The 274,055-nt window shown below is 39.8% G+C and overlaps 10 protein-coding genes and 1 long non-coding RNA gene across 13 annotated transcripts in view; 7 read left to right on the top strand and 4 right to left on the bottom strand.

The window, feature by feature from the left end:
- Positions 1–2,087, bottom strand: part of LOC131973873 (magnetosome-associated protein MamJ-like) — a 2,694-nt gene extending 607 nt beyond the window's left edge. The window contains exons 1-2 of the mRNA XM_059335991.1: positions 1,947–2,087; positions 1–1,058 (exon numbers count right to left, since the gene is read on the bottom strand). The exon at positions 1–1,058 is cut by the window's left edge and continues 607 nt beyond it. Coding sequence (XP_059191974.1) covers positions 62–1,051 — 990 coding nt within the window. The 5' untranslated portion in view covers positions 1,052–1,058; positions 1,947–2,087 and the 3' untranslated portion in view covers positions 1–61. The remainder of the gene's footprint in view (positions 1,059–1,946) is intronic.
- Positions 1,229–5,252, top strand: LOC131973874 (uncharacterized). Its single transcript, XM_059335992.1, has 2 exons — positions 1,229–2,168; positions 2,749–5,252. The coding sequence occupies exons 1-2, from the start codon at positions 2,092–2,094 to the stop codon at positions 3,332–3,334; spliced, it is 663 nt and encodes a 220-aa protein (XP_059191975.1). The 5' UTR covers positions 1,229–2,091; the 3' UTR covers positions 3,335–5,252.
- Positions 3,668–6,152, bottom strand: si:ch211-127m7.2 (uncharacterized). Its single transcript, XM_059335993.1, has 3 exons — positions 5,950–6,152; positions 5,747–5,849; positions 3,668–4,845 (listed from the first exon to the last, which is right to left on the bottom strand). The coding sequence occupies exons 1-3, from the start codon at positions 6,051–6,053 to the stop codon at positions 4,501–4,503; spliced, it is 552 nt and encodes a 183-aa protein (XP_059191976.1). The 5' UTR covers positions 6,054–6,152; the 3' UTR covers positions 3,668–4,500.
- Positions 6,153–15,060: 8,908 nt separating this feature from the next.
- neto2b (neuropilin (NRP) and tolloid (TLL)-like 2b) lies at positions 15,061–22,465 on the top strand. The gene is made up of 12 exons (XM_059335466.1): positions 15,061–15,396; positions 16,767–16,823; positions 17,014–17,172; positions 17,727–17,975; positions 18,130–18,177; positions 18,327–18,454; positions 19,591–19,692; positions 19,930–20,056; positions 20,430–20,543; positions 21,066–21,196; positions 21,285–21,377; positions 21,456–22,465. Exons 1-12 carry the CDS (start codon positions 15,387–15,389, stop codon positions 21,903–21,905), a joined length of 1,668 nt encoding a protein of 555 aa, XP_059191449.1. The 5' UTR covers positions 15,061–15,386; the 3' UTR covers positions 21,906–22,465.
- A 2,100-nt stretch (positions 22,466–24,565) lies between these two features.
- Positions 24,566–30,070, bottom strand: si:dkey-30c15.2 (uncharacterized protein LOC558938 homolog). Its single transcript, XM_059335206.1, has 12 exons — positions 29,962–30,070; positions 29,764–29,807; positions 28,956–29,019; positions 28,637–28,768; positions 26,367–26,471; positions 26,227–26,276; positions 25,994–26,116; positions 25,827–25,872; positions 25,546–25,617; positions 25,181–25,334; positions 24,987–25,069; positions 24,566–24,898 (listed from the first exon to the last, which is right to left on the bottom strand). The coding sequence occupies exons 1-12, from the start codon at positions 30,028–30,030 to the stop codon at positions 24,746–24,748; spliced, it is 1,095 nt and encodes a 364-aa protein (XP_059191189.1). The 5' UTR covers positions 30,031–30,070; the 3' UTR covers positions 24,566–24,745.
- Positions 27,761–30,480, top strand: LOC131973252 (uncharacterized). The gene is made up of 3 exons (XR_009394549.1): positions 27,761–27,875; positions 28,968–29,025; positions 30,065–30,480. It is a non-coding gene; the product is annotated as an uncharacterized LOC131973252 (long non-coding RNA).
- Positions 30,481–30,987: 507 nt separating this feature from the next.
- Positions 30,988–35,523, top strand: LOC131973251 (ADP-ribosylation factor 4-like). Its single transcript, XM_059335207.1, has 6 exons — positions 30,988–31,214; positions 32,117–32,197; positions 32,304–32,413; positions 33,204–33,275; positions 33,965–34,090; positions 34,188–35,523. The coding sequence occupies exons 1-6, from the start codon at positions 31,148–31,150 to the stop codon at positions 34,272–34,274; spliced, it is 543 nt and encodes a 180-aa protein (XP_059191190.1). The 5' UTR covers positions 30,988–31,147; the 3' UTR covers positions 34,275–35,523.
- A 5,141-nt stretch (positions 35,524–40,664) lies between these two features.
- Positions 40,665–44,056, top strand: zgc:77752 (uncharacterized protein LOC393862 homolog). Its single transcript, XM_059336074.1, has 12 exons — positions 40,665–40,846; positions 40,941–41,021; positions 41,313–41,431; positions 41,676–41,813; positions 41,920–42,191; positions 42,293–42,586; positions 42,708–42,947; positions 43,035–43,151; positions 43,244–43,345; positions 43,515–43,595; positions 43,709–43,819; positions 43,934–44,056. Exons 1-12 carry the CDS (start codon positions 40,665–40,667, stop codon positions 44,054–44,056), a joined length of 1,860 nt encoding a protein of 619 aa, XP_059192057.1.
- Positions 44,057–44,844: 788 nt separating this feature from the next.
- cimap1b (ciliary microtubule associated protein 1B) lies at positions 44,845–47,084 on the top strand. Of its 2 annotated transcripts, none has more exons than XM_059335701.1 (7): positions 44,845–44,920; positions 45,709–45,824; positions 45,907–46,107; positions 46,301–46,402; positions 46,495–46,616; positions 46,705–46,845; positions 46,930–47,084. In XM_059335701.1, exons 1-7 carry the CDS (start codon positions 44,916–44,918, stop codon positions 47,014–47,016), a joined length of 774 nt encoding a protein of 257 aa, XP_059191684.1. In that variant the 5' UTR covers positions 44,845–44,915; the 3' UTR covers positions 47,017–47,084. The 2 variants fall into 2 exon arrangements, with proteins under 2 accessions (XP_059191684.1, XP_059191685.1); XM_059335702.1 differs by lacking the exon at positions 44,845–44,920 and adding an exon at positions 45,379–45,609.
- Positions 47,085–48,738: 1,654 nt separating this feature from the next.
- On the top strand, positions 48,739–52,559 carry rabl2 (RAB, member of RAS oncogene family-like 2). Its single transcript, XM_059335865.1, has 8 exons — positions 48,739–49,417; positions 49,559–49,588; positions 49,735–49,814; positions 49,936–50,015; positions 50,337–50,448; positions 50,629–50,726; positions 50,866–50,949; positions 51,426–52,559. Exons 1-8 carry the CDS (start codon positions 49,311–49,313, stop codon positions 51,483–51,485), a joined length of 651 nt encoding a protein of 216 aa, XP_059191848.1. The 5' UTR covers positions 48,739–49,310; the 3' UTR covers positions 51,486–52,559.
- Positions 52,560–53,213: 654 nt separating this feature from the next.
- On the bottom strand, positions 53,214–237,127 carry shank3a (SH3 and multiple ankyrin repeat domains 3a). Of its 2 annotated transcripts, XM_059335863.1 has the most exons (27): positions 236,988–237,127; positions 236,186–236,349; positions 234,479–234,594; positions 205,346–205,788; positions 170,646–170,849; positions 167,615–167,686; positions 141,367–141,475; positions 140,669–140,820; positions 139,748–139,915; positions 137,193–137,309; positions 127,925–128,002; positions 127,339–127,405; positions 126,418–126,647; positions 126,034–126,203; positions 115,671–115,852; positions 96,533–96,646; positions 77,028–77,103; positions 74,090–74,172; positions 72,615–72,739; positions 71,830–71,965; positions 68,212–68,292; positions 68,022–68,045; positions 67,491–67,618; positions 67,154–67,259; positions 65,919–66,445; positions 63,709–65,810; positions 53,214–57,791 (listed from the first exon to the last, which is right to left on the bottom strand). In XM_059335863.1, the coding sequence occupies exons 4-27, from the start codon at positions 205,658–205,660 to the stop codon at positions 57,221–57,223; spliced, it is 5,937 nt and encodes a 1,978-aa protein (XP_059191846.1). In that variant the 5' UTR covers positions 205,661–205,788; positions 234,479–234,594; positions 236,186–236,349; positions 236,988–237,127; the 3' UTR covers positions 53,214–57,220. The 2 variants fall into 2 exon arrangements, with proteins under 2 accessions (XP_059191846.1, XP_059191847.1); XM_059335864.1 differs by lacking the exons at positions 68,022–68,045; positions 234,479–234,594; positions 236,186–236,349.
- Positions 237,128–274,055: the final 36,928 nt, after the last annotated feature.

Below are 274,055 nucleotides of genomic sequence, written 5' to 3' on the forward strand. Positions count from 1 at the left end.
TAAGGGGTTAAGAGGGTTTCACGGAAAAAATATCCATTCACTTGTTTACTCTTCCGTGGTTTCACATCAGCTCAGTGGACATGCTCATGCCATCAGGGATCTTGTCATCAGTGGGAATGAGGTCTGTGACAAGGTCATTTCCTTTTAGCTCTAAGCCCTTCAGCAGTCCACAAACACTTTCCTCGTTGACATCACTCACAAGCTGCTCCATATTCATTGCAGCCTCCCCATCCATCAGCTTTTCCACAGACTGTTCGGTCATCAGAATGTCTGAGGGCTCGTCTGCATTAACCTCGGCTGTAATGAGAGCTGGAGGAGTGTCAATAGGTTCGGGGGTCACATCAGGGACAGCTAGGTCGATCAAAACAGGTGAAGGAATCACTGGCTCAGGGAGAGACTCCAGAGCATCAGCTGGGGCTGGTACTGACTCTGAGATGGGTTCGGGGACTGCCTCTGGTTCAGGAACTTGCTCTGGTTCGGAAACTGGCTCTGGTTCAGAAACTGGCTCTGGTTCGGGAACTGGCTCTGGTTCGGAAACTGGCTCTGGTTCAGGAACTTGCTCTGGTTCGGGAACTGGTTCTGGTTCTGGTTCGGAAACTGGCTCTGGTTCGGGAACTGGCTCTGGTTCAGGAACTTGCTCTGGTTCGGGAACTGGTTCTGGTTCTGGTTCGGAAACTGGCTCTGGTTCAGGAACGGGCTCTGGAGTTGGTTCTGGAGCAAGCTGAGCTTCGGCAACAGGTTTTATTTCTGGAGGTGATGGTTCGCTGAATGAGATCTGAGGCTCAGGCATGACTGGAGCTGGGTCTGTGGCGTAACACATTGATATACATGGTTCGTTGGGTAAACACGCCACTGGTGTCACTGGCTCCCCCACCACAATTTCTAGATTCTCTGTCTTGACGGCCTGCTGCGCCTGAGCTATCCCAGAGTCTTGCGCTGGTTGTGGAGCTGCTGGTTGTGGAGCTGCTGGCTGTGGAGCTGCTGGCTTCGCTGCACTGGCAGCAGCACTGTTGGCCGGGGCGTCTTGCCCTCTGCTGAAGCGATTTCCCATGATGAACCTGAAAAAAATGTTTAAATAATTGATTTAAAATAATGAAATGTAAAACTCTATTCTTTAAGTGGTCACAAAAAGCAGAGTCAAGGTTTTCTTAAGATCAGTATTACATAATCCTAATACAGGAGGAGTTGGAGCTTTTCTTCCAAATTCATAAATCAAGCCAACAAAAACAACAAAAAGTGAAAAAAGAAACGTGCTTATACTTGTCAGGATTCACTAAACTGGTTGAGCAAAAAATATCCCAGTGTGTGTGTTAAGGTACATTGTGTTCTTTTGTAGCCTCACGGGCTGCATGTACAGCATGTACTATTTAGTGTCCGCAATAGAGCCTGTCTATATGGTGCATGTTTCTGATGTGGCTACAACATTTTTTGTATTTCTTTGGTTATTTCTTTCATGCCAGCTTTGTTATGCATGCCACCTCTCATATCTTAACTCTACTGCATCTACTACAAATCTGGACACGTTTGACGTACACTGAAAACGCGTGTGAGTCATTGTAACGAAGCAGCCCTCATGTCGGGAAAAATAGTTATTTTTTCCCTTCGCTTGCATTTTTTTTTAATTCTGTAAAACTACACCATGATCCAGTTGTGCTGCCTGCCAGAACCACGGACCCACATTATGCAATTCAAACGGTTTTAATATTTAATTTAATATAATGACATGACATGACATGACATGACATGACAAATATCCCAATCATTATCAACACAAATAACATCCGTGTTTTTATCGTCAACAATTCTTTGTCTAAGCAAAACGAACAAAGAAACCCTTCCAGGCGACCCCGCCTCCCTCTCGTGCTGGAAACTTAAAATGTATCTAAATGTAGAGAGGCAAATAAAAACCACCCGGTTATAACATGAGGTTAGAAATAGTAACTGACCTTTGGAACCTTTTGCGTTTAGGTAAACTCAGATAAAGTTGCAGATGATCTCGCACTTCCAACTTGGTGAAGTCCGCACGTCAAACTGTCTGTCGAAGCGCGCATCAGCGGGGTAGAGTCCTGCTGTGCACCGTGCGCGTTCACGATGTATGCGCGCGCCGTCGACTACGCCAACCCCAGGAGGCTACACTGCGTTGATTTCCACAATCGATTTCAACAAACGTAAGTAAGCAACGCAAAGTTAAACTACACGTTTATCTTTACGCAGTCACACTTATTATCCAGACATTAATCACGGTTATTGTGATACACTGATATTCTTGACAAACCTGTCAGGTTCCAAAATCCCCTCAATTTTCACAATTATTACCAGTTTCTGTTTCGAAATGATTGCAACTACAACTATAAAATTATTCAGTCCTAAATCTCAAAATAATTGTATCACAGCTAGAGCTTTGTAAACTAGAAGTGTAACATGTACTTTATGTAGTGATTTGAATATTTGTGATTTGTGTTGAACACAGTGCATTTCCAAATGTAACGTGACGATAAGGAAACTGATCAGCTGACAAGCTGTAGCTTTAATATTAAATCCGTGACACATGTATTGCACAAAATTGTTATGCTGAATGTTGACATTCATTTAATTCAAGGCTGATTCTTGAAGATCACTTAGAAGATAATGGATTAAGTTCATGCAGACATGATGAATCTGCATGTTTACCAACAGGGGCCACTCTTGTGATTGTTTTTCCAGATGATTAAGTGTTTGTATTGATTTCTGTCAACTTGAAATCTACAGGTCAGAGGACTTCAGGCCTAAGTCTGCCTCAGTCATGGCTGCTCTCTCTGTAAAGAGATCCACAGCACTCTCTGTTTGTATTTCGGTGTTTCTCCTGCTCATCTTCATCCAGATGGTTACCTCTCTGGTGCTTTATGCTGGTGTGTTCATCCTATCCAACGAAGTCCTCATCAGCCCCTTTCACTTCTGTCTAATACACCAACACGGTGAACTGTCCTGCGGCGGCTGGCCCTGGTGTATTGTCAGTGGAGCTGAATGTGAGATAAAAATGAACATCCCCACAACAGTGGGCATCCTGAGTTTGTATGTTCCTGTGGTGCTCGTGGCCTTCGCCCTGCTAGCCATGATGTTAGCATCCTACACTAAAGACAGAATGGCACGCTGGTTCAGCATGGTCTGCCAGGCTGCATCAAGCCTGCTCATCCTGACTGGAATTATTAGTTTTCTGGTACTCTATCACTCATATGTGTGCTGGGAAAACATGACCATCTGGTTCTATATCTGTGTGGGTGTACAAGTTGAGCTGGTTATCATAACAGTGCTGACCTGTGTGTCAGGGATGAGGCTAACGTCCGACTGGGAGTAGATGGGCCAAAATGAGAAGTCATCCCTGCCTTGTTAACAGAACTTGAAGTGCTTGACGAATGAAAAGTGTTTATTTTTGTTTTCTTTACATGTTCTTTGTTATGTTTTCACTAAACAGGGACCAACTCTTTGCCATTAGGCTTATGCTGCTGTAAACCAAGTGTTATGACAGATTTTATGATGAACCGGTCACCCTTCTTTTGTTAATAGACTGGAGCGTATTGGTTTTGCGTGCTGTAACAGTGTTTTTATATTCCAGTCAAACTGGTTTGTGAAAATAACAGTGTGTCTGAGTATGAAATTGTGTAAAAGGCAGTAAACTAAGAGTCAGTGCTGACAGTTGCTGGAGTCCACACATTTGTTTATGACAGGAAAAAATTAAAAATGCATGCCCTAAGTGTGCACAAATAACAGCTGCTTTAACATTTATTCAAGTAAAAAAAAGTTAAAGAGTATACATATACATATATAAATTCACATTCAAAAATAAAAGTACATGATATGATCCCTTGGTTCGATATTAATGAAACAAAAAACTTTAATCTGTGTTGTAAGAGAAGCTGGAGCTGCTGGCACAGCTACTGTATAGTGTTCAGTGGTTTGCTCATGAAAATGTCAGCAAGCACAGGTATTTAGGTTAAAGCATATTTCTGTAACCACTAAACCTCTGTGGTGATACTGTAACATTAACACTCCTGCTGTCAGTTTCACATTCATTATCAAAGGATCCGCTCTATTAATTATCTCACCATGTTCTGGCCTTCTGGTTAAACACGTCAGTAAAATCTTCTTGTAGGCATTCACCATGAGTTGATGAGAGTTCAGTACCCCTGCAGACTGTTAAATCAGTACATTGCAGTGAAAGGTAAAATATGTAGAAGTTCGACTAACACTTAATGGACCTCAGAGGCACACTGGAAGATGCTGAATTGAGTTGTCTCACTAAAAAGGGATTTTAGATGCTGCCATTAAAAAAAATAAACACTGGCATCTACACCTCATTTTAATGCAAAAACGTTCAAAAACTAAAGGTGCCAGTATTTATATCCAGAATCCATGAAGCTGTACCAGATTTTACATCCCAGAAACATCAATTACTGGATAATGTCTCTAATTTGTAGCTTTATGGAGAAATGATAACATTTCAGTGGTATTCTAAGTAAATCATCAGGTGAAAAAAATTTCTCGCACAAGCCGTAAGGCATCATCCTCCTCTGCTGCTTCTGCTGGCTCTTTTTCCTTATCCTGCAGCCCAACATTCTCATTACTGCCATGATTCTGTACTGGTTGTGACCTTTGACCTTCAGAGGCCTGATGTTGCGGGCTCTTAGTGTATGGCACTGTTTCCACCTCTGTAATGTCCAAGTCTGTTTCTGAAACATACGTCAGATCCGGGTCATCACCACAGCCTGAGGACTCCTCTAAAGCGTCTGATGCTGGCTTTGTTATCATCTTTGAAGTGGCAGCATTCTCCCTCATCTTCACAGTGGTGCCTGCTGCCTTTTCTTCAGCCTGTGTGGGGAGGTCAATGTTTTATGTTTTTGCTTTGATGCACAGATTGTAGCTATATGCGTATATAAGTATATTCATTTTGAAAAAGTAAAAGCCTGTACTAGGATCCTTTCAGCTGTATCTATGTATGTATAGAGAACAATGCACAGATGTTTATATATCAATTGGCAATATGTACAGTGTTACGTCATGCCAATAAAGCCAATTGAATTGAATATATTTTAAATGTGCCTTTGTACTAAGTATTAAGTGCAATACCTCAGCTATCTCACTGTTTTTATAGGTCACAGGAAATGTGTTTTTCTGTTTTTAATACTGTTTGATATGTGTGAATGCACACAGGATTGCGTCATCTTTCGTTGTAGGCCTACATTATACAGTGACAATAAAGGAATTCTATTTTTTTTTTTATTCTATTGAAATATATGTTTCACGTAATACATAAGAACAATTTAATTTAAACGTCTAATTATATTAAATAATCTAAATATCCTCAACAATATTGGCATGTTTTAATTTGTATATTTTATTCATATATATTAGGGGTGTGCCATATCGTATCGTTCACGATAATATCAGGGGGGGTTTTTATGGTTAAAGAAATGCATATCATGATATTAGCAACGTTCCTACTTGTTGATGTAGTGGTTAAAGTTGTTTTAATCACAAAAAGCTACTTACTCCCTCACGCTAAACACATGCAGCTTTCAAAATAAAAGCACAGTGTGTTAAGAGAATCCACCACATAATTTACAAGAAGACTGTCAAAATAAGATGCCTTAAATAAAACTTACGAGAACATTTATTCTCCTTGTATTTGGCAACTGTTGAGATTTGCACATATATATATTGTACTGCATTTTCCCTATTCCAGAGATTATAAAAAGAGAAACAGCGCCACCTTCTGGTCAGTCAGGAGCGCACCGTCCTCGCAGACACGGTCGGTAAGATATGAAATAGCTGCCTCCACCAGCTCTCTCTCGTTCATACAGTAGAAAGCGGCTCTGAAAACACATCAGTACATATTTGACAGTCAAAATAACTTCATGAACTTTAATTGAAACATAAAATCAAGGCTGTGTCTTGTAATTTTACGCCAACTACCGTGCAGTTTTCGGTTTTCTCCTGCTCTTCAGCGGCTGCTTCTCTTTCGTTTCCTCTTCCTTCTTCGCCATCCATGGCGGCAGCGCCCGGTGCCTTTCTGACATTTTGGCTTTATATGATCAAAATTAACATAATTTGTACAACTTTTCAAACGTTACTGAAATATTATTGACCACAATGCAGTGAATGGGAAACAGGAACAAGGGGTTTGCATTTTGTTAGTCATGTGACCATAATGGCAGACTGGTTCTTTAGCGCCGCTTAGTGGACAAGCCGCTTAATGCCACTAAAAACCTTAGAAATGTGATTGGAAACATTGTTTTCAATTAAACATTTAATCAGTTGACTGTGTAACACTCATTTTAGTCAGTCCATTGGGAGATTGGGAGGTATTGCGTTTTTTTTAATCCACCCTTAAAAACAGTATTTACATTGTTATGCCTACTGTTTGGGCATTTAATCGATGCATGCCTCATATTTAATTTGATAATATGTTTTTTATGTGACTGTGTTTGCACACTAGTAACAAAAGTACTCTAATAAGAGTGGTGATGCCAAAAGATTTCCCTCTTGAGTGTAAATGAGCAGGAGAATTTGTAAATACTTGTGAACAAGTACCCAAATCCAGTCATATAATTGGTACAGTACTTAATTACATAATAATTAGTTGCGACCACTGGCATTAAGCCGCACCCAACTGTACTTAATGGTAACTCTTACACTTGCCCATATCAAATAGGATTTTACCGGGATAGTTGCACATACCCAAATTGCTGTTATATTCAAATCACTGTGAGCTTATTGAATGTGCTCTAGTTATTACTGAGAGGACCATAATCATTGATAGAGCTGCCATAGTGCTGAAAAAATGCATGAATTTACAATTTATGGCATAATATATACAAAGCTCCAATCTCTCTCTATATATGTACTTATTCACTCCCTTCTCTTAGCCGACCAGCACACTTACATAAACACATGTACAGTTCATCGTAGTAGGAATTAATCAGGGTTGCAGTAGTGTGTTGCGTAATTAAGACTGTTGCACTGTGTAGTGCTGGTTTTCAGTATACTCTGCCATGTGACACATTTTGGTATTTCATGTCTCTCTTTCACATATTTTTACTAGCATAATGAGTCTCATGCCAGTTACATGAAACAACACTTCTTTAAAAAACCCATAAAACATTGTTTTTTTACTTCAAATTTAGATAATAATTATAAATATTTGTACAATAACAGATTTTTGTTTGTGTCATTTTTTAAATGCATTCTTGGTATGTGTGGGCATGCTGATGGCTTGTAGCCCTGTGTGCTGACAGCAGATAATCCATTCTAGTCTAGTCGCTTGACACATTTTTTTCCCTCTCTCTCTCTCTCTCTCTCTCTCTCTCTCTCTCTCTCTCTCTCTCTCTCTCTCTCTCTCTGTCCTTTTATCACCCTCTTTCAATCTCTGATGTTCCAAACAACCTTGTATCAGACTCTCACTTTCTGTCACTTTGTTTCAAAGCTCTCTCTTCTCCCACTCAGGCCTTTTAATTATGTCTCTAAAGCCCCCTCCTAAGTGCTTAGGCCTTGATTGCAAAGACCAGCTTTATATATTTGACTAAATTAAAAAAGTGGGGAAAAAGGGAGGGGAATAAATACTCAAGGCAGAGAGCATGTTAACAGCCAGATGCACGCACATTGTCATTTTCCCTAAAGCTCTCAAGTTCAGCGCATTTTAGGAACGGCAAGTAATCAGAGGGCTGGACATCGAATGAAGAAAAAAAAACAAATCTGCAAAATGTCCCACCATAGCATTACTATTATTTACAACAGATATCAACAGAGGCACTTTTTGATTAACTGAATAACTATTACTGACCTATATTTTGTCATTCAGATAGTGTATTTATTTTTTATGTAACACCACTGTAAAATAAAAAATAAAAACAAGCAATAGGCTCAAATGGGCATTTCTTAGACCATACAAGGGACCCAGACAGTTCTCTTGCAATACCATCCATCTCTATTTAATGACAGCAATTATTTGTATGTTACTAGAATCCAAAATAAAACAATATTTCAATTTTTTTAATGATAAATTAAAGTTACTTAAAAAAATGATGAACACATCATTAAGTCATTACCACCATTGTTAAAATAATGAATTATGGAAATTATTTAAACATTAAAAAAGACTTTGAAGAACCTAAAGTGGCATTGAACTCATCCTCCTCCAGGCTAGCTGCCACATCCACAGATCAGGCCGTACTAAGAAGATTTCTGTTTGCTGATGGAGAAAAGCTTGTCTCTGCTTGATGCAGAATTTGTGGGTCGAACATGGCCAAAATGTCTGCTGAACTTGCTGACACGAGAGCCTCAGCACTGCGGTTTTGTTCATGTTGTTGTTTGTTCGAATAAACCTAATTTTTTACAATATTAGAACTGTAGAACACACTGTTCCTTAATAACACAATGCATACATTTTAAATAGAGCACGTACTGTAGATCTTTGTTAAATTAGAAGCAATTTTTAGAAGTTGAATTGATCATAAATGTCTTGATCAAGAAAGTTCAGTGAGTCATTTTCACTTAATCTAATCTATATCACCTCTTGTTTTCCGCAGCCTCCTCTTCATGTTATTCTTACTCCTAATTGGTAAGAACCAGACTAATCTTCTAGTGGTCTTCGTAGGCTTAACCCTGCTTTGAGTAAAGGTCATTATCATTGGCCATCTGTCCTCAGAAATGCTTGTTCTGATTGGCCGTATGGCATAAGAAAGCAAGATTTAGGAAAAGCAGAATCTTTAAATTGAATGAAGATATTCCATTGGTCACAAAGGGGATGATGTTATCTGCTGGGAGCGACATGAGGTCGTGTCATTATATTAACCAGGGTCATATTAGTTCACGTGTGCTCACAGATGCAGAATCTGGTAATTCAAGTAAAACCTTTCTTTCTAGTGTGGCAACAGATGAAGGACAGAAAAAAAAAACTTGATGCATTCAGTCTGACACCAAAGAAAAAGAGGTAATCGTTATTACCATTAAGGGTGTTTTAGCTCCCATTTGGCTGTGTTTACTGTAAAACACACGGGAGCCCATTATTACCATTAGGAATCCATGTTTAGAGATGATATAGTGCATCATCTTTCCGCGCTCATACAGTGTATTTATGTACGGGTTCAATGTGTAACAAATGACTGACTTTTAGTTTTAAAAAGTAAGTTTTGATGTTATGACAAAGACCAATTTGTATGGTGATGCAGAGAAATATACTGATTGAGCTTGCTATGCAGCTAGCCCCCACACAGGAACAATCAGCTCCTTTAGCCAGTGAATACCTATGGGGTGGACATCGCGGTTGTGCCAAGTTATAAGTATCTAGGTGTATACCTGGATAATAAGTTGGACTGGTCCCTAAACACAGATGCTCTCTACAAAAAGGGGCAGAGCCGCCTCTTTTTCTTGGGGAAGCTCAGATCTTTTGACATCTGTAGTAAGATGCTGCAGATGTTTTATCAGTCTGTGGTGGTAGTGTGTTGTTTTATGCTGCAGTCTGCTGGGGAGGCAGCATCAGACACAGAGATGCAAGGCGGTTGGACAGACTGGTCTAAAGAGCTGGTTCTGTGGTTGGAGCCAGGTTGGACACACTGGAGGAGGTGGTGGAGAGATGCTCTGTCAAGATGTTCGAGGCCATCCTGAAATACCCGGATCATCCGCTACACAAAACCTTTATGGACCAAAAAAACAGCAGTGGACGGCTCCTCTCTCTCTGTTGCAGGACGGAGAGATTCAAAAGATCCTTCGCTCCTACAGCCATCAGGCTGTATCATTCTAAGAGAGCTAACAGACTAACTGAATTTCCCCTCCGGGATAAATAAAGTAATTTTGATTGATTTTATTTTATTCGTTGAAGATCATCTATTCTATTTGACCTGATAACTAGGAAATCTTACACAGTTTAATATGCTGCCAACAGGTAAAAAAAAGTTTTAGCAGTGAGAAATGTACCCAAAATCAGCTTACCTCTCCTCATTTTTAGGGTACTTTGCCAAAAACTTTCACAGTTTTCTTCACTCCTGGTTTTACTTCATATCTTTGAAAATTAGAGAAAATGCTTTAGGGAATAAATTCTCAGGCGACATATCCTGACAGAAGCATTGTTTTCCTCAAAATAGTTAGTTTTACCAGGATGCACACAGTTCAGTTCTGATCCCAAATAGTACAAAGAACTAGAGGAAGGAAAGGGATGTAAATAATTTTGCATGTAGTTGCAAGATACTAAAAGACTGCAAATTACATATTGGTAAATGCAAATCAGTGTGTGGCTGTTTGCTTGTGATTGCTTCTGTCTCAGATGAACTGGGCTTGGACACACAACAAACAATATGTGAATTTGTAATAAAAGGGTTGCAGCGCTGCATGAATCAGGCTGAGCATACACAGTTTAGAAGAAGTGATGTAAACAACCAAAGGGCTCAGGTTGTGGGTGAATGTGAAATAGGAAGCCGGTGATACCAAATAACTTATAATGAACCAAACTTTTTTTTGTAATCCTGGATTTTGCTGGGGTGGTATTGATGGCTTATAGTTTAGTTGTTTTTCCGACATTTCTCTGATGAGATCATTTGTATTTCCTTCCTTTTTCTGTTTAATCTGTCATATGGGCTGATAAGAGATAAGATTTAGCATCAGCTCTTCCTGCTCCATGATATCACATATGTCTAAATCTGTCCAGGAATAGCATATTTGTGTCACCTCTCAGTGACCGGGGCTCCTGGGGCATCCTAGCTTTGAACCTTAAGCTGACTATTATATAAGGAATCATTTATGAGGATGATTAAATTTCAACTCTGAATTGCATACTGTTTTTGATTAACTGTCTTTGGCATCTTAAAGAAAAAGAAAAGAAAGGTAAATTATTCTGTAAGTTTATTTTTGTTTGTTTGTTTTTGAAAAGCTTTTACTTCCCCTCTAGATAACCTGTTTTTGTCTCCTCAGCTAAAAGTAGGATTTAGCACAGTGGGCAGGCTGTGCGTGAGGGTGATTAGTTTTGACATAATCTACATTTGTCACATCAAATGCCCATGGCGCTAGCAAAGGCAATAAAATCTGTTGCGCTAAAAAACCCAACACAAATCAATGTGATGATAAATGAGAAGTTGCTGGGACGCAGTAATCTGTTCCACCCTGTTTAAGTTGGGACTTCAGCTACTGTGCTTCCTCATCAACAGTAATAGGCCAAATCCACAGGGATTCCCTGCCAATCACAGGCTTGTTCTATCTTAATGACTTTTTCCTCGGAAGCTGATAAAAGTGCTTTTCTTCTACATTCGTCAATCTGTTGTGTTTTACAGCAGCGAGCAGCTCAGAACACTGGTGTGGATTCAAACATACATACAGATAGTATGTTACTGTGGAAGTACTCTCACAAATGGTCAAAGAGCCCCTGAGACCTCTTAACCTTTATTTTTTAATATGATGCTGTTGAACTGTCCTGCTGTGTAATCCCTTACTTTAAAGATTACCCTTTTCCTAGAAAGCTCATTGTGTTTTTAGTTATTTTTAATACAAGACAGATACATGCAGATATGCACATGTTAAGAAAAAAAAAAAGCAAGAATGCAGGGAGTGAAAGTTGATTTCACCCAGCAGTGTCACCTGGCTCACTCAACCGTAGACTCTGCCAAATTAAAGATGTTAATTTCATCCTTAAGCACAAACTAATAGGAGCAATCACTTGCCTGGTTAAGACTCCAATCAAAATGCTAATTACAGTCCTGAACAGTTTGGGATTCATTATCCTCCTTTAGTTCCACTTTTCTGTCTCTGCGTTCCTTTCAGCGGTTGTGAAAAAGGCAGTGACTTTACAAAAAGGTGTCTGATTATCTTCACATTACTTGTTTTCTTCCACGTAATGCATGAGACTAATCTACAGCTGTCAGAGTAATGTTATCGCTTTTGAGGATTAAGTGAGATTTTGGGGATCACCACTGAGATGATGTTCCACTGTGCAGTTGTCCTTTGTGAGAAGCTTTAATTTGGTGCAATCATGCCAGTCCCCATGCATGCAAAAACATGCTTACATAAATGCATATCCATTTTAATGTGTCACAGAGAAGAAATACCAATAAATTGTGTCCTTTAAACAAAATGTTTTCTAGTGGTTGTTTTTTATGACGTTAATAGTGAATGTTGCCATAACACACTCTTAATCGTAATGAGATGAGATTAAATGTTTTGCCAAAAGAAGCCATGACAGTTTCCTACAAAGTTTCAGTCGCATTTCAGCGAGTACAGAACGTACAAAGAATACAACCAACTTGTTTTCATTCAGTAAATGTAAAATCATGCCACTTAATTTCTTTGGGAACATTGCAGTCATACCATACAGTGCTTTTTTTCATCAGCTTGTTGAATAGTTCTTACAGAGAGGGCCCACACACATGCAAACTTGTTTTACAGAGCACTTTATTCAGTTAAATGCCATGATTGCAGTTTTGTACATAGCGGAGGCAAATGAAAGACCTCAAGGACACATCAGTATTACAAAAGCTTTCCCAGCCTTACAGCTCCTCGTGGAGGATTCAAAGAAACACACAAATTTCAATCAGCTCCAGGTTACTATGACACAAAGCTTTCCCGTCAGTAGCAGCAGCAGCACAGATAGGTGTTGTCTGTTGTTACACTTTGATCCCTGTCTCTGTCAAACCTCTGCTTTCTAGCTCCCAGACTGCCTCACAAGAAGCAGGCAAGCCACTGACACGGTCGCCATGGCAACAGATGCAGATTTTAGAACCTTTGATGTGCGGTAAACAAAGGTGTATCAGCGTGCTCGTGTGTTTACGAGACACCTGATGAGTGACAGACAGATGGAACAGAGCGTAACAAACAGTGACTGTGGCATCTGGTCATCTGCAACAGCTGGCGTTCACAGAGCCTCGAAGACATCTCATACTTTTTTCCGCTGCAGTTCAAAAGTCACACGGCTTAAAATGAGGCCGTGTCACAGCAGTCCTTCCAAGCCAACACACCCTAGAAAATAAATGATTCAAGCATCTCCGTGACAGCACTTTCCCTTTAAAATCAATCACAATGGAACAGTGTCGTCTTTAGGCACAGGCCCAGATGATGCAACTTTATGATCGTGCATATATTGTGTGGGTGAGCATGTTCATCTCCTGCCGAATAAATCCACCCTGAGGTTGTTACTGCTGATGAAAAATTGTCCCCACCTCATTGAATAATGATGGCCTTGGAGACTTTGAAAATATGCCTCCTGGGCCTTCGGGTAGGATGTGTTACTTTGTGCTTTGTTGGTTGTTTGTGAAGTTCGGTGGCTGATGTTGCTCTTCTCTCTGCCTTGTATGTTTGGCAAGTTTCATGTTAGAAATAAAAATTCAAAGGAGCAGGAAATTATGATTATCATCAGAACAATATCATAAATAACACTTTTTTTAAAAGAATGTACTTATCTCACCACACCATGCTGCATGTGTGAGTAGCTGGTAAGCAGTGATGGAAACTACACTTACTGAATTATTGTGCTTAGATTTTCTCGTAGTTGTGCTTTACTTGAGTTTACTTGATAATAAAAAAAGTGGAAAATATTGTACTTTTTACTCAAATATGTGATGACAGTAGTGACAGGTTACTTTGCAGAAGATTTTACATACGATCAGTTAAAAAGGTCAATATTGTAGCTGAAATGAGCTCCACTCTGTATATTTATACCTGTGTTTCATAGTTTCACTTTAATACAATTTACACAAGCAAAGGATCTGAACTGTTTTCCACCAGCTGGAGGCACTGTATCCATAACAACAGTAACTAGGCTAATATCAGAGATTTGATGAGCAACCTCTAGTCGTACAGGACATTAAAATGCCTGCGATTTGAGCAGTTAATTCAAGGGCCCCTTTGAGAATTTTTTTTTGTAATGAACAAGAGACAATAAAAAAAAAAAAAGAACTTGACCACATTTGGTGCCATCTAGGAAACATTAAGCTCAGACACAATTACATTTAAATCAGCACTCATGGATTCTGTGGTAAAAAAGCAAACAAGCAAACAACTATTTTTTACTTGGATCGATAAGTTTAACTATCCTAATGAAAAGAATGAAAATCAACACAAACTATCTTCAAAGGTTATTCTTCGAGAGTTTGCCAGCTTCTCATTAAGTTGAATAACTGTCTGCATACATTTGAAGGTCAGTTTAGTAAAGTGGTTTCATATTGCAACAGCCGTTATGTCCTTATGTGCCTGCATGGTGGATGTGTTAACCAGTTTTGAATTTATTGTGTCATTGCAAATTATCAAAATGTAGGGGCAAATTCAGCCCTTTTCAATGAGAACATAATACAATAATAATTATGAAACCAGAACCAGAACCCCCCCCCCCCCCCCCCCCCCCCCCAAACCAAATCCTGCTTAGGGCCCCTAGGAGTCTGAGTCCGGCCCTGTGAGTGTGAAAGCAAGGACCGGACAATATCATAGTTTATCACTTATTTGCTACCAGACATCTGTCAAAGTTAGAGTGTCTTTAGCTGCGAGGAGGACTTTGTCCATATCTGTGAGCAAAGCCGCTGATTTAAAGCAGCTAAAGAGGCACAAATCTGCCCTGTGGACCTGGTGACAGGTTCTCCTCTAAAAGGAAAAACATCAAAGAAAAATCTCCTTCCCACCAACTCTTGGCTTCCATTTTCATCTTTCTGCAGCTCCAGCCAGCTTTTTTAGGCTGTAGGCGCCATGTGTCCTTCGAGAAAAATGAGAAAAGACAACGGGGAGTGTAACCTGCTCTCTGCTTGAAATGCACAGGAATGCAATGTGTGACTGATTTATGCCTGGTGAGCTTTTTGGCACAGGTGTCCTGTGTGTGTGTGTGTGTGTGTGTGTGTGTGTGTGTGTGTGCCTTCTGGACTCTTGTCCTGCATCAGCTAATTAAATTTTTAAATATGAGAATTTCTAATGTAATTCATTATTATGCCAAACAGGCTATGGGTGGATTATCATATAACTTATTACTCATGTATGATGGTGCACATGCGCAATCAGCTCTTCCCCCTTCTCGCGCCAACTGAGTCCAATCTTAAACCGCGACCAGCCGCAGACAGATCAGCCGTGTATGTGAGAGGACAAGTCTCAGACTGAGACAGACTTGAGCTCTGCAGGAACTGCGTCCTTGCACTGAAAAAAAAATTGACCTCATCTGACTTTTTTTTCCTTATTCTACAACGGAAGACTGATGATGAGTCAGAAGTTTATCAGCTTTTTTTGCCCCAGAAGCTTCTCTCATCCTGACCAGTGGCATTAGGATGAAAAGGTGAAAGTTGGATTTTGTACGTCAGTGGTTCTGACATGCGCTAACCCGAAGCACTGATGGAGAGATGTGAAGGATATCCAGTTGGTCAAGTTTGAAAAACAGAAAACGGACTTCAGCTGAAAGGATGCGTGTAGGTGAGTAGGATAATCCATATTTGCATGATTTAGGGAGAGAGGCGGGAGTTTCTAATCTTTGATAATCTTTTTTCGAGATGTCGTTTTCTTGGCAGACTGTTCACAGACTTCTGCTATTTCAGGTGCAATCCGCATTTTGCGCACGAAATATTTTCAAAGTAAAACGAGTCCGCATGGAAAGAAATAGCACGTGTACGGATTGATGCATCCAGGGGACCTTTAAAAAAATTGAAGACGCCAAACTAATCTTTTTTTTTCATAAATATTTTCATATGTGACGCTTTGTAGTGCTGAAGTGACAGCTCCCCACTTACACTGCATGCACTCTGCTTCACTGGAAAAGTAAAGACACATTTTGCAAAAAAGAAAGAAAAAACATTAAAAGGGGGGAATTCATTTCGCCTCTCTCATCAGCATGTGGTGGCTCTGTGCCTGGACAGGAGGATTTGGGCTGCTGCTGATTCTTCAGTTCCTCCTCCACACGCAGAGAGAAGATGGTCTCTGTGGAAGAAGTGGTTTAGTGGAAAAGATTCAATCAATGAGCAAAAATCCTTAATTCTTCCATGGAGTGTTGTCAAATTTGCTATCAGATTATTGTAAGAATAATTTTCTTAATACCTTATTAGATGCATGTTTAAGGTTTGTTTCTGAATGTCAGGTTTCAGATTCTACACATGTATGACATTTGCATCTATTCATTTTAACATAATGCATGGGAAAATGGCATAAAATATTGAGAGGCCCACAGCTGATGCAGTGCCAGATGCTAGAACACAGATTTTTGGGAAAATGTCTTCAATGTTTTTAAACTCACAGCCACATACAGCAAACTCACTGTCCACAGCCTGTATGATAACTGCTGTTTTTTGTTCTGCAGTTTTGAGTGGACCTTAACAGCAACATGTCAAAACGCCACTTTGGTGCAAACTCAAAGTAACATTTTAGTGGCCTGGTGCCCTTGGGCTAGATGCTCTATTCAGGTCATATTTTATGTAATAGACGCAAATGTGCCACAAGATATGACTTCATGGCACGGAAGTGTTTTTAAAAAAATATACTATTAGAGATCTCTGCACAATATCATAGTGGACAGCAGATTGTCGACAGTTTCTACCCTGGTCCACCATGTTACATATAAACCTTAGGGGGGAAAAAAGAAAAGGAGGATGTAAAAATAGAGTTAAGCATGCAGATGGCGGAAGCAGCGCATACTTATTCTCTGTCTGTCAAGCTTTTGAACTGCACCCTGACCTGTTATATACATTCAGGGATTCAGCTGAGTGCACTGAGACAACAAGCGCAGACGCAAATCCTGCTAAGCTCTCTATTTCCTTTTTCCTTTCCTGACATACTGCCGGCTTCCTTTACAGTGTGGATATTTCTCCTGTTCATTGAGGAGGGACTTGCTCTGGCACAAAAGATTAAAGGTAAGACTGTTACATTCACTGCAGCCCTTTGATAGAGTGGCTACATTAAATCAAGACAAGTGTTCAAATTACATTAAAGATCATAGATGTTTTTTGACGCTTTTACAATTGCCTTCAGGGTGTGAATTGTCTTGACATTGTATCTTTAATTTTTCCATAAAAAAGAACGTCTATGCTGTCATTTATACAGATGAAGGTACAGGATCAAAAGGGGTTAGACCCTCTCAACGGCCGCAGCAATCTCATCACTGTGGAAACTGGGTACGAAACACAGATGGTGGCACTTTCAGCTCCCCAAACTACCCGAAAACATACCCTCCCAACGAGGAGTGCCTGTACGTACTGGAAGGTAACCAACAACATCCACCTGAGCCTGATAATGTCACTGCTGTGAAAAAGGTGGAGCTCCTATTCAAGTTTCTGTGAATACTGCAGATTTAAGACCTTAAATTAGGTCAGATTCCTCTGATGGAAATTTAAGGGAATCAGGAGCAGAATATATTTGTAATGTTTTGTTGCTTTTATTGCCTCCTTTAACAATGACATCAATATTGCTCATCATAAATTGGTCCCATCTGGTAAATGGATTATTATTATTATTTAAGGATTTTGTGCAATATTGTCTTGCTCATGTTAGATGATGCTAAAGTTTTCTCTTTATGGCTGTTAAAGAATGAACAAGCTTGCAGGCAATAACTTTTTTTTACAGTGTATTCCTCATTATTTTGCACACCAAAGAATTCATCAAACTTTATTGTCATTTTGTGCATCAGTAATTGCTTCTAGAGCCCACCAAACAGTTTGACCAACTACAGTTCTTGGGTGAAAAAGGAGCAAATATTTTTTCACTGCACTGTCCATTCTCTGGTAGCATTATATCCCTAAAAAATACGCTCCCCTCAGCCCTGCCCCGCCAGAGGATAGAGCTGCTGTTTGATCGGACCTTCTACATCGAAGCATCATTTGAGTGTCGTTTCGACCACATAGAGGTGAGGGATGGTCCCTTCAGCTTCTCACCGCTCATCAATCGATTCTGTGGCGCTGCCAGCCCCGGACTTGTGCACTCCAGCGGACGCTTCATGTGGATCCGCTTCTTCAGCGATGAAGAGCTGGAGGGGATTGGCTTCCAAGTCCAGTACAGCTTTACTGATGGTGATTAAGACACATGTGATGGTTCTTTAGATCTTTGTCCAGCATTGATCAGTTTTCATCCAGTCTTCTCAAAATGTCTGATGCCTCTACTGTTATAAGCCATTCAATATCTGCACCTCCAATGATCATTTGTCTTTATTATTTCCCTCCAAAGATCCTGACTCTCATCTGCATGTGGGAGGACTCCTAAACCCAATCCCAGGTAGTACAACCACATCGCTCAGATAACTGCATTTGTACATCTTTAAATTAATGTGATGCAAAGTCATGACAGTTTCCTTTCATCATCACGTCTGATCTCCTTTTTTTCTTTGTTTTCCTTTGATCTGCCTGTTGTCTCTTGTGGTTCAGATTGTCAGTTTGAGCTCTCTGGGCCTGACGGCCTGATCCGTTCCAGTCAGGTAGAGGAGGAATATAAAGTGAAGGCAGACCAGGCAGTGGACTGTATCTGGACTATACGAGCCCCAACAAAAAACAGGGTATGGCATGTGGCATGTTAAAGTTTAACATATCTGCACATAAAGTATAAAGCATAATCCAGGTCAACATAAATAAAGTATTTTCTGATATTGTCAAGTCATCAAGTTTGTGACTTGAGTCTGACTTCAGTCCTCATCTCTGGCGCTCAGACACTGAAACAGCTAACAGGGGGCTGCTATCGTATTAGTGATCAGTTTAAAAGTAAAGACACATGATAACGCTGTGTATTGTTCCTGCTAACAATGTATTTTGTTTAATACATTTAATTGTAAAGCAGTTTTTATTTACATGTTTTCAATCAGTGTTTTGGTTCTGAAAGAATGAGGAAGCATTATTACATTTAAAAAGAACAATATAAAAATCACCTTGAAGTTTTTGTTTGTTATTACCTGTATTAAAGAATAAATATGTGCATTTCTGCACCACTGGTTGAGGAAGTGTCTCATATTCCCTTTGATATAGAGTAATTTTTACAGGTCATAACACCAAGAGGCAGGTATTTGTTGATCTGGAATCTTCCAAAAGGTGTGTCACACCTTATGGTGTTTGAAAATTCCCCTATGAATTGTCTAAGTGTGATGTTTTATAATCTGGTTATATAACAACCAAATGCACCACACTGTGCCAATGGCCACCTCCTTTTATATTTTCATTTTCATTTTTTACTCTAGATATGGAGAGAAAAAGATTAGGTTACCTATTCAGTGTTTTTCTCATGATAATATAGCACCACAAATGAACATGTGCACAATACCTTTGACAGATGACTATGAAGGACTGCTTTTAAAATGTATCCCAATGAGGATGTGATCAGATGATCGGAAATCGATTCTGTATACTTTTAATTCCCCCGAATGTATTATACGCACACGTTACCTTTTTCTCACACTCCCAGATTTTTGATACTTCAATAACCATGGAGCTAAAAGGACAGAACACATTTAGAAATCCAGAAAGTCATTTCTAAGCCACCGCCTTGTAGTTTAGTCAGCAAATCTGTGGGACTCAGTCATCATATTCAGAAAATTCACTGAATGGCTGAAAATTATTTATAGTTGATCCTATGGCAAAACAACACTGAAATGCATGAAAATGAAACTAATTTAAATTATATCTGCCCTTATGCTTATTCTAGATTTACCTGCGATTCTTGGATTACCAGATGGAAAACTCAAATGATTGCAAGAAGAACTTTGTGGCTGTTTATGATGGCAGTAATGCTATTGAGGACCTAAAGGTAATATATTTTACAGTATGAAATACTTTAATTTGTTGCACATTGTATTGCATTATACTCTGAGTTTTTGTTTCCTTCTGCTACACACCAGGGCTGATCTTTCTTTCCCTGACATATATGCTCCTTAAGATTATAACATTTGAACCACAAATATCTAGCAACTGTTTTACAGACCTTGGCCTCAACGAGACTACACATCCAAAACTATAAAGGGAAATGGTGTGTGGTTTCTTGCAGGCTAAGTTTTGTAGTACAGTAGCTAATGACATCATGCTGGACAACGGTGTGGCAGTAGTGAGGATGTGGGCTGATGAGACAAGCCGTCTCAGCCGCTTCAGGATGCTGTTCACATCTTTTGCAGACCGTGAGTTTCTCCCTCAGATTATTCTTAATTCTTCTTTATTTACTTTCTGCAGCTGACAGGGATGTGGATTGGATGTATGAATTTCAACCGATTTGTAGCAGCACCCTCCTGTGGTTGCTGCTCAATACTGCAGCTCTTTCAAGAGTAAAGTCTAGGTAGCAGTTACAGCAAATGCATTCAATTATATAATGTACTAAGAATCATGGGTTTCCATTTCACCTTTTTATTTAAAAAAAAACATATCTGTAATTAAATAAATACTTTATGAATGAGATCTCCGTTACACAACTTTTGGCGAGAATTTCCTGCTTTGAATACTGGTTTGCTCAGCATGTTTGCATCGCACACTGACACACACGTGTTTGTGTTACAGCACCCTGTGCAAGCACTGCATTCTTCTGCCACAGTAACATGTGCATCAACACCACTCTGGTGTGCAACGGCATTCAAAACTGTGTCTTTCCCTGGGATGAAAGCAACTGCAAAGGTAGTCCACTTTGTCATACCCTCTTAGAAAAAGTGCTGTGTGCTATTACAGTGAGTTGTGTTACGTTATGTAATATGATACGTGTCTTGTCGGGCTCTATTGTGTCACATTGAGCCTCCTTGGGCATCTGTGGCTATAATTCCACAAAATAGACACTCAAGTCATTTATGTAATTTTTTTGCCTGATACCTCAGAGCAGTGCACATTGGTAAATGTGGGACAGTCCAGAATATTCTTTAAAATGTGCCCTTGCCAAGAAAATAATGATCTCATCATTTTCAACGCCTCTCTACCTAAAAGACCTTCAAATTCTTTTGGCTGTTTAGAGGAACTCCAGTGATTGAGATGGCTGTTTATCAGCGTAACTGGCTTTCAGTGAAGGCTCTGAATTGTTTCTGGCAACCAAAGATATAGACTGTCCTGATTGGAATGGCAACAAGTAATAGACTGATGTACTCTCAGTGCCTCTAAATGTCCGTCAAGTTACCTCTCTTTGTCACTCTTTTCATATCCATCATCCAGAGAAAAAGAGCAAAGGTATTTTTCACCAGATCACAAAGACTCATGGGACAATAATCTGTGTGTCTACGGGAGTGGTGCTACTGCTCCTCATCGTCTCCATCCTGGTACAAGTCAAACAGCCACGAAAAAAGGTAGTAGTTATAAGGAAATTATTAAGTGTCATGCCACAAAATATTGGTAAAAGCTTATTTATCAAGTGTGTCCAATCGTTATTTGAAGGTGTTGGTACGTAAGAATAACCTGTTCCAACGGGGCGACTTCCAGGAGGTGTTTGACCCTCCGCATTATGAACTCTTTACTCTCAGAGACAAGGTTAGTCTGATTACTGTGAAACATTATTAGGTGTACATGGTGATTTTCTTGTATGTAATAACATTATCATTTTTTAAGGACATGTCCGGGGACCTTGGGGAGTTATCAGAGGAACTTCAGTCTCTGCAGGCGCTCAGGAGATCCTCATCAGGCTCACGCTGCATTCATGAACACCACTGTGGCTCCCAGGCTTCTATCAACTCCCTCAAAGGCAATCAAGGTGCACATGGCATAGGTAGAGGATCGATGGAGCTCCCCTCTTTCAGAGGGGACATCCAAAGCGCCTTACCTCCCTTAAGGGACTTGAACAGCAGTATGCGGAAGAAGAGCTGGCCTAGTATGAAACCAGGTCGAATCCAAGGCCACCATGATATGGGGGATAGGGTGCTGGGGCGGCAGGATAGAGTGATGGAAGAGGACGAAGATGAGGAGGAAGATGGAAGGTATGATGTATATGTACGCAGATCAGGAACCCGGAGAGGGAACTATGAAATGGCCCAGCAAAGATCCTTGTCCATGGACTTCTGAAAAGAAAAAAGACATGGATGCATACTGCAGCAACAACATTACAGTCAGCAATTTGGGGGCAAATTTACACAAGAGGGGAGACATTTAACACCACGGAGTGGATGTTTCTCATATACCTTCTTTATAATAATCATGATTATAAAGAAGTGATCCATGTCTGTTACAGAGCAGTTCTCCAGGAGGTTTTTTAAGTAAGTAAAGACAATAAAGCACGGCCAACTATGTGGGGCCAAGTCATTGTTGCAAGTCTTTTCTGATATTGTCAAGTCATCAAGATTGTGACTTGAGTCTGACTTCAGTTCTCATCTCTGGCGCTCAGACACTGAAACAGCTAACAGGGGGCTGCTATCGTATCAGTGATCAGTTTAAAAGTAAAGACACATGATAACGCTGTGTATTGTTCCTGCTAACAATGTATTTTGTTTAATACATTTAATTGTAAAGCAGTTTTTATTTACATGTTTTCAATCAGTGTTTTGGTTCTGAAAGAATGAGGAAGCATTATTACATTTAAAAAGAACAATATAAAAATCACCTTGAAGTTTTTGTTTGTTATTACCTGTATTAAAGAATAAATATGTGCATTTCTGCACCACTGGTTGAGGAAGTGTCTCATATTCCCTTTGATATAGAGTCATTTTTACAGGTCATAACACCAAGAGGCAGGTATTTGTTGATCTGGAATCTTCCAAAAGGTGTGTCACACCTTATGGTGTTTGAAAATTCCCCTATGAATTGTCTAAGTGTGATGTTTTATTATCTGGTTATATAACAACCAAATGCACCACACTGCCAATGGCCACCTATCCTTTTATATTTTCATTTTCATTTTTTACTCTAGATATGGAGAGAAAAAGATTAGGTTAGCTATTCAGTGTTTTTCTCATGATAATATAGCACCACAAATGAACATGTGCACAATACCTTTGACAGATGACTATGAAGGACTGCTTTTAAAATGTATCCCAATGAGGATGTGATCAGATAATCGGAAATAGATTGTGTATACTTTTAATTACCCCAAATGTATTATACATACACGTTACCTTTTTCTCACACTCCCAGATTTTTGATACTTCAATAACCATGGAGCTAAAAGGACAGAACACATATAAAAATCCAGAAAGTCATATCTAAGCCACCGCCCCGTAGTTTAGTCAGCAAATCTGTGAGACTCAGTCATCATATTCAGAAAATTCACTGGGCAGATAATTAATGGAGCAACTATGCATACACACAGACAAATACATGGACATGCAAGTTTGTCACTACAGTATGGGAGCTGTTTATGCCGGTGAGCTGATGTTCAAGAATAATATGATGGTAAAACATTTTCCCTGGTTGGATACTTTCTACCAAAAAAACAAAAATGTGACTAAACGGCTGATAGCTAGTGTAAATGGGTCATTTAAAATGACTTGTACTGTGATGCCTAAATGCTTTTATAAGTTTGCCTTTCACAAGTACTTTATATCTGCTGTGTAGCTGCTTTTTTTAGTAAAACTGATGCACAGTCTTTTTTTAATCGCACGATATCCATGAACAGGCAGGATATCTGGGGCACAAAAGATAACAGATTGCTACAAGGAAATTAAAATGAGGTCAATATGTGCAGGTGATGCAGGATACATGGCTTTTATTACAGTAAAATGACTCAACAATTTAGATCAGTGATAACAGCTAGACCTATCATCGTACAAACTTGTTTTTTATTTGTTCCTCAACTGAATTCATAGTAAGCACAATGAGAAACACGCAGCTTTGCACAATGGAGCACTACTTACTCCCAAACATGCAAAACATTTTGGACATATATATACATTTCAATCAATAACAGTGTTACTGTCTGATTCAATGGTGCAGTTGTTAGATTGTTTGCAATACAAGCCTTGTGTTCTGTATAAAACTTGTTGTAATGTGTGTGTCAACCCATAGGCGACCTGAGCAAAAGAAAGTGAACATTAAGTTTGCTTTACAGTACACAATATAAATGAGTGAGTACGGTGACCACAAGTACCAACAGGCTTGGTTGCAGGCTGTCAAACATTAACAGAGAGTTCAACTCAGAGACATGCTTAAACATGACTACGCAGTTGTATTGTGTATTGATTATTGTGCCTGTGCTTGTGTGTGCATTCAACAGATATGACTCGTGTGACCTCAGTTACACAACCATACATTATTGTTTACGAGATACAGTTGTGGTGCCGACAGACGTGACAAAGCAGACATCATGTCCCTTCTCTTGTCTGCAGCAACGCAGCATTTCTCACCGGTTCAACTTGTAAATACTCCTCAGACTGAACTCTATGTTACCACACAGGACACGTGCTTCTGAAATGAAACGGCGGTGAATGCAAGACATGCAACCCTGACAGGTTTTTCACCATTCTTATCGTGAACTGTGGGACTCTTACATAACAGTTCATTTATAATACAATTGGTTAAAACAAGCACCAAACGTGACACATTGGATATCACATGGCAACACAATGACATACTGTTGACAACATATTTTAAATCTTAATAAAACAGCACATTAATAGCATGTATATAAATACAACACAATTACACTATTTATCCAGAGTTTATACTGAAAACATGGTACTATACATGACTATGGCTTTGTTCAATTCATGAAAAGATCAGCAGCTGAAGAGAAAAACAATTTTTTAAAAGTCATTTTTTCTTTTTTCTTGTCTTGTGGCTTCTCTTCATCTTCAGCCCACAAATCAGTCAAGAGTGACATGAAGTCATGAAGTGTGCAGGCATGGGTTCAGCCTTCCTCAAGCCAGTGTGTTGTTTCTGCAGTACAACAATGTCTCTCAGTGAGTCACCAATCAGAGTGTGCTCCGCAATGATTCCTCAAAGAAGGCCAGGCGGTCGTGTGCCAACAGGGGTGTATTCTCCCCAAGAACGGCCTCCCTGAAGTTGAGCCGTCCCCACCCGTAAACCATACTGTTCAGGAAGCCTTGCAGGGACACAGTGGCAGCCTGAGACAAACAAAAACAATGCTATAACCTACAACTAAGACATCAAATGATATTTTAATTTTCTCATTGTATATCTTCTTAAACGTACCTGTATCACATAAAGGGCAAAAAGCTTGCGTTGTTCAATATTTGTCCAAATCGACAGAGTAGACAGCAGAATGAGGATAAGAGCTACAGCAGGGAGAATCATAAGGCATAAATATGATGTTGATTTAAAGTTCATGAAGTCTATTGCATTAGCTTTTAATGTGAATCTGTGTGTGTGTGTGTGTGTGTGTGTACCTGGTGTCCAGCAGAAAAAGATGACCATCACCATATTTTTTGCTGTAGAAAACATTCTTCTGGATCTTCTTCTTGAACGTCCATCTCCCTCAGGAGGAAACATCATTCCCTGCTCATGTCTGTCATACCATTTACAAGCCTTATAGTAAATGGCCTGAAATAAGAAAAAATAAATGATAGGACAGTCTGGTCACACACATATAAATATATGCAAATGTAAATTACTTTATTCGAGGCTTTAGAAAGCACTGTTACAAATTTTAAATCCTAACTTTATTTCCCACAGATTTTAAAGAAATGTTACAGGACAAAAATGTCACATGTCAAAATATCTATTTAAAATAATGTGATTGCTTATTACTTACAGAGCAGGACAACATCACTGGTATCACAGCGGAGAAAAGAAAAATCTTGATGAATAAGTCATGATATTTCTCCTGAGAAGAAAAGAATCAACACACAAAAAACAAACTAAAACAAAAATCCTTATATGATAAGATATATGCAACAATACCAGTCAAGTACACTTATAGAAAATAATAATGAAACAATTGCTTTAAAATAAAAACACTGCACATGACAATGAATGTATGCATGACATGTATTTTAGTTTAAAAAATGTGTCCTGAGACGGTTTTATACTCACATCCTCAGGGCATGGATCCTTCCAGACATGCAGGAACAAAATACAACTGAGAGAAAAAGAAAAATCAAAAAGGTCAAAAGCGTAGGGGAACAAACCCATTTCACTTCTGATATTGATTTTGAAACAGTGACTTTGGATGACATTAATAATAAAGCTTGTGTGGTCACCTGTTACAGTATTTGCTCTTATTTTGGACAGCTGATGATCCGTCATTAGCGATAGTACTCTCATTGGTCTTTCGTATGAAGAGAGTGAACACATATGCAAAGTATAGTGCAATAGGGATTAACCTGTGATATGAAACAAAAGGAGATACTGATTTAAATTGTGCACACCAGGGATAAGAGCCATAATATCTGGAAAGGTAATTGGATCTATTGTAAGCTGTTAACAAACTCACCACACAAACCAATACACAGGTATAGCCACTATTTTCCTTTTACACAGATTCTGTAAACCAGACAGATATGGAGAAATTAGTTATTGAATATTACACAACTGTTTTGTTCCAATAATCTACAAATGCAGTGGACGTCTCACCTGTCCACCTTCACCCTCTGTGTCTCTTGCTCTCCACCCTTGGATTGCGTTCTTTGACTTCCATGCGTAAACCACAACCAGCAGGAATGAAATAAAATAAAATGTCTGGAACAGAACAGACAAACAAACAAAGTTTTACTAACTGTTAACTACAACAATGTATTGTAACATGATATATAGTGATGCAAATAATGCAGCATGCATCGCGATGTTGAATGAATGATCAATCAGTTATAATTTTCCCAAGGTGCTAATATTTGTTTACATGTGGTTTTTACTGAGCTCATTGCAGTGAGTATCCTTCTTTTGTACTTTAGGCCAAAATTTTGGACACACACCTTCTCATTCAATGCGTTTTCTTTATTTTCATGACTATTTACATTGTAGATTCTCACTGAAGGCATCAAAACTATGAATGAACACATATGGAATTATGTACTTAACAAAAAAGTGTGAAATAACTGAAAACATGTCTTGTATTTTAGATTCCTCAAAGTAACCACCCTTTGCTTACTAGAATATAAGACATGTTTTCAGTTATTTCACACTTTTTTGTTAAGTACATAATTATTCCACATGTGTTCATTAATAGTTTTGATGAATCAACAATGTAAATAGTCATGAAAATAAAGGAAACGCATTGAATGAGAAGGTGTGTCCAAACTTTTGGCCTGTATTATATATATATATATATATATATATATATATATATATATATATATATATATATATACATATATATAATGAAACAGATGTTTTGCTCTGATTAAATATTGGATTTTTAAAGGATAACTATTTTCCATATCTGCAATTTGAAAGAAAGCCATCTGAAATTAATGAAACTGAGTAACACTGTTTTTGTTCCTACATTACATTCTTTTCTATGTTTGTTTTAGGTTAAATCAATATCTACTCTGCTCTTATTATTGAATTCAGAAATTGTTAGATACAAGTTGATGTTATAGACCAGGGGTGGGCAATTAATTTCCCAAGGGGCCAAATGACCAATACCACAAAGGTTACGGGGGCTTGACCAAAACTCTGAACTAAATTCTGCTCAGTATTAATTTAACCGCTTTATGAAATACAGTAAATAATTTGGTTTTGAGCTGCTACTGATAACAATACATGTTATGATAAGACTGTTAATGTGGAGTAAATCAAATATAGCAGTAAAAAGTAGTAAATACTCCAATCACTTTATCGCTTTTCCATTTATTTTAAACACAAGTGTAAATTACATTTAGCAAGGTTCCTATTGGTGTTTTTGTGTTATATAGCTTGTTTTTCATGTTTGTACATTTTCTAGGTGTTTTACAATGTTGTGATGCTTTTATTTTGAATGTGTGAAACGGGTGCTTTAATTTTGAAAGGTAGTGATAGGAAATAACAGGTGGAACGGTTAAATGAAAAACGAACGGTAAATAATAACGATTGCGTAGTAATTCATATAAAGTTAATATAAAGTATGAAAAAGGCTTCTATAGTGGCTGGCTGACAGGACACAAGGTTTGTTAAAGTTTATTTTCTTCTGTCATATATATTAGTGGCTATATTTGTTGTCTTAACTTTAGTAAAAGTGCTTGTTTGCTCAAGTGCTAATGCTAATGTTTGTTATTGTTTTCCCACCTGGATTCACAAGGTGACCAAGGAATTTATTAACTCGTTAATTGTTAATTTATTAACTTTATGCAAAAAACAATGGGTAGTTTTGACAAGGTTACCTAGGTAACTCGGGTAATTTATACGTAAATCGCCTTCAAAATAAAAGCACTGCGGTTGAATTGATTTCTAATTTCTGGGTAACCTCACGCGGGCCGGACAAGGACAGCCAACGGGCCGGATGTGGCCCGCGGGCCGGCCAATGCCCAGGTCTGTTATAGACGGACAGAAAAAATGTAACACTTAAAACAAGTATTAGAGCATGAAGCATGCAGTTACCCTTTCAGTCTGAAGAAGCAGTGTAGCGACACTTGCATAATTTAGGACAAGGCACAGCAAAACTGGTGACCACTTTGCTTTATAGATGCAATATAAGGTTTTGACTCATTTTACTATTGGAGTGACATGCCTCATTTACAAGTCAGGCGAAAATCCTGGACACTTTAACAAGGAAGCACCAAAATCTAAGTGAATATTTTAATTTATCTCTTAACTACCTTGTTGTAGATTAAACATCAGATATGACGCCCTCACACACAAGGAAACAATCTTTAAAAGATTCATTTGTAGGGGCGGGAGGTGGAACAAAGTGAAAGTAACTTTCTCACCAGTGACAGTGGAAGGCTGTATTGGCAGATGAGTACAATGTTCTCAGATCCCACTAAATTCATGACACTGGTTGACATCAGGATCAGAGCAGCCAGGAGGTCTGCCAGGGCGAGCTGCACCAGCAGGTGCACCTGCAAACAAATGCACATGAAGGGTGATGCTTTCCTGTAAAACTGTGAGATGCATAATACTGCAATGAAATATTCTGTTCCAAAACTATCTAAAATATATCTATTCATTCATTCATTATTCACTATTCATTAACACCATATCACAAATAGAGACACAGGCATACAAATACATAACAACTTGACCCACCTGTTCTCTTAGATGCCTCCATCTCAATATGGAAAACACCAGGACAGAAAAACTCCCAATCACACTGCAGGTAAGCAGAAACATGTGAAGTATTATACAGCGTCCCCATAGACCCTGGGGCAAAAATTATATCAGCACTGAATCCACTATAGTGCTTTTCTTGTGTGTAAGGTTTGAAATTAACGAAGCACACAAAGTTAAGAAGTCATGGTCATTTTGCAGCACATCAACACAAAATTTGAGCAAAGTAGTGTTTGTTACAAAGGTCAGTGTCTGAGTGTGAGAGACTTTTATGTCTGAAAGACAACTTATCTCAGACACATGTGACACCTGCATATAAAAGCTGTTAAAATTACAACATGCTCAGTCAAAACCATCCTCTGGGCTCCGTAATCACTAACTGACTGATTTTCCCCCGCATTTTTCCAGCACCAGTTTTGTGCTTTCTGTTTTTGTTTGAACATTAACTTTAGCTTACACTTGAAATGAATTGTCCCTGAGGGGGAATGTGTCTTGCAGCCAAGTAAAACTTAGATCCGAAATGTTTGAAGGAAACAGGATTATTTCAGAAAGCAAACACAAGCCCGCCAGTAGTAACACACAGCCTTGCTTGTTTGGCGAACCTTTCTACAATCACAAAACTTAAATGATAATATATGATGGTGATGCTGATGGACTGGTTGTACAACTAATTTTAAAACAAATTAATATGCCATTATCTGGTTGCAATTTAAACTCCTGATGTAAATATACAACACCTATTGCTGTTAGGGTTAATCAAGAGAAAAAGTGTGAGGAAGCATATTACCTGGGAGTGAGTAACACTAAGTACTCAATAGCGAGACCATCAATCTGAAAAACAGAATTCATACATGTTATCAGAAATACCTATTGTTTTCATCCTAATAGTTTTCATTAAAATAAACTGTTTCCATTGACAATTAACTTATTAATGCACAGCAAAATATTTAAGTCGGTTTGTGTGTATATGTAGTGTAATACCTACCAGTTTACCATCAATGTCCATGGTGGAATTGTCATTCTTTTCAGAACTCTGTTCGAGCACAGCCTCCATAACTGCTCTTTGTGAAACTGTGTTTTATTGTCAGAGCACACCTCTATAAAAAAGGTCTGCACCTTGTCACGTGCTGTCTTGACTCCACCTGCTTTGAGTGTGTGTCTCATGGGTTGGTGCAACACTTTGAAATAGGAATCCCCAGGTGAGTTGGGATATTCCTAGTTTTACCTCTAGTCTTACAAGAAATGAAAACACTTACAAGAGGAGGAAAACAGTGAAACAGAATTCCCTCTGTACTATTTGTGTGTTTTACCCATGGTTTTACCCTGTCTTGGTATTGCTATTCCATACCAAAAAGACAGAGGTAGATAAAATGATTTGCACTGTTGCAAATGTTGATCATCTGGTGTCTTGATAATTTCTCTGATGTGTAGCCTATAGCTTGACAGCCAGCTGCTCTAGAAACACACTCTCTCTAACGCAGGGGGGATTATGAAATGCAGTGGCTCTTAAATTAAAGCCTACCTGTCAACATAGAGCACGGCACATAGCATGCAGTAGCACATTATGATAAACGGCTGTGCTACAGAGACATCTAGTGGCATAAAGCGGTCACTGCGTGTGAAAACCGGAGATTTATAAAAGCATTTTTTTTGGGCCAAAAAAATAACAAAGAAAAAGTAAGCTCTTTTTCCACAGTGTTTTAAAAGTACACATCCACAATGATGGCGCGGGATATATTGTATATATAGAAATGTCATGAAACAAAGAACTAATCAGGAGAAATAGTAGTACAAAATAAAATAAATAAATAAAATAATAATAAAAAAATAAAAGAGGTACATACATTGGTCACGCAGAGAGTACAAAGTACATAAAGTCTGTGCATTCATTGATAATGATAAAAAAAAATTAAGGTTATACATTCATCAGGCTGTCATAATATTGAAGAAATAGTAATTTTCTTTTTTTGTCTTTTACAGACGTGGGTTGATAAAGTTTTTTCAAACTGATGACGTCGTAGATTCCACGTTGGCCCGGACGTGGCAGTCGGCAGTAGTCTGTCCGTGTTGAAATCAGAGGAACAGATCAGTGTATAACTATTACACGTCGCTGCTGCTACTGTGGTTAATACCAGTGTTTCTTTCATAGATTCAAACATCATCAGATAGTTATGGGGCTCACCGTCTCGACACTCTTCGAGCGGTTTTTCGGCAAAAAACAGATGAGAATTTTGATGGGTAAGTAAAAGCTGTTTGCCTAACCCCGGTCCGTTAGGGGCACGGTTTTTTAGCTTTAGCTGTTAGCTTCATAACTAGTTCTTGGTGAGCTTTTAATGGCCAGTGTAAATAAAGAATTACATTAGTACATAGGCAGAATAAAAACACACATAACAGGTATTGAATTGATTGTTATTTTAGAGGAAAAGGATAAATAGAACTAGCTTCCCAACCAAGCGTTAGGTTAGCTTATAGCTACTGTTAGAAGTTTGGCAATGGAGTAAGCTAGCGACAGCTTTATCCCGAAAACGGCTTAAATGAAAGTAAAATGTTTTTAGATTATAATAGTTTTAACAAAAAACGAGTTGGCCGTAAGTGCTAAGTGGTTGCTTAATATTTTAAGTAACGTTATCCTAGTTCCTAAAATCGTTACATTTAATGGTTAGTTTGGAGATAATAGCCTTTGATCGACGACATTTAACGTTATCAGTTCAATTTACATAGTAAACTAACTACAAGGTGAACTTTTATTATTTAACTTGTCTTTGAAGAATGTAACTCGTTATGGCGTTTTTTGTGTGAAATTTGTTCTGTGGTAACCCTTACTAACTTCTTTACATCCTGTTTCCAGATAGTTGGGGGCTATATGTTTTCGATGAAATTAATGTATATTAATATTATGATCAACTACAATAATTGTGGGTTGTTTTCCCCTTCATACTGATAGATGAACATTTCTCGGAACACATGATTTGCTGTGTGCAGTCGCGTGTTCTCAGTTATTGCATGTTCTCTGCTGTGATGATTAGACTTAAAGGAATACGCCTGTTATGCAATTTACAGCAGGTTGTCATCCATAGCTCGAACTTCTATCCTCTCCCGATATAGCGTTAAGTGTTGCTTTAATCTCACTTTTCCTGTAGTTGGGCTGGATGCTGCCGGAAAAACAACTATCTTGTACAAATTGAAGCTTGGTGAAATTGTGACCACCATCCCAACCATTGGTAAGAGATACACAAACAGTTGTTTTCAGTTACCTCAACATGATTGACTCATTGATAATTGTGTACAGTGTTATTAAAATAGGTTCATTATCTTCTCCCTGTAAAGGTTTCAATGTGGAGACAGTAGAATATAAAAATATCAGCTTCACCGTTTGGGATGTGGGTGGCCAGGACAAGATCAGACCCCTCTGGAGACATTACTTCCAGAACACACAGGTATGGGTCTGCCATGGTGCTGTGGGACATCTTTTGTTTCATAATGCAAATATAAATCAATCTTTAACACAGGCAAATTCTGAGAAGTTTGGAAAATGTTAATCATGTTTTTATGGGTAGGAATATGCTTGAATTTAAATGTACTCCTTAAAAAGTGGTTGATTTAAAAAAAATAATCTGGTGTTTCATGTATACAATGAATAATGCAAACCAGAAATCATTTTTTTATATTTGTTTGTCTCTTAAGAATTAAATAATTATGATCAAAACAATTCTATCAAAGTAATTATAAACACTTCGTAAAATAAATAATGTGTCAATTTACATTGATTGTTATGTATGTTTTTCACACTTACATCTTTAGTAACAAATTAGATGTGATTGACTAATTTTACTTATTAAAAAGCTTAATGAATGCTGTTCATAAAATAGCTAGTGTTGTAGTACATAACTCTCAAATACTTCTGCTCAGATGACAATACTTCAAAATGACTTCAACATTTTACACTCTGCACATTGTTTTACTCTAAAACTTATATATGGCTCATTTATGAAGATTATTTAAAATTAAGATTAATCTGCAGATTATTTTTTACAATTAATTGATTCATTGTTGTCCATAAAATGTCAGAAAATTGTGAAATATATGTCCATAGTTCGCCAGAGTCCAAAGTTATCGCTTCAGATGCCCTTCAGTTGAGCAATTCATTAATTATTCTGCTAATAATTGCAGCCCAAAAATTAAGAAAAGGGAAACTTTTCAAGGTTTTAACATTTTTTTTCCATTTAGGGCCTCATCTTTGTGGTGGACAGCAATGATAGAGAAAGAGTGGCAGAGTCTGCAGAGGAGCTCGCAAAGATGGTAGGTATTTAATATGATCAGCTCAGAGGGACTGAAATGCAACAATAGTGTTCTCTGTGCAGTCATGAATTGTAATTTACGTGATTGTTGTGACATGTGGAGCACCTGTCTGATGCAGTTGTCTCATACTGTTACAAAATTAAGTCAGAACAAATAATATTCTAATCAAATATTTATGTTAATAGTGTCAACTCTACATTGGATAACACTTTATCACACCACCAGGATCTGTGTATAGTCAAACTAAAAGCTGTGCTATGTATTTGTTCATGCCTTAGGGAAACATTAATGTGTCAATATATCCAACACAATAGGATATCTTTATGTGTATTGCATGGAATTTTCAAATAACTAGGTAACCATAGGATACATGCCATGTTAACTGCCTTGCCCTGCGTCAGTGTTGCTGACGTAGCCTGTTCATTACAATAGGTGTGGTCAACTTCTTGATGATTCACCAAAATATTTTTAGATGACGGCAAAGAAAAAAAGTATGCACTCAACGAATTGCCACTTCACCAGGGTCCAAGTTTTTTATGACAGTGGATTGAGACTGTTTTGTTTTTACATTTTCATCTTTACACTTTTTAATCAGTTCACAATGTCTATCATTATAGCTAGTGGAGTATTTGCTCACAACAATTGAGTAATACTAGCTCACTGTAAAAATCTGTTGTCTGCCCCTCTAGTTGTCGGAGGACGAGTTGAGAGAAGCAGTTTTGCTGGTGCTTGCTAACAAACAGGACCTTCCCAATGCCTTGTCAGTCGGTGAACTTACAGACAAACTTGGCCTTAACACCCTTCGCAACAAAACTGTAAGTAATCTCAATAATTGTGCCCAACTGCATGCGTAGAGCTGCATTCCTATATTTCTAATTTCTTATATACCACATATAATCTCTGCCCCTACAGTGGAACATTCAGACAACTTGCGCCCCCCAGGGTACTGGGCTATATGAAGGACTTGACTGGCTATCCAAAGAGTTGTCAAAGAACTGAAGAAGGATCGGCTGGACAGATGAGAGAAAGAGAGAGACACACATACTGAACACCACAGGACAGGAGAGAAAACACAGACATTCAATCCAGAAACATTTGGTCTTCCAGCACCAATGTTCACAAAAAGGACAAAGCTGGTGGAAAACATAACATTATCTTTGGGAAATTTTAATATTACTTTCTTTTTCTTTTATTATCAATCATATTACCATATTATCCTTTGACATAGTCTCTATTCTTCTTTTGTTCCCAAACTCTTAAATGGCAACAAGTTGTATTTACACATTCAGTTGCATGATGAGCAAATGTCATATTAGGGAAATTTAATTGAAGTAATGGAACAAGTAATGTGAGTTGTTATTCCACTTGAAACTTTGGCTCCTGTGTCTAGGCACCATTTTCAGTAATTGACCACTTGTATAATTGTTGTTTGACTAACTTACAATTTGTTGTTAATCTCCTCAACCCCTCCCAGATATTTGATGATATGCAGGCCTGAACCTTTGCTCTTCGCTGCTATCTCATGCCAATTCGTTTCTGTAAAGACCTTTAACCTGTAGACTAAGATGGATGAGGATGGTAGTTGTTTCACAGTTAGATTTTGTTAGTAGTGCAACCACATGGCCTCCCAGTAAATGGATCCAAATAGCAACATTGTGCCTTCTGGTCGCTCTTAACGGAACTCTGAGTTACTCTTTCCTTATTTCATTCTGAGTTCTTGCTCCCTCATGAGATGCTTTAGTGACTTGTTTGCTTTTGAACAAAATAATGCAATAAGACACTTCCTTTTTGTTCTGCAATGGCTGCGGAGGTGCAGCAGTACCACACCAATGTGTTTAGATTGCTTTGCAACTTGACTTCACTATCAACCTGGATTTCATCATGTTTACTCCTTTTTCTTTTAGCCAACATAAAAAAGATTTAATTAACATTTTTAGTTCATGTGTTACAATAACAGCAAATCTTGTTTTACCCTAAAAGGAGGAAGGAAGCATCTTTTTAGTGTTGACACAGTGGAGTAGCATGTTTTTGTTATTGTTTGAGTTTGTTGTACTGTCTGAAGGCAAATACTGTTTTATATTCTTAACTATTCTACCCCTCTTGAAACACAAACATTGCTGCCCATCAGTTTATTTTTGTGTATACATTCCAACCTAGGCTTGCAGATGCTTGAGCTGCTGCTCCTAAAATTATTCGCGAAAAATATTTTACAAAAAAAGCTCTGAATAAAGACGATGTTAAAAACAAATGCATTTTGGACTCCACTCAATGTTGAAGACAGGCAATTATCATTAACCTGCAGCTTTTACGCATTAGAAATACAATAACACATTTTCTGATTACTGTACAGAAGGTCAAATCAGACCATGATTACTTAATCTTAAATTGTGTTTTTTACCCAAAACTCAACTGGCATGTTTTTATCAGGAACTGTCCCCGATAAGAGGAAGTGTTCTAGATGTTTAGGTCTGTGGCTTGAGACGGATCTTGTCCCCAGCCTGTCTTTGGTTAAATGTTACTCACTTTCAAACCACTACACTTCCTTAAATATCTTGTGACTCATTTATATAGCATTGTCAAAGGTAATCTGCACAGCTTCACTGTGTTGAAAATAGCCCCAGGCATGCAAGTTTATTTTGCATAACAACTAAAAAGTTATCTGTAAATAAGATCTCATGGAGCTCTATTCCAGACTATAAACGTACAACTTGAATGTTAAAAGCAGTAGATCTGAAATGCCTGTCAGTGTTACTTTACCAATGCCTACATGACTTGACCTGCAGCGTACCTTTGTTCTGACCTCTAATGGTATTGCATGATAACTACTAAAGGAAAGAAATGCAAAAAGAACATGCAAAGCATGTTGATCCATATGATTCTGTGTATTTTGGCAATATGTTAAGTTAAGGAAATAGTTCTATCAGTCTGCTGTTTTTGTAGTCGTTTGTATGCATGTGAACAAGTGCCTAGTGTTCTTCTACAAGAACTCTTTATTTCATGTTTTTAATCCTCTTCTGTACCATTTTTGTCATGCCACTCCTTCCACATTATTCAACATAGACACTTCATTCAAATATCAAAATATTCAGCTCAATTAGGACATAGATGGTACTTTTCTCATTAATATATTTCAAACTTTTCAAAATGTTCAACATTTGAGACAAATGTCTACATCTCATGCATTTTCAACTGCCATTTACTTATTCATGCATTCACCTATAAACTCCATTTAAACTTTAAAAAGTTCTACATCCTTCAGACATTCTTGATATTTTATATATTGTATATACTCCATCTTTAAAATGCCATTAACATTTTTTTAAATGGTTAACTTTGTTTGAAGGTCAGTAAAAATTCCATTCTAAAGATGTTTACGTTAGTGTGTATTGGATGATATGTTCAGAGCATTCAGATATATAGCTTTCCTATGGATATCTACAATAAGGGGGTTTCTCAGCAGTTTAGAGAACAGAAGTACTTGTCATACAATTGTCGAAGTTACAGAAATCTCCAAAATATGTGAAGTTTTTGAAAACAAATAACAGTATGAATCTTTGTAATTCAGCACCAAATGTGTGTAACAAATGGTATCAGCTCAAAAATTGCTGCAAAAACTGATTACCGTTGACAGAGTTGATTAAGTCATTTTTATATGAGATTCATCAATCAAATCAATCAAAATCAAAATTACTTTATTCATCCCCGAGGGTAAATTCAGTTAGTTTGGTAGAATCTCTTGAAGAATGAGACAGCCTGATGGTAGGAGCGAAGGATCTTTTGAATCTCTCCATCCTTCAACGGAGAGAGAGGAGCCGTCCACTGCTGTTTTTTTGGTCCATAAAGGTTTTGTTTAGCGGATGATCTGGGTATTTCAGGATGGCCTCAAACATCATGACAGTGCATCTCTCCACCACCTCCTCCAGTGTGTCCAACCTGGCTCCAACCACAGAACTAGCTCTTTAGACCAGTCTGTCCAACCTCCTTGCATCTCCGTGTCTGATGCTGCCTCCCCAGCAGACTGCAGCATAAAACAAAACACCGACTGATAAAACATCTGCAGCATCTCACTACAGATGCCAAGAGATCTGAGCTTCCTTAAGAAAAAGAGGCGGCTCTGCCCCTTTTTGTAGAGAGCGTCAGTGTTTAGGGACCAGTCCAACTTATTATCCAGGTATACACCTAGATACTTATAACTTGGCACCGCCTCGATGTCCACCCCACAGGTATTCACTGGCTGAAGGGGGGGCTAGAGTCTGTGGAAATCTATGATCATTTCCTTAGTCTTTGAGGTGTTCAGTAGGAGATAGTTCTCGTGACTCCAGTCACTGAAGGCTTTTATCAGATCCCTATATTTAGAGTCCTGTCCATTCCTGATACACGCCGCAATAGCAGTGTCGTCGGAGTACTTCTGGATGCGGCAGGACTCAGAGTTGTATTTGAAGTCCCCTGTATACAGTGTGAACAGGAATGGAGCCAGAACAGTCCCTTGTGGAGCCCCTGTGCTGCTCATTAATGTCCCAGAAACACAGTTCCCCAACCTGACATACTGTGGTCTTCCTGTCAGGTAATCTGTGATCCAGGAGATGAAGGAAAGATCCACTCCCATCTCTGTGAGCTTGTTATTGAGTATGTTGGGTTGGATGGTGTTGAATGCGCTTGAAAAATCAAAGAACATGATTCTCACATAAGCACCAGTTTCCTCCAGATGATCAAGGGCACGGTGAAGCATGTAGAGGACAGCATCGTTCACTCCCATGTGTTGTTTGTATGCAAACTGCAGGGGGTCGAGTTTGTCTTTGACTTCAGCTCTCAGTAGGCGTAGAATCAGCCGCTCCAAGGTCTTCATGATGTAAGAAGTGAGGGCTACTGGTCTGTAGTCATTAAGTTCACCTGGACATTTTATTTTTGCTACTATGCCTCTATGGAGATGTATACATGTTGAAGAGGAGGAGGAGCAGCAGCATTGGCATTGGATGAGGATGCAGTATTGAATCTGTTGAAGAACTGTATGAGTTCATCAGCTCTTTCTACATCACCCGCCACTGGCTGTCTTTTCTTGTTGTTGTAACCAGAGATGGTGTTGATTCCTCTCCACATTTCACGGATGTTGCTGTTCTGTAGATTTTTCTCCAGTTTCTTCTTGTATTCCACCTTTGCCATCTTTAATCTCTTCTTCAACTTATATTGTACTTGTTTGAGCCGTGCTTTGTCACCATCTCTAAAAGCTGCCTTCTTCTCATTGAGGATTGCCTTTAAATCACTAGTAATCCAAGGTTTGTTATTGTGGAAACAGCGTAAAGTCCTAGTGGGTATGACTGTTTCTCTACAGAAGTTGATGTAATCAGTAAAGCAGTCAACCTGTCTGTCAATGTCTATACTGTTCTCCTCTGTTTCCAGCAACACATTCCAGTGTGTACATTCAAAGCAGTCCTTTAGAGCCTCAGTTGCCTCTGGTGTCCATTTCCTGACTGTGAGTTTAGTTGGAGGCTGCCTCCACACACAGGGTTTGTAACAAGTCTCCAGAAGAACTAAGTTGTGGTCCGATCGTCCTATTGGGGGCATGGCAGGAGCTCTGTAAGCTTGTTTGACATTAGCATACAGCAGATCAAGGGTTTTATTTTCTCTGGTGGGACAATTCACTAACTGTGTAAATCCAGTCAGGTGAGAGGTTAGGGAAACATGATTGAAGTCCCCTGATATGATCAAGAATGCTTCTGGGTGTTTAGTCTGTTCATGGCCAGAACAATGTGACACACAGTGCTGAGTTGCATCTCAAATGAATGTTCAGATCCCCAGCTTTAAGATGATGTCCACTTCATATTTGTGGCATTTATTGTTGATCTGCTATCTCCCCCTAAAAATCCACTACATGCAACCCCCAACTACCAATAAACGGGAGCAGAATGATAAAGGTTAAACACTCACACCTGAGTAAGTTATTTTTTTTCATATGCAATATATGCTGCAGCAGATGATTGTAAACCCCAGGTCCTGGTGCTCCCAGGCAGCCAGTAGATAACTGAAAATGTCCACCAGGAAGAGCTCACAGCCCAACTGTTGGGCTACTTGCACTTTGGAGTTGAATTTGTGACAGTTTTTAATCTGATAAAAATTCTTTACATGAGAGAAGCATGTGTATGTTTAAATTTGTAAGCCTTGTTCAGTGAGTCAGAATTAATGTGGTGCACCTGTTTTTTTTTTTAGCACAACTGCATTAAACATATTCTTTTTTATAAAAGCAAGCAAGGTTTTTTGAGTTATATATGTAACAAACATGGACTGATAAATGTCACCAAAAAAAAGACATTAAATGACCAGCAGCGTGTCTGCATCATCCACATCATCATCATGCTGTTCCAGTGTTGCCCTGCAGGGGGCGATATGTCCAGAGCTGCTCTAGAGATCTACACTGTTTTGAAGACCCTCTATCATTATAATGAGAAATATATCAAAATGTATTTTAAAAGTATATATATACCTTACCTCACTTTTCGATTTTATTTTGAGATAGGATGTGATTATTTTTTAGGAAGTTTTTCATAATTTTGAGATACTAAGTCATATTCTCTGATTTTTTTTTTCATGACAGTACGGAAACATATTGCTGCCACTCTAAAAAAAAGTCTCAGTACGTGGATATGGGCTTCCAAACAAGATAATAAGTCTAGTTTTCTGTTGCGTTTGGTAATTAACAAAAAGGCATTCAAGTGAATTAAATTGCATTTATGTTCAATAATATTGTTCAAAAATCATCATTTCACTCATCCACAGTATGTTTAAATCTGTGCATACATTTGGTAAGTGTTGAAGTAGGAGACAGTGCTGTTGTGTTACAACATTATATTGTCCTTAAACACAAACCCTAATGGTGCAGTAACAGTAGTTGGTGCCAGGTAATTAGGAGTGTTTACAGGCGAAGGTATGAACATTATATAATTGGCTTGCTATGATGTGTGAATGCTTGTCCTAATGTAATTATGACAGCTAATCAGGCTTAGTGGAACTGGGTCAGCGCATAGTTTTATGAGTGTGTGTATCTATAAGCAGCAGGGTGGGTCAGCACAAAGGAGCACATGTGTGTGTTCTGCTGCTTTCAGCACCCCTTTTTCCTCACTGTTCTGCACTCCTGAACTCTGGAAATACATTAAATGGGATTTTCAGCTTCACTGTCAGACATAATCAAAAAGGTAAGTTGCATTTGGATTCAATACACTTGAAGCAGAAGCTAACTTTGATATTGATGCTCCTGCACAATATGTTAAATTGCTGCAAAATTAACAGCACATAACTACATACATGAGAGGATAAAAATGAAGTTTGTGGTTGGCCCAGTTGGGGCATAGTACTTCACATCTACAGTGTGATAGCTCAGGTTGATCTTGGTGCAGGATGCTGCCGACCTTGCTACCAGTACCACAGCCTTCCTACTCCCAGGCCAGGGAGAACCTGGTGAAGGCTATCCCACCCAAACTCCTCTGTCTGCTGTTCTGTGGAGGAATAGACTGCCGCTATGAAGGACCAGAGTTTTGGAAATCAAATCAACAGGTCATCCGAGGCCTTTTCTCCTCCTGGTGAGACTATGTGACTGCACTATCATAGGTGTTGCTGTGTTATAAAAAAGTAGTCAGTGGCAATTTACGGATCATAAATTTCTTACTATTGCAGGGTGACAGATGACATTATTGCCATGGCACGACCATCCAAGCACCTAATTGAGAAGTACAACATCATAGAACAATTTCAAAGGTAATCACTGTTGATCATTATTTCTGCAATGTTATGCCATTCTCCTCTGTGTGTGTGCAGTGTGTGGATATGCATGATACATGAGTAGTTGTAATTATGAGCCTTCTTTAAAGGTGTGACAACAATGTTATTGTACAACACACTGTGCACATAGAGGTAATTAGTTGAAAACAAAGTGGGAAAACTGATTGATCCATCTAATTGTGGTCACACTATTACTTTATACTAGAAATAGGACTTTTGAGACACAAACACGGCACTTTTGTCCTTACAATTTATGACTTTTCACAGGTTAAACATCAGATCGATCATCAACATGCAGCTCCCAGGAGAGCATGCTCACTGTGGGCCTCCCCTTGACTCTGAAAGTGGTTTCACATACTCTCCACAGATCTTCATGGAGAATGACAGTAAGATCTACAGTTAATATACAACATAGAAGACCACTTATAAAGTGGGAAATGTAAAATGACAGAAACAGAATATGAGAGAAAGTTGTGGTTTGTGCCATGTGGCAGCAACTAAATTTGAGCTGCATTATATACTGTACTGTGTTTCTACATTGTAAAGTAATCTACAAACAAGGTTAATCCTTATGAATGCCCATTATGTTTATCAGTGCATTCCTGTGTGCACATATTTGTATATTTGCAGTTTACTTTTACAACTTTGGGATGCCAGATTTCGGTGTTTCCTCCCTCGTCGGTATGATTGATGCGGTGAAAGTTTTGGCCTTTGCAGTGAGGGAAGGAAGAGTGGCTGTGCACTGTCATGCAGGCCTGGGCAGGACAGGTAAACATAAACACTATATGTTCATGTAAACACTGTGCGTATCAGCACATATAATGCTGTCATGTATATTCAGTGTGTCTGCTTGTGTATCTGTGCTGCCCAACAGGTGTCCTGATAGCCTGTTACTTGATCTACACCTTGCGTATCAGTCCGAGTGAGGCTATCCACTATGTACGAATTAAACGACCACGCTCTATCCAAACCCGGTCACAGATCAGCCAGGTGTTTGACTTTGCTCGCCTGCTTGGCACACAGCTGGTCCAATACCCAGACCTCAGCCTGCGGCATGGAGACCCTTTCACCCTCCAGCACTACCTAAACCGACAGGCGATACTGCTCCATGGCCAGGAGGCACGCACCCTCAGACAAACACCTAAGGTCAGGACTTTGTCATTATTCTGTATTATTTATTTTTCATTAACAAACCTGATTGCTCTGTTGAACTTTTTACCTCCTCCTCCTTTCTAACCTCCCATTAGGTGGTGTACCTCCTATGTATGCATCTCTCCTGCTTAGCCCTGGGTCACCCTGCTCCTCCGGAGATCCAGGCTGAGCTGGAGAAGAGGTCAGCACTGAGGACTCTGAACAGGACTGTGAGGGAGACCCTGGTGGCTAAACAGTACTTGCCCTTACTTAGGGAGGGTCACAAGGGGTCGTGGGTGAGCACTGGGTCAGTGTCGTCCTGGGACGAGCCACTGGGATTCTTAGAGAGGAAAAGAGACGTGCTGCTGAACAAACGCAGCTACAGCGACTCTGACCTCAGCAAGATCACAGTAAATGAGGTCCAATTTCACATTGTCCATCCATAATTACATAAAGTTCCTAAATGTCTTTTGTAAAATGAAACTGGTCATTTGGGTTTTTCTCACTTTGTTGCATTCTGTCTGTGTGAAGGACCTGGAGTTGAGTCCATACTGCACCCCAGCACTCGGGAAAGAGAGACAGTGGTGTGTACAGGATCTGAGATCAGGGAGTCCGATACTTGCCACCCTTTCACCACACCACCAGACCACCATAAAGGAATCTCATACACTCAACATCTCAATATCTGGCATGACAACAAGCAGCAACTGTGCTAAAAAGTCTAAGTGCACAGCTAAGAAGACACTTCCTAAATACGGCTCCAACATTGAGGTAACTATGATTATTACTGTGATAAAATTTTGCGAATACAGAAAGATTTCATGGTGATGCTATAAAACATTTTAATGCCATATAAAGTTGTGCAGAAATCCACATAATCCAGGCCCAACCTCAGTCGCCCGTGCTGTTGCTAAGGCATTGGCAGACCATGATCCTCCAGGAGAAACTGTCCTGCAAAGATCAGTTCTGCTGCAGGTAAAGACACACTGGTGCAGATCTGGTATCAGAACATAAATCTTTGATTTTGAGCTCTAAAGCCACTGATACTGCCGTTGCCTTTTCAACAGGAGGAACTGAACAGTAGTGACTGTGGCTGGGCTCTGCTGGTCACTGAGTCTGATCCTCAGGTTCTTAGTTGTCTGCTGTGGACCTGGCTGGACAAGTTGAAGGTCAGTGGCATCAAACAAGAGGGCATAATAAATCCTGTATTCTCAATTTCCCCTGAGGTTGAAGTAAAAAAAAGTATCCCTTGATGTTTTAAATTCCAGTTTTCTCTTCTCATACTGTGGTAAATATCTTTCCCTCACTCCTATCGCTGTTTCTCCCAAACTAATCCAGGAGCCTGTTCTGAGGGCAGAGGATGTAGACAGGTTGAACTGTGGAACAGACAACAGGAAGCCTCTCAGTGTGCTCAAAAAGGTAAACAGATAAAACAAGCAGATGTATTTTAATCATATTTGTCTCTTGAGTATTCTTCTTTACACTCTTTATCACAGATTTAAAAAGTAATTTTCAATGTTGCATTATCACAGCCACAGAGACACACCATCTACTGTTTACTGAGCTGTGTGAGCACAGTGACCAGCCTGTGTCCACACAGAGAGGATGCAGTGCTGCAACGACTCATGTGCGCGCTAACAAGAGTAAGACAAATGTGGCATTACTGAAGTGTGTATGTGTGCAGTTCATAAGACACCCTTAAATATGAGGTTGTCTAGTTTAGTTCAATAATTAGCCTTTTTTTCTCAAATCAACAGTACCCTCAGGAGGAATTGGGAAGCCTTGCAACTTTGATGAAGGTCCTGAAGAAGAGTTTGAGAGAAACCTTCCACAACTACATATACCTCAAGGGGGCCAGCAGCACCAATGCTACACTTTGAAGAGCAGAGTTCATATGAAATTAACAAACCAGTTTTTAGTTTAAAAGTTGGTGGTATACTATTTTATGACCTGATTGTGGCATTATAGGCCCTTTTTAGAGAGGACAATTTCATGTGTCACTCAGATAGACAACACGTGTAAATAATGAAATGAATTACGGCTAAATTCCATTTAGCTGCTTCAGAATCAGCGTCCTGGAATTGTGCATGCTCACTTTCACACTGTCGTGGATTACTGGGACACTGAAGAAAACGGAGCCATAGTTAAAGGGAACATACAGTATTTTGCTCATTTTATGGTTCATACTTTTATTTTGTATTTCTACTCGAACAGGTTTACTTGCTTTAATGTTCAAAAAACACATTATTTTTCTGATACTGTCTACTGTCTAAAGTCATTCTTGTGCTGTTACACTAGATGAAGAAGATTGATCCCTCAGACCCCCACCACCTCATATTTGTAATCCTGAAAAAAAAAGGAAAAAAATGAAAAAAAAATTGTTCTGTCTTCTTTAATTAGTATGTAACCTACTGTACTTAGTACGTACAGATTCAACCCCAACAGTGTGTCCACAGTGTGACTGTGTGGCCTGTTTCAGCCTTCATACCTAATAAATCATTTACACAATCTGCTTACTGTGTTTTCTGTAATAACATATTGGGAATTCCTCCACCAGGATTGTTGTTGACATTCACAGTCATACCATATTAAACATGCCTGTCAAAGAGCTGTCTCCATGGCAACGTTGTCATAGTGAAGTTGACAAGCACTAAACAATCTGTGTTTGGGTTCAGTGCACATGCTGAGTTCCGGGGATCTGACACAGAGAGACACTTGAGGGGCAGGATCAGGACACTTATGAGGTAAAGTTATTGATCTTTTCATTTTAAGTACCTAACTGAACTAAATAGAAACCTGATCACTAATTTCATAAGTTTATATGTACTCGGTAGAAATCTTGTGTTGCTACAGGCCACTCTGGTGAATGTAGTGGTCACTGGTCTTGTGTTAGCATTAGTTAAACTTTACACAAAAATGGCTGATACCCAGCAGGCCTCTAATCCAGTTTATAACCCAGAAGTTTGTCAAAAATGTATTTAATTTAAAAAAAAGTGATAGTGACGACTGCAGTAATGTATATTTCCCCACCAATGTTTGTTTAAGCTCAACTTTTTAAAACTTTCTAGTTCTCCATATCGAGTTCAAATGAACACAGGATACTGATTGTTATTGTTATTATTCAAAAACTACTGTCCCTGGTGACATCACAGTTAATAATGGTGCATAATTTAAATGGTGCAATTACATAACTTCTTCCAGGCATTAACAGCACCAAAACAATATTTCTAGCTGTAACAGTTACAGCAGGGACCTATGAAACCTAAAGCACTAGAAAGACCTGTCAATGATTTGAGTGAGAGCTAAATTTCCAATTTATAGAAGTTTGCTAATATTCATTGGAGTTATAAATTATTTGTTTTTGTGCCACAATCTACCAATGGGTGAACGAGTTATATTTTTATTATTATTTATTTTAATTTGAAGAGCACTGGTAAGTGTAAAGGGCAACAGAAGTGCTCCTTTCATTATTCCTTTTCTTCATAAACAAATTAATCAATATGTTTTTGCTTGCAATCTATTTCTTATTCAGGGCTATGTCAAGCGTTGAACCTTGGGTTGGAACCTGGAGGCCCCACAAGCCAAAAGGGCCCATTGCTGCCCTCTACGGTAGTCCAGGGCCCAAGTATGCACTGCCTGGACTCACAGGTATAGCCAAAATGGCAATTTTTCACCCTCAATATGCTGATTATTATAACTGATATTGTTTTTCCTTGTTTACCCCTTAAAGGTGTTTCTAAACATGACCCTACTAAATACAAAGCACCAACATTCAGCTTTGGGGCACGTCATAGCAGCAAGATAGAGAGCTCACCTGGACCAAGCTACCTGATCCCCTCCAACATTACCAAAGTGGGCCGAGACGGCGCTCCTGCATTTTCACTTCACAGCCGTCCGAAGGAGCCAAAATTTTTCCAGCCCCCTGGACCAGGTCAGCAAAAGCCCTTACACATTAAAATTGTTTTTCTAAAAGCACAAAAAAAGTAAAAACTGCTGATCTAAAATCTCAGACTATCCTACGAAAGCTGACAGTATGCTTCTTTTGTCATGATTTACACCATTGTCATTTAAGTTTGCTGTCAGCAGTGCCTTTCTATAAATTCCCTTGTCTTTTTTTTTTTTAGGCAAATACTCTCCGGAGCTTGCAGGAAAATCAATCTTCCGTTCTGCTCCTGCTCATTCTCTGTCTGGGAGGAACAAGGAAGTCAGCAAAATGAAAACACCAGGTAACATATTGTGTTTGGTTTGAGGTTCATTTAATCTGTAGGTTACAAAGTTTCATGGCACATAGAAACTTCATCTGATGCTCATGCTGCAGGTCCAGCATCCTACTCTCTGCCCCCAGTGCTAGGGCATACCACTGTGGCTACATCTGCAGCTCCCACCTACTCATTCTGTGGTCGCAGCAAAAATGGATCTTTCCATGAGGACTTAAAAAAGGCAAATATGAATGCTAAAAAAAAAACCTTTAAAAAAAAGTTATTTGTGTGATTTACTCTTGTTCTCTATACTTTTGTTTGCCCTCCAGACTCCTGGCCCTGCTGCCTACAAAGCCGTGGACCCTGGTATTTACAGGGAAAAGCCTCCACAGTTTAGCATGACAGGCCGCAACTTCCCACCCAGTGAAACCACAAAGAAACCAGGACCTGGTGCACACTATCCTGAGATGGTAAGAAACCACATTGATTATCAAATACAAACACCCCCAATTAGTTAGATTTTGCATGTGGCACTGATGTCTTTCTCTTCCTAGGTGACTGCCACAAGAGCAAAGCCTCCAAGCTTTTCCTTTGGGCTGCGTCACTCAGAATTCATCGCACCCCTCATTATACAAGATTAAAGTCACATGTAACTGGAATGTCACACAGCATAATGCACAAAAAGCACAATAAAGCTCAAAAAACAGACTGCTCAGGATTGTTGAGATCAGATTTTATTGTCACAGTTATATTGTAGGTCCTATTGTATTAGTACTTGTCACTTTGTCAGGGTTATAACCACTAGCAGTATTTGAAGTACATTATAGTGAATTTAAAAAAAAAAAGTTGGATTAATGGGGCATGACATTTGTATTAACATGATTCTTAAGAAAGCACGTTGGCCACCTTTTCTTATTAGTTTAGTTGTTTTATTGGTTACATTTTCAGTAAGTATTTTCTGCAGTATCATTTATAATTGACCCTGTCATGGCAGCAAAAGCACAGGTGTCCATAATAACTTAAAAGATGGCTCCATTCCATTCGGTCGTTCCAGTAAACCATGTCAGGGAGTCATCCAGCACAATAGCAAGGCTTGGGTCCTAACTTGATCTACATGGAATAAAGCCAGTATTAATGCTATAACATACACCTGTGTTTATCAATTAAGGTCTATTAAGGTGGAAAATAAAACAATATCACTGACCATGGAAGTTTATTATTATTTTTTTTATTATCATAAAGCATTTGTTAGAAACATCAAGGATATAATAGTGTTGAAATGTATTACTTTCAACCGTAGTGAATCTTTTGGTGCACTGAACAAATCCAGTGTTCCAATGTATACACATTATTTGCATGAACATCTTTCACCACCTTTGAAATTAAAGTCCTTATTCTGTTAAATATCAACACAATCCATTGCAGTTACATTTAATATAGAAATAGCAATTGGGATCAATAGAACATGGAAATAATGCTTGTCCTATTTTACTGTAGTGTTATGTGCTAAAAGATTTGGCTTTTAAAGAAGAGGCATATTCTTAGGAGCTCTCTCATGGTAACATGTAAGTCCCATGGCTCACTGCGATTTAAGCCAAATTGTTATAAACTGAAAACAATTTGAGGTATCTCCCAATTTGAATGTGAAAAATCCTTAATTAGCTTTGAACTGTTTCACAGTAAAGCGGTGATTTGTAGACGGGATAAAAAATGGTCTCTGAACCAATAATTACATTGGTTACTTTAAATTTTAGTTATTCTTAGTCAATTTAGGTCAAATGTTTCAAAACATTTTTGTCTTACACTTAAATTCGTAAAAATAAAATTAGAATAAATGTCCTTCAATTCAAACAAATACTTAAATTAAATAAACACACACATACATAAACACTATAATACCATCTGTAATTACATAAGGGAGAATTAAAGCCCATTCTTCAAAATGGCTAAGGAAGCAGTAAAAAAAAGAGGAGGTGGAAATGAAAGTAAAATTATCAAAAGCAGAGGGGAAACGTCTAATCTACAAAGAAATAATCAATCAGTGGAACCATCATTGGAAGAGGGAGATAAAAGGGAAACATTACTAACTGAAAAGTGTAGTAGGGGAGGCAGGGTGTTGTGGTGATAATAGAACTGAACATGTAATTATAAGTAGACTAAGAATAGGGCACAGTAGGTTAAATAACACACTTAATATAATAGGAAAACATGCAACTGGTCAGTGTAAGTCCAGCAGATGGCGGTAAATGCAACGAAAAGGATGAATGCCAATAAACACCAAAGAAGAAGAAGAAAGCGCATTCTGGACAGGCGCCTGTAAGGACAGCAAGATTCCTAACGATGTGGTCCTTCAGGCGTCCCCGTTGCATAGAAACGAAAACTGTCGGCGACATAATGAAACATCTACAAACTTTTAACGTGTGGTTACCTAGCGTTAGCGTTATATAAGTGCGGAGAATCAAAAAAACATTTGCTTTTTATCAACATAGTATAAAAAAGGCAGTGAGCGACATTTGGATGAGTACACCTGATTAACAAATGCTATCAACGCAACCTCCGTTAGCGGCTTTAGCCCACTGGTAACAAGCGACCGCTGCCTCCTTCAGGTCTTCACGGTGCTTTGGAAAGGTAACCAAACAGTACGCATACTAGATTTTAAAAAGTAAAATGTTCTATATGAATAATACTCTGTTCAGCTAGCATCCGTTTTGTCGATGTGAGAACCGACGAACCAGTGAAATGAGCGACATCAAGCCGAATAACACGATGTCAACCTCAGCTAACCCATGGAAAGCTAGCTAACAATCATTCTCGTTGTCAATAGCCGTCCGATGCTAGCTCTGTTATTCAGCTATTTATCAATTCAGGTTGCCAAGCGGTGGCTGATACAGTCATCCTAGTTAAAGCGAGTTTAAAAGTTTAGAAAGAGAGTGAAATGGCTGGCGACGCTGGCAGCATCCCTGAACTGGACCAAAAGAAGTACGATTCGGACGAACAAGTGAAGATCATCTGTCTGGGAGACAGCGCAGTTGGTAAATCTAAGTGAGTTTTCCTGCAATAGGCGTAGGCTTCTTGTAGCTATTTATTTGTTTCATAATATTTAATCTTTCCTCAGTATAGTATCAGTTGTCCTGTCTAACATTACCTTATTGTTACCTTCCTGGTTTTCTTCCTCTCTTGCAGGCTGATGGAGAGGTTTCTTATGGACGAATAGTATCCTTTTGCAGCTTGAAACGTATATCCGTGCCTTTGTATATCGCCCTATCAGGGCACTTATGTGCATATAAACACGCAGTTTAAGGTCAAGCTGGCATGCCTTCAACAAAGCAGACCGTTAAGATCCTTAACTCTTTGTGCAGTCGTCCCCAGCAGTTGTCAACATATGCTTTGACTTTGTACAAACACATCGCCACTGTAGGAAACAAGACAGTAGCGGTCGGTATGTATTGTGTTGTTGCTTTTGTCCTGCTGTCAGTAAACACAGAAAATAAATGTTCCCAGTTGAAAATCATCTGTGAACCTTATATCAGCAGGGATGTTTTTTTGTCTTTCATTCACAGATTTCTGGGATACAGCTGGTCAGGAGAGATTTCAGAGCATGCATCCGTCATACTACCACAAAGCACATGCATGCATTATGGTAAAACATACTCTTGGTTTCAAGTATATTTCAGTAATCATCTAGCCTGTCCTTTCTCACTCACTGGTTGGACTTTGCATGAAGGTAGAATAACAAGTGTCCATAAAAATAATTCAGAAAAGTAAGAACTTCAGATTCTGTACATTTAACTTGTTTCTTTGGCCTTGTTCATCTCACATAAAAATGTAGTAATATTTTGGGATTTAAGATGCAGATGGTGATTCTCTTACAACAAGGACTTGGTAGATGATTGCTGGAATACACCAGTTGAACTCTCAGCAAAGGCTGCATTTCTTTGTCAAACTTTCTTCTTTCTCTTAGGTTTTTGATGTTCAAAGGAAGATCACATATAAGAATCTGGCCAGCTGGTACAAGGAACTGAGAGAGTACAGACCGGAGATACCCTGCTGTGTCGTTGCCAACAAAATTGATGGTGAGTCAGCACACTGTACATACTAATGAATATTTAGCTCTAACTAGTATGTATTGAATGTTGAAGTTATATCAGGTTAAATGAACAGGCTTTTTTAGTTTACACACATTGTGCATGCTCTCTGTTTGACCCACAAAGTAGTTATAAATGTCAACATGTCCTGTTTTTTTGTATCTGCAGCTGATTTGAAGGTGACACAGAGAAACTTTAACTTTGGGAAGAAGCAAGGACTCCCGTTTTACTTTGTGTCAGCGGCTGATGGGACTAATGTAGTTAAGGTTTGTACTTTCAGTAATTCTCTTGCAGTGTTGAGGTTACAACAGTGCTCCATTTATAAAGTATCAAATTAATTTCATATGCTCTGATACATTTTCCATACCTGTGTGCTGATTATTCTGATTGTAATGGTCATGACAGATGTTCAGGGAGATGATCAAGAGAGCAGTGGACTACAAGCAAAACCCCAGCGACTTCATGGATGAAGTGATGCAAGAATTAGAGGTACACCTCTTTGAATATTAAACAGTCAGATCAGTGATGCTCTCATTTTTAACCTCACTAGAAAACTTCACAAACATAACACAATTAGGACTTATTGTATTATTCCAGAAGCATAATCAAAGTAAATGTTCATTATTTGTAATAAATTACATAATCTCACACAAAAGGTACATTAAATCATGACAAGCATAAATTAAATCCAAAATCCAGATATGAAAAAGTCCAGAAAGATGAGGGGCAATTAAATTAGGCATAAAGGCCTTTCACACCTGCTGGTGGGTTTTGAGGCTCCAGGGTTAATAGAAATTTGCCAGAAGCTTACCCCAAACCTATTCATGAATTCCAACATGATTACTTTTTTCATGTGGAAAATATGTGTACTAATTCACTCTTCTGTCATTATTGCTGAAATGAATTGTGTTGGCGTTTTTAAATGAAAACATGTTTGCATTGAATTTGTTGCACTTATCTTTCAGAACTTTGACCTGGAGAAGAAGGAAGACCATTCAGAAGCAGAGAGTCCCGAGTTAGTCTGACAGTTGTTTACAGATCCTCCAAACCCTCTTGTCATCTCATGGATAAGTTATCCTCCTCTTGGGTTGATGCTCAGTAGGCTCATTTTTTATCCTCATGTCATCTGTAGTGGTCTGCTTTAATACCACTGGTCTGTAACTTTACCACCGTTGGTTTGGCAGACTGTCTTTTAGTCAGGTTTCAAGTCACTGCCCTCCATCTGTCCAGTGTCAATGGCAGGGAAATAACCTGGTAGAGTAATTACATTTTTTTTCTTTTACCAGGTTCGTTTAGCTCAGTTGTTCCAAAACCTTTTTCTACAGGGCCCCCCTTTTTGTAATTGTGACATTTGGTGTAGATACATCATCTTTATGTTTACCTAGCAGTCCTTTGAAAACAAACTTGTCCATGTTTTGCCACCATGCGTAAGTTACATTTAGCCCTTTTACTATATATGTCAGGGCCCTTACTAGGGGTCCTGCCCATCAGTTTGGGGACCACTGATTTAGCTGCTGTTTTAGTCTTGTCATTCATACTTTATCTAACAATATCTGCTATAATAATAGTAGAAAAACCTACAATGTGGCTGAATGTTTTATTTTATAATAAGAATGTGAAGCATTGAAAACTAACTTACACAGAGCAAAGAGAACGTGTGATTATGAACCACATTGCTGCTGTTCTCGATGTTTGTGTGTAGTGTTGTGAGCAGTGCCAGTGGGGAGCTGCATCTGTTGGCTGATTTTGTTGCATTTATTTTATGATGTAAAGTCTGTTTTCAGCACCCTTTTAAATGAAAACTTAATGTACCATGTAACCAAATTGTTATCATGTGTCTCTTTCTGACTTGCTGTGATCCAGCAGTGGGCACAAGGGCAGTAAGTAGTTAACTTCAGCATATTATAAGATACAACTGCATGTCATACATGAATGGACATCAGCTGTATGGACTTGTTGTGAAATTCTCACTCAGCTGTGTCAATGATGGGTTTGAGTTGGGTGTATGTACATTCATTCATATTAGCAGGAATGTTGCCATGAAGAACATTTAACCAGTTTTGGCAGAAAGTTACACTCTATTTAACACATCATTCAGTTATTTCTATATGAGGAAACCATGCATATTGTATTTGTAGTTGACTGTTTTGTGTGGGATGTACTCAAAATAAATCACTGGAATGTAATTTTAATACTGAGCGACTGAATTAACAGGAACAAGACTTTGATGCAGTTCATGTTTTAATTATAAATTTATTACATAATATAACAAACATATATCTCTGTGGTGGAGATATCCTGGGCAACATCTCAGATCTTGCCTCAACCTTCACTATCACCCTGCCTCTGTTTGCATGAGGAATACTAGGTAGCTTCTGATTAGCTCTGATTTCGACTAGGGCTTTCATGTATTAAAATGGAGGGGGATTTCTAATGCTAGACGTGTCCAGAAGTTGCTGTCGTGGATGATTTGCCTGGTCATCAGATGCTGAGAGGGGGAAGTTCACCTGTGAGACAAGGCTGAGGCGTTGCAGTGATACATCCACCATTCTAAACTTCACAGTGCAAACAAGGAAAAAAAAAACAACAATGAAAGAAAAAACCCCTTTGATGATAAGATCACTGGTTCCAGTGGGTGACCGGACCCCAGTGGGTTTTTAAAAAGGTTACACTGCTCCCCCTACACTATTTAGATTGTGCTTTGTTGATTAGAAAATAAGACAAAGATAACCCTTCACTAAACTTATTTGACCTAATGATGTGTAAGTCTGTTACACGTTGCATTTTGCATCTGTATTTGTGGTCAACTTACACAACAATCTGACTGGTTATTCACTACAGCATTGTTTCTTTTAACCAGGCCAGCCTGTGTGAGTTCAGACTGTACACGTTCACCTCTTAAAGTGTTTGTGTTTATATGGGAACAGTAAGCCAAGCTGGATAATAACCTTCATCACAGTAAAATCAAGCAAGTGTGATACTTTGTCTCAAAATTTAAATAGAAATGTTAATGCAAAGCTCACAGGTAGATATACACAGGCTATTTTATTTTATATATATATATATATATATATATATATATATATATATATATATATATATAAAACAATAGCCTGCTTCTTTACAAAATAATAACAGTGACTGTATTTCCACCTGTAGGAAATACAGAAGGATCTAACAAATGTCTGTAGTTCTCAAGATTTCCAGGAGATGGCACCATATTATTGAGTCTAACAGCTCAAGAATGCTGTAACTAAGATAGTCCTAAAGCAAAGACAAATATACAGTTAAAAGTTAAGTTATTTTTTGGCACATTTTTCCTTTGTGTTGTTTGTTCCTCACTGGGTCACCCCATATAGCATATCCAAAACTCAGAAACTGAAGGTCTGAAAAAGGAAAAAGGAGTGCTGCCAGACAGAGTGGAGGGTAAGGAGCGCAAATGCCATCTGGGAATGGGTGTACAAAACAGTGACACTGCATAAGCTGGACCTACACAGTTACAAGGTGATTTATAGTTGTCTTGCAATATAAAATGTGTCAATGGCGTCGTTCAATACCCTGTGGTAATCTGTCTCTCTGTCTGTCTCTCCCTTTGGGCAGAGAAGTCCACTTTTCAAAGATGTCAGTACAAAACAAGAATGCAGAACAATGATGTTCAATCTATAGAAGATGAATGTATGTGTGCATTTTTTCTTTTTGTGTGTGCATGTATTGTGTGTGTGCGTGTTTGTGTGACACAGCCACTGCCGGGAATCTCTGATGGTAATACAGTAAGGCTATAGTGGACTAGCTCCATAGATGTAAACCCTAACAATCAAGCATACACTCTCACTGTCACATGCATCCTCACTGTCTCTCAAACAAATTGCATTTGCACACACACATACACACACACACACACAGAGTCAAACACGCATGGTGAATAGGAACGACCACACAGAGAGATTCAGGGAATCCAGATGCACGCATGCGCTTGGACGATGGGTGGCTTTTATGTTAGCACCTTGTCACCTTGTTTTGTGCAAATCATCCCCTAGTTCATAGTTCAGAGTTCAAAAGTTCAAGAGTTCATAGAAAGAATAAAATCTGCTCACCTTTTCCACAGGTGGTTAACTATGCATATATGCCAAACATTCATATATAGATCTATATACTTTTTGTTTTTCAAAAATTTATATGAAATCTATTATATATACATTGCTTGTGATTTAAAAAAAAGAAGAACATTTTTGTAGTTTGTTCATTTTTACAAGTGTAAGTACGTTTAGAATGGACAGGATATTCTTTTTTTTCTGTCTTTTTTTTCTGTCACTCTAAAATTCAAATGAGTGAAAGATTTAAGTATCATGTTCCACACGCTACAAAATCTACCCACAGTGTCCGAGGGTAACAAATCAACAAAGAAAAAAAGAAAAGAATAGAAAAAGAACAATAAACAGAAAAAGTCCAAAATGAGTCTGAGGACATACTGTAACACTGGAGTCAGAATTAAAATAATCAGTGAGGTCACAGTGAGGCAGTGAGTGCTATTCCTACAACCCAGATACGACGTTATATTCACCACCCGTTTTTTACAAACTGCTAGCATAAAAGAGAGAAAAGAAAAAAAGATGCTCACAACTTCTCACCAAGTGAAACTTCCTTGGCGTTCTGACTGGATGCTGCTGATGTACGGAGGTTTTTTTCTTTTCATGGTAATAAAGATTACCTGGCCGTCTGTTAGAGAAAAGCTATGGATAAAATGCTTTTTGTTGCGTGAATAAAACTCACTGTTTCTCACTGCCAGCAGAAGCTACTCATGAGTACAATTGCAGATTTTGTATTATTAAAGGAAAAATTCAGTTGTTTCTTTTACAACCTGGGTCTTATTTTTAGAGTTCTGGCTGCCACCGTTTATGATAATATTTTACTCACTAAGTAAATCGTAGAGATAGAGGGAAGCAGCGATGTTGCAAGACACTGCCAGGTTGTAAAATACTGAATTTTCTTTAAGACCTTACAGAAGCGTTCCCATCCCCACAGCCTGATAAACTACAGACACATGTCCTGTGTGGCATTTCAGAATTGCCTTAGACTTTATGTCTAGCTCATTGAAGCAGCGTTTTTGTTGGTTATACTCCAGGTAAAAGGTTATAGGAAAAAAGAGATTTCTGGTATTGTCCATGATCATTTCCTCTCTACTGGTGATGACAAATGTCCCAGTGTTTCCAGACCTTGTGCAGCCTGGTCTGAGAAGCATCACCAGGGGTCACAGGGATGGAAATTTTACTAGCGGTCTAACATTTTTCAGACTGTGGTGGTGTTAAATTGTCCTCACAGGTAAGAATTGAAATGGATTATAATAAAACAACAGCCATCAACCTCTCCATGCTAGTTGCCTAAACTTCCATCCCTGAGTGATAAACAGGCAAAAGATGAAGAGCCTCTTTTTACCAATTAGCTGTCTCATTAGGTGGTCCTCAATGTAACGATGTTGTGGATAAAGTAGGGTCAGAGTCACATCAGTGAGATCTGTAGCTGAAGCAGTAGGGATGGGCGTCAACTGGTGTCTCAGCCTCACATTACGGGATGCCCTTTAGTATGAAGGAAGACCGTAAGAAAATAAAAATAAAAACAAACATCAAACTCTGTCCAAGACATGATGCAACTCGTCATGCTACGGTTCAAGAAAGGGTGACCATAAGGAAAGTTGTATACCTATGACAAAATTTTCATTTCCATATCTATATACTTTTTTTAAATTTTCAAATATATATTTATATATATATATATATTTATGTATATAATTGGTAGAAATGAGTAAACTATTGGTGGAATAAATTTAAAGATTTCTCTCTGCCTTCTATACTAAAAACCAAAAACAGGCGCAGATTAATTTATTACATTTCCTCTTTGCAACATTGTCTTTTCTTCTGAAAGCTATATTTAGATACATATATATCATATTATATAATACCTATATATAATATTCCCTTTGGAAAACCAAAAAATTGATTATGAAAAAAGCCACGAGTGTTGGTTAAACATTCTCCAAATATAATAGATAGCACAGTCTGGGTACCAAGGCGGAGGAGTTTTCTCCCATGGTTAACTCAGTGGAGCTCCACCTCTGGGCTCGAAAGTCTTCGGTTTAAAAACAACAGCAGGTGTAGAGAAGACACACCTTTTCAGAGCTGTGTCAGCACTATGTCCATAGTCCTGTGTTCATTGTTGATCTCTGTATAAATATTTTGAAAGGCAACTGAGCTTTCTGTTTGGAACAAAATAGTTCCTCCTCCTCCTTTACTCAAACTGCTAAAGGCTTCAGAGGCCTGATAGATGGAGGGATAGAGGTAGAAAGGAGAAGAGGGAATAGTGAGAGAGAGAGAACGCGTGGGTGTTACTAAGGGAACAACTGAAGCTTCCACAAATCAAATGTTTTAATTGGAGCTCATGCGGTTCTCCTCAGCAGAGAACGACCAGAGCCCATTTTGAGGTCTGATCTAATTGGCTGCAGGCAAGGAGGTGGGCAGACACTAAGGGCTGAGTAGAGGTGGACGTACTTGTTGACTCCTCCTCTTCAGTGCAGTGCCAAGTGCAGGGTATTATAGAATATAGAACGGGAACATAAAGTGTTTACACAGGTAAACATTTGTGTTGCAGAACACAAAAGCAGCCAGAGTAAAAGAGGAGTGGTCGTTTCTCTTGAATCCACTCTATATCTTGCCCATTCCATCTTCGTCTTTCTCTCCATCTGTTGCTGTTTATCTCAGGGCAGGGGTCAGCTCTCTAGCAGCATTTTTAGTGCTCGTTCAATGTTCATGCGGTGGCCGACTCGTGTCACTCCCAGCTCTGCAAAGTCGTCCTTGGTTAGAGCTGGGAGGTGGGAGCCTTCTATCTCATGTTCCTGAAACCCTGCTCTGTGCTCCCCCAGATTGATGCTCTCCAGCCAGTCTCCGACGTCATACTTATTCCAGAGGTGGAGGGGTTTCTGGTGGAAAGGGCGGAGGGCTAAGAGTGGTGACCCCAGCCCAGGGGAATGGGAAGGTGATGGGGATGGGGAGCGAGAGCGGGAACGGGCACTGGAGCTCCTCATTACAAAGCGGACCTCTTTAGGCTCCTGGGGTAGGCTGAGGCTCGAGGATTTGAGGATGGTTTGTGGCGGTGTAGTGGGTGAGGTTGGTAGGCCGAAGCCTGAGAATCGTCCAAGGGGATCGCCCCGATCAGGTGAGCCTGAACCTGGGCTTGGGGTGCGTCGGGTGATGGGGTAACGGCTGCCAGGGCGGATGGTGTATGTGGTGCCATAACTTCTCTGAGAAATGGTGTGGAGCTCACCTAAGCTGCTGAAAAGTCTGGTGGAGACAGACAGAGAGAGGGTTACACGAATGTCCACAGAGGAGATGAAGGTGAAAACAGTGAAAATAAAGAGGAACAAAAGGTGACCAAGCTTTGGGTTATATGTATTAGGCTCTTCTAAAGTTTAAGTTAGTGTAGGCTTGAGGTTAATGACTGTTAGACCAAGCTAGTCTCACATCACAGCAACATCAAAGCAGCAAGCTGTACTCATTGTTTATGAGATTATTTACAGCTCTGGATAAAAATCAGTTAACTTCTCCATCACAGAGGACTTGCTTTTCAAGTAATACATTAACTATACAATGAATGCAGTGAATATATGGCAGCATTTACTTTCACTTATGCTATCCTACACTAACATTTTTACACATTACTGAGTCTTTTTCCTCTTCAAAAACTACTTGAGGCCTATGATATGCTTCCCTGAAGTAATCACTGTGACCCAAAAACCGCAGAAGGCTTAGAATTAGATTACAGTTTTGTGTTTTTCACAGAAAATGCAGATAGCACTAACCTGAAAGCACTGAATTCAAAAGTTACAGTACAAACATGCAGAAACACACACATTTATCTACATGTAGACACAGTAGGCAGTTCGACTTTACTTGTCAAGAAAAGTAACACGTTTCTTTTTTGAGAATTATAGTGTATAAAGAAAACAAAGGTGACATTTCTATGTGAGTTAAAGGCCATGTGAAGGTACAAAGAGCACCATCTTTTTCCCAAAGCTTAGCTTCATTTAATCAAACAAATGCTTATTTACTCTGAAGTGCAGCTAAGACTTAATTAAATGCAGTCGGTCAATTACATCTGGAATCTCATTGACCAACCAACCCAGTCTTACCATCTGCAGTGTGAAGAGGAAGAATTGTACTATAACACAATCTGGCGATAATTGTTAAACAGTCACTCCAGTCTCTTCCACCAGTACAGTTAATGCTGATTTATCTACCCTTCAACACCTGACTGTCTCACAATAGCATCAATTAGTGAAAATAAATCTAAAAGTGGCTGATTAGTATGTATACTACTGATCTAGTGGAGAAAAGATGGTCAGGAAGGAGAAGAGGGATGGATTAGCAAATAGAACTAACATGATAGTTTTGTGTGGGTTGGTGCAAGCAGGGAGAAGCAGGAGGAGAAGCCTAAATGTGGTACGAGTTGGTGCAATGTTTTATTCATGCATGTTAGTGGGTGTGTTATGTTCAGGTGTGGCACATGTTTTCCCTCTAATGCATGTTTTTGGAAATGTTGACGTTGACTGAAGAGTGTAATGGAAGAAAAGTAGCTATGTAGCGCACAGGCTGGAAAAATGATCAGACTACAGGGAGCCGACGGATATGAGATGAGCTCCATGCGCACTTACACAGTCGTCCTGCCCTCCTGGGCGCACAGTCAGTTCTAGACCAATCAGATCAGAGCAGCAGGGCGGAGCATGCAAGGTGAGCAGAGAGAGAGCAATGGGAGAGAATGTTAGCATCACTCCATGAGACGCAGCCTGCCAACCAGACTCATAGTCTGCTTCAGCCAACTCTGCTGTCTTTGACACGCCTTTTACACATGTGCAGTGGTGTTCATGCAACTAGAGTGCTGCTGTGAGTACATGTATGTGCCCATATTTATGTGTGTGAGCATGTGGTGGTGTTTTTGATGTACAAGCATGACAAAGACAGCAGAGTAGGCTTCAGCACTGGAAGGTCTGACCAGTGGGCTACATGAGAGAGAAATGAGCACACTATTCACATATCAAACACTGCACAAACAAAAGAAAAACAAACAAACAAACAAATAAACAAACAAATAAAAGGTGGGCACATGTCCCTTGACTTTTGTGGTTGCTTTTGTACTATTCTTATCATTTAAAAATATCTACATGTTTATTTTACGGCTAATAGTTATGTCACATTTGTATGTGCTGTATATAAGGGATGTGTGTTTTCTAATCAAGACATTCAAATTGCAAATATATTATTATTCTGTTCCGTTTCGGAATGGTTTAGGTAACCTACAGTGTCCAATAAGCAAGACAGTCAGGGACCATGGCCATCCTCAACACAATCACTGAAAAACAAAACAAAGTTATGCCAATTACATAAACAGAGAAGAACAGAAAACCAAAGAGCACAAATGAAACAAAATGAGAACCACAGGTTTCTAAACCACCCAAAGCTATGATACACAGCATGTGAACGAGGTGGATACAAGAGAGACAATATACAGCAGCATGTGTGGTTTTTGAATGGGTTTAAATGGGGCACACAGTGGATGGGGTAAGTGATGGAGTAACATTACAGTTAAGGGTGCTAGGATGCCTTTTCTACATGTGAAGTGCTCCAGTAGGTGAGGAAAAACAAATGCAGAGACGGAGAGAGAGAGAGAGAGAGAAATAATGGTGTGCATGATCATCTCTGTCACTGCTGAGGGCAATCAACTGTTGGGATGGATGTGGAGGGGATGAATTTAATTGCATAATCTCAGTAGAGGATGAGCCCTATCATGAGTGAGCGTTACATGATATGTTGTATTTGATATCATGGTCACCTGTTCCATCCAGGGATCATGATGTTGTTGAGGTATGGACCAAATGATTGATGGCTGAATTTAGCTCTATGTCACATGGCGACCTCATATTTCATTTATGGACAACCAGGCAATGCATGGTCTTAAGGGGATAGTTTGGATTTATTGAAGTATGGTTGTGAGGTACTTATCTATAATCTGTGTATCACCTACAGCAGATGGTGGCGGGCACGCCCCCAGTTTGAAGAAGCAGGCAGGATTTAGAATATTTTCACTGCTTTACTTTGCCACCAGACAGCTGTGTTCAAGTTTACATGGGGAAAACCAAAGCAGTTATGTATGCTGTTGTCATAGTCACCAGACTCCATTGACAAAAACAGTAATTTTACCTTGCAAAACACAGGATTTGCTGGTCCACCACTGCATTGATTCTTTGTGTTATTGTGTGACTTTAGTGTATCCGAACTAAGCTTTAAAACATCAAACAATATGATTTCAAACAGCAGTAGACAAACAACCAGTGCATCCCATGTTCTGCGAGGTAAAATGATTGTTGTTGTTAGTGGAGTGTGGTGGCTGGAATATGTTTTTCAGCTGCCCCCATCCTCAGTGGTACATTGCTTAGGTTCTGCACAGGTTCTCGTGTCTGCTTCTCCAACTGGGGGTGTGCTGACCGCCATCTAAAGTAGCAACACACTGAGTGTAGATAAATTCCTTGCACAACCCGATTCAAAAATAATCTTAACTATGTCTATAAGCAAAGGAATTAACAAGCTTTTCAACCAAAAGTATTTTGGTAACAGACTACTATTACTTATTACAGTACAATTCTGATAAAGGGATGGGACATGCTTATAATGCTTTACCATACATAATAGCTTGAACTTAATCAATTGTTATCATGATGCTGATGGTCTGAAAAAGTGACAGTGCTACATTTATGGAGGTAAAACCTGCATTGAAGATGTGCAGAAGCAACAGCAAGAACTAACAGCAAATTTCTGTTGACACCAAACTGCACTGTCACTCCCAAGTAGAGGACAACAGTTCTGGTTACAAAATTCAGCCAAACCTCCAATGTAAGTGAGCATGAAAGGCCAATGACTATGTAGTAGCCATATACTGATTATTTCTCAAAAGACTTTATATTCATAGATAGCGCTGAAACTTTTTAGTTAACAGCTGGATGGAAACACAATAATGTGAAGCATTTCTCAGTTGTATAGATTTGATCTGCTCCTCCTGCCGATGTTAATATGATGAGGACTGCGAAAGAGTCTATTCTGAATCGTAGATTGTCTCTTCATATCTTTTAGCTCCTCTCAATCAGCAGGAAAATATAACATGAACATGAAAGAAAGATATTCTGTCCTTCTCATTCATAAGAACAGAATTTAGGACAAGAGAAGAAGAAAGGAGACAAATATGTCTGTAAAAATCAACTGCATCTGAAGAGTGCCTATAAGATCCTGAGCTCTTTAAAAGCAATATTCTGAGATCTAGATTCATAAATCACTATGAATGACACTCTCCTGAACAGCACATTGAAATGATCATCAATTAGTGTTAATTTCATAGCAGAGTAAAACTACAACGGACAACCAAATAGTGACACCATTTTTTCTTAAACCTTCCAAACCATAAAAACACAACCGGGCCAAATCTTTAGTAGATCAAAAGAGAAGACATTTATTTGACAGTTACTCCTCGCGTCACCTCAGAGCTTTTGACAAGGTCAGGACTTTGTCTGGTAGTCCATCATTTACATGGCTGTTAATACCAGGATCATGAGGGGGGTGGCTTTAACGTGACACACCATTATAGTTCAGTAATGTTCAAATACTTCTGAAAATACATCTTTAAATCTCTGAGGATATCACTGATATTACTGTGGGGTGGGGGAAGTGATAAGAAGGAAACTGCAGTTTCTGGTCTTATCAAATTTATATCAGTGATGGCTGCAAAGAGATGTAGATATAAGGATGTATTGTGTGTTATTTGAACAAGGACTCTGGGAAAAGCTGTGGGGGTTGCTGCTTGCAGGGTCGAATGTTAGAATCCAAGTGTGTGTGAGATGAGGAAAGGCTTTCAGGAAGTGCATGCCTCCAAGCCCTGTTACCTTGTTTGCACCAACAGATCATCTACTACTGCTACTACTACTACACACACATAAACACAAACTGCATTACACTATCATATCCTTATTGACTACAAATGTCTATTCTGTGTACTTAACAACCCAGATCACTTAACAGGAGGCCAGAGAGAACAGCTGTAACTATGGAAACACAGAACAATGTGACCAAAGATCAAAGCCATCCATTTGTAGTGTTACTGTATATCACTAAAACCAATCATGGGTCTTGAAAACACAGTACTATAGCCAAATATTCTACAGTCTTTTTTTTAAATAAATGTTATTCTGTAAGTGAATAAACCAGGTGATGCAAACAAGGTAACTTATAATATTTAAACTAAAATACACAAAACAAAATGTATAAAGGGGTTGGTATCTTTCAATGGGATTAGTTGATAGGCTTGTTAGGAAAAAAAATATAAAAAAAGCTCAAGTTTACCCTAGGGACTATAACCTTAAGGTTTACTCTCTTCGGTGTCCTCACATCTGCAGAAATATAAAGGACTTCATTGTACCTTCAGGTATGTTGTGAGAACAAGAAACCAACAGATAACAGACAAAACAGCACTGTGCTTCAGATGCTTTAGATAACCTTAGTGTCGCACTGTGAGAATAAAGTTAGCCTTTGCCTCATTTCTATGCGTCTTGATTTTTACTTACTGATGTTGCAACATAATGTATAACCCATAGAAAGGTATAGCACATATTAACAATGTTATTACACAAACATTGCTAGGGAAGCTAATGTCAGAAATGCTGGTGACTTCTGATCTCATTACCGCTTAGCATCACAGTGGACTGGCTTATGGAACCATTTGCATGTTTTTAAATGTGAGTAACACCAAATTATGCACACAAATAAAACTTTAAGCCGCTGTCTTGATTCAGCCTCTAGGTATCCCTCATTCCAGAGAAATGCTATCAGATGTAAGACTAAAATTAAATCAAAATTTCTGTTTCAAAAAAATATATCAAAAAAGGTTAGCCTATCCACTAGTGGGCTTGTTATTGCAAAAAACAAGAGAAATTATTGACTATAGAAATAATAATTGATCTTAGTGCAATATAAAATTTGTATTTAACTTTAAGACCTTTCACTCTGATGTTGGCCACTGGAATTGCTTTGGCTAATGCTCTCTGTGTCTGCAAAGATAAATATGAAGTTAATGTTGAAAAGATAACTGAACAGAATCGTTTGTTATGTAAATGACTCTTAAGTATAGTTTTGCAGTACATTTTACTAGCTTTTCTCTTACCTGGCACCTGCCACAGGTGATTTCCTCCCCGGATCAAGTGATGCTCCGAGTGGTTCCTCTCCCAGTGACCTAGTGTCTTTATTTAGCTGCTGTAGTCGTGAACTGAGCTCCCCCATCACAGATGGTTTTGCTCCCTCATCTACACCCAGCCCCAGTCCCAGCCCACCAAGATTGCCCAAACTCCCAATTCCTAGCCCCACCCCTGGCCCACGAGGCTCCACTGGGTCCCCCCACAGCTTGGACCTCCGCTGGAAGAGGTAGCGTGGCTTGGTGGGGGCTAGTCCAGTCACTGAGGCTGAACCACCTGGGGGCAGCCCAGCTCCTCCAGCTGCAGCAGCAGCAAGGGCAGCAGCCTGTTGTTGTGATAGCAGCTCGCTGTCAGAGCTCTGCTTCAGCAGAGGGTCCCTGAAGGTGACGGGGCCTTTACTGCCTCCTATCTGGGACTTGAGTCGGGGCTTAGGAGGCACTGGCGGCTTGTCGAGCACAAAAGTCTGCCCGTCGGCATAGGAGGTGTGCGTGGTGTGTGTGTCAGCAGGCTCGCCGCTCTCTGAGGACAATGTGGACATGCTGGAAACTGTGGAGACGGTGCTGGTGGTCTCGAGATGGTGATCTCGCTCTCTGTCGCTTGAGCTGCGTGTGTCAGCCTCCTCCACGCCTGAGTCAGCCGCAGAGCCAGACTCGCCCACCGGTGGTGGCTCCAGAGGGTCAGAGGGCTTCCCTGAGACAGCTGCTGCACTGGGTGGAGGTGCTGGCTGGGGAGGCTGAGTGGGGGTCACAGTTGGGGTTGTTGGGGTTGAGGGAGTTTGGGTTGTCGGTGTTGTGGGAGTGGTGGGAGAGGAGGCAGGTTTCGTTGGAGACACAGGCGTGGCCTTTGCCTGTGCCTGTGCCAGTAGCCCATTAGCAAACTCATCTGGTGGCGGAACAACTCCAATCTTACGTAGCTCTTCTCGAGTTTCCTCATCACTGGAGGACAGCATTGCAGGGGGCAGGGTCACTGTGTATGGATCCACATCCTCCTCAGAGCTTCCCTGAGCCAGACTCTTCTCTTGTGATGGACTGGCAGGTCGTTGAGTTTGGAGCTGGGCCTGGGGTTGGGAGGCTGTAGGACTGGGGGATTTAGCCCGTGGACTTGGAGATTTGCTGGGCTCAGTAGACATTGGGGCAGGTGTTGGTTCTAGTTCTGAACCCACCCCAACAGCCTGACCGTTACTGGTAGCATGGACCATGATAAGCCCTGCTGTTTTCTGCTGTGATGTATCCATAATACTGATCAACATACTTTTCTTATCCTCTAGTCTCTTCTCCTCCTTCCTCTCCTCTACTCTGGCCTCCATCTCCTGCCGGAATGATACAGGTGACTGTGATGTGGCCCACTGTGGTTTGGTGGGCTGCGAAACTAAAATAGATGCCGGGGAGGATCCAACTCCGTACCCCGATGCCTTGGCGCTTTTAGGCGAAAAGGGGGGAGGTGCGGATGCCCCTTCCCCATGTGGAGACTCTTTGGTCTGAGGGTCAATGAACATTACGCTCTGGCCTACCCGTTCCTGTTTAGTCCTAGGCTCTGGGCTGCCAGTTGGGGATTGGCTCTGGGAGGTCAGTGCTCTCTCCCTTGCGGCCAGCGCAAGAGCCAGTGGAGAGTTAGGGTCCAGGGGCTTTCCTGTGAGTGGATGGATAAAGGTAGTCCCACTAGGGGAGGGGCTCAGAGCCAAGGCAGGGGGAGGCAGCTGTCCCAGCTCTCGAGTGAGCATCCGTTCATCGATGGAGTGAGACTGAGTCAGAGAGGGGGAGTCAGAGCTGGTAGTAGATGCCCCCTCCATGGTCCCAACAGAAAGGAAGACAGTGGATTTCCTCCGTTCTTCTAGGCGACGCTCACGATCTTTTACTGCTCCAGCTATTGCAGCGGCGAAGGGGCCCTTACCCTGAAACATCATCTCTCCCTGGGCACGTATACGCTCTCGCTCAGCCATCAGCTGCTGCTGGTAGTAGTCTGCACGGCTGGTGTGTGTGTGTCCATGCGAATATGGATGTCGTCCTGAGGGTGAGCTCTCTCGGGAGTGGGCAGCAGCTAAGGCCAAACTAGCTTTTTCTTGTGCATCTTCCACCTACAGTAAGACGGCAAAAAAAAACAGCCAAACATGTTAAAGTTAAAGGATCTTTGACACTAAAGTTAAAGAAAAAATGCACAAGACACTCCCCAACATGTACCCTACCTGTAGTTGTTTCACCAGGGGACTTTTCTTCCTCTGGGGCTTGGTGGGTGTGTACAGTCCAATGCTAAATTGACCCACATTAGCATAAGGGTTGTCAATAACCCGACCCTTCCTTTTGATTCGCTCGGGTGGAGTAGCAGCGGAAGGACGGGGAATTTCTGTAGGTTCTACAGGTAGATGGGAAGAGTCCTGGAGGATGATCATGGAGCGAGCTTTCTTCTGTCTCTCTAGGTGTGTGGCCTGCCGATGAGCAGCCTCATAAGGCAGGTCCAACGAGGAGGGCTTGAAGCTGGAGCGTCCACCAGGCTCATGGCCCTGACTTTGGGTCCTAGATGGGGGAGGAGGGGGACAGAAGGCTGGGGGAGGACCAGTGTCTAGGTAGTAGGGAGGAGGAGGAGGTGCTGTTTGTGGAGGTGGAGGGATGGGATGGGGCTGTGAGTGGTCTCTGAGGCTGTCTGTCATAGAGGAACTGCGGGGAAATCTGTGCTCGCCTGCAAGGGCAGACAGACGATCCTCCTCAGTGGCACCTGATGAGGGAGGGAAGAGCACAGATCTTCTGGTGACGGGGAGTAAGCTCATGAAATAAGACCATTTTAAACCAGCCTAGCAGGTCCACAGCTGCTTCCGAAAAAGTACACTGCAATGCATCCATTGGTAAATCTGTCAACTTACACATTTAATAATGTATCAGGTGTGTCAAACTCTGCTATGCAATATTTTAATAAAACTTGTAACTCAACTATTTTTGACTTATTTAACAATTAATTCAACATTCATTTAATGAGTGTACTTGAGTATAGGGAAACTATTTAATAATACATGGAGTATTAATAATGTATATGTATATCTACTTTTGAAATGGGTTTCTGTACTTGAACATCTGCTCTGCAAATCTGTTTCTGTGAATATCCAATGAGCACATTTGCACATTCTGAACATGTAATGCAATTTAAGTATGCATTTGTAACCATGTTTACATCTGGTAATCTGTATTTCTTGTTAACAGGAACTTAAAAGTGATTGATGAGGATGCAGCTTCATCTTCATCACTGTTGTCTACACATTCATCATGGGTGTAGTGATGCAATTTTCCGAAAAAAAAAAAAAAAAAAAAGAATGCAGCTTTGTTATCTTATATTCTCTACATGTCAATATATTACCTATAAGCATACTGCACATAAGATACACTATCATTCACCTTATTTGAATATGTACAGGATGGGTGATTGTTTTACCAAAAGACTTGGTCCTGGACATCCCCTTTGGTAGTGGTATGTGACCTCTCTCAATGCCTGGGTGAAGACCTCCATGTAGAGTCATCCCTTGTCTTTCAAACAGTGACTGCAGTACAACAAAACAGAGAATTTACTGTGTTTATTGCATTTAAAGCGTTAATAAAACTGCATGCAGAATACCAACAAAAACATACTGCAATGCATACATGTGTTTGGTGTTGCTAAGCGCAGTGTAGCCCAGGTGTTTTTTAAATGTTATGCATGAAATTGAGTCTGTATGTATGCCAGCACAGTGGCATATGCTGTCTGCCAGTGGGCTGTGTGTAGGTGCACTCACACTGATCTCTGCTGGTGTTATTCTCCTGCTGGTAGGCCTTTGTTTGACAGTAGCTGCTCTGTAATCTGCCTCCGAGGGCTGAGAACGCAACATAGACTCCTGGGATGCCAACATTTCATCTAGTCTCTCTGTTAAGAAGGAAATGAGCCAGAACTAAATACTGAGACATAAGACCAGGGAAACATTGTGTCATAATTTCTGACATTGCTAATACAGTACAGAATACAAATTGTGATTAAAATGGCATCTCCAAGGTGTAGCTATACACTACAATGGGAGGTCATGCTCTATGCTATTGTACAACATCAATCTATCTCAATACAAGTTCACTGTGTATCTCTGATGACAACAAGGGATTAGGAGCTAAGAATTGCAAGAGACAGAGAGAGAGAGAGAAAAAAGATAAAAGGTGAAGAAAGAGAGAGTCAATTTATTGTTCTGCACTAAATCACCACTGCTTGAATTAACATAGCAGTGATAAATCATCTTTATGACGTTCAGAGAGGTGTCAAGTTCTTGCCTCAGACTCACCTCCTCTTCTCCTCCGAGCAGAAGCTTGGTGGGAAAAAGATAGCGTCAGCAGAGGAGGGGAAATGACAAGAACAAGCCAACAGAAGTGACTATTCTAAAAGTTAGGAGACACCACGTTTGAAAAAGGGAAAGCAGAAATGTGAAAGGAGGGAAGAGGGAGTTTGCAGTTTGCCAGTTATCTGGTACTCACCCAGTTCTTCCAGCTCAGCGGTCATGGACTTGGAGCGCAGTGTCAAGGTGGTGCTGGGAGCTCTCTTAGGTGGTGGGGGAGCTGTGGAGAAAAGGCATGGTGTTGAGGAGGAAGTTGAGGGGGATGAAGATCCTTTGGATTTGCGGCTCAGTGCCCTCCTGGCATCTCCCAGACGGCTAGCCCATCCCGTCTTCACTGCTTTAATCTGGTCAAATTCAGACGAACTGGATGGTTCACATTTAGCCAGGACCTTGTTCAGGCTCCGGTTGGAGCCCAACTTCTTCATGTTTTGCTCTCTTTGGTCCGATGGCTTGTGAATTTGTCAGTCTGCCTCCAAGACTTTCAGTTTTCTAGTCTTTGTGCTGCAGGAATTCCTCTCTGTTGAGGAGCCCAGAGGCAGTAAATGTACAGCTCAGTCCAGTCTGTAACATCCCAAGCTTTCTGAATCCTCCCATTACACACTGAACAAAATAATTTGTCTGCCTCAATAGGCAGATCTAGTAAAACAAATGTGGCAAGGGGAGGGAGAAAGTCATCCATTGTACTTTTAATATGCTGCCTGTCTGGACTTTAGCAGATGTGTATCAGACAGTAACGCGCTGACACAACGGCTTACACACACATGCATATCCTCCCACATGCGGGACCACATGCAGATACTCTGAGAAAACTCCCTGAGGGAGGACATAATGACATGTGGGCTGATAGACGAAAAGATGATGGTAAATTCAACAGCTAAGGAAAATGATGTGCTGCAGACTTTATACCCCAAAGCCCATGGGAGCCTCCCAATCCTTCTGCACACACTAGGAAACTGGGCTGCTATCGTCCCACTCAAAGCAGTAAAACACAACGAACAAATACGAGCTCCAAATGCAACTGTAATCTACCAAATTAAAAATAGGGTAGTCATATATTTAAGCATGTTAAATCTGCAATAACGACGCAATGCCATGCAGTCGAACAGACAACATAAAGCCACATTCAGCAACGGTTTCTGCATGCAATAAAACGAAAAACAAGTTTCCTCTCAATACCCCACAATACAACTAGATCAGCTCACTCTATCCGAGATCGACCAGCTCGCACTCAATGCACCACTGTAGAGCGATAGATCTGCAAATTCCACAGATGCCCTCGTGCCTTACTAGAGCCTAACTATCCTGCTGTCGTCAGCAGCTGCAGATCTAGTGTACATACGCCATCCTGGGTACAGTCCATATCAAACATCTTTATTTCCTCTCCAGTCTGCACATTCTGGTACAGTAGCAGGGTGCAGAGGAGATGGAGGAGGACGGAGAAAGAGAGAGGAACAGAGACAGAGTCAGAGGGAGAGCAAGAGAGAGAGAGAGAGAGAGAGAGAGAGAGAGACAGAGAGAGAGAGAGAGAGAGAGAGAGAGAGAGAGAGAGAGATGTTTTGCTGTAATGTAATGCTTAATTCAAACATGCAGTGTAGTCACCATGGTAACGGTGGCAGTAGTGAGGCCTTGCATGGTGCAGGGAGTGTGTGTTTTGTATGTGTTTGCCTGCAAGTCTCTGGCTATGAGTGCAAGAGTGAGAACATGCATCTGTGCATTTGAGTAAAGGTGCGGCACAATATGCAGAGCAAGTCCCAGCAGCAGAGCGAAGGGGATTCAGCACAGCTTAAAAAAGACATTTAGGATTCTGTTCTCGGCTCTAAAACATGCTCCATCTTGTCTACATTTTCACTGTCCGAGTCTCAACACTTGAATGGGTCTGACCATCTTTTCCTCGATTTAAAGTAAGGAATCTTACCAGCGGTAGTGTTTACAGTCTACGCCAGTCATTCTATTACCTACTGAATATCTGTGGTCTCAGCAGCTTACACACAAGCTGAGATAAGCAAGCTTTAATGAAGGCAACAAGACATGACTTGGCAACACAAAAACTCAAAATTAATTGGGCATGAAACACTGAAGTAAAGTCACTCTGAATAAATGCAATGACATACATATTTTCTTGTAGTCCCATACATCTAACATGATGGTGATATGCTGCACAAATACTTTGCCATACTGAGAACAAGTAAACATTAAATATGTTTAATAAATATAAATATACATTTTGGGAAATATGCTTTCTGCATTCTTGCTCGTGCTTAGATGAAAATTTCAAAACTTTCATTTAGCTTAGCATAAAGAGTTGAAACAAGGCAAAACAGCAAGTCTGGGCCTGTCCAAATGTAACAAAATCTGCCTACCAGCACCTCCAAAGAAGAAGACATTCTGCAAGCCAAAGCCTAAAAATGACAATTCTCCCATTTACGTGGCAGACTACTTCTTGGTTAGCAACTGAGAGTGGAGATGCAGAGTCTCTGGTAGTTGGCTACAAACCTCACAGAGCAAAGACGTCTAGCACATAAGCCCCCGTAAAACGTCAAATTGTAATTTCTACAGTTTGGATTTTGTATGGATTAAACAAATGAGATATAACTAATTAATGAGCTCTAGCGGTGCTGGTAGGCGTATTTAGTTTTTGGGAGGGACAAGTGTTTCCCCCTGTTTCCAGTCATTGTGCTAATCTAAGCTAACCAGCTGCTCGCTGTAGCTACATAGTCAATGAACAGAAAGGAGAACAGTACTGATTGTCTCATCAAAGCATATTTGCCATAATATAAAACCTTTGCTTTGCTAAATTATAACAACTGAGTGAACTCAGTCTGCTGAGGGAGACCATGACATGTGGTTCAAAGCTCCAGAAAGGTATAAGGTGGATCTTCAGTTACAATTTTTTTTTGTCAAAATATATTACATGTGCATATTGACATAAGCCGTATCAAGAAATCAAAGATAAAACATAAAATAGCTAGAAGAAGGATGGTCAATGTTTAGAGAGAGAAAAGACAAGCATAAGAAAAAGATAAAAAAGAAAACAGGCTGTGTGTGTGTGTGTGTGTGTGAGAGAGAGAGAGAGAGAGAGAGAGAGAGAGAGAGAGAGAGAGAGAGAGAGAGAGAGAGAGAGAGAGAGATTAAGAGGGACCATAAGGCCCTGAGTAGCAGGATTTAGTTGATACAGTACTGTCCCAATGAAATTAGGTCAAACCCATTTATCACTGTCTCTCAATAATCGAAAAGGAGGTGCAGGCACCACTCCACCACACACACTATCACAGTGTACACAGTCCTGAGGTCACAGTGCCAGGACTGTGTGGGAGCTGAGTAATGGTGAATTGTGGTTGACATGGAAACCACATGAATTTACAGCAGGGAAACATGGTAGAAATCACCTTGACAACAGAAAAACACATCCTTCCAAGTCCTCTATACATGAAACCAATGTATCCATTCCATTAGTAATAAAATACATGCTCAAATAACTGAGAGAGAAATTACGTGTCATGCTAAAATCACCAAGAGCAAAAAATAGCCTTTAATTAGGCTATTACTATATAATATGTGAACCATGTAATATTATATTTCAAACTGATTATTTAGATCAATAATAGTAACAAAAATGACATGTAAAGGAGAATTTCATGTGATTCTACACTTCCCACATAATATGGATACATGCCATTCTGTTATTATATATTACATTTACCCCATGTGAAATGTAATATTGAATTTAACACAGAGGATCGTATCCTCTTGTCTTTACCTTTTTTGCGGACAACTTCCTCGGACTCAGGTTTGCGTGTGACGGACACCACCTTCATCAGCAGCCTGTTGCCCCCTTGCCGGATCAAGGACACCACCTGCTTATGGCCCACCTTCACTACATTCACCCCGTTTACCTTTAGACAAAACACACGAGACAGAGTGTGACAGGTTATGTGTGTATCCTCATCTTTTTTGTAAAATTCTGCTGACATTAAGAGGACAGTTCACCAACCGAAATCAAAAATATATATTTTTTCCTCTTACCTGTAGTGTTATTTATCAATCTACCCCTATTTGGTGTGAGTTGCTTAGGGTTAGCACTTCAAGCACCACAAGCCAAGTGCCATATAGCTCCAATAAATTTGAAAGAAGACAGACATCTCCATATCAAAACAATATTAATACCACTACAGGTAAAAGGTAAAATATGTATTTTTGATTTGATCATTGGCAAGAATTATAATTCCCACATCTGGTCAATTCAGGTGGGATACTTTACAAGATCAAACTTTACAATCAAATAATTTTCTGCAAATCATGTCTATCAATGGAGCTGTTTCTCGCTCATTTTAAAACAACAGAAGCTTTCATACATTAGCTACAAATATTCACAAATTTCTACAAACCCTCTTTGCAGGCACAGGAAGAACAATCCATCATATTCACAAATGCACCATTGGGCTGTTCAGTATCCTATAGCTGTTTGTTTTGCTTCTCTGTTCACACCAGTAATGAGATAGATACAGATAAAGAGGAAGCAAATAAAGAGCTGTCCTTAATTACCTCAATGAGGAAGTCTCCTGTCCTTAGACCAGCCCTCCAGGCCACTCCCTCCACGTCCACAGACTCCAGGTACTGAAGGGCGGGGAATGCTGGAGTGGGGGTGAACTCTTCAATGGGCGTCTCAGCTGAGAGGAAAACGCACAGAGAAAACCAATTTATAGCTTCCTTTGATTCATTTTTGCTTCATCATCAATTATCACAAGACCAAAAACAGAAAATGTCTGACATGCTGCAAATAATACTTGAAAAATGTTGGCTGCTACTTTAAATCTGCTTTATTTGAATTTCTTTGGTGGTAGTGACACATTTTTCATAACTTCTCTTTTAGCTCAACTAAAATGTATTTATTTAATTAATACATATGCACTGCATTTAGTTATTTTCCTTGACTAAAGATGCTTATATCTGATAGGGATACTCGTAGCCTAAGTACTGCTGTTGTCTGCTACACCTAAACAACATTATTGATACAAATAGTTGCATCACACACTTGCACAACTGCATGCATAACTCAACAAAATAGACCGCCCCCCCCAAACACACAGACACACACACACACACACACACACACACACACACAAGCGCACAAGCTCACGAACTGGGTGAGTACACAAGCACACTTTGTTAAGTAAGTGCGCCACCACAAACTCCAATTAATCTTGGAACGAATCCAACTAAATCACTGACACATGAGAGTTCTCAGAGGACCACTGAGTGAACTCCAGTGTGTGTGTGTGTGTGTGTGTGTGTGTGTATGTTTAAGGGTACTGGGGAATAAAAGACGGAGTGAGTTAAAGAGAGCAGGGTGAGCCAAGATCCATGGTAGTGAGTGATGGAGCAGTAAAGCACACTCAGACTCTCTGCAAGGTGCCTGAGAGGGGTTGCCATGGTAACCAGCCTGAGCAGGGAGCTGGCACGTGCATGAGTAAAATGAATTTGTGGTGATGGAGATGAGTAGAGGAGCTGATATCAGTTAAAATGCGGAAGGTATAAAAGTGGTTACGTAAAAAAAACTAAAAAAAACATTTTGAGAGGATAATGGATGAGAAGGATGTGAAGGAAGGTGAGGAGAGCGCACAGAGGAGCAAAAAAACAAAACAAAACAAGGACAGACAGAGCAAAGATGAGAGAAATAAGAGAGGAGGGGAGAGAGGAGTGTGTCTCTACTAAAGCTGAACGCCATGTGTGGGGAACAGATGGGACAGCTAGCCGACAGCTCAACCAAGGATGACGCCACCAAAGGGGCTACACACACTCACACACATGCGCACGCACACACACAGAGTGCATCTGAGTATACAAGCTGAGTGTTGACCAAAGCTGGTCGTGCTGTTGACTCACACAGTAACAATACAGGCTGAGCCGTACTCAGTGACTCAGATCAACAAGGTATTTCTCACATCAAAACTCTCACATTTTGAAATCAGGTAGGTAGTGAAGGTTTTTGTGTTTGTATGTGTGTGTGTGTATCTCACCTTTGGCTCCCCGCAGGACAAAGCCAAACCCCTCATTTTCTTTCTTCTGTAAAACAGCATTTTTCTCCTCTATGATATAGTCACTGTAAAGGAGAGAGCAGAGGGAGAGCAGGTATGAATCCAACACCATCCTCACACACACAAAGAGTCAGGGACGAGAGGGAGGGCAGGAGAGTAAAGGGGGTCTGTCAGGTGGGGGTTGACAAGTGGGAGGAGATGGAGGTGCACACACAAGCACACACACACACACACACACACACACACACACACACACACACACACACACACACACACACACACACACACACACACACACCTTTACTTCCTTTCCTTTTAACCAATCAAGTTAAAAGCCAAGCAAGAAACAACAGCTAAGGATTCCAAGGGGTTGTACTAGTATGTACTAGAGAGAGTGAGAGAGAGAGAGAGAGATAGAGAGAGAGAGAGAGAGTCCTCGTGATTGAAGTATCTTTGGGATAAAACCTAAGAATGAATCTTCTGGCTGATCCCCCAGATGAGACTGCAGGAGGGCTTCTGCTAAAGAAACTGACAGAGATGGCTGAGATGCAATATTATCCTCTGACTAATGACAGAGGGAATAGGAGACAAAAGTAAGTGAGCACTTCATCACTGCCTGATTTTCCTGAGTGTCGAGGGGTGGAGGCTGTTAGATGGTGTTAACCTGTGTTGCTCTGAATGGAACATTTTTTTTCAAGCAACGCATCTGTAACCAAAGCCTGTGAGCCAAAGCCAAAGGAGAGTTAGTAAAGCAGTCTTAAGCAGCAAAACAAATACCAGCATGATGTCTGGACGTGTTTTCAAAACATATTCAGACCACCCGTCCATCTCATCAAACTGACTGACTGGGAATGTTCAGGAATAGGTAGGTCTGAGTTGTAATGAATTTAATCTAAATGAAAGATGAAAATGGAGAAAGCGGGAAAAACAAAACAGTAAAAGAACTTGTTAAATGTATAATTTGATATTAAAGGGGACCAATTATGCACTTCATATTTTCTGCAGTATATATATTGCTGCAATGTTGAATAATTACAATATTAAACATGGCAAAAGTTTCAAATAATGCAGTTAATGTATGTAAAAGTCATCACTGTGGGCAAAAAACTCAAGTTTCCGAGCATTCTGGATGCTCTGTTTCCAACGGTTTCATCTAGTCTGGGCTGACGTTTGTACCAGGTTTTTATGCATGATTTTCTGAGGAAAAAAAGTGTATTTTTTAATACTAAAGGATGTAAACATGTTCCGGTAGACACCCTAAATGTTGAAGCTGAATATGAGCATGGTAGGTCCCCTTTAATAAGGTGGTCTGATTATGCCATAGCAAGTGTTGATGACTATAACAAAATATTCCTTAGCTTAAATTTGATCTACACAAAACAAAAACCGCACCATTACTTGCATCTCCCAGTCTTTTCACACCAAACTTTGAGGGAAGGGCCTGCTGCCAGTTTACAGCCTGAACACTTTGACAAAAGCCAGGAGTTTTGTTGTATTATGTGAATCTCAGCATTATCAGTCATCCTTTCTCATAGCTGAGGCAGATGTAGGATGCTAGTGTTCAGGTTGCAACTCAGTATGCGGCTGCAGTCTCCATTAGCTTAGTTTCACTCCACTCGGTCAGACTTACCAAGGGAACACAGAGCTCCTGCTGCTGGAGCCAGGAGACCCGTAACAAACCTTTCTGCGGGAGGGAGGTCAAAGGTGTCGTTTCATAAAAAGCTATCTATCCACTTTTGCACCAATTAATATGCACAGAAAACTATGGTGGTTAAGCATCACTAAGATGCTTTGTTTCAGTCCAATCCCTTTTATCCACTACACTTTCATCTCTTCTCTATGCCCCAAATGCTGCATTAATTCAATACACTCACTGTCCTTGTTCAGAATCTCTATCCGCCTACAAAACTCAATAAAGAACAAACTATGATGTAAGACTTTAAAATGGTAAATGTTTCCTCAAAATAAACCTGTCCTTTGACATTAATGATTCTAATATTCCTCAGACAGCAGTTCAGATATCCATCTAAGAAATTGTACAACCTAACTCAATAAAGTTCAGCTCTGTCTTAAAGCCGTGATTTATGTGGTGTTCATTATTACTGTAACACCTCTGGAAAGCAAAAGAAATGTATTTTATTTTCTATTTCTTGACGAAGCTACATTTGGTTGAAGGTAAAACCTGTCATTCCAAAACAAAAATAAAACATACCACGTAAAGCATATATGTAGACTATCTCAGGCTAGTGTGACTGTGGTAATTCTAATTTGACAAACCTGGAGCTCTGGTAACAGAGATGACATTTAATTCAACTAAAACCTAGAATGCAAGAACTTGACATTTTATAAAAGGCTGAGAAAGTGGGTGGGAACAATGCTCACTCAGACTAGGGCTGTGTCTCAAACTGACACACTGTGGCATTAAAGCTTGAATTTGCATCACAACAAAACCACACGTAGCTCGCTACTCCACTCTCAGATAACAAATCTGATTTAGAAGAGAGGGAGCATTGACACTCTGCACAATAAATGTCAGCTTGAGACAGGGACGGCAAAAAGAAGAGAAAGACGGGAACTAAGAGTCAAAAAATAAAACTTTACACATATCAAATAAGAACATCCTGCCAGCAAATTATGAAACTATAGAGCACAAAAACATGCATGAGTATATTTCATGCATGTGTGTGCACAGTGTACAAACGCAGTTATACAATAGAATTGCATGGGCTTTTTACAATTAGAACTGAGTGCAATAGCAGCTGTGTGCCTTTAGATGGCAGCAGTTTCATATCACTCCAACTTCAACTTCAACTTCACATGGACTTCATTACCCCTGTTCAGGTAAGGAAGTTATCGGTGATATAGCCAATATAATGTGTGTGGTACACACTTACATATCTGCTAATTGCATTAGCTGTACCTGTATGAGGTGAAGTTGTCGTAGGATCCCACAGTGTAGTGTCTGAACAGTCTCTTAGTGCGGTCCTCCCGAGTCTCTGCAAAACAGATTAAATGCTTTTAAATTCAAAATGACAAATGTTTTCATATTAGGTTTAAACAGTGTATTTAAGTTTAAGAGTCAATCACTCATCTGGTTATTTTTCTGCACAATGTTGTATTAGTACACTTTTAATTAAAATAAATAATAAATATAAATAATAATAATAATATAATAATAAAGAGGTATTTAAACTGTGAAAAAACAACACATCTGGTTTTGCTTGACCTATAACAAGGCCTTACACAGGACTGTGAATGGTAGTATTATCAATTTCCAACTAAATTATAATGACTTCATATCAAAGCAACTCCCCACATTATCCACATATGCCAGTGTGTGATGTTCTTGCAGCAATTTGTCACAGAATTGAGCAAATGGGCTGAATCCCATGAATGCACTTCTCAAACATGATTCAGGTAGGACAAAGTCTATCTTTTGGATAAGATTCCATTCTGCTAGTGACTTTTTTACGAATCCACAAAAATCTGAAAATGTCAAGGCTGTTTCCACCCCAGCTCTGTGCATTTCAGCATAAAAATGTCAGCAAAAATGTAATTCAGTTAGCACAGAGAGGAATTAAGCTACCACAGAGAAGTAATTATCATTAACATGCTTCATTTATCATAACCTACCAGAGTATAATTGTTCCATGGTAATTTTTTGTTTTTGAAACAGTAAAATAATTGCATAATTCTGCCTTTACAGTGTTTCCTCTCAAGCAGGCAAATCCACTTGAAAGGGATCCGTGTTGAGCTCAATTAATATAGTGTGTGTGTGTGTGTGTGTGTGTGTGTGTGTGTGTGTGTACAGTATGCGTGAGGTTCCTGTCAGCATGTGGGTGGATTTATCCTATGGGAGTGCTGATAGAGATCGATGCCCTCTCCCCATCCCAATAATACACACTGCACCTCCACTAAGCAGCAATCTGCTGACTACACACCCCAAGAACCTTTCAGGCCAAACAGAAACTCTTAATTGGGCAAAGCTGTGAGAACGAGGGGCATCCTGGTGGTGATTTGAGACACATGGCATGAAGCCACAAGTCTGGGGTGTAACCTTGGTCCCCCTCCCACTTCTCTGTTTCTTGTCACTTACTGTCTGCTATCTAATAAAGGCAATACATCAAGCTGTTTGAGATAACACTTGTATATGTGTGTATGAGAAAGAAAGAGACATGTAAAGAGCACAAAAGGGAAAGAGATCAAAGTAGGTGAGGAGACAGTGTCCTCAGATTCACTTTAGCCTGTCCATCTGACTGTGTGTGTGAGTGACAGACTGTCGGCTCAGAATAACTTGAAGCTCTGATAACTGCATCCACTGACACTTAGTGACACACCAGAAGGGCAAAAACAATACAAAAAAAAAAGGATTTGCAGTCCGCTCGAAACGCCTTCTCATTTTCTTCATCTGCCGTTCTACTGTAATCTTGTTTACCTGTGCTGTTTTCTTCATTCTCCAAAAGCACTGCTCTGTGAACCTCAATCTCTCTGATTCTTACACATTCATTTGTTCCAGCATGATTACAAATGTGTAGCTATGTTTTTCCCTCTGTACACATTCTCCACTCACAGGCAGGAGGCAGTTTTAATGAAAGCACATCACACTACAAAACCAAGCTCTGCCTATTATCTCTTTCCAGAGCAAGAACCACAGTCAATTGGTCAGTGAGTCACCTGCATGGTCGCTGGCTTAAATCATGTGCTTAGTTTAAAGGAAAACTTTGACCATAAAACATTTTTTCATGATCAAAAATGAAACTTTTGGTGATCAAATTTCTTTATCTGGAACTTTTCTATGTTATTTTCATAGATTATAAACCACAGACAGAAAGACATTTTGGGATATTTGCAGTGCAGCCATAAAAAATAGTTTTACAGATTTTTTGCTACTGAATGTCAACAGTTCTGGTTTCAGTCCATTTGGAGAAAACAGAATGTGAGTCATAATTTTGCTGCAGTGATCAATAATACAGGGAGAAATTCAGCTTGATTAAGGAAAAGAAACACCAGTTTCTCCTATAGCAGCATCTGCATTCAAGTGACACTTACTTTACTCTTACTACGCTCTCTCAACCCACACATACAATCCACAATTTAACGCAACAGGTTCATGTCTGTTTTCTAAGGGTGGTAATTCTGAACAATATACATCAGAAAAACATTGTAAAATCTACTGGACAAGCTTAAACTAGTCATTTCAATCGTCTCTTTAAGGATTTCCTCAGCATTTATCCCCGTTCATGAGGAGGTGAGTGAAAACACCTGCCCAGAGGCAATCTTCCTTTGGCTCCAACTTCCCTGGACTGGGTTTATAGGTGTGTTGGAAAACTGCCGAGGTAATGATTTTACAGCAACATTGTAAGCAGTAGATAAGTGGTGTCACTATCCCTTCCTTCCAATCAAACCCTGTTTAATAGCTTTCTCTGCTGCCAAAAAGCAGGCCAAGAAGAATTTTCAGTTTGTTCTGACATCTTGCAACCTTCTTCTATGCATGTTCCACTCATGTAAGAGTAGGTTCTCCAGCTTCTATACAGGTGTTAGGTTACTTTCTTCCTGTAAACTGCTCATAGGTTTAAATGGCAGCGTGAATGTCTGTCTGTCTCTATGTGTCAGTCCTGTGATAGTCTATAGGGTGTATCCTTTATTAAAAGAAAGTGGACACATGAAAATGAACACCAATTCCTCTTAAAAGAGTGTGAGAGCATCAAATAATTAAGAATGAAGCTGAGTAGGTGTTTTTGTGAGGTTATCGGCTGTCAGAGGAGGTGAAGTGAGAGCTGGTTGGTAATTTGTCTGTCTTAGAAGGTTATTCTATGGCAGTTCTTAGGAGGAAAGACGTGACATTTTGTTAGCACTGGTTATCAAAGGAAAGAAGAGATGAAATAGGAGTTGATATTTGGGGAGATAGTTGTGGATGAGTCAGCAATTGTCTCCTTCTGCACATTTAGTTTCTGTCTTTTCCAGCCCTCAGTCAGCTCTCACACACACCTGCTCATTCAGCCTCACGCATCATCAAAAAGCCGCTGCTTCAAAAAAGGACAAAAGAAACCAAATCAGCCAAATGCTGGATAATTTCAGGAGTTACTGAGTGTGAATGTGCACACTGACAGTATTTTGTGAATGTGAGTGGTATATGCATGTGTGTGTGTACAGTATGTGTGTGATACCAGATGCAGTGTAAGGGTGGGAAATGCAGCTCATTCATCACAGTTGTCATCTATTTTGTACAGCCCAGGAGCATCTAAAGGCAGGGTCCTGATAGCACAGATAACCTAAACTCCACTTCCATCTATCACACACACACACACACACACACACACACACACACACACACACACACACACACACACACACTGAATGTGAGACCTGAAAAAGGGATTACTTTAAGTAAAGACTGTTGTTTAAGTTATTGTACAAATAATTTATCTTTTATTTTTTGTTTGCTGGCCATGGTTTAGCACGAGATGGGAATAAAAAAGGCGAAGCATGGTCCAATCTGCACCACAGCTACAACATCTGGGTTGTCAGAGGAGCGGATAAGTGCACTGAGATTCTAGAGAACAAAGGCTATCACAAACTCACCGAATGTTACTCAGTACATTTGACCAGTCATGTTAAAATGAAGCATATTAAAAGATTACCACATATTTCGAGTTTAACAAAGAGTCAGTTGGTTGACTTTAGACATACTGTCGCTGATATGATTGAAGTCTAGATAATACAACCATTCACACAGTATAAAAACGAGCTTCAGTTTGAATGAATAAATAGCCAAAATGAAAAAAAACCTTAACATTACCAAACATATAAAGGAATAAAGAACAAGCAAAGTATAATGGTAAAGTATTTAGAAAACACACAGACGGAAAAAGCAAGAGAGGAAAGCAGGAAGGTCATTTCCTTCCGAAAACACCATGAAGGAGGATTGCCTGTGAGTGCACATTAGGAGTTGGCCTAAAAATGTAGTTTAATCAGAGAGATCTGTAGAGAATGGCATTTTCATTAGACTGTAGATGCTGCGTCTGGTGACAGAAACACAGATGGTGGTAATGGCCTCCTTAGACAAACAATGTGGAGCACATGAGACGTAGAAAAAAGTTAATTTAGGTCGAAGTAAAAGTTTTATTTTGAGCTGCTTTCTCATAAACAGAACAGATAGATAGAATAGGCACGATGGATACAATATATATATTTTAAGTCGCCCCTGTCTCTATCACACACTCATATGACCCAGCAGCAATCACTTCTGCACCCAAGCTCATTAAGGCTTTTACCATTTTCAATTCGAAACACCTGGCACTTAGTTGGTCTTCCTGGGAAGGAATGGAGATAATACATTTCACATTTCTGATGGCAGCAAAAGCAATTTATACTAAAAAAAACCCCAGCTCATAGGAGGAAAGACCTACTGAAGCTTTTTAAAGACACTTGTGTTGAGTGCTCAAGTCAGGAATGAACTAGAGGCACCTGCTGGTCGAAATCATTCACAGCAGGCAAGCACACTGTATGTTAAGGCTGCGTTCACACCTGCAGGCTGGTTAACACTTACTGACTTCCAAACATAAGGTAGCTCATGCACTGGACAGACTTATCCTGCATCATTAAAGTTTCTATATGTGGACTTGCAGGAAAAATGTATTGAATTCTTGAGACTGAGAGGAGCTAATGCTCCACTTTACTACTCTTAAAGGAAATTCTGATGGCCATGAAGAGCTCACAAGGCTTATTAAGGAATACTTAAATGCTAAAGTGATTTTAAATTGCAATGTACATAAATAACACTGAACAGACAGAATCAGAGGAAGGAAAAAACATGAAGAGCAATATGCCTCTCCACATTTAATTTGGAAACAGACTGACAGACTGTCCCTATGCCACATTTTTAACGAGCAGTGTTTTACCACATAAATGAACTGGAATTCATGTTACTTTTAATGGCATCATATAGGTTAGATATGAACAGGCTGGGACGTGTTCAATAATTGTTACAGGACACTGAATCTGCTTACTTCACAAATAACTAAAAAAAAACTAAACAAGTCAATATTCACCCTTCAGTGTTAGCAGTATAAAAAAAGAGTCCTGACAGAAATGTTGCTCCTGGTTTGAACTCAGGTCAGCCTCTTTGTGATAATGTGGCTACATACACAGGGAGGTGCAGCGCTAAATGCCCTGTAATAACAACTTAGGACAAGACATTTTGCTTATTTTAGTTAGACATATTAAAGGATTTTTCAGAGTAAATATAAAGGCCCATAAAGTCATTTTGCTAACCATGGTAACAGGCCGTTACATTGCCACCAAAAAGCAACACAAGGTAATATTAGAAGTCAAGCCCCCCCCCCCCCCCCCTTCTAATACTCAAATTTACAGTCATGGTTTTCAAACTACTTCCAGAGATAAACGCTCTGCATCTGCCTGGTTTAAAGACTTAATTCAGTATTGATTGAAGGTTTTTTTTCCCTATGTGTTAGGAGCAATAGCTCATCCATAAAAATGTGAGAATGAGCTGTTAGCCTTGTCTTGCTGGTGATAGCTGTGAACATAGTGCGTTATTGCCGTATTTAGCACATAAAGCTGTATGTCATGCTATAACATTTCGACTCTGTTTAATCTAATATCTTTTAGAGTTCTGTTTAATGTCTCCTGTCTTAGTTCAAAGTGCTTCACTATTCTGGACAAATTGTAACACCTCCACTGTCCTTGTCTGAAGGACGCAAGAGCTAAATCACATACACACAGATGCACGGAAACACAAACTAACACAGGCACACACACCGTCTCTGAGCCCTGCTGAATTAGAAATTAACCTATGCTGTTTTACCACTGATAAGTGAGCCTCATTGACTTTTTAATTCTTTCCTTCCACACCCCCACTCATCCCACCTTTCCTTTTCTCCTTCTCTGTCTCTGCCCCCTCATTCACGTTGTGCATGTTAACCTCCTAAACCAGGTGGATAGAAGACTAAACAGGGGGCGTAGTAAACCCTACACCTTGAATACTAAAACACTGTTTAAATTAATTGCAACAATGCTGGACACTCTGGTGTAACAACTTCCCAAGAGCCACACAGCCTGTGAGGAGATGTTTGTGGCACAAGAAAAAGACAGAATCATACTCTCTTTCTTTCTCTTTTGTGCTGTCACACAATGTGGCTGTCGTTCCACGGATCCAACAGGGAGTTGCTGGACCGTGCACGTGGATACAAGGCTAACCCAATTCCACACAGCAGAGCAAAGCAATGTCTTCATTTCCTTTTTCCTCTTTATCTCCCTGTGTCTATTTTGGAATGTTCTCTTCCTCTACCAAACGATTCCCTAACACCACTTTAAAAGAAAAGGTGAATTATATTTTCACACCTGGATGAAATTAGCCATGCTTACAAAAGGACAGTGTGATAGAGAGGACACTGAGGGAAAAGAGAAGTACAAAAGAAAGACTTAAAATGAGCTATGTATTAATCCAATCTTCATCTGTTCTGTACATGCAGGGAATTCATAAAACACATGCATGTGGTTTGGAGCTGCAGGATAATATTTAACATCAAAGGTGACAAAACTTCAACTGTTCTTTTCATCAAGCCATGAGAATGTAGGGTAGCTTAATTTACTGTGAAGTTGGAACAAAAAGAAAAGATGAGGAGGGAAAAACAGAAAGCATGTTAAAGTGGAAGGACAAGGGGGACAGATTAAATACAACACTGAAATGAATGCCAGTAGATTTCAACAGACTGACAGTGAAAATATCTTTAAGAGGTAGCCCCTTGTAGGGCCCTCATTGAAACTACTACTAATACTACAAATTAAAATTTTGGGTAACGCTTTATATTGAGGTCCTTGTAATAACCATTAATTAACAAGTAATAAGGCCCTTGTAAGTCCTTACAAGATGCTTATTAACATTATTGTGTGTTTATAAGCTTATATAAGTGTTAATAACGGCATTACAAACACCCATGACCCTCCAATTATGTCTTTGCCATGCCTTTATTAATCTTATTTTGTTTGCTTATTGATACTAAAATATACTTTATTGCTCATCTATTATAAGTTAACTATAAGTTAACTATGTTTTTTGCAACTACCGGATCTAAAGCAAGAACAATGCCTTATTACTTGTTAATTAACGGTTATTAAGGTCCTTATTATAAGTGTTTTTGCCATGGTGTCACTATCTGTGACACAGCTTGATCTTCGCTGATTAGTTGGGAGAAATCCATGTGGGGGAGCTGACATAATTATATGCACAATCCCAAGAGGTCAACAAAGGTAATCATAAGATGCTGTATTATCCCACTTGTCATCTGATTTAAGTTTTCTCCAGCAAGTCTTACATATATCGAGACTTACTGTCTAACACTGTAGAAGCAAAGAATTGAGGAGAAGAGAGGGAGTGAGAAGAGCGGGCACATGTGCTTTCTGCATATAAACTCAATAAGGCACAAAGTAAGAGAATGACATTGCAAGACAGGCTTTTAATAAAATAGCATAGGAGATGAGATCTAATAATGCCAGCACTAAAAGAAAAGAGCTCATCAAAGCTGTCATTTGTGACAGCCGGACAATGTTTTGCCTCTGCTCTATAAGTTAAAATGCCAGATCTGCCCGCTCTTATTTCATTAAGACCAATAGAAGGTCGCCCGAGTAATGGATTTTACATGATAATCAAGACATATCTATTTTGAAAAGGGACACAACAGAAATAACCTTCAATTATGCACATAAAATGTTCAAGAATAAAACAATAGCTTTCCATTTGTGGAGCAACGTAAGGTTGAGATGAAGTGGAGGCAATGGACAGCAAGAACAAAGGAAAAATTGGACGCATGATAAGACCTTCAATTATCCTCTGAGTGGACACTGAGAAGACGTTTAATGAGTTCCTTGTTTGTAGTCAAATACATTCTCCAATTATAATGTGTTTCTTTTCATACTAAATCCATTTCTCAGCCATAGTCACTTAAATTTGATGCAGTGCACAAACGTTTGTATGCTTGCAGACAGACGCTACTCCTCTATCTTTACTACATTTCCCCTTATGCTGAGTCATGTTGCAAGTTTCTCACATTTACAGAAGAGGGCTATTTTTAGGTTCTCCTTCAAGATGCCATTTTAACTTTGCATGCAGTACGACAGCAAGCAAGCCATCTGTTTGTCCTCTATAGTAGTGGTATGAGGACATCAGAACAGTGCAGAGAGTTGTGGACAGGGAGTGACTTACCCCAGTACAGGTCATGACATTTGGAGTTTGGATGTTCTGCCTTCACGACTGTTACAACGCCGTCTATCCTGCTACACAGCACAGGCAGATCTGACACCATGACAGGACAACAGTCCATTTTCTCTATCTTTACAACTTCCACTCTAAGACTTTGACAAGGAGGTCGCCACTCCTGCCACGGGTGAGTCTCCCAGCTCAAATCACCATGAAGAGCTGGGTCTGGTCTTCCTCTCATCCTCGCCGAAAGATGATTAAAAGCACTCCTGAAATGCACATTTTATAAAGATGTATATTCGAAATTCCTCTGCACCGTTTCCTGATGAAGGACTCCCTGATTTCTTCGTTTTTAGAGTGAAATAAGACTTCTTGGATGAGTAGCAATAAATCTGTGTGTCAGTATTTCTGGCCTTAATGTCCCATTTTATTTCAGCCTAAAGCAAACAACTCCAGCATATATTTCAAATCTGTGCTTCTCTGCTGTCTTTCTTTTTCCTCCTCCCCTCTTTCAGAATTGGTTGGTTTGTTGGAGAGCCTTTTGAGAGCTCGTTGTTACCGTGTAAGTGTCGGAGGCAGAGACCAACGGCTATAAATACCTCCGCTCTGTCAAAGTGGAAGCCTTGAATAATTCAGTCAAATTCAGACAACAAGAAGCAACTACTGTACAAGCTTCTCAAACACTGTGAAGGCTCGTCACGACACGCCTTTGAGTCAAGGTCAGGATGAGCAGAGATGCACTCAGACACACAACACAAGCACATATTCAAGGAATGAGAAGGAAAGCAGGAGACTGTGCTCAGTGCAGGAACAAATGTATCTTTATCCTCAAGCTGAACTGAGTGTATTGAATAATCAATGTCACTTGCGCGATGCATTGGAACGTCCTTCACTGGTGATTGACAGCCTCACTGTCAGCTCAGCTGTATGATATACAGTATGTTACTTCTTGTTTAAAAGCTTAAAGAAATATGGCAAAGTGAGCTTTATGATGGTTCTAGTGGTTCAAACCTGCCCCTCTCTCTTTGTTCATTTCTTTTAAACTATCTTCAACACTGTCAGTTAAGATTCAAATTCTAAGTAAAGAACTTTGGTCAGTTACTGTTACAATGCTTTTATTCCTTTATGTCACATCTTCACTTTTAAGGTGCCAAATAACTGGTTAGTATGTTAATTACTCAAAATATAAGGTGACTAAAAATGACCAACTAAGCTGATGCTTAGTTGCCAGCCTGGCAACTTTAAAAGTTAGTACAGAGGTCTGAAATCCCAAAACAAATTTGTAGTTTCCTTCTTGCGGTTCTACAGACGAGTGAGGGACTGATGCTGAGAGACATAGAGGGAGGGAGAGTAAAACATGGGTGCCTTGGTGTAAAGGTAGGCGTGCGATTAGTCATGCCCAGTCAGAGGGATGCTTTACAGCTCTGCCAGGTAAGCTGCTCTTTTTGTGTGTGTTGCCACATTTCCAGACGTGATACCCACAACATTGAAACACAGCAGTTGTCAAGTACTGGCATTGGAAGAGATTATGTAAACTGATTCAGCCAACTGTGTCAGATTAGTCCTAAAAAGGGCTACCACAGGTGGATATGGTGTGTAAGAGCAGCTATGACACTGAGAAATATACTTGACTTCCAGGGAGGAATGCAGCAACCTGTCCATGTGTGTACATGCTTGTTTATTTGTGTGTGTGTGTGTGTGTGTGTGTGTGTGCGTGCAGGTGACCTGCTGTCATCCAAAACAGCCCCTGTCAAATGTGTTATGTCTCTGCTCCACTGTGAGACCTGCTTCAGCTTTGATTCATTGTTCAAAAAGCACCGCCATCTATTATGATTTGATATGGATCTGTCCTCCAGAGAGAGAGAGATAGAGATAAAGAGAGAGAGAGATAGAGATAAAGAGAGAGAGAGAGAGAGAGAGAGAGAGAGATGGCTCAACACACTCGACTGACTTCTGATGAAAGATAGCGGCCATCACTCTGCTACGAACAAACAAACCAAACACCCAACCCCCCCCCCCCCCCCCCCCCCCAACACACACACACCTTGAGATGTGTCAGTGTAGGACACTCCATGTAGATTTTTTTTTATAGGGGGTAAGCCGCAGGACTCATTTTAAACTGCCAGCCTATAACACTGACTCAGCAAAATTTTTAATACCAAGACATGCCTGTGGTACCCCCCCCCCCCCCCCCCCCCCCCCCCCTTTCTAATAAGATGGATTAGTTGGCTATGCTAATCTATCTGCTGACTCAACACAGAATATAGACAATAACTGAAGTGGGTGCATGTGCGTAACCATACCCGTCCATTTGTATGCATGTGCACATGCACTGCTCTGTGGTGTCAACATTTGCATACTCACTCTGCATTTTACAAGTCGAGTATCTGACTGAACTGATTATCTATGTGATTTACAATCTGGGCCTGTACGGAAAAATGTATAGCTCCATGAGAGGACTTAACCAAGAGTAGTTTGTTATTGGGTGGTAAATGCTTTTTTGTTTGTTATTTTTATTAGCTCGCTCAGTCTAACCTTTGAGAACAGTAAAGTCTGAATAACTCTGAACAATAAGCCATAAAACGGAATATTGCTGCTTTAATGAATTACAGCAAAGAAAAGAAAAAAAGTAGAAAAGGTGACCGTGAGATCACAAGGGGCTTGATAAGGGATGAAGACACACTGGAGGGTCACAGCAATTTTTGTCGTTGTGCTCAAATAGGTATTTTATTTATTTTTCATGCAGCAAGTCCACATTTTCCTTCTGCCACCATCACATATTTTGGTCTTTAGCTTTTTGGTTTTCATCATCCTGAATTAGAATTTCTACTGAAATATGGTGGCTCTGAAGTGCAAACTACACCAGCAATTCACACAACACGCCAGCAATTCGCCACAACACGCCAGTTATTCACCACACGAATTGCTGGCGTGTTGTGGCGAATTGCTGGGGTGTTTTGCACTTCAGAGCCACCGTAGAGAAATTACCTATATACTCTATAATTTAAGTAGTTAAATGATAGGGATGCTTTTGTAAATATATTTATTTTAAAAATACATATTAATGAAAAATTATAGTTCTAAGAATTATATTAACCTTAGTAGGCAGATGAGGTCTTCTAAAGCATGCGGCTTAAGGCATTCAATTTTGTCTCATTTGAAAGCCTCTGTTGAGGTGCCATTGAGCAATTCTCTTAAGCCTTAAGCATGCATGCATTCTAAGAAGGTTTAAAATAAAAGGTGAGAAATAACAGTGATTTCCTGTTTCCTCTACAGCAAGCGGATGGGAAAGGTGCGATAAGAAATAAGCTGGTGCTACCAACATGTCTTCAGTGTGACTGGCCTTGTTAACACATCAAAAATTCATTTTTTGTCATGTTAGTGTGACATTCTAGGTGTGAAAGGTTGAAGATTGACCTGTCCTTGAAATGAAAATGAAAAAAGGCAATGAAAAAGAGAGAAAAAGAAGTTGCAGTACTTCCTGTCATGAAGTTGAATGCAGATTAGCACGAAACTTAAATTAACTCTGTAACCATCCCAACAAATCAATCTCATATGAAGGAGTGGTATATATGTACGTATGTCTGCAGCCTTGTATGCCCTGAATTTTGCCTTGTACAACTGAACGCTGAATATTTAACATTCAACATTTTAAAAGATCAATTTAATTCTACTGGAAATATTCCTAAATTTTTAACAGCTAAACAGATGCCAAACATATTTATTACTAAAACTACTACTACTTCTAGTTCTACTAACAATAATAATAATAATAATAATAATAATAATAATAACAATAATGTAATATCCTTGAACTCATGCTGATCAGCAATTGATCCATAAGCTCCAACTATCCATTTTCATAGCTGAGTGTTATAACAACTGGCTTCATTCATATAATTGCTGTTCATTGATCACTACTGAATTCACAATAACTATTTGGTTTAACCCAAAGTAAGAAATAGTCTTGCAATACACGTTACAGGATTTATATGACAATTACTCTTTCCTCTTTCTAGCATCCACATGTGGATCCCTGTCCCTGTGGGCTGTGAGAACATCTTTTGGTCTTTTATCTGTCCCTTTGTCCTCATGTTCCAAGAGCACTCATCTCCCACAACGCATTAATTATTGACTTAATCTCAATTGTGTAGCAGTATGTGAACCAATGTGTACAGAGTTGTCACTTGTTTCCTATGGGCTTTTAGCAGAGCAACAGAATGCCTTTCTTATCAGGAAGCTACACGGTCAACTATATTTGCAATATAAAGAAATACCATGACAAGAAACCTGTGAGTGATGCTAATATAAGTAATATGCGGTTAGCTTAAATCATATTTGCAATAACACCATTAAAATAGAGCCCATCTTTTAAGGTGACAATGGCTTTAAAGATGTTAAAAAGATTGATATTGCAACTCAGTGTCACAAAATTCCCCCACTGCCGTTAAATAGGCTTAGAAGACTAGTGAAATCCAACACTGTAGTAGCAATAACTACTGACCTTGCACCTCAGACATGAGTGGGGAAGAACTGAGCCACAAAAAGCCCACACAGACCTCAACTTGTTGGGGACACTATGCTGAAAGCCCAACAGAGTTGACCAGATGACACCCTGTATGATCCCTCATCAATCCATTGCACCATCTCTCTGTCCCCTCTTACCTCTCTCCTCCACCCTACCCTCCAACTTGCTCTGCCCATGTCAGTCTCAGCTGCCGCAGCAACGCTGATGTTTAAGCATTCTAGGAGAGTGCAGACACACTCCAAAACTTCTTAATGGGCAGGCTAAAAATAGCTCAGGCTGGATCTGACTGGGCTGATTCATGCGGCTGTGAGTCATTCAACTGTGCCGCGGTGTGAGGAGAGTAAGGGAATACAGTGAACGAGCACAAAGAGAAAAGAAATAAAAGTTTGCACGCTTGTTAAGATATCAAACCACTGAGAAAATCAAGCATTGCTTATCCCATCGCAGAGAAAATGTGCATTATTATGCTGTGAGTGTGTGTGTGTGTGCGTGTGTGTGTGTAGAGGTTCTTAACGATATTCGAGGCTGCAGGGTGACCTAAGAAAAATTAAGGCTGATTTAATGGAAACTGGGACCGCTAGAATGCATCGCCGTTTCATTTACCATTTGACAGATTTTGTCTCTGTTTGTTTGTAGCGTGCCCATTTCTTATTGACGGATAGCAGGATGGGGGGGTGGGGCCTTTTGGCTTGAGGGCTGTAAGATCCAAACAGATTGTAGCCAACGGATTAACAGTACTATTGCTGAAAATGATTGGCCCCCGGCAATTTGGTAGCATCATTAGAAAGAGAAGAGCAGTTCATACTCACATCATTATCCCCTCCATTACCGCGGGTAAACATCTACCATTAACCCCCACATACAGGCCAGCAGCATGTGTGCTGTGTGTGTTAGAGGATATGGAGTGTTAGCAGGATGGGCGAAGATATTCAGGCATATTCTGCAGATTTAACAACTGCTCAGCTTTTTAAAAACCATGCTAGACTCTAAGTAGTCTGTTTTTGTGCTTTAAACAGTGCAGTGATTTATAATAACACATGGATATCAGACACCTCCCCAACAAAAACACATATCAGCCATTTGTCCACAGCCAGCAGCATTTCACCACTGCATCACTCATTGTACTCTTAATGAATTCAATAAATAGTCTTTCCTTTCACCCTCATTTTCTCCATCAGTTGCTCATGCCCTCCTTTTTCCTATTTTTCTTCTATTTTCTCCCATTCTGACTCCTACACTTTGCCATTGTCTTTCTTCCTCCCTCTCTTTGTCCCCTCAGGCACCGGTTGAAGATGAACTGTTGGCTGCAGGTAGCTCTGGACATGCTGAGAGAGAGAGAAGAGCAGTGTGGTGACAGATAACAGCCAAGGAAGTCAGTGATGGTTTAAGCTCTGCCTCTTTCACATGGTCACCTGCTTCCTTTCTCTTTTGCTCTCATTCTGTGTCCTCTATGTCTCGCTAGCTGCCTTCACCCATCCCCTCTCGCTTTCCCAAACTGAAAGAGTTTTTTTTCCCATCATCCCATTTTCTTTTTGTCTTTCCCCCAGTCTCCATCATTGCTCTTTCAAACCTGGCAGAGGGAGTGAAAAGAGATGGAGGCAGAGATAGATAAAGTGGGATAGCACTTTCAGAGCCGTGACTCATGGCTGATGTACAGTGGCACAGAGAGAGAGAGAGAGAGAGAGAGAGAGAGAGAGAGAGAGAGAGAAAGAGAAAAGAGAGAGAGAAAGAGAGAGGAAGAGAGAGAGAGAAAAAAGAGAGAGAAAAAAAGAGAGAGAGATAAAGATAGAGAGAGAGAGATAGAGAGAGAGAGAGAGAGAGAGAGAGAGAGAGAGAGAGAGCAGTAGTATTTGGGATACTTAATTGTAGACAGGGCTGTCTTTCCTGCTTCACTAGGCTGAGACATATTGCCCTAACTGTCAGTGACGCCTCAATGGTTACCTTCTGATAAACAACTATGTGCGTGTTTTAGCGTGGCCAAGTGTGTGTTATTCTGCTGTTGTATCACTGTTGATGAATCTAGGGAAGAGGAAGAGATTTGCTTTGAAATGCCTCAGTAGATTCAGAAAATTAGCATGTTATAAATGATATATCAAATATATTGTACTGTGTAATATACTTTCATTTTGATCATTTAAAACAATTATAATCAAATCTACTTCATTAACAAGTAGTTCTTCTAGGCTGAATGGATAGAAGTCTGATAATACAAAGAGTCATTTTGTGACACTCAGAAAAATGTATTTAACATTTTCCAGCCGTTCCTTTTGTTGCCGCTGTAGCAGTGTTTTCCTTTACGTATTTCTGTACGCATTGTAAAGCTGACTTGAAATGGGGAAATTCAACGAAACTTCATCAATTGTGCAAAAATGTTTTTATACTTGCTTGAGGCGATTTATGTCTTAGGAAGTTCAAATGCCTTTGTCAAATAAATTCTGGTGTAGAAAAGATGAAAACCTGGTCAGTGTCCACTTTCACATCTCAAGGCAACATGAAACATGACCAATGCTGGCTGACCTGAAAGAATAGTTAAAACTTTCCTAATTGATCCAAATTGAAGACCTCGCCCTTTTTCTTTTAGATGTGTTTAGATGGCAAGGGCGACTCTACTTCTCTTCTTACTGGCAGATTACAGCCTTGTGTGGCCCATAGTGCCCACTTCTGTCAAAACTATACTGTAGCCTAATGTATCCAATGCAAACCAGTTGATGGAATCTTGCTTTAAATTGCTTTTTTTTTTTGCTAAGTTTAAAAAGTTTGCTTAGAAGTGCTTAAACTTTGTTTGACAACTGGATAGAAACACAGCTTATATGAAACTAAACACCCCAACTTTACTTAAGGCCCAGTGTCAGTGAAACAGCAGTTAGATTCTCTTTATCTTTAAGTAAAGCAACATATTTCCGAGTGTTATGGCATATGTGAGTGCAATTTAGTGTTGAGAGCAATTTCAATCACATCTTTTATTTAATTTGAATGGATCATTATAGTGGCTGTGGTTAAGCAAAAAACACAGTAATACAGAGCCGTAAAGAGATACAGAGCTGTACAGGCACTCACACCCCCCTTCAACTGTGACAGTTGATTAAGAGGCCAAGGACGAGTGGGAGATTAATAAATCAGACCTCAACCATATTCTTTTAAAATGTAATGTTTTTTTCTAATTGAGTTTAATATGTTGGCGTTTGCCAGCCACCTTAATCTGTTTGGACTTTTTTTTTAAAACTTATATTTGGCATTTAAAAAGAGATAACACAACACAGGGATCCACTGGGTATTTCAATGTGCTTGGCTTGGTGTATGTGATGATGAGCTATCAGCTTTTTCTTCAACAGTGAGAATAAAGGTGCTGATGATTAAAAGCGAACACCAAGAATCTCAATTTAATGTCAAAGAGAGACAACAAAACACAGAATCAGAGAGGAAGGACATGGGTAGACACTTTTAATCGCTGAGAAATAGGTATCCGAGGGTTCTGAGTTTTTTCAGGATTTATGAGTGAGTGGGGCTCAATATCAGGCCCATCTCTCTCCCTCCCTCTCCTCGTTCTTTTTCTCTCTGAAAGACACGCTCTGCCATCTTCACTTTGCTGTCCTTTAGAGTATGCTCTACCATCCGTCTCCCTCGCTATCTGGCCCTTTCTTTCCCACCTTCCCCTATCTTTTTCTCACAATGCATTTAAATGGGGTATTTAGAGATTCCGGCCTTTCTCATCTCTTCACACACACTCTGAGGTAACCTCAATCCTTCAACAACCCTTTGAAAAGGGAAAATGCCCCAATTGCTCCAGAAATAGGTCCCAGGAGATGCATGATAAACACGCAAGGAATAGGGAGATATTTATGACAAACTTGTCCTTGTCCCATTTCCAATATATGTACTTGCTGCAGAATCTAAACTTTTTCACGCAATGACCAGATGTTTTTCATGATGCTGCACATGTTGATGCCCCTGAGACCAAAGTAAATGAAATGTGCCATCCGCTAATTAAATGACTAAATGGGGATGTGGTTAAATTAATTGGATGTACTCGCTGTTGTTTACAAAGGGTTCCATTCAAATCTGTCACGGAAGGATGGATGGCAGATTCATCATGGTCAGCATATTTACAGCCTGTAATAATATAATCCTAAAAATAGTTATTTAAAAAATGCTGACCTTTAAACAGATTTACAGTGCTGATACCCTTTCATTAGTGACCTCAAGACTGGGCCTGTTTTGTTAAAAGGTGTTTGCTTTTTTCTTGGCTATGACTATAGCTGCCCAAAAGACTGAGTCATTTTAGCACAGATGATATTGCTTGTTGTTTATAATCTCAATCACGAATGTTTCTTCACTTATGACACATCTAAAACTCATGTTCGGGCACATTCTTAGGTGACTGTTGACAGATATGGTGGGAAATAAAATTATATAAAACATTGATGAGGAAGGTTCTGGGAAAGAAGTAGTTTACAAAATGTCACAGGATAATACCTGGAATACACTAAATATTGAAGAGTTATGATGATGGTCTTAAGGATATTGTTTGGTTTCGATTTGTGGGTTAATCAGTTAAAATAAATGAAATAGTTAAACATGCAATATTGTAGTGCAGTGCAATTTACTTGTCACTTGTAATTATGTGTCTGTGTGAGAGAGCTTTAAACACCTGATGCTGTGTTATGCCACACGTTTTTATTGCAGTCGATTTGAGCATTTTATTTCAAACAAGTATAATAAGAAGCTTAAAAACACTGATTAAAAGTGGAACATTTAAATTTAAGAAAATACGTACAAAGAATATATGAATTGTTAACATGACACAGCAGTTTAATGGTAGTTTGATGTTGCATTTCTCTTCTCTTGCAGTTGTCTGTCTACATGTTTTTAACACAGGCTAAACTGGTTGACCTTTTCAGTGCACCTGTGTTTAATTAAGCACTAATTAGGCGTCCCTAAAAGCTTGATAGTCTTTGGTGGAAAACTGAAGACAGGAGGAGGAGGAAAATGTCAACTAATGAAGGAGGAAAGACATTTTTAAAGGAATATTGCTGACAGTGTCTTTCACTTGAGTTTAGTATGTCAGAATGGACCTAACAACAGGGAAAAACTGTTGAAAAATGATTCTTGCAGATCTATTGTATGTGTATGTGCAAATTGTACTCAATTGTAAAAGACATTTTTCTTACATATGCACAATTGGATTGCTTAAGAAAAGAGGTAAATATACACTACATAAATTCTTAAAATTAGAGTTAGCTAAATTCTTTTTTGCCTGGCCAAACAAAGGAATGCAGGCAAATTACAGTATTTTTCAGTATAATAGATGAAATTAATCATACAGAGCACTTAAAACCATGCCTAAACTCACTCTTACATCAATGAAATTGGGTGTAGTCTACCACTTCCTGCATCGAGTAGAATAATTTTGTTTGTTTGAGCAATTTTGTATTGGTGTTTATTTAACAATAAGACCATATCTAGGTCTAATTTTCTAATTTATTGGGGATGCACATGTTATATCATTGCAACATTGTGCATTATGGTTCAACCATATCATTCAACCGATCATTAAAATCTTCAAATATCATTTTTCATTAAAATCAATATTTAATTTTGTATGCAACAGGGGGTGGTTGCAGGAGCGTTATTAATAAGAATTTCTGTAGCTGACAAAGGTGGTCAACTAAAAAAATGAGAATTAAAATGAAGGTGAGAGGCTGGACTCATGAGCCCTTGGCTAAGCACCACTGTGTTGGATTTCCCCCGGAGAACAAGAGGGTCACCTCTATGCAACTACTAATGACTGTGAGGAAGGCTCTGAATGCTGTTTGTGCCTATGCACCAAACAGACATTCAGCATATCTGGCCATCTTCAATGGGTGGGGACCTGGAAAGATACCATCTAGCAACTTTTTAGTTTTGCTGGATGACTTCAATGTTCACACCTCCTCCTGGTGGACACCAGCAGTGAAGGAGGACTATTAAGTGGATGAAGGAGGCTTTTTGGGCCTTGGGCACTGGGAGGCTAGAAGAGCTGCACATTTGGTGGCCGCTAAAGCAAAAAGGAATTTTTGGTAAAGTGTCAGGCAACATAGGAAAGAAAAGCAGGGCTCGGCTCAGGCTGTGATCAGCAAGGGAGAAGACCTGCTGACCCTGACTGGGGACATTGCTGAGCAGTGGAAAGAGCACTTTGAGGACCTCCTGAACGTAGCCAACATGAGTTCTGTGAGGTAGTTAAGATGTTTCTCAGCAGCAGAGTACCAGGTGTGGGTGAGATTCACAGAACGCTGTAGACATTGGGCCATCTTGGCTGACACGTCTATTTAATGTTGCCCAGAGGTTGGGAACACTGCCTACAGAATGGCAAATGGACCTGGTTGCTAAAAATTTTAAAAAGGGGAACTGGAGGGTGTGCTCTAAGTATCGTGACCTTCAGAACACACTGCGGCAATTTGGGCTGTTTCCTAATTTATAGTATTATAAAACATTTTAAATGCTAGAAGTTTTATTTATCTGATAAGAAACAAATTAGTAGATGTTCACACCATTGCATTGGCTATATTACTAACTTTGCATTTCAGCACCATGGACAGAGCTATAGCCCAACATAAATGCAAGACAGACACTTGTTACAGTTTGACAGTATGAGCGAACAGTATGTACATTAATGTGTGTGTCTGTGTGCATGTAGATGTCTTACCTAGCCGTGGGTCATATTGCCTCATCTGAACTTCTTCCACATAGTCTGCTGGGAACCAGCCTGTCCTCCCTTTGACCGTGCCTTCCCAGAAACCTCCTTCCCCTATACTCAGCACTGAAAAGAGAGAAAGAATAAGGGGGATCTAAATCAGTCAAATATTGTCATAAAACACACAGAGTTGTCATCCTTGTGAGGTCGTAGAGCCTGCAGAGCATTGGAAAAGAGACAAAAAAGGACAAAGGGCCATAGGTATTTAGGTTCCTGTGTCCTGGGTTCATAAATTACAATGTGCATTGAGGGAGAGGGAAGGAGGAACACGTGAGAGGGAGAGAACGATTTTTGTTGCACAAATGCACACACAAAAAGCTGATACAAGGCAGGAGAAACTGTAATGTGAAAATATTGGTCTGTAACTAATGTACCGTACCAAGGTGTTTGGGCAACATAGGCTTTGTTCTCTTTTATGACAATAAACCATTTTTTAATTTAAAAAATACAGAAAAAGACTGTCTGAGAGATTTAAAAGTAAAGGGAGAGAGTGGAGGGAAAAGACAAAAGGAGATCAAGAAAAAAAGAGGAAGGAGAGAGGTTGAAAGAGTGCAAGAGGGCGGGAAGGAGAAAGAGAGCGATTCCTTCTAAGTTCCGCTGTGGTAATTAGAGATGAATGTATAGTTGATATTGATCTTCCCTGCAGGACTGAGCCAGCACGCTCATTTCTACAACACTCATCCATTATCACAGCAAGCTAACAGACACACACACACACACATACACACACACCCCCACACACACACACACACACACACACACACACACACACACACACACACACACACACACACACACACACACACACACACACACACACACATATACTCCTCAGAGATCACCAGCTGGAACTGAAGCTTTGCCTGAGCGAGCCCCTCTTCTAAACTGGTTGCTAGGATACGGCAGTATGATGTTGCAGCCAGCAGACAGCCTGCTAAATGATGTAGTCTACTTCCTCCAAACTATATTCTACTCTGGCATGGGGACATGTCACAGTGATGTAACCTGGGGCACTATGAGAGGCAGCCAACTGGACTTCATCTTCAGTGACATGATAGTAAAAAGTTCAAATATCAGCCATTCACAGGAGACCTTGCCGTGACTTAACAAATACATTATTTTTTTCTTGAGCGCTTACTGCTGCACTGTGTCCACATCTTACTTTCCCTAATATTCAACTTCATCCAAATCCTGTACAGAGGCACACATGTAGAAGCAGGAGTGTGTGTGTCTGTGTGTGTTCGTGTGATCAGCCATGTTCAAATCAACCCTGGTAGAAACATAGAAATTACAGTATTAATCTCTTCAGATTTTGTCTGCTCCCCTGGCATATTGTATAATTAATGGGCATAAATTGAAACTTTTCTTGTTAACATGAAGATAAATAAATAATAATCTCTCATTGACTATACCCAGTACATAAGTTATCCCTATAGAAAGTAGGGCTGGAAGAAAACATTTTCTATCATTGCCCAGCAGCAAGCCAGCCCATGTTTATGCTCATCATTGTTTGAATTCTGCACTTCTTGACTGGAGATGCACACCCAGCTGTGCCAGGCTAAACATACACTAGCTGAGAGAGAAGTGGCGTGTGAGAGGAAAGAATGGTTGTTTATCGACTTCCCGCTGTAAAAAACACGACACTCAGCACACAGAGGATACATGGGCTGATCCTCCTCTCTGATCTCAGCTTAACACAACTTTACCCTGCCTGTCTCCTGAGAACGGACTCCCTCTGTCTCTTTATTTCCATGTTTAAACCCTTTTATTCTCTCTCTCTCTCTCTCTCTCTCTCCTCCTCTTTCTGCTCGGCACAATTTTCTCTCTCAGTCCCCTTCGCTGTGTTTCTGAATGATTTCTCGGTCATCGTCTCAATCCCCCTCTTTGTCTCTGTCAGTGTGTCCGTCTATACTGTAATGGTGTCCCTGAAGTAGACAGGTGCCGGCTGTGCTCTCTGTTCCCCATTGACAGAAATGAAAGAAAAGGTGAGGCCTCTGATTGATCTTCGAGGCCGCCCTCGCTCACTTCCCTCACTCCTTTTCCCCCCACTACTAATCCATTTCTGGTCGCTGACACCAACACCTGACAATATGGACAGAATCGACCACTGAGTATGTAAGAATGCAGGCAAAAGTCACTGTTTTTTAGCTTTTAACATGCATTTGTAAAGATAAACAAACATCCTCATCAATGAACTTTTAACACACCCCAGGGACTCTTAATGAAATCAGGCCAATTAATTGATTGTCAGACAAGTCAAGAAAAGGTCAGTGAAACATGGACACAAACACGTGGTTTTAAATACATAATATGCTTGATAATCTTCACAATGCTCTCGGCATTTGATAGCAGTGAATCTGCATAAACACTCTATCACTCCTAATTAGTCTTTTAATCAAAACAGCTAGGGTTATTACTTTGGCTACATTGCAGTGATACTTTATCTGTTCCTACAGATAGATGTATTGGCTTAATTTTCTATCTCTAACATGCATGTAAGGTATATGTACATGCAGCCAAAAGGCATGCATGTAATTATGTATATACCCCTACATGTACTTAAAGAGTTCCCTGCTGTGGCAGTAGCCTCAACCTTATACTGCCACTCTGTTTTGATCTTGCCAACACTGTGTTGGCATGACAACTGTCCCTGTGAATCAGATGTGGGCTCACAGGAGCCAAGTGGCAGGAAGGATCTCAAACAGTGCATGTCTGTGCAGCAGGGTTTACAATATGTGTGCCGTCTTGATGTTTTGGACCGCTTTTGGACCAACCATGTTGAGAGCTACAGTTGTAGATACTGGTGGGGATGGCCTGTCACCATTAAAACAGTCTACAATATGGCACAACTGTTATAAGACAAATTAAGTGAAAGAAATACAGTATTTTATTTAACTATTATTCATCCAATCTGTCTACATATTGGACTCCTTTTAATGTGTATGCATTTCTCAAAGTTAAGGGTTCTTAAGAAAAAACGATCAAAAAAGTTTGCAAAAACATTGGAGCTTTGTAGATGAAACTGCCTTTGAGAAAGCACAGGCTGTGGTTTCTAATTGGCATCTTGAAGTCTGCAACCACTGGTGACTTCAAACAACTATATTTGCTCAGAGGAATGTTGTTGAGTCACATTCTGTGATAAAGTATCTCTAGCTGAGTAGTGAGAAAAATCATTGGTCACTTTGCATGTTGAAGGTTCAATAAACCACAGAGCCATTTGACTATTAGCTCTTCAGATGTTCTGACAAGTTTATGGAATTTTCTTGAAAAACTTTGGCTGATGGTGATATTTTAAATTTTTGCATCTGCAATATGAAAAAGCCCCCATTCAAATATCATCGGTATAACGTTCTGTGGTTCAAGAAAAAGATTCAGGTCACACTCATCAATCTCTCAATGCGAAAACACACAGGGCAGGTTGATAACACTCCATTGGTGGTGGACACTGGAAGTGAGTCAATGGTTGAACGAGAGTATGATGAGTCCATTTTACAGTATAACCAAATAAATAACCAAGACATTGAATTTTGATGCAGAAGGGCAGGCAAGAGCAGTTCAAATTGTGTTTTGAAATATCTGATGTTCATACTGAATGGCCATTTTCTTTTTAACATTTTTGAAAATAGAAGGGCAGCTCAAGAACTGGGTACGTGGGTCAAAATGAAGAATGCAATTATTTATCTAATGGATGTCTCCTCCATGACATTGAACAAAGGTATAAGTGATATTTGACCTCAAGCAGGAAAAGAAATACACTTTGATAGAGTATGTGGTACTTAATCTCATGCATACACTGGAGACTGAGTTGCTTCAATGCAAAACATAACAATAAATGCCATTTGTTCTACTCTGTATGGAAGCCTACTGGGGCTTAACAAAATAACAGTTCAGTACATAAGGCAATCAACACCTCAGCTGGACATCAGACAGTAAGAGGTCAGGCTTATCACGACTGTATCACTAGAAGCAGTGACCTGCCATGCTGATTCATAATCACCTCCACAGGTGAACTAGGGGGTGAAAACACACAGCATATGTTGACATGCATTCATATACACACACAGTCATCACATGCACTGCTGTACACATGATTAGACACAGAGTACCCACTTTAATATGTATATATTGATATATCTGTGTACATTTACTATATTTGCTGTATTGTACAAATATCATTATCATTATCATCAACATGTACAGCTATTTAAGCTATCATTCCCATATCATTATCATTACTACCATAACATGTGCTTCTTATTTTTGCATTTTTGTTTTATACCAGTGTCATAATGTGTACAGCATAGCTTTATGATCATTCCCATATCATTATCATTACAACCATACTGTGTACATCTTTTTGTGCATTCATGAATTATACTAGCATTATAATGTGTGCAGCTTAACCTGTCTTTTTAACATTTTTCCTATATTGTGTTACTGTACTACTCTACGTGCCTCTGCAGGTTGCCCCCTGGGGACAAATAAAGTGTTTTTGAATTTGAATAGTAGTAGCATGTTTTGCTTCCTCAAGGACAGCATAAATTGTCTGGGAATTATTCTGCAAAATGCTGGATGCATGTGGAGTTGACTGCATTGAGCTGCACTGCAGGTTCAACAGATGCACATGTTAAAACCTAACCTGTCTGTAAAAAGATGCTCAATAGGGCTGAGGCCTGAGCACTGTGCAGGCCTGAAGCAATCACAAAATTAGTGACAATATGTGTTTTGTGACATGGTGCATCATCATGCTGGAGGTGTGGATAAACTGTAGCCATAAGGGACTGATGTGGTCATCAACCGTGTTAAGATATGCTGTGTTGTTCAGCCATTCTTCAGTAGGTATCAGGAACCCTAATGTGCTAATGTGTACTAAATAAATGTCACACTGCTACAACCAGCCTGCTATGTTTACACCTAACAGGGTGGCTCCATGGATTCATGCTGATTGTGACAAATTCTGATTCTTTTATCATCAGCATAATGCAAAAGGGACCTGCATTTTACTCTCCTCGATGGACTAGCTTTGATGATCCTGCTCTGTCTCACACATGTACCATACTTTCAATTAGATTAGATGAATCTGTTCAGCTTTAATACCAGGCTAGAAGTCGGAAAGTAATTTGAGGTCATACTGTCAGGACAAGTGACTCAGCATGAGAAAAGCAACATATTGCACTCATGTAGCGAAAATAAGTTATTGTTACATTTATTTTTATATAACTAATTATGGCAATTAATCATGACACAAGTTAGGTCATATCGTCCAGCCCAATCAGTATCTGACTGGTCTTCCGAATCAAATTCATGCTTGGAGATGATCATCTGAAAATCAGATCAATTCAGAGATTTATCTAGTGTTTGTCTATTTGATTTTCTTCTATGACCCTGACCCTTCAGCTCATTTTGTCTATGATTTCTAATCATGATAAAAAGTCACTCAAGTCACACTGAGAATGACAGAAACTAGATTTGTACAGCAGTTGTGTGATGAATATACAATCTATATAAAGGTGGAGGGCATACCTTAGTGCTAGTAGTGTTTTAATACTTCATACTCACTAACATTCAACGATGCCATTGCACACACAGTCTTACATTTTTATCTGTTTACAGCCTGAACAATGTACAGAATAACAAACACTGTAAATGCTCAGGTACATATAGATATTTTGTTTACTGTGCAGTAAGAGATACTATATTGTAAAGCCTCAGATAAATCCACAGCAAGTTCTGTGGATTAAACATTTTACTAAGCCATTAAAGGAAAATTCTGAGCTTACATAGCAATAACATATAAACGAAGCATGAAATGTGACCAGAAAGGAGAGCAGCATAATAGGGAGCCCCAGAGAATGAAACAAAGGGAAAGAACGTGATAGAAAGAGACTTGCATTCAGCAATGACAAAGAGAGATGAGAGCCAGCTAAAGACAGACACAAGCTGACAAAGGGAAAAGAGCTATGTTTCAACAGGCGCCCTGTTATTCACAAGTGTCCAAGAAGTCTGCTGTCTGGTGAAAAGTCTGGTACATTATTGTTCTGTGTGTGTGTGTGTGTGTGTGTGTGTGTGTGTGTATGTTCATGTTACTTGTGAGTTTTGCCCTTGGTTAAGTCAGTCACGGCTCCTGGTTTAAAAATAGCATCAGCGAGGATGCAGAGCTATTTATACTCTTCACACACCCTGCCTGTAAGCTTTAATGCATCCCTGCTCGAGTGTGTGTGTGTGTGTGTGTGTGTGTGTGTGTGTGTGTGTGTGTGAGACTGTGTTTGTACATGACAACCGATTGCACTCATTTTAATTCTTGCTTTGCTTTGCTCTATCGCTTTGAGCTGAGTCATTCATTTTCTTTCTCCTCTCATCGTCTTTGTTTCTCCGTATACCAAGTAACCAACAGACAGACACACGAATGCATGCACTCATACAGTACTGTGGAGTGATGCCAACTGTTATGAATGAATGTATTAGTGACCGCTGGTGAGCAAAGGACTTTTCAAAACTCATACAGGAACATATTTTTCACATGTAACATAGGATGCATCAAACTCATGTATTTGCCTGCAGAAACAGACATAAAGGATGCAGCTGTGCTGAGAAAGGCTGATGGCTTTCTGCCACTGATGCACTCACACTGATTCAGACAGGAAAGCCGTGGAAGACTTGCCAAAATACAGATAGATTTCCATAAAATGCCATGACAGGCTTTCTGCACGTTGGATTTGCTAGAAGAAACACAGGGAAACTGTGTGTCTTTGATGTCATTATTTGCATATAAAATGGAAATATTGGAATGTAGCAGTATTAAGTCTGGAAAGTAATATACCGGGGTGATAACTGACCTGTTTGTGCAAATATTTAATTCCTAACTGCTGAATGAAAGTAGCTGCTCAGACAACTTCCCTCTTAAATTTGTCACCCTAGCTGCTGCATACTATTCTTAATGCTTTCCATTTAACTGCTCTACAAAATGATCTGTCATTTGGCTTTTGATTTTTTTTCTCCACTTTTTAACTGTGGTCTTCAGGCGGACATAAATTAGTGCAGTTATACATCCAAAAGAATCACAGTTAGTAGTTAAAGTGATGGGCTGTACATTTTCTGCAGCCATATTCCACGTACGTTATATAGACATAATGGTATAGAAACAGTGAGAGTGAAGAGATAACACTATTAGTAAGCTAACTGGTAGATACACCTGGTAGCTTGTTCCACTGGTGCTAGCAGCTTACACACACATTGTTGTAAGCAGTAGGTGTCTGACAAAACACAGCCTATTGTGATTTTTTTCACCATTCTGTTGCTGCTCCCTGCTGTTCACTTCATGCCCAGTGCTTCGCTTCTCAGCTTCCTCTTTAGTATAATGAGTAACAAACACTATCAGCATTCAGACCACTAGTGTTGATCAGTGATAACTTGTGAGAATCAGATGGACAAAAACCTCAATCTCAATCATCTTAAGTGAATTAAAACCACAATTTTAAAATGTAAGTTTGAAAGATTAGATAAATACATTTAAGTCTTACATTATTTAGGATATTTGAATGATAAATATATCAAACAAAAATCCATCTATGACCCTGCCTGTGGTCCTGACCTCTGGGTTAGCTCCTGATCCCTCAATACTCCATGTTATGTTGCTCTACTGAAAACAATTTACAGTACATAGTGTGTGTGTGTTTGCATGTAATACACAGTACATTAAATGTGACATGAAATAGGGACTTGCTGAGTAAGGCTTTTCTGAATAAAGAGCAAGTATATATCTCAGCCTACATAGCTGCGTGTGTGTGTGTGTGTGTGCTTGACATAAAGTGTGTGAAGGTGAGAGTCTGGAGCATTCCAATAACCAGAGTGGAGCTGTTATTAGATTTGGATCCCTGTACTCTTTATTAAACCTGAGTTCAATGCGGTGTAATAGAGAGAGAGCAGAGTTGCATCTTTATGAAACAAGGGGGACACAACTAGAGACATGCTAACACACACCCATTCAACAAGAAGAAAGGGGGATGACTATGTGCAGTGGTGCAACAGGGATGGCCATCATTACCTGAAACCTATGAGTAGGAGGATACATGCTAATGCTCTGGAGGGAGAACAGAGGACACATGGAACCAAACAGATTGGTTATTATATGGCAAAACAGGTATGATAACAGAGAGAAGAGATTAATAGGTCAGAAAATGAAGCTAATGACACGGACAGAGGTGGACATGAAATAGGAGAAGTAGAGGTGGCTGGCAATTAAGAAGGTGATGTGGAAAAGGTGGAGTGGACCCCAGAGTAGAGACAAGACTGAATGAAGTAGAGAGCCAATAAATAAGAAGGAAAAGGGATAGTCACACTGCTATGAGTCAGATGTGTGCTGTGGTTTGCTGCATGTTCGTCCTCACAGGACTTCTTTTGCTTAGAAGAGGGCGAGGGAGTGGTGCAGTCTCTGGCTCATCAGTATTCAACTGAGAGAGAGAGTTGGAGGGGGAGAGAGAGAGAGAGAGAGAGAGAGAGAGAGGGAGAGAGAGAGAGAGAGAGAGGGAGAGAGAGAGAGAGAGAGAGAGAAGAGAGAGAGAGACAGAGAGAGACTGAAATAAATAAATAATTGAAGTTTAAGAAAAAAAATGGAAACAATGAGAAGTAGATTCTGTTGTGAATGACAGCAGAGTCAGAACAAGGAGAGGAGCTAAGGAAGAAAGCTACAGAATTTTTTTTTTTAAAAGTGTGGAGGGGCGGGAGTGTTGTAAATTATAGTGGGAGGAGGCGGAGGAAGAGAGGAGGGAGGAAAACTCCAAGGCTGACTCAGAGGAATCCCTCTTCTCTTCTCATCTCATCTCCTCCCTCCCTCCCAGGCTTGAGGGGAGCTACATGACATTCCTCTTCTTTCATTCTCACTTGCTTTTTATTCCATTTCTCATTCTTTCTCTCCTTCTGTGTCAACCCTCAGGTGGAGACAAAAATAGAACAGACTACATAACCGTAACCCTCTGTCTTTGCTTCTTTTTTTTCTTACTCCAGGGCAATATACCACACAGGCCTGGCTCTGATGGCACAGAGAGAGGAACAAACTATATTAAATACAGTGGTGAATTATCATTAATACATGTGCATGAACACAACTAAGACAATCTATATCAAAACACGGACATATGTTATCACCTGGTACACTGACCAGCAAAATAGTGGAGTTCTTCATCAGAGTATGCAAGTGATTGATTAGCTGTAGAGCAGCCATTGATTGTCTGTTGATTGTTAATAGATCAGTGATAGATTGTTTGTTGCTGAGTCGTTCATCACACACCTAATCGTTTGATTGACAAGTCAGGGTGTCAAATACATGATGGTGTTTATGCTGTGATAAATGAACATGCTGTAATGACCTGACAAGCGCCCATGCTCCAGCCTCTGCTAGATATTATTACATGACAAAAATGAGTTGTCTGAAATTGCATGTGGCTGCATGGGAGAGCTGGTTTGGCGAGTGGTCATGGGGCTTAATTCACTGGCATTAATAACAAGGATAATCTCAAAGGAAACTGGGTCCATTCTTGTTTGATTGTTTTTCATTTCTGGAAGATTTTGCATGCATTTGGAGAGAGAGCTCAACAAGAAGAGGTCAAGACACAAGGTTTTTTCAGAATTTCTTAAAAGCAACTACCTGATATCACCGGCTAAGGACATGACATTTACACATGCATTTTCACACCCATGACTGCAAAGTAGGCTGTCACTGTACAGGACAGAAAACGCCTGTTGTTAACAACCATCTGGAGTCACTCAGTCAGTTCAGCCCTGCCCTCGCCGTGCCCAAACACTGTGCGTCACACTGTACATGATAGTGATTGTAAATCAAAAGCATATCGGTGTTTCTGTTGAATATGTATCTACCTCAGTCAATGGCTCCTGTTTATGCAGCAGTTTTCCTGTTAATGTTTATTCATAAGCTGATTAACTCTGCAACTGCTGTTCATGTCTTGTTTCTAATTAGCATTTTGTGTGAGGCTACACCTCAGTACAGTTCATGTATGTTAGGAAAGCATTGGTTTTAAGTGTGGGATGATCCTGAGAGCTTGGTTGCACCGTATGGGCATGTTTGGAAAACAAAAATGTAAAAAAAAAAAAAAATGAGAGTGTAATAGGAGGACAGGTGGCGTCTTCAGCAGGGAGCAGGTAGGTGCGTGGGCGGGACTTTGCACCCCACTGATACTCTGATTGGACAGCTAGAAGGTTAGCTGTGACATCAACGTCCTTGCCTCAGGCTTGTGACCATGTCCAGTATCAATAACACACACACACACACACACACACACACACACACACACACACACACACACACACACACACACACACACACACAAAACCTGGCACATTATGAATGACCATCGAGTGAAATCTGTTAATAAAGTGACTAGCCTCAGGTCCATACTGTGATAATATTAATTTCTCCTGGGGAACATAGGACACACAGTCTAAACCTTCATTCCCAAAACACTCCTTCCTCCAATGTCCCCATGCAGAATGCACTATGCTATTAAACACTTCCTTGTGGGGGTTGGTGAGGGGCATGAGGACATATTATCAACAGATAGTCATTTGTTGGAAATTAAGTTTTTAAGCATAATATATTTTTATTCTCCTTTCCACATCTATGGATATCTAAGAAGAGGAAAATATTTGCCTTTTGGGGTGTAGCTAGTAGCAATGTACCAATACAGAAACTGATATTGGGGCAACATCAACTCACATAGAGTGGATTGGGTATCAATGACAATGGAGCCTAGCTATTAAATGTATCAAATAAATTTGATTATATTAAATGTTCATAATATACATCTCTGATTCAATAAAAAATGGGAGCTTGCCTAAAATATAATAAAACAGAATGTGATGATTTGCTGATCCTTTGAGACATATGTTCAATTGAAAATGTACAAAGATAGTATTATTATATATGTCACGTTGAAACTTCGAATCCAGATCACGCCGGATTCGAACCCGGCTCCGCCGCAGCACACGGCATACATGGTTAGCGCTCTACCGGTGTGAGCCACCGGGACACCCCACATTTAAATAATTAACACTTAAATTGCTGTTGTTTTAACAAGTTGCTGTGCACAACAATTCAGTAAAATTACTTGCATCTATTTATTTGTTATATTTGTTAAAAAAAACCCAAACAGGTTTAACAGGTTTTGGTCAATCCTTATGTTGCCTTACACATAAGAATGATCCCAGTCACGACCACACAGCTTAGTAATTAAATGAAAGTATCAGATTGCTATTAAAAAGCAGGTATGGAAAGTGGGACTGAAAAAGTAGGATCTGTGCACCCTGAATAGCTAGCAGTTATTAAGCATGTGTAATCAGTGAGCAAAAATGCTTTTGGGAAACAGCTCACAAATGTAAGAATGTGAAAAGGGTGCTTTCACTGTTTAAGCCTGAAGGAAGAATAACACTGCACATGATTTTAATCTAAGGAAAGGAAGTGAATATATAATTTGTGCATGTCGCTGCACTATCTTTGGGTTTTTTTCTATTTAGTATATGAGCTCAGTGGTTGTATAGTTGATGTGAGGACACACAGAAACAACTGCAGAATGTTTACTCCAAACGAAATTAATAACCTGTAAAAGCATAGTCTACATCTGCTTCTCATACAAAAACGAGATGAATGTGCATGTGTGTTTATAGGTATATACGACAGAGAAACAGAACAAGGGCAGCGAACGACGGAGAGACATTTCTTCCATATGTGCCTCGGATATTAGGACAGCTGGTTGCTGAATACTTGAAGGATGCTGTTTATCTAACTTGTGGGAGGCAATTACTTACACTGTGCTGCACAAAGACAAACACACACAGAGGCAAGCACACAGGCAGACAAACACTTACAGATTTACACACGTGCGCTCATCACATACACACTTCATGATGCAAAAAACAATGAAGAGATACCCAAATACCCACACAGACGCACACACGCGGTACACTTTGTGCCACTACCAGACAGAGAGGAAGTCTAATTAATTCAGCCCAAGCTCACTGTGGGAAGCTAACAATGATATTTAGTCTAAATTCAACACACAGGCTCTCATCCAATGGGATTTGCAAGAAGCAGATGAAAAGATAAAATGGAGGAATATTTCTAAAAATCAAACTAAAAAATATGCAGGTAGAAGAAATTTGTTTTTAGGTCCAAATGAACACACTAAAGGCATAATTTGATCATTTTTATTTCTGTCTTAAAATTACCAGTCAGAGCTGTAAGGCACTTACCACCTGTTGCTTGGTAACAGACAGATGCATATGCATTTTAGTCTTAACAATAGCAAGCTTTGTGGTCAAAAACATGATGCACTGTGCAGTGCCTTATTTTTATTAATACACTGACTATCGGCCTTGTTCAAAGCACACATACACATCAACATACATACACTGCTGCTATTGTTGGAGAGAATTAAATACATAATAGCAGCATAATTCAGACAATGTGTCCAACAGGAAGCTTTTGCAGTCCTGTGACGTGTGATCAGTTTGCCAGCATTAGTAAATGGCCGAGCAACTCTGTGTGTTTCCTGAGATCATAACAGCAGTAATAGCTGCTTTCTGAGCCTGTGTTAAGCTAGACCTGGAATAATCTATTAAAACTTGGTATATTTGTGTGTGTTTGCGTCGGTATAGCTGGTGCAGGTATCCTCCACTGCCCATAGCGGTGTTAATATTCTGCACACACTGGGTGCGGCCAAACCCCATTAATCATGTTTGTGAATGTCTAATCTCAACGTTACTTGCACTGGTTTCATTTTCATGGCTGTCTGCAAGATTTATAATGGCGTTTGGAGAAGGTGTATGTGGAGAGTGTGTTTGTGTGTGTGTGTGTGTGTGTGTGTGTGTGTGTGTGAGAGATGTAATACATTGTTACGGAAGCATACTCTTAAATGTGTCACCTTGTTGAGGAGAAGAATGTCCTAAACGTGCAGTTAATGCTCCCAGCGGGGGAACCAGCACATTGGTACACACATCTGTTCTTTTGAATGTGTTTTCGTGCTGCTGTGTGTTTTACCTTTGCACCTGCAATCATGTGTTGAGTTTGACCAAGTGTGCACATGTGTGTGAATGCGTCTGTATCAGCGACTGTGGGTGTGTATGGGGCCCGCAAGTGTGCAAAAAGCTTGACCACGTTACGGTGGCATGTGTCCCTGTTCGTTACCATGGTGATAGTAAGTGGCCTTTCAAGAGATGTCCATCCAGATGATGAGATGAGATTACATCAATGAAGGGGAAGAGTAGAAACAAACACAGGGGTGAGCAGGGAAATGAGTATAGAGAGGAGGGTGGGGGGATGGTCCCAGGCGACCTGTTAATGGAGTGAACCAAAAGGATCATCAAACACACACACACGCACACACACAGCTGTGCCCAGATACACACAGACAGACCACGAAATCCGATCATCTTGGAAACATCAATTTCTTTTAACCACCATCAGTGACGCCTGCGCGCGCGCACGCACGCACACACACACACACACACACACACACACACACACACACACACACAGACACACACACAAACACACACACACACACACACACACACACACACACACACACACACACACACACACACACACACACACACACACACACACACACACACACACACACACACACACACACACACACAAACAAAGTCATACCCTCAAACAAACCATGATACCAAGTTTATGCTAGTTTTGTGGTCTGGTGGCAGTCAGTGAGTGAGGAAGGACAAACAGACCTCATTACATGAGACTAAGAGTCTGCTTGGAGGGCCGGATGTGGATGACCCTGCTAAATGGTGGACAGCAGGGCTGTTTGTCTAGACGAAGGCTGTCTAGAGACATTGATCTCAGACAGCAGACCAATGGACTAACAATCACTGAGTAAAGACTGGGAGTTTTTCCAAGCAGATCTTCATAGTGGAGAAGAAACCGGTTGGATAAAACATACTGTATGCTCATGGGGATTCTAGCATTTGATTCAATTATTGAAACTAAGAACACATATAAAGGCTGAATGAGTAGGATTTTCCTGAAAAACACTCTATAGTCTCACACAAAAAAGAATCCCTCTCAATCATGACTTAAGACCCACTACAATATGGTGTTGTCTCTGCCGCAGAGATACCCTGCCCTGTGCCTCTATTTTCTCTTTTCTTTTCTATTTTGCTGTGTTCGGGACATTTCTGGTCTTTGGGTAGTGGGTGTGTAGGCCCTGGTCACAGCGTGCAGGGTGTGAGGGCTGGATTCTATGAAAACGTTGCGACCAGGTGCCAGAATGTAATCACACCTTCAAGAGAAAGCTACAAAATGGCTGACACAGTTAATAAAGCCCTGCATATATACAGTACCAAGGCGAAACACAAAGCGGACAGAGGTTTCTCACTTTCACCCAATGATGAGCACTGAAGGGGAGGAGGAGCAACTTTGAAAGCAGACAAATCCCACTCATTCTGCCTTTAAGGCCCATCTACTGTTTTTTTTTTTTTTTGGCATTTTGTTGCTTTATTTATAGTGATAGACAGAAAGGGGGTGATAGAGGGGAAGACATGTGGCAAAGGGAGCTCAGGCCGGATTCGAACCCGGCTCCGCCACAGCACACGGCATACATGGTAAGCGCTCTACCGGTGTGAGCCACCGGGACGCCCCATCTACTGTTTTTAAGGGGGGTTTTATGTGCATCTATCAGTGCTAGTCTAAGTGAAAATGAAGGATGAAAATGTGGAATCACATGCCATTTTTGAGAACCATATAAGTCTTCCTTCCTCTAATACGTTATCTCACAGATTCTTTTTGAAATTGATTCACAAAACTATAATCTGGAAAATAGACTAACCCAAAGATTCTCAGTTACTGAAGTTCATACATAAAACAAGTCTGCAACCTTCACATCATCTAGTTATGGTAGCAGAATTGTAAATGATTGTGTCTCCCCAATTTTAACCACTTTCTCATCCTTCTTTCCAAATGAAAAAGAAAAACATTAGTTTTACCTTGATGTTCATCAGCATCGTCATCATCATCATCATTAGTGTGATTGGCATAAACTTCATTTTCTTCATTATACGAGACATCAGCTATAAGGCATGAATCAATACATAATGTCATTTTTTTCAACACATGAATTGAATCACAAAGCTCAAACCTTAACATATGTATTGGCTTTCTAACATTAAAGTACTAACACTATTCCACAACAACATACAGTACTGTATGTTACTGCTGCTATATGCTGAGTACAAAATATTTGAGAGCACAAAACACAGTTGAGTGCCACTCAGTCTAAAAGTCTATGTTTGAGAGTGCAACAGGGGACAAAATGGTGTAACAGTGTAGCAGATAATGTTCAAAACTTCTCACAGTCTTGATTACCTGTTGAATTTGGCCTGCAAGTGCAGGGTCGTTTTGTTGGACGCTTCTTTCTATTTGCCAAAAAAAAGCTGGGAAAATGGCATTCCTTAACCATCAGATAGAGGAAAACAGCAGTATTTGGTGTCAGTCTTTCTTAAAAAATTAAAAATGCTTTAACACCAAATGACTAAAATCACATTCAATTTGTTTGTATCCTATTTCTTCAAGCCATTATGGCAGAGTAAATGAGTAGTAAGTAGCCAACCAGATGTAGGGTTTTCTTCTTTTTTTAACAGAGAAAGGTGGGTTGGTTGGGTTTACCTTGATCTGATCCAACTAATGGTTCAAACATAAAACATTCTATGAGTATTAAAGACTGTGGCTTACATTTTCAGAATAGAAAATTCAGAATTCAGAAGTGCCCAAATCAGCTGGAGAAAACCGAGATAGCAGACTAAGAAACAAGCATGCACAAGACGCTCAAATCTGATTTGCTCTAACCAGTCTGTGAGTGTGCATTTTCAAAGGTTGACTTGTAGACTGAGTAGTGCTCAGAATTAGTTTTGTGCTCTCAAATATTCTGACATTAATATAGCTCCATACTGCTACAGCATAGATAACATACTTAAAATTTCTGCCTACTTTTATGTGAAAATCGTAACAGGAAACCACTAACAGTTTTCAATTGTAGTTGGCTAATGTACACTGCAAGAAAACCATCATGCTGTGTAAAAACAAATAAACAGTTGAGGAAGACCCTTCAGGTTACCTAAAATGGGGTTTGGAATTGGAAGCACTCTTCAGCTGCAAAATGAAGCTAGCAGCTTGCTCTCATTAAATGCTAAAATATTGTGATAAATATCTTACAGTAGGGAAAAAACAACTAATATTCACAACATCAAGACTTTCACGTTAAGAAAAATGTCCTGGTTGCATAGCATGAAGTAGTAGTTGGCTGTAGTGATTACATAAAACAGAGTGCTATGGGAATTTAGTTAGAATGCTCTACTGTATTTACCACCTGAGTCCAGAAAGTCATCCGCCACTACAAAAAAGTAGACAAGAAATCATCATATTGTGCTATTATTAAATCTTCAAGAATCTTATATTAAACCACCACCACACTTGACTGGGAATGTGCTACAGTCTACTGCTGAGAACTAAAGTATATCTCTCATTAGAAGAAAATCAATGGTCTTCATTAAACTACACAGTGGGACACATCTTTCCCTATACAGCATATAATATTCCTTGCCTCAACAGGCCACCAATCTATTCTCCTAACAGGTGAGCTAATAGACATTCATGCTAAAGCTTATATACTGTATGTAAGCATGGATGCCAACACACACCCACAAACACAAACAGATAAATCATTGAATGAGATTTACCCAGTCTGATCTCATCATAAATATGCTCCTCTGGAATGGTTGGTGATTAACAAGGATGTGAGGACATTAACAGAAAGACAGAGATGAGTGTATGAGTGAGTGTGAATATGTGCGTGTGTTAGGGAGGTTATGGAGCTAAAGAGGCTAATTATCTAACTATAACTGAATAATCACCATATTTGTAGTCTGAAGCAATAACAGAGTTAGCTTCAGGGTACAAACAATTCTGTTGATGTTTACTTCACATACATGCACGCGCACACACACACACACACACACACGTCTTTACTTGGGGCTAATCAAAATCCCTAAAGGTTTTTGATTTGTTTGTCACCTTAATCAGGATGATGAGACAGAAAAAGATAAAGAAATAAATTCTCCTCCCATCGTCTCTTTCACTTGCCTTACCTCCTCTTGTCCTTCATTGCAAATGAGCCCTATTACTATTAGCAACTCATCCATTTATGAATGCAGATTAGATGAAATGCATTATGTATCAAACGAAGGGTCATCCATCCCTAAAGAAAGTGGCTTCTCAGGCCTAGCCTGTCTGTGCACCAGGAGAGCTGGTCATTTCCTACTAACACTACTACACTAAACAGAATATGGTCACCATAACAAACCTTTTACACTTAACCTGAACTGCCTTGGCTTTAAAATGCTTGACAACCATTTGACATCGATGACGTATTTCTCAGTTTATATCCCAGGACTACGGAAGCATAGTGAATGCAACCCGGTAATGGTTATGATGGTCAGTGTTGCATAACAGAGCCAGATGGTTTACTTGGCTGGGCCATAGTGCTGGCAGCCATGCGACTGTAAGCTTGTTTCCTGCATGGCCAACATGAAAGAACGGCAAAACACTGTGTGTTCACATTAGTGGCAGGGTTATGGATTCAGCTGCACCGACAGAAAAGCCAGTGACAGCAGATCCATTCGGTAGACGGAGGCATACTGACTGCTGTTGAGTCATCACATTTCCGATAACATTTGTGTCAACATCAGTATGCATCACTGTTTCAGACAATGCTGTATCATTTGGTTTTGTTCAGCAAAAACCATGAGTCTGAATTGTTGAACATGAATTGTTTATCATCTGTATTAGTACTTCCTGTGTAAATGACAGCTGTGTTTTCATAAAACAGACACAATACTATAAAGGCAAGGCATCAAAGCATTCAGGAGGAGGTTCACTGGTGAATGAGTAAAGGTGAGAGAAGCTGGAAGACAGAAAACATTTAGGAACAGGGTGTTATACTTCAGTTCTGTATGTATCCAGGCAGAGAGGAGGGGTCTTGTTACTGAAGGTTTCTGAGAAGTGTGTGTGTGTGTGTGTGTGTGTGTGTGTTGTGGTTGTTTGCACAAAATCCAAATTGAAATTCCAAATTGACCCTTAATCTGTACTTCCTGTGCCTCTGTAGATCCGAAAGGAACATGAGAGGTCTCAGCATGAGTGCGGCCACTCTCTCTCTCTCCGGCCTTTCTGAGGACACGAGGGAACTGTTTCCATTAGGCTAATGTGGGTTTGTGAAGTGGCAGGATGTAGGGTGTGGGGTCAATGTGGAGCAGGGTGTCTGTGGACAGGTGATAAGAGGAAGGACAAAAGCAGTTATACGTTCGGGGGGAAGCACTTTCAGAGAAAAGAAGGACACAGTGTGTGTATGCATACCAACAACCAACACACAGGACCTGTTTGAATTTGCATGCCCTCTCCTTGAAGTAATCACAGATTTATATTGAGATTGTACACATATCTCAAGTGGATTCAAACAGGGCCAGGAACTAATTGCTACACTGTAGGTGTAGGGTTGACACACTCAGGTGGATGGGAGAGATACTGGGTGAGAAGAATATTATGGAGTTTACCTTCTACGTCATTACAGTCATAGTCTTGAGTGAAGCATGGATGGAGACAAAAGCACACACACAAACACATGAAAGCGAAGCCACTGCACCTCTGTGTAAAGCAGAAAACAGCACATTTACAAAGTGGATGGAATGATAATTCACAATGTCAAGCTCAAACGACACTGAAATGACTTCCAGGTTGAGCGATTACATAACTGCTTTGCAGCCAAAAACACAGTGGAGTAATGGTGTCCTTTGTATCTGAGAAGTATGAGAGCATAGGAATGTCTGCCCTTTTATTCTGCAACAAACCCGGCTCTGACAGTCATGAGAGCCACACGTAGCCATGAACTTTACAGGAGATCCTAAACTAGCAGTGATGAAATACAAAATATTAACAGCAGTACTGTCAAGAAGTAGCAGTTACAGTGAGGGAATAAAACATGTACACAAATAATAGCAGACAACCTACCTTTGACTCTCTCTCCACGGTTGAGTTGGATCTCTCCCTCCCCCTGTGGTGTGTAGGGCTTGACCACGATGAAGGTACGTCCCGGGACAGCACTGTAGAGTTTCCGTTTGGGCCCGCGGGGGCCCGTCAATGCTGGAGGCGTGTGATGAGGGGGGCTTGGGTCTCGCTGCACTGAGCCAGGGCTGTAAACAAACACATATGTTACTGTGGTGATTCCAGGGAGCTGGTAACTGAAGCCTGTGGTCACCGACATGGTCGTCAGCGGGACATCAACCTGGTGACACCCCCTGGTTGTTACGCTGGCCAGGGAGGGATTCATAAACCAGTCCAAATGCCTGCCGATCAACAGTCAACAATCAGTGTTCCATGGGAGAGTCATGAGAGGAGAGTACACTCCTCCCAACCACTCTCTTCCCCTCCTCCTCTTCTTATTCCCTCTCTTCCTTCTTTAATAGCACAGACAATATCCTTATTGCTCCCTTTTACCCTCTCCTTCTCCTTCTATCTCTCCCCTCTCCCCCGCATCCTAACCGAGGTAGAAGCAGAAATGTTTAACGGTAAGAGGGACTGCACTGTTTCCTTCTCTGTGTGGGTCTGTCAGATCCGTCTGGAAGCCCCCCTTAGTCCAACACATCCTGAGTTGGGGCTCCAGAAGAAGCCCCCTCCAGAGAGGGACAGAGATCCCTGCGTGTCCCCAGGTCCAGCTGCTCCAGGCTGGGTTACAGATCCTGCCTCGTCCTTGGGTCCTGGTGCTCCTGCTGTGGAGGAGAGAGGCTGGGTCTGCTCCCCGACTCCCGCTCCTTCTCCTGGGAGTCCCGCCGCGTCTGCCTCTCCTCTCCCCTCCACCCCTCACACACACACGCTCGCTCACACACACTCACACACACTCTGGCAATGCTGCTGCTACTGCTGCTGCTGCTGCTGCGCTCCGTGGCTCCCCTCCCCTTTGATGGCTCGCTCACACTCACACACCACAAGTCCTCTATGTGCATTCTAGCCGTGTGCACAGGCACATAACACAGACAGCCCCCTCCACTCCTGCTAACATTGCACCTCCGCTAGCATGGCATACGCCACCACCAGCATGTTGCTAACACATCGCTGACACTCACATACACACTCTAGTCCCAGAGCACGATTGATCTCCTCCTGCCTGTCTGCCTGCAAGCGTGCATGCGCCATGGCTCCCTGAGGCAGGCTGTGAGAGTATGTGTATGTGTGTGTGTGTGTGTGCTTGTGTGCAGTGGGGCGGGGGACAAAAAGCTCCAGCCCATTTGGTTTAATTGTCGCTCCTCCCTCTTTCCCTTTGCCTTGAATCCCCTCTTTCTCTCATTCTCTTGCTTCCATTTCACCCTCTTATCCCTCTCCTTCTCAACATTTCTTCGCACTGCATCTTCACCCTCTCTCTTTCCTCCTCTCTCTCTCTCTCTCTCTCTCTCTCTCTCTCTCTGGCGGTGAATTCTAATACAGCATCGGCAGAGCTCCGCCTAGTCTTCATTCATCACTACTTTGCCACCACTGTGTAAGTTGCATTCAGCATCATTCTGCTTCCTGTGTTGTAAAAGCATATTTTGTATTTTGACATCCATACACAATACATTAAGTACAGACACATATGTTAATCACACACACACACACACACACACACACACACACACACACACACACACACACACACACACACACATATACATATATATATATATATATATATATATATACATATACATCATAAGCTCATATTTACCTGATCTGAAATTGTCTTGAGAGTAACTGAGTGAACTGGGACTGGATGCTATTCTCTGCAACATTGACTTGAAAGACTAGAAATCTCTAAACCCCTTCATCCCTGTCCATCCGCCTTTCAACCTCTTTCATTCTCTTGCCATTCATCCCCCGGCACATTGTATCACTCACTTTATAGCCGTCATTATTTCAGACATTTTAGCCTCATGTGCCCTTTACCCTCCTTTCTCCATTCTTCCGTCTACCCCTTTCCTCATTTCAAGCCTTGTTTGTCTCTTTCTTTCCCCAACTCTCCATTGCTTTTCTTGCTCACCCTATCTCACACAGCCTCTCTTTCTCTGTCCCCCTCTCCATCGAAACAACGGCTTGCTGACGGCTTTCCAATTACTGCAGGGACTGAGGGGCCGGGATGGCTGCCGCATGTTAATGTCTGAGCCCCGGTACTGAACATCAGCAGCACACACAGCGGAGAGAGAGGAGCGAGGGAAGGAGAAGCAGGGAAATGAGGCTGATGTCAAAGTGACACAGAGAGCCAAAAAATTAGATCCCTTAAAGGATATCTATTTCAATGACTCAAACCTGCCTCCTCCACTCACGCACCTCTGCCACACCATACGCCTACTGTGAAGTTATGTACACAACTTGACCTCGGCTGCTCCCTGCAGATTAGCTGATGATGGTTGGGTTGACTCATGTTATCTATGTGTCAGACAGAAGGAAGGGGGTGGAGATGGTCGCTGCTCTCTTCTCGTCTTTAATGACCTGTTTTTGTTTCACAGGATGAGGCTTAAATTGGCTACTGCACTTTAACATAATAAAAAAATACTGAATTACATTTAAACAAGCACAAATCAGATATCAGAAAACTCAAAAACATCTTTAACTGCCCAATTCTATATACCTAAATGTGTCGTATCAATTTCATTACATTGCTATGGTCCAATTTCCTCTCTCTCTACATTTACACTGTAATATTTGATCATTTCTCATCAGAAAGCGTTTTCTGTAGGATGTTCTTCAACTCTTTATAGTCATCTCTACATTGTGAGCATCAGTATCATGAAACACCCACGAGTTGGTACCATCTTATATTTCACTTCTACATTATTACATATTCTCTCTGGCTGTAATACAATTTAACAGCCCACTGGAAAGATCTACCAGAAGGCTTTGTACAGTCACTTTGAGATTAGACCAAATGAGAGCAAAGAGCAGACTCTTCTTTGTTGTTATAGTGACCAGGGAAAAAACAGTTCAAGGATTTCTAATTTATTCCTCATCTGAACTCAAGAGGGACACAACAAATACTCTCCAGAGTTGTATGTCTTGATATTTTTGCAAAGGTATTCTGCCTATTTTTGTTTTGAATTATGTTTCCCTGTTGAATACTAGAAATAACATATTATTCTTAGATCTATACATCCTTTTTCTTTCAGCATAACGTCTTTTAGTTTTTTCCATGACAAAACAGCAGTTGGCCATAGACGTTTTATGATTTTAAACATGCCAATAGCTCAATGAATTTTGTGTGACGACATGATTCACAGTTTTCATATGCAAAGTTATGCTGCATTTGCAACAGCTTTTTTCATGCTTGTTGTATCTTTTGTCTCTTTCCTTCTCTTTCACTGTGCCTCATTATTAGCAGCTTCCACAAGATACGGATGTAGGATCCATTACATGCACACACACACAAGTACACACATATACACAAAGTTCTAATGCAGCCTATTACAAAAGCTCCATCGTTTCCTAGGACACCGGCCCTTCCTCTGTAACGATGGCAACTGTCAATAAAAGGAAAGAAAATATAGCCAACAAATGCACTGAAAAGTCAATTATATGAACTTTGATCTCTGTAACAGTCAATTTGTCATAAATCATTTGTCTAAAAAATACATGGATCCCAACTGACGATTTTCTGTATATATTCTCATTTCACACATTCAAGTAATCTCACAAAAAAAGAGAACTAAAGCTATTTAAAGAGATAGTGGTACTTCAGTTTACATAGATTATAGTGACCTTGATTCCGATTGTTTTATTCCTCAAACAGATTAAAGGATATCAGACTAAATAAATTGCAAACATAATTTTAAAAAATGTATCCTAAATAGTTTGTGGGAAAAGTGGTATAAATGCGTGTATCTGATGTTTGTATGTCTGCAGCTTATCAGCCTAATATTTTTGTGCAAAAGCATGATTGTGTGCATAGGGACCTCTTACAGTTGAAAATATATCTTTACTTTAAGTTTGGGTTGGGATTTAAGTTGACACAAAGCAACAAAGAACACATAATGCGGATGTGGTTAAGATTAATTTATTATCAGATGCCTTTCACCTCTTCATCTGTGTTTTCGAGATTGAAACAAACTTGAGATAAGATAAGTGGCCCTTATCAGAAGTTACCTGGGCATGCCAGCTATCAGGTGCTTGATTAGGATCAATGAGACCACTAAAGACAGGTTAACAATTGAACAGCTCAATAATGAGTCTAGCTGCCTTTGTTTGGACTAAATCTATGAACGGCCTACATAACTCTGAAGATGCAACTGCAAATGTCACAAAATGCCATTTACACAGATGCTATCAAAATAAGCAGCTTCAGAGGAGCTTTTTCTCACATGACTGCCTTGCCTTCTCAGGTAAATGGCTTTTTCCTCAAATAGCCCAGCTCTTTAAGGTGAGATGAGCACATTCTAAACAAAGTCATAATCAGCATCACATTTTGCATTCTAATGACCATCAGTCTGGCCTTGCTTTGCTGCACTTGAATGAATATATGCTCTCTCACTCTTTCTTGCGCAGTCTGGGAGTGTTTATGGCTATCAAGCTGGAAGTAGAATGCAAACCCATTGGGCAGAACATATTAAGGTCGTGAACAGCAAATCTGTTTGTACATGGACAGCTTATGCTTTGCAGAGACTTCACCATTAGGCCAAATTAGAAGAGGGGGTTAATTGTTGTGATCAGGCCATAAACCTAAACTTCACCTCAATTTGAGAAAAGGGAGGATAAACAAACCACTTAGTCCTTACTGACAACACTCACATGCGTTGGCATCATTTTCATCACAATATTCACCAATGCTCAAATATTTGCTGTACACTTTTCTGTGTGTATATTTGTCTAATTTTAATGCATTGGATAACAAACTGAAATGGTGTAATACGGGTGTAAAGGATATGTGTATCTCAAACTATAGTCTCATGGTCTTGGATAGGATGTCGACTGCATTTCTTTATGTAAAGCAACAAAGCCAATGTCTGAATATTGAAAAGGCGTTTATAGAGGCTTGAGATCCAAAAGGCTCTAAGTACTTTATGGACTTGAAGAGGGCTTTTGACCAAGTCCCTCAGGGTGTGTTGTGGGTGTGTGGAGGGAACATGGGGAACCAGGGCCTTTCTCTGAGCCATCTAGTGCTTGAATACAGATCTTTAGTGAGGTATAAACAATTCAATCCCAATCAAACTGAACGAAACAAAAATATCCTGTGGTCTCCATCACCAGCAAGGTAGGACCGAATCTGAGATTGACAGGTGTATCAGTGGGCTGCCTGCAGTGATATAGGTGCTGTACAGGACTGTCATGGGGAAGAGAGGGCTGAGCCTAAGGGTGAGGCTCAGCTGATCTCTGCTCCAACCCTCACCTATGGTAATGAGCTCTAAGAAGTAACAAAAAGAAGGAAATCATAGATACAAGAAGGCAAAATTAGTTTCCTTTGCAGACCCTCTGGGCTCACCCTCAGGGACAAGGTAAAGGGTTCAGATATGCAGAAGGAGCTCAAAGTAAAACCTCATGGGCACATCAAACTGAAGGAGACCCCAGGGCAGACATGCAACATGCTGGATGGATTACATATCCAATCTGGCCTGGGAACACTTTGAAATCCTCAAGGAAGAGCTCCAGGATGTGGCTGGCAACAGGGACTTTAAGGCTACAATGTTATCCTCCTGCTACCACGACACAGACTGGGGTAAGAGGCAGGAGATGCTAAAGAGTAGTTAAAGTATCTAAACTACTGGCATGTTACGGTTCTATGCCTGCAATTACTGACAGTCATCACAATTATAGAGAAGCTCCTGCTATTTGTAAACCATATCCACATTGTTTGAAGCATCCTGACTTTGTTTAATACAAAAATACAGCTGCAAGTATTGTAACTTGCTCTAGCATTTGAAGAGCTTGACACTGCATGATACGACAGTATTGTTGATCTAATGTGTGTGGTCAGGCTAGTATAGACAGCATCAGTGCTTTAAACAAAGATGGAGGATAAAAAATCAAACAGATTACTGTTAGCCTATCAGCATCACCCTCTGACACAAATTATGATGTGCATGGACCAATACTACGGTGTCCTCCTTTTCATGTGGATTCTCCATAGGTGAAGCAGTAGAGGCTCAACTCTTAATCTCCTCCTCTTCTTCCCCCTCCTGTCCTCCTTTCTTCTCCGTGTGCTCCAGCCCTTTGGCTGTGTTAACACGCCATGGATAATCTACACACCAACAGCCACTGGTGTGGCTAATGCAAAGAAAGAATGAGGGATACAGGGTCAAAACGAGTTGAGGAGAACAGCAACAAACAAAGAATTAAAAGGTGAAGGAATGGGACACCCCCATGTTGGGCTTGTTGCCATCATACATCACCTGAGGTCACTATACAGCACATCAGCAGGTAATGTGAGTTTCTTGCTCATTGACAGTAATAGCTACGACAACAACCGTACATGGCAACACGTTTCAGGCAATGGTGTGTGACTGACTCTTCATTTGAAATGAGGATTTGGTCTCCTGTGTCTAAATCTCTATCCAGAAAAAAAGGTTAGCAGGAGCTTATCCTGACACTCAAACATTTTGTCCAACTCCAAAAAAAGAAATGTTGGGTGACTCAAAATTTCAAGGCAACAAACTTCGATAAAGCATCAGTTAGCCGCTAGCTTTCGCTAATGACCGAATTTCACAACAAAAGAAATAAGAGTTAGCAGAACTATTGTCCCTTGTTGTGAACCCCAACTTAAAGATGTAAGTAACAACAACTCACAAACTTGTTTTTGAGCATACAACTGGCTTCCTTTGTTGTGCTAACTTACATTATTGCCCTAAATGTCAGTAATTTATATTTCCAAGTTTTACCAAATTATGTTTGTTTTAGGCCAGAAAATACAAGTTGGCTTTTTTGCAGTGCAATGGCCTGGCTGGTTGGGGAATTTACAGAACCTGTGTTGGCTAACTTGACTCCTAGAAGAACACGACATGTTTAACAAGCCCTAACTATTCACATAGTTTTCTACATTGACATATTCTCTGCTGCTGTAGGAAGCTAAAGACGAGAGGAACACTTTGGATATGGTAAAATAACAGTAATATGTGTCTATCTGGCAGCTTCAGAGTTTTTCTTCCAAAACAAGACCATTTCTGACACTGACACTGTCAAGACAGTGTCCTCTTAATGATTAATTATCTCTTTGTATTGACTGCTCATCATGTTAAGTAAGCAATTAACCTTGTATGACACAGGCAAAGTTGCTTTGTTCTAAATAAAATTCTGCCACATAACATCACCCATCGTCATTTCTTATTATATTGTCAACTCCATCAGCTGGAGAGATTCTCATACCCACACTTTAATGCTTTTATCTGTCTTGGTGAGGTTTGTTTGTAATCAAGTCTTAATAAGACACTTTGACTTAACTCTCTATTGTGTCCATCTAAACTTTCTGCTGAGGCCTGGCCAAGCTATTGAACCCTTGCAGCACTGCATATGTGCACTGAGGAAGTGATGGTGGTTTCCACAGGAACTTGCTGGAGTCTGCCATTGGGCGGGCTGTTGACCAGCCAAGCTAATTTCACACTCCCCTGGTACCCATAATGCCTCTAGAGTTACCGTGGGCATAAACAGAAGGTCAGAGAGAGAAACAGAGAGAGGGAGGGAGAAATATTGGAGGGAAAATATTCAAGGACAGCATCAGTCTCACTTGGGTGCAGGCTCTGGCCATGGAGACCAGCTGCTCGTTTTGGACTTTTTATACATTCACCTCACTTTAATACTTGTAAGGGTAATGCACACTGAGGAACAAGGTCTACACTCCCTGTGTACAGAAGGCCATTTAGGCCAGGGCACAGCGGACATACTAAACCTGCTATCTGTTTTTTTCTTTTTCCCTTTCTTCTCACTCTGAGTAATCAACCTAGTACAAATTGAGCACAATGACGGCGCAAAGTATGTGTTTCTCTCAGTGAACATTAATGCTAATAAAGTGCTATTATAGCAAGAGAAGATACACTTAGTTTGTTACCAAAATAAGGCACAATATTTCCCAGACAGAAAGGTGGGTGGTTAAAACGGAAGCTATTATACTCATTTTCAGCTTTATACTAATATTTTGGTTTTCTTCTAAAACATGTATAAATGCTTTTATGTTAAAAAAAAAAAACCCACATGATGCACCTATTCACTCTCTGAGACATGCCATTGTTGCCCTTGTTTCTTTAATCACCCTTTCTGAAAAAGCCCAGTCTTTGATTGGTCATTGTATCTGGGTTTTCTCCATTTGTGTGCTCCGTCATTGTAGTCAGAGCTTAGTTTAGCTTTTGAACCAAAATCGACACAATCGAACATGTTCCAGCCGGAATGCGATTCGAGATTGGGGAAAAATTAACACTGGATTGGCAAGCAGCTACTATACATGTAGCTGTGGAATGACTGTAATGGAGTATCACAGCAGCACTTTTAGTCATAAAAAATCATCAATTAAAGCTTCTATCTAAGCCATAAATTACACAATCAAAACATGACATAACATCCCTGAAGCAGATGACATATATATATATATATATATATATATATATATATATATATATAGATAGATAGATAGATAGATAGATAGATAGATAGATAGATAGATAGATAGATAGATAAAAGTGTTGGAAACAGAGTGTTCAGAACATTCAGAAACCTGAAGCTTTTCACTCACAGGGATACCATTTAATGTGAAAATCAATATTGTAACAATATATTTATGATGACAATGATTAAAGAAAAGCATAATAGGTTCCCTTTAAACACTTCTGTGTGAATGTATTAATAGATTAAGCTCACTTCATATAATTCGATTTAAGATTGCGAAAACAATGCTTATAGGATTAGATCCTTGAGAGCTTTAGTGTCTATGTGGTGTGATGTGTGCATGTTACATGACTTAATAAAGATTGTTGACTGCTGTCTAGCTGGAAAACATACAGTAGATTAATCACACTGTGTGTACGTGTTTGTGTGTGTGTGTGAGTATGAATGACAGAATGAGAGAGTCTTTGATGGATCGAGTAAAGTGACAGGAGAGTATTAGAGGGAGAAGGGAGTACGGCTCGAGCTCTGTCTGTAATGCAATTCCCCTGTCAGACATCAGACTGTTTCACACAAACACACGTACACAGTGTGTGGGATCTAGGAATCACATTAGGTGTGTGCAATACGTAGGTGATCTTGCTCTGACATATGATCATAATAAAAAGCTTAACAAACCAAGTGTCAGTAAACCACTTAATTCTATCGCTCCGAGATGTGATCAGGGCCCTAGTTTACTGTGCAGTTTGTCTAATGGTTCAGTGTACAAGAGAGGAAATTTGTTCTAGCACCCCAGCAGCACAACTACATTTGTGAATTTATGTATCTATCGAGTGACAAGCTATTTTGAACTGAGTGGCCCGTCCAATGACATTACTCATAGCTCTAATTTCAGAATGTCTCTCAATCTCTCTCACACAAACTGACATGTAAACACATTCACAGCTTGGCAGCCTTCAATTAGTCCCCATGGTGATCATTATTAGCAGCTTTCCATCTGTCTAAGCCAAGTGGTTATACATACATGTTCACGCAGAGGAACACAGAGATAAACACACACAGCGATTTGAAGTATGTTATTCGTCCCCTTTTCTCCCATCGGGACAAATGCTTTATTTCAGCTTGTTATATAAACAGGCTGTTGTCTATGCAAGACACACACCATGTCTCTGACCATTGCCCTCATACTGTAATAGAAGCAAGGACCACACAGCAGCGAAAACCAAATGCAATTATAACAGACCTCATACTGATAAGTGTTTCAGTAAGCCACCATAAATCTATACATTTCCATATTCAAGTCCCTGTTTATGCGTTATACAGATGACTTTTCTGGGCAGGTTGCAAGTATAGTTTAGCCAGGAAAACGACTTTCATATGAGCCTGGGATTGATGTATGAATAAATAAACAAGTTTTTGCACTGATTGATGTTATGTCATGTTTATCACCAGTAGCAGACGGTAGCAGATGGAATAAGATGCAGAATGCTGCCTGGTGACTAACAAGTGATTCAGACACATCACATGGGGCTTCTGGCTTTTTGAAATTTGGTTTAAATATCAAAGTAGATGCTTAATCACAAGGCCAATCACAAAGTATCTATGTAAACTGAATACCTGCCAAGACTGATAAGTGTGAAACATGGATTAGGAACAGGAAGGAAGAGATTTGCTTGTGTACAAAGCTCTCTAAAAACGTGGTAAGTATTTACCGTTCTAGAAATATGCAACATATGAGTTATAGCTGAGGTAAAAAAAAAATGTAACACACCTGAGTCTTCCACGATGGCCATGTCCATGAGGATAGCCGTGGCTGTGGGACCTTCTGGGTACTGGCCTGTCATCTTCGTGCATGTGATGTAGTGAAGGCGAGCGGGAATGGGAGGACCTGGAGCTGCCTGTGCTCTGGAGACTGCTGTCAGGGATCTCTCCATGACGGCTCTGACACAGAGCAGAACAAGTATTATATTCATGTGTAAACCAATGCAATCATCTTTGTGTAACAAATGGTCCAAAACAAAAAAGAGACTATATATAAGGAGATTATGTTGTATTGTTATCCTTCACTTATTTTTAATTTCATGATAAAATGTGCACACACGCAAAAAATAAATAAAACAAACACACCTGCACAGCCTCACTAGCTCCATCTTACCTCTCCAAGGCTGCTGTGCTGCTGCCCAAGAGCTGGCAGGCTGCGCAGTGAGGGGACAGGGGAGTGACCCTGACGGCCACGAATTTCTCTGGGGGCCTGACCGTGGAGGTGATCATGGTCCCCGTTCAGGTTGTTGTCACTCGCAGAGCGGAGCAAGGAACGTGGCGAGGGCAGGGGGCCAGTCGTCACACGTCGACGGTTGGTGTAGGAGGGGGTCTCCCTGAAAGGCACTGAGAGGAGAAAGAGACACTCTCTGAACAGACTCACCCTGTTATTATGAAGCTACTGTAGCAAGCACAATAAACAGAATGCTTTGCTGGGGAAAAATAACTGCAACTCCACAAATCTTAAAGTCACTCAAAAAGCTTGTTGGTTGGTTGCACTAATCTGACAGTAGGCTGTAATTTAATTTAATTAATTAAACTCTAAACTAGTGGTAAACACTTTCACACAAGGATCAAGTGATAAAATTGACCTTATATGAATGCAGCAGACATGTGGGGTACATCTATCAATTATCAAATGAATGGACCATTAATTCCAAACATTATATCTGATTTCTATTTCAACCTGTTTATTGTAAAAAGGGATACGTTTTTACACAAAACAAATTTCACAATCTAATATTTGGGGTATTGCATTTAGCCCACACTAGATGGCAGAGTTTTCCTGTATGACCATGTCACAGAAAAGCTGCTAAACTCAGCAAGGACCCAATAAACCCCCAAAACCTTCTTCACATCCCTTATATTTCCATGTCCTTTCCTTTATTTCCCCACACCTCTGTATATAACCTTTGATCACTTCCCTTGAGCTTCTCCAATATCCACGCTCAGTCATTCCTCAGTCTGATACTGACACTACATTCATGATTAAACCCATAAAACAGTGAGGTAGCCTGGTGATATACTGTCATCTTACCAACATCTGATGCTTTGTGGACCTTTATGATTTCAGCCAGATCAAAGTTTCCTGCTATTATAGCTACCTGGAGGTGGGGAAAGACAGAAGTACAGGAAAGATAAAAAGGGGCGAATACAACAGCAATAATTAAAAAAAAAAAAAAACAGTTCAAAGAAAGAAATCATTATAATTTAATCCTATTTTTTTTCTTTTACTCACTCTCTAAATAAATGTTTTACACATTTGGTCCTTTGTGAAAGACGTGTAAATTCTGTCTGCGTGGCAATGTTCAGGGCTCTGTGTGGACCAGCCTGCCTTGTGTACAAACAAATTAACTTTGATCTGCACAGGAAGTGCCAGTGTCAATTTCACACGGACTTCATCAACCAGAAAGGCTAGAATTCAGACACAGACCACAATGGAAAGCCAGCGGGGGTGGGTGCTATTACGCTGCTTATGTTTTTAACAGTAATTAACAAATTCAATGTAGCACCATTAGGCTGTGTAAGACAATTTATTCAACCCACTCAGCTCTGGCATGTCAAAAATGTAAGGTATGATAATACACACACACTGACATGCAGTGGTTGGATACCACACATACCTGAAAGGCAGTCTGGCTGTTGTAGTTCTTTATCTCTTTATTGGCCCCCCGGAACAGGATAACTCGTGCACAGCTATCCTGAATGACAACAGAGATGTATGTGGTTGACCAGGACTTTCAACTTTTATCATATGCAGCAATTAATAAATACTGTTAGAAAATGAAACTTTATATAATTAGGACATGATTTGGAGAATACACTTATGAATGGGCTGTGCAGTGTGACTGTTGTAACCAATAGTAGCATCTCAAGCAACCACTGATAACATGTCTTCAAGTGTGAGCACTTGTAGATGTAAAGGAGGCCTGTTGAGAAACCTTTGTGTTGTGCACCTGCCTAACATAAGATTATTTAGGTTTAGGTGGAAAATAGGGGTGATTAAATTGATATTTTATGATGCAGCTATCGTTTTTCAAACATAGGCACTTATCTGTTTCAAACAGCAGTGTTGTACAGTACTGAAAGTGATTTCTGTCTACGCTTGCACAGCTATAATTAGACTCAAGAAATTTTAGTTAAATATTTATTTTTTACATAAATCTCCTTCCTTTACCCTTGATGCTATCAAAGTGAGTACCAACATTGCTTCTCTCTCTCTCTCTCTCTCTCTTTGTCTCTCTCTCTCTTACACACACATGCAATCAAACAACATGTACTCCTTAAGCTGCGTGCAAACTACAAGACTTGAAATCTCTGTGCTGCTCACACATGACTACTGCCATGTTGGCGTGAAGGTGCAGAAAGTATACAGCTGCTAATAACATTATTCATATTGGGCAAAGTCCAATACTGCATTCATTTTTAAAATACAGTCATGTGAAAGGTCACTTCGGGACAGATTGCCACAGTTTTTAGGTGCACATGAAATGTCTTCTTCCCCAGACAGGGAACAGGTGTAAAAATATATAACAGAATGGATGTACAAGAGACACAGATAAGGTTGTGTTTGAGAAAAGAAGCATGAATTAATCGACAGGAATATCAATAACATCAGACATACTGTGAAGTGCGGGCACTACACAATTATCTAGAGAGCAACACAGGTCACCAAAAAAAGAAGAGAAAAATATTTTTTTGGAAAGAATTGGTGAGAAAATGTCTGTTTGATTGTAAAAGCAAATAGACAGCTGGGGGTTGTGGTTTGGGTTGTGAGAAATTTGAACTTGACATTTAAATAATTGTAATATCACTACAGGCTGCAAATCAACTCTTACACTATTTTTTCTATTGCATTTAATTCAGCGCTGGTGAATTGTTTGTGTATAATTTCCATGTCTATGATGAGGTTAATATCTCACTCCATCTCCATTTCATATATTATAATCAGTGGATATGTGTATCCACAGCCTCTCCCTGTCCCCACCAAACCTCAGGTTTCCTGTGCACTTTTATTGTATACTCCATTTTTCTTGTCGCAGACTAGTTTCAAATGTGCCCCAATTATGAATGCATCCAGTTTTTTGCCACTAGAAAATCAAGAATGTTCCTGCTACTGTTGTAGTGTCTGGGGCATCTCAGGATTAGGTGAAAACACATGTTTGTACTGCCTGAAATAGAGGACCGGATCAGAGAATGAGTGCTAATTTAAGAGTTTGAGTCTCAGATCAAGGGAAGGAACTTCAAACTTGGTCATACAAACACAAAAACGTATCATAATTCAAGCCAAAAGAATACTATTAATAGGCTTGCAACATTATGCGCAAACATATAGAATACTTCAAGCAAATAAATATAAAGCCCAGTAAATACTTATAAGGAAAATAAAGGAATGCTTCTGCTGAAAATTAAGCCCTGACCACACAATTAGCTTCCATTGTGCTAAATTCTCAAATGAGCTTTTAGGAATTAGTGAAAACAGTATATTCACAATATGTAATACTAATCTGAAAACAAGTCACCCGAAGCGCAGCGACCCTGAAGTTGTATAGAAGCTGCTGTGAAAAATGAGAGAACAGAACACATACAGCGTCACCTCCGCAGAATTAAGCTCTTAACTTCCAACATGTATGAAACTGGCACCACAACCAACAGAAGGAATAATGTTTACTCTTCGCAATGCCTGAGTCTAGTACTGTATTCAAGTTACATTAAAACAAATTATGAGGGTAAACATATATGCTGATATACACTGTTAGTCTCACAAAGACTTCAATTTATACAGCTATACATATTTTACCTAATACCATCCAGCCATATTTTCTATGTACATCTTTTAATTTCATTTAATTACAAAGAGAGAGGGCAGGAAACAAGAAAAGAGACAGAAACACACCTTGTACTTATCATGCAAGTTTACAATGTCAAGGCTGTTGGCAAAGCAATGGCTTGATTACAACTTAACAGAAAAAGTGAAAACCAAGGCTGTAATTCGTTCAATATAAGGAACACATTCAACAACCAAAAAACAGACATCCTCATATCACAGCTACACATTTCTCTTTCTTGTGTGTAAATGAGCACAGGCCCCTCTGGCAAAAAAAAGGCCAATTGTAGATTGATAGACATGGTTATGTGCCCATGTGCTGGCAGGATGAGGGTCGATATGTAATTTAAAAACTGAGAGCAGAATTAACAGGACTAGCCTTGCTCCACAGTCAGCACAATGACTCTGGTGACTCCTGTCACCACCAAGTTACACACTCAGGGACATGCACGCAAAAATTAATTGAACATGTATTTCAGTTAATAGCATCCATGTGTTTTTACTTAATCAAGCTGGGTATATGTCATGAACTGCTCTTGTATTATACCACATTTACTACTGTATGATGTTAACACTGATGCGATGGAGCACACTCTTCCAGTAAGACACATAGCTGCTGGCTATGTGGGTGCTTCACCTGACTCTGCCTGAACTGAAAATATATAATGACCGTGGTGTCAAGTGGGGCACAGAAAACCTGCATAAACCTGCAAGGTCCATATAAACATGAATTGTGAAGGCACTGGAATATTTGTAAATGTAGCAGGTGTTATGAATAATGCACAATTACTCTTGCTGCTAATAGCCAACCACTATAGGTTTAAAACATCTAAAAACCTACATGGATAAACGCCTACGGCTGTTAGCTTAGCTGACTGCTAATCACCCTTACATCACCAGCCCAGCACACACACTTCTCAGCATAGAGTCACAATCATCACTTTTTCCTAAGTAATTAAATAAAGGTGAAGAGCTAACAATGCATGACCTTGTAAATTTTGTTAAGACAAATCTGAGAGTGAATGTGCAAATGTATCTGAAGTTGCCCTTCTTTGTATTGGTGACAGGTTTATTTCACCAACAATGAAAAAAATTAAGGATTTAGTCGCATCTAGCAATGATATTGCAGATTGCAACAAACTCAATGCCTTCCTTTCCAACTGTGTAGCTATGAGGACTATTTTTCTGTCTATTGAGCCTGAATACATTTCCAGCCTGAAAGCGTGTTGTGTTACTATGACAACTGGCAACCGTGAGCAGCTGAGCTGAATAGTAAGAATGTGGAAAAATTTTACGCATAACGAATGAAATGATGGTTAATCTTGTGGCAACCTTTTCCTGTCCTCAGGGCACCCCAAGGTGCATCAACGCTCACTTTGGGAACCACGTACTAATAGTTAAACCATAGACTGTATGAAATAAACACAGATGTTAAACACACAGCCCATCTGGCACACCAAGAACTATCTCTCTATTTTACTGTACAAGCATGTTATTAGATATTAACCTTGTTTTATTGCATCTGATGTTGATGTCAGCACATATTACTGTGTAAATAATCTGAATTCTTGTATTTGTGCCATTTAGCGATATCCTTCACTCTTTTACACAGATACAGTGCATACACAGACATGCACACACACACAAGCGTAGAGGCCAATTACAGCATAGGCCATCTGTTTTGCTCTTCTCTCCGAGGCTTCCTATAGGAATTCATTAAGAAAAGCTTTCTTAATGAATTCCTATTCCCAGAAATTCCCATTCATTAAGAAAACCTTTCCAATAGTCCATGGTTTGCTGGCTGTGATTACATTAGCTACATAGGAATACACAGTGAACTAAGTCAAGTACTTTAGAGTAATGACGCAAGTCAGTCATGTGTAAAGAGTGTGACAGATGGTGCTTCATAGCCATGTTTATACAGTTGAGGATTCCTTCTCTCATTAGAATTGAAGGAGCAGCTTTGATTGAACGCAGAGCTTGCTTTTTTTGGGTTGTGATATCTAAAGCACACAACATGCATGATTTAAGGCTAAACACTTAAATATCAGCTGAATTATTTCGTAGTATTGTGTACAACAACAGCATAACACAAATACTGCAGCATGAAAAACAGTGATACTCCCTCTACACAGCTCATTATAGAGTTGCCCCAAGAACAGTTCAGTGTGTGTCTTGTGTCTTGTACCACCTCTCTTTACTTTCATTCATCAGTGTTGTCCCTAATTGCCACTACCTACTCTGTCCTTTCTCAATCATTCCTCCAACCACCTCCCATGGATCTGTCTGCCAGGTAAAAGACCCCTGCCATGCCTTCATTCACTGCTGCTGATCACATATGCCAAGCTGAACGCCCAGTAAGTAAATGTTAATGGCCAGCTAGATCCCAGCAATGGGACCTTCAGACCATTGATCAACATTATACTGTTGCTGATTATGTAGTCTTGCCATTCATCCACTCTCTCTCACCTTCATATCTGTCCCTTTTTTGGACTCTCTATCTTTTCTCTCTCCATATGGATATATTGATCTTTGCCACTGGACTACTAGGTTCCCGTTCAATTCTACCAGCCCATTTCTTTCCCTAATGGTACATAATCATCTGAGCCAAGCCTGTTTCTAGCCTGCTGGAACCCCACTAAGAGACACCGTTTCTGGGATCAATCAGCTCAACGTGGTGTTCGACCTCCTCTGGCAGGATAACAGCCATCGTTAGCAGTGGAAGCACACAAGAGCTGGGACAAATACCAGACTAGACTTACAAGAAGTTGTACAAGTAGCTGTAAATTAAACTGTTCATCCATTCTCTCTTTGATTATATTCTCTCTTGTTCTACACAGATACACAAACAACCTGGCCCTCCACTGAGAATTGTAACATGTAATGACTTTAGTCACGTGGATGTGGTACAAACAGCTTGTATTAAATGTCGATGCTGTTCCAAAACCCCATGGTGACAAAACCCCATAGTGACACACACACACGCAAGCGCACAGACACACACACACACACACACATACGTACGCACACACCCTTGCACTTCTATCTTTGTGGGCACTTACTGACATAATGCATTCATAGCCTCCTATCCTAACCATAACCATCATCCATCCATCCATCCATTTTCTTCCGCTTATCCGGGGCCGGGTCGCGGGGGCAGCAGGCTAAGCAGGGCAGTCCAGACGTCCCTCTCCCCAGCCACAACGTCCAGCTCCTCCTGGGGGACCCCGAGGCGTTCCCAGGCCAGGAGAGAGATATAATCCCTCCACCGTGTTCTGGGTCTTCCCCGGGGCCTCCTACCAGTTGGACGTGCCCGGAACACCTCTAACGGGAGGCGCCCGGTAGGCATCCTTACCAGATGCCCAAACCACCTCAGCTGACTCCTTTCGACGCGAAGGAGCAGCGACTCTACTCCGAGCTCCCTCCGGATGTCTGAGCTCCTCACCCTATCTCTAAGGCTGAGCCCAGTCACCCTACGGATGAAGCTCATTTCAGCCGCTTGTATCCGCGATCTTGCTCTTTCGGTCACTACCCAAAGTTCATGACCATAGGTGAGGGTTGGAACGTAGATGGACCGGTAAATCGAGAGCTTTGCCTTCCGGCTCAGCTCCTTCTTCACCACGATGGTCCGGTACAACCGCATCACTACTGACGCTGCACCAAACCGCCTGTCCATCTCACGCTCCGTTCTACCCTCACTCGTGAACAAGACCCCGAGATACTTGAACTCCTTCGCTTGAGGCAGTACCTCTCTCCCCACCCAGAGGGGGCAGTCCACCGTTTTCCGGCAGAGAACCATGGCCTCAGACTTGGAGGTGCTAACTCTCATCCCAACCGCTTCGCACTCGGCTGCAAACCGCCCCAACGAGTGCTGGAGGTCCCGGCTTGATGAAGCCAAAAGAACCACATCATCTGCAAAAAGCAGAGATGTGATTCTTAGGTCACCAAACCGAATCCCTTCCTCCCCCCGGCTGCGCCTTGAGATCCCGTCCATGAAAACCACAAACAGAATCGGAGACAAGGGGCAACCCTGGCGAAGGCCAACACCCACTGGGAACGTGTTTGACGTTGTGCCGAGTATGCAGACACAGCTCTCACTTTGGTTATATAGGGACCGGATAGCTCGTAGCAACGAGCCCGGTGCCCCATATTCCTGCAGTACCCCCCACAAGACTCCCCGAGGGACACGGTCGTAGGCCTTCTCCAAGTCCACAAAACCCATGTAGACTGGATGGGCAAACTCCCATGCCCCCTCCAGAAGTCTTGCAAGGGTAAAGAGCTGGTCCGTTGTTCCACGGCCAGGACGGAAGCCGCATTGTTCCTCCTGAATCTGAGGTTCGACAATCGGCCGGAGCCTCCTTTCCAGCACCCTGGAGTAGACTTTTCCGGGGAGGCTGAGGAGTGTGATTCCACGGTAATTGGAACACACCCTCCGGTCCCCCTTTTTGAAAATGGGAACCACCACCCCAGTCTGCCACTCCACTGGCACTGTCCCAGACCTCCACGTGACACTGAAGAGGCGTGTCAACCATGACAGCCCAACAGTGTCCAGAGCCTTCAGCATCTCAGGGCGAATCTCATCCAACCCTGGCGCCTTGCCGCCAGGTAGCTTTTTGACTACCTCGGCGACCTCTGCCAGGGTTACTGGTGAGTCTTCCCCTGAGTCTACAGAGGACGTGTTGGCTGGATTAAGGAGTTCCTCAAAGTGTTCTTTCCACCGTCCGACGACATCCACATAGGCACAAACAACAGTCAGAGACCTTCTCCTCGCGACTTGCAGCTGCAAGGAGGCGACCCTCTCGTTCCTCGGGGAGAACTCCAACACATCGGCGCTCAGCCGGGGGCTTGTGAGTACCATCATAACTACCCCAAACCTGAACCTCAACTAAAAAAAGGAAGTTAAGTCCCAGAACAAGAACACACACACACACACTCTCACTCTCTCTCTCTCTCTCTCTCTCTCTCTCTCTCTCACACCTCTCTCTCTCTCTCTCTCTCTCTCTCTCTCCTGAGACTATAGTGTTCCAGTCCAGTTGAAGCAGGTCATTCCTCATGACTGGAATTAGTTGAGCAGTACACAGTTCCAATTACAACACACACGCACACATGTGAGACAGAGAGATAGATAAATAGATAGATAGATGGAGGGGGAGAGAGAGAGAGAGAGAGAGAGAGAGAGAGAGAGGAGTAAAGTGCTCATTTAATGTTCATGAACTACGCTCTATCTTCCAAAACCTCTTCCTGAATGCCCAGTTGCATGTTTCTCTTCGAGCAGCCTCTAACCAAACAGGACAACGCAACACATGGGCACACAGTACCTAACAACACTCATCGTTTTCCCAGGAGTGTGCTGGTTTTCACTGCCTTCATTTCCAAGTGTCCTCATGTAACTCTCCTGATATAGAACACATTCATTCATATTTTAAAATATACACTCTATGTTTTTCACTCCTGTTATCACAGCCTCAGAAGATCCTAAAATCACGTTACTTCATAAGCTGATACTACTATTTAAGATTTCTGGTTTATCACATAGAGTACGATATAAATGGCACCACTCCAATCACCATCTCAGGCAATGAAAATGTCCTCACTTGGGGACTGCAAAGGTTGGCAGGTATGCACAAATTATTTCTCTTAAAGGAATCAAGCAGATCCACATACCACGAAGATGGGCACTCTAGTTTGTTTTGGGTGAGTGCCAAATACCATCTTCCTGCTGGCATAAATACTCACTAAATCACCAAATGTGTGTTAATATGCATAGGAAAGTAGTCCTCAATAAATGCACTATTTATTCCTGTATGAAAATTGTAGCATTGGCTAAAAACTAAAACACCACAACATCCGCCTAACCTTTAGTCTAAATAGAAAATGACCGGAAATACGGACCAAGGTGAGATCCTAAGTGTGTACTCATGAATGAGGGCTTATGGTTGTCGCTGTAGCACAAACAATCAAAGCTGATCATTGATCCTTATGGGGACAGCTCAATAATATCTCTGTACCACTGCACTGAGTCTGGCACTGATAGTCTCTAAGGTAGCAGTCACAATGCAAAGCATCAAAAGATAACAAACTACAACAAAACACTTAAATCGAAATTGCAGCATTTTCATCCAGAGTGCATTAATGTTTGATGGAAAACCACATGGCAGAAATATTCCTGATCTTTGGCCATTTTGGTGCCACACTCCCACTTGGACCACTTCTCTTCAATCTCCCCTTTCAGTCCATTATGATAACAGGCAACAAACACAGCAGAGATAATGACCAGGTGGAGGATACCTCTGCTTCAGACTGCCACTCAAGTACACACAAGTGTGTACACACACATTACGAGGCCAAGCATGGTGTGAATGTTATCGGGCAAATCAGAAGGCCTACACAGGAACAACAAGTCTTTGCATTGCATAAATGCCCTCGAGCAAGACACTGAAGCCCCACCGGGTTCAATGCTGCGCAGTGATTGCCCCTACAACTGTTGATGGATAAGAAAAAGCTTATGCGCTTAGATACATATATTCTTATATAACACCCACACAAAAATTCACATTTACAGACATAGCAACCACACCAACCCACTCACCAAACGGAACATTGTTACTGGATGACTCTTGATGAACAACTTCAATGACAATATTTGTTCACAGTTTCTGAGTCATTATGTATATGTACATATGCACATCTGTATGACATGTGTATCATTCAGTTCATCACCTGAAGTTCACATGTTAACCAACGGATTTCTGGAAATCTATGTGTGGCAAATGCAGTAAAGATAATGTATGGTTAAGTTTAGGCCACTAAGAGAACTTGGTTAAGATTAAGGAAAGTGTGTAGTCGTGGATAATGATTTAAGAAATCCAACAGACTTTCAGATGGTACAGCCACTGGTAAGGTAAATGCAACAATCGTTTGACCCTGCTTTGTGAATGTAACACTTCCTCCTCCACTGGCACTGAGAATCAGCACTGGATATAAATTGTGCATGACTGTCCAATATTAATGTAATTCCACAGAAGACTCCAAGCACATAAACACATTTTCTTAATATCTCATACCTGGTTGTAGAGAGCACACACATGCAGGGCGGTGTTTCCAGATGCATTCTGGGCGCTCATGTCAGCTCCGTAGAACAGCAGGTGTTCCAGGTGCTGGACGTGGCCATAGCGGCAAGCCTAAAAGAAAAGATTCACACATTCACCCTTTCTTAAGTCAGAGGGAGCAATCAAAGAGTGTTGCTGAGAAAAGAGTATAAATGAGCAGGACAATGAATTTTACAGTCATATTTGTTACACTGAGAAAAAACAAGAATGAGGTGTGAAAGAGTGTGACAAAAGTGGATTTTAACCAGGGATGTGACTGGTATGTGTGACCTAGCCAAATAAGTCAACAGCACATTGTGTTTTTGTGAGCTGATCAGTCACAATGAAGAAAGGGTGAGAACCGATGCTACATAAACAATTGAGACTTTGGCTGCAGCCCCTCTCTGGCTCTGCCTGTTTGGCTGAAACCAGACAGTTTTTTTATGTAACCTATCTATTGTTGGAGCTATGAACAGCTTGTTGGTTTTTTTTTTTTAAAGAAAAAGGCAGTCTGAGTATATTTGTCTACAGATCACCTACACAGTAAATGCATCAAAAAACTAAAGGATTGTACACTCAGAATGATTAAAAATACTTAATCTTTTCCTTGTTTCTCCTTGGGCTAATTCTCCTCAAGCATGTTGTTACCAGTCTCTTAAAGCAAGAGAGAGTGTTGTTTGTATCACCTGAGGCAAAATATGTGAGGAAAAATTAGTCTGACAAGAGTGATGCCTTTTTTTCCCCAGCTTCTTTGTTTCACATAACTGGGAGCAATAAACTTTTCATCTAATCTCTATCTATCTCCTCTCCCTTTTTTTCCCCTCGATCCGACTCCGTGGTTTTGTCCTGTGTCATTGACAAAGAAGCACACCAACTCTCCCCAACAATTGTTCTCTCCCCCCTGTGTTCTGTCTCGCTAAGACTGTGTGACAGCAGTGAGACAGCGCACAAATGATGCTGGGATTGTTGTTGGTTATCAGACCTTCAGCAGTGTATCCTATTGTACACAACAACTAGAATACTAATGCTGGAAAGTACCCAGAAAAAGGGAGAGACAGGGGGAAAGAGGAGAAAGAAATTAAATGGAAGAAAATGTGTGGGGCTGAAGGACTTCTGGATTTACTGTACAGTATCGTATATAAACACTGAAATATGATCCACGTTTTTCCATTTAAATGTTTACTGTATCTCCACACTGAAAGAACACACATATAAAAACAAACCACTATGATAACTTCAGACAACAGAGTTTCAAGTCAAGCTGTCAGAAATCAACAGACAAACCCACAACAATGCAGTGTTGTAGTTGTATTAGAGGACAAATAGGTGGTTAAAATATTAATAATACAATTGCCAACAACATATCAACAAGTGGTCTTACTTAAAATTACGAAGGAACATGTGAGTAATAAAAGATTGGTGCAGGTACAGGCAAATATTGAGTTGGGTTTCTTCTGCTACTCACTTCAAAAAAGAATTTACAGTAAAAAAATGTTTTACATATAGATCCCTGAGAAGACTCAAAAAGGTTTACATACAAATATACCACATTTAAGCATTAATATAAGCTTAATTCTCCTACTCTCATTACGATAAAATGTTGCCGTTCAATATTTCCTCTGCACTTCATTCACATTCAGTGTGAGCAACAGAAGTGATGAGTCCCACAGCTTTCTATTTGGTTCCATTTACAGCAAAGACCTCCAGTGTCTTTCTGTTACTACTCAGATATAAGCTAAAAATGCCCTGACATAAACAAGAACAGCATGTAGGAACTAGTCTCCATTATGGATGCCTTGAGGCAGGTTGAGTATAAAATGCAGACAATATGCATTGTTTGCTCTTCGTAGGTCAAGAACCTATTTTTTACTCTTAACACAGACGGACACCACTACTTGGACTGCTGGGCACTGACTTCGATGCAGCTGCAGCAACAACAGAATGAGTAACTGGGTATCAATAAACTCTGAGGTCCAAATAACTCTTCTTGTCCGGAGGCCTCTACTTTACCAAGTTTATCAAAAAACATTTAGGTAATGACCTTTTAGTAGTTTTCAGTGTTTCTGCTGGTCCATTGCATATCTTCAAGTAAATGACCATTCAAATTGTGCGAGTGTGTGTTCAGTACAGGTATAGTTGTTGGTCATTCAATGTACAATTCCATGTGGTTTTTCAAATATAACATTTACTATTTGCAGAAAAACAGAAAAACGTATTTCATCTGCTTGAAAATGCAGTTCAAAGTGCAGACTGATTGAGGAGTCTGCCAAAGTTGTGAATGTCCAATCCTTTAGACTAGAAAAAAATGACTTCCTTCCCAAGCTGGAGCTTCCTACCAGCACATGATCCCCCAAGGGATTCAACCACCACAAAAGAAATTTTCAAACCGAGGGAAACACAAAAAATCAATTCAATGAAACTCTGAAAACCAGACAAGATCTCTTACCCTGCACCTACATTGATATTCTGCACACAACCCATCACTATTCTATCTGTGTGTGCATGTTTGTGTGCTTGTCAGTGTGTATTACCTGGTGTATCTCCTGCCAGCCATTCTCATCCACACAGCCGACCTGTGCATGATCATGCAGCAGCAGCTCACAGCAGTAGGGGTCTCCTCCTACCATCGAGCTGTGGTACAGAGGAGTCAGCCCCCTACTGTCTTTATAGTCAGGTGATGCACCCAAGTCCAACAGCGTCTAGTGGGAAATCATGGAGGTTACGGGGTAATAATACTGACATGACTTCATACAGATACAGTCCCCAGTCACTGTTGCATCTATCATAAGCATGCAATGTGAAGAGACAAGTGCATAGGGGTGGATTTTATATATATATATATATATATATATATATATATAAAATATATAAATTTCACAAACCTCAGCAAAGTAATCATTCAGTCATGGTATTTATCAATTTAACACACTGTAGCATATGAGTGACATAAATGTAAATAATAAACTATTAAAGGTTTTATTGGAAGAATTGAGCCAGAGTATGACATTTCGAAGACTTACTATAGCAAAGGAACCAACAGCTTATGTACTGTATGTTACATGGCCCAATGGCATTGAATATATTAAATGACAATGACAGAGCGGAAATAACCAATTCCATTTTCAACAGTTCTGGCTCAACAGGAAATCAATTATATGACTCATGTAAATCCTTTCATTTAGGTTACAAGCCTCCTCAAAGCAGACACATGCAAGGCCATTCATTGAATATGCCAGCCCATTCAAAGAGGGCATGTTAATCCTCACATATTTAGTAATTGCTCAAGCACACTCTGTACTCGATTGCTCAAGCGCCCTCTGCCAGAGATTGCCTACCTGAAAACTCTCCTTTCCCAGAGGGAAAGTTTGCAAGCAGGCAATTGGTGTGGCAAAAGGAATAAAAGAGATGAGTCAGCTTTCTGCTATGATTGTCTGTGTGTGTGTTGTACTCACTATCAGCGCTGTATGGTTCTTGCTGCGCACGGCCTTGTGTAGGGCAGTAATGCCATCTTTTGTTCTGAAGTCCAGATGCGCCCCTCCACTCTTGAGCACCTTGATGAGCTCTGCACATCCTTCCAGCTGTGCTGCCAGCGTTAGAGGACATTCTGAAAAAATCCAAGACGAGCGAGGAAACGACATCAAAAATGAACAAATTTCCAGTAGCATAACTGTGAATCAAACAACTGAAGCTGTCAATATTTGATGGGAGAATTGCCCACCACTTTTCCAAAAACTGTGGGTTCATATTTTCAGTGATTCTGCATTTGGATAACTGCCTCGGCTGTCATGATTGGCATCCTTCAGTCTGCCTAAGTGATTGCTTCCTGTTGGTGTTAAACCAACTCATTCTGATGTTCCCAGCATTCGCAGTTCTCTGTCAGACTACAGGTCAGCCAACAGGGAAATCTCCTTTATGGCTGGACAAACATTTGCATAAACGCGAAGAGATTAGCAACGAGAGTAATCCAGCTTTGCCCAGCATGCAGAAGGCTTATTTCAGAAAATCCATACATGGTCATTTTGTGGTAAAGATAGAAAGAGAGGGAGAGAAAGAGAGCACAAAAGAAAAGATGAATCAAGGTTGAAAAAAAGACAATTAATTAGCTGAAGTAGGGAAGAGATGGGATATTTCTTATCGCAGACTTTCTCACCTCCTGTGTCTGGATCATGGAAGTTGGGGTCCAGGCCTTTTTCCAGGAACCTTGAGACCTTTTCAATGTTCCTTTGCTGCACATACTCCATAAACTTCTTCAGGTTTGCCTAATGGAGGGAGATAAGGGAGTGGGGAGTAGGAAGAGGGGGGAGGCAGAGGAAGAGACAGCTGTGATTGGGTGATGTCAGACTCTTGTGGATGGGGATGTTTAATAATGCAGTTCAGAGATGAAAGCTAAAGTTGCTGCTTTCTCCCTCTGTGTTTGAAGGTTTTATTTCTGTTCTGTCATGCAAAGCAAATGGACCGTGAGCAGGAGATATATAGGCTATAATAGGATGGACCAAAAAAAGATACGGAAAGGGCTGTAAAGTAACACTGAAATGAAGACCTTTCCTTTGGATATTAGTCCCAGAAAAATTAGATTGTGAGTCTGACTCATTTTTGAGTTAAAATGTAATGGATATAATATTTTTTACAGTGCCCTAGAGCAACACTTTTAAATCACTGGGTCTAATATTGGTGTTCAAAACAATTTCAGCAAAGACACACAATCAAATCCTCCCCATTCAAACCCTAATACACACATAATGTACTGCACACACATGAAAATACACTTAATTTCCTCTGTGACTTGTGATTAAAAATATTCATCACCTCTGCTGATGGGTGTAAGCCATAGAGTATATGAGTGAAAAATGAAGCTATGAGCAAGGTACCAGCACTAACATTTCATAATAGATTACTATAGCCTGAAGAAGCAGGGCAACAATCTATCTTAGACTATCTGAGACAAAATAGTATAGCTCAAACACTACCTAATATGCACTGTACTTACATAAGACATGAAGTAAAATAGGAATTATAAAACAAAGCTACTGCACTACAGTTTAATTCTCATCATATAAAATATCAATGAAAACATGCATGATAGCTCAAAAATGTATCCCAAGGATGCAATTATACAATTTCTGCAGTATCCAAAATGAGCATCACAGAAAACTTTCATTACTATTGCATTGTCTGTGTCCCAGCCTCAGTCATTACATAACATCCACATGTGCAAAAGCCTCCAGACACACACACACACACACACACACTACATTTTATACAACTCAATTACAGAGAACAAGGCTTTCAATATAACAAAGTAAAACATGCAAGAATGTGAAACACTGCCAAGCAGCCATTTTTGACACTCACCATGTGCGGCATCATACACTGTATATCCCCCGTTTTTAAAAGTCACACTCTACACCTTCCGAATTTCACATCACACACTCCTTTTCTCCTTACACCAAGTCATCTGCAGCCTGCTTGCCGCTACAAGCCTGCCTCTCCCTCATACACACCACACCGACATGCTGCGAGGATCTGCCGACCGCTACTCTCACAGTCAAACTGAGTGAGAGAAATTCACTTTGCCTTTTTTCCTTTTTTTTTTAGATGTTCTGTGAGGCAGTTGTTATGGTGATAGGATACAAAGACAGCTCTGGCAGCCAATGTACACATGAGTGGGAAGAGCACTGAAGTTGTGTTTGTGAGCGCGTGAGAGCGTGTGTGTGCGCTTGTGTGCGTTTGTGTGTCCTGCACAATGCCTCGGATACTGCCTTGAAGAGGCTCGGTGATGATTTGCCAGTAATCAGCTGGATCTGATGTGTGTTTTATTGCCTGTTGTACAGAGAACTGATAAAAAGCCTTTGTGATGATTTATCTGTTTTGGTGAGGATCTTAATAAACCATTTTCTCCCTTTTGCTTGCTTTCTCTCTCTTTAACATACACACACACACACACACACACACACACACACACAAATCAATACACATGTAAAGCCCCGAACAGGATCACTTCCAAGTCTACATGCCATGTTGACAATTGTCTAAATATTCAAAAAAAGAAAACAAAAGGATGACAGTCAAAGCTGTGTGTCGAACTGGTGGCAGTACTAAACACAATCTGCTTGTTGTTATTTGACACCAATAATTTGCCATGAAAATATTTCATTAATACATAATATTAAAACATTGATCAAAAGAGAATATTTTTAAAATTCAACACAAATCTGAATAACAGTCAAATATAAGATGAATAATTTTTACTTATTTGAAACCGATCTACATTTTAATAAATAGGTAAGACAGTTTTACGGGTTTCATGCTCAGAAACATTTCAAAATTTCTACCCTTTGGCAATATTAAAAAAACATCCAAACTTTTATCTCTGAACATCTTTCATGTCTCTTCCTTTAAATTCTGCAATTCTCTTTCTTCCTGACTTAAGTCAAAAAACTCTCTGTCATGTTCCCCTGCTTAAACAAAATACTGCAGAAAAGCCTTCAGCAGTCATAGAGAGAGGAATGTGAATCATTCTATTTCAACCACCTGTGCACTGATTACTGATAACTTTTAGTAGCAATCACTTAACAGTAGATGGGTCTGTCTTTTGCATTCTCATTTTCATTCATCATCCAATCTTGTACATGCATGTGCAGCAGGGTCTGGCATTAATTGGCAAGTGAGGTAAAATCCTCCTCCACAATTCATACAATTTGAGCTAAATTAAAAAGTAAAGTGGAATAATTTAAAAGGAGTAGGAAAAATGAATAGTACCACAATCAGTTCGCAATTTCATTCATTTCTTCAAGTTTCATTCACAAATTAATGTGCCTACTGTCCCTCATGGGCTATTATACTGCAGTTTATCTGTGATAGACTGAGGGTAGTACTCTTTGCATCATGTTTTTAGCTTAGAACAACTAGGTGGTTATAATTATGTAGCCTGAAGCGAGAAATAAAATTAGGGGCCATATCATGTACAAATATGAAAACATTGTGCCAATAAAAATCACTGTCAGCTAAAATAAACATCAAATATTGTAAAAATTTTCTCAACAAATGAGAGGTGGATGATAAACTGGAAAAAGACCATTAGGACCAATAATATCATCCTTGATGAGAAACTTTATGTCCCAAAACTAAATTTCATAGTAAATTAAAATAATGAATTTTAAAAAAGAAATCTAGTGGGTTAAATTATTAATCACTCAACCTCTTAAGAGTCAAACACAATTGTTTTGTCAGACTGTGGCAGACTGACTTGATACACGATACGGGCTAAACAAAGTCTATGAGCAAAATGTTGTCGATGCATGTAGGTTTCTCTGGCAGCCGGCCCTGTTTGTGACAGCATGACATCCTGCCGGAAAGCCCTAAATAAACTGCCGTAGGAAGTTATAACCCACTAACACAAAAAACTGCCAATCAATCACACCAACAGGAGATGCATGAGGAGCTGTGATTGAGCTCCTCAGTGAGATGTCTATGTGCACCAAGTGAAGCCATACATGATTAACTCATTCCACATAAAAGGACAATTATTGTTAAGGGAAAGTCACTGAATGTGCAATACATTATTATTGTTTACATATCCATTTTTTTTATCACCAGCCTTAAACCTGACACATTGCTGTTCTTGCTTGGATGCTACAGTAGCTTCAATTAGCTTAAGGGCCATTACAAACAGACAACTTTCCATCAGACTAGGTTATGCATCAACCACATTCTTACTTATTCTTATTTTGCTACAGTTTAATTACAAGTTTTTAATCCATTTCCATCTACAGTATTGTAGTTAACTCCACAGATAACATGTGAGTCCACTGGTGAAATCCATTATGCCACATACACAAGCACACACAAAGGCACCTTATGTCACAATGGGGATCAAAAACTAACCACTGACCCTTGCGAAGAGATAAAATCAGAGGAAACAAGAACTAGAAATGACTTGTGTTACACAGTATGTTCACATATACTAACATGAATAGTTAGATATGATGAGACACAGGGGAGAACAAGAAGTTGAGGGACATTCGGAGAGATGCTCAGTCAAGATAAAACAATGTGCAGAAGCTAATTACAGTCTTCAAAACACTACACATGTAGTTCATCTCCAATCGAAAAATACACCCACTCACATATCCTGAGTTAACAATGCTGCTGACCAGAGTTAAAAAAAAAAGGAATAAACATCCTGTTTTCCTTCAGAGGAAAAATGTGCTCTTAATCAACCCATTTTTATTTGGACCAATGAATATATTAATAATGATTTCCAATAAAGCAGGAAAGGACCAGACAGCTAATACTCATCTGTCACTTTCCTCAGCTGCTCCTCAAAGCTCAGACTTCATTTCAAACAATAAAGGTTTTGGTGACAGAAGAATATTTTAATAGAAATACTACTCAAGGAACAGACAATGCTATGTTTGCACAGCCAAAATGGATGGTTAACAAACCGCTACAATGTGCTCAAGGTCATAATCGAGCCACTGTTTATTACTATTTAAATGCATCAGTAATCCCAATCAAGAAATTGATTAATGCAATTTTGAGAAGATATACACTTTACCAGTCAAGAATAAATCGCATTGTCACAATCATTTCATGGAAAGAAGTAAAAAATATTGTACTTCTACTTTATGAGCAATTGTGCATTGTATACATTTATAATTTACTGATTTGTATGTATGCATTTATGTATGTATTATTATTATTGCTAATATTATTATTTTTTGTTATGTCACATCTTATGTTCTTTGTTTTATTATTGTTTTTCTTATTTTTATCTTTACGGTGTATAGTATTTTTTCTTGTTCTATAAAGCATTTAAAACTGTGTTTTTAAAAGTGTTAAACAAACAAAGTTCTTAATTATTATAATTATTACTACAGGGTGTATTTCTTCTATTTCATAGCTATCACACAGTTTGCAGGATTTGCCCGTGGGTGCCATGGCACCGACCCCAAGCCACAACGAGTACACAGATTCACAGATAAAGATATTTACTCATTAGCCAGACTGTCCAGACCTCAAACTTTGACAAACGGTTTGACTGGTGGTTCATGGAGCTTCTGTACAAACACCACTGTCATGAAGATGGTGTAACCCCGCTGTGTTGTATCAAGTAGAAAAAAGAGGGTCACCAAACAAAGAAGAGAGAAAGAGAGGGAGGACGTGCGAAATGGTGTCTAATCTTAGTGCAGCAGAGCAAGAAAAAGCAGCAAGAATCAACTCTGAGAATCTATGGCAATTTACCAACTTGTTTAACCAAGAAAATATCCTTCAGTTTGATGCTTAATATGCTTAATAAGAAGATGTCCACGTCTGCTTTTTATATGATTATAAAAAGTACTCTACAACTACACCATTTCATTTGTGCTGCCTGTGATACTAACATGAATTTTGTCCCTGCACATTCTTTTTTATAGACAGCTTCAAAACCTTTGTGCTGCTACGTCTGGAAATTTCTAGAAATAATATGTTAAAGAAATTGCTTAAGAGAGATAATGAATAAAAGTGATTTGAAATCTGGAGTGGAATAAATTATGACACTCCAGCTCCTTATATTAAGGTTAACTTTATGTTAATTCGGGAACCTGTGAGATATCTCCTATCTGAAAGTGTAACTTCACATATAGCAGTGCTGTAGCTGGTGATTTAGCCAGCAGCCAGCAGCACCTCCTCAGCCTTGTTACTCCCACTGCATTTAAGAGCTGAGGATATCAGGGGATTGTTATCAGAATCGCTACATATAGTAATATTAATGTATAGTCAAATGTCTCTTTTGTTCTGATGTTTTTTGTGAGGTTGCTTTTATGTAAAGCAAGAAGACTGTTTGTTTTGACATTTGAAATCAAAGACTGACAGTCTGCATAGGGAGGTGGTAGGGTTGGATGAATGTGTCAAACAAACACAGAACTTTAACTCGGAAGGCCGCTGTTTGTGTCCTATCTGAAACCCAGTCAAGTCAACATTGACTTATTTCTAGTTTACTTTTAAGTTACATAACAAACATACTAATTTTAACCTTAACTATGTTTCAGTTCAAAACCTTAACCATGTGTTTGAAGCTGAAATCCTAAATATTAACCACATGTTTAAAACTGTGACTGTAGTGTTAATGTAATTGAGAATACAGTTTTGTTGTATGAAAACCAGGAGGCAGGGTTGAAAACAATGGACTGTATTACTGGACATCAGACACATTTCCTTTCAGGGACAATAAAGTGCACTTTACTCTAAACTAATTCAGGATTCTGCCCTGTGTGGCAGACTTTCTGTAAATATTGGCACATTTGGATACGTGTCCTGAATACTATGCATTACCTTGTAAAGGATCACCGATCAGAGCACAAATGAGTGAAAGAGCCACTCTAGCTAACGGGAGAAAGATGATAAAGGTTCCTTCTTTTACTTGAGTACCCTGAGGAGGCTCGTGTCTCCTCCACCATGAAGGGAGGATTATCTGACACTACCTGATAAAAGCCAGGGTAGGAGGCCAGAAATTACAGAGACAACACGACACCCCCTGCCTCCCTGCTGTCTTCCCTGCCTCTTTTACTCACTGTGTTCTGTGGCTATTCACACTTTTATTTCCTTCTTTTTATAAAGTGTTTTTGTCATACCTTCATAAAAGGAGGTGTGCACACTCAATGTCCAGTACAATAGCTAAAGTGCATTCATGTGTGATCCATACAGCATGTACATATGTGTGTCAGACACTTTTACTGCCCTATATTTACACTCATTACCACATGGCTACATAGCCCCTGGTCCCTCACAGCTGGCCTACAGTACGATGTGCCATGGATGAGTAATAATTACAATGTTCACCAACATGATGCTTATTCGGGAGGATCATATACTGGCCTATTGTGAGCTGGCCCGGAAAATACACACATGTTCTAGAGCGTCACAACTGCTTAGGCAATAAACACAGTGAGTCAGTGTAGTGGGTCATGACTATGCTCTAAGGACCATCAGGCATCAGGATGATACGAGTACAGCCTAAACAGTTGGGAAAGAGCACAGGCCTTAAGCAGACGTGGAGTAATGCTTTACCCCATTGAGATGGGGTCCTGCTGTCAGTGCAGGCTGCATTACTGATTCTGTATCAAGAAAACAAGCATATGGTTACTGTTTAAGATAGTCCCAATTTTACATCAAGATCCATTGCCCTAGCCTACATGCGACATTCATTCATGTGTCTTAAGTCCATTAGAAGAAGTTCAGACCTACTCTTAGAAATCCATTTTATAGGGTAAATTCTGATAAAGTATACTGTGAGAAAATACAACTGATCTTTTTGTCGCTACTGAATTGACCCAAAATGGGGCTACTTTGTGCTTCCAACACATCAGGTATTCTCTGTCACCATCAAGCTGTACTTTTTGTAGAGTGAAGCCTATTCAGATGCCAGGTGACTTGTCCATTCAGCCTGTCTGACAGTGATGTGGAAAATGTTCGTGACACTGACTGATAGTCTGATAAATCAGACCTAACAGTGTCACTGAAACTGTTATGGTTAATTTGGTTAGATTATTTACTTGTAATTACTCTGATAATAAATAAATAAATATGTGAACATTCTGTACCTGTACTGTGTAATATTCCAAATTACAAGAAGGGGCACAGATTCAGGGAATGCCCATAAATACAATCCTACCTGTAGATTCTATCTCTAGGATTGGTTCACCGGAGGTTGAGCATCACCATGGTACATCGATAAGAATGTAGGAGGGACAACTGATGTTTCCGTTTAAGCCATTTATTGTCACTATGCCCACATTTAGAGCAATAGGAGATGATGAGGCTTGATGGTTATGGTTTTTTTTATCACGCACAACCATAGGTTTGTATCTGAATCACAGGGACAGAGGGCCCTCTCATGCTGCTTCGTGATGCTGCCAGCCAGAACAAAGGAAATGGGCGGTACATATAGAGTAGAGCATTGATTAGGAGTGAGTGAAGTCAGGTGAGAATGGGTGGATCCATGCCATGAAAGTAAGTGGAGGGTTACTAAATAGTATGGCTCTATTCTACACTACCAAAAGCATTAGCTGTTTCGTTGTATGAATCAAAGGCGTTCTTAATACAAATTGTGGCATCAACAATCAGTCGCACATTAAAAGAGACAACTGCCTCTTCTTGTGTGTAGTGATGTCAGCAAACACAAACACTCTTATCTGGCACAGAGTGTTCCTGATTCTCTGTCTGTCTGTGCTTTGTTGATAGTCACTTATATAAAGGCTGGAGCGAGAGCAGGCAAGCCTTGACCTCCGTCTCCCAGATGCTTTGTACAGAGACCGTCCTGCTGCAGGGGCACTGCATTTTAATTAGACACACAAACCTAGAGAGACACAACTCCATATCAGATACATGCAGAATCCGGCTGCATTCTTATATCCCCACTCACAGCTTTTACAGTTTTTTCTCAATTGCTAAAACACTAATTCCTGTTGTGTGAATCAATTGTTCAGTTGTCTAAACTCATTCCCCGAATCAAACATCCTTTTGACAAAACCATAAACTATCTTCATCTAGTAAAACACTATTTGCAGAGCTCAGTCATTCCTTTTGCAAAACTTTAAACACAATTCTCCAACAATAAGACACAGTTGTCACTGTGATGCACTTGTGATACATAACGGTAACAAAAAGTGACAAAACATGAACACAAATGAAACACGTGTCATCCATTGAACACAACGATTCAAAATTGATCACACTTGTTTCTCATCATGACAAGACAACATGACAACCAATATAAGTCAGTTAAGATTGCTCATGACAACAGTGGATCAAAGACAAGGGGGACAAGGAGGAGGAAGAGGAAGACAAAGAGTGGCAATTTCTAATGAAATTCAGGCTACCATCATTGACCATGTACTGGTGCATGGCATGACCATGAGGGAGGCAAGCCAAATACAAATAATATTTTTTTACCTTTTACAGTACATTGTGGGCTGTACACTTTCATTTGTATTTGTCAATTTCAGGATGATTTTTTTCACAGTATCTATGTTTCAATGCGTGAGTCTGAAGTGCTGAATCTACTGAGTTGTGCAATCTTTTTTTATTTTATTTTATTTTTTTACCTTTGAGATGCAAAATGCATGTGCTATACTTTAATGTCACCAATAAACATTTTTCCATGAGCTACATGCCTTGAACACTGTTTTTAATTTTTTTGGTGTAGTTTGTAATGACTGCTCAGTAGTTTTTCTATTTTGACCAATTAGTTCAAGATGTGACGACATTGTTTGGTTTTGAGAACAGGTATAACTATTTTGAGGCGATGGGATGGTTTTGCTAAAAGAATCAGAGGTTTTGTGAATGTAGTGTGAGAAAAGAGTTTTGTGTTTAGAATTCTGAGAAAAGGACAGGAGGATTCGGAAAAATGTGTTTTAGCAATTGAGAAAAACTGTAATAGCAGTGGTACTACTTCATAGGGTTGCAAAGCGGTGGAAAATGTACAGTAAATTTCCAGAAACTTTCCATGGGAAGTTAAACTGGGGATTTTTGTTGGAATATTCCAAATCGGAAGCTTTCCATGGGAAATATGGAAATTTATGGGAATTAACTGGATATTGAGGGTCAGACAGGGTCAGACAGGGGCCTCCGCTAGACGTTCCCAGTTCACCCTCACTACACGTTTGGGTTTGCCAGGTCTGTCCAGCATCCTCCCGCCACCTGATCCAACTCACCACCAGGTGATCAGTTGACAGCTCTGCTCCTCTCTTCACCCGAGTGTCCAAAACATGTGGCCGGAGATCTGACGATATGATAATGAAATCGATCATCGATCTTTTGCCTAGAGTGCTGTGGTACCAAGTACACTTATGAACCACTCTATGTTCGAACATGGTGTTCGTTATGGACATTCCGTGACGAGCACAGAAGTCCAATAACAGAACACCACTCAGTCACCACTGATCGTTGAAGTCTCCCAGAAGAACAATAGAGTCCCCGAGTGGTACCCCTTCCAGGACACCACCCAGAGACTCCAAGAAGGCCGGGTACTCCGAACTTCCACGTCCCCAGAGCTAGCCGCTGGAGCCGGGGCTGACTCTGCGGGTGGTGGGCCCACAGGTCTACTACACAGACATAATGGATTTAAATTAATCCACTACACAGACATAATGGATTTAAATTAATAATATTCACAATATATAGTAACATACATTAAGTACTGATTGAGATAGGGGAGATGAGATTTACTTTTCAATCTGCAATATGAGGCATATTCTAGAGCAGGCAATACACATGTAGAGTTTGGTAAGTACATTAGTTCATGGTTGAGTCATAGTGTTAACAATAAGGGAAAGGAAGGTATGATGCATTAGACAGATAACATACATGCAAATAGAGAACTAAGCAGGGCAAATAAAGCAAGTGTAGTTTGCAAAGTGAAAGTGATGCAGTAGTAGCATTGTGTATTTTACACAATAGGTGTATTTGATAACCTTGTATAAATATGGGATGGTAGTTTCAGTTGCAATAGAAAAAGAATCTCCCTCGCTGAGGAAGATAAAAGCAAGAGGCACCATGTAAGCATACTAAGATGCACTTCAAGTCTTCGGCAAAACCATAAAGCAAACAGTGACAGTAGAGACTGTGTAGTGAAGCTGTCACTGGTCTACTGCATCTTCCGTTTGACTCAAGGTTCACTATCAAAACAGAAGCTCCTTTTTTTAAAATCCCTTCTCATCAGAAGGAGAAAAGAAAACAGGCAAATGGCTTAGCTAGTTTTATTTGTCAGTTTATTCTATAATTCATGGATTTATTGCAGAGTATGAAGGTCTAGAAGCATGTTCCCATTAAATATGTAACACAATGATATGGTGTGGCAGAAACACAAGGAAATGGGGTCACGTGATGGGAAGGAATGGGTAGTGTAGAGTAGTGCAAAGACATGACAGAAGAAGAGAAAAAAGTGTGAGGATGAGAGATGAGAATAGAGTGAAGCTGCAATCTATTTACAGCTTTAATCTTTCTTATCTCTTGTGATTTTGGTTTCTTTTGAAATTTAAAATGAATGAAAGAACGAAAGAGTGACTCATTTGATAGAAATCCTACAGATAGTTGTTGTGTGACACTGTAATTTACTTCAATGGATTTTTATTCTAAAACAGTCAAAGATTTGTCAGTACCAGATCATTTGAGGCTCAGGTACAGTTGATATTCTTTCTGTTTAGGTTTGGGTCAGAGTTTTTCTTTTTTTTCTTTTGCAGTCTATCCCAGGTTTGAGTAAGGCCTTGTTTACTCAAACACCAGCCAGGCACCAAAATTGAGTAAAATGTGCCTTTTGTGGATGTGTCAGTAAGGGTCATTCCACACTGGCAACAACCATTTTTGGTCGATTGATGATTTGAAATTCTGTTGTAGTAGATATGGGTTTGGTCTCTGCCTGTTTCCAGACTGTTTTCTTGCTGACCATTGTACGTCCTCTCTGACTGTGAGCCAAACGTATTATAGCAAACAATGGCTTAGTGTCAAACAGGCTCCTGGCTGGCTGTCTGATACAAAGGCTGTAGAGGAAGCATGATCATCTTAAAATTCCTGGGTTGTTAATCTGTGATAAACTTGTAAAACTGTAAAGTTTAAAGTGTGTGAGTCTTCAGTGAGTTTTAATTATTTTACACTTCAGGACAAATTACAACAATGATCGATTGGATACACAAGCAACATTTACATTATTTGTAAACAAAAGCAGAGAGATACTTCTTGCAGATAACAGCCTAAGTATAGCAGCCTCCAGCAAGTTTGCAAAATGTTACTCTTGAGCACATCAATGATGATTGCAATGCGAAATATCTCTAGTTTGCACGTCTCAGCAAACACTTGGACAGCTACTCAACTCAGGCTCTTCATCATTCAAATTTCTACAGATGCACATGGATTTTAAAAACAAATACCTTTCTGCATCCAGAGAGTGCCCATGTAGCTTAAAATGCTTCAGGGAACCAATCTGTTAAGTATAAACTGTCCTAGCACTGTATAGTTCACTTGCTTTGAATATCTGATGCAACATTACATTACATATGATGTCAGTGTGTTGATATGTTAGCAATCAATGGCAATGCTGAAAGCTTAGACAATACTATGACCACCCATAGAATCTAAAGTAAACAGCATGCTATAAATACTACCTGTGTGAAACTCCTTCGAAGGCCATTGCCTTGGGTTGCATTAGATTTCACAAGAGCTGAAGATGATCAGGTTAACCTGTATATTTTTAGTATCTACAACGTACTGTATCGAAGGTGCTGTGTTACTGTGTTACTGAACTTTAGGTTTTCATGGTACATGGATAGCATGTTAGAAGTACAGGCATTAGCTCTGCAGCCATGCTCTGCCTTCACTACTCACTACAACTCACTGCCAGCCTGACACAATACACTGCACAAGACAACTATACACTACAGTCAATACTATGTGATTAAAGTAGTAGTTGTAGTTACATATGATAAATTATGTTCTTTTGGGATTTGGGGATTTAAAAAGGTGAGTAGCCTGCTGCACTACAAACATTCCTGAATGCTTGTTTTCAACAATGAACTTGAGCAGTTACTATAAAACTATATTTAACCATATTTGGATATATTTGCCACATTAACAACAAATGACATACTGAGCATACAGTTGGGCAACAACAAGGGGCAAGAGGTGCTGGAGTGGTTTGAACACAGTTTTTGCAGAGACTATAAATCACTATTGTAAACCAATGTAAATCCAAGCTAATTACTGATGCAAATATTGACAAGGAAGTTACTTTTCAGAGACATTTTTTAAGCTTTGAGTGTGTCTTACATGCAAAACAAACGTTTTAATTGGAGTATTGCTTTAAAAAAACAGAAAAAAATAATAAAAAATACTGGTTGACTGTTAAACTGTTTAGAAGTCCACTACTCCATGCGCAGGCAGAGTGTATTTTTACATTATCTTACTGGTGGATTTTGTCAATTTGTCCAATAAAAGGATTTTAATTAATGAACCTTCTCACTTTAATGTGGGTGTTTAAACTCAGCTAAGAGACAAAGAGCTGCTGTGTACCATTTCATGCCTGTTAGAACAGATTGGTGTTTCTGTGTTTTATCTGTGCATGTCTATAAGCACTTCTGTCTCCACCTTAGTCTACTTGAACCTCAGCCTAGGTTTGTCTACAAGAGTGAGAGCCTAAGTAATCTTCAATATCCATACCTGACAGGCTTAAAGTGTAAAGCTCTCAGCTACAAAAAAAGACCAATATACTGTATGACAGAGTCTGGACTTGATCCCAAGCAATAGGATTTTCTGTGAGGGGAATCTTCAACCTTTACTGTATAGCAGCAAAATAAATCTCTGAGTAATTTGATACACTCTTAAGCTTAGGGGGAGACTAACACCACATGAAAAAGAACTGGAGGCTCGAGGATGAAATTTATTGGACTCATTCACACACATAAGGCATGTACACAAGCTTTTACACATGAACATAAAATAACACTTACTGATTCATAATTTAGCACACTAAACACATATTTTATTTATGATGCATGAGTGCAGTAAAAAAAAATCCCCCCATTCTCAAAGACAGTGATGGGGGTGCTGTTACTATAGCAACAATATCTAAAACATCATTGACCGTAAATGTTGCAATTGCATGCAATTCAATTTTCCACCTCTTTGGTGAGAATTTAGAAAGATGGCCAATCTCACAGCCTACTTAGTTCACATGAGACACATCGTACTAATCGTAATACCTGGTCTGAATAACTTGCACCCACCAGAGTCCCTTGTGGATTGAGTATCTTAGAGTCCTTTCACCGAGATTTGTTTCTATCTTGTTCGTGTAGGGGGTTCCTGATCTTTTTATTGATGTTTTTGAAGGGTAATATAAAGCAGATAATGGACAACAAGAAAAAAAGAGAAGAGAAAGAAACAAAAATGTCTCTCTGCACTCTAGCCAAAAGCCAGCCTTTACCTGGATCTATGCCATCTGCTGACACAGCATGCACATACCAGTATGGTTGTTCTATTATGTTGGCTTTCTTTGTTTTAAAACCATATCCAATGAAACACAACAAGACAGACAAATTGATCTGATGCATACATGGAACATGTGTGAGCAGGCCTCACTACGTGTTGATCTGTCATGTCCTGTCGAGGTAGAATTAAGTGTCATTCAAACACCAAGCAGTAAAAAAAAAGTCAGCAAATAAAGTTCAGATTCAACATGGGAAAAATGAATTAATTATTAAAATATTTGCCAAGCCACAAACTTTGATAAGAAGTCCAGAAAAGCTGGCAAGCAGAGAAACAAACACACTTCTTCACTACAAACCTCCTTTCTCTATGTGTTAAAAAGAAAAGTGTCAGAGGACACAGCCACACTGTGACAGTAACCGACATTTACTCTTGATCTCATGAGTCATTTCAGCAGTATTGTGTTGAGTCTAACCTCTGTTAGCCGGCTCCTGGAAGCTCTCTCTGAACGTAACAGCATGGTGCCTCCTGAGTAATCCTTTTCTGAAGAACTGGAATGATGTTTTTTAGCTTGATATAATTTCTAGTATTCCTCTTGATGAACTACAGTTTGGGCAGGCAGGGCAGTATTAGCTAGCTCTGATAGGGTTGGCTAGAGGCCGAAACAAAGCACGGCAAAGCCACGGCCTCTTTCCCACTCATCAACACACTCACAAACATGCAGAGCTCAGGCTTATTGTATGTGGACCCCCAAACTCATTCTGCTGCACGCTCAACCAATTCCACCCACCCTCCTGGCCACACTGGCAGCATGGCTTTGTCCAGCATTGTCTACTCCATCAGTACAATTGAGCTCTGGCTTACTTGCCAACCCATTAATGCAAAAAAAAAAAGGCATTGGCATAAACAAGAACACACACATTTCTGTGTAGATTGATGTTTATACAGTGGCACACACAAAGGCAAGGTCTCTATGAGAGGCAGATTTAAAGTTGTTGTCACAGCGATATTCAACTCAAAGAGAACTTGTGCTACATAATATTTTGGTATTATTTGGTTATTTGGTGAAATTACTCCCTTAAAAAAATCCCTAACATCACACAACCTTTTTATGTTTGGTTCATTATAATTTTATTGCATTAGTTTAATTCTGAGACATAATAAAGATTGAGTGATTCTCAGATCGTTCTCAGATAACCCAAACCTTTACTCAGGTGACTTTTTACAGCCATCTGAGGGCAGCAGGTATCTGTTTCTATTTGCAGTCCATAACTGGAGTGTTGTTGCGCACAAATTTGTTGCGGCCACAACTGCACATGGCAAATCCACTAGTTTAAGTTTGTTGATAAAGCAAATAACCACAGAAACCACAGTGCTTATGTGAAGAGCAGACTCCTCTAACACAGGCTCCTATAATGTACGATTATTTATTCTATATAATCCTGCTCAGTAACCAAGTGTACCACAGGAGTGTGTGAGAAGAGCCTTGCCACAGAAATACCACAACTTTGCTTTACACAGCCCCAATTCAGTGAGCAGGGTGCACTTGACTGCAATCTGTGCTGAGCACCAGGGTTCACAAAAACTGACTCCTATATGTAGAGTAAGCTTAATATGTAGCCTGAAAACATGGACAATAAAATGGACAATTTGACAACTGCAAACTATCAAGTGCACCTACCACAGAAAAAGTGTATCTAGTCTGAACACGCTGACCATACATGACACGTGGATGATAAAGAGGTTGGTTATGCTACAGAAGAGGCTTGAGAAGTTTGTTTGGATACTAATAAAGCTGACCAGCAGGTATAGATGAAAAAAAAAAATCTCAGTCACAGTTTCTATATGGGTTGTCGAGTTTTAGTTGAGTAATGACCAAAATTCAGTGTGCTTTCTAAGTTACAGTCCATGAATTCCATCACATAAAATATGACAATAAAGCTCTATTGTTGTTTGTAGGCGTGACTATGTGTGTTTGTGTTTGTAAGCAGGGGGAATGCATGCTGTCATCAGAATCAAAGAGTCCGGAGAAAGAAAGAGCTGAATCAGGTCCAGTCATGTGTTTTTAGACAGACACACAAACTGACTTGGACACAAGCAGGCAGACAGACGGTAGGGGGGCAGAGCCAGAGAATGAAACACAAATAAACAGACAAAAGGTGAACTGGAGCTCAGCCTAGTAAAACTTATGTCAAAATAAAGATAAAACCTTGCAAAAATTGTCCTCCCCTACACTTGAACTTCGGCTGCAAACAGGCCTACAGGCTACAAAGAGAGAACAGAAGAGGGCAGCCAGCTCGCTCCAGGCTGAGATGGGGTATGTGGGTAGTGTATTTATTCACCAAGATGATTATTAGAACGCTATTGTATTTTATGCCTCTGGCATCCTATTCTACAGTCATCTATTCATACTGGCTGGCCTAGAATGATGGCGTCCCCTGCTAGTGGGATTTTATACTGTATGGAGCAGGAACTATACAATGTGTTATTTCTTTAGTGTGAAATGAACTTGTGCAATGAAGTGTAACAGACTCAAGAACCAGAGAACAAGTCCGGTTCAGTTAAATGGATGGATGGATGGATGGATGGATGGATGGATAGATGGATGAATAGATGGATGGCTGGATGGATGGATGGATGGATGGATGGACGGATGGATGGACGGATGTCAAAAGCATCAGTGGTGATCAGTTGTGTCTTACCAAAACAAAGCAAAGGTAAGTGGAACTTTGTGCCAGCTAAATGTCTTTTTTTGGTTTACATTATCTAACAGTCTATGCATGCAGCAGCGGTGTACATGATTGTCATCGAGCACAGAAGTGAATACACAGTGTGAGACATATTACACGGAGGGGAGAATGTGGAGTTGACTGCACCCTCTATACTGCAGGTGTCGGATTGGCAAATTGGGAAATAGACGACAGCAACACATTTTAATTAATTTTGTGAGCTACTTCCTAATTCAACTTCATCTGATCTCAGCTGCTAATTTGTGGATACCACCAGTGGCTTGGCACGACTTTTTTAGGGTGGGGCTACAGTCTTCTAGGTTGTTCTGTGTATTTGGCTGCTTAGTTTTTTTTAAACAAAGACTGTAGGCAGTGCTTTTTCATTAGTTATTGAACCTTTCTGTTATACCATATTGTTATTATTATTATTATTATTATTACTATTTATGTAAGGGTAACAACTGAAATGAATACACACACAGCACAACAACAAGCAATACGTTGCAGGAGGGGCTGCGTCCTAGAACCATTAATGGACCATATGCCACTAGATGTCTCCTATTTTTACAATGCAGAACTTGATGAAACTTTTCGACTGATTCATCACCAAACTGTCAGAATGCAATGACACAATCTGGTTTCAAATTTAGGTTAAGTGTCACGGACAACATATCTCAATATCCTCTATGTCACTGACAAAAAACTACTTGAAGTACAAAAACAGAACCCCCAAAAAATGTGCATTAGCAGTACCTGCAAGCAGAGACCCACATACAGCTTCCTGGGGGTGTTATGAAGAGCCTGGGGCTACATGGCCTGGTTTCATACTGAACACAACATGATCAATTCCTTCTTTCTAATCTGTATCATCAATGATTACGTTTACATGCACATCAATAGTCCACTATTTTATAGGTTTTTTTAATATGAAAATATTTGGAATTTGATATGGGTCACTTAATTAGACCTAATTTCCAATGTAGCATTTTCTGATGAGGACATGTTGGATTTACCGATATTATTTGGGTTTTTGAATTCTTTGGACATGTATAGTATGTATGTGTGCATTGGGTATATGGATCTCATTTGGGATTTTTACAGCTGTTTACGTTAAGCTCGGTATGTTGCTTTGTTTGTTGTCCATAAAACAACCAGCCGGCAGTTTGTGGAGCTTGGTAAGAGATGCATGTTCAAAAGAAAAGCCCACATTTCTGGCCAGAAAGAGAAACATATCTAATTTAAACATTATTGAACTTGTATATCAACAAGGTTTTCAAATATGTGCAAATATTGCCACACCGACCTTTTCAAGAAAGTGGTTACAGGAATGAAAGATGGAGGCTGTGTCCGTATGGTTGAAAAAGTCCGGCACCAGTGGAAGATTTTTGATAAAATCCTATCCTAATCAAAGTAGCTCCAGCAATTTAACTTTATTCGGAACATGCACAGCTGCCTAGAAATGGGGATATTAGAATAATAATATTTTTTATTAGGCTTGTAAAAAGCAGAGAACAAATGTTGTTATTTTTGGAATAAGGGCTGGAAACTGAATATTTAGTGCATGTCAATGTATCTCTCTCTGTTACACACACATACAGACCCTCTTCTAAGAGGGGATGTAATATACTCTTGTGGTGACCAAGTTCGAAACATTAGAGGACAGTAATGCAATTTCTCACACAAGAACAAAAAAAAGCAGTAGCATGCAGAAGGCACAAACACATTAGGGTGTGAGTAGCCCAATTCATGGAGTGTAATTAGGCAACTGTAAAGTTAAATAGGACTGTCACTCTACAAGCTGGGGCCAAAATAAAATAAAACAAATCACATTTTAGTGCAGTGTGTAGTTTTAATGGCTGTTACTTACACTAGCTGGGTTTGTAATATATGAAATCCCAAAGAACAGAGAGGACATGCAATAAAAATAGTGGGTTTTTAAAATCCATAGATTCTATACTGTATCACTATTGACCAAATTGACTACTGGAGGACATACTCGTGTGGGATACATTGTAGAGTAGGTCAGGGCACACATTTGTGCAGTAGCTTGGGTCAAGCTGCCTGCGGGGCATCCTGTTGACAGCTGCCACCTGCTGAGCCCTCAATGACTGAGACTGACAGCTCGGAGTCTCTCAGCGGAGCTTCACAGAAAATACTGTATGAGGCAGTTACTTAGCTTAACAAGTTTATCCACTGTGCCCCAGCTATTATGCTGTCTTTTCAGCTCTTTGCAGCTTTGTCTCTCTGACACGAACACACACACACACACACACACACACACACACACACCGTGAGGCTGTCTCCATCAGAGAGCATCAACAGCAGGTTATGACAGCAAGGTGACATAAACAGAGCATTATGATAACAGACAGTAAAGAGCACAAGGCAAGTTCTTTCCTGGAAAGACCCATTGGCACACATAAATTGTCATGTGCATAAACACATTTTCATACACACGTGCACCCCCATGTGTGTGCGCATACACACACACGCACGCACGCGCAAATTTCTGACACCGAGCCCCAAAAAACCCCACAAACAAATATGTTCGCCTTACTTACTCAGAGATCCAAAAAGCAAAACAACCACTCACACTGGCCACAGCTCAACCCAAACATCAACACATCCTCTATATCAGGCACACACATGCACACACACACATACTGTAGAAATGCACACAAATACACAGTGAAGCAAGCCTAGGGTTAGTGACTGAACCAGTGCAGAGAGAAACATTAGCATTCTGTCAAGGTTTCAGACAAGACTGCACCAGCTCTTCACACAGGCAACATGCAGCAGAGCATAACAACAGAACGAAAGCCAGAGAAAAGAGAGAGAGAGAGAGAGAAAGAGAGAGAGAGAGAGAGAGAGAGAGAGAGAGAGAGAGAGCGCATAGACAGGTAGGCATGGATGAGCTGAGGAGTGTTCCAGAATAATTAGAGAGAGAAAGTATGAAAAACAGAGAGACAGAGGAGGAAACAGGACACATTTATACTAGAGATAATGATAATGATAAATATTAAATTAAAGAGATGATGAGAGCAATTGGGGTACCTTACTATTGAGTCTGGCCTTCCTGGCTTTTTTAGCTTTCCTTTCTCTTCTCTCGGCTGCCTGTCGTCTGCCCAGAGCGGATCCCATCTCACACACACACAGACACACTCGCCGTCACGCACGCACTCCCGTAGGTCAGCTACAGTCCCAGTGCCAAAACATCATCCACATGGCCATATCCAGTCCCCCTCCTTCTCGTCTTGTCTCCTTCACTACCTCTCGTCTTGTCAAAGTAGCACATGCACACTCACATGGTCACTCACACACACAAGTACTCGCCCAAGCACAGCCGCACACACTGACTCCGGTGTATGCACAGACAGACGGAGAGATGGTAAGGGGTGATTTTTGCAGGATGCTGGAGAGAACAGGGGGAGGGTGGGGAGAGAGAGAGTCAGAGAAGAGGGAGGGAAAATAGAGGGAGGAGAGAAAGCGGAAGATAAAGGGAGGGGGAAAATAAGAGGGAAAGTGGGTGGGGTATAGGAGCAAGGGAAAGACAGATACCCCAAGTGAGGAGAAATAAAGAAACAACTGGGACAAAGAAATAAAAATGCTGCGGGACACTGGTGCAATCTCTGTTATTACAGTCCAAACCAAGTGTAACATGACAGAGGGAGCTTAATTGACATATGTTCATGTTTTTGTATCTGAGTCTTTCTGAAAATATAGTTACATTTAAATGCAATATGTTTATACAATTCTTGGTACAAAATGTTGTGTACAAATAACACCATTAACAATATTACAAATGCACAGTATGTATATGTGTTACATATATTCACACATCAACATAAAAACACAAAGACACATGCAGTATCTCAAATTATAACCAGCACAAACAACTTCAACTGAGCCCCTCTCCACAACTGGGGACATATTTTGAAAATTCCCAAGTTCCATGTCAGTATTTGTTTGTGTGTGCATGTCCTTGTTTCTACCCAGATATGTCTGTACTTTTTTCAAAGTACTACATTTCCCTTCCTTTTAAGCGATTATCCATAAGGGAAGCTAAGCTTTGTGTGTGAGGGATTCCCCACTGGAAATATCCTCTCATCCTGTGCCATACAGCTGTACAGCTGTGTGTGTCTATATGTTTGTGTGTTATGCAGAAATCCCTCATCAAATTTCATGATGGCTGCAGTTGCAATAATAGGAGGGTTTAGGCACAGTACAAATGCTCAGTGGGATCTGGCATCTCAGAACAATATTGCACCTACAATGAGCTACATTCTCTATGTAGTGTAATTGTAAATTGAAAATAATGCAGGAATTCTCATTCATAAATACAATAAGCTGCTAACAACAATACAAAGCCTCGGCGTAGGAGGAATATTATTACTCTCCAATACGTTTTTATGGGGGAGCCTTTTGTGAATTATGCCTTCCCACACATGTACTCTATCTAAAAAAATTGGCATGATGTGAGGATTGGTTTAGCTTGTGAATCATACTGAGCAAGACTCAGCAGTTAGCATATTTCATATTTTGATAGTGTATGCATTTTCTCAATAGGTTTATGATATTAACACAACTGAAATGCCTTCACTCTGGCAGTGAGCTCTGTGACCACATTACCAAATAGTGCGTTACTAAATGCCCTCCCCAACTGTATATGTCTCTTTAGTTTCCTCCAACCCACCCCCTCTATAGCTATGATGCCCAGGGCTTTTCATTCATAATTATATATACATCATGCCTATATTTCTATCTTTATATCCATCCAACCATCTGACCCTTTATTTCTGTCTTTATACTTCCTATTTGCTGCAAAGGTAAAACAGTCAAATCAACTTTAAAGTGCATGAGATTTGTTCTCCAGAACACATATGACAAGGTCCTCAGTCACATACATAGGCTGAAGGATTATTACTTCTTATAAATATAACAACAAGAAGAATCTTTATCTTAACATCACAGTGAAAAGCAGATGAATGATACATACATCTTTCTCTTTGAGTGATGTGCAGCCATAAAAAACATGGCATCCCGGTTTAAAAATGACAACTTAATATACTGATGGCATTACAGCCTGAGTAAAATGTTAGTGTTGGAATACACAAAAAAAACAAGCTTTAGGATTGGTTTTGTACCATCAGCCAACTGCTATAATACTTTCTGTAGACCTGTGTTGTTATAATGTTCTTGTCTGTTTGTACCTTGTGCTAAAAGCAATTTCTGTACACAGATCGTGGTAACAAATTCCTCTCTTTAAAGAATAAAGACGGAATCTGAATATAGAAAGTAAAGATGCAATGAAGAATGAGTCTGAATATACAGAGTAAAGATGTAATATTGTACAGTGTAACACAGTGAAGACAAATTTTATGGGAAAATGTAAGGGTAAAATCAAGTTTAGATGTTAAACAGTCATTGTGTCAGTTTGAGTAAGTTGCTTAAAGTGCTTGTAAAAGAAAAAAGGGATTAGATCATTTCTATTACTAGAAGCCCTTTGTCACACTGCAAGAAAGCCACCCATTCTACAGCCCTGTCTATCACATGGCCGACCTCCTACACTAGAAACCCACACACATGCGCTCTTTTTTTCCCTAAAAGTATACTATGTAAATGTTCTATGCAGCCACCCTGCATGCTTAACCAGGACAGTTTCGGGGTGAGGAGGTCTGGCTGGGTTGGGTGTAGAGGGAAAAAAAGAATGGGAAAATCCTATCAATTATGACCTCATTTCAAACTTTAGCCTGCGGCTAATGAGCTCCATACCAGCAAAGTAGGCTAATGCTTGACCTCTCCCTAACAGGGCAGCTTGCTGCAGGATGAATAGTGAACATCGTGACTGCCGAGGCTGCAAGAGTCACCCATAACAAGATTTCCCTCTTTACCCCTGGAAGTCATTATGCAACAAAAGCAAATGTGCCATTCAGAAAAAAGATAGAGGGGGCAAACAACAGTGTGCAATTACTCTTTAACATCACTTCCTTAAAGCTCATTTTCGCTAATGCAAGCAGAAGAGAATATTTAGTTTTTATAACCACTGCCTAGACAGAGAGCTGAAAAAAGCCTTTAACATTCATGATTGAATAATTAGCATACTACTACGATTGCTACAAATAATTAATATACCACTTACCTCAACTCAGAGTTTTAAAAGTATTTTATAAGAGGAAACTTTTCATACATCTGCATATACCAAGCATATATTAAGCATATAAAGTTAGATAGCAGTTGACTATGAATTCTGCATGTTTGCCAAGTTGGACATGACTGTGGAATTAAATAGTATCATCAAATTTAGTTTAATTCCTTCTAAATTACTTTCAATGAGGAACGAGTGGATACTGAAGCTTATTATAGCAGCCAGGTTGTAAAGTAAATGAAACTGGATGTCTCCAATCATTAAAAATGTAAAGATGTAAAAAAAAATAATATTAATAATTAAAAGAAAAATATTAAACAAACATAAACAGCAACGTTTTACAAATGCATGCATTGGGACAAATATTAGACCTGACATCTGCCTATAATAACTGTTGTCTCTGTGTTCAGGTGTGTCTGTGTTGAGAGACATGCAGAATAGTAACAGAGAAAAACAAGAATTGGTGATGGCTGCTTCTGGTCCTGGATTAAAAAGCATAGCTCAAACACTGTGGCTTCCACCAGTCATTCACACATTACTCAGTGAGATACTGTAGTGTTAGTGGCTATTTTCCATTTGAGAATTTTACCAGTTCCACTTCTGCTGGCCTGTGAGGCAGGCCAATCACAACAAATTCTCTCTTTATAGATGATTTATTGTGTGAAATTACCGCCTAAATTGCAGCTGGGCAGAAACTGATCTTGGTTGAGTAACACTCATATACTTTGTCATAGCAATGTAGCACAGTAGCAGACGGCAGCAGCTCACACCAGACTGGTTAGACGAGAGACAATATTTGAGAGTATGACTCATCCCTCTCATTCACTTTTTCTCATTCTTGTTCTTGCTGACACTCTTGATAGAAGCACACAGATGAGAACACTCACTGCCCATAAATATACAGTATTAGGACAAAGTAGCCCAACATTGAACTCAGTTTCCCCTCTTTCTAATAAACCATTATCAATAACATTTCAAGTATCCAAAAGACATATCCTGGACACAGGCATGGATTCACAAAAACAGGTCACATTTTGGACTCGACTTTCCAAACGTGCAGCTACATGTTGAAAATGTTATCACAAGGAACTGGAAGAAGGTCCCCTACTGTACGGCACATTTCTGCAACAATAAATGTCACAAACTATTTATTGTATATAAAAAAGTGTTTTGCAATATTCTGGATAGAGTGCTGTCGCCCTGTCTTATCTTTAAGTTGAGAACATGGAGAGGCAGTAAAAACTTTGACAACTGCACAGGTAGTATAGATACCTAGACATCAATAATGCCAAATGTACAATTTTAGAGGCCTGTTTACTGAGAAAAAAAAACGGTAAAAAAAACCCTGTTGTTATTCAAAGGTGCTAATAAATAGTCTTGAACCAATCAATGTTTACCAGACACTTTAGTTCCTCAAACTATGACAGTGAGGATTAACAATAAAATCTGATTTTGTCATGGGATACATATGGAGCTCACTACAAAGCTAAATCAGCAATAAGCCGTTAAAATGTTCTCAGTCGCATTAATCTATTAGCTACAAGAAAAGCAAATCTAAGAACATTAGTCACACATAAAGGCTGATAGCAGCTTACTTTGTGGTTTTGCTTAACTGTGTTTTATTCCTCAGAATATTGTGTGATGCAGCATGTTTCAACAGTGTTTTGTGACAAAATATGCATGCAAGTTGAGTTGGAATTGTAAAATGGGCTTTTGACAATCACAAGGGTGAAAAGAACTGACTGATGCATAAATGATCAAAACTGCAGTTCCACAATTTGTAAGCAACAGCAGCTCCCTACTATTGTTCTCTCTCTCTCTCTCTCTCTCTCTCTCTCTCTCTCTCTCTCTCTCTCTCTCTTTCTAATACACAAAAACTCACAGTTGACACTGTGAATTCTCTCCAGTGTAAATCTCCTGCCCTCTGATGGGGTTTGATGCAAATGCATTCAAGTCTCTCTGCTGTCTGTTCCACTTATTACACCCATAAGCATGCGAGCACACTAACACACGATCATCTATCTCTACCTCATCTGCATCTACTTACTGACAATATCTCCCATTCTTCACCTGTCCACTAGTCGTCCACACTGAGTTCCTGCTTCAGACGATCACCTGATTCCTCATTACTCCATTAGTCGTAGTATGTACAGTGCCTGGCTAGTATTCACACTCTGCCAGATTGTCTAGGTTGCTCAATAGCCTTACTGTGCCAGGCTTTGTCCTATTCTGCAGCTCTGTATCTGCATTTGTGACCACCTGCCTGCCCTTCACCACCGTCTGCCAGTAAGGCCTCTTTGGTTCTGTCTGCCAGTTTGGACTTCCTTTCTCTGTGCTGTATACCAGCCTGCTATCCAACAAGTAATCACTGATATTACTGAATCTGCCTTGCCTTCTGCATCTATTAATACTTAGTCAGCAATACACAAATATCTGTCATTCTCAACATGATATGAAACTTAAGAATAATAATAATCAATCTTATCAATATAATTACATTTATTTCAAATTTGCTTGACCCTTTTCTTAAATGTCCAGTATGTTTTACAATAAAACAGTGTGTTGGTGCTCAACTAGAGACAAAATATCAATCAGTGCAGAACAACAAGTAGGTTTGGTTAAGAGACAAAAATTACTTGGTAAAGTTTAGGAAAAAACTCAGGGTTTGAGTCAAAATAAATACTTCTGTACAAGTTTATTCTGTTTAAGGTAAGTCAGTGATACCTTGGTCAGTCAGTGGTACCTTTAAATAATACTGTAAACGTTAAGTTTCACAGGGGAACAAACAAACAGCAGTGTCCTGGGTAAAAGTCCTATGTTTTTTGATGCATCCATCCACCCTGACCTTCTCCCTATGCAGACTTTGTGACTCTTTATACTACATCACCCGAATTCGTCCTTTGCTTCTGTCATAATTTCTACAGCCACTAGAGGCCGCTGTCTAACAAGCAATGTCAATCTGGGTTGAAATAAACTGCACCCCCTGATTCACAAGAATGTGGGTTATATGTGAATCATAGTGCATTACTTTTTATAGGTATAAGTACAAACACTGAATGACAATAGCCTTGTTAACATTTTAGGCCAATAAGGAAAAAAATAAAGGTTCTACCTGATGAGTATTTTGACATAAGAAACTACACAGGATTGGTAAAAGATTGGATTGGGGTGATACACAACTCCAAATAAATTAAACCACAATCACCTTAATCTCTACCTGATCATTTTAACATGCTATAAATGCCAAAACAGACATTGTCACACTCACATTGCCGTTACGTAAAACTCTGTGTGGCCTAAAAACAAAACTTTAATTATGCTGGAACCGGCAACAAGCACATATAGTTGAGCTTTTGGGGTCCTTTTTCAAAGCGTCTTATAAAGATTAGAGAACAAAACTTAGCCGGAGCCTCACGGCATTTGCTGTAACCACTTGGCCTCCGTGCTATCCAAGCTCTGACCAAACTCCTTTGTACTGCAAATGTGTCATTCATTCCATTTAGAAGGTTGCACAAAGCATAAGCTCTTCAGATGTCAGGATGACAGAGTGCAAAGCTGTTTGGTCTTACCTTGGTGTGGAGCTTAGACAGCTGCTTTTCATCCAGGTGAGTCTGGGTGTAGACACGTCTTTTATAGCGGAACTGAAACAAAACAAGAACATACATAAGAGGCTAGGCAGGTTTTACCCTTTCTTTTTGTTTGCGTTTCGATGGCTTCTCAAAAATAATACACACAAAATAACTACCAATACTGTTAATTATCAAAGTCAATCCAGATCAATTTGTCACACAGCATCAGCTCCTCAGACAAAACTACATCTAATATTGGAAGAGAGAGAGAGAGAGAAATGTTGACTTATTTAATAACCATGCAATGACATTAGGGGAACAAATATCTCCCTGTATATGGCTGTCATCTTTTTCCTGCATTCCTATTTTTCATCTTTTCCACATATTACATATTGCTTGAAAACCCATCTACCGCTCCTTGAAGCTTGAGTATAAAATATCAATTGCAAAACAAACAAAAAAGATTTCCAATTTCAGCTGAATAAATGTGCAGGACGGACACTGTGGACAATTGGGTTCATTTAATAAAGACAAGTGTTTTTCCCGACTCTGAGATAAAATGTTTATACAACTGCAAATGTCAATTAAGTATGCCAAATATTTAATAGAGATAAAACATTGCTGATCTCTGACAGACATTGATTGGATTATACAAAGCCTGAGTAATGAGAATGTAGAAAAATGCTGTGGCAAAAAAATCTGTAATTCAAAATTGTGACGATTCACATTGTAAATCTGGAAATCTCAACATCAATCCGATCAGCTAAGCACTGTGAACTGAAAAGGGATATTTAAAACCTGAACCATAATAAGTTCTTTAACGACAACAAGCAAGTTGCATTTACTTTCCCAACTTGTCAAAAGCCACATCATTCATTAGGCCTGTTCCAAGCTGCTTGTTTAATAGACAGTTTCACTGAACACTGACAGCCTCTAATAGCTTTAAAAATATCTAACTTTCACTGCCCAGGACTCCCAATGTATTTCAGATGTGTGCGTGTGTGTGTGTGCACCTAGATGCAAGCATTCATGTGAGTGTGTGTGCACGTCTGTTTCTCCACCAATGTGTAGTGTTCACCAACAGGGTAAATCCATGACAGAGCAGAGAGGTTTTGAGCTGCTAATCCAAACCTGTCAATCATCTCTACACACCACAAGCCTCAGGGAATAACTGCTGGTCAATCAATGACACACACAGTGCTCCGACAGAGTAGTAGCGCGCACACACACACACACACACACACAAAGTGATCCAAGGCCAGCCGCATTCAGCTGGATTGTAAGCCTTTTGCAAGTTAAACGATAGATTTGAAGGTGCAATGTGTAAAAAATGGCCAGAATTTGAGCATAAAACATTTTTTAAAAATTAAACGAACTGCTGTTTGGTCACAGCTGTCTATGTATTCGGATAGCTACTGAAATGAGCATACTAACCAGCGAGCCTATGCCCATCCTGTCTTGCATTACCACTTGTAACCAAAGACTGAATAAAGTGTAGTTTCTGTGACGTCAATCATGTTTCTGAACAGCCAAGGTGAAGCTAGAAGTGGGTGGCTACCATGGCTCCAGCTGTTACCGTCTCAGCAGTGTCTTAGTCTCCTAAGTGTTGGCTAATCTAAAAAAGGGCAGAAAGGTGGAGCAGGGGTGAGCTGATACCAGCTGAATGCACCGACTGGCCACCTGTGAGGGTGGCTCTCGGTCAAAGCAGACATGCCATTCATCATGCATAACATTAAGCCTTTTATACAATAAGGTTAAGTTGTCTAAAAGTCACATCCCTCACAATAAACACAATAAACATACATATTTATACAGTATGTATATATATATATATTACACATTACAAATCACCAAGCTGGTGAAACCATGTACAGATCGTCCAGACACACAGTTTTCAAGGTCTACAGGAGAGGAGAGGAGAGGAGAAGAGGAGAGGAGAGGAGAGGAGAGGAGAGGAGAGGAGAGGAGAGGAGAGGAGAGGAGAGGAGAGGAGAGGAGAGGAGAACAAAGAGGGACATCAGAAAACCACCTGGGATCTTTACACCACTGTTTGTAAAGCAACACATCTTTATACGCCTGCACATCTCTCAGATCAAAAACCATGATGGACAAGCACAACAATTATCTCCAAGAGATGACAGCCGCTGCAGAGAACACACTGTCACTGAGCATGGTATTATTGCTGCTAGGTTTGACTGACACATCATGACAGAAAAAACATACACTGCAAGCACAATGAAGCACGTACACACACCAACATACTGTGTGAGCCTGTATGTGTGTGTGCCTGCGATGCATACACTCAAATACAAACTTCAAAAAGACTATAATAGATCTTTAATCATAATAGCTTGTAGGATGTACTACAGGCCTGGTGTGTTTAGTCTGTATAAATAACTGACCTGAGGCATCATTACAGTGGCCCATAAAGGTCAATTTGAAATAGTTGTGACATTCTGCGGGTCAGTATACCCTAACCTGGTTGTTAAATAGCAACGATTCAAGGTACCTTACTCCTACTACTATGTTACTATATATGCTACTAATCTCTCAAGTAGTGAGGACACACTCTCTGGTGTAACAGGGGTATTGTCACTAAATCCTGGGCTTAGCCACCGAAAACAACTGCGATGGGTCTAAAGAAATACAAACAACCCCAAGCACTGTTTCCCCTGTAGCAGAATAATATTGGGAGCAGCCAGACCATGCTGTAGCACTGACACAGTGCTGTGGAGAGAGGACTTGCTATGCATGTCTGCTGTAACCCTACTAGAGAAAGCATGCAGTGCATGTTGCAGGTGCTGTTAGGTACTGCCTTTCTCCTTCTGTCAACTTTATGGACAACAGATTTGAAATTTAAAGTCTTATAATCACCTCAAAAACAAAAAAAGAATAGCATTTCTTACGTGGAATTACCCCCCCCCCCCCCCCCAAAAAAAAAGCAAAAACAAAAAAAAAATGTTTCCACCTCTTGCTCTCTCCTGCTGCTACACTCCTTATAGCTTCATACATACACATGATCCATACCTACCTCCAGGTAAGGTACAGGAGCGATGGATGGGAAGGGGTATTCCCTTAGCTGTCTCTCCTCATCCAGAAACTTGCCAGCCTTGCCGTTATAGGCCGGCTGGAATAGGCCGTAGTTAAGTACATCCTTCAGGCTCTGGTTCAGATTACATAGGATCCGCTGCTTGGACCGCCAGATAGGAGCATCCACATTGAATTTCATACATTTCTGCAGAGACAAGAGCATAAGAGGGGAAAGGTTAAGCACATGCCATTTGTCTAAATATTGCATATTGCACTTCAGTTAAGTAAAACCAAGTGACTGAAGAGTGACATTTTACTGAGTCACATAAATATATCGTTTAGGTGCTGAAAAATGTGCTAGAATATTAAATAAGACTTCTTTCATTACAGAGGAATTTATTAAACTTCCAATGTCATGCCAGGGAGAAGCAAGGCCTTTTATTATAATAAGCAATTCACATAGGTATGATAGCATTTCACCATTATCCATTACTTTTCACAAAAGGTCATCCTGAAGCCAGTGCTAGTTACAATATTAAAGTAAACAAAACATTAATATAAGAAAAAGATCTTAGAGAAACTCTCCTCTGACACCCATTTTTTAAGCAGCATAAATTCAAGTCTACATGTGAGTGTGCATTATTCATGCTCTGAAAATTAAGTTGGGCAATGTGTAACTGCTACACAAAAGGCTGCAGTAGCTCTGTCTCCAGTCATAAATTAAACCGTTCACAGGTACTATATGGATACCTATGGGAAAAATCAGCTCGGGTAACACCTGCACTCTAATAAACAATGGTATATGTAATATATGGACTAAGATATAACCTTGACTGATATACAGCTAGGAGATAAAGGTTGGTTAACTGTTAACTGAACTGGACATGCTGGGTATATTATGCTAAATTCAATACTTCAAATAAATTACAATTATTTTTTCCACTTTGTCCAGATCGTACTACTGTTATTATGGCTAGGCAAAGCACTTCCTTTGAGCTACCACATTGTGGAGCTTTAGAGAGAAAGAGAGAGTGAATGAGAGGGAGTGTGCAAAACCCACAAGTAATAAATCAATCACTGCTGCCTGCAATATCGATTCAGCACCTCAACTCTATCCTGTTCTGCATCACTGTGTTTCTGACACTCAGACACAGCTGTTGAGAAATTATATCTTATCACAGCAATACTGCACAGCTAAGTATCCACATGTAAATGCACATGGGCAGATCTAACTGTAACATCTGTGCAGCCATTTACAAATCTGACTGACAAAGCATTACTGTAGCTATAGGTGAAATAACATAACAGCATGCAGCATAAACAACAACAAAAAACATGACTGAACAAATGTAATGTGAAGCCAATAGTACTGCAGAATAGTTGTTTTGATAATGCATTGTTTACTTTTCTTTTAAATGAGGGCAAGTTGTTTTTCTGTGGGATAAAGACAGCATCCCTTCTGCAGAATTTCTGGAACACATCCACAAGAGGGGAGCTCTTATTGCAGATTAGCGTGGAGATGTGGCCCAACAGCCTCAATTACTTCTCTTAACAGTCTTATAAGGGTAATGTCACGAAGACTAGGTTAACAACTCTTGTTAAGCATGGTATCCGTGGGTGGCTGTGGCTCAGTTGGTAGAGACCGCAGGGTTGGTGGTTCGATCCCTGACCCTCGCAGCCTACATGTTGAGCAAGATACTGAACCCGAATTTGCTTCCGATGCTGCGTTCATCGGTGTGAGAATGCATTGCCAATGGTGGCAGGTGGCACTGTTTAGGGTAGACTCTGCCACCAGTATGAATGTGTGTGTGAAAGGGTGAATGAGCATGTAAAGCGCTTTGAGTGATCGCAAAGCGACTAGAAAAAAAGCTATATAAGTGCAGGTCCATTTACCATCCATATGATAATTTGTGTCAGCCTAAAGCAACTGAAGGGAAAGAAAAATACAAGTGTTATTTACCCTTGACATGATCAATGTTATGGATTTAAAATGCAGCAGATGCAGCAGATGATCAAAGGTTTCCTCCTTCAGACAGGTAGTAGATAATGATGGAGTTTACAGAGCCAGCATGTTATGTTATTTGATTGGGTAAATGTTATATTTAGGTATCTCTGCAGGGTCAATTTTAGAAAATATATTAAAAACATATATATGTTTTTCTAGTTTCTAGAATGGGAAAAAAAATGTTGTGGTATCCAGCAGCTCTATTCAATATCTTCCCTCTAACCATTCTGACAAGTCAAACTAAAATAAATCTACAACAAAGCCAAACAAAAGTCTTAAGAGAATGGAGCACTGGACTCTAAACATTAAAAACAGCAGTTTTGGGGATGGTGTCATGTACTAAAATACCAAAACTGAATACTGTAAGCAGTCTGCAGGATTATTATTATTATTAGTTAATTATTTAAAAAGCATTTGTATAGGAATGATTCTGATGATCACTGGAACTGTGGAACTGTTCCCAAGTTTAGCCTGTGTTGTTTTAATACAAATGCCTGCTGTTTGCCTCTCAACACTACTGACTGAGTAGTGAGGTCACTCATATCAGTGTTCAGGTTAATGCAAAAAATAAGTGTGTGTGCATGTGCCCTTACTTTTTAACTACACAATGTTTGACTTGTGCTTTTTATTATTTTATCTATTTTCTTACCCTGCTGTATCTTATTTTATCTTATTTATATTTTTATTTATATTTCCCTGTTTTAATTGACTGTTTTTACTGTTTTCGATTGTGTCTTGCTGTTTTACTGTGTATGTAAAGCACTTTGAATTACCTTGTGTTGAATTGTGCTTTACAAATAAACTTGCCTTGCCTTGCCTTGCCTTGTGTTTAAGCAGGAAGAGGCCACACGCAGCAACATCTCCAAACCCCAACTCTCCGCTGTCTACCTTTGTACTTTCACTGTCTACTTGAAAATTTGGAGATCACAAGCGATAGGAAGGTATTTTTCATAGATTGTAAGAAAACTAACATCAAAAAAAGCTTTGAAAAGCTGCATCTTCACTTGAGATAGGTTGTCTTTTTCATTACACTGAGAGACAATGGAGGGTTGGAGAGACTGAAGGCTTAAGATTAAGAAGGCCACTTGGGACAGTCTTGTCAAAACAGGGAGTTCTTACCATCTACACACAGCCGCACAGCAGTGAACGAACACAGAGACACACAAGCAGACAAAAAACAACTACACATATCTGTAACTTTAAAGTAGAATAGTTATTTAATACTGAATATCTGGTAAGGTTGTGTTTTAAATAACAACGAGAGCTCATTTTGACTTTGTTCAGCACAAGTTAATTGCTAGAGGTCGACCCTTTAAAACTTTGTCTCGATCACAAAAGACAAGGCAAAACAAGCTCACTCATGGCTAAATGTCCTTGTATGTTATTAGTTTGTGTAGGACTCAAAAGTTAGACTCTATTAGAAACATTCAGAGCTAGCAAAGTCACTTTCAAGAGTGGCTAAGTAATTAGAGAAAGTGAAAACTAATACACACTGTACATACAAAAATTAATCAGACGACATTGTGACAGAATTTTTTCTTTCTTTCTTTCTTTAAAGCTCCTTGAGATGAATCATCAACTTCCCTTTAATACTGGCTATGAACAAAACCTATAATCTTTAGGATTTGTGAGCCTGAGCACTGTGTAGAGGAGTCAGTAGTTCCATAGTGGAGACAACACAAACTACAAAGAAGTCAGAAAGCAAAATACAAAACCGTAAACATTCAAGAAAATATAATTTAGGGGCAAGTGCTGTTATGTCAGTTTGACAGTCAGTCAGTCCTGGGGGCTTCTTCTTTTTCAGGTACACAGTGATTTAGACACTGTTTATCAGTCATTATTTATTAGTGTAGGAGACATGTTATTTATCTAATTGTTGTTTATTTGCCGTTTTTTAAAAAACATGTTTTAATCTCCTTTAGTATATGTTCTGGGTCATCTTTCAATTCAACTACATCATACACAATGATCGTGTGGACTGCATTTTCAAGCACACTTCTAAAACTGGGAAAGCAGCCAAACTCTATCGGGTGACTTTCCATTTTTCTTATCAGCCACATTTGTAGGTGCTCTGTTGTACAAAATAACCTTGATTTTAGTTCTCAAGGTGCCAGTACAAGATGTTCATGTAATTGTGGGTCTTTGAGTTTCTGTGCATCGCTTGTCCTTGTTAATCCGTGTGGCTGTATTTCCTTGCCCGTTTGTGTTGAAATTGAGCTTGCTTAAATCCAGGTACAAGTAACAACTGACATTAGAAAGTACCCCTGACGCCACACACCTCATAAAGCATGCTGCGCACCTGTCCATTGCATCACGTCGTCTTTCCTACTCGCACCTCTTTCCACACTGTTGTACAGTGCTGACACTGTTTTGGTAATCAATGTAGCATCAGCAGTAAAACTTTCCTTTAAGGGCATAGCTCTTATTACAGTTTCATAAAAGAACTACGATGGTGCTTTATATTAAACCAATAACTGTAATTACTGTATTTAGGAGCAGGTCATCTACAATTTTAAAATCAAGAGGAGGTAGTCAAATTGCACAATTATACTTGAATGATTCACATTTATTCACATTTCATTATTAACTTTTATACCATGTTTTCTTCATTAACACCTCATTATAAAAGGTACTTTCTGTATGTGGTGAACATGTGCCGCACAATGTAAAAGGGTTAATTTACCCAGGCCAACGTGCTTTATCTAGTTTCTAAGCCTGATATTAAATCAGTTGATAGCGCTACAATATAATCTTCCAACTGCTGTATTTTAACATTTCACATTTAACACCTTAACGAGTCAGTGAACCACTGGCCATCCAGCAAGCCCAGCAGAGATTAATTATACTGGTATTTACACTAATATAATACCTACAGAATCCACTGGTACCAATTATGTCATGATGCCATGTTGGGAAGCGGGCTAAATGACACTCCAAAGAGACCTTGACTTTTGATCTCAACATATCTGAATGACAATGGCCGCGTTTCCCAGATTCGCTCTTAGCGCTTAAGAAGCTCTTAAGCGCTAAGAGCGTCTTAGGGACGCTCTTAAGAGCGCTGTGAAAGAAGGAAGTGTTTCCCAGAGTCGTTCTTAGCTTAAGAAGATCTTTCACTAAGAAGGAAGTCTAAGATCGCCCTGACCCACTCTTAACAGCCTTCTTAGCGACCAAACGCTCAGTGCAGCCGCATCAGGGAAAGTTATATCGGACACAAAGGAATACTAAAACCCTGCGTAATGATGAATGTGCGCTCATAACTGCAGAACACTGACGCAAGAAAAATAATAGCATAAGAAGAAAAATAACGATATAAAAATAAAGAATTGCCCATGTGTTCCTGTAGCTACATAAATAAAATAAATCATCATTACTATCACTCCTTACGTTTTCACACACATTCGGCATCTGCATATGAGTTTACAGTAGCTATAAAAACATCAACAACCCTGTGGTATTTCACAGATATGAGGGAAACTGACAGGTGTAATTGAACTCAGCTGGAACCTCATCAAGAGGGTCTCCACCTGCAAGTCTATATAAAGGCGTTGCCGAAGTCCACGCGTGTGAGACACCATGGCTGCAATATATGGCTGCAGCATATTCTCGCTGCGAACCAACAGCGTCGCCGTGCGCGAAGCCAGACGGTTTATATAAACGCTTATGTGCGTCAGCACTTCTCCCCACTCGACGTGCTGTCGGATCGGGCTGTCCAGTCCAAGTACCGGCTTCCTCGTGAGGAGATCCACCGCCTCGTCACGCTCGTGTCACCACACATCCAGAGGGCAACCCCAATTTTGCCCTCAGCCCGGAGGTGCAGCTCCTGGCCGCGCTGCGTTTTTACGCAGTGGGGAGCTTCCTGGAGGTGGTGGGGGACGGCACCGGCCTCAGCAAGGCACCGGTTTCACGGAGTGTGGCAGCCGTGACACCGATCCTCCTGCGCCAATTGCCTGCCAAATGCGGTTTTTTAATGTTATATCTTTTTTCCCCCTTGCTCCCCCAAATAACACCTCGCGGTGCTGCCAGACCTCGTCCACTAATGTGGCCATCTCCTCTGCAGTAAACGAGGGTGACCTCTTGCTGCGTTTGCTGCCTGCTTTCTCCATTCTCATGTGTGTGCGTATCCACAGTGGGGTATATATGCGTTAATGGCTTGATTACTACTCGGATACACCTGTTAGCTGTGATCACACACACACACACACACACACACACACACACACACACACACACGTAGCCTTATTGCACAGGTGTGTGGGGTGACTTAAGCGCTGATAAAGTGGTGGGTGATCGATTTGCCTGGCATCGATTGATTTATATTTCAGCACCACGGCGGTGGACAGCTCCCACTAAGAGCTTCTTAAGAAGCTTCTTTGGCGGGATCTTAAGAAGGCAGTTAAGAACGCATCTGGGAAACACCCCTATCTTAGCGCTCCTTCTTAGCCGAACCCTTCTTAAGAGCCTTCTTAAGTCCTTAAGAACGAGCGAATCTGGGAAACGCGGCCAATGTATTTTAGGGGCACCCACCAGTCTCACCTTTTATAGACCACTTTATGCTACTTCCATGCAGTTAAGGGCAAAAGGCATGTAATTTTTCTCATGCAGTACAAGTTTGTATTTTTCTATTCTGTTCATATACTCTTGTGGATTCAAGGAGCCCAATTCTATTCATGTGTGGTGCTGTCTCCATTGAGTAGTATTTTAGTGTACCTCACTGTGTAAAATGACCTGTTGTGACCTCTAGGATAATCACAGCCTCATGAAACTTTACAATCACAAAATAGGAACCTTGTGCATTCAGAGGATGGGTGGCTAAATGGATGGATGCCAACAATTTTTTGAAAGCACTAGCCGCAGTCAGACGCTGTAGTAATCATCTCACACCTGACTTAAGGAAACTGGTGGCTTCTTCTCTTGTTCTGTCACAGCTAGATTATTGCCAGATAGTTTGGGCAAATGCTACAAAGAAGGACCTGGGCAAATTACAACTAGCACAAAACAAGGCTGCACACCTTGCTCTACAATGTTCATATAGAACAAATACACAGAGTATGCATGCTAGTCTTCACTGGCTTAAAGTCAAAGACAGGCTAGCTGCTGCACTTTATCTGTCTACATGGAGCCTTTTACAATCCAAAACTCCATTTGAGCAGTATAGCCAACTAAATATGAATGTGTCCTCACACAGATATGCCACTCGACAAGTAAATAAGGGCCTGTTCTCACTACCTCGAACTCACACACCTTAAATGCACTGTGAAATACAGAGCCATGAAGTCATGGAACCATCTAAATACAGAAATTAAAAACATCACAAGGAAATATGTGTTCAAAAAGGAAATAAAGAAGTACTTGGGTGAAGCTTAACCTTAATTGAAACATTAGAGGGAAGCATGTGTTATTGGAATGTGACACTTTTATAGGGATGTTTGCAATTAAATAATTACTGTATTAGGTATGTTTGACACTGTACGACATTGTATGATGTAAATACTCCTGGCATGATAACTTTTTTACTTTTGCTAATTTATGTTGGTCATTTTATGTGAATATATATTTTTAATTTTATTTATGTATGTATTAAATGTGGACCCCACTAAAAGTAGCTCCACTTTAGGTTCGAGCTAATGGGGATCCTTCTAAATAAACAAGTAATATTGTGATATTTATTTATTTATTAGATATTTTGAAACTTCTTTCTGTCTGCGTGTGTGTGTGTGTGTGTGTGTCTATGGACTTTTTGTTATAGCCAAGTTTGTTACATTTTCCATAAAGAACTGGATGAATGTATGTGAAATTATTTATTCAATACACAGGTGGATTCGGCTACCACTGAAAATAAAAAAATAAAAACCTACAGGGGTACATGACTTGTCAGCATTTTCAAAGCTCACTGATTTGCTGGAGATGAAAGGGCCCTGTCCTCTCATCTCCTCTATCCCACAGAGAGCTTGGGCCTTGTCTTCAAATGATCAGTCAACTTTGTTTATGTTTCTACACTGGCTGAATATTGTAGTACATGCACCTAAATCTGTAAGTTTGAACTTTATTCAAGATCAAATTGCAATTTTTTCAAATTGCCATCTCCCCCTAATGATCCCCTGTCCCCTGCCACCAACTGTCTATAAAAGGGGGCAGAATATGAAGGGGTCAAAATCACTGGATTTACACTGATAACTGAATCTACAGTCTGTCCACATGATCCAAGCCACACTGGGGCAAAAGAGTCATTACAGCGATGTACTGAAACATTTATAAATGAACCAACAATGTCAGGCTAATCAGCTGAACTTCAGATAAGGCAGTGGGCACAATCAAACTAACTGTTCCTCAGACCACAACTCCTCACAGACTTCTATTTATTCAAAAGCCAGTTGGATAATTAATATGTTATTGTCAACGTATCTGCACTTTCTCAACACCTCTAGATATTGGCTATTATTCGATTGTTTCAGAAAAGCCACGTTACTGTACAGTCTAAGTTTGTTTGCTTGAGAATATGAATTAACAACAGGTTTGGTTTGATATAACACACCAATTTGTAGTTGTTAATGGGTCTATTTGTCAGTGGAGCTGTAATAAGCATCTGTGTTGCATCATGTTTCAGTGCTGTGTCAGAATAGTTACTGTCCATAATGTTTAAGGTGTACCATTTGTGATATTTGCACAAATGTTGTCATTGGCTGTTTAGATACTAAATTAGTTTGTTTGGGTTTCAAGCATGAGAAAAGGGGATCATATTGTTAAATATGAGACCCAGATAAAATATCAGATAAGCCTTATTTGTTTCCTTGATTTGACTGTTGTTAGGCTTTTTACATTAAATGTCTTGGCTTAACATCTTCTAACATGTCTTTCTGTGACACTGTGTCCTTTGGCCACTTGATTGTGATGATTTTGCCTAATTAACCAACACAATTTGAAAGCTTCCTCTGAAACCTCAGTTTACACGGCCCACTTTTGAGCCACTCTTTAAAGACAACCAATGCACCACTCCTGGCACTGAGATCGTGGAGTAATCTTCTCATGTTAAAAGGTAATTGTTGTTCTACAGGACAATCTTCTGTTCTGCATTCATCATGACATTTAAATATCTAATCCTCAAGGAGGACCCCACTTTTATCTTAGGCTCAGGCCAATAAAGTAATTTTTACACAAATAATATAACATAAGTTTATATCATCTTTGATTCATCAGACTCAATATCACTAACAGGGTCAATTATTATCTTTTTTTTTCTACTGAATTCAATCAGGCCCATATTAACTGCACTCTTGCACCTGTTTTTGTTTTTAAGTTGAATTAATATTTTCAGGTGAACATTTGCTGGATTGAAGAAAAATGTTGATTCATTCTGAGCATAGAGGTAAATATGTATTAAAGTCTCTATGGGCTCAGTGCATCAAGCATACGGTAGTAGCAGTGTTGTTCTCATTAACTCTGGAAATAAGATGTTATTTTGGCCTTGTCTTAAAATTAATGTTCTTGTTGACTTTGATCAAAGGTTTTCTAATATCTAGAACAACAAAAAGCAAACCATTAATCTTTTAAAGATGAATGTTTAATGGATTTGAGTCCAAAAAAACCTGGGCAGGCAACCGACTGTTCAAGCCAAGAGTGACATATAATAATGAGAAAAATACTGTGATGAATACACGAGAATAACTCAAATGCACAGGTGCAGTGAAGAAGATGGTTAGTGTGTACACAATAATCTGTTTTTATGTAACAAAACAAATAAGGTTGGAAGGTTACTCTTTCCTGGCTGAAAACTGGCTGCATACATTTCTATATTAATAGAAAAAAATCTGATGGATGAAGTGAAGAGTATTTCCATCTCCAGACTGTAGCCGAGGGTGATTTTTTTCTGGCCTCTCCATGTAAACAGTGGTTCTGGAAATGGAAACACTCCAGCAGCAGTACATGATCTATTGCACTGCAGCCTTAACAATTTCTGTTTAAAATCTGCACATAATGTTTGACCGGCATACCCAATGTGTTCATAATCCAATGAAACCAGAATTAAGGTTAAAGTTTTTAAGGTTAAAAAGTGATCGTTATTCCATAGGGTGTTGTTAAAATAGAGAGGATTTGTGCTCATCCGACATTCCAGGTAATTCACGTGTCTGCCTAATAAAAAGGTTTAAATCTCATTTTTTTATTTTCTGCTTTCTCTGCTTGTCTCTGTGTTCTCTATTTCTTTTTAATTCGCCGCTGTGCTCCACACACATTCACAGACACACTCACATTTGAATGAATAGACAGGTCTTTTACTGGTCTGCTGTGGTTCTTTTGGTGCCATTGAAAACAAGGGTCTTTCCTCGAAGTGTCCCAGAGATCTAAATAAAGGCTCTGAATGAATCTCTCTTTTTACCCCCAAGTTGTGCCTTTGAACTGCAATGCAGAGCCAGCCAGGCTGGATATAAGATTCAAAGCATGACAAAGAAAGAAAGAGAAGAAGAAAGGAAAATAAAGGAGTGACTGAATGAGAGAGAGAAAGATAGAGAGAAACAGTGAGTGAGAGAGAGAGAGAGAATCAAGATAGTAAAAATGTTTTTAACCCTAAGAAGGATAGTATGGAATTATTATTGTTGGTGTGTTATCAAAGGACTCTGTTTTGAGAAAACAACCTTTGCAAAACATTACGTGATAGCAAATGTATTGTCATTGAGATTTATTTCCAAAAGTCACCACTCCTCTGGTTCTTAGAAACTGGGGGGACTTTTACATTAAAATACTTAGACAACAGACAGCACATAACTTCTTTCATATGGTAAGTACAGATTATGCAGTATTTCAACACTCCACCTGTGTATTTATTTTTATTGTTTTAGGGATGTCATTCTTATAGTTGTGCATTGTTTCCCATGTAAGCACATAGATGAGGAAGGTAGCAGAAAAGATGCAAAGACATTTGTTAGCACAATTGTTTGCCAACTCCACCTGTGATAACGATTGTTAAACTTTTTAAGATAGGCCACCTTTTAAGCATGTGACCCAAGCAATCAATCAAAATACATGAGAAAAGACAAAGCAGGAGCTAATAGAACCTGTCCTGGCAGAAATTTCGAGTTGTCCAAGCAGAAAAAGCACAGGTGTATATATAATACAGATGGCTCCATTCAATTAAGAGCACCAGTGTACACCAGCAGTGTATATATAAATTATTGATTAATAAAAAATATATTATATCACTGAGTAGCATCAGCTTCAAAGCTTGATTATATAGATTGGGCCAGAGCACATCTTTATATATTAATTAGCTAAATTATGTTAGAGGTAGTCGGTAGCAGAGTTGCACCCAGCTGCCAAAAAACACATTTCATGGTGACAGGAACAGTGGTAGCAGCTTGCTCCCATAAAATACATTAAGTGCATGTGAGTAAATACAATTGCATGTGTGTCAAACTAGGTGAACCCTCAGTGAAATGGCCAGTAAGTAATCTTCCTCTCTAGCGTGCCATGTTCAACCATGTGTATCTACATTTTCCTACTATAAAGCCCTCATCTTGACCCTGTGTTTACAGAGCATAACAATGCCACGGCAAGCTGCAAGAAAAAAAAAGAAAGAAAACTGACACAATAGGAGACTTACTTAAATACTGAGATGTTGTATACAGTACATACCTCGTTGGTTCTCATATTGAATGTTTTCCGGTGGTAATCTTTATCATATTAACAGTATAAATACAGACATACTATATGGACTTTTTCAGAGATGAAATGATGAATTGACTAATCAAGTAGCTGATCAAAACAGAATTTTCAACTAGCTTAATAATCAATTAATAGTTTCAGTTGGATTTCATGCAAAAATGGAAGAAATTAGCTGATTCTTCGGGTTCAAGGATTTCCTGCTTTTGCTCACAAATATGATGGTTGAAATATTTTATACTTTTGGTCAGAAAAAATATTTAATACAATAAAAAAAATTCATTACAAAACATTTTTTACTACTTTTTGACAGTTCATACACTAAACAATTATTCAATATATCAAGACAGTAATGTCAAACCTCAGATTCAGGAGGAACAATGCAGCTTCGCCCTGGCCGTGAAACAGTGGACCAGCTCTTTACCCTCGTGAGACTTCTGGAGGGTTCATGGGAGTTTGCTCATCTAGTCTACATGTGTTTTGTGGACTTGGAGAAGGCTTACAACGGTGTCCCTCAGGGAGTCTTGTGGGTGTACTGCGGGAATATGGAGTATATGGCTTATTGTTAAGAGCTTTCTGGTCCCTATATAACCAAAGTGAGAGCTGGGTCTGCATACTCGGCACAACGTCAAACACGTTCCCAGTGGGTGTTGGCCTCCATCGTGGCTGTCCCTTGTCTCCGATTCTATTCGTGGCATTTATGGACAGGATCTCAAGGCGCAGCCGGGGGAGGAAGGGATCCGGTTTTGTGACCTTCGAATTGTCCAGACTCTAATAGCTTTGTGTCGTTAATTCATTCCTTCAACCTCCAGCTGGTCCACAGTCCTCCTACTCACAAAGCTGGCAAAAACCTTGACTTAATTCTCATCCGTAACTGTGCCACAGATGCACTGGTGGTAACGCCTCTCCACCTGTCAGATCACTTTTTTATCCAGTTCAATGTCACTCTCAAACTGTTGACATGTAGCTGCCTACCAACCTTCTTCACTCCATTAGCCCAACCATCACGCTCATGTGAGTAACGCGCCACTGTCCTCCAGCACTTTTCCCAACGCATTCAAAGCAGCTCGGGAACTATCACCCTGTCTCACTTCTTCCATTCTTATCTAAAACTATTGAACGAGCAATCGCTAAGCAACTCTCAGAATTCCTCCTACAGAACAATCTTCTTTATCCAAATCAATCTGGTTCCAAGAGTGGTCACACGACTGAAACTGCTCTGTTTTCTGTGACAGAAGCCTTAAAAGAAGCAAGAGCAGCAGCAAAGTCTTCAGTTCTTATTCTGCTTGACTTGTCAGCTGCTTTTGACACAGTTAACCGTCGCATCCTCCTCTCTAAACTCTCTAAAATGGGCATCTCTGGCTTGGCTCTGCCCTGGTTTGATCCTACCTGAAAGGATGCTCATTCATATCCTGGCATGGACAGTTTTCTACTTTGCATTGCCTCACCACAGGGGTCCCCCAGGGCTCAGTGTTTGGGCCCCTGCTATTCACGATCAACACCACCTCCCTGGGTCAGATTATCCGCTCACATGGCTTTTCCTATCACTGCTATGCAGATAACACTCGGTTCTATCTGTCATTTCCTCCTGATGACCCATCGGTCTCTGACTGCCTGTCAGACATAGCCACTTGGATGAAGGCACATCATCTCCAGCTCAACCTTTCAAAAACTGAACTGCTGGTCCTCCCTGCTAAACCTACAATACACCACGACATCAACATCAAAATGGACTCCCTGTGTCTTGCCCCCACCAGGGTGGTGAGAACCTTAGGGGTGATGATTGATGACCAACTCACCTTTTCCAGTCACGTCGCCTCAGTTGCCCAGTCTTGCCGCTTTGCACTTTACAAGAACAGAAAAATCAGACCTTACCTAAATCAACTCTTGACACAAGCTGTCGTCATCTCGAAACTTGACTACTGTAATGCCCTCCTGACAGGCCTGCAAACTGCACAGTCAAACCGATTCAGATGATCCAGAACGCAGCAGTGCGCCTGATCTACAACCAGCCAAACAGATCACATGTCACACCGCTGCTCATCACGCACCATGGGCTTCCTGTTGCGTGCCGCATCAAATTAAAATCCCTAATTATGGCCTACAAAGTTGTCTACGGTACTGCACCCAGCTACTTGAATGCCCCGATTCAGGCATACGCTACCTCACGACCGTTGCGCTCTTCCAATGAAAGGCATCTGGCTCTGCCAATCGTTCGTCCAAGGCAATCCAAACTCTTTCAAATTTCTTGTTCCCCGTTGGTGGAACGCACTACCAGATCCTACCAGAGCAGGGGCGTCCCCCTCTACCTTTAAAAAACTCCTGAAGACCCAACGCTTCAGGCAGAACCTTCTCTCCTAGCACCACACCACAATTCTACTACTTATAGAATTGTCACTAGCAGTTATTGCTGCACTAAAGGCTCTTATTGCACTATACCTTGATTGTTCCCTTTTTTTCTTGTAAGTCGCTTCGGATAAAAGCGTCTGCCTAATGACTAAATGTAAATGTTAATGTAAGTATCTTGGGGTCTTGTTCACAAGTTAGGGTAGAACGGAACGTGAGATGGACAAGCCAAGAAAGTCACAAATCACAAGTCAGCAGTGATGCGGGCGTTGAACCGGCCGTTGTGGTGAAGAAGGAGCTGAGCCACAAGGCAGAGCTCTCGATTTACCAGTCCATCTATGTTCCAACCCTCACCTATGGTCATGAATTTTGGGTAGTGACAGAAAGAATGAGAGCACGGATACAAGTGGCTGAAATGAGTTTCCTCTGTAGCGTGGTTGGGCTAAGCCTTAAAGATAGTGTGAGGAGCTCAGACATCCGGAGGGATGGGGCGCCTCCTGTTGGGGGATTCTATATCCCACCTGGCCTGGGAACGGCTCAGGGTCCCCTAGGAGGAGCTGGACATTGAGGCTGGGGAGAGGGGCGTCTGGAATGCCTTGCTTAGCCTGCTGCCCCCGCAACCCAGATAAGCGGATGAAAATGGATGGATTGATGGAAGACAGTAATAGATACTAGATACTATACAATGGACCATATACACTTTATTTTCTAGGGTTAAATGTCCTTTTTTCATCTCAGAAATTTAGCTGTTACTACAATGACTAGAAGAAGCTTGAGTTCTGCTAAGTCCATAAAAGCATCAGAGACATACAGCCTTAGTACTGTCACACTCTTGTGACACTAAAATGATCTTGGAAGAGAATGGAAAAAATGAAAGTTAAGGAGAGCTGGAGGAGCTCTTTTACTTCAAGATAAGAGTATATTAGAGCAAAAGAATAAGATACTGCAGCAGGCAGCATGTTTCAGTGGATAGAGTGAAGTGAGGTGCTTCACTACACTGCAGAGGTGGTCACGACACTTAAGCTGCAATTTTTCACAAGAATGCTGATTCACATTTGTGTTCTTGTTTGTGCAGCCATTGTGGCCTTGTGTGTTTATCAATGCGCTGCCATGTCAAACGCACTGGTTGAGATCAGATACCTATGGGTATAACATTCTTCTCTTCCGTCTCCCTCTCGTCTTCACACTCTTTAATCTAAGGCCAAGCCTTGATCTTTTGTCTGCTTAAATTAGAGACATAACTGAAGGATGATTGGACAGGAGAGCAGGGGCTTGAGGGAGGAGATGAGAGACAAACTGTAGGTCACACTGGTGGAACATGAACAAAGGAAGCGTGAAGGAAGGCTGCATGTTTTCTATTAATCACTATATTAGATGGCCTAAAGCTAGGCTGATCATTTAGCATTTGGAGGTTAAAGCTAACTAGGTTTGAAGGTGTTTATCTTTCTTTATGCCTCTTATAGAACCACATTTATTTATTCTTTTTACACTATTTTATACTATTTTACAATCTGTTGACTCGGCTGAATGCAAAAAAAGTTCATGACTAGTTGAACTAATAAGTCTTGCCTCAAGTTCTGTATACACATTAATGAATACAATAAGCATGCTATCTTTTGTTTTGTGATGCCACAGAAATAAAGCAAACACATTGCACTAGAGTTTTTAACATGCTAAGGCTATGGGTTGAGTGGTTTTGCTTGAGTGGGACATATAAAATACAAGCCAGCATGAACACAAGTTCAAGTAAGTCCAAACAGGTTGACTAAACACAAACACACATTACATCATTCCACATCTGAATTCAAAACACGGCCCAAAAGTGCCTTACTAATTAAGATGTATTGTTTGTGTGTGTTTGTTTGTGATTATGCAAGCAAGGATGATGCATGCAGCAGGACATGACTATAGTATCTCTAAAGGCGCAGATGGCATCCAGTCACAATAGAAAGAGACAAGGCATTGTTGTTGCCTTTTAGCAAGAAGTGATGCATCGACAGGGAAGAGAAAGGAGAGTGAAGCGTAGTGGTGAAGTGAAGTGAAAGAAGAAGAGAGGAGTGCTGAGATGATGGAGTGTAATGATTCTCACACAGCCCTGTCTCCATCTCCCAAGACCTCTGGCTGTCACTGCCCAGATGACATATGCACTAATTAACAGTGCTGAACCTCCTACTGGATGTGAAGAGAGCTAAGAGTTCTAACCAATGCCCTAAAGGGATAATACAGATCACTAGGAAACTAACATGCGTCCCTTGTAAGGTTGTCACAATACCAGAATTTAAAAGTTTAAAAGTTTTTAAAAGAAACAATACTAGCAAAAAAACTATTTCGAGACCACAGCAACAAAAAAAACAACTCAGGGACTCACTTTGCAAATCAGCTTTTGCAAGTCAGAAGCAAAGCATGCCCTTTTCAACTAAAATTAGTTCTGGACTTGTCATGGCTAACTCTAGCTTACTTCTTGGATTAAAGTGACAGGTCACTCGCTTGCTGGTCTGACATCCACATGTGAGAGAATGCCATAACAGCCACAGGTTGAGGAACAGTTGATTTTCTTTTCTGTGTTATTTCATCTGTGCATCTTTGGTACTAATTATTGAATATATAAATAACAAAGATCATATCTTGGTACACTTGGTTCAAAAAAGTATCGAAGTATCAATACTATAAACAATCTTAGTCGCTTGTCAACTGTATTATATGGTGGATGAATTTAACAAGAGTTTTCTGCCATCAGATATTACTGTATGCTACATATGCATGCTTATTGTGCTATGCAAAAGCTTGGGTTTATTTGACTAAATAAGTTTGTCTTCTCCTAGTATCCTCCTCTGATTCTCTGCTCTGCTGAGTTTTCTTCTGTTTGGCCAGAGTCCAAGATTATAGCAAGTGCATAAGTTCCTCTGTCTCAATCTGAAGATCCTGCAGGAGTAGACTCACCAGCAGGCATATAAACTAATACAGTTTCATCTTTCAGCCCTACATATTTCATGGCACAGTTAAAGCAGCAATTTATAATAGATGAGCAGCAAAAGGTAGCACATGTTAGTGCCCTGACATGTAAATGACTTACTCGCTGTCTCTTCATACCTCCCCCTTACTGAGTCTGTTTATCCCTGCTTCCCTGTCTCTTTTTGTCTCAATATGCTACTATATGTTAGATAAACAATATTTAACAGGCATCCAAATATAACCCCCTGCACCTCACAACCTTGGCCTGTTTCTAACTGCACTACCTGTTGTAAACTTTAAATAAGTCTTTCAGTCCAAAAGCGTTTCTAAAGAGATTCAGTAATCAAATGGTCAACATTCTTTTTCTGGATCTTAAAAACGCTGTGACATCAGCTCTCAATGACAGCCAAGTTCAGACAGCAATCAATTAAACAACATTTCAGCAACTTAAAGCCAGGGAGAGCTCATCTTACACTCTTGTCAGGCGAGCACCTGAGTGGAGCAGAAGACAAACACCATGTGATATTAAACATGACATCAGTGACATCAGGCTTCACATTAAATCCACTGTAATACAGTGCTACTTGCATGCAATTTCACATCAGAAAGATGTGTCGCAACAATGCACACAGGAGAAAGGATTAAGAAGCATATTCATCAGCAACAGCATTAATCAATGCTCAGGATCTTTCTGCTTTATTACAGAATGGTTACATAATATTTTGCACTAGAAGTCCAACCTTCATTGAAAGCATTACATTTTCTTTAATGGGAAAATATCATGTTAAACTCACCTTTTACGGTGCGTTCAGACCGGACGCGCAGCGAATATTTTGCGCGACAAGATTACATACAAAGTCAATGCAAACATGCGAATAGACGCAAATTTTTGCCGGCGGCGCGAATCGCAGGTTTCGCGCGACGCGAATGCCGCGATTGACGCGAATGTCGCGGCGCGAATGAAACAACGCGAATTCGCGTGAGTTCAATAAATTCAACTTTGCCGAAATATTTGCGTGACGCTGTGTCGGGACAGCCTATCAGCGTTGAGATTCTGGACGACAGTGTTCGAGATACATACATGAGAGAGAGGGGAAAAGAGGCAGGAAGGAGGAGTGGGTCGGCAGGAGGGACAGGAAAAAGGTGGAAGTACTCTGCGGTCCTCTCTCCGTGCTGAGTGCGCCTCCGGATGATGTCACTCACCCAGACACGACGGCGTGTTTTCCGACGTATCTCGGACTTCCAGAGCAGGTACAGGGACGCTATGCTTGTCATGGTTGATGACAGAATGAAATGGAGGGAATTATTTGGCGCTAAATAGTCTCTTGGGCGAAAATTCGCGAGTTATTTACTCGCGCAAGTGACGCGAGTAAATTCAACTACTCGCGCGAGTAACGCGACGCGAAAATTCGCTACGCGTCCGGTCTGAACACACGGTTAGAATGAGAGCCATGTGGAATCACCAACCCACACAGCTCTCGTTCTCACTCCCACAGTCAAAACACTTGATACTGTGCAACACTTGGTCTAGACCCCTTGGCATCACTTTTTAACACACTAGGTGCTAACATGCATGCACATGTTGTACAGCATCTTTAAAGCATGTTTAAGTAGAAAACCCCAAATACAAGTATGAACTTGAAAATGACATGTCATAACATGTCTCCTCCAATAACATGACTGCTGACAGTGTGTATTGGACAGAGAACATTTTCTTTAACCTTGAGGTTATGCTGACGAAATTTGTCATGACAAGTGCGTGAAGTGGCAAAACAGTCACTGTCTCACAAAGTGAGTTTGTTACATAAAGTGACAAATTAGAATGGAGAATGGAAATCAGTCACAGTTTGGGGCGGTGTAATTAAAAGTTACACAGCCCCAAACTCAAACTTGTTAGGTGTTTAATGGTGTGTAGAATGCAGACACATTCACTATAGTATGGTGTGCCAATATCTTACACAAGTCCTTTCCTCTCTGTTTAGCCTTGTTAGCTATAGGCTAAAAGGCTGAGCAATGGATCACTGCCAAATCGTTATCATTTACATTTAATTTTTTGTGCTGAAAAGGCAAGAGCTACTTTTTTCCTCTGCTACTTTCTAGGCAGTGCATACACTCACCGGTCACTTAATTAGCTAGGAAGGTGTACCTAATAAAGTCGCGGTGTGGTCTTCTGCTGCTGTAGCCCATCTGCTTCAAGGTTTGACGTGTTGTGCATTCAGAGATGCTCTTCTGCATACCTTGGTTCTAACGAGTGGTAATTTGGGTTACTGTTGCTTTACTATTATCTCAAACCAGTCGGGCCATTCTCCTCTGACCTCTGCCATCAACAAGATTTGGTTGAGTAAAACATGTTTTGTGACAAAAACAACTTAAAAGCCCTAATGCATTGTCTTTATTTTTAAATAAATCTAAAATGAATATCAGAGACATTTAATTCAGCATACTGAAACCGGTTACAAGTCAAATGTCCCAGTGAGTATCCTTCTTGCATCAGTATAATATGTTCAGATGTTCTCATTACTGCATGCAGCAAGTCAACCATGAAACATTGCGGTTACAAATGAACAAGTCATGAGGACACATCTGGCTACGGACTAACCAATATAAACACAGCATGTCTCCATTTGTGTCTATCACAGTCGGCATCCACACGCATTTGCTGTAAAATGAGAAAGTCTGACCCCTTTATGTAATCACATACTACAGCTGAGCTCATTCCTAACAGTTAACACACATCTGTTTGATATGGGGTATTATCAGGTAAATACTATGAATAAGCTCTCTCTTAAATCTTAAACCCTACTGGCTATAGCAAACTAACTGCAGGTCTATACACAGCGGACTTTCGATTCGATCTCCAAATCCCATAGCATCAAATGAACACACCACCCAAGGGTTTACATCTGAACTATTACCATACTATACCCCTGAGACAAGGAGAGGAAAACAGCATTGATTCAATTAACTCGGATTAATGGGCTACCATGAAGATTCAGACACCTTGAAAGACACCATGTGAACACACACTACACACTCTATTCACACAGAAAATGCTGAGGTTGGACTTTCCCTAATTGTGGACAATGGTGTGTGATTCATGCTGCCGATTTGATACGAATAGTTGAGTTTAATTTGTGTTGAAGTGGCATGTTGTCAGGGAAATCATATCGGAAAAATAAGATGTGTGTGGATAGTCTTATGGGTTCTATCAGCAAAATAACATGAATCTCTCAGTTATGAAAAAACAATGACCAAACACAGAAAAAAATGCAATAATTCCACAAAACAGGGGTAGCCATATGGGCCTCATGACGTGCAGACACCACAGATGATAAATTACTAAAGATTTGGTTAACAAATGTCATGACTAACATGTGGATCAGAATCTTACAAGAGGTCGTAGGCAAGCCATATTTCCTGCACCTTCAAATCTACTTTTGTAAATATAAACGTGCTGAGGCCAAGTTAGAAGCAAGAGCACCACGACTGTGACACACAAGTCATACCAAGTGCCTTTTTTCATGGCGTCTCAGAAAAATATAATTAAACTTTTGCAATGTGGTGAGGAACGACCATCCACAGGGGGCAAATATCTTTGTATTCTTATGTAACTATCTCTGATTGATATGAAGGAGAAGTGGATCATTTTAGTGTCGGGCTACACAGAGCTTTAAGATTTGTCCTATGGACAATATTTAACCCCCCTGAGGCCCTGCTGGGGCACCAGTGCTCCCGGATGACTTTTTATCTGTAGCGAGGCTGTAGTTGGCTTAATCTAAATTATAGCGAAGAGTCTGTAATCATATGAAACTAGAAAAAACCACAGGAATCCATTGGTACAACCCTTGACCTCTGACCTCAAATTATAAGAATGAGCATGGGTACTATTGGTCTCCTCTTTACCATACATGTCTAATTTGTATATTTGAACATGTGTGCATACTGGGGTCCCTAAACTGTCTTGAAATTGCATAAATTAAGTATGATTTGAAAGCTAAAAACTCTTGTGGATTTAATGACCCAGATTTTATTTATTTTTTTATTGTTAGTCCCGTTAGTAGCCATTCCATTGTAGTGAGACTACTTTTAGGGACCTGTCTGGACCTTTAGGATAATCACAGCCTCATGAAACTTTAAGACCACAAGTGGCATAAGGCACAGCATGTGTCTCTACCCTCAGAGTTGCATACTACATGTTCTATCTGCAGGCAAATGTTGTATTTAATTAAGCAGCCGGTTAGCTCCAGGTCTTAACAGTTTGCCATGAGTACCTATTATGAGTCAAAACAGCCGAGGGATATCTGTCTGGCTTCATTGGGACAGAGGGGGGTGCATTTTGAGAAAGGAAGAAACAGAATGAGAGAGAGAGAGACGAACAGAGGGAGTGTATTAGTGACAGTTTGAGCCAGGAAGAGAGGGAGAGATTATAGATCTCTAGTTCTAGCTTCAAATTGAGCAGCTTTAAATGCAGAGACTCAGAGGAACCTTATCTTTCATCTGCAGAGAACCCTGGACCTGAATCTGTAAAGAGCTAGCAAGCTGTAATCTCTGGTCTGTGGTCACTGGCAGACACTTCACATTCAGCATTTGGACTCGTTTGTACTGCAAATTCCCCCACACCAGCACCAGATGACCGCAAAACTTTCTTGAACTCTCCTCTCTTAATTCCTGTGAATCTCAGGTGGTGCATCTGATAGATATCTACACGGGAATATGTTGCTAACATTACTACAGTAATAACTATCTGTTAACTTGTTACACACAGAAACACATCAAAGGACCTAAACGGGGTCAGTTCTTGCAGCAGTATAGAGTACTCCATGCCTACATTTTCATTTACAGACTTGGGGAACTAATGGAAAAATTAGCAGAGAACAGGAGATCTTCATGACGACCAACATACGCACATAATACACAGTGCACAGCACACACACCAACATATGTAATTGCTTAGAAACAAGTGTTGCCACAATGATATTCTTCAGCAGCCTTCTCTGCCACTTCCTCCATGCCAAACTCTCTGTCTGCCTCAGTCTCTCTTACACACACTGCATTTTAAATATACGCTCTACTTGTCTGCATACCCTCGTGTGGGACCACAGCGTCACGACAGAGGACTATCCTGGATCTTAACAACCACATCAGACAGGTGCGGCACAATGCTGTCTGCAGTCAGAAAACACATTGTAAACTGACAGAAAACATTTCTCACAGATTTTAGAGAAGGGAGTGTTTTTGTTTTGCAGGACATATTTATCCTGCCTCTAAGCCTCTCCTTTCCTCACTTTAGTTTCTGTTTCCTTAAATTTGCATATCATCAGCCAGTTACTCTCAGGGTGTGCCAAGGAGCAGTGCACCCTAGATGGTTGCCAAGGAAACTTGCTTAAATTTTCAAATTGGCCAATAGGGCCTGTTGGGTAAAGCTTTTTTGATCATATAAGTTTCCTCTACCCTAACTGAGAATGATGACACACTCGCTATTCTGTACCTGTATGTGTGTAGCAATGCCACAGTTCATTTAATTGATTCCATTTTCAAAGGGAAATTCATTACTTGTTTAAACTTTCCATTTTCCAAGTTAAACTTAAACTAATATATTTTCTATTATGTATGCATGTTGGATATAATTGATAATTGTTTTTATATTATGCAGTTTTAAGCCCATTCACAGCCCATTCTCACTTACTCACCAGGTTCATGTTTTTTTTTTTTTGTAATATGCACCCTCCTAACCCGTTAAAAGCGCCAATCTGCAAAAATATACATTAACCAACGACTAGACTTGAACAGCAAACCGCCAACTTTATGCATTATAGTAGCACAATTGTCAAAATGGAAAACTGAGACAGGGGGCTTTTAATGTTTTGGCTCGCTGGTTAATGACTTTCAGCCATTGGCGATGGACCCAACCTTAGTCTTATGTGTGTAACTATTTGATGATTTAAAATTGTTCAATTATGTTGAATCTGGGCTTGAGGATTTGTTTTGTTTTGATTATAATTTTTTTCATCTGTCATGCCAGTGTGGACTTCCCTTGTAATTATATGGTATTGATTAATTAAAACAAAAATGTGTTTCTAATATTTGTATTTTTATTGTATGGTATTGTATTGAATAGTATCAGTCTCTTTTTGGAGCCGAAGACTGCCATTGATGGACAATATCAGGTCCTGCCACAAAGCAGTAAAAGCTCAGATGGTATCACCTGTCCACTGCTGTCATAGACCAGCGCTCAAGTGTAACTGCTGGAGGCATGTCTGAACCACACTGACACATCACATGCCAATATCCCTTGTGTGCTTTTCATCAAATATGCTGCCTTTTCAACATGTCAGGCACATCACTGCAGTGATGTCCGGCATTGTCACCTTAGTTATCTGTCCAACAGATTCTCTTTGTAATGCATCTCGAATTTGCTCCCATCCAGTCCTTCTCTTCTTAAAAATAATAAAAATAGGAAATAAAACAGTCAAACTTATTACATTTTAAATTTGAGTAGTAATAATGTAGGATGGCATTAAAAAATGCAATACAACAAAGAGTAAAGGAACATAAATTCATTGGGCTGAAAGACAGTAACGGCTAAAATAGAAATCTGTTCGCTTGCCACTTATAAAAATCTACATATAGACTATAAATACGTATTGCATCTGGATGTGCTTTGACATGTATGACTTCCAGGTAGGGCTGAACAATAACCCAGATTTTGAAAGAGTAAGGATATTCAAATATCCAAATCACACGACATGCAATATTTTTTAAAGGCAAAATATGTCAAAATTAGATTCTGAATTAAGTATTGTGGTGCTGCAGAGATATCCAGCGTACAAATCGCATTTCACAGACTTAAGATAAAATCTTTCTTTGGTACAGATAAATAGAATAAAATAAATCACATAATGATAATTTTAAAATATTCATCAATGAAATTATGCAAAATTATTATTCTCTCCAGTACAATTATATTGCAATTAAAATGCAAATAATAGATATTTTTTTCTTATTTACTCATCCCTATGACCAGAGATGGGTTTGACATATTTTAAATTACACTATTGACCCTTTTAATGCACATAGATTTTGCATTTTTGACGCCAAAAAAATGTATTAGGACATTAGTTGTACCTAATATTTTTGCAGTTTAGTGACCATTTTAAACGAATCTCACAAACTCACATCGTTGAAATTTTCACCCATGCAGCAAAATTCATGAAACATATACGCATATCGCACACAGGTCTGCTTGCTCAGTCGTTACTCACACTGGCACACACACACTGCAAAAAAGCCAACTTGTATTTTTTGGCCTGAAACAGTCATTTAAGTTGGTAAAATTTGGAAATATAAATGATTGACATTTAGGGCAATAATGTAAGTTAGCACAACAAAGGAAGCCAGTTGTATGCTCCAAAACAAGTTGGTGAGTTGTTGTTACTTATATCTTAAAGTTGGGGTTCAAGACAAGGGACAATAGTTCGGCTAACTCTTATTTAATTTGTTGTGAAATTCGGTCATTAGCGAAAGCTAGCAGCTAACTGATGCTAGCGGCTAACTGATGCTAGCGGCGCTGCTTGTTACAGCTACAAGAGTAGCCATTAACGTATCAATGCTAACTCAAAATTGTGGTGGCAACATTAGCTGACATTTCATAGCGGCGTTACAATCGTGCCACTTCAGCACACTGCAGAAGTTAGCAGAAATAAGGATTAAAAGTTATTACAATGTAAAATTATAAGTCAGTACAACTTACAGTTGAGTTGACAAAAATCTGAATTCAGAGTTGAGCAAACTCAAAAACAAAACTTAAAATATTTAGTTTAATTGTCCAACTTAAAATTTTATCGAAGTTTGTTGCCTTGAAATTTTGAGTTCACCCAACTTTTCTTTTTTTGCAGTGCAGGAACCACTTGCATACTCAGTCTCACCCACATTTACTGGACAAATACACAACAGCGCAGATGCACAAGCATCCTATAAAGCAATACGCTAAGAACAGCTTGTTAGAAGAGGACACATCCACAGTAGTCAACTAAAATCTGAGGAGAGACAGTGAGCAACGAGATGCTCTTCTGCGGCTCCTACACATTTACTCCAATAAAACTCCAGTTGTGAGTTGGTGTCATAGGAAAATGCAAAACGTATATGACATATGTATAGCCCATACTCCCATGCATCGATTTGTGCTCATAGTGACACACAAACTTATACACAGCTTTGTGAGAAGTATACAGCAGGTTCTCTTCCCTGCCTCACTCAGACACTTTCTGTTTTATGCATGCATAAACAGGCATAGACACACAAGCACACACAACAGATATCGATTAAAGTCCTCTTCTCCATTACTGTTGACAGGCGAGACTGAATATGCCAACATGATCTACAGTTAACGTCAGTCACCAGGGAGTCACCACCACAAAGTTTATGAACACTCATAAAGACACAGACACACAGACATATAGACACACATATTCATACACATACAGCTATTTGCTGGGAAATAAAGTACCCTTACTCCTGATAATAGTCAACTTTTCAGTATTTTTAAAAAGCTAGCTACAACCAGTTGTTTTGACATCTTGGACTGCAATAATTAATCAAGTTACTTATAATTAACAATGTTACACAAAAAATGTAAATGATGTAAATTAAGTAAGAGTAAATTGTATCTATAAGTCCCAGTGTGGCTTATCAAGCTTTTCCATAACACATGACTAATTACAACCTCTGAGTGCACGATGTGCATCCATGTGACCAAATCAAGTTAAGATGCAGGAGCGGGCAGATCAAGTGGGAATGAAAATATTATATACATCATCTCGGGAAAATAGTAGCACTGTGTTGAAACAATGTGCCAACCCACATTTAAAGATGAGAACCCTTCTCCTGAGTCCGAACATGTGTTTAAGTTCCTAAATTTGGATCAACAGAATTCACAACCTTTTTAAAACCAAACGATGACTTACTGATGTAATTAGGTTCTTTGCGAAGCTTGCTGTGGGGTTGTAGCTTCAACCAAAAGCAATTAAGTTGTAATTATTTTTATATTTGACTCTGTAAAGGGCCGCAATAAGACAGCAAGAGTGAAAAAACCTACCTTTGAAGCTTACCTTTGAGGTACTGCTAAGAGAGACTAATTTCACTATGATTACAACAGTGGAGACTGATCTCCCCTGCTGTTAAGGGAAATGTACCAGAGCACTATATTAGTACAGCTTATTCGTAGTGTGTAAATCGCCAGGGGTCTTTTTTTCCCCCATTGGCAGCATGGTAGAGAGTAAAGCATTACTGTACTGACTGCAAGGATCATGTTCAAGGGTTCTTTATGAGCTCTGCCACTGTACATTCAATCTCAATTCAACTATATAGTCAGACAGATTAAGTCTCATAAAATATTACTAAATGAAACGACTTCATCTCTTGGTGGAGGCCACACCAGCCATTCAATGCCAAAAAAAAGGAATCACATATTAAAATCTAGTGTCCTCTCCTTTCTGGTTATAGAGATAATGTTACAATGGTGAGAGTTGCTCTCCCTGCACAAACACAATGAATATCCAGCCCAGACCTGTAAAAAAAGCTCAGTATGATTGGGCTAATATTAACGTCTCCATCTATTCCCAGGCTTCTCTCAGACTAGACTTGCAAAGAAAGAGATGAAGGAAAACAAAGACAGAAAAACAACTGAGAAGAAGTGAACAGAGAGAGGGAATATAATAGAGTTAACCCCAAAGGAGAGCGGATCAATAAACCAATCACTGATTTAAATGAGAACTGGCTATTCCCTAGTGAACGTTAATTATTTTATGATTTAATTTATTAGCATCCAAAGGCACTTTCCTAAAAACCACATTTATTCTCTTGTTACAACCCAATTACAGCTATTTTTACATTTAGTATCTGGACTGAAGAAAGAAAATAAGCATTTTAGCAGCATATGTGAGATAGGAAGCTTAGCTGAGTCTGTATTCGGTCATGCTTTGAACATTTTGTTCTTTATTCCCTTTAAGGATATTGGTTGTTTAGCATAGGTTGTTTAAAAACAAACCCCTGCTTTACCCATTTCGCTTTACCACCTTTTCCCTGTCTCTGCCTTATCTCTACTTGTCTAGGACCAAGTGGACAGATGGAGGGGAAGAGGGATGTATGGCAAGTGAGATGAAAAGAAGGGTGCTACACTGGGACAAATCTCTCTCCAGTCCTCTCCCCTGGCTGTTGTGGGCAAATGGAGGTAGGAATATGCTAGCCACGTCTTGTGCCCCTGCTGCCACTGTGAATGAAGCTAAAAATAGCAACATGGGGACATGGGAGGCTTTCCACAGAGATGCCCACCAATCACAGAAACAACATTGCATATGTCAATCTGTGCGTGTGAGTTTATTTGGAGAAACTGTCAAACCACTGTTGCGTGCAGACTCAAGTCAGATGTAGAGAGAAGGACATGAAGTGTGGATGAAAGTGGAAAGGAAGGCAAAAGAGAAAAAGGAAGCAGACAGAGACAAAAAGACATGGATATAACACAAAATTTATCACAATTAATCATTAAACATTAAGTAATAGGGGAGAGAAAAATAAATCAGTCGGAGGAAAATTCATATGACAGAAAGCCCAGCGCTATACTGTAGATAGACCATCATTTTAAGACTTTTCAAACTCAACATTAATGACTAACCATCCTAAAATAAGAAAAGTAAAGATGTTCTCACACCTGGGCATTGGCTAATACTGATTCTGCTTATGAAATCTGAATCTGTAGGCAACATGACCATATTTTGGTATCAGAAGCCTCCTGGTTTCCAATTGTGGTCAGTTTGGATCCAGTTGCACATCTCAAGTTCCTAACAGACTGAAAATAATGCCCAATGCACAGAAGTAGAATTGGCATGATTCAGTTCATGGCAGCCCTCCCTTCTTCCTTATATCTGTTGTTTGTTCATTCCCTGTCTGTCTGCTCCTCTTGTTTCTCTACCCTGTCTGTCATGTGTGAGCGTGGTGGGTGTGGCTTTCCCTGCACAGCCAGTAACAGGTGATCCTCATCTCAGAATCAAGCCACCAAAGACTCTGGATCTCCTCCTCATCGTCGCCAGATTGTTTTGTCAGTTTGTGTGGTTAGAGTTTTATCCTGGCTCCTGTCTATTGTTTATTCTACTCTTGTGATGTAAACTGGTGTAGTTAAAAAAACCCTGTGTTCAATCCGCTTCTGATTGCCTTGTGCACCCGTGCTACCTACCCTGCCTGTCTGCCTGCTTACTTTCATATGGAACTGTAACCTGGAAGAGGACACTCCAAACAAAGCCGAACCATGTGGAGACGTGGGTCCGCCATTGCACCTCGGAGACTCCCTGATCTTCTGTCACTGTCACCAGTCACCTGCACCACCACCTTGGACCCTAGGACCCCTGACCATCCCTTCCCTTGCACATTTGACCACTTCGTACATAAATTACCATGTCCACTGTTCAACCGTGTTCTGAGTCATGCTCTTAGGCCAGTGGTTTCTTAGATTACCAGTGCCACACCAAACACAAGCTATTTGTTTGGCAGCCACAAGATCAAGAAGACAAGACATAGTGAGTGCCCTACAAAACTAAAGGTGTAACAATCAATAACCAGTGTTGGCAACTTAACAAATACAGTGGGATGTCCAGAACTGAGGCCCCTAGGGACTGCTTAACAAAAGTTTCACAATGCTGGCAAACAATATGTTAACACATCAGATAATCACAGTACAAAATGATAAATTCTCAGACCACAAAAAACTACCTACGGTGCAATACCAGCTGCAGTGCAGTCATGTAGCAAGATAAAACATACGGGAGAATAAATCATCCAGCCATGCTCAATGGATAACAGATCTGAAAGCAAACCACTCCATTCTCCTAGAGCAGGAACGTGTCATCATCACAGCAGCAGATATCCATGGATATAAGACATGTGCAGGGTGAGGGTTACTCTGCCTTGTATAGTTTATGCACTTCTCAAGCACACTTCGGCCCTGTTTACACGAGGACGCTCACGGGTAAAAACGACAAAATATTTAATCGGAAGTGCCTTTCGTTTAGATGGTGACGGCGTTTTGGGGGCTCAAAGACGCAAAAATCTGAAACCACCTTCCAAAGTGGAAAAGTTAAATCCGCTCCGCCGTAGCGTGTCCGTCTACACTGACAAGACGCAAAACTCTGCTCAGATCTGCTCACGTCACGTATGTGTTTACGTCACATACATGCTCCAGTACAGGAAAATAAACAAACGTGGGATTATTTCCATGCGTCGGACACACACTTTTGCGTCACCGTATGCACGCAGATTTCCTCCCGAAAATGCTCGTCTAAACGAGGAATAAAAAGTGAAGACGCAACGCCACTTTTGCGTCTTCTGTTCAGACCGTCCTCGTGTAAACGTAGCCTCAGTCTCCAAAGGTTCTACTTGTGCAGTGAATGAAAAGGCCTGCAAAACTTCTTTGCAATGGAATGGAAGTACCAAATTAAGTTTTCATTTTAGTTTCTCTTTCTTGCAGACTCTTTGACACTCTCACCCTCTGTAAGAGTGGTTTGATAGTGGATCACAAAAGTTCATCTAAACTTCAATAACATTAAAAACTTTTCTCCTTGTACAAAAATAGTCATAATACAGATAGTTTCATCCAAATTCCATAATCCAGAGACTGCATGCCAGCTAAAGAGAGAAGGGCTTATCAAGTGTCAAGGCCAATGAAACATTAAGAATCCACGAGTACAGCAGTAAAATGGCTCCTGAAAATAAACTGCTTGGAGGGTATCCCAAAACAGCTGCAGATAGGGAGAATGCTGGCAGTGAGGCTTGAGGAGGTACTTTGGAAAGCCGATCCCCTACACAGAAACATGGGCAAACAGAAGATGTGGCAGATAACCAAAAAAAACTACCGATTACAAAATTACCACCTCACGGCTGTATGTTTCTGCATACCAGCCAAGTTACAGTTTACATCCAGAATCATATGTAGCAATGGCAGAAGACAATGCTTCACCCACATCTCGAACCCAGCAGAGCAGACGACAACCATGATTAGTGTCACCAAGAATCCTGGAATCTGACCAAATGTGAAATAGGGTCACAATCTCCACTTCTGTTTTTAAGTTATGGTGCTGAATGATGGCCAGAAATATGTTCTAAAAAATACACTTTTTTTTTCAAAACACTTTTTTGGGGATACTTTGAAATTTTGTCATATTAATATATACATTCTTGTGTTGTGGCCAAAATCTATTCAGTTAATCCTTGAGTCCAAGTGGACACAGTCCTAGAGTTCTGCAGTGAACGCAAATGCCTCTGCTGCCACCCACTGACCCATTGAAGTTGCAGTAAATTGATAGTCTTGCAATACAGTGTGTCACTTAATTAACACTGCATATTTTTAAAACCAAATATAATCTATTGTTACCTAACTGCTGGAAAATTGAAGGTTAGAAGCTGAACAGGCAAACAGCACCGTTGTGCTGGTCCAAGAAGTGCTTTTGTACGACCGTATCTTGTTCGAAGCGTTAATCTAGTCTGGAGCTGTGGTGTCTTTTTGTAGAATAAATCCATAATGATAAATCTGACACAGAGTCTCTTATTTATTTTTTTCTTCAGTATTCATAACCGTCATTGTTGGTGTTAGCCGTCCATTAGAAATCCTCATGATGTCTTGGGTTTAAGCTGTCCACCAATCAGAGGCTGTGTTTCCAACTTGTCTACCAATACGAGGCAGTGTTTCTGTCTGGGCATGTGTGTGAAAGCTCTGATTTCAAATGCATTGCACTGGAATCACAGGAAAACAGGATAACAGGCGTCACAGCCCTACTAAATCCACTGAATAGCACGATCATGTATGTGAGAAATGTGGACAGGAAAACATGCACATAGTGAGGTGGACACTCCAAGCCATCTATTTTGGTTTCTCTCAATATGAGACCCCATACAGGGTGGCTGAGAAGAATGGAGCTGTAAATAGTGGAGTTGAGATTTGGGTCTTGCACAACCATACACCCAAATGGGTCTCTAGGCAGTCCAGGATCCCCAACCTTATAGGTCTACAGTAAGGTACCCAAATTGAGGAGGACACATAATGACCTGGATGGGAAAATGGGGTTTACATTAAGTTTTTTTTTCTTTCATTTCGAAGAATAATCATCACACTGTTATACTGTATATACTATTTGACAGCAGATTACCTTCTGTGAATGAACAAAGGGAGAAAAAGCACTAAAAGAGGCAACAAGAGAAGCAAATGGAGAATAAGGATGAATGCAGGTAGAGAGTAGTGGGGGCAGACTATTTATGTCAGTGTCTCCCTCTCCTCTGTTGAGAGATGAATGACACCCATTAGCAGTATTGGGAAGCTGTCTCTTTTGCACCAATCATAGAAATAGAGTTTTGGTGGAGTTGAATATGATGACTGACAAATGATACCGACAATTTTAAAAAAAAGCACAATCTTTTCAAATAATCTTCCCAACAGGCTGACTGAACAAATGGCAGTATTGACTGCTAATGCAGCTTTACTATCTTTTACTGCCAAGGCACAGTACTTAGTTAAAGTTGCACCAAGACTGAGCAACTCTTTTATCTAATACTGGACTTAGCTTAGTAGAAACCATAAGCAAAATAACTCCATTAAGTTCATTCCATGTCCCCATACTTAATTTCCCGGTATGCCTACTCACAGGAAAGCTTCTTAAAGGTCGGTTGGTGTTTGTAAACACACAGAATTTAAAAGTGGCCCCTCTTACCTGGCTCACCGAGTCTGTGAATTGTGAAATGTGAACTGTGTGAATGAAGAGCTTCATCTGTGTGTTTGGTCAGTCTAACTGACACCAAACGAAACACTGCGAAACACTGAAGCACATAGAAATACAAATCGATATAACAACCCATTTAATACAGACACTTTGTATCATACAGAGGCTAGAGGTCTAAACGCCTTGTATCTTAGTATCAGATGCCGACGGCCGTGACAAAGCGGTAGTATTTAAGGACCTGACACCCTACGCACTACCAATGGCCGGGGGTTTCACACCCATGTGGGGCCCATGAGCTCTTTGCTGACGCCCAGCTTCAGCAAAGAGTCCCAAACACAGGCAGAGGGCAAGATCTCAACAGATACAGACACAACCACACACTTCTGTATGAGTCTTTGTAGGAATACCCTGCATACTAAACCTTTAACAAAGAGGAATTGACAAATTTAAAAACCAGAATTCAAAACTTTTTCGATTCCAAATCTAACTTTTCACAGTACTCACCAGGATTTGACATTCCCCTCACCACTGTTCATTCCACTTAACACCCTCACCAAACACAGAAGAATACATTTAACAAAAACTTAAATTATTCACAAAAAATACAATGCCATTACTTCAGACTAATTAGCTAGCAACCACATTGGCATTTCAACGTAACAGACCCAGTAATGAAAAAAGATTTGTGAGGATTAAGTCATTTTGGACTTAAGGTACTCTGCCACATGAGGCCTTGCTGCTCCCTTCTCTCCTTGTGAAAAGGAAAAGTGTTGCCTGGTGTGATCTTTGCATGGTGCTTCATTCTACTGATCCAGGCTTGAAACACAGCAGGAGGTGTGTAATCCAACTTCAGGCGGACTATTCTAGTGTAATCTCCTGTTCACTCAGAGTACACACAAGTCACTTTTGACTGCTCCATAAAAGATTCAAACTGTCAGAGTCTGGCCATCTGTCATCTGCCTCTATGTTTGCCTGTCAGACTTTCAGGCTCTCTGTCTCTGTTTGCCTTTCCGTCTATCACTATGTCACGCTGCATGTGCTCTTGCCTGTTTGCCCGGATATTGGACTGAATTTAACTCCTTGAAAGTGAAACTAATGATCTGTTGAGCATTTTTGAATTACATGAGTACATTAAGGGAAGTCCCTTGGCAATGGGATTAGGATTTAAGGTATGTTTGTGTTTGGCTGTGCATGGAAAAGCATGGTTGGATGTGTTTTTATGTTCATATGTACAACAAATGAGCATACTTGAGTGTGTGTGTGTGTGTGTCTGTGTGTGTATGTTCGTGTGTTCGTGTGTTCAAGCTCAACTGAAGTCTGTCTTTGTTCATGCCGATTCTGCAGCACCTTGGGGGAATTCTCTGCTTTCTTTTCAACTGCTCTCCCTTTATTTCCTCTCTTTATTCCTAACATGCAGTGCAGGGGCCTCACTAAGATACAATGGGTCATTTCAGCCAAGAAACCGACAACAATGAGGTAATCAACAGTTACAAACACAAAAACATCCTTGCTTTTGCCATCAATGTCAGGAGAAAGAACTAAGACTCTCAAACTGAGGACCCCACAGAAAGCCAATTGAGTACCTGAGCACGAGTGTGCAGTGACTGGCTGTAAAGGTTTAATCTGTATTTTGGTATACCATTATTAGAGTATGTCTCCAATGGTTGTATGAGGGCAGAAGAGGAGGGGTGAGTAAAAAATCATTGACACAGAGGCGCATTAGTAATAAAAGGCTTAATGCTGTGTTGTGACATCACAAGGTATCGCTCTAATAGTGTGATTATATGTGCTACTGACAGGGAGAGAGAGAGAACACAGATAGATCGAGACAGCATACATGGGTGTAGAATTGCGAACACATTTCATTCTACAGCCAATGAAGGATACAATGTGTCATCCTCTCTGCATTTATGTGCAATTCAAGGCAATCACTTTCTGTTCAAGATCATTTTAACCTGTGATTTATAAAGGACATTTGGTTGGAATATTGTCCTTACTGTGCAGTAAAGAGTAAAGTTCTTACTTTAAAACAGCTAAAATAAGCATTACTAGAACAATTCATTAAGAATGGCTGTTGTTGTAGTGGCCAAATAATCACTCAGATGTGACAGGATAGCTGTTGCTGACTCCATATGAATTACAATAGCACAGCTTGAAAATGAATGAAATGAACTTATTAAGGATCTGGACATTTGCCCTATTCCACTCCGCCTTCTGCAGCAAACGAATACAGGCTCAAACACACTCCTGCAAAGGCACAGTGATTTTGTTAACAGAGAAACACTGCATACTGCATGTAGAAATGGGAAAATAAAGGGAATAAAGGAAACAGTTCTGTGTGTTTGCCGTGGCTGCAATACTACGCAGACAAAGGCTACATCTTCAGGGAAACTCCTGTGTAAAGATTTTACTAAGGAGGATACAAGATTAGATCTCTTGTCTGGGCACGAAGCAACAGAAAGAGTGAGACAGAGATGGAGGTAAAGTTTCACAGTTCAGGTATAACTATCTTTATTCTATGCTCTGTGTCTTCCTGTGGATTTACAATGCCTCTTATAGCCTTCTTTATCCCTGATGCCTTTTCTCTCCCTCTCCCTCTCCCTCTCCCGCCCTCTCCCGCTCTCACCCTAAGTGGCCAGTTGTCAAAGTCAGCTGAAGCCCAGTTAATGAAGAGGTAGCTTTATTAGCAAGACATCAGTGGACTAGGCTGGGAGGAGTGGAACCCCCAGAAGCCAGCAAGCAAATACAGCCTCTAAGTCTGCATACCAAAAAATGAAAGAGAGGGAATTGAGATAAAAGATATATGGGATAAAGAAAGCGTGGCAGAGAATGAGAGAATGAAGAGAAAACTGAGGATGGTCAAAAGAATTAAGCTTAATATAAAAAGCAGATAGAGAGAGGTGGAAAGCATCCAGTCAGAGAGGAAGGGGGAGAGGCAGCTTCCCTCTCTTTTATCCTCTCTCCAGCAGTGGCTACAGAACGAGCTCTTACCGTCTGTTGTAGGTCTGGGATTCCAATGCGGATGACTACGGTGTTGCCTGTCGGCTCCTCCATGGGTGCTCTTGCACTGTGGCTCCGCTCTGCACCGGGACGGAAAGCCGGAACACCGACAGGAATGGGAACGCCGCTGTCCTCTTCCCGGGAGCTGCCGCTGTCAGTGCTGGCCCCCTGGCTGCCGTTTGCTGTGTGTGTGTAAGGGTGTGTGAGTGTGTGTGAGTGTGTGTGTGTGTGCTGCTGCTGCTGCTGCTGGTCCTGCCGTGGAGGGCTGGGTGGCTCATGTTTGCCGGCTGCCGGACGCAGAGGCATGCTCCGTGTTAGGGGCTCGGTCTGTGTCTCTCTCTCTCTCCAGACACACACTCGAGCGCACACACACACACACCGATAACTCTCGCTCACACTACACGCACACACTGTTTGCAGCGTGCATCACTCGCCTGGGAGAGAAAAAGACGGAGGGAGAGAGAGGTAGGGAAGGAGGGGGGGGGGTGGGAGGCAATGGGAAGGGGGGGGGGGGGGGGGGGGGGGTATTAGGAGATTACAGAGAGATGAAGGTAAAAACACAGACAAGATAAGTACCAGGGGAACTTGGAAATAAAACGGAGAGATGCATAGATAAAGCAAGATTGGAAGAATTACATTCACAAAATGGTGTAAAATTATTTAACTCTAATCTGTGATTTGCACAAATGAGAATCCTAATGCAATTAGTACATTTAGTGGCACATTTAGTCTTTAAATAGAACAAAATAGCGAAAAGAAAAGACAGAGGACAGAAAGCAGAAAGAAGGGAGTGGATTACTCAACATTTGCATATAAATGTTTGGATCTTTAGTATTAACTTTAGTATTAATTAAGAGTGTTTGAATAGTGTTTAACAGCAGTACTATTAGCTAATTAATGTGATTGCTGATACAAAAATGTGACTGCTGATACAAAGACACTTCAATTTGAACACATTTTTGAAGTGCTGAATTATTATAGTGTAAAGCCTGTAAAACCTCAATTATCCAGTTCCACATTAAATTAAACTCTGTATGTTTATGCTACAGTGTTCATAGTGTAACAGTTGTATTGTGTGACATTGTATCTGTCACACACGGTTGCTATTGTTGTAGTGTACTGACATGGTAGTGACGTCAGGACAACATGGGGGGGGGGGGGGGGGGGGGGCTGTTTGTACAGATCAATGATGGCCTTCATGCTTCACTTTATCTATCAGTGGGGGGTGTCTCTGATCAAATGGTTCCCAGGTGAACACAGTGACACACAGACAGAGCAAGCTCACATGAAAGAGGATGAGGTTTTTCGTGGGAGCTTTTCACAGTAAGGGTCATTCCCAATAGGGGTGCTGTTTTCATTTACAGTTTCATTATGGAGGTCCTGTGAAGCTGTGAGACTGGGAATGTTATTGAGGGCTAAACAAATAATATCGATCTCACCTTGTTTTTTGATCTGTGCAAACTATGATTTCGTAGTCTGTAACTGTCATGTTTTATGAAAAAAACATGACCAACAAACACAGGACTTAGAAGTAACCAGTTTGCCTTTTGCAGGCATTTTGAGAAATGGGAAACCAACTTTTGACCTTAGGTAACCATCAGTGGCAATCACATTTTAACATAAAAAGCCATCTGTTTTAGAGACTTGTCGACCGTGGAAACACGTTAAAGAGAAAAATAATGTTTGGTAATTGTAATAAAGCTTTTATTATTTTGTGTTATACTTTAATATTAAGCTTATGCGTAATATGGCTGCATAGCATCTTAATTAGTAAGAACATAAGTCTAGAGTCTAAAAATGGTAACTATATTTTGAGTTTCAGCAACCAAAAGCTGCTTTCTGGTTGCCAGCCTAGCAACTACTTTTAAAAGTCAGTTTTGACCCCTGAAACATGCTTAAGGCATTGGCCTATTCACTTCATGCTTTCATATTCAATTATCCTCAATAAAACAGTTGAAATGCTTATAAGAGGAGATTTGTACATGACCTCTGTGTGCTGTGTAAGACAAATACTTAGGTATTGCCAGTTTCAAGGCCCACCATTTGAATAAGTGAGCTTGTCATGCAAGGAAAATGTGCCATGAAACATTTTTGGCAGGTTAGTTAAATTATTAATTGTGATCTTAAGTCAGTGCTATGCTCCATTGTGTTCTTAGTGGCATCATTGTTCAAGCTGAACCGACAGCCCCAAGACAGCAGTTTTTTATTGGGTGGAATTTAAAGGAAGCACTTCAGGGAGAATATAAGTGAGGAGAGCTTTCAAGCGGCTGCTACACAAGCTAATGTGGGCACTTGAGCTGACACACACATACAGATATATATGGACATGGCCACATAACAAGAACTCGCACAAATATACAGGTCACAGGAATATTTACATGCATTATTCAGACATCAACAGACTTCTCTACAGGTGATAAATAAAGACAAATATCTCACTCGTTGCACAATTCACATTCGTATTTGTATTTTGTAAACCTAAAATGTAAATATCGTGCCATATCAAGTAAATGGAGACAGTAAGTTTAGAAGCCATCATCACATTAGCTGTGCCAATCATCTGACATCCAGATGGTACGGAAAAATTGTCCATGAGAAGACATTGAAGCTGATAGACCCAGGAATAGAGATGACATAATAGATATTCTGGCTATATGCTACAAGTTAATAAATGTTACTCTATGTGGTTGAAGAGACAAGGGAGACAGAAAGAAAGGGAAGGGGTTAAGTATCTGTCAGTGGCTCTTCTTGTATAAAGTTTCAGCATGTCTCATCAGATTTCCTGTTATGCTAGTTTTAGAAAAAATATCACCTCATTATATCAGAAAAGCCTCAGATTCCTGCAGAGAGCTTCTCATAGAAAATAGTTTAAAAGTATATCCTACATGCTTGACGACCTTGTGCAATGATTAACTGACAGGAGAGTCTCAGAGTGGATACTAACATGCTCATTTGGAGACACACTGTTTGCTTTCAGCTGAGGTAAACACAAATTATTCCTAAATATATTTGGCTTACAAGAGTATGCCCATTGGATGGGTTAAAGAAAACGTTGACTGAAACTTTATTCAAAGTCACATATTTACAGTAGTGTTCAAAAGAATAGCAGTCCAATATGACTAACCAGATTAATCCAGGTTTTTAGTATATTTTTTATTGCTACATGGCAAACAAGGTACCAGTAGGTGCAGCAGATTCTCAGAAAACCAACAAGACCCAGATCATGATATGCACGCTCTTAAGGCTGTGCAATTGGGCAATTAGTTGAAAGGGATGTGTTAAAAAATATAGCAGTGTGGCATTCAATCAGTGAGGTCATCAATTTTGTGAAAAAACAGGTGTGAATCAGGTGGCCCCTATTTAAGGATGAAGCCAGCACTTGTTGAACATGCATTTCTCTTTGAAAGCCTGAGGAAAATGTGTCATTCAAGACTTTGTTTAGAAGAACAGTGTACTTTGATTAAAAAGTTGATTGGAGAGGGGAAAACTTATAAAGAGGTGCAAACAATTATAGGCTGTTCAGCAAAAATGACCTCCAATGCTTTAAAATGGAGAGCAAAACCAGAGACATGTGGCAGAAAACGTAAGACAATCATCAAAATGGATGGAAGAATAACCAGATTGGCAAAGGCTCAGCCAATGATCACCTCCAGGATGATCAAAGACAGTCTGGAGTCACCTGTAAGTGCTGTGACAGTTAGAAGACGTCTGTGTGAAGCTAATCGATTGACAAGAATCCCCTCTGTTATAAAAAGGCATGTGCAGAAGAGGTTACAATTAGCCAAAGAACACATCAACTGGTCTAAGAGAAATGGAGGAACATTTTGTAGACTGATGAGAGTAAAATTGTTCTTTTTGTTTGTGAGACGACCCCCAAATTCTGAATTCAAGCCACAGAACACAGTGAAGACAGTGAAGCATGGTGGTGCAAGCATATGGGCATGTTTCTCCTACTATGGTGTTGGGCCTATTTATCACAGACCAGGGATCATGGATCAGTTTGCATATGTCAAAATACTTGAAGAGGTCATGTTGCCTTATGCTGAACAGGAAATGCCCTTGAAATGGGTGTTTCAACAAGACAATGACCCCAAACACAGTAGTAAACGAGCAAAATCTTGGTTCCAAACCAACAACATTGATGTGTAGCCTTAATCCAATTGAGAATTTGTGGGGTGACGTCAAAAATGCTGTTTCTGAAGCAAAACCAAGAAATGTAAATGAATAGTGGAATGTTGTTAGAGAATCTTGGAGTGGAATAACAGCTGAAAGGTGCCACAAGTTGGTTGACTCCATGCCACACAGATGTGAAGCAGTTATAAAAACTGTGGTCATACAACTAAATATTAGTTTAGTGATTCACAGGATTGCTAAATCCTAGAAGCAAAAAAGTTTGTATGAAATAGTTTGTAATTTGTAAAGTCAACAGCAGACACTGCTATTTTTTTAACACACCCCTTTCAACTAATTGCCCAATTGCACAGCCTTAAGAGCATGCATATCACAAATGCTAGGTCTTGTTGGTTTTCTGATAATCTACTGCACCTACTGGTACCTTGTTTGCCATGTAGCAATAAAAAATATACTAAAAACCTGGATTAATCTGGTTAGTCACATTGGACTGCTATTATTTTGAACACTACTGTATTTCTAATTGTTGCACTCACACAGCAGAAGTTGAGCTGTATATATTTCCCTGCACTACAGAGGCTTGCATGTGAGGGCTCTGCCACTCCTGGACACTCAGTATGTAATCCCATTAGCATTGGAGAAAGAGCATGGCAGGTAGCCCTAATACATTAGAGGATTTAGCAGATCACTGTGCCTGTATGCGACTTTGGCTCGCCAGGTCTTTAGGGCAAGGAAAATGGATAACTCTGACCCAAACCTTGTAGTGTGGCTCAATATTCACATTTGCAATTCTGTGCCCTTACATTTCTGGCCAAATGGGTGTTTGTGTACTGACACAATGGATTACCAACATCTCCCAAAAAAATACACCACATTTCGTTACTAGTTTCAAACAACATATTAGGATATTTGTATTTGTCAATGTCATCAGCTAGAATGCAACACTTGAATTTTAGTACATTAAATGCATCACACACACACACACACACACACACACACACACACATATATATGTATATATGTATGTATATGTATATATATATGTGTGTGTGTGTGTGTGTGTGTGTGTGTGTGTGTGTGTGTGTGTGTTATTATAATGTATATGCTGTAGAATGAATGTATATACAATATGATATGTATTATGTGTTAGTAGATTGTGTAATGATGTATGCATATATGATATGTAGAAATGTGTGTAATATGGTTTAATATGTGAATAATTTTTTTGTTTTGTTTTTTATTTTTTGTTTATGTTTATGTTTTGTGCTTTCAACTGTATATCTGATACTGTTGGACCCCAGGAAGAGTAGCTGTGGCTTTGCTGCAGCTAATGGGGATCCTAATGATAAACTAAACTAAACCAAACCAAAACACAATTAAAAGCATTAGGTTCTGAGAATGTGGCAAAGGGACCTGCGATGGCTTGCCAATAGCAATAATGATTCCCCTAGATAGCAGGGGCTGGGCCAGGGAGGGATTTCATCCTACTTGCATCATACAAGGATAAACTGTGTGGGCAACAGCACTTGAAGAGATCTACATACAAGGAAAATGTTATCTCTTTGGACAAATAGCAAGAGAAAAAGAGAGAAAATATCCATAAAGAATTGGGGTTTATGTACAATACAATTTTGTATTCAACTCGATTAAACCTCTTTCAACCTTAAAATTAACTTTCACCAGTGCAGTTTACAGATTCCAGTCTATTCTGGCAAGTCTGAAATATTTCACATTAAGGCATATCTCTGGTGTTTACATGAGCATGTCATTCTACAATTAGAGCTGAAACACAATTCAAATTATCAATTAATTGGGTCAATCATTATAAAGGATAAATATTCTGGTTCTAGCTTCATAAATGTGGGGATTTATTTATTTTCTCTGTTTGATAATCACTGAAATTTGAATACATGAAGGTTTTGGTGCAATAATCACACAAAAGACAATTTAAAAACATCACCTCAAGTTATTTGTCAAGACTATTTTCCACCATTTGATTTGATTAATCTATATGATTCAAGAATAACAATCAATGGAATAATCAATAATGAAAATAATGGCACATTATAGCCCTACTTACAATCATGGTCTGAAATTAGTACCTGCCATCCCCTAAATGTGAGTAAATTGTTAGAAATGGTGTGTAAAATTGTAAGACCAGCCACCACTTGGAGGTAGGTTTTTGAGTGCAAGTAAAGCTGAAGCTGGGGTGTTGTTTAGCTGCAGATTTCAGTCATTTTGGTCCTCCAGGCAAATGTCGTCTTGCTTTACTTTCCGTACTGTCTCTAACTGGGAATGTTGGTATTGGCAGTGGTAGAGTCCTGCATTCATTTTTTTTACTTAAAGCGAAAAGTGACAGAAGTATAATCTACACAATGTGCACAATAATACATAGTAATTATATATTTGATTTTTTATTTTGTACTAATAATCTAAATCTGTAAAGTAACCAGTAGCTAAAGCTTTAAAATAAATGTAGTGGAGTAGTATTAAGTGCCATACAATGAAAAAGCTTAAATGAAGTACATTTACTCAAGTTATGTACTTAAAACTGTGACACAGCTGTCACAATTTTAAGTACATAACTTGAGTAAATGCAGTAACTGGTATATGCTATCACTGAATTTTACTATGCATGTAATGTTTTTATGTAAATATATTTAACATTGATCATGTCTAAATGATGAAAAGCTAATAAACCCCACTTATAATGCTATGTTTAGCTGTGTGCTAAATGGGCAATCTTTACAGAGACTTGCATATATGTTTAATTTTTCACTATACCGATGAAAACTGCAAAAATTAAATAAATTATCAGTGCTTGGCACTGGTTCAGCTACTTAATTAAATCGTTGGACCTTGAATCTGGCCTGAAAACACATTGGCACACCTAGGGCTGTATAATAATTCAATACTATCATTCATAATATTTACCTATAATTGTTTAGTGGTAAAATTATCATGCACCTCTAATAATGTGTAGAGTATAGCCATATCTTATACCTTTTTAAAAGACCTGCTTGGAAAGACAGCCAAGTTAAAAACATTTGGGAGTTATGAGTACCTATAGGTTAACACTGCAGTCCAGCTTATCTGTCTAACTCCCATTGCTTGGGAACATTAAGAGAGTGGTCTAGAATTATAAGGAGGCTAGCTCCCATGCCTTCTTCTCTCTTCAGCTCAGATCTCTTACACCCCATCCCCTCTCACCCCATCTCTTGCGCTCTAGCCTAGTGAAAACAAAGTGAACTAGGACTGCGCGCAGTACTGAACGGGCCCTCGCAGTACACGCGTGTCGGGGCATGCTGGCGTCGGGGTATGTGCGTTACAGGGACCAGTCTATACCACCCCTATGAATTTCATTGCCTTAAGTCTTATGGTCTGGGCACAGTGGCACTCATTAAAATAAACTGCCGCCAGAGCGCCACCTAGGGACCGATCAATAAAATGTTCAAGGGTTATCCTCAGGAGGGCATTGACACTAAGTATACCAAGTTTGGTGTTAATCTGACCAACCGACTTGGAGATATAAAATACTTCAATTTAAAGAGCGCCACCTAGTGGTCATCGCCCAAAATTTTGCACAGAGCCTCAGGGGCTCATGGGGAACTAGTAACCTGAGTTTCAGGTCATTCAGACACACCAATGTGGAGATATGCAACACTTTGTGTTTTGTGTTGATAATAGCGCCACCTGCAGGAAGTTGTTATTTAATAACTTTAGTATTATTTGAGTAATCAAAATTCTTTTAATAACTTTTTGTCATGAGGGTCCATAGATGCAGTGTGCAAAGTTTGGTGCAAAACAATGAAATTGCCTAGGAGGAGTTCGAAAAAGTAGGTTTGCGACATTTCGCGAATTTGCGGAAAAAAACTCCAGGCGAAAATGGGAGTGGCTTATATCACGAGATTCAGCACAACTCAGTGAACGCGTGGATATGAGTTTTTTGAATGTGCGATAAAGTATGTGGGAGTTATTAGCCAAAACGCACTTTCCTTTATTATAGCGCCACCTAGTGGTGGAAATTCAGGATGACAATAGATTATAAAATTTTTCACCATGTGTGACTTATATTTAAAGTTTCATGAGTTTTGGGGTATGTTCAGGCAGTGAAATATGCGATCATTTGGGACCAAGAAAAATAATAAAAAAAAGAATAATCATTCGAAATACAATAGGGACCTCGCAGGTCGTTGCCTGCTCGGGCCCTAATAATTCATGACAATACAGAGCAGCGTGTGCAGGGATCCAGTGCAATGTATGCATGTATCTGAAGGATCCGCTAGGCTCTAAAAGTCCTCGCCATAGAGCTGTACATGAGGGCATTCACGAATACAACTGAAATCCATGGCCGCCATCAGCCAGCCCTAACTGCTCCCCTTTAAAATGTCCACGAGAAAAAAGGGAGGCTGGGGCAGAGGGAGGGAGGAAGATAAAGGTAAGCAGTTGGCTGAGGTAGCGTGAAGCAGAGAGGTTGTGGCTAAGACAGTCAGTGGGCCAAGAAAAAAGTGGAGAAAGGGAGTGTGGAAGAAAAGGGGAGGCTGGCAGAGTGACGACAGAAAAGGAAGGTGGAAGAGAGGGAGGGAGAGCATTACATACAGTCAGCTTTGACAAACCAGCCACATAGCCCGTGGTCTGGAGTAAATGTGATAACTGTTCACAGACCCCATCAGAGTCTGCTTCACGCTCCTCTACACCTGGTAAAGCAAATGTCATGGCCACTCACAAACTGAAGTCACCCGGGGCCGCATTTATTCACACACATACACACACACACACTTTATCTCTCTTTCCCTTAAAACATTCCCATTCATTCCATCTTCCATTCACTTGCTACCTTCTTCTTTGTTATAGCAAATTGAATTGAAAGTAATTCATTGGTAAGGCTGAGAAGCATTAAACACAAAAGAATAATGTGATGTGTTTAAAAGTCTGCTTTTGGGTTCTGCAGTACCTGTATTTTAGAAGAAATATTTCGAGCTTTTGGACATGACTGGCTGATTTGTCTTTCAATAGAGCTGACCTCTGGAAATAGAAGACATCCATTTTTTCACTTTAAATAAAGATAAATATGATGAACAGCAGTTTTTCCGATGTCCATTGCAACCTAGACTTAAGTAAGCGTAAGAAATGTGTTATTACTGGGAGAGAATTAGATATCGATATTCATAGGAATAAATTTTAATGTGCATTGATTTTTAGCTTTTCTTTTTGTTTCTGTGCATCTCTCTCTTTCTCTATCTTCTTTAACTTACTAGTGGGATGTGCAGGAGCAGTGGTAACATATCTGCATCAGGAGAAGGCTTGTAACGCCTGCGAATGTAATAATGCCCATAAACGTAATAAACCAGAAACGTAATAAAAATCTACAGCTTTTAATGTAAAAATCCCACGAACGTAATACAGTTTCCACAACCATAGTAGCCGATGCCCACTACAAACGTAACACATGATTTCCCACAAATGTAATAACTATTACGTTTGCAGGGACTTATTACGTTTGTGGGGAAGTGAAAATCTTCAACTTTCAATATTGTAATAAGTTTCCAAAAATGTAATCGCGCAAAGAATAATGGTTGTTGTGGTTGTTGTTCGTTTGTTTGCCTATACACACACTACTAATTCTGACCGTGGGTGCAAAATCCAGCTGCTGGCTCTCCGCTCCTCTATCACACGACGAATGCACGTACGCATGCAAGCAGCATTGTCATTAATTTTCAATTCACAAAATTATTTTGTGATTTAAACAGATTTATTAGGTATAGGTGGTTAGCGACTGCTAGTAGCCTATGTTGTTAGTATGCCGAAAGAGAGAGAGAGAGAGAGAGAGAGAGAGAGAGAGAGAGAGATGCTCCTCATTACCAAGAAGCATTTCGCAAAGAAATAAATCTGTTAAATAATTTTGTGAACTGAAAATGAATGGCAAAGCTGCTTGCGTGCGTATGTGCGTCTGTTGTGTGATAGAGGAGTGGAGAGCCAGCAGCTGGATTTTGCACCCACGGTCACAAACAAACAACAACAACGACAACAACCATTATTCTTTGCGTGATTACATTTGTGGGAACTTATTACAATATTGAAAGTTGAAGATTTTCACTTCCCCACAAACGTAATAAGTCCCTGCAAACGTAATAGTTATTACATTTGTGGGAAATCGCGTGTTACGTTTGTAGTGGGCATCGGCTACTACGGTTGTGGAAACTGTATTACGTCCGTGGGATTTTTACATTAAAAGCTGTAGATTTTTATTACGTTTCTGGTTTATTACGTCTGTGGGCATTATTACATTTGCGGGCGTTACAAGGCTGTTGAAAGCAACATCTCTACCAGTGCTACCAGGGCCACCGATGGTGCATCAGGGGAAGACATTTAAGTGTGAGACTTGGAGGACCTCCACAATAATTGAACCTTCCAAATGACATTGGACAGTATACAATACACCTGAGTTGAGCTGGATGACTCTATAGGATTTTTAAGGGTGTTGTAGCAAGGTTGTCAAAACTCTCATATAATGGCAGCTGCTGATTGTTAAGTAGATGGCTCAATAACTTGGGAAACATGTTGCTATGTTAAACAACAGCTAACAGTCTGGATACTGAAGTTAAGAAGTTAAGAAGGCGGGTTGATTGCCAAGGAGAGGGGTAAAGCAGCTTCATTTTCAGTCACAGAGAAGACTAGGCTGTGGGCTGTGAAGAACAGAATGCTTGTGAAATATGAAAGATATCTCCTTAACCAAATGCTTTGATAACCTAAAAGCAGTAAATTATGAGAGGAGGCATTGCTAAGTTGCAATACTTGCCATCTCCCACAAGATAAGGTTTTAAAACCAACAAACATTTGATTAACAGCCTGGACTGGCTTTGCTGAGTCTGCAGAAAAAAGAGATCAACCTCTAAACCTTTACTGTACCATATGCAATATCTCAAATCAAGAACATCTGGGTCTTACAGCATACAACCAATTCCAAAGAATTTGGGATGCTTCGTAAAACGAAAATAAAAACGGAATACATCAAATTCAGAATTAAGGTTGTATATAAAACAAAAGTTTAGTCGTAGTAGTTTGAACATAAAATACGTCACAACTTCCTTGGATTCGGGGTTGTGTTACTGAACACGGGAGGTTTGAGGGGGACACTGCAGGATATGCAGCTAAGCAATTTAGTAAAATATATGTTTAAAATATGTAAAAAAGAATAATAATAATAATACAAATAAAAAGTGCAATATATGAAATTGAAATGCTACTTTTGTTTGGTGTGTATGTGTGTGAGAGTGTGTGTATGCGTTAGAAGTAGAAAGAGGCTTCGTTACAGGGTACACACAATCTCACTCACTCACTAACAAACACTCACAATCACAGCCAGCTCACACGGATTAGCCACTCAGTGTAAACAAAACACTGCCTGACCCATTCAGAGCCCCGGGCCACATACAGAGGCCCCATATGGAAAATTAGCCATGCGCTAAAAGCTTTTGGAATCAATACTCTACAGTAGCTGCACCACATCCCAAAGCCACTGTCTCTATCCAGTCCACATGGGCTGACACAGCAAGCAGATGTGCCCCTCCTTTTTCTCACACTCACACAGTCACACAAACACACACACACACACACACAGCTGACATACATGAAGCTATAGTGATAGGCCTCGTTCCACAGCAGGGTAATCAAAACGCTATGGCTTTTATGAGTTATAATATCAATATTTGTTTTGATTTGGTTGGCAGGGTGGAAATCCTGCTTGGCAAGCTCCTTCTCTATGGCTTTTCAAGCCATCACCTCCACAGACAGGACTGGAAATGTGACAAATTGACAGAGAGAAACATTTTAATGTTATGGAAAACCTACTGCATCTCGTTTTTTTTTTTTTGCCTATACTGCAAAGAGTACATCTGAGGACGTGGCTATTTCCACACTCTGTCAGAAAAGATTTTGTACTCAGCCTGGGCAATGCATCACTGGAGCTGATGTGACATTTTTACCATTGGTTTGTGAAACCACATTCTTTTACAGACAGCAACACACACATATGCATACAGTCCTATCAATATGCAAAATTCTACAATATGTAAGGAGCAAAGCAGAAAAAATAAATGAGAATTAAGTGACTGCAAGGTAAACAATGCTGCCCTGGACATTTTTGATCTGTCGGTATCTGTACGGACACAGGTGTCTAAAAAAAGTTGTGTGTAATGTGTAAGGCTAAAGAATATCTGTATTGTTGCAGAGGGAAACAGAAAAATAACACTTTCGAAGGCACAAGATCATGTATACCAAAATCCATTTTCACACAGCATCCTCACAGATTTTTCACATCCTATCTTTGCTATGATTGCTTCCTCTTGTTCTCACACAATTCCTTCTGTCACTATCTGCCTGTCTGTTTATAAATTCTCTCTCTAGGACCACAGAAAGTTGTGGATGTACAGTATCTGTTGATCTCTGTGTTTCCAGGGTTGCTGCTGGAGTGGCAGTTGGCTCTTTGATGCAGCCTGCCTATAAATAATCAATGGGGCTCCCCAGCGAGAACTTTCATAAAGCCTGCCAGCCAATTAAGACCTGTTTCATACCACGCTTCGCATTATCTCACCACGCACCACCACTGTTCTTAAAAGGCAAGCTGGGGATGCTGAGGAGGTCAAGGATGTCACTGTGCCACAACCAGCTTAATATTATCAAATATGTGCTACACTGGGGATTCAGGGTGTGTGCCTTTTAGCTTACAATACTGCCACACACCAAATGCAGTTTCAATCCATTCTCATTCCCAGGTGTTTCAATTGGACATGTACAATTTTATGTGGTCAATTCAAAACCATCAGGCTGAACATTAAAAGACTGTATCTTTATGTATATACTCAGGGCTATTTCTGAAATCCTTGGGTAAATAATGTTTGCTTTTATCCTTACTATACATGTTTATATCTTGTCATTTCATATTCTGACTACATATTAACTTGTACATACTTGAATTAAAGAAACCACAGCTTTTTTCAACTGTTCATAATCAGCATTCTCTTTAATATATTAGAAGAAATTAATCAATGAATTAGAATAGCCCATGATAGAAAATGTTTAGATGAATGCAATTAATTGGGTTTATGATTAATAGCATTATTTAGACTAGGTCTGCTGGGTCCTGAACATTTAAATATCATCAGGTTTCACAATAAAACATCTCAAATGGTCAATGACAGTAAGATGTTTGCCTTCTTATTAGAAGCAGTCACACATCAGCCTCCTGCTAGGCTAACTGCCAGCACACCTCCTGCTGTAATGAGCACACAGACTGTCTGATATTGCCCTGATAACTGAATGGTCAGCTGGACCGAATGGCTTACTGTAAGTTATAATAATATCGGGGTGTAAATTTGCACTGCACTTCTACACACTCTTTAAATACAAATTCAATATTATACCCCAAAATGTTAGACTGAGTTTAACAGAGACTCTCAGACTCAACTGTTTGTTTACAAAAGCTGACCAGTGGTCTTTGAGTCAGGTGCATGTTGCTAAAAAAAAAATTTTAAAAAAGCAAGGAGCCGCATAGTTTCCATTGTGCGATGCAGCAACTGCCACTTTCAATCAGCTTTGGGATCCAATCCTATCTGGTTAAGAGTTTTAAAGTTTCAATAATCTTAGACATACACATGGTTTGCATAAAAGTATTGGAAATAAAAGGAGGTCATGAGAGAACATGTCACAACCAAACAAAGGCAAAGAGACAGCTTATCGTCTTACATGAGTCACGGATAAAGATAAAATATGTAACAACAATATTTGATTATGCATATGCTTACACATATCATACACAATCAAACACCATATGTGTTTGTCACGTGTTTATGAGGGGTATGCATATTTATGCAAAGATGGAGAGACCAGGAAAGATTAAGGAGTAATTAGTCATATATCACTGCCAATGCCTCCTACTAAATTACATGACTCTCCTGCAGCTTATGATTTGTTATACATTAGCTACTATATGTTCAAACTGTTGCTCTCTAAGACACAACAGCTGAGAAGCTGCAAAAGACTACATTAATGAATTCTAGAAAGGTACATAATGTAGATAAGACTTCTTACAGAGAAAGGGCATTACTACAGGATAAAATGCAATATCCCAGCTTTTATTAATCTGAATGCCCATGTAAGTATTGAAGTTAGAGAAGGGAGTAAATCCAAACAAGTGCATTTCATTGAAGCACTTTCTCCCAAAGCCTCACTCCTCAGGTATTTTTTCATATGCACCCTTTTGATTTTCTGGACCTTTCAGCTGATCTGCATTTTTTTTTCTACATTTCAGATCCATTGGGAACCCAATGGGGTTCATTTTATTTTGTGTTTTGCTGTTTGCTGTCCCTATTTTTTATATATTAAAAGTGGTTTTCACTGATGGCAACTAAAGCCTAATTCTAAAAATGGTTGCCAGTAGCAACCTGGCAACCGTTACTGTCCAGCCCTGAGATTTAGTAAAAGATCGAAATATGGGCTACAATTACACAACTAAATGAATAAATAACTAAATGCACAAGGAATGCATACTGTTTCTGTGACATGTGAGACACTGTGTTGACCATATTCCTGTTGAAGCAGTAGGAATCATGACGTAATAATAATTGCTTCGGGGTGGTATGGATGTGTCTTTAGCAACTTGTAATATTTATCTCCAACAACAATGTGGAGCTACGGCCTCGCATCCTCCCTCCATACAGTGATAAATATTTCACGCTGTTTACTCCGTTGCTGCCCTTAAACTCCACAGCATTCTGTCTTTGTGCATGCTTGTATGCACCCTTATCCATGCAAAATTGATAAAAGTAATTAAATAGAGTTATATAATCAGAGGAAATTAACACTCAGAGGGATGGAAAAATACTGTTTCTCCTAATTTAGAGAAACAGACTGAAGATAGGCCACTATTCATAAACACAAGAAGAGCTACCCATTTGTTTCCCCTCAACCAGGGATATAAAACATTACTAAGCCCTCTATTCCTGAGCTTTCATGTCTATTGATCTGCATATGTCATCTGTGAGAAACGTACTGTATCTGGGTCACAATCCAGTCCAGTGTCAGTTTGACATATCAGACTGGAGCTCTGATCTGGGGCATCATGCAAAGAAACATCACTCATCGCACATCCTGTTTGCATGTGTGTGTAGATGTGCGTTGGTGTTTGTGTGTGTGTGTGTGTGTGTGTGTGTGTGTGTGTGTGCGCGCGCATGACAAATAAATGAACAGTCTATCATTTTAATGGTAGGTATATTTTAAGAGTGAGAGACAGAAAATTAAAAAAAATATCCAGAAAATCACATTATGTACAAGTTATACATTTATTTGCATGTCTAAGGACATCAGGGACAAGATTATCAACCTGCACAAGGAATGGGCTACAAGACCATCAGCAAGCAGCTTGGTGAGAAGGAGAAAACTGTTGGTGCAATTATTTGAAATGGAAGAAACACAAAACAACCAGCGATCGCCCTGATCAATGACAATGACAATGATCATGAGAAAGGTGAGGAATCGGCCCAGATCTATTCAGGAAGAGCTTGTTAATGATCTCAAGGCAGCTGGGATCACAGACATGAAGAAAGCCATTGGTAACATAATACTCTGTCATGGATTGAAATCCTGCAGTGCCTGAAATGTCCCCCTGCTCAAGAAGGCACATGTACAGGCCCGTGAGCAACTACAAACTTCTGACCACTGTGCTTGCCCACAATGGTTTCTCCACCAAGTACTAAGTCATGTTTTGTTAGGGGATCAAATACTTATTTCACTCAATCAAATGGAAATAAGTGTTTAACTTTTATTTTATTTTAACCATTTATTTATTTGTCAGTGGGACCGTTTATTTGACATTCATGCTCACATGTTATATCAATGGTCCCACTTGCTGTCATGAAAAAACAAATTCCCTTTAAAAAATCTTCACAGTGTGATTTTGTCTTCCAACTCAACTGGCCCAGATGGCAGCAGACTGGATCCAACTTGGTGTCCAACTTGGTGCAATCAGTTGTGATACTCAAATAATCAGCTCTATCATGATGGGAGTCCATAACCTCAACACAACTACCAATAAAACTAGTTAACCAAACTGCTCGAGTGGCGCGGCCTGATGGGTAACAAACAACCCTTGGCATACTGAGCATGTGCCAGGGGCAAATGTGAGGATGCAAACAGCACTGCTGAACACATTCATGTCAACTTTCACTCGTCACATCTGAGCTTAAATGTATGGATGCAGCCATGTGCATAAAAAAACACACATGTAACAAAAAATACTCATTAGAGAGAGGTATTCTCTGCGGGATTCACAAGTGATTCTCTGTAGATGTATAATTTAGTCCTTGCAGCAGCCCTTTTTTCACTGCTCTTTTCTGTCATCTTCACTGATATAAGAACAGATAAAGGTTGGGAGGAAACACAGTTTTTCAGCTCCAACCCATCCCCATCCTCATCACAGTGAGTAATGGGAAGAGAAGGGAAAAGGGTAGATAATAACAGCTGCACATTACTAAAGGGCAGTTCCTAAGCAGATAAGGCTAAAAACGCCTTAGTCCTTTTTACAAATTAATGAACCAGAATTAATTGCATATCATGCAAAATGTGAATTATACAATAATTATTTACGTGATTATTCTGTTATTGCAAGTTATATACAGTAGACAACAAGTGTTGGAGGGCTTTTGGATGTGTCACTGCATTGTCGGAAAGGATGAAACTTTGAAAACTCAACATGCCAACACCACAGTGTAGTTGTAGCACAGTGTGACAAATGTATGTACGTATGACAAATGTCATACTAAAACATCTGTTTTACACATCAGCACACCAGTCTCATGTTGACTGATCAATGTTTGACTTTGGGTGTGCTGCTTGATGTATGAGCAGCATTTAAGTGCTGTGCACTCCTGCCTTAAATGTTGCTTTTTGGTGCGTGGCATCACCCTGAACTGATTCCTACTTTAGATATGCTGGTGGTGAATGCCTTCTCAAAACATGCACAACTTGAGTGATGAATGTGATCAACTTCATATTCATAACCCAACATGGCTAAAACCCTGCAGTCTGTAGTGCCTCCATCAGTTGACTGATGTAACACAATTAATTTGCATACAAATAGATGCCAGTGACATCAAGAGGAGGTAAAATATTGAATCACAAAAACTGCGAGGAAGTGAATTACACTGTGCAATGCTGTGTTGATTGGGGTATGAAAAAATGAAATCGTATTTAATGTGACTCTCTTCTCAGTTATGCAAACAAGATGTGGCATTTATGTGCTCAAGATTTTAAGGCATCATTAAAAGAGATGGCAAAACAATGGTGCACAGATGGTATCAAGACATCATTTCAAAGTGACAGCCCTTCAGTGCATCCTGAGTTTGTTCATGGATCGGGCCTCAATCTCTCTTTAATTGTGTCATTGACACTCTTTGTGTGTCAATGACTTGCCAATATAAGTACTATTTGATTGACCTGCTTGCTGCTATTATGCATTTCGCCAGATACCATGAAACTGAGATATCTAAATATTTCCATGCACCCTGTTCAGCTGGATAATAACATTAAAAAGGACTGGTCTTAAAAAAGCCTGATTTGAGCAACCCTACTTAATATACAAGGGTATTTACAACGATGAATATCCAAGAGAGTATTAGCGGTCACTGATTCTAACCCCAGGCTTTTTGGCTTCAATATTTCTTGTCAAGATGCTTTGACAAGTGGTACGAACCAAATAATTTTCACAGTATGCTTTTGTTCATACTGTTCTTTGTGAACTGAAATGGTTCAATGCTGCAAGTTCTCATGCACACAATGAATAGTACAACAGCCGACGCTCTATTAACCTTTAGGCTTGCAAATAACAAATGTCTTACTAGTTCACGAGTTCACAACCAGTTACTGTTAATAGTATTTTCAGTTTGGTTTGTTCACTTCATGCTGTTGTATGTTAACCAAGCTGTGCAAATAAAATTTTCATATTATTAGACACTTTCTGCATTGTTATATGGCTCCAGAATCAATATTTTTATGTGTTTGAGACATATCATTTCAAGGCATAAATATATTTGACCACTTTGTTTAGTCCTTTTGTCATTGCTGATTTGCTGAAAGTCTTATCCATCTTGTCAGCTTTATCGGGAATTAAGAAAATGCGTCCTAAACCTGCATTTTGAGAAAATGCATTAGCAAAACCCTTTCCTGAGAGGCTTCATCGATTCCAAAAAGCTATTTCCCTCTTCTGCTACAGCACACCAACATTACCTGGTGCAGAGAGTGTATTAAAGGGCGCAACTGGACTTTAACTTACAGAACATTTTCTTATCTGTTAGCTCCCCACTGCTGCTCTACTTCTTTCATCATTTCTTTATTGACTGCTCAGATGTACACAGTGATTTACATCCATTTTACTTATTTCTCATGAACAAATTGCACTAATCAGATGAGTAGACTTATTAATTATTGAGCTAAGCGTGACACTACTGCAATGCTGATCCCAAAGAAGTATAGACATTGTCTTAAAAATAAATAAAAGAAAAAACATTTAAAAAAAACAATGTGATGATTTACTAATCCTATAAGACATATATTCAATTCAAAGCTGTACAAAGACTATTTTTATCTATGTTTCACACAGCATGCCAACATATGTGGGATCAGGGTTGTATGTCACACACAGACAACCATACACACCTTGTCATAAACATATATCGAGCTGCATCTGCTTGCATGGCTAAGTCTAAAACTTTTCCCAGTTCTGTAATTTTTCATTAAAAGTCTGTGAAAGAATTCAGTGGTAGTCTTTCTTCCTCACAACAACGCTCCCCTCCCCCACGTCTCTTTTCTTTTGCTCATCCCCTCCCCACACCCAAAATTCGTCTGTTGTCGATGTGTCGTGACTGTCTGCCAAGTGCTGTAATTACAGTACAGCAGTAGGAGCTGAGCAATAGAGAGAGAAGCAGCATATCAAACATGACTGCACAGGGCAACGGGTGTAAAAACTCATTCTCAGAACTGCAGCATGCCACAGCGCACCAGACCAGCAACTATTGCTGTCTTCATTTCCCCTTATGTATTTATTTGGAGTTTATAAATATCACATAGCCATTAAGAAGTTTTAAATGTATCATAGTATATTGTGTCAAATGAGTCACAGGTTTAGTCTCTGAACAGGCCACTTACATTTCCCAGCCAGATGTATTGGATGTAGTCCATTGATAAAAAGATGAGCACTGTGAGACACCTAGTGATTCCAGACTCATACATGCCCACTTTGTCTGAAAATGCTGAGATCTCACACATTGACTCACACAAATACACACACACACACACACACACACACACACACACACACACACACACACACACACACACACAAACACACACACTTGTTGATGTATTGCCTATTACACTGCAATGACAGTACTGGCAGTGGGCCCAGAGCAGTGGATAGTTTATGATGTTGGGAATAATAGGCGCGGTTAAAAATAACTTTATTATCAAATGCACCTCAGAGACAATAGTGACGTAGGCTAAGGGGACACACTCTCTGACAAGAGATGAAGGAGAGCACATGTTACTCACACATCGTGGGATGTTGTGGGAGGGGAAACAACATAATGCACAGTCACAGAGCTGAGACATTTAACTGTGGCTATAATTACAGAGGAAACAGAGCCAACAACAAAGATGTCATCTAGAATACTGAGAGGACTGGTGCTTGCCTATTGTGCTGTGAATGGCTCAGGCCTCTCCTAAATGCAGGACATGGTCAAACTATACACCCAAGCCCATCCACATCCACACTGCTCTGCTAGTGCCAATCAGCTGGCTACTCCCTTACTACAAAGGGGGCCCAGCTAGCACTCCACAAAGTCACGACTGTTTGCTGTCCTCTCCTCACAATGATGAAACAAACACTATCATGAGGACAGCAGAATCTCTACACATCTTTCAGCACAGACTCATCTGTTCAGACTGCACTTTGGCCCACAAAATAAAAAAACTCTCCATCTCTAATTGTCTCTAAATGTGGCCTTTGAAGTAGATCAGTTTATTTGATAAAGCTGATGTACTTGCTTGATTCTTACACTCTTTCTGGTTGTACTATCCATATGGTTGAATGCTTTATTGTATGCCACTTTGAATAAAAGCATCAGCTACACTAATTGTAATGTGATGTGATGTAAAGAGGAGGACATTATGGATGGTTATGCAGTGACAGCGTGGTTGGTGTGGCATCATGACGTAACATGCCTGAAGAAAAACTCATACAAATGCATTTGTCTGTTATGATTCTGTGTAACATCCATATTAAAAAATACTTGTACAAATGAGGTTAATGTGGGCAATGGCCAGGTGGTTCTTAACATTTTCTTTTTCCAAATGGTAAGAAAGACTACAGGTCTGCCACTTTTGCCTACCAGCCTTAAATTGTGGTGATTCCCTCGTGAATATTAGTAGGGATGGCGATACATTGGTTATCCTGATGTTCACTCAATTATGGATTGTCAGTCACTGGCTGCCCCTTAGCTGTATGGTGCCAGATTAACCAAAGAGAGTTATTACTAAGTAGGATTCCTGCCAGTGGCTGACAAAGAGGCAGGAGTGAGAGGGGTTTGTAGAAGTGCTTTATCTAGTATAATTTTAGTAAAAATGTGTGTTTGGAATGTATTGAGAATGTTTTAGGATAACTGATAATTCTAAACGGTTATGTTAAAAAACCAAGGTACAGGAGGAGACCTGTAGTGACTGTAAGTTTAGCAATATAAAAATAAGGAGGTTGAGTCAAGACTGTTTGCTACTCATATTCCCATTTGTCTTTGATATTGGACATTTCCTTAAGGTCACAATATGCCCTGAAACTGAAAAACAACACAAACACACACACACACACACACAACTCTGCAGGGGGAAGGCCAATCAATAGCCTCTGGAGAGGGGTTGAAGATGAAGTGTTCATTTCACTAAATCTACAATAATGACCTAGTACCTCCACTTCTAGGTCCACAGGGATCGCTGTGCTTTTGTGTGTGTTTTATACACACATATGAGTGTATGTGCATGTGTGTGTGGGCATGCATTTGCCTGCATGTGAAATTGTGGTCCTTCAGCCTAATAGCTAGCAGAAAAAAAATGATTACCCTCTTTGGCAGGGGCAGTGAATTAAGAGCTGTTGTGTCCAATGGCTTTTTCTGCTTCACAAAGCACATCTACCACTCTGAAAGGGGAAAAAAACTATGGAAAGGTAGAATTGCAGATGAAAAGTGAATTTGTAATGTGTGTAAAGCAAGAAAAAGCAAAACACAGCTCACCACACTCTTATACCTAAACAGCTTTGATAAGGGCTTGCTATATAGTCAACCCTGCCACTGAACCAGACATTTACCAAATAAACATCTGAGCATCTTCAGAGGTTATATAATGAGGGCAGTAGTGTGTGTGTGTGTGTGTGTGTGTGTGTGTGTGTGTGTGTGTGTGTGAGTGAGTCTGAGAGAGAGAGAGAGAGAGAGAGAGAGAGAGAGAGAGAGATGAATGGGACACACATGCACTCATAAACATACATATTGGTAGGCTGTGCATTTATATTCATGTACTCATCATTAGTCTGACAATGTTGGTGGAACACAAAAATTGTTAAAATGTATTTTATTTTTTTATACAATATATTCTTTATGCGACACCAGTACCTAATACTCAAGATTTGAGAGGGATTATGCATAATTGACCAGGGAAACTTCTTACTAGAGAGAAGCCAAAAAGTATTCATAATAAATCCACTATTGATTGATGTGTTCATTTAAAAGTGGATGCACTGACTAAAAATACACATGTAAAGGCACATTGAAGCAAGGCTTAAGCACTTTGACCACATGCTTTTTTATGGGATTCTCTACAACAGAGTAAGGTCAAATATTCCAGCGATAAACACATTATATCTCAGTTATTACTTTGACACGGTCTGCAGTGAGAGGACTCACCTTCCACTGTGTTTTTGTTTTGTACTGTGTTTTTGTTTTGTACTGCTAATCGGCATATTCAGGTGATGGCGTCACAAATCCACGTGTCCACAATATCCACAGACATGCCTGACTGAAGTCAGGCATGTCTGTGGATATTCATGACAGGCTATAGGAACTAGCGGACATCAACAGTAATTTAATATCATGATGGGTCAGTAACACAGAAGCCTCTTTTTAATTGCACATCACAGGATACAAAAATGGTTACATCCCTTGTTTGTATACCAAATTAACTGGTATGTCGTTCACTAAAATGACACTCATGGAGCCTGTATGGGATAGCACCTGCATTTCCATTTTTGATCCAAAGAAAGTCCCTCCTTCACACACACACACACACACACACACACACACACACACACACTCTAAGATCTGCATGCCTCTCTCCTCCGTTTTTCAGTGTCCTCAACTGCCTCCCATCCACTTACACACACCATTTAGTCTACTTTTCATCACCTTATATTCTTTGGAAGATGAATGTGCAAGTCGGAAGAGTTATTATAGAAACCTATAAGCACATGAGGTTGATCTAGATGAATAGTGAGTAATGAGTGGCCTTGCCAGTCTTGGGCTTAACCTTATATATACACGGTCGCCCATAAAGTTGGACTAAAATAGTAACCCTTTCCATGAAATGATTGTGGCAATGTGATTTATTATTGACAGATAAAGTGTATATCTTCTCAACCTTTATTATTCAATCTTCACAAACAGTGATTCATCGAAAACCAAGTTTAGCTAAATCAAGCAGGTTCAATTACTTCATACCTAAACCTGATACTAATGATTCAACGGAATGCTGATTTATACAAAAGTTGAGCCTAAGGCTAAAAAAATACAAATTATGCCAAAAATTGCCAACTACCAAAGAGTATTGGAGTAATACAGAGTTCAAAATGTGTGCCTTCAGCTTGCTACATGCTTTTGAAGATGCCTTTCTGCTTCTTTCTGGCAGTAAGCTGCAACAGCAGACTGCTACAATAGCTTCCCATTGGCACTGGGAGGCAAAAAGAACACACATGGCTCACAAGTACACACAAATTCACATTCTACACTCAAATACACATGTATATGTATTCATAAACCACACTAAACCCCTACACACAGCTCCCATAGGTGTACGGAAGAAAGTAATTAGTAGGAATAATTCAGTGGAGCATCTCATCTCATCTCTCCCTCGTGGTGTCAATACCCTTTGCCAATGGTAATTACCTGCCGGTCTCTTAAACTTGAGGGGACATTTGAAGTTGTGTGTGTGTGTATGTGTGAAGATATATTTTGTGTGTGTATGTGCATACAGCACTTAAATTAAACAAATAGCTGTTGTGTAACTGTTGTGTAACCTCATGGTCGACCCCTTTACAATAACTCACAAAGGAGAGCAGAGTCTAGTTCTGAGAATCTCTTTACTCCTAGCTATCAGTCCCACAACAGATTAGCTGAACACAGCAGGAGAAGGGAATGTTCTAATGATATTAAAAGGTTGTCGAGGTTCTTCCAGAAACCTGCTTGATATCAACATATGAATCTGTATTTGAATTATCTTGGCTTTCTGGGCATTCTCCTGGAAGTAAATTAGCTTAATTGTGGTACATAAAAGCTAAAACAGAAAGAATAAAATACAATGCCAACTCACATTTACATAGAGGGACAGTCCCAGATTGAGGTGGCAGATTCTGTATAAAAATGTTCTTTAGTGGAATCATTCTAAGCCTACAAAGGCTTAGAGGGAGAAATAGACAAAGAGAAAATGAGAACAAGAGCCAGAGGAGGATCAGTGATGAGAAACAGGAGAAAATAAAGCAACAGAAAAATCAATCAAGCAGCATTTCCCAAAAACTAGCCATGTTTGCCCACTATAATATGATGAAGGTGTGTTTTTAAAAGAAATACATGGTTTAATGATAATAAACTTCCCTTGGGCAAAGCACATGGATGAATTTAGGCTACAGAGTAAAAACAAAGAATGAACATATATTACTTTATGACCTCTATGTTGTTCATTGAAAGCCATACCAGTAATCCCATTTCATAATATACAGGTCATTTCAGACTGTTCAGATTTAATAGTTTTAGATCAGTTTGATGCTATGCAGGGCTGTGATAATCACCAATGCATCTAGTATATTGTATGCTGGTGTAATCCCCACAGCCCCTTTGGGACAACACAGACCCCAACTGACACTCATGTACACAGACTAAGTGTTGAGGCATTTGTTAATCTTGTAAACATCCTTTCACTGATCCCTCATTAATTCAGCCCAGAGGATGACGGGGAGGGAAAGAGATAAATAAAGAGAGAGAAAGAAAGAAAGACAGAGACAAAGAGACAAATAGAGAGAGAGAGAGAGAGAGAGAGAGAGAGAGAGAGAGAGAGAGAGAGAGAGAGAGATGCACACATTTGAAATCAAGTCAATTAACCACCAGTCTAAAGGTAGCTCTTTCCTCTCTTTTACCACTATGCTAATGAAAATCATGCTAATCTCTCCTCTCAAAGGCTGCTGCTGGAACAGGAACAAGGCAAATGCCTTATATCTGCATTTTAGAATTATTATTCAAAACACTTTATGTGTCCATGGGTTTGTGACCTCTTTGTGTAAGCAAGTGAGCAGATAAAAACAGATAAGCCTGCATGTGAGAACATGTTGGACCTAAAGCCAGACTTTGATACAAAAAACAAAACTACACACAAAATGGGATTTGGTGGGTGAAGAGGAACAATGAAATAACTATAGATGCTTGCGAATTTTACAAGCAGCATAAAAACTGGCCCATTTTGCATTATATTGCTTTATATATTTTAATTTGGGCTGTCAATCAATTCCAGTATTGAATCACAATGAATGAAAGGTCTTTTCACAGAACTGCTGTGGACCCATTAACTATATATAAATCTATATGTATTTGTAGGTCCCTATTTATTGCATTTGACACTGCTGGTCACAATAATGCGATGTCACCCCGAAGTAACTGTTATTTCTGAGTGAAGTCCATGAGTGCAACCATCATAATCCACACTCCTCTGCTACCTGTGCAGTCTTCATGCCAGTTGTATATCTCTGATACAGTGGTGGTTGTTTTACACAAACAAACGTTAATTGACCCGACGCAACCTAGATGATTTGGGGCAAACAGGGCTGACTGCACTATCTGTGTGCTTGGCAAGCAAATGGTATTTAAGGTTTTTTTTTTTTTATGGTATTTAAGACAAGGTGTTCTCTGCTAACTCAGTTCACATAGACAGTAACTGCAAATAACTTCTCAATCTTCCCAACAGACCCATCTGGCAAGGCTTTGTAGCTATATTTGCTTTTCCAAATACCTTATTTTTTTAGCCATTGCTTGCTAGTTGCCATCTGACTCTGGGCAAAGGGTTATCATAACACAACCTGTGTTAATGTGTCAAAACAACAAGTGGCATTAAAAAGAAAAATGTGCATTAAGTAAACATGATATAATTGCATTAACTTTGATAGACGTTATTTAAATCTGGGTTTGGGCAGATGACAGTGTATAACAGTGTCTTCGGCAAAATGTCAAAATAATTGTGTTTTAAGAGATGTGTATTACAAATAAAGTATTCATAAATGTATACTGTATAAAATTGTCCAGGCAACGGGGTGTGATGCTAGACTCATGGGGTTGCATCTGCAGGCCAGTCTGGCAGAGAGACCACTCAAATCAGAGCAGACACTGAGACAGATGGTGATTTTACACCAGCTTGGGAAAAGAAATGGCTCTTTAACATCAAACCTCAGCACATTACTTTGAAACCAGCTGGCCAGACACAAAAAGGGATCGGGAGTCTGGGGAAGCAGCCAGACTCTTAAGCAGAGGTCTTGGAAAAATGGCAATTCAGGCAAGATGGAAAGCGACCCTTCCATACTACTGTCTGAGATAATTATGATGAAATCAGCATATTTTTGAAGATTGTAACTATGACAAACTAGACTAAGGCAAGCAGACAGAAGAAGAGAAGGAGAGAGAAGTGTGCAAACAACCATTTAAACCCTAATTCTAGATGGGTATTAATCATTTTATATCATTCATAACTTGAAGCTAAGCCTGTAAAGCCAACAAAGGAAATAAGTGGTTAAGAGTCCATTAAAATACTTAACAACTATTAGCCTTCCTCTTTCTTTGTCGCTCGGCGTACTCTGTGCCTGTATAGCCCTTTTACATTACATTTCATCTTATCTGCCCTTGTACTTGCTATCTCCTCACTCTCTCCCCCCAGCAGCTGAAGTGACTTCACATAATTTTTGAATGTAAATGTCAGCTGATGGTTGGAAGCTGAATAACACTCGATGGTGAGTCTGATGAAGATGGCAATGTCCTGCTTGATGCCTTGGGGCAAAGGCTGTCATAGTAAATGCTTATGCATGTCAACACATTCCCTTTCTCTGTCTGCAGAATTACAAATAAAGTGTTTAAGATAATATGATATTATACGAATATATAAGATAATAATATTCATTACAGTAAATCTTTAAAGCCACTTTGTTACCATGGATGTACCATGACATAGCTATGGATAAGCATTTACTTGTTCACTTCATTACAACTAATAGAAAGAAACTGTGCATTTTAAATCATTAAATTAAAAATACTAAATTCAAAGTATGCGAAAGTTCTTTACATAGTTATCTGTGTGTACATTCAAATGTCCCATGTCAGTGCAGATTAATGCACTAAAGTGTGCCTTTAGTCAGTAAATCGCATCTACATTCTCAAGGTCTGAGTGATACTCAGCTTTGTTATCATGCCTCATTTTTATCATCATCTGCCGTGGGAGGACGTAAGTGGTGTTGCCTCAGGTAAAGCACCTCATCAACAAGCATAGATTCTGCTTTTTATATCTGATCTCCATAAAGCAAACACTGAAGCGTGTGGCTGTCAACTACTAAGATAAGGTCAAATATATGCCTTAGCTAGGAAGCCTGACCGAAAAGGACTGTGCTCTCAAAAAATTTGAGTCCATCGGTCAAGATAAAAACTTCTTTGAAGTACAAATTAATCAGCTAAGACACCCCATGCTGACTTAAATGAACAGATCTTGGCAAGCAGTATGCTCAAAATCACCCCTAAAGACATTCAGCAGCAGCATGTCACCACGGCTAAATTACTGCTGTCATGGATGTCTGTTGATATGAACTTTCATCATCAAAGTGACAAACAACAACTTGTCGCAAACAGAGCATGCAGACTTAGTGAGAAATGCACAACATTTACTACTCATTGCCTCACAAAGCAGCAGTGCTTGTCAATACATTTATGCAGAGAATGCTGCTGGTGTTATGTGGAAATCACGCTCTTCACAACCTGCGTGATGTAGTTATGAAGGAGGTGCTACGGATCAACTTCCAGGACCTGTTCAGAGGTGATAATGTACAACACATCTTTGTAGCATCCATCTTGTTTCTACATTGTGACTTAAAGCTCATGAAAACACAGAAGAACAACTTCCTAACTCAGGGACCATCAAAAGGAGTTATGAGTTATGGAGTATGTCTGTCTTCAATCACAAGAATTAATAATATGACAGTAAAAACATTAAAGCAATTGTGTCATTCTTAAGCAGTCTGATTTTACATCTTCACAGGATTCAATTACTTTTGAATAAAATCTGCCTCAGAAATGAATGATACAACATTCAAAATCCTGTCAGGTGTTATAATCAGAAACAAAACCATGTCTCTATTGAATTGACTTGTGTGCAAATGCAAGAAAAAATGTATAGGGAAAATCTTTTGTTAAAAAACCCTTCATTTTCTGTTCTTGCTTAGAGCACATTTCCTGTAAAGGAAATAAAGATAGGATCTTAACATCTCTTATCCTCCGTCGCACCACATCTCCCTATCAAAAAAATAGATAACCAACATGAAACAGAAAAGAAAATTATACATCAATCATACAATTTTAACAGAGACATGATAACAAATATGAAAGCACCCTTGTGACAATCACTGCCATTGTGGAGTGAGCCATTTAAACAGTTTAAGAACAATAGTATGTTTCATCTTTAATCATTATTAATCTCTAGACAGATCTTTCTGTGCCATTTTCCATTTTAAATTGGGAAGATCTGACGTTCATGCAAGCACACATATAAAAACCATCATAAAATGATTATCAATGTTTTGATAAAGCTGTCTTGTTTAAATCATATTTTTTGAGGCTCTCTGGGTATTGCTTGTTTAGGTCTTGAAACCATGTTACCACAAACAATGTTAAATATATTTTAATATCAATGATTTTTAAGTTATATTTACCTTATTTTGTTTTTCTCAATTTAAATTCCGTTTCTCATTGTTTTGTTTTAACTGCCAACTTTGTGACATTTGCATAAAATATGCCCACCTTCCAGACGCCTTTAGTCACCTAATTTCAGAATAGAGCCTCGTAACAAATCACTTCCACTGTAGAAGCAAATATTAACTACACTTCTCCTGTCATTATCTGGCTCAGCACTTCCCTTTACCCCACCATCCTCTTAATAAAGTAGAAGAATAAATACTAGTGTTACAAGTGGCAGAGCCATGTTCAATTGACCAGAGAGCACTGCGTCTGAAACATGAATGAGCCGAGTCATCAGCATGACTAACAGCCAGTCAATGATCTCACAGTCCTCTCCCCTCCTCATGCACTTGGTTACTCTACATTTCAACCCTTACAGATACAAGATAATTAGACTGTGATTAAGGTTTCTCCATCAGTGGCTGAAGCATATGGTTTTCATAGCATATACGTTCTACTCTATTCTACTTTAACATGTTATCTTTCAAAACCATGTAAAAAATATTCAGGAGAGGTCATAAATATTGAAATATCACAACATTTTGTGAGAGTATACAGTACACACTAAAAAGGCAACGCAGCAGAGAGTGCATGCACTGATGCAAGCATTTAATCACAACACCAAAGATCAACACAATCCTTCTTCAGAGACACATACCATGAACTGTAGTCAGTCCTGCTCTGTGAATGCATGGGCAGGGAACTCAGAGGTCTGTCCAGAGTAAATGAACAGAAGAACCAAACGTGTCCATGTGTACAATGTGAATGCAGGATCTGTAGGCAGACATACAACAGTGGCAAGTAACAGAGGTAATAGGATCACGGCTGTCCATCTGGCCTCATCCTAACACATGCCACAGGCTATAAATAACACACTGTTGATTTACTAATTCCATCCACTTTGTGTATGTAATCAAAGGAAAACAAAGGGATATGGCTTATAAGTGATTTTGGAGACATTTTGAACCCATTTGAATTGATGATGTATGCAAGAAAATCACAACAACAACTCTAATCTTTTGAAGTACTCTTACAAAAATAAATGTCCAAGTTACTACTTTATATTGCCAACTGATTCAATACAACAATCACTCAGTGGTTTTATTTTTGCTGATCTAAACAACAATGACCAATGAGGAGGGACGTCAAACTTCCAAGTCAATCACTGAGACTCAAAACAGGTTAACTGCTCAGAGGAATGGACTGAGGGGAACTAAATCATTTTCACCAGACATAATGATTGTAGTTGATCCTCACCTAGTTTTCTGTTCTGTTGTTTATTTTCTGCTCCACAGTAGTGCTAATAATAAAATTATGTGAAATTGCTTTTTTTTTTTATTGAAAAAAAAATTATGACAGCTGAGCTGTCAAAACTGTATAAACTCTATATGCTGGCAAAGCCTGTAAGATGCTGATGAAAGCCCCAGAAAAGGCTATTGGAGCATACAATGCTATGAAAAGGTATTTGCCCCCTTCCTGATTTCTTGTATTTGTGCATATTTGTACCAGGGTGTTACAACCAGAATAAACAAAAAATACAGTTTTTAAATGATCACTTATTTTTGATGAAAACTAGTTATCCACCACCAACTGGCCCTGTGTGAAAAAAAGTAATTGGTCCCTTAGTTACTCATTCAGCCACTGAAGCAAATAGAATTGATCACTGGGTTCAATTAGAGTAGACACAATCAGGCTTGATTACTGGCAGCCCCGTTAAATCTAAACATCACTTAAAAAGAACCTTTGCAGCAAAGTGAGGTCTCAACAAGCAGCACAGTGTGCTCTGATCAAAAGAAATTGCTGTAGAGATGAGAAGGAAAGTTATTAAAATATATCAATCCGGGAAAAGTTTCAAAGCCATTTCTATGTGATTCCAACAGACCAGAGGGAGAGCCATTATCTTTAAATGTAGAAAACGTGAAACAATGGACTCTCTTCCTCAGAGTGGCCAGCCAACCAAAATTCCTCCAAAAGTACATAGACAACTCATTCAGAAAATCAGAAAATAACCCAAACAAACTGCAGGCCTCAATTTTCAAAGTTAATGTCAACATTCATGATACCACCATAAGAAAATGTTATTAATGTAGAAGTTACAAGTTGAAAACCACCACTGCTAACCAGAAAGGCTCACATTTGTGGAAAAACACTCACCCACAAGCATTTCTGTAGAAATCAGTATGTAAACCTCGAAAGTCAAAACAACAAACTCTCCTTTTACCAGCCCCATGCATGCCTCGTCTTGCTGTCATCTCCAACACCATCCACAGATACACACTCCTCCCACCGCAGACACAGAGTAACCTGATTCCAATCAAATTAATGCTTTTGCAAGTGACAGTCAGTGATCATTTAGGTCCATCACCTGTTTGAGGTCTATGAGGGAGACAGGACGGGATGAGAGGAAGAGACAGAATGAGACAGCGAGCGAGTTCCGATGTGAGAGGCAGTTGATCTGCAATGCTGCCAGAGTCTTTGGTGTCTGTATGTCAAATGCCAGTGCACTCCATAGGAATACGATAACGAGGGCTGCGTACAGAAGGAATGCCAAATGAGATATCAAACACAGAGGAGAGCTCAGAAAACACAGAGCACAGCACTGAGCCATTTAATAAGACATAGATGGAAAGATTGCCTGCCTACATTGTACTCTTACACTCTGATTCATCTGTGTTGAGACAAAACAGAGGGCGGGACAGGACATACTGTAACATATGGGTTATGCGACATAAAGAGTGACATCAAGGTATTTCCTGCAGTTGTCCTATGATGATGTATTCTTAGCTGTGTGTTTGCCATTTAGTGTGCTAGACAATGCCTAAAGATCTCATTAAAACTCTATAAACCTAAAAATACACCCTCTGATTTTGTTATAGTGATGGATAGTGACATCAGCTTTCCTCCCAACACACACGCTGTATCTTGAAATGCAACAGTGGACTATAGTCATTTAATCAATATTTAACATTGACATTACTTTACTTTTTATGGCAACATACCAGGAAAAAAATGTAGCAAACTGTTGACTTTTGATTAAAGTAACATACATGAAAATATTATTGAACTACAAAATTTTAAGTATTTAACTACAAAATCTTGAGGAGTGAGATTTGAGGAAAACAAAATAAAACAAGGCTATTATGAAAAAAACTGATGAATGTACTCACTGTGTAAAAGTAGGCTCCTAATTTGATGGATTTAAGAAGCTCAGAGGCAGCATAACTCCAATGATGTTATGGGTTTAAATTTGTCTCAATAATATCTGCAAACGCACAGCGGGTGATCTACAAATAGTCCTTGATTTGCACACATATTTTGCTATCCACAAATACAAATTTCTAATTTGTAACTTGTATTTTGGTTTTTACAAATACGTGTGTATTTGTAAATATATTGTGTATTTGTTAATACCCAATTTTCCATTTGTAAAACTGAAAATTCTGTTTGTGAAGTGTGACTCTTCATTTGTAAATCATCAATCACACACACACATCTCTTTCCTCAAAGACGCATTTTTGAGACGTTCTTGACAAGATCCACACTGATCCACAAACAAACAGCTTGTGATTCACAAATGGCTCGCCATAGGATTTGTAACTTGTGTGTTGGATTTTACAAATAAATTTGTATTTGTAAAACTGAAAATTCCGCTTATGAAATGTGATTCAGCATTTGTGGATCGCCAATCACACACACGCATCTCTTTCCTCAATGATGTATTTTTGAGACGTTAACTTATGTACCATGGCCTTACCGCGAAATCGAAACTTAAGTGTTAGTCCACCTTAAGCAGAGTCCAAACTATAGCTCCATCAGTGCATATAACAACACTGCCACCTACTGTTGAGGAGGGCGGCCATTTGTGAATCACTGTGTGTTTGTGGATTCTCTCGATAAGAACGTCTCAAAAATGCGTCTTTGAGGAAAGAGATACGTGTATGTGATTGATGATTCACAAATGCAGAGTCACACTTCACAAACAGAATTTTCAGTTTTACAAATATCTTTTTTGTTTTTACAAATGGAAAATTGGGTATTTATAAATACACAATATATTTACAAATACACACGTATTTGTAAAAAACAAAATACAAGTTACAAATTAGAAATGTGTATTTGTGGATCGCAAAGCACGTGTGCAAATCAAGGACTATTTGTAGATCACCCGATGTGCGTTTGCAGATATTATTGAGACAAATTTAAGCCCATATGATGTCTGTAGTTGGTTTGCATACTTGCATCCTGAGTTGAATGTGATGTAAAACATCTGCGGAAACCTTGACCCTATACAATGTGAACAAAGGCAGCTGGTCAAAAACTTAGCAAGGGTTTTAATATGTCAGTTTTACACTATTACCGGAAAAGGCATTTACCTAATAGGCATACTACACTGTCATGTAGCCTAAGGGCTTTCCTTTCTCTCACTTTGACATGTTTCAGCAGAGAAACCACAGGTGTAACTAATAACATTAACTTTGGTCCTGCTCTACTAAACTGCCAGTTGGCTGTGGAATGCAGCCACCATTAAGGTTATTAATTAGACCTGTGTACTGCATTAACACTAAAGCTACACTGAAAAAAATTGGAGTGACATTTACTTAATAAAAGCTAGGCAAGTTTTTCCACACAGAAAGTGTTTGTAATCTTTATCTTTATGTATCTGTATTTATTTAATAGAACCACTTTTTATATTTATGAAAATACACAAGTAAATTGCAGATTCACTGATGTCCCTCAATTACATTTTACTTGGAAATATCAACTAATTAAGCCAATGAACTGGTTTAGTGAATATTATTTGGAACGAATGATTCAATTTACATACAAAATTGAGGACACATAAAAACAAACAATCACTAAGTAATGCACTACCTGGAAAAACTACTATTTTAAAGTAAAAACACTGAATTCGTATTTCGTTGTAGTATTTATATAGATGATTGAAATAATAATTACAGGGTCAAAAAATTTCTTTTTTTCCAGTGTAGCAAACAAGCTTTCTGTAAGCTACACAATGCACTTAAAGGTAAAGTAAGAGTTGAGAAATGAACGGTAGTTGTTTACTTTAGACATTTTTTTCTCTTCAATATTTACAGAAAACGCTTAATTGTTTAAATGAACACTAAGCACCAGGTTGTCGCCTTATAGTTAGCTGTCATGCTAGTTGTTCTGTTGTTGCTACCCTACAGGTGTAACGTTATTGGCGTTAATTATCACATGTAAGAGGGATAATATACTCAAACTTGTTAGGAAAATCCATGTCAACAAGGTAACTTGCCTGTGAAAACTGCAGAGAGCCGCTTTAAATGAAAATGCATGTAGAAGTAGCCAGTCGCGGTCGACCTTAAACGCTAACTGCTGGTGGTCCAGGTCAGTTACAGGTCAACCACAGAGTGTCATCACAATAAAAGCATCCAAGGTCATTTTAACTGAACGCACCCATTAACGGTGGATGGAACACTTTTATTTTGAAAAAACAATGCCTACCGTGGTCAAAACGGTCAAATCATCATATTTTATGCAGTCAATTACAATTATCATCATAAAATATTTTTGTAGAGCTTTTTTTTGCCATGTTTTGTTGCAATATTAGGTTTAAGTTGTTTAATCATATTGTAGGTACAACATGCCATAATAGGCTATTTTAGAAAAGTGTGCCTCCAGCTTTATGGCAACAGTTGGGAAAAGCCCCCTGTTGCCCGTTTGTAAACAGCAAGGCCAGAAAAGAAAAAGGTTTGACCTGCACAGGGCCCTGTCTTCAAACCTGGACACTTTTGGGATGATTTGGAAAAAACAGCTCTGTGCCAGGCCTTATTGCCCAACTTCAGTGGCTGATGCTCATGTGACTAAACAGGAGCAAATCCCTGCAGCCAGATTCAAAAATCTTTGGAAAAGTTACACAGTAGAGTAGATGATGTATTAAAAGTGTAAATTGTGATGCAATTTAATTTGCTTGCAATTGCCTCAGTTAGATGATGAATAAGCATGACTATTCTAATATTAGAGGTTTAGTTCACATTTACATATACATTTACATTTAGTCATTTAGCAGACACTTTTATCCAAAGCGACTTACAGGAAGAATAAAAGCAAACAATCAAGGTATAGTGCAATAAGAGCTATTAGTGCATCAATAATAGCTCTTATTGCACTATACCTATAGCTCACCACATGTATCACTCCATAGTGCTGAAAAGTTAAAATGAAAATGTCTTCTAATACATACAGTAGACTATATCTTCTCATCTTGTTGGTATGTGCCCATTAGGGTATCTATGAAAACATTTGAGAGTCCTAAATCTAGAGCACAGCCGTGTGGGTGAGTTAGACAAAAAAGAAAAATGGATGTATTCACTATTGCCTTAGCATTCTGTTTTCTCTGGTTGAAGGTAGTTTGCTCTAAGAGACTAATAAATATGATTTTCACCATAAGGAGTGAAATAACTATCTATATACAGTACAGTCAGCAGCTCAACTCATTTATCTCCTACTCCTTCAACCTTCTGTCAGATGAAAGAGACTAACTTTAAAAAACAGAAATGTACTATCCCCTTTGGAATATTTCCGAATGCATTGTACTGTATCAAGCTGAGTGCCGGCGGGGAAAAGAGAAAAGTGTTTACAGCATTAGGGGGGAAAAGAAGAAGAAGAAGAAGAAGAAGAAGAAGAAGAAGAAGAAGAAGAAGAAGAAGAAGAAGAAGAAGAAGAAGAAGAGGAAGAAGAAGAAGAAGAAGAAGAAGAAAAGAGGTTGAAAATTAGTCAGGCCCTACTTTAAAGCACAGTCAACCTGTCTTTATGAAAAACTAGCTGTGACACTTCTGAAATTGCATATCATGGGCTAGTGTGTGAGTGTGAATGTGCAAAGTATGTGTGTGTGTACACATGGGTGTGTGTGTGTGTGTGTGTGTGTGTGTGTGTGTGTGTGTATGTGTGTGTGTGTGTGTGTGTGTGTGTGCGTGCGTGTGTGTGTGTGTGTGTATGTTAAACAGTGTGTGTGCGAGAGAGAGCAACAAACAAAAACAAGAGAACACATGCTGGGCAGAGGATGCATTTTTGCATTTTAAGTTGATGCCAAAGTCAGCAAGTCGCAGGTGTCATCTCTGCATAGTTGTGTGTAACCATGCCTTTTAAGACATTTCAAAAACAAGGAAGAGGACAGTCTGCAGATGATAACAGCAACCATCTATTACATGTTTCAATGTCGGACACACACACAAACAAAAACTACTGTTTAAATCATTTAAATTAGCCAGGAATTATATCCAGCCTGCTATGACAATTATTTAACAATATCATGTTGTTTCTGTGCCATCAGGAGTCCTCGGACCATGAACTATTACAATGAACTCACAGACAGTAAAGTATGTTATTAATACCATCAACAGCACCGCCATGAACAAAACAATGCACCTTGGCCTACACACCCAGGAAGAAAGGCAGATGCCATTCCAATACTTCCTGCCTACCAGTGCAGAACAATGAGCACGACTGACCTTGACAAAGAGATGTGGACGGAGGGTTACTGGAGGGTCACCAATAAGGGATGGGTTTGATTCTGCCTTTGATTATAATTATCCTTGGCTGTGAAGGCAGCCTGTAATGAGGCGGGCTGTGAGAGAATATGATGCAGTTTAAATGCTATAATGACAAGACGCACAGTGCCCTCTCAAATGGTTCATAGCTATTGAAATGATTGAAATGGACTCTGTGTCATATATTAGCGTATCATGCCTTTAGTGCTCAGTTGGCTTCATAAGGCAGCAGAGGGGAGAGGTTGGCTCTCGGAGCGGTTAGCTGATAACCAGTGGGTCAGTATATGGAGACAGATGGCTGTGTGGCCCCACTGTTAGCCTTGGCAGCAGAACCCCAACAATAGATCTGTGATGTGGCAAACTGGTCCTTTGCTGCCTGTTAAGACACATGGGACCACAAACACAAACACAGATACAAATCCTCCTCTGTGCCGCCTTGGCAGGAGAATCACACTGGGCAGTCCCACAGTCCACCTCCACCCCTCCGCTCCCTTTTCTCTCTTCTCCTCAGTCCTTTCTATGCCTCCATCTCTCAAGATCTCTGCTGGACTATTGCCCAGCAAGCAGGGGAAAAGCCCTTTTGCAGCAATAGTAAAAGACAGAAAAGCAGTGGAGGCTGTGTGTTGAGGAGGTCTGGTAGCTGCAGCAAAAAAGTCCTTAAAAAAGAAATGCTGAAAACACATTCGAGAAAGGAGAATGGATAAAATAGTGTAAATAATTAATTCTACATAACATGCTACAGTGTGCAACTTAATATAAGTTGAGATACCAGAGCATCTGGCATTATTAAAAGCCTGCATTTTCGAAATACTTTATCTTTTTCTGGAGTTAATTATGGCTTGAAATTAAACAAATGACAATGACAGCTGCATGCAACTGTACCTGTACCAAGAGGAGAAAAACTCCTGATTAGAGAGGTTTTAGAGTTGACTCAGCAATTTAGGGTTTTTTAGGATAGGTTTCTCCATTTGTAGAGTCTCTCTACAACTCTTCGAGTTGTTTTATGAATGGACTCTAGATGTAAATCAAATAGCATCATTGTTATTGATCTGCGAGCACACATGCACTGAGAGGGATGCAGCTTGTGATGAGCGTCTATACTGAGGAAATTGATGAGCTGTTGCCAGGCTCAATAGAAACCAGCATATGCAAGTTAACAAGACACATTGATCACAGTAAGCAGGGGAAACACAATTTCACATGACATCCCCTCTGTGAGAAGTTTAGATTCCACACACAGCCGCTGAAGAGACAAACTGATAGAAAGAATTAATGAACAGAGAAAAAGACAGAGAGCATAAACAGAGACCAGCATGCAGATGAGCAAGAGAAGAGTGGAGAGAGAGATAGATTACTTGCATCTGGCAGGGGAGATTGATTAATTGTTTGTGAAGAAGGAGAAAAATTGAACCGATAATGGAAAGGAAACACCGGGATAAAGAGATAAAATGAGTGCCAGGCCGATAAGGCTCTGGATGTGTGTGAATATGTGGTTGTGGATGTTGCTAAAAAGATGATAAATATAGAAAATGGGTGGCATAAAATTGGAGAAAACAACTGAAGGCTTGAGGAACAGGTGTGAGGGAAAGGGAGAGTGAGCAGAAGAAGAAGTGAGAGTTTTGGGAAGGAAGCATAACGAACCAAATGAGAGAGTTCATCTCCTGGCTTTGAACCAATTCCAGTGGCTTCCTCTGTTAATCCATCATCAACTGTTCCCACATCCCTGCTGCCAGGCTGGACTGTGTGTAGTCCTGGGTGAATAAACAACCTGATAAATGAAGGTCACAATGAGACAAAGTGCCCACTCTCAAAACTGTTGCTGTGGGGCCATGGGGGCCAGGTAAACCATTTACTGACCCGCAGTGTATGTCAATGTTTAAACAGCCACATTTTGTCCCATCTGTGGTGTCAGGTGAGTTATTTTTTATATGTCAGTTGGTTGAATTAATTAATGTTAAAGAGATTCTATTGTGTCCACCTTGTCTCAGATGCAATGCAGTGTTTATGATTGCCAGTTCTGATGGGTGTGAACAGCTGGTGGTGTAAATAAATTGGACTCTACTTTGTTTCACTGTGTGTGTGTGTGTGTGTGTGTGTGTGTGTGTGTGTGTGTGTGTGTGTGTGTGTGTGTGTGTGTGTGTGTGTGTGTGTGAGTTTGTGCAGAAAGATAGATAGCCCGCGCTGCTGTGCGGCTCAGTGTTCAGCCATGCAGAACACAGAAACAGTAATCAAACAGAAAGGCAAAAACAAACCACCGTGACTACAACCTGGAACACCTGCTATCACACATTTGACTGGGCTTCTGTCTCTAGCCCACCATCAAGGATTTGCTTTGCAAATGGCTGTGGCAACCTGGGAATATGGTTAGCCATTAGTGAAGGACACCCATTTAAGAGGCTGTGGGTTTAGCGAATACCGCAGAGCTACCCGACATGAAGAGACTTTTAACAATTTTGAGCTCTATTGCAGATGAGATAGACAGACAATATTAAGTCATGCAGCCCTCTCTGTGCTTTAGGTAAAGCTGGAGTGCAGTGCATATAAATGAACACAGGAGTTTACACAATGCTAATGAAGCCTATTGCTGCCAGAGAAAGCTCTCTTATTTCTCAGTATGCTGGAGTTGTGGTGTCTGGTGTCTGTGGCAACTTTCCTGAGCTGGCAGACTGAAAGTGATGCATTGACTCGCTGTATAAAATACAAATATACAAATAACATGTCACCCATAGGTTTCTGAAGAGATGATGTGAAGCTCAGTGTGAGTGGCTCCTACCTTTGCTATTTTGGCAGGCTAGACTCCTCCTGGCTAAATTAAAAATGGGCAAAGAAGTGTGTGGGTTAGCAGGCTGACCATATTGATGGAGTAGCAGCTCTGAAGAAAAAAATCCTAATAACATTTCCTGGAGTGGATGCTCCAGACAAAAAAGAAACAGAGGTAGGATTAAAGCAAAAGAAAGCGTTCAACGGTGAGGACAAACAAGGCATACATTACAGATTGCTGTAAGAAAACAGCCAAATTGTGACAGTAACATACTGTTTTCTATTAAAAAGGCATTATAATGTAGAATACAATGCATTCTGGGCAATATTTGTAGGTAGCTTGCCGTTTCCTATAAAATATATGATATATATATATATGATATTTTCTAAGTCTCTTCTTGTCCACATTTTTAATGGCTGTATTTTGCTTAACTAACTCATTCAGTATATGGTATATTAAGATTACTGAGGTTATTGTGAAGACATCGCTTAATTCGTAGTAATTTGCTTTCAGACAGTGATATGTTCTATTTACAGAAAATGACTGTATTGTATACTGCAACAATATTGCAACTAGCTTCAGCACTATACTGTGTTTAAGTCTACTGTAAAAATCAATGAAATGCAGGATTTTACTCTAATTCAGTATGTGGTTTTATCACAGTAACATACTGTAAAGTAGATAACAGTAGATGAACTGTAAAATTAACAGTAGAATGCTGGCAACCCTGCTGCCAGTATTTTACTGTTAATTTACAAGACAATTGTTTACAGAGTAAGCATGCATGGACAGTGTTTGTGCAGTTCCTTACTGCATAAGGGGAGAGACATATTCATACCCAGAGAGTTAAATGATATGCACAAGGCACCTTTAGTTTTGGTATGTTGTCTGTACGAGACACACCAGGCTTTCAACTCACGCCAATGTAAAACCATCCGTGGCAATATTAGATGGTCAGAGTATAACAAGCAAGAAAGTCAGCTTTTAACCAGGAGAACCACTGTTTGTGTTCAGTGTGAAACCAAATGTCAATGTTGAGTTATTTATATTTAGTTAACTGACATAGTCTGTGGAACTGACTGACTTATTTTAATTTGTATTCTAAACTAGTCAGATCCACACTTCAGGAATTTCTCATTTAGTTGTTAGGAATGGAATCAATCTATTATTTGAAGATGAGTCACTTTGTGATGGAAAGTTTTTTCGCTTCACTGAAGTCAATTAAATTTCACGTCACTTTGTTTAAAACAAATAGCAACTACATTATGAGAATGGAACTCTGATAGACTATAAAGTGAAACTTAAAATTCACATCAACTTAAATCTCAGGTGATGATTTTTTTCTCTCCAGATGATCATTCCGGATATTCTTTACACATAACTTAGAATCAAATCATTGGTTAAAAGGGCAAAATGGAAATGAAGAGATACCTCCCCAAGCAGATAGAGATTAGCACAAACCCCTCAGAGTCCTACCTGGATTGAATTTTGATTAGGATTAGGCCTGATGGAGATTATAATGCATTATATTTTGAGTTTAACTCTTTTTGAAGGTGGTTACAGCTTTGACTGGAGCATTTACTTCCAGTGTTTACTGTTGCACAACAAACCCACCACTACTGGAAGAGCTGATCTGAACTAACTCTGACACAGCTGTCACCAGAGCCAATAAACAAGCCTAATGTGCATGCTAACACATACTCAACAACACACTCAAATTCACTTACATAATTTATACACACATACAGACATGGACACTCTCTTTTGCCTCTCCTTTTTCCCCTCTATTTCTAAAACTTTACTGGCATGAAAGTTTAAAAAAACAAACAATTTTGCCATGCCAGTAGAGCTTGATCAAATATTTAGACAATACACAAAAAGAGTAGCATAGATAAAATACAAAATATAACATCATTTAAGTGTGTGTTCCTCTCTCTGTCTCTTTCTCTCTCTCCACCAGTACTAATTGCTGATTATCCTTATCAGCATCATGAGACTTCAACGCATCACTATGGGGTAGATTGCACAGACAACCATAACCGTGATGATGATAATGAAAATGGAGAGTACTCATCATCAGCCATGAAACACACTCTGATTACAGTCATTATTAGTTATGATGACTCGGGCTGATTAATAATTTAAATAATCAAGTTAATAGTTCTAACTAGGTGGAAGCGCATTAAAAATATTTTCTTTGGCTGAAAAGAGGAATTTTCTATATACTACGTAGAATTAAAAAAAAATGTCAGTTTTATATATTTTGAAAAAGTAATATTTTCCTCAGATCAACTTTTCTACTCTTTATGTGTGTGAGTGTGCGTGCGTGTATGTATGTGTGTTAGTGTGTTTTGTTCCTCCACTGACAGATCGTTAAACTAGCAGAGCCAAATGAGGTGCTTCCTCATTAGCCTCATTAAGCTGAACCCTTGTTTTGTTAATTGACATAAAAACAAACACTTGCTCATGAAAGAGAAGCTGCCAATTATCAGCTGTCCCCTCCCCCTGTTTTCTTTTTCTTTGTCCTCTCGTATGTGTGTGTGTGTGTGTGTGTGTGTGTGCCTGTGTTTTGTGAATCAGAGCCAATAGATGGATGATTCAAGCTTTCTATGGACCCTTTATTCACATCAGACGACCCACATACTTGATGATGACTCATAGTTTTCTTCCTTGCACTTACTATTAGAGAGGTTTTTATTTAATTGTCATGTATGTCATGTACGGTAGACACACAGGGCAACTATTTCCTCAAAACCTAGGAAATAATCAAAGTTTCATGTTCATTTCTGGGATGGTAAAGCTTTAAAGTCTGTGCATCCTTAGAGGCTTTTGTGGATGTTTACATTTTTTGATCATTCTGCCTGCATATGGCATACATTGTGACAAGAGTGTGAGGTTGTTTGTTCAACCTCAGCTCCCTCAATAAGTATATAATAAAATGTGGAGCTGAAATACAATCTTAAGGCCAAAAATGTTCCCAATGAAATCCATTAAAACCCAAGTTGATCCCATGGCCATTACAGCGTTAATCATGTGTTATCAATCTTGAGCCCTGGCTTTATAATTGTAGTTTGATTAAGCCATTTTCACATGCTGTTTTCCTGGTTTCCAAAGGGCTTATTGCTGCTGTAATGGAATCACTGACATATTCCAGCCTATTTTCATAAAAAATGGAAACATAAAGAAAATAGTCATTTAAAGAGAAACAATTCAGAAAATGAATGAATATTTGGTTGTTTTGCTCAGGAATGATGTTGGTTAAAATATTTAACTCAGTGTAAGAGGATATTATTTATATAATTTGGTTTACTTTAGACACAGTTTTTATGTCACTGTTTCAGTTTTTGGCCTATAAGGTAACTACAGGGAGTACTTATCATTTTATGGAAGTTTTTTTAAACAGACATTTTTCCTCTAAGGTAACAAGACGGTGTTTTTAAGTGGTGCACAAAAGTTAAAATAGTAATTATTTTTTAGTATTTTGCCTAAACTGGACAGTTGGCAGCATTGAGAAAAATAATACTTGACAAAGGAACATGGCTGGATGAGACTCAATGGTGGTAAAAGTCCCACACAGTGAATGCAAAGACAGATAGTAAAAAAATAGAAAAGGGAGATGAAGAACAAAAAAAGTGTAGTGTTGTAAAAACATCACTGTTATATATGTTACAGGTCAGCCAACATAGTTAGCAAAAGAAGCATGCCTCTTGGTAACCATGGTGACCCTTGAACATTTCTAAGAGCAGAAAAAAAAACCTTTGTCAGATAATTTCACATAGTAAACCTAACAAACACACAAAGGCACAGGTAGGTACCATACAAATATCAGCAAAACATAAATCGATCATTGCTGTGATCGCCATGTGGAACTAAGCTGATCATAAGCTGCAGGAACAAACAAGCTCTCATACTTCTAGCCTTGGACTGCACACACACACACACACACCCATGTGTACACACACAGACACATGCTGGATACCCTCCTGGGGACTTCAAACAGCAGTGTTTGAGTTGTTGGGATTGTGACAAATGCATAGGAAAAGAGCAGTGGAAGGAAATGAGATTTTGTGGGAGATGTTTAATCTCTTTCACGCATGGTGCCAGATGACACTGCACAAAAACAAACACACACATTACACACACACACACACACACACACACACACACACACACACACACACACACACACACACACACACACACACACACACACACAGCTCTTCTTTGAAAGATGGGTGTGAACAGGAAGTTACAAACAGTGGCAATCTCTCCAAAATGAGACAAAACACGCAGTGATTGGACATGGAATGATTTATTACCCGTCCACCGTTGCTTGGGTAAAAAGGTGACTTCATGTGAGCAGGCAGAAAAAATTTGACTTTGGCGAGTCACACTGTACTATCTTGAGTTTGAGTGGCATTTCCTAAGCCTCTCCAGAACATACAAACAAAGCAACCCTTCAGCAATGTCAACCAAGACATACACAAACAGAGTCACACATGCAAACACAGAGACACACAGAAAATGCAGTGACACACACACAAAAATCCTGGGTGATAAAGAGAGTAAGGGACTGGCCAAGGAATGTCTTTGCTTGACATTTGTAGAGGATTCACAAAGAAAGAGAGATCAAAAAAGAATGAGTCTGGACACACAGGATGTAAGATTGATCTTATTTGTTCATCAGTTGCTTCTAACACGCTGTTAACAAATTATATTACCAGGAGTTTCTCATAGGCTCATCTACCTTAAAACTGCTGTGGAAGAAAGCTTGAACTGTAGAAAAAGATCTGTGGTGGAAATAACTAGGTACATTTCTTTAATACAGTACTTATCTGCAATTTTGAGTAACTTGTCCTTAACAAGTGTATTTAATGCTACTTTGAAACATTGTAACTGGGTTCGAAGTAGCTCCACCGTAATCAACAGCGACTATTGCTAACATTTTATAAGAATATTTAATTTTCTGTCATTAGGGCTCACAACAGTAACAGAACACAGCAATAGAGTTTGGTGATATAGCGTGGGATTATGGGAGTTGTTGTTTTCATCACTATTACTGTCATTATTACAGTCAATTTCTTCTGGTAAAGAGGTCTTCAAATGATTATTTAAACCACTTAAAAATAATGGTTCTTTGTGGTGGACAAAAATCATCCTGGAGGAGCTGTGAGACAAGCTGCCACTGATGTTTGGTCAGCATGTTTTTCTGATAACTTAAGATCTAGACGTCTGATGACTAAAATCCTTCATCAGGTAAAACTACATGGGGAAAAACAAGCAACGACCAAGGATTTAAAACTGTATTGTAAATGTTTGTTTAAAAACTGGATAAAAAGTAAGTGAATGACAGCTTCTGGCTGACATCCCCAATGCTGACACATGTATAAATACGATATGACATCACTGACATGTGACTTAATTAATGATAATGATTGATAACCTTGATTTGATAGATTTTTTTTTTTTTTTTAAAGATTTTTTTTTTTGGCATTTTTACATGCTTTATTTAAAGTGAGAGACAGATAGAAAGGGGGTGACAGAGGGGAGGACATGCGGTAAAGGGAGCTCAGGCCGGATTCGAACCCGGCTCCACCGCAGCGAGGACTGTAGCCTCTATACATGGGGCGCCTGTGTAAACCACTACACTACGGACCACCCCATTTGATAGATTTTTTAAGGTTTGAAAATTGGGAGTAGTACACAACTTAACAAAATATATAACATAGTTCTAGTCATTTTTAGAAATGTTAAAGTTACATATTAACATTGAATTAATCGTGAATCCATTATAATAAATTGATACTTGATAAGGATTGTGATATACAAAATGTATATTAAGGATGAATTCCACATAATGAGTATATCAGTACCGTTTTTGATATCACTTCAATACTTTTACATTTAAAAACATTTTGAATGCAATGGTTGTTCTGTTACTTTTGCTTAAAGATCTTAATACTTCTCCTACCACTGGAAAATGATGGCAGCTGAACTTCTGGTGAAAAAACAGAATAAATAAAAGGTTATATTAATAAGAAGAATAAGAAGAATAAGAAATGAGTTCTCATTCAGTCAACTTCTTAACCCATTGAAGCCTGGAAAGCGGATACGTCATTTTGTAGTATTTGTATAAGCTCTCAAATACTTTTTGAATTTCATTTCTATCTGCTACAGAGGCTGAAAAATCTATTATTTAGTAGGAAGAGTTGATACTCAGTTGAATTTCCAGAAAAACTTCAGGTTTTAGGGGCTTATTTTAAAATCGCCCAGAGGTTTTACAGGCAGTTTTAGGCGTCAATGGGTTAAGTGGTCCTCATCTGTCTAATCGTGATGATTGTCCAAACCAGTGTATCCTGGTGACTTGTGCTACAGATACCTCCATGGTGCAGGAAACAGGCAGATAAGTGACTAATGTACAATACTGTATGCACTGGTCTGCCACCATCTTACTGACACATTATGTAGAGTAGAGTAGGGACAAAGATGAAAAGAGACAGAGTAATAGTGAGAGGAGGAAGATTCACGAGTTAAGGCATATCTGTGGCAGCTTTGGTAATCTTGTTCTGCCAAGTGTCCATCTTTTGTTGCATCTTTGGGGAGATGGATATCAGGCTCGGAAAAATCCCTACAGGTCCGATTACATAGACAGACATGCCCCTGACACCTCCCCTGTGTATCTGTGGGTGTGAGAGTTCATGCTGGTGGGTTGAAATGGCTGTGTAGTGCTATGTGCTCTTATAGCCATCACATATTTGCATTGCCATGTGCATTCATGCATGAGTGTGTGTTTAAAAACTGTGTGTGTGCTTGTATGTGTTCATTTATCCACTTGATTGTCTATGGTAGAACCTCTATCCTGAATCTTCATGCTGGCGAATAAGCTTATTAAAGTCAGCGGTCCCTGCAGTCCAGTGCATCAAAGACTACCAATTACCATCCACATTACAAAGACCGTACTGATGTAAATGGATGTGTAGTTCTGCTTCATATCCTTTCAACCAGGGATTGTCAGGCTGTGGAGCTGTGCACTGATGAGCCTAACAGGGCTTTGATTAACCTGACTGGGCTTAAATAATGAAGGAGACAAAGTAGTGGCAGAAACCTGCGTTCCCCCTGATCATGAAGTTAAATAATACATAATACAATACATACAAATGCTGTCAATAATATGTATTCAGTATTGATAGATGAAATTTGTGCCAAAGATCTGTAATTATCATTAAATAAACATCCATGTCAATGTTTCTATGAACGACCAAGATAGTGAGAGACGCAATACCTCAAGGTCTGCTCTCTTACTCTCTTTCTCTCTTTCCTTCTTTCTCTGTCTCCCCTCTTATTTGCTGCAGAGCTTTCACCAGGTCGCTATGGTAACTTAGGTTTCCTGCCAAAATCACTTCCAATGCACCAGATTTGACATTCCTCCTTTCTCCATTTCCTTCGTTTCCCCTCTCCTGTCCATCAGCCTGCCTTCCCTTCCTGTTCTCACCTCTCTGTGACTCACTTGTTTGTCAAGGAGTACAAAGTGTATCAGTAATCCACATTAAACTTGAAACTTAAACTTGATTGCATGTTGACACTTTGTTGCAAAAGTTGTTGTTTTTTTCAATAAGCATATGATTTCCAAAATACAGATTCAAAAATCCCCTCACTGCAGCATTCAGCAACATTTTGCACATTATGGAATTAAATATATCAGCTCTGCTTTTATTTCATGATAAAAGTAACGTTTTAAAATACATTCAAATCCTGTGCCTGAACAATTCTTTTATCTCATATCATGTGCACACACAACACATAGGGAGTGCATGCCTGTGTGCTTTTTGGTTTAATTACCTGTGTTAATAGGTGTAATTGTGTCAGATGTTTGGGGATTAGAGCTCCAGTCAACGTGTGATTATTGAGGCGTTTCTCTTCACTGGTTTTTCAGGGTGAAGGACTCTCATGGGTCTGCTCTCCAACAGGGAAATCAAACTCCTGGTGCCTGAAACCAAGCGACCTTGATGTCACTGACTGTGTTGAGCAAACTACAATGATTTTTATTCACTTAATTCAGTTTATTGGAGGTCAGAAAAACAGCACAATATTAGAAACTAGCTCTTTTTGATTGCATGTGGCCAGTCAGTGTGGTTCTTTTGAACATCGCTGTGTCTGGATTTCTTTTTTGGCTCAGTAATGAGTACATATGCATGGTATATCTTTGTAGATGCTGACTAGAGAGAATTGTTTTTGAGGTGGAAACTAGCTGGAGAAAACACAATTCAGTTTCTCTGTTTTTGTTCTCTTCCACTGCATCTGTCTTTTTCTTCCCATTGTCTATCAGTTTTGTTGCTGATACACTCTAAACTCTGTATTAGCAATACCAAGGCTCCAATCTCTGCTTTTTGTCAAACCTATTTGCAAATGACAATAAAATATACTGGGGAAAAAACCTTTGTTGTAAGTCAAGGCTGTACGTTTTCTTTCTGATTTAGTGAGAGAGAACTTAATGTTTTGTGCAGAAAATGTATTCATAACCTTGCTCAAAACTACTTTTATTGGATGTATTTCTTGACTGTAGACAAAGAAGAAAATGGTAATGTGGAAGAAACAAAATAAACTAAATAGAGATGGAATTATAATTACTTTTACTGACACAGATTTAGCAAGTAGCAAGAGACCACAGTCCTCATCAAAGTGGGGTTGGTCGTTTGTGATGGAATTTTTATTTTAGACATTTACATATTTCCATGGGATTTAAATGACCAAAGATCTATGCAACTCTCTCATTACCAAGTATAATTAGTCCTAGTATAGGACTTTAGAATGTATTTAACAGCAGTAAGTTTTCAGTGGAGGTTATGCTCTGACCTTACTGTCCAGTGCTGTCACTTAGCAACAAATGTTGTACAGGACATTCAGAGGACAGAAACAGACTGAGGGACGCACTTAATAAAAGACACAGCAAGCAGTGACTTATACACGCAGCAAAAGTCCCAGGAGCATCTGTTCTAAAAGCAAACCACATACTGAGGTCACCAAGAAGACGGACTCACTGATCGCAAACGCTCACATATATATGCATACAAGAGGATCCATTTCACATACATTCACTTTCAAAGACCTAACCCTTACAGCCACCATGATAATTGCATGTGTTACCTATACCCATACAGACACCCTGGCCTGAATTCTGATTCATAACCTTTACCCCATGGGAAACCATTTTGCTAATGAGGTCTGGAAAACCACCCTGACATGCAATCACTTTTCTTGCTTTCTATTGTAGGTAGGGCACTGTGACTCAACAAGGACAAACCCTCTCTCTCTTTCTCGCTGTCTTTCCGTCCCTCTGTCCCCCTTCCTCTTCTATTCCACCAAAGTGTTGTGCCGAGCACTAATTACTCTTCCTATCAGCCTTCCTCTCAGCTTCGACTCTGGCCTCATAGAGCTTTTGGCTGATAGTTTGGTGGTATTGAGCCACTGAGAGTTAGGAGAAGAGAAGACAGATATCTGTTGCCTCTAAAGGGAATGTCTGGACCTCTGCCCGGCTATGAGATGAGAGGCTATGAGACCACTGCCTGCCTATGTCTGTCCAGTGGCCACTTCTGGCAAAGCAGAGACAGACAATGAGGGCACAACTTGGGCCCAGATCTGATAAAAAGAAATACCTCTGAGAGATGACAGTGACAGAGACAGATTAATCAGAGTAGTAGGACTGTGTTAGCCATGCCTAAATATGGATGTCAGCATCCAAAGCTGAGCATTTTGCATGCATGCATTAGCCTGTTCTTCTAAATGTGAAAATGTATGTGGAATTTGATGGTTCCAGGACCAACACAGAGACAAATGTATGCTCGTAAAAATATTCAATGTCATCGTCATTCACGTCTTGGTTTGAAACAGACTACAAAAAAAATGGGGAAAAAAGGTAACTCCATATTTGGCAAAGACTAAAGACCAATATCTGCATCGGATTTATGAGGCCTTACTGAGGTCTCTGTGAGACAGGACTAAGCATCACTGATTCATACATGCACACAGGCACACACAAAACCAGAAACACAGACGCTGTATTTATTTCTAGAATGTTTTGTAGATTCCTCCCTGAAAAAAACTGGAAGGCCAGAAGAGCAGTAATGAGTTTCTGTGTTTTCTTTGTTTTTGGCCAACAGCTGAATCGTGATCAGAGTGAGTGTGCTACCGAGGCGCAAGAAGGAAAAAAAGAAGGAACTGCTCTACACATGAGACACATTTTTCTAACTGTATGCAGGGGGCAAGACTTCAAAGACAAACCCTCAGAACTCAGTTTCAACACTCCTAATTAGGTTAGGCCAAATCATATGAAAAGAAAACACAATAATTCAATCAGAAATTGAATGCGTCAGAAAGAGACTGCAATCATCAAATCCACATTATTATAGTCATTTTCCTCCATTTGTAATGGCTCAGCATTGTTGATATTGCCGATAATGAAAGTGTAACAACCGTATTGTTTTATATGCTCCCCTGTGGTGTTCTGTAATTGCATTTACTCCACTCAGTGTGTGTTTGGGTGCACATTGGTGCATGACTGCTGTCCGTCTGTCTGCCTGTTCTTCTGTCTGTTTCTATGGGTACCTGGCCATCTATACTCTCCATCCAGCAATGTTTATGTTGCAGCCTAGCAGACACAGATACTATCCTATTTCTGTGGGTAAAAAAACACCCCAGGAGGTGAAGCTGTAACATTCAGAGAGACTTTTTTCCATATCTCTGCAACATGTAAATTGCAGCTCCATAATCAATGTCCAACTGTGCCTTTTTCCACCTCTGTGCACAACCACGCTGAGGCCAGGGAGTTCTTTTTGCATGTAAACAGCAGGTTATAGATGCGAGAGATTCCTGATAGCTCTGACTGCCATTCCAGCTCTCACCGATTATAAAGGAGCTGCTTAATTGAGTTAACGACTGCTGAGTGCTATAGGCTGCTAATAAGAACACAATGGATGGATCAAAAACTTAACCATCTAAAAAAGTGTGGTTAAATATTGTGGCTTTAAGCTGTAGGAGCCAGTCAAGTCAAGTCAGGTACATTTTATTTACAGATCTCAATATAACAAACCACAAACTTGCCTCAGGGGGCTTAACAATCTAGACAGCATATAACACCCACTGTCCTTTTCAAGCCTTTTTGTGTAAACCCCTGTTGGAAAGCTCAAAAAGTCACTGTAGACCACGGTGCAATAGGTCACTGATGCTGTGTCTCAATGCGTGTTCTTCTATACTCTGATAGTTTGATATTTTGAGTTCATAAGTACCTTTATACTGTCAATTATGGAAAAAAGCAGCACACCATCTGGCTACTGATGGCGCGCTGCTACTCATAATGGTAAAAAGATTGAGTGTAGAACTCTTGACACTTCTTACCCTCTATGGTTCTGGCCACCATTTGAACAGCAACTGGTGAAAATGGCAGCTGAGGAAGTTGAAGTGGTTGCAGCTGCTCCGATGAACACAAAATAATTTAACTTAGCTTCAACACAATTGTCAAATGAACAAACAAGCTAGCAAATATTTAGACAATTAGAGTCAAATGTCTGCAATAATGTGCCATCCAGTTGCAATTTTTGAAAAGAAGAAGCTGTCAAATCTGTCAAATCAAACATTACCCTGTCAACTTTCACACACTATGCAAGTTAGTACATTTTGTATAAAGTGTACTACATGGACGTCTGCAAACTTCAGCAGAGTACCATCACTGCAGAATGCAATCACAAAAATCTCTCCCTCCAACAGGTCAATAAGTGATAATAATGAACCAATAGAACACAAGCTGCCCCAGATAGATTCATCTCATTCATTGAGCTGGTACGATGAGTCAAAATGAAATTATCCACTAAATTGAAGCTGCAAGGTTGAAGATGTCTTGCCACTAATCCAAGAGCCCTCTTTAGTTCTGAACTGAAGAAGCCTGAGTGAGTGGATAATTTCATTTGGACTTGACAAAGCAGTCAGGGACAAACAGCCACTCCTCACCTGCCTTGTGCTATGCAGAAGAGTGGGGAGCAGGCCAACAACAGCTTACAGCATGCCACTCACAAATCACTTTTCTCTAACTAACACTAACTATGGACCTTGAGAAGACACATAAAGCAAGCAGGTAAATAGACTAAAACTCAACTATATTGCAACTACACAAATCTGCTGCACATATATTCCATTGAACAAACTACTGAGGCACAGAGGTGTGTGAAATGCCGTTGCATTCTGCAGAAGGGCGATAAAGCAGCAGCCTATTTGCATAACCCAAGATACAACCTTGTGTTGTTCTGGTGTCACGGCAGGGAGTGCAAGCATCTCACTTCACCCTCTTAAGCCCATAGAGCTCATTAGAGGGTAAAACCTGCATGAAATAAAAGCAAAGTTGTGCATTATGACTTTAACTCTACATCGCAGGTGGAACCCTGTTGTTTAGCTGCTCCACGACTCACCATGGACACTAGGTTTGAGTAGGGCAGCAATTTATAAAGCCTGTACCAGTCCAGGAAGGACTGTTGCGGGTAGATCTTTAACATTACAGTCTTTTTTTATACAGCCCAAAACCACACATTTGCCTCAAAATTTAAAACCATATGTTTAAAGACACTCGGTTGCCCATAAAGTTGGAATAATTTTGTTTTCAGACACAATCCGGATCCGTATTTATAATACGCCGTCGTACAATCCTCTGTAAATTGTGGTTTCATTTTCATTTTGATATGTTTGGTAGAGATTGATTAATAAAGTTTTGAGAAGAATTACACTTTATCTGTCAAGAATAAATCATATTGTTACAATCATTTCATTGAAAGAGGTAAATAATATTTTATTACAACTTTATGGGCGACTGTCTAAACCCCTTTATTATTTAATTCTCTCACATTTTGTTAATTTTTAAGGGATATATTCAGACATGTTCATTTATTTTATTCTACAACTCTACCCATGTCACTTATGCACACATACCTGCGTCACCACACAACAGCATGATTCATAGAAATTAGCCACGAACATTGCATTCAATTACAGTTTGAGTGTTTGCCATGACAATAACCTTGAGTTACCCAATAACAGACATTTAACGCACATTCCTGTGTAATGATCTGAGGTGCTGGGCTGGTTGCAATAGAATTACATAATCAATGGCTTCATTAAAGCTCTTGTTCTATTGATCTACACACACAATTATTAGATGTAATCAAACTTCTCATCTACAACATTTATGTGAAATATTGAATGAGCGACTCTGCTAAATTCCATCCACAGTAACACTGCTATTAGATCTGACACATACAGACCTTGTCCATAGTGGCCATAGAGAGCTGCATTAACATAACATTTCGGAAAGATGGAGGTTGAGAGGGGAAAAGACACATGAAGGAAATTAGAGAAAGATTAGAGCACTGATGCTCTGCTTGAGTGCATTTTTTTTTTGAGGTCATGTTAATGTTAAATGTTGAATCAATCCTTGAAGATGGAAGGATAGAGGGCAGACACATCAAGTAAGAGAAAGAGATGGAGGGACAAAATGACAGTGAAAATGAGAGAGACAGCAAAGCCGGCGGCAAAGTCAACACTGTCATTACAGTGACGATTAGATCAGCAGGAGGGGTGAAACGGGGAGCAGAGACACTAAACACCTCAGAACTCAGCTGAGAGGCTACTACACGACCTTCATGAGTTAACCCCTAATCCCTAATGCTGCTGGGACTCACGTGACCTGGGAACACATAAACAAATTACATCATGATCACTATGACGGGTATTTCCACCAATATCATTGCCAACCATTCTACCAACTGATCTTCTTATTTTAACTTCTTAAGTGTCCTTGTTCTATTCTGTGTTTTTTTCTATTGTTGTTTTTATTTATGCTACCTCAGTATTTTATTCTATTGTATTTTATTGTATTTTATTGTACTTGACTGCTGTGACAACCGAATTTCCCTTCGGGGATAAATAAAGTAATCTATCTATCTATCTATCTATCTATCTATCTATCTATCTATCTATCTATCTATCTATCTATCTATCTATCTATCTATCTATCTATCTATCTATCTATCTATCTATCTATCTATCTATCTATCTATCTATCTATCTATCTATCTATCTATCTATCTATCTATCTCTAACTTTACTTTACACGCCACTACATTTAGCTGTCAACTGCCAGTTAATTTCCAGGTCAAGATTTAACATGAAAAATACAATCAATTTAAAATTATTACGCCTGTATATGAATTAAACCACATCAAAGTATATTAAGTAGTTAAAATGAGCCCTACCTTAACAACAGTAAAATGCTGTTTACATAAATGCATCAATAATAATAATAATAATAATACAATTATTTATTTGGAATATACAGTAAAACAATATAACAATCTGAGTAGGTCTGTACTGCATAACAAGTACTTTTACTTTTGATAATTTAAGTGCATTTTGATGCTCATATTTTTGTACTTTTCAAGTAAGTTTTGAATGCAGGATTTTTACTTGTAGTGGAGTAATTCTACAGTGTGGTATTAGTACTTTTACTTAACAAAGGATCAGAGTACTTATTCCAACACTGATTATAATACATCACCTATGATGGATGGCAGCAGCATCCATATATGGATGATTCTGCAGTATTTGATATAACATAAAATAACAGAGAAGATAAATTACCTTAGGTATAAATTTATTGACAACTGAGATTAAACTAAATGTTACTAACCATCTTGTCCTTTTTAATAATCGTTGCAGCTTCTTGGAAGTAATGTAAGACAGCCAAGAAAGAGTGCAAATGTCTGATGGAAAGGAAGAATACACCAAGTGTAAAAAACAGTTTTGTATTCTTATCTGAACTTTCTCTTACTTTATAATTAATATGAATATTTAAATATACAAATGAGGCATTTCCTAATGCTGACTTTGGTGAAACCTACAAACTACAGCAATAATAACACAATTGTATAGGTAGTAACAAGTAAATATTTATGCACTTTTACTAAGCTAATGATGAACTTTTACTTATTATTGAGTGGTTTTATTTTTTTTTAATCCAGATCATATTAGTGACACTTTAGAGATAATGTATTGCAAAAGACCATATCATGATGTGCTGCTGTTTCAATAATTCCTCCTCTCTTTAATCTGCATGATAAATTATTCAAAAAGCTAAATCAAAGCACTGAACTCTTGACCCTGTGAGCTTCTGTGCGATGTCACGTTCAAGAGAAGAAGGTATCATGACTGTAGACTGAGGAAAATTAAATCAATCAGATACTGACCTGTCAAAAGAAAAGGCTAAATGTCAAGTCCATTCAAATGCAAGACATCAAAATATGTTTTGGTCTTCCAGGTCTTCTATGTGATGTTCCAGTTCTTATGCACAAAACCATAGTCAAATACCATTTTTACAGACACATTTGAAAGAGACTGCAGTCAAAGTCAATCAAAGTGCACTTACAGTTTGCTTTCAGATAAAACGCCAAAGAAGCCGACGACCTGCACGCTCTATTTCCAACAATGCCTCAGCAGACTGTTGTTTTTTTACAGCTACAGTGGAAATATCCTGCTGGGTAAAACTTCAGTGGTTGTGTCTAATTCCAGTGCTCAAGTAGCTCAAAACAATGTCAAACAAAAAACAGAGCTTTTGTTAACACACGCACACAGTCCCACAGTGACTGCCCTAAAGTTCAGTGACCTCAGTCTTGGTGTTTTTGCAATTCCCCACCGAACGTTTGTAGAAATCATAACAGCAGGGGCTGATGCGTAGGAGAGACTGAGAGGGGATCTGAAAGTGACAGATGAGCCTGACACTCGCCCCAAAGTGCTCGTCTCATCCTTGATAGGGGGTTAGAGACAAACAGTCAATCATTCTTTGAGGTGGCTCCCCTTTTAGGCATCTCTCAGCCAATGAGGGATAACAGAGAAGCAGAGCTTTAGAATCCACCTCAAGCTTCATGTCTAGAGAGAGAAACACCATATCAGACAGAAGGTAAAATTCTTCTTTGTGAAGTCAAAATGCTTATCGTCGAGCTGAAAAAAACAAACAACAAATACCTGGGAAGATATTAGATGAAGCGTTTCTTTTTTATGATGCTGGAATCTCTAGAGAGGACAGGGTTTGTAATATTGTTCAGCCATCCAATGGTTTTTTCATATGTATGAGCTTTTTTTTTTTTGATTATGTAACTGCCTTGCATCTGAGAATAATAATGTTGTGTAAACCACACAAAGTCACAAACATGCAGACAGAACACAAGTCGGATGGATGTTTATACACCTCTGAGTAATTTCTCTTTCACACAATGTAACCTCTGATGACTGAAGCTCCACTAAGTAGTGTGTGTATGTGTAAATACACTGCTGAGTTTGATGTTTGATGCTGAGTATGTGTGTGTCTGTCTGCACGTGTATATCTGTGGATCGCACACTGGGGCATGATAATTTCCTTAATCATGGAAGGATTCTCAGAGGGAGATACTGTAATAAAGCCAATTACTCTGCTTTCCACCATTAACAATGCCAGATATTAGTTTGGGAGGTAGCAAAAGTTGGAAAGACATCTTCCTTAGCTGAATTGAAGAATACAGAACACAATGTGGTATGCCCTCCCTTATTCATTTCACTTTTAAAAAAGTAAAAGTTTAAAATAAGTTTGACATTTTGGAATATACGTTTTTTAATGTCTTCTTGTTGTGAGTTAGATACCCCTCTCACATAGCTTAGCAAAAAGACTGGTAACAGGTCTGGCACCATGTAACATCACAACTTGTCATTTTTACTCTTACACTAAAAAAATAGATTTAGAGGATAGTTTGGATATTTTTAAGTAGATTTGTATGAGGCACTTATCCATAGTCAATGTATAGATGGTGATCACCCTCAGCTGGAAGAAGCAGACAGAAGTAACAGCACGTAATTATATCCATCTACACTTCTTTAAAGCCAGACTCTTTTGACAAAAAAGTAACTTCAGCTCGCAGGGCATGGGAGTTGCAGATTTACTGCTGCCAAACCAGTTAATATTTTTGTGGCATTGTGCGAATTTTGTGGATCCAAACTTACCCTTTAAAGCCACACAGTAACACCAACAAACTAACCAATCAAGGCAGCAGTAGATCAGCAACTTCCATCTTCTTTGAGGTAAAATTAATATTTTTGTCAGTTCTCCACCAGCTGTCTGACAGCCAGTAAAAGCAGTGAAAACATCCTAAATACAGGGTACTGATTTTACTTTTTTTTTTGCCAAAAAAATGTCAACAGCACATTTCTTAGCTTCCAATTTGGTACTCCTGCCTGCTTCTCCAAACTGGGGGCGTGCCGACCACCATCTACTGTAGTTAGTACACTGACTATGGAGAAGTAGCTTATACAATCCCACTTTAAAAAAATCTGAACTGTCCCTTTAATCAGTGAGCTTTAGAAGTTGTGGTATTTGGATGTTTGTTTGGTTTTTCACATTTGGACAGAGCCAGACTAGTTGTCACCCGTTTCCAGTCGTTATGCTAAGCTAACTGTCTCATCATGTTCATCGAGCAGCCATGAGAGGAGTATTGATCTTCTCATCTAACTCTCGACAAGAAAGCAAATACGCATCTTTCCCAAAATGTCAAACAATTTCTTTAATCACATAGATTAGGATAAAGTTGTTCTCCACTTATGAAATTATCGTGTTCAGCACTGATAGGAAAGGTTGCCAGGTGTTTCAGGGGAAACACTCCTCAATCCAATCCTCATCATAGACATTGTTAATTGCACATACGTTTTTAATTGCCAGGCATTTTCTCTGTGTAGTCGCCTCCAAACATTTTGAATAACATCTTGTTACTCTGCTGTGAGATTTAACAAGCTGTCTGCAGGCTTGCTAGTGACCAGAGAGATAGAGAGTCATTAGTGTTTCTCTCTCTATATCTCCTCAGTGCTTGAGGGAGAATGTCATTAGCATTTCTCCCTGTCTGACAGGGAGTCAAAAGAGCATCTGCCTCTGTTCTGGTGGTATCACATCCTCTATCACTCATCCCTCGAGGCCCTCAATAGCATTGTGCCATTGGTTGACCTGACTGCCATTCGTTAGGCCAATCACAAATGTAGAGGTCCTCTGTTTTATTTCAGTGGTGGAGCATGTGGGTCAAAGAGAGCTCTTTGTCAGTACAAGGCTGTAACACTTGCAATATTTGCAGGGCACACAGATGTACAGATCTAAAGGCTTTTGATCACCTTCATGACTACATTACCAGCAGCCTGGGAGCTTTTTGCTGAGAACAGAGAGATAGATTCAGGCCTGAAATGACTCAGTTGCCTGTCCCTGCACGGGAGCGGACATCTGGACCTTAACTGTATGTACCATTATAAAACCGCTCAGTTAAAATTTGGACCAAAGTTCCACAAATTTCTGAAAGTGATGCCAATTCTACTTTCAACCTTTCAAAAAGAACTGGTATAAAGTTTATATTTGGAAAATTATCTGAACTCTCTGCAATTGAGAGCTCACTGTAAAAAGCATACAAATCTTGAGGACAAGATTTTATTCAGAAAAAACACTGACAGAAGGCTTTTCTCTTGCAAGCAAGCAGGGATGTTTTGCTAAACGTTACGACAGCGAACAAAAACCAGTGGTACCTTGATTGTTAAAGTATATGTTGACAGTGAGAGATGTAATTAGGAGCTGAATCTTCTTTGTGGTTTACCTGCTGCTCGTACCTGCTGCTCATATGCTGAAAATAAACAAAGCAATGGATAATGTTCAGATTTCTTTTTTGGGCACAGTACTGCATGTTTATGATTCAAAGATGTGTGTATTACACTTTTTTCTCCTGCACTAACTCGCTCGCAAAAGTGCCACAAACACTGGTCACCTCATTATTATATCACAGCAGTGAATCAATTACGGCACAGTATACCTTCTATTATAGATTACCTTTCTTATCAATATGGTCTGACCATATGTGAGCATCATATTCAGACATCTTCAACTACTTGGATGTGAGAACTGTTTTAGTCTCCCAAACTCTTAATTTGAGGCCACATTTAAGCATGATTCTGACAGTAACAGATGCTACACATCCACCTAGAATTCAGCTATTCAAATACTGCAGCCAACAATTCACACTGCTGAGGATTAGCATAGTCCGCAGCACTCTCCCTTCTTATAAACAAAGCACTTAATTTGTACACAGTATGACAGAATAAGCCTACATACCAGATGGACTCCAGGAGATACATACTCACCAAATCAAGTGCTTTTTTTCTGAATAAATAACACCTGTTTGTTAAAACACTAAGTATATGTGCATGCTGTATTGGTGACTCACTCACCGATAACATAGTTTGTAAAGGTGGAGTGATATCCTCTAGTAGCTCTTATCAGGGTGCACAGTGCTCTGCAGCACATTGGAACTCCAGAGTAAAACTCAGAGAGGCGCACTCACTGCTCAGCCAAGGTGAAAAGCAGCACAAACACTAATATAAATGCACAGCAGACACGCTGATGCAGGAGGGAAGTCAAATCTGTATGAGAGGGAGTGGAAGGGGTGGAAGTAGGTGAGGGTGGGTGGCTAATGCATATGTGTGATTGGATGCTTGTGTCTCTGCTCTGATTGTCACTGATAGTCCCGGCATCCCACTCATACTCAGGCTCAGCTCCCTTATATCAATGCCAGCCTCATACTCTCACCTGTGACAGCGTAGCCCTACCCCCCCACACAGGTGCAGAGTGACTCTTGTTTGTCAGCGGTGTGCTATACTGTAGGTGCACCTGCACCTCTGGGCTTGTGTGATCGACCTCTGTGCTCCACCCCACACTCTGGCTAATTGAAACAGATGGAGGGGTTGAGGAGGGTGAAGAGAAGCCCTGAGGGCAGGCGGTGATAAATGGAGGAAAGGGGCATTGAGCATGTCGAGGCCATCAGGAGAGGACGCAGAAAGGACCTGCTCACTTTTCTGCATGTAAACAAATACTATTTATCAGCTGAGGCTTCCTAATGAGCAGTCCTGAAGTCCCATACAACATAGTTTCAAAAATAATTTAATTGTATCATCACATCTACTAAGCTACAATGTATTTTTAATATAAGTTGTTTTAATTTGTCCCAAAGTTATTAAAGGTAATATTAAATGCAGCATGGGAGTTTAGCAGCAGCCAAAGGCCATTATTAAATACACTAAAGCTTGTGTTGGCAAAGCTTCAGGTTCTCAGAGCAACTTGGGAAATTTACGGAGGGGAAGTCATGGGGAGAACTTCTTCCTCCCTTATAGCTCTCTTATCTGTTGTTCTTCCTCCTGATTCTGACGACTTGTACAAAATAAACCTTGGCTCTCATTCAGGTTCTCAAACTGTTTGTTTTGGGTGTCCTTGATTTAATAGTGACTCCTGGATATTGCAAGGCATGTATGTTTTCATCTAGTGTTATTGCCGGGTGCGTCTTTATTATTCTGCAGCTTCCTTTATTGAAGTTTCTTGAATATGACAGACTTGTGGGAAAACATATCCAGCTCTCTTGACATTGTTGTATTGGCACTTTCAGTTCTTGATATTTGGTCTTAGTGATTCTTCTGGAATGGGAGTTTATTGTTTCAAATTGCCGGATTAGATTATTGATGTCTAGTAATTTTCTAAGATGTGAATTTAAATTCAATTTAAATGTCAAGTGAAAGGAACTTTTCATCCTAAATGAAATAATATAATAATAATAATTTTTTGAGCAGTACAATCCAAGTGGCATATATTCCCATTATAATTCTAGAGAAGGCAGACATTTCTATAGCCAATATCTCCAACACTCTGCAATTTACATCAATCTAGCTGGATAAATTGCACTACAGTGAATATAGATATGTATTTCTAATTTTGGAGTATCCCTTTAAGTTTATTTTATGTACCTTAATATTTTATACAAATATCAAGCAAATATACAAAATATTTCAAGCTTTCTAAGAAGTAAAAAAAACCTCCCAAAATATCCTCGGACATGAGAAAAAAAGGAGAGGAGATTCAAAAATAGATTTCATCACCTCAGTGTCTGAGAGTGCAATAGGGGCTGTAGTTGGGAAAATTGAAACTTACAGAAAACTAAACCGAACTTCAAGAAATGCATCCAAGTGAATAAAAGGCATCTCTGATCTACTTTATAAATGCTGCATAAAAATAATTAACAATATTACGACATTAAAAAACAGTTATTGATAATGATCATAACTCTGTCGAATCCAGAAAGAGTCAAACAACTTCAACACTCAATCATCCATCTTTTGCTCTGTCCTACCTGTAGAGATGGACCCCGAACAGAAGGAGGAGGAAACACTGCTGAGTCCCACCAACAAATTTACTTAAGTGCACAGGAACAAAAGTACAGAATGATTCTGTCATGAAAAAGGAGGAAACTCCAACCAACATGAAGGAAGACACAGTATCTGCTCCTCTGAAAGTCTAGAAAGAACCTGATTCCCCTTGCAGCTTTCTAGGCAGAAGCCTGGGAAAAATGTGACTGCTGCTCTCAGGCTGTCCACCCAACTACTCTGTCTGTTCCTCTGCTTGTGTGTGTGTGTGTGTGTGTGTGAGTAAGGAGGGTATGGCGGCCTCTCTTTGTTGTCCATGGTAAGAGGATCCTGTCTAGTGAAACAATACCTGGCCATTCAAACGGAGATGAACAGACCGAGTCACACTGAGCCGATCTTAGCCAGGCTATGGTGGACCAGACAGAGGAGGGGGGGCTCAATACCTCCTCTGTGAGAGGAGGAAGGAGTCAAGCCTTTCAGCAACTGGTCAGTCATTAGCTACCAATGTGTGTTTGTGTGTGTGCGGGTTCAAAGGTGCTCTCAGGGAGTTAAAGGGGAGGCTACAGCTGAGGGGGTCCGATGGAGATGAAAGTGGGAATAGGAAATGGGGCAGATAGAGTGAAACGGATCACTTTTTACCTATGAGTAAACTCTCCCTCTCTGCAGAGGTAATCCACACCTGCATTAATAATTGAGGAATGCTCTGTGTGTGAGAGAAATGAATCCAACCATTGTTTATCTGTACTGTGCAGTAAATATCTGCACCCCCCTATTTTTTCTGCATTGAAAGTCAGCAAAATTGTGTTCCTCTGGTTGGCAATTTACCAAATCTGAATTAGAGGGGATAAGGATTTACTCCTTATAATTAGCACTCTCAAGCTGTGCCGTGATATCTTTATCGGTACAGTTATACTTTACACACACACCTACACACACACACACTTGACTATCCTAATATTCCTTTCACTCTCCCACTCGAGAAGGGCAGCGCCTGTCACTCATGTCAATGAGATTTCTGGGTATTTAACAGTCAACGAGTCAATCCTCTCAGGCTCAAATTGATCTCATGTCAAATGGAGCCAAAAAAGACAATTTACATATTCATGGTGAAACGGAACAATGCTGACTAAATCTGATCAGGGTCACCTTCAAGGAAAGCTGTAGTTGATTTCAGCTGATCAGTGTCAAGTGCTGTCCATATAGACAGAGGAAGGCAGGAGCATAACAGTCGATGCAAAGGCAGCATGAAAATGATTTTTTTTTTTTTGCATTCTTGCCGCTGTAATATTTTCTCCACTCTTGTCAAATGTGCCCTTAATTATAATTAACACATCCATTTTAATTTCAATCCTTTTTCCTCTTTTTTTTCTTGAATCCACTTTAAACCAACGCACCTTTTACCTCACTCTCAATGGACCTCTTTGAATACATTTTTCATGAGTGCATGTTTTTATACTATCACGACTTTATCCCCATGTGCAACTGTTTCCTTTTATTAGCAATGCTATTTTGACAGTTTAACTTTCTTGACAAGGAAGCAAGGACTTGATATACATACCCATCTGTTTCACCGGGGACCACGTTAGACTTTGTTGTCGGCAAAGAAAATGCTGCATTCTCATCAAGGGAAACATGGCACGAGCCTCTGTACCTAACAGGAAGGAAGGTGTGTGTGTGTGTGTGTGTGTGTGTGTGCTAGGCTACAGTAGTGTCTGCTGATGACAGCTATTGATCATTCTTGTTTGAAATTGTTGAACATCAGCATATTTAAACAGACAAGGTTTTTGTACATAAATGAAAGACAATTTATTTAAAGTGAAGAAAAGTACTAAAAGGGCATCTTCAGACTCGCTGTGAAAAACTAGTCGTTGAGTGAACATTTATGGCAGTGTAGCAACGAAGGCACATTGTGCCGAGTTTGGCAGGAGGCCGATCAAGATGTCAGGTAGCACTTTGACCACAACTGCTCCTGCTTTGCTTCGTAGTAGCAAAGTGCTGAAAAGTTGAATCTTCAAGTGTGGATAATTAAATTCCATTTGACAAAGTTTACAGTGAGTAATGCAGTAACCAGGGGAAAAAAACTTTACTTATGGGGCCTCTACCATATGAATCCCCTGTATTTGTCTGCTGTTTTTTTTTCATGCAGAGAGGGAAAAGATGACTTCAGCTGGTGATTGTGATGGCAGCTAAAGCCAAAACTCAAACTATGACATTTGGGAGTTGTCTTACTCCAGTCGGAGCTCTGAGTCACTTTACAAAATGTGAAATTGCCAGCGCTTTAAAGATCAGATGAGACAAATGAGAAACAGCTTCAGCGCTGAGAGACAGACAGCGTAGAAAGACAGGGAATAGCTTTTATCGAGTGTGACACGGAGAAATGGGATCTGGGTTTGTGGGCATTGGAGTGGTAATTGATTCAAGGATCTAGATCTGCTCGGAGGCTAACCCCAGGACCATTGTTGTATGGGAGCTGATATGCAGTGTGATAGCTTAAATACCCTTTTGACGGAGAGCGAGTTCCAGCTCTCTGAAGAGTCACTCCTCAAACTGATGTGGCTAATAGCTTGCCATGCTAATTCAGAGTCAAAACTGTAATTAGACACTTTGTATTGCTATACTTGTTAATTCATTTACAGCCCGTCCCTGCTTCCCCACCAAAATAAATTCCATGTGATTAAAGCAATATGGCACTGGAAACAGTAACAAGGATGATGAGCAGTACTGTACTCCACTGAAGCCAGAGACACTGCGCCTCATTATGAAGCTGAGAAATACTAATACAGAAATGGTGCCACTTTATTTTAAGCCCTTGATTAGCATTTATTAGCAGTATGGTTTATAAGTAAGGGATAATGTACAGCGAGTGGGTCATTATTGTGAAAAGAACCCCAACCGAGTGATGCAGGATAGACGCAAAACCAGAAGGGTCTGAATTACCATGAAGAACAAAAATAGTATTAGATTCTGTGTTTATGTCAACTTAAGGTTTAGAGACTTTTAATTTTGAACAGTTGCATAAACTGACAACAGCCCGTGATTGAACTGTCAAAGTCCGTTGACATTTCGTTTTTAATGACCCAGTCTGTGAACCCTGCAATAGCCCACACTGTGTTCAGTTAAGTGTTTACTTCCTGTCTGTCTTCAATTGCATTGCTTTCTCCTTCGTCCAGCCCTTTCTTTTTAACCTCTCCTGCTTCGTCTGCACTGTTCTCTTGTTTTTTTCTTTACTGGGAACAGTTCAGCTATTAACCATGAATGAAAAGTTTCATGCTCTCTAAATATATAGATATTAGAAAAAATCTTCCATGGTGTTTTCTGGTGGACAGATGGAAAGCCAACATTTTTTGCCACAGCTGATGATAAATTTGACGGACATATTTGATTGATATGACTGAACCTTTTCCTTCACAGTCTATGATAAATACTTTGTCCATAGCAAAGGTCTGTTATACATGGTAACCGTAGGCTCTTCAGAAAAAAACAGATCGTAGAATGCTGCAACTGACCAATCAGAAACGAGTATTCAACAAGGCCGCGTAATGGTAATATTATACAGTAATGACTTTAGAAGTATATATATATATATATATATATATGGACTATGTTTATGTTTATTACCCGAGTTCAGATCTTTGAATCTGTCCACTCTAATCAAAACAAATCGATCGAATAAGTGCCGCGAATGATAGGCCAATTAGCATCATAGACGGGACTAATGTTAAGCTGTGTGTTTAGTATTGACTGTATAAAAGAAGTGGACTTCATCACTGTGATGTCACCCACTGGTTTGTGGACTACAGAGTTATCTCAATCTTTTTTTTTTTTGGAATTAGAAGTGACCAAATTTGGACAGAGGTTGGAGCTGGAGATGCTAAGTCATCAGCTAATGCTAGCACTAGCTAGGTTAGCTAGGTGCACTTTAATTCAAAATTAACAGTTTGAAAGGCTGAAAGTCCTTATTTCTTCCAAATACAGTAGTGTGTGCTATAAATAAGTTTAATAAGTGCTTGTATTTTGCTTCTGATAAATAAAGAGGATAAAGTGTGACACCTTAATAAAGGTAATTATCGAAAAAAAAGTGATAAGAAGACACACTGTCTCTGCCTCCTGCATTTCACACACAGAAAATGATGTGTGAAGTTTCTTACCTCTCCAGTTGTTTTCAAATTACCCCTCTTACCTTTATCAGATCTGCTTGGTACCCAGGACGAGCGACAGAGGAAGCCACGTCTACCATCAGCTGATCAAGATAAACTCACAAATGGGAAAATAATCATTAAGTCAGCTCATGCGTTTTGCATTCATTACTGTTTGTGGCTCCACAGTCATTAGGAGTGATCTGGTCACATACTGTAACTGAGAAAAGCACTGGAGCTGCTAATGAAGGGCCTAACAATCTTGTTTACATCTTCTTCTCTGAAATATATTCTGTTTGCATTTATCAGCGTTTGACATCGGTTTGGCCTGTTTGATGAATGATAAGAAAAAAGATTTTAAAGTGGTTTCCACTGTGACATGAGTGTGTATTCGCGGGGGAAAAACTATCTCTGATGCGAATATCTGTAGCATGACAACTACAGGAAAAGCCACCGTCAGTCTGAGTACTGTAAGTCAGAATGTATTAAATCCACACGGTGCTCTGTGTTACTCTTTTTAATCAATCACAAAAAGCTAGGGGAGGAGTGTGGTGCAGCTTAGTGGGTTGGCTATGTCTGTTCCAATTACAAATGATGACAATGCAAAATTCAAATTGGAAAATGAAAAAAAAAAATTACCATTTACTTTCGACAGCAGCATGCGCATGAATATGGAAATGTAGATGTGAGGAACTGGTCTTTGTGATTATACACTTGTGGCAGATGATAATAAATTCAGACAGAGTTGTTTACAATCAAAGCCAAGAGTTTTTTGTCCCTGAGGACACGCTGAGCCGAAGCACATCTCAAGGTGAGCTGAGCAGTTGATGGAGGAGCAGAGATGATAAATCTCTACATCCGTAAACATTTTGGCATTTATCTCATGTAACGTTCATCTGAATATTTTCAGCTTAGCTCTTAGCAAACATCAGTTATCTCATAGCCCACAAATGCAGCAGAAAACTCTATTCTGAGTAGATGTCATCTTACTCTGTGCAGGCCCGTTCCTCTCGAGTCATCTCTGTGTATCTCTCAGGCCCGTCTGTCTGTGTGACGAGAGCAGGGGTGAGGCAGAAGTCAGCCTGAAAAAGAATAAATCACTTGTGGAGCTTTGCAGTGTGGCAGCAGATGACAGCCCGAGGGTAGTTGGAGGATGGCAGCGGGCATGAGGGCCACTCAGACCGCCTTTCTTTATAATATTACCAGGCAGTTGCGGAGAAAACGGTAGCAAGGGCAGGTTGTTCTTACCACCAGCAGTCCATCATAAGAAAGCAGGGACCACACAGGGATACATCGACTCAATCACAAGGGGACTGGATGGTGCTGTTTATATCGGACTGCCCGTGTGTGTGATAGTGCAGCAAAGAGAAAATGACGGTAACACTCATTCTGACTGTAATGTCTCTTCAGGATTTTGTGCGCAGGTGACGTGCATCTGAAGAGAACATTTGCTCTATGTTTAGTACAATGAGAGCTTCAGTGTGTGAGCCGAGAACGTCGACAAAAGTGCAGATTACCCCAGCAGGTCCTCAAACATTTATGAGTTCTTCAGCTCATGTTGCTCCACAGAGGCCTGTTAGATTTCATTGCATAATTCTGTGCTCTGTTCCAGCCTCTATTGTGCCAATGAACCTCTGTTTATTTGCCAGGATGTTTTCTATCACTGCTCCCTCAGCTCACAAGCCAGAATAACAATGACTTTTCATCATCGAAAGGACTGTGTGATCCCTGCTCATACAGCAGATTGTTGCAAAATGTGGTCACACAACAGCCTTAAGCAAATACCTCAGGCTGTCTTCATAGTGTCTGGAATCAAATTTTGCTATTAAAACTAAATTATGTGGTGTTTATATACTTTTATGATATGCCGTTGACAATATGTGTAATAACTGTTATTTATCATGATGATGCAGTCTATCTGTGTAGTCTAGAATGAAAACCGCAGGATATGAAACACTTGGTGTTATTAACAATTTGCCCTTATTCATCGCTATATCTCCTCTCAGGAGCCACTTCAAAGATGTTGTGGAGTATGCTGCTCAAAATGCATTTGCTTGACGAAAAGATAATAGGAGGCACACTCATTTAGAAAACGTTCTGCTGTCAGGGCAGAGCTAAATCAAAGTATTAAGAGCTGTCCATGGTTCTGAATTATCCACTGATGTATCCCATTGCCTCCTTTTTTCCTGACACTTGCACTCTATCTATCTATCTATCTATCTATCTATCTATCTATCTATCTATCCATCCTCCTTTTGCAATGTTTCTCACTAGTCCTAAAGCCAACTCTGACCTTATCTAAGAGGCCGCAAGTAATTTGCAAGATACTAAAAGAGGTGAAAGAATTGGCAAAAAAAGAGGCAGAGCTGTAAAGGCTGGCATGAGAAATCTACATGAAGTCATGAAATACCAGCTTTACCCAGACTGGAAATGTCAGAAAGCCTAACAGCAATTTAACATGTGCTGCAGATACATATCAACCTTCAATGGCTCTATTACTGCTCAGCGTATTGTGCAGCACAGCCTGGGAGAACAGATTGAACAGAGATTGTCTGTGGAACTAATGGTAAAAATCTGACTAAATTGAAGATTCTCTTTTAGACACTGTTGAGACTGATGCATGCAAGGAAGACATGGGGAACTGTGATCCAATGGCGCCCACTAGTGCTCAAGCTGCTCACCTGCACCTTATGCTGCTTTACGCAGACTACTGGTCCACAAACACTGTGAAATTATCCTTCACAGTTTAACTCACAGGTTCAGACTGCTTATTTTGTGTGAAATGACAAACAGCCAGAAGAAGACAAGAAAAGGGATCCATTGGTGCTTGTTTACTGCTGGCTCACATACCAGTTATTACCTGCTGTGAAGCTAAATAAACTAGCAGCATGTGCAGAAAACTGTGAGTGTGATATCTTGTTATTTAGCAGAAGAAAGGAGGTGAGGTGGGCAGACTTTCCCTGCAGGTGTGAGGATGGTTTCCCTCTCCTTGTTTCTTTGCCGAGGGATGAGCGTGGATGGTGGGATTCATTTCTTTCCATCAGCTCTTCGGAGATGGTCTGTTCCACACCTTCATCTGCCTGAAGCTATCGCATTATATGCACATGCGCACACTTGGAAGTGCACACACACAGAGACCCAAACACACAGTTCCCATAGGCTGCGAAAGCAGATGTTCAAAGCAAAAAGGTGTCCAAGATCCACACGTAGACACATACATACACACTCTCTCTGTCAAGGGACATTAAATCAGATGAGTTTTTCTAGCAGGGCAATCCATCTGATATAAAGATGGCCAAATTTCAATCCCAAATAAATTCAGCGACATCATCCTAAGCAACAGTAAAGGGATCACGGCAACTGAAGCTTAGCATGGACACATCTATACACGCCATCCCCATCCACACACACACACGCAGGTGTGAGGACCTTTTTGTAGCCACAGCTGCTTGAAGCTACTTGTCCTACTCTGTGTTTGTCACTGACAAAAGTCTTCATTTACTCACAGTAAGAGGTCAGAGCAGTCATCTTTTACTGGATCACATTAGATGGGCCGTCTGGCAAACACCCTCACAAGTCATTAGTGTTGGCAAAACCTAAACAGTCATTATCATAAATTATTTGCTCCTAATGATGCTGCTTCCAGGCATTCCTTTACAAGCTACCGGACTAATGACTGATTCATCCTTTTACCTGAACAGAGCGTGGATCCTTCAGATGATTTGTGGTATTAAATTTAAAATGGAAAAGGAAGAATGTCAGTGCCCCCCCTTCAGGCTTGTAGCACCATGTTGTTCCCTGCAGAGATGTTTTCAAAGCTCAGAGTGATGGGAGCTCCTGCAGCGAGGCGGTTTTTTAAAAGTTCACAGTGATCATGTTCTGTTCTTTGGCTTTGCACTGTTCATAACAGCTTCATTCTTACTTATCTCATACAGATACATATGTATATATTTGTGGATACACACTTTTTAGTTCAGTAGGTTAAGTATTACTGTTTCTTCCCTTACCTCCACAGCCAGACTGTTGGCTAAACACTAGAGCCTTTTAAACAGGGGAAAAAAATCACAGATCACCAATATGGTGGCTGAAACAGAGAATTTATTTTAAGGTAGAATGTGATAAGAACATTCCTATGAGGTTTGTGCACCCATTTTGCCTGTTATCCTGAAAAAATAATTTCCTGGAGAATATTTAACATTATTATACATTATACATACATTGCATTACATTTTCAACCAATTGTTGTAATAATTGTAGTGATAAGTGGGAAATAAATAGAGAATGAAGATAAAATTAATAGCTGCATAAACATTAGTACTTTATGTTCAGGATCATTCGACAGTTGACCGTTAAAAAATAAAAAGGAATTGATAAAAATTAAAATAAATAGGTAAATAAAGATGTATCCATGCTCGGTATCAATCGATTGCTGACCATTTGAGAAAGGATGAAAAACATAAAAAAATTTGATGAAAGAATATCAGTGTATTTTCGATATCAGCCAATTGCTGACCATTTAAAAATAACAATGAT

This window comes from Centropristis striata, chromosome 6 (assembly GCF_030273125.1).
Source record: "Centropristis striata isolate RG_2023a ecotype Rhode Island chromosome 6, C.striata_1.0, whole genome shotgun sequence".
NCBI classification, from domain to species: domain Eukaryota; kingdom Metazoa; phylum Chordata; class Actinopteri; order Perciformes; family Serranidae; genus Centropristis; species Centropristis striata.

Bases quoted from the DNA above. Each gene is read 5' to 3' on its own strand.
- si:ch211-127m7.2 (XM_059335993.1), bottom strand. From the start codon at position 6,053: ATGTCAGAAAGGCACCGGGCGCTGCCGCCATGGATGGCGAAGAAGGAA. The intron at 5,850-5,949 runs GTAGTTGGCGTA...ATGTGTTTTCAG, and splicing joins AGAAAACCGAAAACTGCACG to AGCCGCTTTCTACTGTATGA. The intron at 4,846-5,746 runs GTGGCGCTGTTT...CTCCCCACACAG, and splicing joins CGCTCCTGACTGACCAGAAG to GCTGAAGAAAAGGCAGCAGG.
- shank3a (XM_059335863.1), bottom strand. From the start codon at position 205,660: ATGCCTCTGCGTCCGGCAGCCGGCAAACATGAGCCACCCAGCCCTCCA. The intron at 141,476-167,614 runs GTAAGACCAAAC...TCCCTCCATTAG, and splicing joins TGTCTAAGCTCCACACCAAG to GCAAACCTGAAGAAGTTTAT. The intron at 67,619-68,021 runs GTGAGTCTGAGG...CCTTCTTAACAG, and splicing joins TGCTCGGAGGAGAAGAGGAG to AGAGACTAGATGAAATGTTG.
- neto2b (XM_059335466.1), top strand. The intron at 16,824-17,013 runs GTAAGACTGTTA...TCATTTATACAG, and splicing joins TCTGGCACAAAAGATTAAAG to ATGAAGGTACAGGATCAAAA. The intron at 18,455-19,590 runs GTATGGCATGTG...TGCTTATTCTAG, and splicing joins GAGCCCCAACAAAAAACAGG to ATTTACCTGCGATTCTTGGA.
- zgc:77752 (XM_059336074.1), top strand. From the start codon at position 40,665: ATGCTGCCGACCTTGCTACCAGTACCACAGCCTTCCTACTCCCAGGCC. The intron at 41,814-41,919 runs GTAAACATAAAC...GCTGCCCAACAG, and splicing joins TGCAGGCCTGGGCAGGACAG to GTGTCCTGATAGCCTGTTAC. The intron at 42,948-43,034 runs GTAACTATGATT...TGCCATATAAAG, and splicing joins AATACGGCTCCAACATTGAG to TTGTGCAGAAATCCACATAA.
- LOC131973251 (XM_059335207.1), top strand. From the start codon at position 31,148: ATGGGGCTCACCGTCTCGACACTCTTCGAGCGGTTTTTCGGCAAAAAA. The intron at 33,276-33,964 runs GTAGGTATTTAA...CTGCCCCTCTAG, and splicing joins CAGAGGAGCTCGCAAAGATG to TTGTCGGAGGACGAGTTGAG. The intron at 34,091-34,187 runs GTAAGTAATCTC...CTGCCCCTACAG, and splicing joins ACACCCTTCGCAACAAAACT to TGGAACATTCAGACAACTTG.
- cimap1b (XM_059335701.1), top strand. The intron at 46,108-46,300 runs GTCAGCAAAAGC...TTTTTTTTTTAG, and splicing joins TTTCCAGCCCCCTGGACCAG to GCAAATACTCTCCGGAGCTT. The intron at 46,617-46,704 runs GCAAATATGAAT...TTTGCCCTCCAG, and splicing joins TCCATGAGGACTTAAAAAAG to ACTCCTGGCCCTGCTGCCTA.
- si:dkey-30c15.2 (XM_059335206.1), bottom strand. From the start codon at position 30,030: ATGGAGGCTGTGCTCGAACAGAGTTCTGAAAAGAATGACAATTCCACC. The intron at 28,769-28,955 runs GTGGGTCAAGTT...ATTTGTTTGCAG, and splicing joins GGAGGCATCTAAGAGAACAG to GTGCACCTGCTGGTGCAGCT. The intron at 26,277-26,366 runs GTGAGACGTCCA...TCTGGTTTACAG, and splicing joins CAGAGGGTGAAGGTGGACAG to AATCTGTGTAAAAGGAAAAT.
- rabl2 (XM_059335865.1), top strand. From the start codon at position 49,311: ATGGCTGGCGACGCTGGCAGCATCCCTGAACTGGACCAAAAGAAGTAC. The intron at 49,589-49,734 runs GTATCCTTTTGC...CTCTTTGTGCAG, and splicing joins AGGTTTCTTATGGACGAATA to TCGTCCCCAGCAGTTGTCAA. The intron at 50,727-50,865 runs GTTTGTACTTTC...TGGTCATGACAG, and splicing joins ATGGGACTAATGTAGTTAAG to ATGTTCAGGGAGATGATCAA.
- LOC131973874 (XM_059335992.1), top strand. From the start codon at position 2,092: ATGTATGCGCGCGCCGTCGACTACGCCAACCCCAGGAGGCTACACTGC. The intron at 2,169-2,748 runs GTAAGTAAGCAA...TGAAATCTACAG, and splicing joins CACAATCGATTTCAACAAAC to GTCAGAGGACTTCAGGCCTA.